The sequence below is a fragment of the Aythya marila genome, assembly GCF_965140915.1.
Source record: "Aythya marila genome assembly, chromosome: 2".
Taxonomy (NCBI): Eukaryota; Metazoa; Chordata; class Aves; order Anseriformes; family Anatidae; genus Aythya; species Aythya marila.
The window spans coordinates 134430850-134698080 of record NC_139043.1 but is presented as its reverse complement, the minus strand read 5'-3'; the positions used below and the strand labels follow the sequence as shown (position 1 = coordinate 134698080).

The following is a 267231-nucleotide window of genomic DNA, read 5'->3' as shown; positions in this document are numbered from 1 at the left end:
GAGAAAACAAAAAAGCAATGGTGTCTGATAGTCTTCAGATGCACTTTGTACCTTGTTATTTTAGTGTCAGCTATTGACAGATCTAGCTGGGGAATTTTCTGGTCCTCTTAGCAGCAACAGTTCAATCTTACATGGCTCTTTTCACATCAGAGCACGTTACAAACAGCGTTATCATCCCTTCTTTGCTAGCACAGGAGATTGGGTGGTGTAGGGATAACTGACAGGTTGTGGGTAGAGGAAAACTGGCTGGAAGAAATAAAACTCCAGTAAAAGACACGCATGAAATTACATCTTGTACTTTTCCCCAAAATATGTTAAAAGAACATTTCAAACCATGCTGAAATTCACTGTTCCTTGATCTGACTTTAGATAAAGTTGCAAAAATAGTGAAATTAGGGTAACTTTTACTTGTACCGTTTTGTATTAGTCCAGGTTTTAGTCCATTTTTCTTCCTTTTCTCTTTTTTTTTTTTTCCCTTTTCTAAAGTGCAAGTTCAGTCTCTGAGGAAACATTCCCTCTCTACCACACAAGTGGTAAATAAAATCTACAAATAAATTCTACTATTTCCCCAAATGTATAGGATACAAAAAAATGTATTCATTAGTGTGAGATATAAAAATGTACACTCACACTTCTGAAATCTCGGGCTGTTCATTTCACACTTGTGCCAAAGGCAAACAAACATAATTCTAACTGGCAGCTGGACGACATTCCAGGCAGCCACCACATTAATTCACTCACCTCCATCAGGCTCCGCTTGCAACCTGCACAGCTTGCTGCCAGGAAGCCTGGCAATAAATTCGAAGTCTAAATACCAAACAAGGTAGAAAATACCATGCAATGCGTTATTCCAAAGGACGAAATGGGCTTGCTCGATAGGAATACCAAAGAAGGGGCTTTTCTACCAGCTTTTGGCTTTTCTATTGCTGCACCTGTGGAAGCTGGGAGCTGCTCACATAAAGCATAGATTTCTGTTGGTGGCTGAAGTCTTCATTTTTAAGACTTTAAGTCTTTTTTAAGACTCCAAAATTGGAGATGTTTTGTCAGTGAAGTCTATAGCTGGTTTGATTAAAATTAAGAGTGTGTGTTGATGGTTTGCAAACCTCTGATAACACCTGATGTGTTTATAAGGGCTTGCAACAACTTTGTATTTGGCTGCTTCTGGAGACAAGTGTCGCATACACCACATAGCAGCTCTGCAACATCTGTCATTGCAGGGCTGCTTATTTTCTCTCCAACAAAATGTATGTGAGAATGGAAGGCAATTACCAAATAATAGCACCATTTATGGTTATAGATTATATTTATTTATTAGTATGTATGCATAAGTACACAAAAGCATTCCATTCTTCTGTCAAACTGTAAGTCATCAAGATGAAAAACAAGAACTTAAAAGCAATCCTGTTCTTGGAGAAAACAGCATGCACCTCTCTTGCTTAACAGCAACTGCGCAAAAAAAAAAATGGGCCGTCTCAGGAGACAGATACCTTCTCATCAAGTCAAAGATAAGTTACACAACAGATGCATCACAAATCCAAAGTTTTGCAATATTGGCTATTTTGCTGCTTTGTCACCTTTTGGGGGGAAGTTGTGTATTCTGAAACAAAACAAACTCAGTATGTTAATTTTGATCTCCCTGCAATGATTTTCAGGAGTCCAGCCTGGAAGAACACCCAGCAATTGAAAAGCCTTCCAAGTTCTCAGGTTCTTGTGAGCACGAAGATGTGGGCTGGAAAACTCCAGGGAACAACTGTCAGAAAAGGTTATGACTGTTTTGGCTTAAGGTTGCACTCAGCACACAGAAAAGGCAGCCATTCTTTACATTCGGGCCCCAGCCAAAAGTAAGTGGAACAAATGGGATAGTAAAGGAAGAAAATCATTCTCAGAGCTGCAGCAGGCACTTCAAGTTTTACTTTGCGTTTCGAGCAAAGTTGCTGACAATAATTTCATACAAGCTGCTTCCACCCATGTTAGTTTTACTGGCTTTGGTTTCGTTCACCGCCTTTAGGGATGGCAAAAAAAAAAAACTCACTCTGTTTGATTAGTCTTCTATCTCGACTTTATCTTTTTAGAGTTTTGCAAAGCTGATAAAAATACAGAAGTTCACACAGAACAATTTATTTGGATTTCAGCCAAGCCTTTGATAAATTTGTGTGTCATGAGCTTCTGTATCAGCAAAAGTAGCTCATTTTTGAACAGGAGGATAAGAAATCCTTTAAAACATATTTTACACCTTGGAGAAGTGCTGTAGTAAGTTAAACCTTACACACTGTGATCTATAAATTTCTCAGACTTGCTTTGAATTAACACCTACTCCACGTTATGCCAATGACTTATTTTCAGAGCTTGTGGTGTACGTGTGGGGGTGTCCAACACACGATACCCACTTTTCTTATTTTCCTGAAGTTGTACTAGGACCTCCACCTGTAGGCTGTTTATTATATCGAGTGGCTGTAGTTTCTGTAGAATTAGAGCTAAAATGAGCTTGCTAACATAAATTGAATTCAATCCCTGTTTATTCCTCCTTCCAAATTCTAATTGCACTACATTTCCTGTCATTGGACCCTTGCCTTGGATGGATTTTTGTACTGCAGGGTATAAACTGTGCAAATGCCTTTTTTTTTTTTTTGACAGCATAGTTGAAAACTTTCCCTTTGTGACTTTGAGTTACTACGCTCTTCACGAGGACTGATGCTTTCCAGTCCCATGCTGTCCTTCGTTATGATTTTCTGCATCTCTGAATAGTTTAAATTGTTTTCTGGACTTCCTAAAATACCAGCATCGGCTAAGGAGAATATAGGGTCAACAGGTCCTGCTGTAATGACTAACTAGACAAGGACTAAGTGCTGCATCCCTTTCACATTTAAAACTCCTGTTGACCTCAAGGAACCATAGGGAGATAGTCTGGTTTTAACTGTCTTCACCTCAGAAAGGGTATTCACTGCGTAAAGAGGACCGGAGGCAAGATTACTGCACTTGAGGGACAACTAGAAGAAGTATATCTTCATTTGCATTTGCAAGCCTTTCCCCGTTTGAGGTTTTTGTTTTTTTCCTGCTGTATGCCAAGCATTAAATGGCAACTTTTGACAAATTTAAACTGAATTTCTTTTTACAATAAATTACATTATTCTGCTGTATTTTTTTTTTCTATTTTCTTAGTGAAGATTTAAAATCTGAACTACAGAATAAGAGAGCTGCTTTTGGTCAGAGGGGTGGGGGAGGTTGGGGAGGACAGTGTTCAGTTTTGAAAAGTCTCAAGATTTTATCTTGAGTTTCAATATTTGCTTCTTCCTTTATAACTGCCATTGTTGGACATGAATGAACCCGTGACCGTTTTAAGCTTTTTCGTTCTTTTTTTTTTTTTTTTAACTGTGTTTCTACCTCTTACATTTGTAACATCTGAAAATATAAACACTAAATTGATAAGGGGTTAAAAGTTTAAATATTCCTTTTTTTTTTCTCCTCGAAGTTAAGATTTTTAAGCTACTCTCGCTATTTTTGAAGCCTGCAGAATGCCAGTTTTAGGGTTAGCAAAACTATGTAGGAAAGAAGGGAAAAAGGAAAGGAAAGGAAAGGAAAGGAAAGGAAAGGAAAGGAAAGGAAAGGAAAGGAAAGGAAAGGAAAGGAAAGGAAAGGAAAGGAAAGGAAAGGAAAGGAAAGGAAAGGAAAGGAAAGGAAAGGAAAGGAAAGGAAAGGAAAGGAAAGGCCATAATTAAGGTACTCAATTTTAATTTTCAATGACGTCCATATTGTGTTTGCTAAGATTACAGGTCAAAAATCTGTTGTTTTGTTTGTTTGTTTGTTTGTTTTCCAGCTGCCAAGCTGCATCTTCCACCTGAGATTTGAAAGTAAAAAATACTCACTCTGCCTCATAGGCAATAAAGATTCTGCAATAGGCAATCAGCTGACAATTTTGTTGATGATGTGCAAAGCAAAATAGAAGCCAGCTCACCTTCCCAGGGCTCCCTGGCTCCGCAGTGCTAACAACAGTAAAATCAGGCTTCAGGTCAGGAAAGCCAGCAGCTCTAATTGCAGGATCCACGGGAACGGTCACGTTGAGTGCAGGTGGGTGCGTTAATGTACAGCTTTGCTGACCGTAGCCTGCCTTAAGCCCCCAGCGCTCAGCTCTGGGCTGCACGCGGCAGCTGGCTCTGCCTGGCCGCTGGAGCTGGGCTCCCACTGCTCTGCCCCAGCATCACCAGGCTGCCACCCTTCCCTGCTGGCCAAGAGGAAAGAGGGGAGCTGCCCGGCTTGTGGGAACAAGGGGCTGTGAGTGGGGATGCCAGCAGAGACGAGGTGTACCCTGGAATTAGGGACTGGAGCAAACAGTGCCTGGCTCTCCCGTGAGGCTGAGTGGTAGCCGCAATCTCCCTCATGAGCAAGAGTGGGTGTTTTTCTTTCTTCCCGTCTCTAACAAAGAGTTGACGGTCACTTGGAGAAAGAGGTCTTCCTCTGCCTAAATGAACTCTGCACAAAACTTCACCGTGATCTCCAGGGGATTTAAAGTGTTTGTGGCTCTTCCTCCTCCCCACAGGAGAGGGAGAGCGAGGCACGAACTGGGGCTACGAGTCGCAGTTTGCTCACAGCCTGGGAAGAGCAACCACATGCATGAGCAGTTGCAACCCCTTACAAGGTTAAAATCTTGCCTGTGGCAAGGATTAGTTTAGTGAAAATGCATAAATAACATGGGTTTGTCTGCAATGATACATTCGGGTGTCTGACTCAGTATTATTACCCAGAATAATTAACTCAGCAACGGGGAAAACACACATATACACAAATGAGGCACTGATATTCATGAGATAAATTTAATTTATCATCAACTGTCTCACCTGCCTTCTGTTCTGTGTGCCATCAAGGCCTCTGAGACTAATTTGAAGAAGCCTGAAATTCATTAAGAGCCAAATAACTAGAAATACAAATTGCCAGATGAAGTTTTCCTTTCCACTTCAGAGGTGGAACAAGCACAGGTCTTGGATAAAGTGATATTTAGCATTGCATCTGGGATAGATTCAGTGGGGAGAACAGTGCAGGAGAGGGAGGGTTTCAGAGAGAACAGAATGACAAATTACAGAATTGTTAAATATGGAACAGCTATTTTGGGGTCATTTTAGACGATTCTTAAATTGTAAAACATTTTCTTCTGGGTTGTCTAATTGGACTCTTGTAAAATCAGCAGCCTGATTGTAGAAGACAGATTTGAAAATGTCCTCAGAATAAAATCATATTTACCATTTAGATGTTAAATAGAAGGGTCCCAAGAAAGAATAAGGACAGGTAGGAGAAGGGTGTTACTGTGCTCAGTTGGGGGGGGGGGGGTGCATTACTTACAAGCACATCTCTCTGTTGCCTCGGACCATAGACTGCATCCCTTGTGCAAGGGGCTTCTCCAGGACTTTATTTTTACCCCCAGCATTTTGGAGCTGACTTTATTGGCAAACACTGTAAAAAGTCACAGATGTCTGTCATTGAAAGAAATGAACTTTATGCAGTTTGTTTCTTCCCACAGGAGTAGACAGCCATATCATTCCCTCTGGACATTTGCCAAATCCTTTTGGATAATTGGATAGAGATGCCGTGGACTTGTGAACAGTTGTATTTCTGCTGTGAACCCACAGTAGCTCTGTTTTATTTTTTTTTCCACTGTGAACCTTGCTTGAGGAATGCTTGCTCTGTGGGCTTTATCTGCTCCTTCCTGGTAGGATTACTGAATGCTCTGCGATGTGATGAAGCCATGTGAAGTGACATTGGTGGCCACAGGAGGACTGCTGGAGACATTAGCACACACTGCCCTCAGATATCTACTGAACAAAGTTGGCTGAAGAAGAAGGAGACATCCTCATTGCACCAGGCAAGAAGAAACAACGGTGTGGCAGAGCACTGCTCATCATATAGGATGAGAAAGAGAAAGAGAAACCCTGCTCTGCTTTCAACAAGGGAAAGGAATGGCTTGGCTTGGCTTCTGCAAATACTTACGGAAGGGAATAAAACAACTAGCCCTTGTAGATATGCATCTGCTGCTGCACAGCCATGTTCTACAGCCCTGAGTCAGGCAACAGGTCCTTCAACATCAAACGGCAACATTGGGAATTTTGCTCTAATAAAGCTAAGAAGCTTGGCCCATTAAAAATAACTAGATTATCCTTCAATTTTCAATCAGCTTTTCCAGGCCATATTCTTTTTCTTGTTTACATTTGTGTAAATCCACAGAGGAAGTAAGATGAAGTCATTAGTCCCTAGGTTACCCCATCGTAAAGATTTGTTTTTCTAAATTCCATGACTCAGCTTTTAGGGACTTGGTTTGTTATCATTTCAGCAAACATTCTGAATCCCAGGAAAGTTCATCCCCTGGCAGTCTTTTTTTTTTTTTTTTTTTTTTTTTTTTTTCTCTGAAGGAGTTTGACACTAAGAAGGAATCAAAAACCACTTAGGAGGTTTTACCCTGGACTACAAATACTATGGAGGCACAAGTATTGCCAAGTGGTTAGCTGGAGGCCAAATTCTGCAAATCCTAAAATCACAGGAGTATTGCTGCTTGCTTGAAAAAAAAAAAAAAAAAAAAAAAAAAAAAAAAAAAAACTCACTATTTTAAGGACTGCTTGTGTGACTAGGGAGCTGCAGGATGTGGCCTTTTCTGGCAAGGCCAAAACCATGGCTTTGCTGCATGTAGTTAACCTACATTTTGTTTAAAGGTATCCCATCAGTAAAGTGGAAACAGATTTTTTCTTAACTAAGTGCTTACAGTGAAATTTAAAAATGCTGCCCTTGTCAGAGGTTAAACTGTTCCCTGCCTTGCTCTTATAAGCATTTTAAACTATCTACATTAAATACTGTAAATAGGAAATAGAAGGAATGAGGGTACAATCTAAGCAAAGTAAATGTAAAACAAAAGGGCGCTTTTGCTGTCCTTCCTAAAATGCATAAAAAGTCTGGCCATCTGCTTGTGTTTAACCAATAAAAAGTATGGTTTCACACCAAAAGAATAATTTATTCTGTGAATTAAGTCATTTTGAAGGCCTTATTAGGAATGGTCAGCCCTTGCACACAATCAAGCAGACTCAATGGGTATATGCTTACTAATACTTAATATTAAGTGCTTACTAGTACAGATAATGTTGCAAAACTGGGGTCAAAAGTGTATGGAACAAGTGGACACGGTTCTGACTCAACCTGGATCCAAGCAAAACCCAAAGATCTGCACCACTGTGATAAAATAAATGACCCCCCTAGAAGTGGGGTCTGAAAAACCATGCCCAGTTTCTAATTTCCACAGCATCCCCTTCTATCGTGTTGCAGGATTAAATATCTCTCTGCTTGGGCCCATCTCTCCTGCTTACTTTCTCTGAGGTCTTGCCTTGTTTTCTGAGTGAAGAGAGTTGTGACGTTTTCCAGCATGGGTGTAGCTAGAAATGCTTACACACACCTCACTGAACCCATTGTGCTCTTGTCCACCCCCTCTAAATGTCAATATGCTCTGCATAACACGATCAGTAATGCGGTGGTGTAATTAGCTACAGAGGTCTAACTGTGTGTTAATAAAAGGCCTAAGGAAAACAAAAATCTGTCTTCCAGCAGGAGTGCCTGTCTAAACATTTATTTCCAACCTCACAGGCTTTACGTAAAGATATAGTGCATCTCTTCCCTAATAATACCTATAAATAAATAAACACTGACTTCAGTGAATCATCACTCCTTAAAAAACTATGCAGTGCCTTACTTTTTGTTTTTTCTTCTACTTATTTAATTTTTTCTACTTTCCTTTGCCTTGCCCTAAAATTTTCTTTATTTTTTCCCACCACTTTTTGTCATATTTCCATTTACCTACTGTTTTTCCTCTTTAAATTCTGTTTTTACACCACTTTCAGTTTGCATGTCACCTTCTTTTCTCTACCTAGAAAGATCTTCCTGTTCCATATGCTTCATTTTCCTTATTCTTTCATTTTCCATATTCTTCATTATTCCTCATTTCACTTTGGGCAGCCAGTTGCCCTCGCTGTGTCACTCACCTCCGGACCTTTCTCCCCCCAGCTTCCCCATCCCCTTTTCTAGCTGGATCTCTGCACCCTCTGTGGTTATAGTCCACCTGTACTTGGAAATCCCAACTGAATGGCATGGAAATCTCTCAGGGAATCTTATCCTACATTTCTCGTGTTTCCCTGAAGCAGCTGTGCAATGTATCAACTACACAAGGAAGGGCAGAGAATTTCCCTTAATGTGGCAAAATCCCTTAATGTGAAACTTTTAAGAGACAGGAAACTTTAGGTAAGTAAACAGGGCAGTCTGAATACATGCCAGTAGCAGTGATGCACACATACAGCTACAAAAAGCCCCTTTTTGAGTTGGCTTGTCAAGACAATGAAAAAAATAATTGTCCAAATTTTTAAAAAGATAAAATTATGAGAGAGGTAAGAAGCAACCAAAACTGGCTGTAAGCACATTTGTTTCCACAGCACATTTTACACCAAAAGAGAAATAACCCCTGGACAAAAAGTCCTCACCCCAGGAAACTCCAACTTACCAAAAGCGATTTAAAAAATTGACTCTATGTTCTTTGTGTTTCTTCAGTGTCTTCACAGTTTTTCTTCACCTTTACATTTCTTTTTCTCTTTTGAGATGTTTCCTCTTACAGTGTGCAGGAGTTGCTTTCGCCTGCTCTTCTCCTCTGCCTTTTTTTTGTGCGGTCTCACCCTTTCTCTCTGGATCACTCCTATTGCTCTTTCTCTTTCCTGTGTTCGCCAGTCTGACTCTTTGTGGGCTTTCTTTGTGTTCATCTTTTAACCCAGATGTTTCATCATACTTTCATCACCATAGAGGTCTTCTATGCTAGCTTCTTCCCACGCTACAAATTATGTATTTATACTCTGCTGGCATATTCACAGAAACAGCCTCCTTCTCTTTCACTTGCACGCACTCTCCTATGATCATGCATTGCGCCAGCACTTCAGAACTAAAATGAGTATGTGGATATATGAAGATTTCCCCAATATGTGTTCATACATGCAAGCTCCACAAATCTATTCAAACCCTGCTCACAGGCTCGGTGCCAGAACCAGTTTATGTGGGAGTTGTAATGCAACCTCCCACTGCAACACATGTTCAACCTTTCTTCAGCACATGTACCCCCACTTTCTTCTAGATCGTTTTTCCACATATGCACCGAACCTCCTTCTCATGTGTTTTCTTCTTCCCTGTTTGTTCCATCCTCAGAGCCTTTCAAATAAAAAGGGTTCAGGTTTTGAGTGATTAGGTGTCAGCTAAGCTGAAAGTAGTTGGGGGAGCATTGTGAGGGAGTGAGTTTGTTCCTCCAGTTTGGAAAAGCTCTCCTGGTTTTCTCTTTATTGGTTTTAGTATATGTATATATACTAAATATATATACCTGAAAAGGGCAAGGGACATCTTCATTTTGAAAAGTAGGATTTTGGTAGCAGCTCACTAAGCAACTAGCCTAGTCCAGTATCTTTACTTGATCTTAGGAAAAAGCTGCTTTGACTTTTCAGAGGACAGTATTTATAGATTACTTCTGTCGTTCTTGGTTTTATGCTTTTGTATTTTCCCTCAGGCATGTCAGAGAAGGAACTAGAAATTCAGAATATTGTAAATAAAAAAGAATGTCCTCAGGATAAGAGCAGTTTCATGACAGAAGTGAGGTTCCCTAAAGCACTGCAAGGAAGGACAAACATAACTATTGACTCTTATTTGACTAAAAACTGTGTAAACGATACAGGGCTACCAACCCTTCTTGGGGGCTAAGTGACACAAAAAGGCTCAGACACTCTTCAACGAGTCTAATTTTGTCAGGACTTGGGTGAAAATATTTTACATTTCTCCAGGTAATGTCCCCTCCTCTTGCCCACCAAGAAAGAGAAAGACAATAAGGAGATCCCAGCCTTTTGCTGGGAGAAGCTTTTGCAATCTACCTAAAGTGCTGAAGGTCAGCAGAGCACTTCTGGCACTGGAGATACCAGCTGATATTACAGCTACCTCCTTCCACCTACATTGTGCGGGAGGGAAAGGCAAGCACCCACAGAGGTCACAGTTCAGTCTGACTGGCCCCTCAGCATGTGGCACATACCAGCTACTCAGTGAGGATCTGGAGGAAGTGTTTTGGTGTGTACTGTGCCAAGAGCCCTTCAGAGTTGTGACTCTTGGCCTCTGCGACGTGCCCCTTGCCAACACCCTCTCAGCTCCCATGAGACTTTCCCTTGTTGATTGCTCATGTGCTTAAAACCAGGATCTGAGTGAAGTGTATCCGAGCTGCCTGTTGCTGCCCTGCTCTTTCCCCTTTCAGTGCCTCCACGACACAGAAAAACTGTGTGATCCAGGGCTGCCTTCAGCCTTCAAGCTGCTCTCAGGCTCTCCTCACAACCCAATACCAATCTAGCTTGCTCCTTTGATGGGAAATTTTTACAAGAAAAAAAAAAAAAAAGTACTATTTAGTTCTCCAGACTGCAATGAAATGTTTTGGTGGCTGTGTGTTTGGTCTTGTTTCCTTGGATCAGAACTGTGGATCTGATTAACACACAAGGCAGATCTCTTCTGGATAGGGTGCCCTAGCTTCTTTTTGATGCAAACCCAAGTATGGTGGAGCTGAGGAGGAAAGTGATGTGTAATGAGAGTCAAACTTAACATGGGGTTCCTATGCGGATATGTTGCTTGCCTCATTTCAGAAAACCCTAAATGCTTCCAGGTCCAGCAGTTGAGTGGTGACCTTGCCAGCCTGTCAGCAAGCAATATTGAAAGGTTTGCACCTTATCTGTGCACCAGGAACCTCACAGTGTTTCTTGTCTTACAGATAAAGGAGGAGTAGAAAGTAGGAGACAGACACCAACTCTGAGACCCATTGCTTGTCTTACAGCCAGCTACAACTGGTCATTGGTAGCAATCGGATTAGACCATCAATTAAAGGTTTGTATCACTTCAGACAAAAATATCAGCCACCTTCTAAACATCTAGTTATTATTTGCATAAAATGTTATCACATCCTTTTGATAGCCACCTAATTTCTCCTACGGCAAACACCTTCCAGGCTGTTTCACCTGCATGCCAGTTATGCCACAGGACAGACCCTTGTCCAGTGGTTTTCCTTGAGAGCTGGGCATTGCCTTTGTTCAAACCCTGCATGTAGTAGCTGCTTCCTCCCCTATTACATGTGTGAAGAAGCAGGTGCACACAATGCCCCTGAAGCCTGAACTCACAGAAGGCCCCATAAAAGCATTGTTTAGTCTTCGGCATTAAATAACGTCCAGGAACCTAGGACACGTCTACCTTGCAGATGAAGAAACTTCTGCCTGAGCCGGCGTGGGTTGATAAGCAGGAGCAAGGTGCCTGAACGAACGGGTTCTGCCTTACGCCATCCAGCTGCCAGACCCTGTCTAGCTCATTTGCACGGCAGTGATCTGTATGTAGCATGCCAGCTTGCTGACGTGGCTCGCTGCTAGTTTGGGCATCGCTGCTGTGCTCCACATGGAGACAGTGCTGAGCAGCATCTGTCTGCCAGGGCGCGGCAGAGGGCATGAGGAGGAGATGCAGCACAGGGAAGGAAGGCTGGCTGCTGCCATGTTTTTATGGCCTTCTCATTTTACATTCTCATCATCTTATTTACATATGTTTTTATTGCTTATGTTTTTTTCCACGCTGTTTTCTCTTCTCTCCTTTACTAGATTATGATAAATGTCAATTGACATTTGTCTTTGAGACTCAAATGCATGGGAAACCCTTGGTGCAGCTACTGGAGAAAGAAACTACAGGAAAAAAACAACTTTGACATGATCCTGTCATTACACCTATCAGGGAACATATCTCACAACTTTAAATGTAATGACCCTATCCAATAGGCAAGGATATAATACGCCACTGAAACAGGATTGAGACATTGCACTGCTGACAGAAACATCCTTTTCTGTCAAGGTCACCCTTACCAACTGGATAAAAACACACACTGGGAAGAGTGTCTTGTGACATGGTGTATGTTTAAGGACAGAAAGTCATAAACAACTTTCAACCCAAACCTCTGACACTGCAAAATCAGACTGACTCTGTATACATGGAATTTTAGCCAGAGCTGTGCTGTAGCATGAAAATACAAAAAAAAAAAAAAAAAAAAAAAAAAAAAAAAAAGGGCAAGGAGCACTCTGACAGAGAGAAAATCCAGCTATATGCCATTTTTAACTGGAGTTTGTTTTTTTGTTTGTTTGTTTTTTACATAAAAGAAATAAAGAAAAGGTGAGCCTCTGACCAATGTATGTATGAAGTGACAATTTTTCCTTGTTTTATTCTTATATGGCCAATTTCAAGGCAGAGATTTGGAAAATATCTGAAAACAAACTTTTCAAGACAAAGATTTGCAACTGCTTGTGTCCAGCTTTCTGATAGAGTAGACACACGTCAGAGAAAATCTTTGCTTGCCTCTCAAGAATATTGGGGCTATGTGGATAAGTTGGGCAGAGGGGGTAGTGTGTGTAAGGGCAGCTGGATGAACAAAAATAGAAACTTTTGAGAGTAAAGCAGAGGCATTTTGGAATAGAAGTCTGTATCTGGAGAGGCAGACACAGAGCATACAGGCCAACTACATCAAGGATATCCAGGAACCTGGTGAGCAGATGTGAGGCATGTGGGGAAATGTGGTCCAAGCAGCACAAGAGACTGAAAGACTGCAGCATCCCTAGCGGGCCTCGGAGCACCACAGGAATGGACCTTGGGAGCAAATGCACCAGAAGTTACAATTTTGAGCTGGCAGTTGCTTACCCAGTACACATTCATGCATCTTTTGCAAATGCAAAGTTAAAGTGCTGTCACAGCTGACTGTAAATTTCACTCACGTGACTTTGCTTTTGTGCTGTGTGTAGTGAGTTGAGACTCTCTCAAGTGCGAGGCAGTAACCTAATGCAGGGGTGTGTTAACGTGGGCAGCTGCAATCACCTGAACACAGCATGACCTGTATCTCTGCAAAAAGCAAATAAAATATGTAGTCAGCCATTCCTGAATAAAGGAATAAGTGTACCAAGACCCTGAACAGCATCCTGAGGCTGCAGACAACGCAGCCTGCATACTTCTACATCCATAGCCTCAGCTATGTTGTAATTGGGTACCTCCCCAGGACAAACTGTGATCTTGAAAAAACTCCGGGCATTGAAAAAGTAAATTCCTGTTGATATAACACAGCAGTGGGCAATCATGTATTTCTCTGAGACATTATTATTACAACATCAGGACATTTGCATCAGCACTACATTGAGAAACTACAGCCACCGGAAGGACTGAGTGCGAGACAGCCTCTTGGCACTATTAGAAGATAAACACTCATTAAACTCCTACGGGGAATATCCAGGACCCTGTGCTACAGCACAGTGTGGAGCAACAACTCGCCAAGCCCTGAGGAAAATACCTTAGATCCCACACACAGTTAAGGGAAGAAAAAGAGAGAGAGATGATGTTAAAAGTGTTAAAATATGTATGATGCTAGAGACGTTAAGACTTCAAAGGCGTGTAACACTGCTATGCACATAAGTTGGCCATGCTATTGCACTTAATTTTGGTACGTCAAAGAAATGCAGTAAATGGGACATCAACATTTGCTATGGGAGCATTATCATGGAATAATTTACCATAAAAAAAATGTTGGCTGATATCAGTAATATCTGTGAAGGTCCATCTATGTTGCTGCAGTAAATACAATGACAGCATCTGGAGCAATAGCTATGCCGCCTTTAATCTAAATAGCACATGCAACAACAGTGACTGTGCACAGCAACAAGGTTCAGCAAAAGCTTCACTAATCTGCCAGGGATGAGTGACTGGTTTACATAGGAACCCATGCAAGTCACAAATTGTTGATGACACTGCCTGAAGTGGTGTGAGGATGCTTACTTGTACTCCAGAATGACTGACGAGGTGCTTGGTCAGAGCAGACACCATGCAAGGCTGAAGGAACACAGCCAGGCTATTGAATTGTCTAGACTCTCTCTCCACCCTTGCTTGAAAACTGAATGATCCAGGCTCTCATTGCCTTGTGGACTTGCAGAAATCCACCTTCAGGCATCCTCTTGCCTCCCCATGTGCTCCTTACAATCTCCTGGGATCGGTGGTGCCCAGGGAAGAGATGCCAGAGGACATCCCTCCTCCTGGCCCAGCTCTGCTGCACCATGGACAGGTGGGGAGCAAATTCTGCTGCTGGCGTGTGGCTGAGTGGAGCCACTGATTTCTGTCTTCCCTTCCTTCCTGCAGCTGGTTTGCTCTGCACTGGAGCACGTGAAGGTCTCTCTTGTACCACACTAACCACAGAACCACCTACCTGGATGTGTATGAGGGATTCAGGCAGTGAGGGCAATTCCTTCCTGAACCGAAGTCCAGCTGTGTCCAGTCTGGATATAGTAGAGTCCTATGTAAAGAAGTGAAAAATTATTATATATTTTTTTTTACTTATATATTACTCATAACATTTAAAAATATTACTAAACCTCTGAATATCTCTTTTTTTACTTTTACATGTAATCCAAGACAGTTCCCCCAATAGTTTTTTTTTTACCTGCAACTAAATGCTGAAAGTATAAATCTTCATTTTCATTTCATTGCTGTTATTGCTGTTATCACTAAACCTAGTAACTGAGGTTTGTACTGACCATCCAATACTGGCAGATAACTTTAAATCAGTGTTAGTTAAACTTTCACATGAGAGTTAAAAATTTGCATACAGAAATGGTAAATAATGAAGAGACAGACAGACAAGGATGAGTCCTGTTTGAAAACAATAACAACAACAAAAATGCAACAACCAAAGAGAAACAAACAAAAATAATAATAATAAAAAAGAAATCAGACTGTTTTTCTTGTATGAAAGTTACATAGTCAGGAATTAAAATATAGCCTATAAGATGGAAAGTTTGTGCTATTAAAAAGTTCTGAAATTCATTTTCATTCTGAAATTCCTTTTCATTCATTTTTATTTTCATTCTGAAAATGAATTTGAGGTAAGAGTCAATAACTTGCTGAATGCAACCTCTCAATGGGCACTGCAGCCAAAAGGGATCCTAAGGGATCAGCCAAGAGCACTTATGAAGAGTGAGGAAGATGATGTGACTGCTCAATTTAGCTTTGGTAGGACTCGTGATGGCCTAGAGTCCATTCCTGATGTGCACCATCCATAAAGGATGCTGATAGATTACTCAGACTATGGAGAAGAGCCATGGGACTCATTACAGGACGTGAAAACATGTTTTATAGCAATGGACTCAAGGAGTTTAATCTGTTATTTTAAGAAAGAGGAGGCTAAGAGATGAGATGATCACAGTCCATAAGTATCTATGGCAGGGATATTATTTTGATAAATGAGCGTTAGTCCAGCAAACAAAGGCTTAACAAGATTTAATTGCTGGAAGCTGAATCAAGGCAAAATCAAAATAAAAATAAGGCACAAAAATGTAAGGGCAAGAATAGTTGTTCCTTGAAACAATTCACTAAGTGTTGCTGTGGGCTCTTCATCACTGGAAATATTTTAATTGAGATTGGCTGCTTCTCTAAACTTTGTGCTCCAGTTCAAACAGGAATTAATTCAGGGAAGTCCCATGGCTTGTATTATAAAAGAGGCCAAGCCAGATGATCACAGTGGTCCCTTCTGACTTTCTAATTTATGAACTCTGATATAATCAGACCCTAGCACAATATAGCCATAGGCAAAACCACTTCCTATTCATCACAGATTATTCTGAGAAATGTTAACATCTTCTCATTATTTCATCAGGATAAATCAGGCATTACAGCTATGGCTGTATTAAGCTGGTAAAACATAACTGCAGTTTCATGTGTCTTTAACTCATTACCTTAAAAAACCTCAAAACATTTACTCAGCTCATCCTAACTATTCGGTGTAAAAAGCATTTAAATGCTGAGAACAATGAGTTCAGGCTCCAATACCGCTGAGTTGTCCTTCAGTAAGAACACACAAAATGTATCCTTATAAATGAGCAACCCTAAAGTAAACCCTACATCACTATCACCTGGATGTAACTACACCTAATGTCCCCTTGATCTTTGCACAGAACTCTCGTTGCGTACACAGCGAGGGCAGTAAATGGCTCTAAGGAGGTAGATACTGTTTCACAAAAAGGTTTAAGACAAACACAGACAGCAGAGAAGTGCTGATTTAGTAACAGAATATTTTACAGCAAAGAAGGTCACAAATTGGCAGCATTAAAGGTTTTATTTTGGTTAGTTGACAAGTGCGAATAAATGCTGTACAGAACAGGTAGTCAAGTGCCAGCAATATTTTTCTTTTGAAAATGTTATCTTCACTTAGATCTTCTCCAGTAGAATATCACCAGTCAATCATAAAGCTGGCTGTTCCAGCCAAATACTTTTCCCATTACACAATCCTGTGTGGATACTAGGTTCACGCGATGGAGACATAATCCTGCAAAGCCCGAGGAAGATAATGTTTTCTAATCCAAAAAGAGCCCATTTCCCCTTTATAAATTAGGAAATGAATCTTTTCTGAAAGTGGCTTTTAAAACCAACTTAAATTCCAACTCCAGATAGATTGGCTAAGTTAAATTCACAGTGTTGGACCTTGCATTGGTTGGAAGAACATCGGACAAACAGCTTATCTCCAGCGTGTTTTTAACGCACAGTCAGGTCAGTATCTTGTGACCAGCTTCACAGAACACATCAGACTTTTTAGCTAACGCACAATTTCCAAAAATCAGATAACTAAAACAAGCAATGGACTTCACAGTGACTTTAAGCAGAAAATGCAAAGAAACTTGTCAGAATACCATGTAGCTTGTTGTGTCATGCTAGCCACTGATTCACACTAGTTAAACTTATGTGAACTGTCCAGATCAGATTGTTTATTGTTTTTTTTTTTCTTTTTTTTTCAATGTTCTTGAGAAAATAGCATATTTTTAGACATTATAGTCTTGTTCAGAAAAAGAATTTCAAAAGAACTGTAGAGTCTCACTAATCTCCTCAGAGCTAGGTCATATCTTACATGATGGAGATGTCACCCCAAACATTTACATGCTTATCATCAGCAATAAAAAAGCAAGTCGATTGACTTAATGAGCTGACAAGCAGCAACTTGTGGATGAAGTTTAAGTATGCTACAGAACTACCAGCATGGCTCAAAGCGGATAATATCTTCTTTGGGTTTTGTTAATTTTGAATAGTCCCAACTGCATCTCTGCTATCACATCCTCCAGATCTTTTCCCTCTTCTGGCTGCCTACAACACTCTCCCACTGTGATTTCCTCTAACAGCTTTCTTCCATTCTTGACATTGTCTCTTCTGTGTTACGACCTTTTCTTTTAGCTTATTCCTCTCTGAATTCCTCTGTGTAATTCCTCTGAGTTACTTATTCTTCTCACTGGGTATTTACCTAGTTTATACTACTTGAATTTAGCATAAAACTACTAAAAGCAAAGTCAACATTTTATCCAATTTTTCACAGCATGAAAATGTCACATCTTGAGCTGATCTTCCTTGCTTTCATCCCTAAACTGTTATTTAGAAAGGCAAATGTACAGTAAATATATTACTGGTGGTGGGTGTTACATAATAATTTGAGCACAAGAAAATTAGAATAATGGATTTGATATGGGCAATGCCTTTTGGTGATGGGGTTGTCTGATTGCCAAAAATGCATGATTGGCAAAGATGCATAGATTGACCTGTATTCACCAACAACTAGCAGTCATGCCGTTACACTATCAGGAGGAAGAAAGCCATTGGCTGAGGAAGAAAATGAAAGACTATTTATTTCAATCCCCAGGAGGAAGTAGCAAAGCAACCTGAGTGAAAGCAAAAACCCTGAAAAGAGCATTGCATCTCTGAGAAGATGAAAGGGGGGTGTCGGTGATATCTTATGATTTATAATAGCTTTGCAGTTGGGCTGCAAAGTTGGCTGTGATGTGTGAATGTAATGTGTTTTCCTAATAAGAGGAATAAGTGCTCCAAGTTGATCCTTAAATAAATGTATAAAGTGCTGAAAAGCATGAGCACAGAGTATGGCTTAAGAAGTGTAAATACAGATATGAAATGACTGCTCTTGAGTGCAAGAGGCTGGGTGATGGAACAATGAGAATGAAAGAATATAGTATTCCTAAAGAGCTTACTGTTTGGTAAGAAGGAAATGAGCATACTGACTTCAGTCCTACACTCCCTCTTTCTTTCTTCCCTTTATTATCTTGCCAAAATTGTTTGCTTTTGAAAAATAATGAAGTTTTTCTGAAATAACAACCCTCCTTATACCTTAATACATTGCTTCATTTCTTTAAAGTGCTCAGCAAACATTGCCAAGTCATCCTAACAATATGGTTCTTAAATATGATGATGAGATCGAGAAACTGAACCCTGGAGATGAAATGACTCAGCTGGGGTCCCATATTTAAAACTTTAAAGTGATACTGTTGGACAAATTGTGATGATATGAACAAACAATGCTGTTAAATAGCTAATAGTGGGATCAAGAGTGGAGCAGAGGACTTCCTGTTTCTTCTTTTAATGTCAAGGACCACACAGCCTGCCTGTAGAAATCCATTTAATACCATTTTTCTTCACTATGTTCTTACTTTGCTGTATGAGCTTCTTGCCAATGAGTAATCAATTCCTGAGCTATCAGTTTAATAAGTTACACATTATGCCTTACTTGCACATTTTATCAAGTGGGATCTATGATCCATTCTAAACACCTTGCGGGTTTAGAATATGTTGGGAACCCAGTGTGACCTGGAGATACCCAAACACTGCTGGATGCTCGGTGACTCCAGAAGAAGAATGTGGTAGTCTCCACAGTTTTCTGATTAGGAAAATGTCCCTATGTCAGACAAAATTGTTCCACAATTGACAAGCCAAACTGAAATAATGAAGACTGCTAGTTCACTCAGATTATGTCTACTAATAACAGTGTTCCTTCCATGATCAAATGGAAGCACACGTAAGAGACAACGTAAGTGCATTTTGCTGTTCATATATTTTTCTTTAAGTAGAGCTTTTAACCTATGAGCAACTTGCAGAAAAAAATCAAATATATAACACCCACTCTCACTTACCAAATATCTAGGATTCAGGTTTGCCCTGATGTGTCAGTAATAGTAAAAAATACACAGTTTGTAAGAATGCAACAAAATAGGACAAATACTATAGAACATGCATAAAATGCAATAGAATACATGGAAGTGTTTATTCTGTGCTATGGGATAGCATTCTTTCCTGAAAACGTGTTCTTCAGCTGTGTCATCCCTGACCAGATAAACTCTATTACAACTTCATTTTGAAGATCTCAAAAAATTGTAGTTTGTTTGTTTGTTTGTTTGTTTGTTTAAATCAATTTTTTTATCAAAACAAAATCTGGTAAGAATACTTTTATATGTGATTGTTCTTCACCTCTGACGAGTTTACCAAAAACTGCTGGACATACACTGAATACGAAGTTATATCTTTCTGCTAACTCACTGAAATACCAAATCCATCATTCTGGATTTGGAACACTCCCTTGAGGACTTTGTGCCCATAAACCAATAAATGGATTACATTCATTCACATGTGTTTTTCCCATCTGTGACAGATAATGTGGCATGCCACAGCTCAGGTAAAATGGGATGGTCAAAATGCAGTTTCTTTCATGCCCTACAATTCATCAAGAAGCATCAGGACAGATGCCAGGACTTTCAAAATCTTGAATCAAATACAGAGGCTGAACCCCAGAGGTTTAAATAAGGACACTGGCAATTTTGAATATCTGGATGTAGACATGGCTGTTACTGAGAAGGAATACTCACAGCCCAGCTGCAAATGGGTAAAAGTTGCACTGAAAGCATCAGCTTGGGACTATGAGGCAATAACTCCCACAGTTTTCTTTCCTCCTCCCCCAAGCAGCAATAAAAATCCCGCAGAACAGAAAAAGTTCTCTTTAGTTTGGATTTCAGAAGTTAAAAAATAGGTATGTCACTTTTATACAACGTCTGATGTATTAAGTCTCAAATAACACAAGAATTCTTATATAACCCAGTAATCAGTGGACTCAATTGTTTATAATATGCCAACAGTAAATGCAGGAGGAATTTATAATCATATTTTCATGGGGAGTAAGCCAAAACCCCTTCTGCAAGTCAAACAAACTGCTTCACTTTTTCATTTTGGACAGGTTTAAAACACAAAGAGATATGACAACATGTCAGATAAATTTCTCTTCTGGCATTTTCCCCATGGAGGTGACGCAAAGAAACGTAGGCAGGTGAGGTTGTTATGTCCACTCTGTGTGTTATAGTTACTCTACAGGTGGATAGTTATGATAGTCTAATGACAATATCTCCATAGTGAAAAAAAAAAAAAATTACGTTGGCTACATTTTCTATACTTCAATTCTTCTTCACTTTTTCTTCCTCCTCTCAAAATGTTCTTTTCTTCCTCAGCATATCTCTCCAGTAGACATTTTTTTTCTTTCTTTCCTTCTTTTCTGCCTCATTTAGATTTCCTCAACAATGGAAATTAAGTGGGGTTGACTGAATTGGTTTAAACACAATAGAAATACAGTTCCAGTGACTGGAAGTTAAAGACAGATTTCCCCTGACTGATGTCTGCTAGTCAGAGCTGTTTTGAGGCAGTATTTTAAAATTATTTCTCAGATGATCCCTTTTCAAATGAGCGGTCCCAATTTCAGCAGGGAAAGAGACAGCTCCTTTCTCATCTCCTTGTTCCTGCTGGCCATCTGCTGTCTTTTCTCCTCACCTTCTCCCCTTCCCTCCTCCCCCCATTCCCATGTCCAGCCTGAAGCCTCTCCCAGAAGAGCACTCACCTAGGGACATGCTTGAGCACCCCAAAAGTCAATCCATGCCCCTGTAAGCCTCCCAGTGCCAGCAGGGCATTATCCCTGCATTGGCTGGTCTACACTAGGATTTATAACATGGCAGCACTGCAAAAGCTTGCTACAAAATCTTCTCTCCTCCCTCAATTTCTGTCAGGGCCATTTTCAGATGCAGGCTGCCCTGGGGCTGGCTACCAGGGAGAAGAAAGCAGCCCTCACTGGAGCAAACTGGGCAGCAGCACAGGAGGAAGGGAGACACCCCTCAGGCACTTGCAGATTGCCACAGTGAGTAAAGGGGACACGGGTGACGATGGCAGGGAAGGCTTTTTGCCCAGGTGTAGCTAAGGAAATGTGAAGGACTGAGGGGTGGCCTAGGTACCTGAAGCCTGGTGGGCGTTCTCAAGGATCTCCCACTCAGTGGGGCCCCCCAATACTTTCCAGATCTGCCTGTGAACCCTCAACCCCTGTGCTCCTGCCCTTTTTTGCCTTTGCTCTCATGTGTTGTTATTTTTATTTTTATTTTTTCAATTTGTCTTCTCTCCTCTGGGGAGGCCCTGATGCTTTGGTTAGCCCATCAGTGCCCCAGCCAAGCCCCGAGCCAAGACTAACAAAAGCTTCACCGCTCCCCATTCATTTCTGCTCAGAAGGAAGGAAGAAAGGGTAGACACCCCGGGGAGGTGGGGGGGAAATGGTGATCATCCCAAGGCACAGCTATGATTTCAGCCTCCAAATGTGGGTTGTAGTAGAGAAAATTAAGAAGCTGTCTTTCCCAAGCCCTGCAGACAGGCTGGTCTGGGACACAGTGGAGGCTGCTCTTTTCACCTGGAAATGTCTCACAGATTCCTACCAACGCTGATTCCTCTCCCAAAGTCCAAAACCTACTTTGCTTTAACGCCTCTGCTTATGCTACAACTTTAAAGGCCAAGATCACAGCCTGAAATGGTCCAAAACTGCCAGTTTTTCCTTGGATTTAGGGTAAAACAAGACTTTCTGCACTTGGGCAAAGGCCCTTCGGTGATGAGGCTAAGAGATTTGTGCTTGAAACATTCTTCGTAATACAACTTCAAGATGCTTGGCAAGGCTGAACTCCCGTGAAGGAATCTGATGCAAGAAAACAGATGAAAGCTGCAACGTAGTTGAAGGGAATTGCAGAGATTTGATTGAGGACAGGATTTGGCCTCTATCACTGAACATTCATGAGGCCAAACATGATATGGAAACTGTTTCAGTAAATGTACTCTACAGAATCTACATGCCAGGGAGCCTGAGCAGCTTCATTTATCACTGCTGCACTGCTGGTGTTTGTCTTTATACAAGATTATAACTTTTTTTCCATTAAATCCCATGTCTGACTAGCAGTCAGTCCCTATTGATTTCTAAGGATGCAGAAAGTTGTTTATAACCAGATCAGTGTTATTTGCGAAAAAATAAAAAAGCTACGTGATTCAAACCCTTCTGCCCGAGTGCATAAAAGTTTGGATGTTATTACGAAGCCACTGAGACTAAATTGAAAATTAATTGCTACAGATAGGTGTGGCAAAGAGAAATATTAAATGCTAAAAATACTCTCTTTAGTACAGAAGACTGTCTGTGGCAGTACCCTAGCTTGACAAATAAGGAGAGAACTGTGGAAAAATTGAGGCTTTTTGATATCACTGAGAAAAATTAGTCAAGGATGTAGCTGCTTTTTTACTCTCCATCTCCATCTGATTCATTTATGTTAGTGCTCCCACGGTGTTTCTTTGAAGCAGCCCAAACACCACTAGCTAGAAGAGCTTTCCACTGTATTTTTTCCCACAAATTTGTTGAAGGTTTTTCAAAAAAAGATTTCACACATATTCACTTATTTTCATATGGAAATCTTTAACTCATGAAATAAAAAGAACTCTTTGGTCTCCTATCCAATATTTATTCTAGTTACACACTTTTAAAGAGATGATACTGATTTGCGCCACTAAACAAAGAGCACATTAGTATTGCAAGCAGTCATTTTCCATCCAGCTAAGCTTTCTTTGGAATGTAGCTGTCAATTTTTCCTTTTTCAGACCCTGAAGGAAGTATCCACATTTATTCAAAATAAAGAATCCAAACTCTTGGACTCCTCAGAGCAAAATAAGCCAGAAGGTGGAGTTGCAACTGTAATTATGATCTCTTTAGTGCCTGAGGACAATGTCTTTAGTTAACTAGATGCATTCCACTGCTACTAATGCAGTCTGTTCATGTTTAAAAATGTTTATTTTTCCCTATCTAGTCCTAGCTTTCAATGTTATTGACAAATACAAGCAATGTGTGCATCCAATAAACATGTGAAATGAATCACTGAAAACATCTCTTTCTTATCGGCCTATACTGAGTTCAAAGAATCAGTTTCATAAACTACTAGCTTTTCTGTTATTTGATGTAAATGTGATAAATTTAATGCTTATCACAGCTTATTAATACTTTTTGAATTGTTTTAAAGAGGCGTATATGTACCTAAAATGGAACCAATCGGATCATTTTCCCATATGAAAACACTTAAATTGCAGCGATCAGGGAATTACAGAGGTCAGAGAAAAAGTGAACCTTTGTGCACTTCAGCAGTGTGTCCTGTGAAGAAGGCATGGAAACCACACAAAGATACAGCTCTGTGAGGACACTGTTGCCAGCAGCTCTCCAGTTTTTGCATGGTGGGTTCTGCAAGAGGCTGCTTTCAGCTTCACTTGCAGCAAACACTATTGCAATATTCTTTGCCACAAGCAAATATTACTTGACTTGGAAAAGAGTTTTAAGACAGTGAGCTGAAATATACAATGCAGTGCAAGTGTGTCTACCCTTATCCTCCACCTTTTTTAGTTTGAAATATGGTGGAAATTTTCTCTCTGGGAGAAAAATCTCTTTTTGACATTATATGCTGCACCTTCTTATTAAAATGTGATTAGTAGAGCTAAGAAAGGACTTACTCAACACAGTAAAAATTAGCTCTTGTTAGAAATACGAGAACATTGTCCTGTTGCAAGCATTCAGAAATGATACTTAACTGTCAAAATCTTTTGCCGTCATTTATTGATTTTCCTCTGACAAAAGTTCCTGCCACAGATTTGAGATGAACTGTGGTGTTGTAAAGCTAGTGTGAAAGTTTGCCTACAATAAGGGAACTGGGAATAGTACATTATTTAGAGATCTCTGTAACAGTTTAGTAATTCTGCCATACTACAAGTTGCTCAGCTGTTCCTAAGTCTAGGAGGCTGTGTGCGAATGCAGGTTGTGTCTATATGGAATTTGCACAGCAGTGCATTTTTTTAATCTACAGCCACATACTTCAGCAAAGCTAATGCAGGTGTCCATCCTTCAAGCTGAATGAAAAGAGCAGCTTAGTCCCTTCATGCACAGGAGCCTGGACATGATGAAAGATGCCAGTGCCACCCAAATCACAGCAAAGCCCATATGGATGCAGGCTACTCTCGACGAGAGTCAGCTGGGACGTGCGGAGGCTGGGAAGGTGACTGGTTGGGTGTCGTGTGTGTCTGTCTGTGTGTGCCTGTCCGTAAGTAACAGCGGTCAGAGGAGACATCCTGCAAGGGGCCCAAATCAGAGCGGCACGGCTCTGCGGGGAACACACTCCGCACCAGAAACAAGCTTGGAAACTCTGAGTAAGAAAAGTGACTGTTGTTTGTTTCTGCTGCGTTCAGAGAAACAAGATTCTGAGTACATGCTTTGTAAATAAACCGAAGACATTCCTGACTCCTATCATCAATTTCTCCTCCTAATGGAAAAAATCCAGCAAGTTTCCACTCAGTGAACAGGGGCAATAACATAAGCACGAACACAAGGGTCAAGTCAAGTACTATCCACACGCGTACTGGAGCAGCCCTGCTCAGATCAGTGCAGGAAAAAGGTCCCTCGATAGAGGAATCAGAGATACTCTTTCTCTTGCACTTGCAATTTTGAAATCAGAAAACTGATTGTAAAGGAATCAAAAGTCTCATCTCTTCGGCTAGAAAGAATGTTGCACTTCCAACAAAGTGAAAGTAGAATTTGATTTCTCTGAACATTTTTAATTTATGGACAATCATTTTTCTAGATTTGAATGTACACAATTAGCCTTGTCAAATCCCTTCTTCTTCAATCTTCCCAAATACAAAAAAGTTCTTATATCAAAATATCAGCCTGTCTCGTGAGGAATTGTGAAAGCTAACTTTTCAGACTCCATTGCTATGAGATCCTTTGGGTAACAGATAGAGAGCACTCGGTTTGTATATGGTCGAAAATACTTTTCCATAAGTGCAAGTCTTTGGAAAATATTGCAGTTGAAAAACAAACAAAGCAACAAACAAAACAAAACAAAGCAACAAAAGCAAAATAAAACAAACAAAAACAAAACAAAACCATCAGAAGAACTGTAACTGCTAGCCACATGTGCCCCTTAGGAATGAACATCATGTTCATTTCCATTTGATAATTTAGCATCCATGTCAATGATATATTACAGGTAAACACTAGTAGAAGCCTTGAAATTTTCTATCTTCTATTTAAAAGTCATCTTTGAAAAATCATCTTCATTCTCATAAAAATATTCTTTGAAAGCTTCTAACTTTTATTCCTGGGATACTGCGATAAAAACATGCATGTGGGGTTGAGTGAGGCAGCTAGGGTAAATCACATAACACTGCAACGCGCAGGCAGGGACTCACCAAGTGCAGTCCTGCAAACAGCCTCACCCCCCTTGATCACATATTGTAGGAAGACAGAGAAGAGAGCAGAGAAGAGAGATCTGGGGGTAAACTGAAGAGCTTGGCTACAAAAACTTTTATTACTCTAACACTCTCTCATTGAACAGCAGTCTTCGTGCAAGAGTGGTGCTGCTGACTACTGTCATAACATGGATAAATAGATAAAATTGTTAATGTAATGATAACTAGACTGTGCATTGAAAGATGGTCTTACCAGTCTTACGTTCTTTCTGGAGGACCCACCTCTCAACCTGATCTCCTGCTCAGGGAGCCTTTCAGGAGAATGGGAAGGAGCCAAGAAAGCACAGTAGCCCAAATGGTGCCAAAAGGATGACCCTTTGGCCATGTATCAGAGGGCTGACCATCTGACCATGAGGGAATCCTTTAATCCTTTGGATGCTGCCTCTCCAAAGGTCTGTCACTGTTTTCTGGAAAGGAAAAGAAATAATACTCGTAAGAAGTAAAAGATCTTGCATGATCCGTAGATAAGAATGGGAATTTGGGGGAGAATGACAATAAACCCAAAATTAAACAATAGAGATTATAGAAGAAGTTGGCATAAAAGTCCGGAGAAACAGCTGGATGAAAGGAGAAGGCTGTGACTGTCCTTTTGGTCTTGTGAGTTCTGCATTCCTGGCTGTATGGCTGCCCAGATCTAAGAAATAGGAAAACATGGCTTTTTTATTTGTTTGTTTCTTTCTTTATTTTGTTTTGTTTGAAAGTGGACTATGCAAGTAAAAGGCAGGAGGAAGAGGCAGGAGATGCACAATAGGTCTGTGAGCTGTTAGCATGATAATGACTTCTACATCATTTTTCTGGATGAGATGGTCCAGAAGTGCAGTGTAGAGAAACTGGGGAAGGAGGTCAGAGTCAAACCCAAAACACCTTGCTGAAAATCTGTAGGGGAGCGTAAGAAGGAGTTTCCAAAGGACATGTTACAAGAGCGATTGCAGAGATGGAAGAAGCACTAGAAGGCAGAGAGCAGACAAGAAACAAGAGGACAAGGCTGCAGGAGAAGGCTCTAATTGTGGGGGAGAAGAAAGTGGAGGCATGAAGTTGAAAGGACAGTCTGAAAGGAGTGAGACTCAAGGATGAGAGAGGTCTGGAAATAGTTCCCAGAAACAGACCTCACTTACGGGGAGTTTGTGCCATGACCATGGAGTGAGAGTCCAGTTACATCCCAACCTCAGCACCTCCCAGCCGGGAGAAGGCTTGGCTCCCCTAAGCTGGGCTGATAACCACTTCCCTGAGCTATAAGTCCCACTGTCTGCAGGGTGCCCCATTCCTCTTCCTCCCACCCCGGCTCCCATGCCCCGGCGCTCGTGCTCACCCAGCCCTGTGTTAAGCCAGAGTAGAACTAACCCAAGGAAGCAAATAGTTTTCCACCAGCTTAGTGTGCTATTAAGCACTCCTTTAAATAGCAAAGAAAATACATGGGATGACATACGGAGACACTTTCCCACAGAAGCATTAAAGGCAGTTTAGCACAGTGCTTAGTTCCAAGACGTATGAGTACGTTTGAGGTCTGAAGCCCCACCTTTACTACTGCTTGCTGCTTCAGAATACTGGACAGAGATAAGGGTGGACATACAGAGGCCAGTGGTTACTCTGAACAACAAATTAAAAGGGCTACGATATTTTAAATATAAGAGAATAATGCAGAAGCATGTTAGTTCTGTATAAAAATTGGAATTACAAGTTCTCATCACACTATGAAACACCTTTTATATTTAACAGAAACTGCAAATACATCAACCAGATGTATTTGGTCATAAAAAACACAGCATATCATTAAAGTGGAGACAGAAGGTGGGAAGATAGCTCTCTGCAGAGGCAGGTGTGGAAGAAATACTACAATTAACAACCAGGTAATATTAATGTTATAACACAAAAAAACAGCAGGACAAGGCAACATCATAATCCCATAGAGCTGCCTGGCAGTCCCTGCAACATCTAGCTGTTGTGGGATCTGTTTTAGGCTTTGTACAATATGTTGATATTATAAAAAAAATAATAAAATCTCAGAAAATGCTTTGTCTAAACAGCAAATAATGGTGCTTGGTCACACCTATGTAAATTCAAACATATAATATAATTATGATTAGATTTTATGGGAGCATAACTGCATGCTAACATAGTGCAAGCTATTGATAGTATTAACAAGCAGAATAGCTATTCCCAGAAGAAAGATAAAAGGAATATAATGATGAAAGTGTATGTGTGGAGGCAGCAACCCACTGTGATGGTACATTTGCACACAGAGAACCACCATGAGGTACCAGGACTCCATTTTCAGAAAGTTTTTTGATGAGAGAGGACGTGATTCATGGAGGAAGGGATAAAAGCTGAATGTTGCACTATCTTGGCTCTGTTTCTTTGTTTGTCACAGAGCAATTGCTGACTTCAGCTGAGTCCGACACTGCTCAGCCTCTTCTCACTGCTTACTGTCAGCTTGTTCTGAACCTTTGGGATAGTGTCTGTTCACCACAAGCACACTAGGATATAGACTTGAGCACAGAAGGCCACGGTGCATGTTAATCTAGCAGAACTAGCTGTTTATTCAGTTAGCTGACACTTGTCGCTCAAATTTCTGAGGAGCATTTGGGAAGGGCAGGCTGCTGGGTACCCACACCACAGACAGTAATGGTGTAGCCATGCCCAGGATGGGAGGGCATGACAGTAACATGATGTTTCTGACCCAGTTTGTTGAGGTTTGAAGCATTTTGGGGGAGCAGAGAGATGTCTGGAAGTCCAGGTCTGCCAGGCTGTGGGGCTGCATGACCCACACTCCTGGAGCGATGCAAAAGTTGCAAGGTGCACAGGCAGTGGGGAGAAAGGCCTACAAAATCTCTGTCCTAAGAAAGAAAACAGCTGAGATGAAGCTGGTAAAGTACTGATTGCAGAGCCCAGATAGAAAACCAGAAAGCAGAGCTGGAGAAAAACCGAAAGCAGAAAACTCTTTGGAAAGGCTGAGCAAAGAAGTGGCATGACACTATCGGTTCTCTCTCTGGTCTGGGAAAGCAGAATCTCTGTTTATTCTATTTAAATAAACAGAACTGCACCATCAATCTCCCATCCAAAGGAAACACCCCCAAAAAAACTTAAATGCTGGCTCACCTCTCAGAGCAAATTATGACAATACACCTTTTCCAGTTTCTAACCTCCTGAAATACCTGTGTGATACTGGTCCAGCTGGCAGACCTGAGCACTGTCCCACTCTGCAGACATGAGAAAGGAGCAGCTGTTTCTACAGCAGCCTCCCTCTTCCCAAAGGTCCCATGGGTGGGATTAAACCCATGGGGATGGAAGCACCAATGGTCAGATGAACTGAGGTAAGGAATTTGTGCTGGGCTTGGTTGAACCACCTGTTCCTTGTATAGAAATTCACAGAATCACAGAATTGTCTAGGTTGGAAGAGACCTCAAGATCATCGAGTCCAACTTCTGACCTAACACTAACAAGTCCTCCACTAAACCATATCACTAAGTTCAACATCTAAACGTCTTTTAAAGACCTCCAGTGGTGGTGACTCCACCATTGTACAATTTGCTTCTGATAGCTTTAGTACCAGAAATAGATTGACACAACTGGAGCTGGAAATTCCAGGTTTGCTTTACAATTAATCTCCTTTGAAAAGCTTTACCTGGGAGGGAGAGCGGCTGGTTCTTGGGTCTCATCCTGCAGGTGCCGGCTGCATGCCTCATCTAAGTCATCCCAAATAACTTCTCTGGGAGTCGAGTTTAGTCCTTTGATTAAAGCTAGCAGCAGTTTGCCAATGATAATCCAGTCCTTCTTGTGAAGTAAAGCAATTTAATTAAGTTCATGCATCTCTCCTGGCCTGGCTAGAGGTGCAGGATACTAAATGTGTTGAATACAAAGTAATACTGGTGAGCAGCTGAGAGCAGGAAAGGCAAAACTCCCACCTCAGATCAAAACTTCAGATGGAGAGTGCCTGGGCAGAATATAATCACCCAGACTTATCCACTCAAGTTGGCATGCCTAACTCCTAGGAAAAATTATGTGGGATCTTTGTCATGAATGACAACGGCTGATTTCACATCTTATCCCAAAAGACTCCACTAAAGATCTTTAGGAATTTCTTAAGTAACCACATATGTTGAACTGTTACTTATCTTAATGAAAAAAAGATAGTCACTTAACAAAAAGATATCTAGGGATGAGTTCACGCTACGGATTATACAATATGTAACCACTCCCCCTTTTGTGTCCCCCCCCCAAAAAAAAAAAAAAAAAAAAAGAGACAATTTTCATTTATACAAGCACAAATTTTCCATCTGAAAATACTAAGTGTAATTGTTTTCTGTCATTTGAAGGAAGTCCTGGCTCCACTGAAGTCAATGGCAAAACTCCCATGGACTTCAAATGGATCAGGACTTAAACCTTCGCCTTTAAGAACATGCCGACTGATTTTTAAATTTTCTTTTTTAAAAAAAAAAAATCAAAAGAAAAATAAATGTGCTTGTATTTAAAAGTTTTGATGCCAAGTTTCATCCCAGGATGAATTACTTCAGCCTTGATATAAATCTATCAAAAAAGGTTTAAAAAATGTAAAGATGAACACGCCCTTAAAGAACAGCCCTGCTTTCCTCTTGTTCTTCTCTGGTCCATATCAAAGAATTTTGTACATAAAATAATATGAATAAAAGAGAAAAGATAAAATAACAAAGCAAAGAATCAACAACATTACAGATACACTCTGCAATTTAAACATAGGCTACATGTTGTAGTCCTGAGCATTTAATAGAAAAATATGTATTTCCTCAGCTTCAATTTTACTGAAAAGAAATATAGCATAGCTATTTAAGTTAATATACATCAAGTAAAAATGAATTCATTACAGATACCTAATCTGAATTAAAAAAAAAAAAAAAAACTTTTTCCATTGAATTAAACGTCTTACATAATACAAGAAAGTTGACAGTCCAAAGATCAATCTGTCACTGTATCCCGTCTTTGGCAATTTTTCAGAGTGTTTGTTTAAGGACAGAGTGTAAAACCAGGTCAGTGTCTACTAAAATGCAGAAGATGCAGAGTAAATGAAAAGATTTTATTGTTTCTAAAAATGCATGCGAGATTTTCTAAATCTGTTCTGTATCTGATAACGTTATCTTGCAGAGATCAGTGAAATAATGCTGCGGTTTGGTGTTAGCATACTACAGCTAGATCACACTGAAAGTTCGGCTTAAATAAAATATTTGCGTGCATCCCATTATAATCTTGATTCGGTTTCTAGCAATGTTAATCAAGAAAAATTTCTCCTGTACTTTCACATTTAAGTAGAAAAACAGCTGGTGTCTTTTGTCTCCGTCTGAAAATTAACCAAGCTCCTAAGCTCAAAATATTACCCAAACTAAGCAACTTATGCAGTTTTCCAGGATGCATTAACATAGCTCATCAATCATTGCAATGATAGTATGACGATGACGATACGATTTTGCTCTAGTAGTTACAGTGATACAAAGCAAAAGGAAAAAAAAAAAAAAAAAAAAAAAAGGAGAATCGACGCTGCTGAATGTTGTAGAAATGATTTCCCTACTTTCTGATTATGATTAAATCTTGGTGTGCTTTGAAATCCCTAATGTGTAATGCAAACCAGGATTTGGGGTGTTAGGAATGCATCCCCACCCTTCTTCCACAACGCTCTGCAAATTATCATCTGCAGACCCCAAATCCTTGAGTGGAGGGGGGAAGGAGTAAGAGGGAGGCAGAGAGCAGAGGAGGGGAGAGAGAGGAGAGATTAGAAGCACTTTTCACCTCTTGGTCCCGTCAGTGCGATCAGCGCCGAGAACCGTGCTTCAAATCCAGTGTTATCGTTAGGCCCGATTCAAAGGAAGTCAAATAGTCTACTGAGAAAACAGTGGAAAAAGTAAGGTCCTAAAGAAGTAAGTGCTGCATGTTGAAACGTATGCATGTCACACCCCATTTGTCTTTCATATTGAAGAATAAAGCAGCCTGTCCCGCAGCAGTTATTATACACCATATTCTTTATTTTAAAAATGCAAGAAATTTGGCACAAAGAACAAAAAATCAACTGATGAAAAGCATTTATGTCATGGTTTAAATTAAGACCTTTGTAATGCAAGAATTACATCAGCAGTGGGCTTAGCTTAATGAAAATAAGACAGTGTTTTTAAAAACCATGAACGAACAAATCCTCTCTGCTTTCTGAAAGAGACAAAGGGCAGAAATAGATAAATAGATAACTTAAGCTGAAATCAGAGCAAATCACACTCTACTACCTGTAGGAGTTACTGAGCTTTTTATTCCACTGACAATTCTGTGTCAAAGATGTAAAGCTAGAGGCTATTTTATGTTCACATGTGGATTTTAAACATTTTCAGGGAATATTAGGTATTATGAAGTTTCTTCGATATTCTCATTGCTTGAACTTCTGACTTAGATTAATTGAATTTTTAGCTTTTCTTCTCTTTTGATGTGTTTTTCTTTTCAGATTCACTAAAGGACTAAAAGTTGAAATGTGCTATTTTATCAGCTTTTAAAAATGTTTATCGACATATTATTTTGATATAGTGATGATTAAGTATTTTTTTTAATATTATTTTAAATTAGAAGAAAATGAATATGAGTGGTTTGCGGCTAGTAGTAATGAAATAATAATAATTTAATTAATGTTAAAATATGGGTAGAGGTAGCAAAAAGGAAATGGATTCTCTTCTCTTCAATATATAATGTTTTATATAAACTTTTGTCATCTATTTGTTGTGCTCATTTTTATCTTTATGGGTCTGCCGAATGTTTTATGAGAATACGAGCAGCAGTTCTCTGAAGGAAAAGAAACAGCTTAAGCAAGATAAAATAGAGTAGATTTCTAGGGGAGATCAGTAGAGAGTTCGAAAGCTAGGAAGAGAACTTTCTTCAGTAGTATGGTGAGTATAATTATATACAATATTAACATTTCTTTACTGTATTTATGTGACAGAACACTGTAATGCGACTGGACTGAGTTCGTGTTTTGCTGTTATTGATGATGAATGCAACTGTTTTAGTCACTAAACAACATATGTATCGGGGAGGCAATGTCCAAATATCCATGTATTATTTACTGTATATAAAAATACATCAACAACATAAGTTGATTTTAATGGTATCAGTTTTCCAAGGGAAAAAAAAAAAAAAAAAAAAAAAAAAGGTTTCTTTTTTTAAATATGAACTGGTTATGAACTAATCATCTACATATTGCAAAATGATGTTATCTTAAATATTTGGGGATGCAAACATTTGAGATGGGCATGCAGAGCACACAATGGACACCAGTATTTATGTTTTTACAAGTCTGTTGGTTTTGAACAATCCGATCAAGCTAATGCCAATATTTGAGACAATGATATATATTAACACCTTGCCAATAGATCTGTTCTAAAGATTCTCTGAATTAGTTACGCAGAAGAGATTATTTCTGACAGAGGTAAAACTAGCTAGCCAAACCCTGAAACATCCTTATTCTTATCAAAATTTCTGGATTGGGATTTCCATGATGATAATAAATTCCCTGATACTGCTCCTTCTTGTAATGCATGATAAAATAAGCCTTATCTTCTGTGTTTACATGCACATCCAGTAATGAAGAGATGAATGGTAGAGGCTTTGTCAAAAAAAGATCATGTCAATGCAATAGAAAATAATAATTATCTTTCACTTTCAGGGGACTTCTGGCATCTGTTTCAGTTTTGCTTTAAACAAGTGCAGAAAACAATTGACTTTCATTTTTTCACTTCCTTTGGGCTGTAGGAATGAAAGGGTGAAATGGAAGGATTTGGAAAGATGCGGCCTGATTCTGTACCCAGAGCATGTCAGCAACCACCCCTGGTATCAGTGAGACCTGCCTCAAAACAGCAGCTGCAGGATGGGGTCCAATGCTAAAAGCGATCTGGTGTAGATGAAGAAAGAGAGAGAAAGGAATCGGATATGCTGCTATTTTTATTTGCACACACACAAAAAAAATGTTTCTTATTAATCAAATACTACCATTCCTCTTGTAATTGATGTCTCTTCGGGAGGACTCAGAAGGCTTGTTTGGAGTCTGCCTTGTCCTTGAAAAGAAGCAGACAATACACAGTGTTTACCAAGAAAGCCCTCCCTCTCTCTAAGTATTGTTTTCAAGGAATTTAGGTAGGAGCTAAACAAAACAAAACCACTATTTCAAGCTGTCTAAATAAAGAATAAAAAAAAAAAAAAAAAAAAAAAAAAAAAAAAGGAGGGGGAATTTCTTCCAAGAATTCTCTGCCTCCTTGATGTCTGTCCTGTCATCTCAGATACCTTGTGCCTCCACCATATGAAATACCCACAGTCCCCAGGAAATGAAGAGGGGTAGTATGCACCTTCCTATGGGCAAAATGGGGAAAAACACACCAGATTTTCTTTATACATGATTCAAGAGAAATACAGTGTACTGACAAAAAGCAGCTAAGTGCTAACCCATTTAACAGAAGCCAATAGCCAATGCAGAATTATCTGCCAGGAGGACACTTCTGCGATGTGGTGGCAGCAGCAAGGGGCTGGGGCAGAGAAGGTTTTCTCCCACCCGGGGTTTCCAGCCATGTTGTGTTGAGCTGCTACATAACGCCCTTTGCTACAGCAGTACGCTTCTTAAAAGCACAATGAATAAGAGGAACAGACATTCTAATTGGAATAGCTGCTACTTCTGCTTTTCCAGAGGACTTGACAAATGCCATTGTCAATATAATGTTTCTTTCCTCTCCGTCACTTGTAGGTGGGTCGGAGTAGGAATCTGCTCTCCTGCCTACAACTTCTTAGAAAACACTTCCACTGATAGAAAGAGCATTGACACAAAAATCTTTCATGACAAGGGACCTTTTTTTTTGTGAGGAAGGTTCTGACAGCTGAGATTGTCAGGCTGGTTCCTGCGTGAGACGCTTCATGCTATAGTTTACGAAGCAGATATTCCTCCTGACGCAGTAGGTCAAAACAGCAGGTCTTCAAACGTGGTCAACCAGGCATGGTTTCTGAGGAGCTGGCTACTCACCTGGTATTAAATTTCTTCCTTCTGCTAACTGCTAAATTGTGTTAGACACAGACAAAAACCCATTAAAGATTTTCCTTATATTAATTTTCTTAATATTAATTTTCCATGTCGGCAAGGGTTCTCTTTACCGCAAATATGTTTTGCAACTGTGGGCTGCATGGCTAGATCTGCATCGCAACTGCTATCTATTAAGGTATGAGCCACATCATGAAAATATTAGAGGATGTCTGTGTTAAAAAATGACTATCTCCTGTTTAAAGCAGATTTATATTAATAGAGATCCTAAGCCTAAAGTGTTTTGGGAAAACAATCCATAAGAAGCTTGATGTGGAGCTCATGTTCACAGGGCCTGATCTTTGCAAATGTGTGCGCTCATAAATAGTTTTATTTGTGACAGAAGCTTTGCAGAGTTTAACAGCTCACCCCGTCAGATGACACGCAAACGTGTTTGCAAAATGGCCGTGCAGGCAGCCGTCTGAGCTTTAAAAACGGCACTTTGGTGCAAGACGGAGGAAGAATCTCACCAGCAAATGTTATCTGAACACTCTCACTCGTTTCTAGACTAGAGTAAAAGGTGATGCAGCTTTAGGCTTGAAAGTTTTGAAGATTATTTGCTGCTAATCTATCACTATTGCAAGCTATAACAAGAACTCTGCCCATGCTGTAAAAAAACACCACTAAGAACTGCCTTGACTCAAGGGCCTGGTAGCTGCCCACCTTGGGAATGAATGACCCGTGTCGACTTCGCCCAGCTGGATAATTAAATAACACTAAATAACAATTAGCAAATTAAAATTGTTATAGTCTTTCTTCTTGCTCGAGAGGGAAGAATCAGTTATAAATGCATTTTCCTAATATCGACCTGAATTGTATTGCCTAAAAACTTTACAGCTAGATGTGTGAATTTTTTTTCTGTAGAAAAAAAAGAAAAGTCTAATTTTATCTTCTTTGGCATTTAAAGCTGAGCCTGATATATGGATATATATTTACACACAGATGGATTTTTGCCCTTCCAGCTCCAGAGATTTCAATCTTTTCGTTTGTAATTGCCTTGACACATTCCTGCTTCCATTTATTTTAATCATCTCAGATTGCGACTAGTATTTGGAAACTGGAGCGCTTAGGCTAATTCAGAAGTAGTTTCTGAAAGAAAAAATCTTTTATACAGTATTCTGCAACACTGCTGTAGTAACATATTGCAAATTGGTGGTGTTAGACTACTGTAAGAGAATACTACCACTTAACTCAGCCCTTCTGAAATGTTTACTTTATCCTACAAAAAATATCTAATTAAGCCCTGTGATCAACTTCATTACATAAATGTTAGTTTCCCTGGGCTGGCAACATGGATACTGAGACACAGATGGGTTAAATGAGTTGTTAAAAGCCACACAGTAGCTGCATTTTTATTATAAGGGTTAGCTCGAAGGGTAGCTTCACTGATTTAAAATACGAACAAAGGAAAGAGAATCCATATGAAAAACAAATGAAAAAACTTCACCCTCTGTGGACAAATTTCTGCTGAAAAGGATATGCGTAGTGATCAAAGCAAAGTTTAAAGAATGAGCGTCTGGAAAAAAAAAAAAAAAAACTTTAAAAGATGTTTTAGTTATAATAACGCAGTTATCCAAATGTCAGTGAATTTGATCAAAGCTGATCTGCAGAGCTCAGGTTTAGCATTAGGTGAGTCATTTTCTTTTATTAGTGATGCTTTTTCATTCAAATGGGTAAAAAGGTGAGAGTTTGGATATGTTGAAGGTTTCATTGGCTTACAGTAGGGACAGACAAATGAGGCCCACCTAGTTTTACAATCTGGCCCACAGCTACTTTGTTTTTAATAAAATGCAGCATATTGAAAGGGCATGTCTCTACATGTCTTGACCCATCCAAACTGGATCAAGATGGCGAGTCCCGTATAGAAGCCAGTCCGCTCCCAGGATGGAGCCTGTTACCCCTGGGGTCAACGCCATGCCCGTGGAGAAACCAGCCGGCCCTGCTCCTCCGTCCCTCACCTAGGGGTTGTCAAACATCTTGACCAGCCTTTGTGCTGCCGCAGGCTGTCCGAATTGTGGGAAACAGAGTGCTGTCAAGTCCCCCAGAAATCACAGAGCGGTTTTGGTTAGAAGGGACATCTGGAGGACCTCTGGTCCAACACCAGGTTCAAGTCAGTGGAAAGCCCACCTGATTTAGAGGCAGGGGCCTTCTCCCCACCTGTGCTTCAACCACACACGTATGAGCACAGTCTCTGGAGCTCCCCAAGGAGAAGAAAATACCCCAGTCAAAAACTCAATTTCTCCTCCTATGGCCCCTGACCAACATCCCGCGCTGCCAGTGAGGAGCGTTCCAGAGCGCCTCAGCTGCTACCTGGCAAAAATAGCTTCTGAAAAGCAAGTTTTAAAACAAAATAGTCTTTCTCACCCTCTTTATTGTGACTAGGGCATTGCAGCATGCTCAGCGACTTCCTGGCACACTTTGGCTACAAACTATGTGAGGGTAGGACAGGGGGTTCTCAAGCAGTTCTGGTAAAGTGTCGACTTCATCGAGGCCCTGATCCTCCATCGATCTCGGTGCTGTTAGAATATTACAGCATTAATAGCAGTGTTAAGGTTGAGAGCTTGGGGAGCTGCTACTTTTCACAGCTTGCGACTGAAACCGTATAACTGCACTTTACAGTGCTTTCTCTCATCTGCAATTTCCTGTTGCTGAAACTTGAAGAATTTCAGTCAGGCCGCGTTGCTGTGCGCAAGTGGCTGCAGGGCAAAGGCCAGGGAGCTGGGAAGCGCCTGTGCTGCTCTCTCACCTGGATCAGGATGTTGCTGGGGGACTTCTGGGGAAGTTAACTGGTTGTACCCCAGAGTTTGGGGCACAAACAACTTTCTGCAAGGCAAAGTAGCGGCAGCCTGCAGCTGGGTAGCTCTTGGGTGGCAAGCGTCCACATGCACTCTTGTAGGCGGCAGGACCTGGTAGCAAAAGCCAGACATCTTATCCTTTGGGTGGGAGAGGGAAAGTTAATTCGTGTTTATGAGGGGGTTAAAGAATACACAAGAGCAGTTTCTTGGCAGTAGTTGAGATGCTGAACTTTCACACCCCCTGTTTTCCCTGCAGTAACTTGTTCATCTGCCCATATCCTCACTTCCCAGTTGGAAAACACTCTTTAAGCAAGCAAATTGAATGCTGCATCTCTAGGGCCAGTCTTCAGCGAAGGCTGCAAGGTCTCCAGCTCCAGCCCAAGCTCCTGCATCATAATCACAGCTCATTTGTCATTTATTGTGTTATTTTAGGGAAGTGAGCCAATTGTGCCCCCAGGAAAGGACAGGACCATGCGACTACAGCACTATGTAATTTTCCATTAAAAACCTTGTGTTTCTAGAGTTTGTTTGTTTGTTTTTATTTAGCTAGACAAATGAGACTCAGAAACATTTGAGTTGCCCATAGCTGAATCAGTGAAGAACTGTTCAGTTAGATAGTTGTTGTTTTGTTTTTTTTTTAAATCATGACAAAGACACAGTTGTAGCTTAGCAAGAACATGAAGTGATGGCATGAGACACCACATGCCTCTTAACGCAACATTCATTTCAAGACCTACTCTTTGGAAGAGAATTAAAGAATAATGTGCACATCATGAAAGAAGAGAAGGATCTAACTTGTCCACCCAGACTCATTTTGCCATCTCTGTAAATGAAATCTTGGAAGATTCCATGTTTTCCTAGGGTTTCTCTGTGGCAGTCCATGCCCTTGCTCTGCAGGATGGGGCCAGGCCTCTTGGCTGCCACCACTTCTGCCATGGAATGGAAGAAGGAGTCCACAGCATGGAAATAGGAGGCAGAGGCACGGGGTGCTTGCATGGTGGCATGATTCACCCCAGCAGAACCAGCTCCTGGCTTGGATCTGGGAGGTGTTTACATTATACCCCAGTCAGGCGGACTTAAATTTGAGCCGAAAACCAGGGGCAGCCTGCGGGTGAGCCGCCTCTGCATTGCCCCGTAGGCAGCCTCAGCAGGCCCTGAGGCTGGAGCCGCCTCTGAATCCCATCCGCCATCACAGTCAGGCTTTGGAGCCTTCTAGAAATACCCCTGAGAGTTTGCCTTCCCGCTGCCCTCCTTACCAGCCCCACGAAGAGACAGACAGGCCTGCACAGCCTCAGGGTTGTGCCTGCACATCACAGGTGCCTCAGGGTTTTTCTGGAAGTGCTAATTATTGCCGTCCCCGGGTCAGGCCTCAGGGGCAGGCCAGCAGGCAGCCTGTGACATTAGGTGGTGCTGAGTTTGCAGGCACCATCGCCTTTTTCCTGCTCACACACCAAGCGGTGGGCATCGCCACCCATCATAACCTAGCGGGGCCCCCAGCAGGAGGGGTGCCCACAAGCCTGGGAGCATTTTTCTGGCTGCTGAACCCCCAGCGAGTCTCAGATGAACAGAGGCCAGCTGTCTGAGTCTGTTTATCACGTCAGAGCATTTACAAGGTTTAAATAAAAAGCACCTAATGCACATAACTTGTGCTGAAAATACCGAACCTGGGGCGGCTGTGCTGGTTTCGCACAGAGATTTGAGCACGAGCTCTCCCCGTGTGCGCAGCATGGCACGTGCCTGCTTTGAACACGGGCGAACTTGCATTAACACGATGGGAAGGAGCAGCTACATTCTAGCACACCAGTGATCCATGCAAAATGGGTCACCGGGAGATTTAGAAACTGTACCTTTCAATCCCAGCCAAGGAGGTGCATCAAGGCACGCTGACGTGAAGCACAACTGACACACCTCGAGGCATCTTCAGTGCACTGAGTGGTGGTGGTGCCAAAGGATGTCAGCTGGCAGTATCGGAGACAATGCCTCGTAAATAAGCTCAGAGGAAAAAGGGGAAAGAAAAAAAAAAAATCTTGCTTCCTCTTACGCTTGAAAAAAAAAAAAAAGAAAACCAATCAATCAATCAATCAATGTCTCCTCCCCCCCCAGATGAATGAGCAGGTCTCCAAAATGCCCCGACGTGCAGAATAGCCCTCTCAAGGGAGCTGCGGTCTGACGTGCTGCCAAGGAGCGGGAGGCTCAGCAGTGCCTGCGGCAAGGCGCAGCGCCGGCAGGGTGCTCGGCGCCTGCACCAGGTGAAGTTCCTCCTCTGCAAAGCCAGAAGTCCAGGGGATTTTTTCTTGCACAGAGGGGAAGCTGCAAGGACTGGGGTTTGCAGCCTTCTCCCAGGCTCAGCCCACAGCCCTGTGAGGCGATGGAGCCACTCTCTGGATCTGAGGAGAATTTCAGGGAAGGAGAAGTCCTGCTGCTGCCCCGGTCCTGCCAGGAGCAAGGTGGTGGTGGATGGGCCACCAAGGCCTGGAGACTGACTCATTTGCTCTCATGCAGCCAGGGGACTGCCCGGCACCTTCCTCATGCTTTTAAAGTTTTAAATTGCTGTCTCAAGCCAATCTGCAATGCAAAATTTAATCCCTGTCCTGGGAAAAAGGAAAGACAGTGTCCCACTGGCAGCGCTGTGCCATGCACAGCTCCAGCTCAGCCATGTGGGGATGGAGGTGTGACATCCCAGCACTGGGGACCAAACATTTTCGGGTCTTGCTCCAATCATCAGAAATTCCTGCCTGGCTACAAGCTGTGGCTGAAAATTGCACCCTGCGAGCAGTGCTCAGCCTCCTGGGAGAGGCTTGGGGGGGGGGGGGGGGGGAAGCCTATACCTCCCATTTCCTTAATTCCGCAGATTTAGGAAAAAATTTTGCTGCCCTTGGCATAAAGATTTTTGCATTTCTCGTTTCTTCTCCTAGAAGATTTCAGTCAAAGTTTCGTAAATAAACAGCTGCATCTGGATTTTTTATTTTTAAATAGAGTTTTAAATTAATGCTTTATGCAGATGCCATGCTTTTATTTTGAAAGTAAACAAATGTTTTTTAATCTAAGCACTTAATAACTTCAACAAAAATAACTTTTTTGGCTAATAGGTACCCTGTGTTTGCCATAATTATACTTCTGTAAATAAGAAAAAGAAGATACAAGAGCTTCTGTAATCAGGGAGGAAAAGAGATGCTATGAGGAGGGAATTTTGAGCTGGAAACATATTAATATAAAAGCTACATATGCTTGTGTAACATAGTTTAGTAAAACAAAGTCACCCTTCTACACGAAGAGCCTCTATGCAGTTACAGAACGATGAGCAGAGAGCTGGTGGAGGTTGACTGACAGCTCAGCTGACTGACTCTCTCCTGGCATTTGGGGGATTTTCTTGTTCACCACAAACCTTTTGACCTCGGGGCTCCCAGGGCAACGCTGGTGGCTTTGTGCCAGACCTGGTGTCACTAAAGTGGCCTGGGTCTGCCTGTGGCACCTGCACGCACACCTGAGCAACATGGGGATGTGGCATCTGTCCTTGCTGGGGAGGGCAAGGAAGGACTGGCAGAGTGTGAGAGGTACCAGGCAGGGAAAGCGAGGTGTGGGTTAGTGAAGAGAGGGGAGCTCATGTGAGCTTGTAGCTGGAGGAGGCAACAAGTGGAAGCTGGAAAGGACAGGTTCAGAAAGGGAAGGAGTTGGGAGGGAGAAAAAGTTCAAGTAATTAAAAATCTGGATGCATTTTACTCAAATGGATTCAAATAGTGGGACCCAGAGCACCACATGTCCATGCCACGGCCCTGGGTGCTGCCTGCTCTGGGTGTCCCTGCTTGGGCACAGGTGGCACCGGCTGGCTCCAGAGGGCCCTGCCAGACTCAGCCACTCTGGCACTCTGTGATTCTGTAGTCCTGGGGTGGGACTGGCACTGAGGATGGTGTTTTCAGCAAAGCTGCTGTGGCACTGGGAGTGCCTGTGTGGAACAGCGTGGGCTCCAGGTGCTGAGCAGAAGAAGCCTTCATAGCAAAGCGTTGTGTGCACGCAGCTGAACTGAGCTGCTCCACCATCAGCCGTGACAGCACTCACTCCAGAAACTCATGTACAAAGAGCTCAGTTAGTAGATGTAACTTCAAGGACCATGATTTTTTTTTTTTTTTTTTTTTTTTTGGTCTGATTTGGCCCCCCAGAATGGAGACTGTGGCTGCAGTATCCTATTATCTGCTGCGCCTTGTCCCCAGCGCGGCCAGCCCTTCTGCCTGCTGCCCACCACAGCTGTCTGCTGTCTGTAACGCAGCCGAAGGCACTCAACGAGCAGTGCCAGCGCAGGAGCAGGAGCTGCAGTGTGGGAAATGAAGGGACAACAAGGGACAGAGGAGCAGGCAGAAGCGAGAGGCAGGTGCTTTGGGAAGCACCAGGAGCACGTAGCTGTGTGCCGTGTGCTGGAGCAGAGCTCCGGGGGGGAGAAAAGTACTTTGTACAGAAACAAATGGCAGTAACGGGGATATTACTGCGTTTAGTGTTTGCATTGGGAAATTCAGGATGGCACTTTATGGCTGTAAGAAAACGAGCCCTGCCCCACAGATAGCTTTACAGAACCTGTTTCTCTTCCAAACAGGGCTAAACACAATGAACCACATATATATTGTAACGTGTCTTTTATAGCTGCCTCCGAAGTTTCCCAACAAGAGATAATCTTTTAAAAGTGAATGGAGCATGTCAGTGCCATTGGAAAGTATATTGATGTCAAAGAGAAACACTAAATCAACCCCTGACGTTTTAAGATTATAGCTACTGGTTTAGATTTAAAGTACAGCCAAGGGACCGACTGGTGGAGATACTTGTCGCTGCCCCTATTCAGCTCTTTGGTCTTTGTTCCGTCCGCTGAACTTATGAAATCCCGAGAAGATAAATTTACAGTCTGTGTCTGCTCAGTGGGAAGACTGTTAAACAAGAAACCCCAAACAATTAAATAAAACCTTAGCTATATGCGATCGCTTTAATTTAGTCCTTTGATATGGTTCATCTGATTAAGTTCTTTCCAAACAAACTGCGCGTCGAGCCTGGCCTAGGAGCAGAATAAGCCCATATGTATCCTGACAGGGGTGTTTACTCGAGCAGAGCTATCCCAGCCTTGCTGTGCACACTCGGTTCTGAGAACAAGAAACTGGGGACACAAAAGGGCCTGGGGACAGGAACTCGGAGAACAATAAGGGTAGAGAAGCTTAGAGGAAATAACCTACTGGGAGAATGGGAATGCACTGGGAATAGAAAAATCAGTCAGACAGGAAGAAATCAGATATTGCGAAGATGCCCGCAGAGAGAGAGCAAGGGATGTCTGCAGAGAGAGGTTGGGGTAGGGGGGTGTGCTGGGAGGGAGGACAAGCTGCCAGCCCTGGGGGGACCAAGGGTGCCCCTGGGGTGCGATAGCAAGGGAAGGGGTGCCAGTCAAGGCGGGTGAACAGAGCAGATGGCCCTTAAACAAACTTAGATGAGGGAAGCTGTCCTACAGCCAGCAGAGCAGTATCTCTGACTGCAGAGGCATTTCTTTCCCTCCCCGTCTTGCTGCACAGGAGCAGGCGGGGAGATAGGCCTCGTCCACCTAAGAAATTTTGGCTGGGTTTGAGATGGCCTCGCCTGCCCCATCTGTGGAAATCCACCTGGCTGCCTCAGCCTGGGGCAGAGCGGGGCTGGCTCGGGGGTCCGCAGCCCTACGTGGGGTAGGAAGCAGCAACGCAGCCCTTTCAGCACCAACCACGGCTCAGGCACTGCTGGTTTTGGCTTGCTGCTCGTTAACAGGGTTCGGGTTCCCTGCTGCAGGACCGGTGAGGGACGGGGATGGGGACACCGCAGCCACCCCACCCCAATCAGCATCTGCTGACCTACACCTGGTGGGACATGTCCCCGAAGAAGGGCACATCCCAGAGCCTGGCACCCACCGTGATGGGGCACAGGAGTGGAGCCCCCCTTATTGAGCTGGGCCCAGGGGGGTGCCCCGCAGGGTCAGAGCTTGCTGGGGTAGGGGGGGAGATTTCTCGTCATCTGGACCAGATTTTGGGAGAGGAGGGGGGCAGGATGGGTGTCCCAGCCTAGAAAAGATGAACTTGGGGGTGCTAAATTATGGGGAGGAGTGTGCTGGGAGCAACGAGGGTTGCAGAGGAGGGGGTGCACCTCCAAATCTCCCTACGGTAATGGGAGGGAACAACACGGGGGTGGCGGGAGGCACTGGTGAGGGTGAGAAGGGGGGGGAGGCTCCGTGCCTCCACCCTGCTACCTGCGAGCAGGGTCCCCCAGGGAAGGGAAGGAGGGAATGGAGGGGATGAGGGTCTCCCGAGGGGGTGAGCAGCCAGCACGGGGGTCCCTTTCCTCCCACCCACCCCATGCTTGGCAGTGGGAATGAGGTGAAGGATATGGGGGGGGACATAAGGGGGAGCTGCCAGCGCCCCCGGCCCTGGAGGGGTCCGGGGGGTCCCGGGGTGGTGCTCGGGGCTCGCTGTTTGCTCGCCGAGCGGTGGGGAAGGAATCGTCTTCTGCGGGATAAAGTCCCTGTCTACGCGGGTGAATTGCCCGTGGCCAAAGTCTAATGGCAGGGGACTATCTCCTGCAATCTCCACGAAAGGGATGACTTTTACAATACATGGGCTGATTGCAAATAAGTTACTAATAAGCCGCTTTGGCGTAAGAAGGGCTCTATACATTATTTCCTAAGATCTTGTTTATTTGCGAGTATTTCTTTCTTTCTCTTCTTTTTAGAAAAAAAAAAAAAAAAAAAAAAAAAGTATTTCGTTCGGGAAAATAATAAAAGTACAGAAGTTAATATTTAGACATTCGTAGTATTAAGTAATAGAGCTATAAACTCTCAAATACGGCACTTTCATTTTACTTAACAATAGATAACACAAAAGCAACAGTGAAACAGGCCAAACAAAAGCGATCACCAAAATTGTTGTGACAGTACAATTACCCGACTAGGAAATTTATTCAATATGCTTTACCATTGCATCGACACAGCAGGAAAAAAAAGCCCAAACGTTCAGAGAATAATACAACCAGGCAGGAGGTATTTGGAAAAAAAAAAGGATTTATTTTGAAATACACTTTTTTTTTTTTAATTTTTTTTTTTTTAAGAGATACTTTGACTCCCGGATTTGTTATCGCCGTGCATCTGACATGACAACACGAAACGAACAAACAACGAAAACCACATTTCTGTACAGAGCTCTAAAATGAGCCGCGAGTATCTACAAGGAGTAGCTTTACGCCTCGGTGTGGCTTGGAGAGGGGCCCGATCCTGCAGTCCACGCTCTCTTAAACGAGTTTTGCAGACGCGTGCTAGGAAAGGTTGGCCCCTGAGCCTGCCCTGCGTTGTGTGTGTGTGTGTGTGTGTGTGTGTGTGAGGGTGCACGCCTGTGACTTTCTGCCATACAGTCCTTGAGTAAAATGAGCAACTCGGAGCTGCGGGCGCGGGTGCGGGGTCCCGGGCTGCTCTAGAAGTCCTGCCGGGGGGTGTGAGTTAGGCTGTGCCGCCGTAGATCACAGTTTCGCCTGAACACTTTGCCGCACTGCTCACAGTTGTAGGGCTTGATGTCTGTATGGGTAAGAAGGTGAGTTTTCAGGTTACTTCTCTGATTAAAGGTTCTTCCACATGTGGGGCATTTGTGTGGAGATTCCTGTTCAGATTTGAAGCAAGCAAAGGATTAATCCTTCACAAACTACCTGCCTTTCGCGTATCGCCTACGCTTTTCGTTAGCAAAAACGCTTGAAAAAGTCGGGAAAAGCGGCACGGCCGCCCGAGGTAGGACGGGGGGGGGGACACACGGCGACATCGGCCGCGTCCTGCCCCGCGCCTCGGGGGCTCCGGCGCCCCCCGCGCCTCCCCCAAACGCAGCCCCGGCCCCGCGCAGCCCCCGCGCAGCCCCCGCCGTCAACGAAAAAAGCCCCAAAAGGGCTGCGAGGATAAAAACAAAAGCGAAGCTCGCTCCCCACCGCCTCCAACCAGCCCGGAGCGGCCGCGGAGTTGAAGCCCCGGCTCTCGCCGCCCCGGTTGCCGCAGCCCCGTCCCCGTGGCAGCCCCGAGCCGTGCCGAGCCGTGCCGGCGGCACACGAGCGGAGGAAAAAGGGAGGGCAGCGCCGGGCTCACCTGCATGTGGAGGGTTTTGTGGACCGCCAGGGTCCTGGACTGGCAGAAGCCCTTCCCGCACTCCTGGCACTTGAAGGGTTTCTCTTTGGAATGGATGTACCTGCAAAGGGAGGCAACCGCGGGGGTGAGCGGCGCTGCCGGGACAGGCAACGCGGCTCCCTCCCCCAAACCCCTCTCCCCTATTTTTTATTTTATTTTATTTTTTTTTTGCCTTTTTTTTTTTTTACGGCGAACCCCATCGGCTCACAGCGTTGCCGGCGATCCGCAGCCGCTCCGCGGGGCACGGCCGGGGGAGCCCCGCCGGCGGCAGCGCAGCCCCAGCCCCGTCCCTCTGCCCGGCGGCAAAGCCGGGGGGTCCCCGCCTCGCCCCCCCACCCCCAGCAGGACCCCGCTTCGCAAAGGGGTCTCCGAGCAGCCCCCTCGACGCCTTCACCCCGGCCACCCCCCTCGGAGCAGAGCGCGGGACCCCGCAGGGCTCAGCTTTTGGGTGATTTGGGTTTATTTTTTTTTTTTTGTAGGGGGGGTCCCTGCTGCTTTCCCTCTCAGCTCGGCTCAGCGAAGCCCACCCTCCCCCTCTGCTCCTGCCCCTCACCGGTGGTCCCGCAGGTGGTCCTGCCTCCGGAAAGCCTTGTGGCAGATGTCGCAGGTGTAGGGCCGCTCGTCCGTGTGGGTCCGCTCGTGGATGAGGAGGTTGTAGGACTTGGTGAAGTGCCTGCCGCAGAACTTGCAGATGAATTCCTTTTTCGTCTTGGAGGGCAGGCGGCCCCGGGAAGGCTTTCTGTCCGGGGACAGCTTGCTGATCCCCGACAGGGGGGACGCCAGTCCGGGGCTCAGCTTGGCCAGCTCGCCCACTTTTGGGGGATCCTCCTGCGTGGCGGCCACGGCCAGGTTGGCAAAGTCAAAGCGGGGCCTGTCCTTGTGCAAGGCCGGGAGGACGTGGGCGATGGCCCCTTGCTTGGGGTGGAAGAGGTGCGTGGCGAAGGGGAGAGCGGGGAAAGGGAAGCGGGAGTCCACCAGGCCCTGGGCGGCCGCCATCTCCGTGATGGTGGAGCGGGTGATTTCGTGCACATTGGGGTAACCCAATGTCCAGTGGTTCATGTGCATGGTTTGCACGGCGCTGAGTCCGTACAGACCTTGCAGCTGGTCCACAGCTGCAGGGAAGGTGTTCACAGCCTGGAGGAAGGAGTAGTTGGTGAGTTGCAGGGATGGGTGCAGCGGGATGGGGGCCGGCAGCGCCTTGCTTCCCATCTTCCCGGGGCGGCGGAGCTGGTGCCTCTGCTGGCCTTTGGAGACGGGGACGAAATCCTAGGGAGAAAGCAAAGGGGAAAAGGAGGGGAGAGAGACTTTTACTGAAAGCGCCGTGGTTTTTTTTTCCCTCCCTCGGGGCCGAGGCGAGCAGCCGGGGCCGCTGCCGTGTTCCTGCCCCCGCTCCCCGTCCCGCCGGCGGCCGCCACCGGCGCGATGGCTGCGCCCGCAGAAACGAAAGCGTGAAAAAAAAAAAAAAAATAACAACATGGATCAAAATAGCCCTCCCAGAAGCACTCCTTCAACCGAAACTTAAAATATTATTTAAAAAAAAAAAATAGAAAAAAAAATAAAAATAAAAGCCTGGCTCCCATCAGACAAACCGCGGAGAAACGCGCCCGGGACGCGCAGCCGGGGCCGCTCCGCGGGGTCCCCGCGGTCCCAGCGCGGCCACCTCGGGGTCTCCCCGGGGTCTCCCCCTTCTCCCTCCCTTGCCCCGAGCCGGCCTCCGGCCTCGCTGCCAGCCTCGGCTCGGCCTCCCGCAGCCCCCGGGGCGCGGAGGCCCCGACCCCGAGCCCTCCTCGGCCGGGACCCCCCCCGGGAAGGCGCAGGGTGCGAGCGCGGAGCCCAGGCAGGGCCCGGGGTGGTGGGGGGCGGCTTTTTATTTTATTTTATTTTATTTTTTAAATCCCCGCTCGGCTGCTTATTTTTCTTCCTTCAACACCAACCCATTTATCAAGATAATCGAGGGAGAGCGGAGTGCCTCCTGCCCCCCACACGCACACCTCCTTACCCCCGCCCCCCCCCCCCCCCTACACGCACACCTCCCCCCCTCTTCCCCGAGCTGCCGGTCCTAAATAAATCCACTTTGCGCTCAGATCCCTTCCAGATGGCCCCACACAGCCCAGCCGAGCCACCCCGGCTGCGGCCGGCCCCGAGGCCTCCCCGGCCGTCGGTGGCTTTCGCTCGTCCCCTGCAGCTCGAAACCGTCGGGGAGCGGCCTGCAGCGGGACCCCCGGAGCCGCTCAGCTCCCTCCAGGCCGGGGGAAAGCTCCGGTCCCACCGCCCTGCTTCGGTACCGGGAGCCCAAGCAGGGGAAAGGGGCTCCTGGCCCGCACTGGGATTTTGGGAGGGCCGCGGTTGAGCCAGCTCCTCTTGGGGTTTATGAGCAGGGGCGGGCAAGGCGTGCTTTCCAAAAATAGAAAATATTAAAAATATATATATAAATCATAATAATAATAATAAAAAAACAGCCTTATCCTTAAAAAATAAAAAAATTATATAGGTCACCACGTTCATAAAAAAAAAAAAACAGCAATTAGAAAATAAGGAGTAAAAGGGAAGGTCGAGGCCGCCGAGCTGGCCCCGCACGGAGCCCTCCAGGCCGCCGCAGGGCTGGGGCTGCCCCGCCGGCTCCCCGCAGCCTCGGCCCCTCGGATGGGTTTCGAAACCCCTTCGCCCCCAGCCCCTGCAGCGCTCCGGGCTGGCCCCGCGGAGAAGAAACGCGGAGAAACCTCTCGGGGGGCATCCCCGAGCGCTCCCCGCTCCCATTTTCGTTTTCTTCGGGCCGCGGCTCGCCGCTGCCCGGCTCCCCCCGTTTGCTCCGCAGCGTTATGGGGGTGACCCCGCGCACACGGCGACGTTTTTATTTCTTATCTTTTTATATAAATATATATATTATTTTTTTCGGGGAGGTGGTCGCGTGGAAACCCCTTATTTTTAAAGACCTCGCAGCGGCGGCTCCTTGCTCCCACTCCGCCAGGGAACACCGCGGAGAGGGGAAAAACACTCCCGGCCTCGGCGAGCTCCGGGGCTCGTTTGGCACCGCCAAGGGACCCCGCAAATCTCGGCGAAAGGAGCGCGCCCAGCGCCGAAACCCCCCATTTTTAACCCCAATTTTTCCACGCGCCCCCCTTGCCCCAACCGCGCTACCCCTGGCGCTGCTCTTTCTCGGGGCGGGGGGGGAGGGGGGGGGGAAACCCATGAAAACTTATCGAAAAAAAAAAATCCCACCGCCGAGCGTCCCCGTGCCGGCTTGTAAGGCCACTTTCCACCAAGGTGAAGGGGGGAAAGTCAACCAAAAACGGATGTTACTTAAACCTTGGCACTTCCTTTTCCCTTCCCATCCAGGGCGCTTCGTTGAACGACGCCTGCTGTCTCCGCGGCGAGCCCCTCGCTACCTGCCTGCCCCCGACCCTACCCGAGCCGCCGTTCCCCTTCCTCCTGCTCCGATTTAGGGCCGGGGAACGGCCCCGGAGCTCCCCGGGATCACCTCCAGCCCCCCGCGGCCACCCCCGGCTATTTCCACGGGGCTTCTCCAGTGAGACCCCGGGGAAAAAAAAATATTAATAAAAAAATAAATATATAAAAATAACTCTCCCCGGTAGGATTTTGGCGTGAACACCACCACCCAGCTTAACGGGGTGGGGTGCGAGAGGGAAAAAGGGGGTGCCCAAAGGGTGGCACTCGGGGACCCCACGGCCGAGCCGCCCCCCTCCGCTCCTCTCCTCTCCCCTCCCCTCCCACCGACGGCACCGGGCAGCGCTTACCTACCGCAGCGGGCTGCTCCTGCCGGGCCTCCCGGGGCAAAAGCGAGGCGGCACCTTCACGGAGCCATTACATCCACAGCTTGGAGGGGTGGGGAGAAGCTCAGCGGGGCCGGGACCCGGCGGCGGCCGGCATGGTGGGGACCTGGGGGGCTGCAGCTGGGGGTCGCGGGGCGGCGGCGGCGGCGGTGGTGGTGGTGAGAGGGGGGGGTCCGCGCGTGTCCCGCTGTAAAGCCGCCTCCTGCCTTCGAGCCCGGCGAGGCTCGGCGCGAGTGTGAGCCGCCCCCTGCCCGGTCCATCACATTTCAGCGGTGAGTGGTGGCGAGGAGCCGCTGTCCCCGCCCGCCCGCCCAGCCGCCGGCCCACCCCGCGGCGCGCACAGCCCCGCGCTCGGGGCCGCGCACCCGCCCCGGCCCGCCCCCGGCCCGCCCCGCCGCGCCGGCCCCGCTGTTTACTCGTGTTTGGGTAGCAACTGGGCTTTAAAGGGGCAGGATCGGCCCCCCTTTTCCTTGTCCCCCCCCTCCCAGCACGGCGTTACCTAAGGTGACTCGTGCCCCCCCCCCCCTCCTTCCCCTCCTCGCAGCGCCGCAGCCGGGGGAGGTTCGGGGGCGCGCACCCCGCTGCCGGCCCCGTTGGGCTCCCCGCAACCCTGTGCCCTATTCAGCACCGGGTGTGAAATAAACCTAAAAAAAAAATAAAATCCCAAACTCCCCCAGAGCAGAGAGGGGGCCCGGCAGGACCGGGAGGCGCAGGTAGCGCTCACGTCCAAAGGGCTCCGCGGCCGCCATGGCAGGTCGCCCTCCGGGCCACCACCTCCTGGAAGCTCCTGGGCTTGCCCGCAGCAAGCCACCGGGCGAAAAGCCGCGGAAAAAAATCCCTCTGTGTGTACGGGGGGGGACGCATCGGTGTGCGGGGTGCCCCCGCGCAGCCCCGCACCTGGGGCAGGCAGGGAACTTGGGGAGCGGTTTCGGTTTTCGTGCCCGGGGAGTTGGGGCTGGATTCGGCCTCACTCCGGATTGCTCGGCTCCAAAAAGCGCTGCGCTCCTCGCTCCGCACCGCTTCGGGCCGGGGTTTTGGGGAGTTTTAATAAGAAGGTTATCTTTCTCTATACATTGCTGAAATCCCAAGCGGGGGAGGGATTTTTTGTACAACCTGGCCGGCAGATCCGAGGCTCTGAGTGTAAAAAGATTTGAGGAGAAATGGCGTGTGCGAAGAGCTCTGAAAATGGCTCAAGGTAGGCTGTGTGGCGTTCAACTCAAGCCCGCTGAAGAGAAGAGAACGCAAGCGACGTTTGCATTGGGGTTTTTTAATCTTTTTAGTATATAGGAGAAAAAATATCCCAATTTGGGGTGGGCAGGGGGCAGCTTTGGACGTGTCCCCGCGCCGGGGACAGGAGCGCAGGCTCTTGATCCTAAAGGAACGCGCGGCTGTAAACCCCGACCCCATAAACAAACGGCATTTGGGCTCCTCGACCCGAAAACGCCGGCGGGGGAGGCTCCACTTTTGGGGGGCCCGAAGCGGGGACCCCCGGAGCCCGCTGCGGGGCTGGGTGCGGGACGGGGCGCGGGGAACGGGGCCGGGCCGGGGCCAGCGGTGCGGTGCGGTGGGGGGGCCGGGTCCCCGAGGGGTCGCATCCTGCTCCGGGGCCGGCTGGTCGAGAACGAAGCGGCCACGGGAGTTTGGATTCGCCTTTCCCAACCCGCGCTGGAGCCTTTCGGGGGGCCGTGGGGACCCCTCCCCGTCGACAGAAAGGCCGGAGGGGGTTCTTTCTCCTCCACCTTCGTTTCTCGCCTTTCCAGCGAGGCAAAGAAAAGCCGCACTTGTTGGAAAAAAAAAATAAATAAAAAAAAAGACAAAAAATCAAACAAACAAAAGCCCGAGCTCGGGAAGCGCCCAGCCGGCCGGCCAAACGAAAAAAAGCCTCCGGACCCAAAAACGGGAGAGGGGAACGAAAAAATCCCCGGGCCGCTGGCTCCGCAGACGGCTGGCGGTCCGAGGCCGGTCCGGGAGAGCGGGGAACCCCGCGGGCAGCTCGGGCCGGCTGTCCCCCGCTGTCCCCAGCCAGCAGGTGCTCGGCGACAACCGCCGGGGAGCCCCTGGGGGGGGACCCGTCGGACCCCGACCCCTCCGCACCCCTCCCGACGGCGGTGCCCGGCTGGCCCCGACGGCAGCGGCCGCGGCGGCTTGTGGGGCTCGGGGCTGCTGTCCCGAGCAGGTGCCTTCCTCCTTCCACTCCTCCTCCTCCTCCTCCTCCTCCTGAGGCTGCTGCAGCTCAGCACAGCCCGCGGCCGCGCCGTGCCCGGGGCGGTGCCGGGCGGTGCGGCGGGGGCCCGGGAGCCCCGCACCCGGCCCGCGGTGCTGCAGCGCCCCCTGGGGGGCTCCTGGGCTCACGCCGCCCCCCCCCGGCTCGGCTCGGCACGGCTCGGCTCGGCTCGGCCCCGGCCCCGGGGCGGCGGCGGCTGCCGGCAGCGTGTGCCGTCGGGCAGAGCCGCAGTCCCCTCGTTTTTCTCGCTTGTCTTTCTTCATTCGGATTTATTGCATTATTATTATTATTATTGTTTTTCCCCAAATCCAAACCCGCAACTTGGGAAAAAAACACCCGGTTGGGATGCGGGGCCGAGCCGTCGGGGAAAGGGGCTCCGGGAGCGCAGCCGGGGATGCTGCGGCACCGGCGACACCGGGGACACCTCGGGGGGCTCTCGGTGGCTCTGCCGCCTCGGTGCTGCCCGCTTCGGGAGCCGCCCCGACGGTTCCCCGAGGGTGCTACGAGCCCGGGGGCAGCGACAGCATCGCCGGGCCCCCCCCGGGGCTCCGCGGCTCCTCGCCGGGGTCCCCCCGCCGCCCCCCGGCACCGGGCGGTGGTCGGGTCCCCCCTCGGGTCAGGCCGGTGCCTTAAACGGCTCGGAGCGAGCACCCTGGACTTAGTTCGTTTTCCTTCTATTTTTTAAAATTTGTCATTATATTTTTTCTTGCTTTTTCTTTCTTTTTTATTTTTCTTTTTATTCTTTTGAGGAGAAAAAGTGACCGCCCGTCTATGTGGCGCCCGATTCCGCCGGTGTTTCTTGGTGACCGAGCCAGCACCTACTTCCCTCGGCTTTATTCTGTTTTGTTGTTGTTTTTCTTGCTGTTTTTTTTTTTTTTGCTGATGTTTTTATTGACGCTTTTAACACGACAGCCCCGAGCTGCCGGCGTTCAACACCCACGCGTGAGCGGCAGGAGGGGGACACGGCGGGGGCGATCCCCTCGCAGCATCACCCTCCCGAAAATAAATTCCCCTCGCAGCATCACCCCCTAAAAAAAAAAACTAATTCCCCGGTAAAACATCGCCGGGATGAGCTGGAAACGAGGCAAGGGGAATTCGCAGCGGCTGCACCCCCGTGCCTCCTGCGGAGGCTCAGCCTCTGCCACCCCTCGCCCACGGCCTCCACCCCCGGCGGTCCCCCCCCGACGGCCCCAGCCCCTGCCCGGTGTGTGTGTGTGCAGGGGGGGCACCGCAGCCCCTTTCTCCCCTCTTTCGGAGCCCGGTGCCGCACGTCGGGGCTGCCCGCAGCCTCCGGCAGGGAGCCGGGGGATCCCAAGGGGATCGGGGGATCCCAGGGGGTCGGGAACCCACCAGCGTGAGCAGCTGCCCCAAGCTGAGAGGGTGGCGAGGTGTGCAGTCCCAGAGCCGAGTGTTATCGGGGAAATGCGGGGGAAATATCGTATAAACGGAATAAATTGTTTTCAGGGAGGCGGCTGTGGTTTCGGGCTCGTGCCTCGTAACTCACCTAGGACGGGAGAACCCGGAGGGGGGCAGAGAACGGGGCCCGTAGGTCTCGTCCCGTGCCTTACATTAAATAACTCGCTCTCCTCTGGAGTATTTTCTTTATTACACGTGGTCATTGGATACATCTGCGGGCTGAGCAGGGATTTGTTTATGCCAGCACAAACCCGGGGCTATACCATCGAATACTTCTGCGCCGCAACCCCCTTTTACCTACCCTCCCCATGTGCATTTCCCCTTTGCAGCCCACGTTCTCCGTGTCCAAGCCGTGGCGAGGGATATGTTAGGAAGCAGGGTGCTACGGAGCATTTCGGATAGTTCCCGAGTGCTACGAGCACGGTGCGAGCATATGCAAATCATCACTTACAGATGTGCGCGCTGCCTGCATTAATCTCGGCGTGCTTTCCCAACTGTTTGTGGCATCTCGTTCGAAGAAAAGCACAATAACGGGAGATCCTGAATAAGTACCCATTGTTCCTGGGCAGGCTCGCCCCCACGATGGGCGGACGAACCTTTCTGGTGAAACCAAATTAGAAAAAAAAAAAAAAAAAGAAATAATAATTAAAAAAAAAAGGGGGGATTGAAGGTTTCTGAAAGATGAGGACATTGAGGGAAAATTTACCCCGGAAAGGCATGTGAAGCATCTAAAAGATGAGGATTGTCTAAGGCTGAACGCTACCCTGTGTATCTATTGGATATGAGCCAGAAAAGCACTTAAGTGTGTGCTTAAGTTCATCACAACACCCAGGACAGTACCTAAGCAGGTGCTTCAACTTCTCTGTGTGGCAAAGTCCCACGCTCAGCACCTATTTCACTGTTTTCTTAAAGATCTTCTGAGTCAGGGCCATTACTAGTTAGATCCTCACCAAAAGAAAGACATGAAAAGAAGTTTATTTCAAACAAAAACAAACAAAACAAAACAAAAACAAAGAAGCAAACAACAACAACAAAAAAGAGCAGCTACCATTCCAGGCAAGGTTCAAGAGCAGCAGCACAGGCGCTGGCCTGGCGGGCAGCAGGACAGCTGCTGCTCCATGAAGCCTGCAGGCAGGATGCTGGTGTGCCCCGAGATTGTTCAGAGCAGGGAGGTTTGGATCTAGTCCGTGGCATGGGAAAAAGAGACATTTTGCCCCGATCTCTGAGGGAATTAAGTGTCCACAGCCACCTAGGAGAGACCTGGGCAAGGTCAGGCTGGGGCGCAGAAAGGCTGCGTGGTCAAAGCAGTGGCTGAGGAGGAGGATGGATCGGCTTGGGAATGGATCTGCCAGAAAGCAGGAAAATCCAGGACAGAGCTGAGCTGAGACCAAGTGTTGTGTTCCCACCTCCTTTGCTCACAAACCCTGCTTTCTGTTCCCGAGTGGCACAGATCCCTGCTCAGAGGACTGGCATTCACCTTCCTGTCCTTAATTTCCTTCCCCAGACCCCTCAAAAGTAACTGAGGGACCCACCCCAGTTGGTAAGCAGGAGGATGAAAACCAGCGAGCAGACGTTTTCCCCATTTTGGCCGTGCCAGGCGGCGTGGTACGGCTGGTAAAGAGCATCAGCAGTTACGGCACATCTGCCTCGTTTGCGCTGCCAGCTTCATTTATTTGACCTGCTCCCTCGCGATAGGCTGGGGAAACTTATTAGCTGGTTATAGTGCTCGTCCAAACGCCCCATTGGGAACAGCTTCCAAGAAAAATACAAAGCCCATTCATTTCAACAACAGAACTTATTTTAGCCACAAGAGAAGTGCTGAAAGCCCGGACCACTGCGCTGCAGCAGAAACAGCAGTGCCTCCAGGCTGCTATTTTCAGCTTCGCAGATCGATGAAGAAAGGCAGGAGATACTGTCAGCCACACCACAGCCTTCCAAGGGCAGTGCGCGTTCCCCTTTTCCACTTCATTTGTCCTGCTGGTTGCTGATTGCTCAAATACAGCCAGGGCTGTTGAATTCCCCCGCTGCACTTGTCAGAGGCTGCCCGCGTAGGCACAGCTCTGCTTCAGGCTGTTTCAGGCATGAAGGGGAGCAGCAGAGGCTCTGGAACAAAAAATGCTTTGGAGTGAGAGCCCCCAGCTATGAGGGCAGCGAGGAGCCCAAACTCTCGGGAAGCCCGGGACTGTGCCCATGGAAAGTCGAGGGGAAGCCTCCATCGTTGGCAGAAATCGAAATGATGGAGAAATCAAAGCTTACAGTAAATGAAAAAGCATCTTCTGAGTCTGAGAAAGGCCCCACAGGAAGGCTCATGGTGCCACCTGGAAGGTGCTTTGGACAAGAAGCATCTTGTGCAGGACCTGAAGGTGGAGAAGTCGCCGTGACTTTGGCCAGAGGGCTTTGCCCAAGGTGGCACGGTGAGAACATCTGCTGGGAAGAAGGGACAAGCACACGTAACATGGCATTTTACCATGAGAGAGAGGCATGGTAAGGGGAGAGGCAGCCTGTGGCCAGAGCAGGCACTCCCGAGCTCTGCGAAGGGGACCACCACCAAGGGTCAGCAGCAGGTTAAGCAGGGCTAACCCTGACCTTTCTCCAGTCTCCAAGCAGACAGCTCTTGAGCAAATACAAAACCGCAGTTATTAAGGAACACTTAAACAACCCCAGTAACAAAACAGAGTGAAGTGGAGCCAAAACTGCAGATCTGTTTTGTTCAAAGCATAATATTTATAGACGACAGATACTGAAAGGCAGTGGAATCGGTTTTCGGGACCGTGCCTACACCCAGATAGTGGAGGCACACTTGAAAGTGCCTGTCCCTTGAAACACAGCGAGACATGAATTTCAGCTTCTCAGAAACATTGTCATTCCTAGAGCTATTACATGTGCTTGGTAAATGAGAATATTAGAAATAACTTACGGCTAGAGCTACAGGTGGAGCCTGAAACGCTAAGAAGCTGTTCAAAGCACCACTTATGTCTGATCTAGTTCAGCATTAGTCTAATGTTATCTCCCCCCTCTCCCCAACGGTTTCAAGATGATGTAGAAAAACAGAGCAGAGCTGATGTTTACTTTTACAGCTAATGGTTCCTCAAATCTACGAGAACTTCTAAGGAACAGATAAAAGCAGCTGCAAGAGTGATCTAGAAATAAACATCTAGAAGAAAACATAGCTGCAATCAAAGTTCCAGCTGGTCGCTTCTCAGTGCTTATCAGGATTCTTTTTAATCAGGCATTTTGAAGTCGGAGGCTTATTTCCAACAGCTTTTGCCCATACATATATATATATAAGTCCCTTGAAATATTACAGAAGTTCTGTTTCGCATCAAAATAGCGTACATTGTCACCGAAATTATTAATTTTCTTTTCCTCATCCCCCATATTCTCTCCGGGCCCCTCTTTTGCATCTGGCATGTGTACTGATACTCGAGATGACAAATACTGATAACTGCGAGGCTGCAGCGCTGCATACTTCCACAGCGCGAAGCTCAGCCAAAGTTAGGCATTGATTTATGGGCTGTATTCTGTTCAACACGGCAAGGTTTTTTTTTTTTTTTTTTTTTTTTCCCTTTCCTAATTCCATACCTTTAATCCTTGCCACCTTCAACCTAGCGTGTGTCAAATTTCCATCTTATTGTTGCAGCTGTGGTTTCTTACAACTAAAGCACGCTTCTTGAAGGCACTGACACATTCTTAGGTTTATTCGCAGATTTGAACGCTCGGTTGTTCAAAAAAAAAAAAATGCCTGAGCTCATTAAAACGTGATGGCATTTAGAAGTCTTTTTTTTTTTTTTTTTTTTTTTTTTCCTGTTAAATGGTTGATATAGGGGTTTAAAAAAAATGGGGATGTTGGAATGACTGTTTGTATTCAGCCCAAATCTACAAAAAGGGTAGTAACTTATGCAGAGGTAGAGACCTGAAGCCCAGGGTTCTCATTAGTAAAGAGGTTGTTTAGATAATACAAAAGAAGAAAAAAGAGCTCTCCCTCAGATAAAAAAGTCTTGTGCAGGTGTATAGATGAAAGCAAGCAAACCCTCTACCATCTAGGTATGGTGTTACTTTGGGGGCCTTCATGAACCCTGGTAGAAGTCAGCAGACAGATTGCCCAAGGATCTGTATGCTTACAGAAAGGAGCTCCAAAAGTTAAGTATTTTTGTTGACCTTCGCTGCTTGAAGAGAATACCCAGCTTCTCTGTGCTCTCCTATGGAAAATGGACCTAGCATCTATATAGATGCTAGATGCTATAAGTATTCCTCCAAGGATTGAGCCCTCCCAAATCAGTGAGAGCTGCTCCGGGCAGCTCCATGGCTGCATCTCCATCTCTTCCCACAGGTGAGCTGGTGAAAAGGACCAAACCTTTACTTCAACCTTTCCAAGTTCAGTCTGGCACAGTAACTCAAGCCCACTTTTATCATCTTTAACAGCTAAGACAATACCATTTTCCAGCAGAGCAGCTATGTCCCCATTCCAGGAAAAGGCCAAGAAAATAGCCGAGAGCGGTAAGAAGTTAAACCTCTGCAAAAAAAATCTGCCAGAGGACATCTGTCAAAGCCCAAAGAGTTCCAGTTATGTATGATTTCATTTGATCCCAGAGGCTAAATAATGTACAGGAAAGATTTAATAATGTTATGCAGATTATGTGTGGAAATGTAAAAGGACCCGAATACAATGCCAGTTTGAGAAACGTTCGTGCGCTCATAGCTCTATTACGGCCACAAAGTCAGAAAACACAGCTTGAGCAATGGGCTATGATAATAAAATTAAAAATTGGAATTGCTAGAATATTTACTCAGGTGAGACTGTTTGATTAAAAAAAAAGATGACTTAATATTTTCTCTCTGCCAGGAAATGATCAGTGGAGAGAGCCCCGTTCCCGTTTCCACCACATTTCCATGTGAAACCCTGATAGTGAAAACACCGTAACCAAGGGGCGCTGCTCACAACATTCCCAACTGTTCGTGCAAAGGAGACGTCAGCTATTAAAATAGGAACAAAACAAAAAAAAAACAACGAATGGGCCTCAGCCAGGGTCTGCCAAGTGGCATCTGTCAAGTCGCCGAGTGGCGTAATGCCACTCTTTAAATACTGGCAAAAAAAAAAGGGATTATTGAACAGGATTCTTCACCAGGGTGGCCATGGATTTCATCATTAAAAGGTGACCTGAAAGCAGATGCAAGCAGAGCCTATCTGGAAATACCTGGAAACTTCAGTGCAGACTCTCACAAAGAAACAAGTGCAATGTTTCCTAGGTTTCCTGAGGCTGGCACTTGCGGTGGTCTTTCTTTGACCAGTGCTTTTATCTCCCTCGTGATAGTGGTTACAGCTTTAGCAGATGAAAACTTATGCTCACCATTAATTTTTTTTTCTTTCAGCCTTTTCCTTCTAAGGTCGGATCTTTATTTGAAAGGAGTTTCAGCAGGTTTCTTAGGTTTCTCATTTCCTCTTGCTATTTCTGCTCTCATCTACTTTGCAAATGGCCCCCGTAATATTAAGCTTATCTAATGGCCAGGCCTCCTCCTGGAAGAGTGCCAGCGGCGGTCTGAAAACGAGGCATCTGAAAGCGTTCAGAGGAGATGGCCATCACCTTCTCCCTGAACCTCAAACATAAAACTTCCCTGACAAGCACATACTCCAATGTCATGAAAAGCAAGAGGTTACTCTCAAATTCAGATACCACGTTAACCGGCTTCCTCGGTGACACTTGGACATCATGCTGAACTGAACTCACTCGCAAAATAATTTCTTTTTTTCAGTGTTTAGAAAAGATGCTACTTGCACATAGACTCAATAAAGAGTGAATGTCCCAATGACAGCTTCACCGTGAACATGATTTTCATTTTATAGTTGCTTCTCCTCATTTTGTTAACCTTGATCATGTTCTCCCTCGCTGTGGCATATTCCAGGTCCCGGGATGGTTGGGGTCAGAAAGGACCTCTGAAGGACCTCTGGTCCAACCCCCTGCTCCATCTATTCCTGGCTTTTGACATTAGGCCAGAGTGAGTGCAGGCACAGCTGCGTCCATCGTCTCCTCAACCAGTGAGACTCAGGGGCTTTGTAACAATTCCTGCTGAGAAAGGTGGCAAGGATGAAACAATTTTCTTTTCCTGGGTAAGGAGAAGTCTATGAAAATGCAAGATGTGTTGCAGGTCTTTATGTGCAGACACACACAGAAGACAAAATCTCCTGGATTTTGCCATTGACCTTGGTGAGACCTGGATTTTATTCAAAAGGAGGAATTTGGTGAGGGTGCTGGGTCTGCAATTTAGAAACTTCAGAAGAAGCCTAAAAAAATTCTGACCAAGTTCTGCATAAGACACTCTGAGGACTCACCATATGAGCAATAAAGACTGACACAATAGCTAACTAGCTGAATGTTGTAAAAAGAAAAAAACCACAAGTTTACCATAATATCTTTTATTTGGATGAGACCTGAGAAAGAAGAGCCAAGAGTGGCTTCTATATATCTTGTAGAAGAACCAGTGCTGTAGGAATGCAGGACAAGGGTCTGTGTGGACAAATCTTTCATTTGGGCTCCTGCTTCACCAAAGGGAAGGAATTTTGACCTTGTGGGGGGCAGAAAGAAAAAACAGGCCCCAAACTGGAAACTGAAGTATGTAAACACCGACACAAGAGAGTATTGCCTGGAGTAACATTTTTTTCTTTTTGGAAAGAGGGTTGACAACAGGAAGAGGAAGGTTTGGTGGCTGCTGCAATGTCTGAGGCAGGCAGGTGAAACGAAACTAAAGGAGGTATCATGGTGTGCAACGTATGACATCCTTCTGGAAAAGAAACAAGTCACCCACTTAATAATATTTTATTAGACTAAGTGTTACTTTAGCTTAGTTTATTTATTTATTTATTGCATAAATAATGACTGATTTAGAAGGATGCTATATTGAATTGGCTTTAGGTGAAAGTGAAGCTGAAAACATCACACAGACAGATTGCCAGCTGGTATAAATGAGCACAGCTCCGGGGGTGTCCGCTGCTGACTTACACCGGCTGCGGGTTGCCCCAGCAGAGCCCTTGGTTGACGAAACCTTTCCTAAGGCTGAGGAATCCAAACAACACTGCCCAGGCTGCCTCCAGCTTCTAGCTCATGCGATAAGGTCTTGCGCTGGTCTTCCCGTCCTGCAGCTAGGACAAACAAACAAAAACAGCATTTCTGGAACCCATCGCCTTTCTGCAGGAAGTTATTTAAAAATTATTCTGCAAAAGATCATTACCGCAGGCTCACTGCTTTAGAACAGACTTCCTAGAAGCACAGCAAGTTTGGGGAAAACCCCCACAAACAATCCCCCTTACTGTAAGGCACCTGTTCTCCTTAAAACACTTTTGTTTTTAGTGGAAGTCACCCCAGCTGAATTAAATTTGTTTCCCTTGGGTCTGCATTTTCTTTAGCCAACACAACAGCTGCACCATGTGGAGATGAGCCACAAGAAGTGTAACAACACATGTTTGTGATTGCTGTATCAGCTTTGGCAGATTTAAGTGCAGAGGTCTTTAGCTGCCTTCTATTAGGGAGCCAGCTTTACAATATATACAACATCTTGCAAAGTAGTAGCAATAATATATGTAGTTTTATGTATTTCTTGTACATGCTGGTACAGTAAAACCAGAAAGGAACTGGCTATTACTTATGGCTATAAATATTGTGTTAAGCACAAACATTTTCTTTTGCATGTAAAAGTAGGAACAGAACAGGAGGATGGGTTGGCTATGATAAAATCCTCAGAGCCCTCCTGGCCTAGCTGTTACCAGCCCTGCAGAGATGCTCAACCATCCAGGATTTGCAGCAACCCTCTTATTTCAAAGCTGCAGTAAATTTAATCTCTCCAAGAAATTGCTGGATTCCTGGAAAATAATTCATAATCTTGGTACAGTGTTTTTTTTTTTTTTTTTCCTCATTTTAAGAACAGGTGCCAAAAACTGGTCTTGCAGAGTCTAATTCAATATATGTTAGAGAACAGCTTTAAATCCTGCATTTGGGACATTTAATTAGGAGCTGTTGAGTGTCCTATGCACGTCACAAAATGAGGTACTTGTTTTTTGAAAGATTATTCTGAAACTTCAATATAGATGCCAAAAATAGAGCACAAAATCAAGCATTTGTGTTTAAAATGTGTTGTTCCTGTTGCTTGGTGTGCAACTAGTAGCATGCATTTCTGTGGGTACTTTTTCTAACTCCTTTATGTGATTTTAATCTCCCAACACACTTTTTTAGTTAAAATTACCATATAAAAAGCCAACGCAGCATTGTGTAAGTGTCCCCGTGACTCAGAAGAGCACTTTTTTCCACTGTCTAAAATTTCAAATTCTTAGAATCTATTCAGTGATAAGGAGGCTGCTTTTACGTTGCCTATTTTATCTCCTTGGACCGCATCATTTCTAATCAAATGAACCTATGACACATTATTCAGAGGTTATGTCAAAGAAATGGTTGTGTCTAATGTGATCTGCCTCTGATTTTGACCTTTCCTCCATCCTCTTGGAAGATGAATCGGGCTGAGGGTGGAAACACCAGTCAAGCAAAAGCCTGCGTTTATGCTCACACTCCCATGAGCAAATTAGGCAGGACAATCCTTTGAGAACTGACCCCAAAGGAGTATGTCTGAAAGAAAGATGTCATTGATGCTAATAGATTTTGGATCAGGTCCTACAGATATTCTGCCTAGGCTGAACTGTATAAAGCAGGAACTTTCTATCTATTCATCTTACCGAGAGACACAATATATTAAAACATCTAGTTTGGCTTTTTTTTCCTCCTGTTTCAGTTTTTCACTGTATTGCCTAGTATTCAAATTAGCACATTCGTTTAGAAATTAGCTTTAAGGAATTTAAAATGGGCATTGTTAATCCGGTAAGAGCAGCTTAATACCACCAGTGTAACAAATTAGATCATGGAACTACAGAGGAGCTCAAGGATGAAGCAATAAAAGCCGTGTATCAGCCAGTTCAAGGTTACAGAAAACATTAAACTCTCTCTTGTTTAGAAGACATTGAAATGTGATATATGAACACAAAAGAAGCAATGTCTTTAAATCTTAAAACGATTAGCAGCTTTGCTCTGTAGGGATCTTGGGCAGGAGATGGACTCCACCCCGAGGAAGATAAAAGACCTCAGTTTTCTCAACTGGAAGGAGTGATTCATTTTAGGTGGAAGTGGTATGCATGCGATATTCCTCATGTGGTAAATTAACTGTTTCCATTAAGAAAGTTCCAAGCATATGGAATCGGTCTCTTCTGCTCTGAAGAGAAAATTGTGCCACCAGAAAAGTGCTTTCTTCTTTTTTTTTTCTTTCTTTCTTTTTTCTCTTTTTTTTTTTTTTTTTTCTTTTCAAAACCCAGTCTGCTTAAAAATGGGCAGTGCTGATGGCTGTTGATAAACCCTTTTTTGCTATTCAATAATTCTATTAATCTTTCACTCTTTCCCTGCTTGCAACTTAAGAATTAAGAACATGTATTATTTAGTGAAGGAATAACGGGAAAAGCTTAGCTCGGGGTGTGTAAGCTCTCTAGATAGTAACTTGCTATATGTTTTGCTGTGTTTTTATAACCTGACCTATGTATACTCAGTCATTTCAAAGCTTTCCTTTTTTTGCAGAAAGTGCCTGTGTCACTGCACAGTGACAGTACTCAAAAGGACTCATCTTAGGTAGAGGGGAGGCTGCCAGAAATGCTCCCACACTGAACCAAACTGAGCCAGATTAGTAGGGGCTTCAATCAGTGCACTGCATAAAGCAAGCCTGTAAAACATCGTTATTTGGTGCTTTGCTGTTGTGTTGCCTTTTTTTGGTACCTTTTTTTTAAAGTTATATTTTATGGGTCACTGTGAGGAAGGCTTCCTGCTGCTTTTAAGAGCAGAATGGGAATGTAAGTGCAAATCCTAATCTTTTTCTTGTTTTGAATATATTCCTGCTTTCCACGGTATCTTATCTTGTAATCAGACCCGTTACTTCAGAGGCAGTCATGAAATGGTTGTTATGCCATGGAACTGAACATTTTTTGTGAAGTTTTAAGACTAGAAATGTATTTAGGTGTTTTTTTTTTTTAAAGTGACTGTACATGAGCAGCTTATTTGGACTTGAATTATGATCTTCGGACATGTTTTGATTGGGAGAGGTTGGAAGGAAAAAAAGTAGAAAACTGAAATTTGATGGCTTCTTCATTGTGAAGTCATTAGAATGAGTGATTTTAATTTAATTTAATTTTATTTTATTTTTTTCACATACTAACAGCTTCATTGCTTTGTAGCTGTGAAGAAGTTGGAGATAAACTTCAGAAATACATAGATAGGGTTTTACTAAAAAAAAAAAATAGAGAAAAGTTGTTACTGGAATAAGCTGTGAGCATATCATGGCATAGGTTTTATAGCCCTCAGTACTCAAGGGGTTCTTTCCAGCAGTACTGTGTTCTCCTTATTTGTACTTTGTTGGTCTGTACTTGTGCTTTTTATGCTTTTCTTCACGCACTTCTGTGAAAGGGCCACAAGGACAATGAAAGTTCCCTTCTATGAAGCTGAAAGAATGGATCCCTAAACACTTCTGTCCCATATTCTGTCATATTCTGTCCCATCAGCTCTCAGTGCAGGAGCTAAAGGAAGACAATCTGCAGCCTTCACAGTGGGGAAAAGCCTTGGGCATGAAGTTGTGTGCAGTCACACAGCTGAAGCTTGTTTCATGTAGGACTTGTTTAGTCAAGTCATGAGGATTCGATCATTCACTAGTTATTGATATTAGTTTCCATTCCTAATGCGGGCATCAAGCCTGGCTAGATGATTATCATTTATTCTCCAGTGTCTGAGCACATGTCTTTGCAGACTGGAGAGCAGATGGCTGCCTCTAGAAAGAGGGGGGATATTTTCATGTAGATGGGAATCAGAGTCACTCGGGGTATTACCACAGCAGCAGTAATTCCTCTACAAACCAAAAAGGAGTCTTTTTTTTTTTTTTTCAAGTGGATGCTAATCCTTAGATCCCATGAGCACAATCAATGCAGCTGTACTACGCACTGGGATATCTTTTGTGGTTAACTGTAAATAGCAACTCGGTATCCATGGCTTATTTTTACCATAGTGTGCTATAATAGGGAAAATAGCAAATGGTAAGGCTATATATAGCCTGGTACTAAGACTGCGAGCTAAATGGTCAGTCAACAGAAAAATCCTAGCCTAATCAACAAGTGGCTTTAGGTCTAGCGAGGCTATTTTGGATACTAAAATGATGTATAGGAGGTAGTGAGAACAGCTGTAGCAGTACAACTAATATTTTATTATTCCATGTTTTAGGAACTTTCTGAATCACTGATTTTGCCGGAGTGAATACAGATGGCAGAATCTGTACCTCTGTTTCCTGACTATTTATTTTCTGCACCTTTCTTTTGCTGGACTACCAAAATGTGAATTTCCCTTTATGCAACATTAATTACCTGTTAAGTTGTGAGTAGATCAGGAAAAGAAATCAAATTCAGTTGTTTTTCATTCCTAACCTTCATAAAAACTCGCTTTTAGAATGTAAGTTTTAGTCCAAACTTGAGAATATGCTGTTCTTTTTATTTTATTTATAACTATTTTATGACTGACAGGGTTAGGAAAGTATATAACAAATTCTTAGATAAGCCTTCAAGGTTACTTCACATTGGACATGATAGGTAGGGGAAAAAAAACCAACAGGCAGAAGTCAGTTTTTCTTATCTTCTTTATAAACAAGCTGGTATTTCATTCAAGGCCTTTCCCTTAACTTTCAGCATACCAGATCACTATCAGGCAGTCACCCGGACAGACATGCAAACATGTTGTTGTTGACTATTTGTCTACTGAATTTATGAATCAGGTTCCTAAGGAAATAAGGCTCCTGCTTTCATTCTACCTATGTGCTTGCTGCTGAGCCTTTCCTTTATTACTCCTTCACATATAATTTTTTTCCTTTATTAACCCTTCACAATAATTTCAGACTCTTTCATCATACTAATCAAGTCTGATGGAAAGCTGCAGGTCTGTAATGATACCGAGTTCCTACCTGCACCAAACCCACAGGTGATGGGTAGAGGAGAGCATGCCCTGCTTGTGGGGCTGCCCACCCCACAGTAAGGGAAGTTATGGGTTTGGCTGCTGGATTTGCCACCATGCTGCGGACCAACCTGCCAGCCCTTCCCTGTGAGTTAAACATGGAGTTGTACTGCAGACATGGAATGTGCCATCTCATAGCTCTTTGGGGTAATGTCAGGGTGGGTCAAGGCAATATGAGATATTTGGTGATGTGGAGGGGTTGGAGGAAAAACAGAGCTGGGGGAGGGAGTTCCTGGGGGTCTACGAGGGTACTAAGGGTATCGTGGGGTTTGGGATGCAGAAGTGAATGGAGCCATTTTAAGATGATACGGGAGACATTGGACATTGAGGGCCCTTGCAAAGAATTGGGGGTCCTGTGTGGTGAATGGGTAGAAAACACATGGAGGAAGAAGCTGGGCTGTGAATGGCACCATGGATGTGATGAAAGACTATGTATATTGTGTACGAAGAGCATGAGGTGTTTGTGACACCAATCAGTAAGAAAACATGTAGTATTAATTCTGTTTTTGTTTTCCTAAGACTACCGTGTTTTAGTTAAAATGCATGTTATTTAAATGAGCCCAATCAAATACCTTTTGAAGTGAATGTTTCTTTTATTTGCTATCAAAGGAACTAGATAAGGTCCTTCCTATAGCATACAGAATTTATTTACATGGTGCTTAGGAATATTACTTTGAAGTACATATTTGTAATTTAAATCTTAGTTTTGGAACTAAGTTTGGAACTTAGTTTTGGAACCTGTTAGAAACTCAGATGTGAGCTTTCCAGGTAGTTTTTATCTTTCTCAGCTTTCCTGTGAATTCTGTACAACTGAGGCAGGAGGGACAACTTGGAACATGTTGGTTTATACATTTAGGGTCTCAGGGACTGTCTTAGCTTGTGGTTATACACCACCTAATTCTTGGCCATGCCGTCATGATTTCTAATTCTATTGTAGAATAAGTGATTATAACGTAAGTTGTTTTATTTGATTACAAAATGACATTTCAATATAAAATAATTATAGTACTCAAAAGCTAAGTATGGTCTTCATCCATCCTTTGGTCTAAGGACTTTTATTTGATGTTGATGCCAGTTCTGCAGAGAAGGGAGTCCTAATGCATGCCGTTAAATTGGTGAAATGGATGAAATACTTCAGAGGAAAATGAACAGCTCAGTTAGTTTTCTCCTATATTTTTAAGATTGGGCTACATTAAGAATTTTCTTACTCCCCTACATTCTCAGTAGTGTTATGTAGTTCCACTCTTGGAAGAAATGATGGGAATAGTCCTGTAGATTGTCTGCAACTTCCTCATCTCCATGTTGTCTAGACACCAGCAACCTCATAGTATATATTCATGCCTCCAGAACATTTAGACTTCCCTTTACTGGAAAGCCTGAATTAGGCAGTAGGAACAGAGGGAGTCTGTTTTCCCTTTCAAAATTCCTTCTTTGCTAGTGGCTAGGTACAGTTTTGTAATGAATACCAAGTCAGTGTCATATTTCACTGCAAGGTTCCCAAATTCACATTGCAGGGAAAAACTGAGATGGTGTTATTTATTCTAGTGTTACAGATGTAAAAATACCACTTGAAAGGAGAAGAGATAATAAAGTGATATTGAAAAATACCATGTTATATATATTATCTTCCTACTGACATTTTATTTTCAGCAGAAATATACTTAGAAAGTATTCTGGCAGTTCATAAGGCGCAACTGAATCTTCTGTGAGTAAGGCATGGAATTGGTCCGTATTTTTGGCACTGCCCACCTCACCAGGTTATAAAGCTGGGTTACCTAACTCATTCTGTTTCAGATGTCCTGAATTCTTTCACGCTCTTCTTGCTTCAGTGGTAGAGATAGAAGGCAGCACCATACCCTTCTTCATCAATTATCTGGTGGTTAGGATACTTTTGGGTAGTGAGGTTTGTGGTATTAAATCACTTTGGATGAAGGCTCAATCTGCTATTCTAAGACAAGTTTTCTTAAGTCTTATTCTCTTCAACTGTTTCTGTTTTTAATGTGGGGGGAAGAGTGGCAGATTAGGCTGTTTAGCCTTCCTCTCCCCTCCCCCCCCCAAAAAAAGAGAGAGATTTGTGTGAATGGGGAGATGCAGTATTTCTTGGCTCCCTTTCTTTGCCTTGGTGTTATGACTAAAATATAGTACCTGTCTTTTTCTAAGACTGCTTTTTTTATGCTGGAATATGCTGTTTATCACAGTTGTAGGTTAAGAGAAGAAACTGGAAAAAAACTTCCTCCTGTGAAATAACTTGAACAAAATATTGTCTTCAAGTCTTGTGTTAAAGGATGTGGAGGCAGTCTCTGCATTCCAGGAGTGACACGGCCAAATATGAGGCGGCCCTTTGCTTGCTGAAACTGGTGAAATGTAAATAATAATACTGATGAAAATAATAATTGGTCAGTGTCTCAGCCAAATATCCTGTATAACAATGTTGGAAAATAGCCATATGGCATCTTCTACCTGCCTGACCTCACTATTCCTAGAACAGGGAGATGGGAAGTCTTGCAGGGTTCCTCCCCACCATTATCTAATGCACTCATACTACACTGGCTCTGAGGTATCTGCTGGCTTCTTCTCCTGGGTGTTTATTTTGGCATCTCCTACAGGCAGTTATCCATACCATAGACAACTCTGGCAGTACTGCTTGGTAAGCCACTCTGGTTTATGGGATGATACTTGAAGAGCTCTGCGTTGATCTGTTGTGCGAAGGAAGACTTCCTTGCAGTTTTTCCATGACTCAGAAAAAAACAAAGAAACCCCAAAGGTCATACGGTGGTGTGTGATTTGCTTCATGGCTCATTCAATATTGCCATTGTGTATTCAGGCTGACCACAGTGAGTCAACTGGACTGGATTGACTTCAGGCGAAGCAGACAACTTTCACAGCAGCGGGACTTCAGTCATTCAGCATTCCCTTGCTAACGCACACCAGGGAAATCACATTAGGTGTGGTACATGGATTTTTATTTATTTATTTATTTATTTATTTTTTTGAGTGATTGTTGTGAATCTACAACCAGCTTGAAAGCGGAACTTGGGCATCTCTGTATTTTTATGGGTCTTACCCAAGTGTTTTACTACCTTGAACCCCTATTAGTTAAGCAAATAGACCAGCTTTCAGGGACGGCTGTGGATGTTGGCTGACACATCCAACTTTTCTTATGTTGACTTGGCTGGCCCTACTTGGATGCACTGTCAGTCAGCCAGTCACATTGCTGCATAAACAGCCCCAAAGTTGGGAGTTATACTGTGGAGAAACTGCAGATAACTGTCCCACGGCAGTCATCAGCCTTAAAAAAATGCCGTTTGAGTAATTAAGTGCCAGCTTCCTATGGCTTCGCGGGGTAATTGCCTGCTTTGGCACCAGAAGCAGCCAGGCGCCGGCTGCCTGCGCTTTCCACCTCAGCTTAGGAAAGCAGCTCCGTGATTAACACAGCCATGATTAATTAACACAGCTTTCCTCTGCTCTGGAGCTGTTTGCCCACTGAGGGGGCTTTATTTATTTTTTTTCATTTTTTTGGGGGGGCTGGAGGCCGCGGGGCCTGGCCCCTGGGCAGGACTACAACTCCCAGCATTCCCCGCGGGGCTCCGCCGCACAGAGCGCGCCGGGAGCGAAGCGCCGCGGGCCGACCTCCATTTTCTCCACCTCTCCCCCCTCCCTCCCGCTCTTCCCGTGGCGCGCCGGGCGGGGCCTCATTTGATCGACTTCCCCTCTGACCAACCAGCGCTCCCCACCCCGCGGCGTCCCACCAATGAGCGCGCGCGCCACCGCCCCCCGCCCCTCCCACCCCGCGGAGGTAGCGGCAGTGGCGGCAGCCGGGGGAGGGCGCGAGCTGCGCTTAAAGGGCCCGCAGCGCGCACGCCGCGGGGTCGGGGTCGGGGCGGCCGCCGGCCGGGGGCTGCCCGGGGCCGCTCCGCAGCGTGGCGGCGGGGCCGGGGGGGGCCGGAGGCGGCGGCATGGAGCAGGCAGCGCCCAAGAGGTAACGGCCGGGGGGCTCCTGCCCCTCCCGGAAGCGAGCGGAGGCCTTTTGGGGCTGGGGCTGGCTGGGTGGGAGCGGGCGCGTTTTTATTTCAATTTTAATTTTATTTTTAATTAATTTTTATTATTTTATTATTATTATTTTTGGCCCGGAGCTCTGCGCTTTGCGGGCGGCGGGGTGGGGGCTGCCCGCCCGCACCCAGCTCCGTGCCCGCAGCACCCCGCTTGGCCCCGGTGTTGACCCGCCTGGTCGCCCCAATCCCTCTTTATTTTTATTAATTTAAGCCTCCGGCCTTTGCCTGCTGTCCCGGTGTAACGTGGTGAAACCTGCTTTAAACGTGGCGGTCAGCGCGGGGCGAGGAACTAGTTTGCAAATGGGCACGCTGAAAGGGGAGCAGGGCTGGCTGGGATGCCCTTATCCTATAGGGAAAGTGCTTACAGTGGAGCTGTACCCGCTGGGATGCCCTTATCCTGTATGGGAACTGCTTAAAGGGGAGCAGGACTCACTGGGATGCTCTTATCCTATAGGGAAAGTGCTTACAGTGGAGCTGTACTGCCTGGGATGTCCTTATCCTATATGGAGAGTGCTTACAGTGGAGCAGGACTGGCTTGGGATGCCCTTATCCTATATGGGGATTGCTGGTGGTGGAGCTGTACTGGCTGGGATGTCCTTATCCTATATGGGGAGTGCTTAAAGTAGAGCAGTACTCTCTGGGATGCCCTTATCCTATAGGGAAAGTGCTTACAGTGGAGCAGGACTGGCTGGGATGCCCTGATCCTATATGGGAAATGCTTAAAGTGGAGCACTACCCACTGGGATGCCCTTATCCTATATGGGAAGCGGCTGTGTGCTGTCCAGATCGCAGTTACCCAGCCCTTGTGTGGGAGCTGCAAGTGCTTTGCTCCCGCTTCCTGTTAATGTAACGAAAAATATAGGAACTGCTCCATGTAAACTTGGTCCGGAAGATAACAAATAATTTTTTTTCCCTTTAAGCACGTCTGTTTGGGTTCAGGGCCCTTAAAATTCCTTAAAGTGACTTCCTGTGGGATGACAGGACTCGGGGAAAGTGCAGCTGTGAGCTTTTATCGGTCTTTCTCCAGCAGTAAGTGGAGTGGCAGTATCTACTCCTGAAAAGTTTAACGAGGAACTGATTAGTGGTTATTAGGCAGATTAGTGCCTTTATCGTGCTCCCAGAGCCCAAGCTGAAGGTTTGGCTGCTGCAGAAGCTGCACCAAATTCAGGGTCAGTCTGTCCCCAAACCGAATGTCTCAGAAGAAGCCACCACACGATGGGCTTAATTTGATGTGAGGATCAGTGATGAGCCTTTGACTCTACGTAGAGTTCGACTCTGCTTTGGGGTGAAGCCCCTCGTCCTGGGTTTGACCCAACACATTTGGGTGGATGGGTAGCACCGAAATTACCAAGAAGATCTTGAACGCGTGGAGGCCGCCAGGTGGGATTCTGGCTGAATTCATTCCTGGAGTGGTACTGGCGTTGTTAACAAGATTTCCCACAAATACGTTTTCTGCAATCTCTTTTATTTTGGAGGGGTGTAAGGGTGCTTTGTTATGAGACTTAGAAGAGCAGGCTTCAGCCACTTCTCTGCATGAAGCTTAAATGAATTTAGGGTATGAGGTTGGGGGAGAAAGGAGAGGCCTGCAGTGTAGTTTGGGACTGACAGTGCTTCATGCCTCGAATAAAGGGAATAGGAGAGGCAGCAGTAAGCATTTAGGAGAAATGGGAGTGTCTGAGAAGTAATCAATGTTACAGGCACTGCTGCAAAGCTTGGGCTCCGGTGATACCAAAGGACTGAAAATAAAACTCGAAGCTAGCATATCCTACAGGGTTGTGTGCGAGTCTTGTCTGCTTGTTCCTTTTTTGATGTTTGTTTTGAAGATCTAGGCTTTGCTCTAACTTTATTACCCAGCTGTAAGTCTGGCTAGCCCAGCAGATGTTGGGGAGCTATCTAAATCCGTAGTTTTGAGTCAGGAGGAACTAGAAAGCTGATGAAGGAACTCTTAAATTCTGGCCACTTCTTACGCTTCTCAGATTTTTTTTGATGTTTTATGTCTGGGAACTTAAATGTCACGAGACTGTGGTAGGTTTGTTTCTGTAATGCGAGGGAAGGCTTTTTTTTTTTTTTTATGAGATACTGAAGTCTGTGGTCTGTGCATGTATATCCTCTTGATCTGTTTGTTTTCACAGTTCGCTTGCTGTTCCCAACAGTTCTTGCTCTGCTGGGCCACCCCCTTCTGCGAGCGTAGGAGTACAGGTTGCTTTTGTTCCCTGATTTCGTGGGCTGAGTTTTCGATGTCTGCCTGGGAAGCAGTGGTGACTTGGGCTGGATAAACGTGTTTTCTTGGCAGAAGGGATGGGATCAGGCTGCTTTACGTTGGTGCCCGCTGTCCACGGGAGGAGTTACTGCAGCAACAGGGCCCGTGCAGTAGGTCTCACATAAGACATTCATCCAGAGGTAGCAAGAATGGCACATGAACACTGCAAAACTACACAGGCACCTTAAAATCTATGTTTTCTTACAGGTGTAGGACTCATTTCCCAGTTCCATGTAAATGAACACACAAAAATTCTTTGTGTAGAAGCTTGCAAGTCTTAAAACAGCCCTTCAGAGAGCAGAGATGCTGTTCAAGTGACAGGCCAGGCCACTGCAGCTTTTAAAATGGGAATGGCATCAGAAGCTTTTAGTGTTTGCCCAATAAAGCAACAGTAAGAAAAGCCATCTGAGCAATTCTTTTCAGAATAATTGTTTACTTTTTAATCATTTAGAGTAGGTGTTCTGGTTTCATAGTCAACTCTTGTCACGGTGATTGACAAAACGAATTTTCTTGCATCTGAATTTCTGTTTTAGATGTGTTTTATTTATAGTTCCTCATATCAAGAGTGAATATCCTTTCTGTAGTCACTTACAAGTGATTGACAGTTGCTTCAGCTACAAAGTCTGCCTTTGAGTTGTTAGTGATTTGTCCCTGCTATTATTGTTGCATTTTCCTGTTTAAATTAACCTGCACATATAAGGAAATAGACTGCATGCAAGGGAAAGTAACCAGAACTGTCTGAAAAATGCCCAGTTGCTAATGTTCGTGTGAATGGGTGTGTAACATCATGTGGATGGCAACTGTCAAGTTCTTCGTGAAAAATGGTAGGATGCAGGTGTAGGTTTGCTTGGGTCTTATTGGTAGAAAGCTAAATGGAAGTACATAATAGAATAAGCACACGATATAATAATGTAAACTCTTAAACTTGCGTCTGCTTGGGTCAACTGGGTAAACTAGTGTAAATGTCTCAAGGTTTTCACATGCCACTTCTATTTCTGATGACTACAGGGACTTCTCTTGCTAGATTCACTTTTAGTGCATCATTATAATTGATCCCAGTCATTCTTTTTAAATGTTTCAGTGTGCCAGTTCTTCTGCAAAATAAACCACACATTCGAGTTTCATGGAGTAGTCTCCAGTTTTCCATAACTCATGACAGTAATTGTTGGAGCTGTATTCTTTAGTCCTGCTTTATTTATTTATTTATTTGATAACTTTTTTGTTTCTTAATACCTACCTCTCTTAACACATCCCAGATTTATTTTGTAAAATTTGTACATAATGACCATAGGACACTAAACTAGTTCTTCTTTATAGGTTGGAGGTGTGCAGGGGAATCTCTTGTTCTTTTAGGTCCCAATTCAGATTTCTATGGTCTTCATGCTGGGATTGGTACTCTTGGGTGCCTTTCACTGTTTCTAAAACTATTATTTTTTTCTGTGTACTTAGTTTTGTTGGCATACTTCAATGATGTGTAAGATTCCAGTTATACTAATAAGTATGGATGTTGTCTCCCATCAGCTGGACTTAGGAAAGTGAACTTCTTTGTTAGGGTGTATTTTCTGTTTTTAAGGAATTAGGTCTTATGCAGCAAGTCAAACCTGCTTGGAATGACAAAATTGTTGTCCCAGATGTGTAGTTCAGTTGGTTGTCGTGCTTGTAGGAAGGCTTCTCCTTCTGGACAGCTTGAAATTGCCCACAGTCACTACCTGATGCTCTGGGCATCCCTTCTGGAGCAAACAAACAGAATGACTTTTTCCCCAGGGTTTATATGGTTAACTTCTCCACTTCTTTAGACTTTCTTATGGTTATGTTTATACATGGCAGTTGAATCCTGTGTTAAACTGCTTTGGAGCTGGCTGATAACATTAATTTCTAATGCAGAACACCGTCATGCTTAGGAAAAAGCAGTGATGCTTTTGAATGTGTGCCTGTATATTTGTGCTCAGGAGGTGAGGCTGGCAGGATGGACAGGTGCTGGGGAATGGCCACACTCACGTGCTGATTCTGAAGTCTTAGATGTGTTCTCCTGTCCCTATTTCCAGCTGCTTCTTTTTAAGAACAGTTATAATAACATTTGATGTTGATATCCACGTTCCTTTTTTCTATTCCACTTAGTGCTTTGCTTCTCACTAAGGGCTTTCTCCATTGCAACCCTTTCAGGCCATATCAAGTGCTGTTGTTTGATGATTTTTGTTTCCAGAAGGTTAACAGAATCCCCAGCTTTAAGCAGCCCGAGCCACGAGGATCTTCCCGCAGCCCAAAGAACCGCAGTGCTAACTAATAGTGTCCTCTGAACTCCGGACCTAGCATCTGTACTCTTACGGTATCTTTGTAAAGCAGCGTGGAGTACTTTGAGCAGTGTGTGTGATAAAGTTCCTGAGGCTGGCATATCTTCCTTCCTGAAAGAGGCTTAGTGCTTAGCTGTGCTAGTGCTCAGTGTTGGTCTCATGATGTGTTTGTCAGAGTTGAGTAATGGGAAAATAATTTTAATGGCAGTATGCTTTTTTTTTATTTATTTTTTGTCTTTAGGCTGCTTCTTGAATAGTCCAGGTCATTTCTTATTTGACAGGGATGTTGGTGTTGTTCATTTCATGGCTGGTCACAATTACTTCCCTAGCTCTTCTCAAGCAGCCCAAACACCCTGGCATTAATGGTGCTGTTGAAACTCCTTTGGTATTAAGCATAATCCAAAGCTCTCTTTCCTGAAGCAAAGTTGCTCAGAAGACAGATCTAGAAGTGAGAACTTGAAGCACATTTTGAAGAGACGTTAAGAACAGATTCCTGCCCCCCTTGTTTTAGCAAGCGCTGTTCTTTAGAGCAGGTGGAAGTATCCCCTGTTATGGGAGAGCTCACAGGGTTTTCTTCCAGCTGCTAACAAGTTCAGTCTCTGGACTGTGCTGCTCAGTATGTTTTTGTTATGCAGCTCTTCAGTCGAGTGACAGACTCAGCAAGCGGTCATGCTTTCTATTTTTTTTTGAGGCTCTACTGGCATTGCAAACATTCTGCGAACGCTTTCTGCTGGTGGCAAGCAGGGACTGACTGCAGTAACTTTCCTTTTGTGACTGCTGCCTTTAAGGATGCAGGCAACCTGTTCAGAGAGGGGCAGGAAAAAATTGGAACAAAAGAATCAAAATAAATGACTTGTTTCTTTAATACCTGCATGCAAAGTCTTCCTCCCTCCATTTCTTATTATTTATGACTTACTCATTCGGTAACAAAATCTGCACTTTCCTGCAAGACTTTAAGTTCCATCTTTTTAGTTTCTAACGAGCAGAGAGAGGGCAAAAAAGAAAGTAGATTGTTGTGTGTTCCTGTGTTTGATTTGTAGGCTGCTTGTGCAGACATTCTTTAGCTGCTCTCATCTGAGTTTTCAGCTGCTTTGGCTGTGTTCATGGGTTCTGAATTTCCTTGGCTCTGGAGATTTTTATCCCCCCTTAAACATGCAGGTTTTCCAGATTCCTGCCTGTTCAGTTTAGCCAACTGCATGGTCTTTGGAGCAGTTCCTACACTTTGCATTAGTGATCACGGATGAATTTCACACTCAAACCACTGCTACATCTGTCACATAGGTATTTGATGTGTAAATGCAGGCGTGTAAGCACTCCAACGCTGCTTGCTTTCCTTAACACCAGTCTGTATGACCTGTGCACTTAGCCACTTTCTTTACATTTCTGTCTTTACTTAGATGGTAAGCAGTTACAAATCACTTTTGGCTCAGGAATTGCCTCATCAAGCACTTCACCTGTTGATTTATTTATTCTTTTAATTCTGTTTATCACACAAATATATATTTTTAATATGAAGGCATTGCTCTTCAGTGCTGCTGTTCTAATGTTAGATCTGTCAATCTCTTCTGTCCGTGCCTCCTTCCCTTCCCCTGTTTCGTATTCATTTCCAGGAAAGTGTCACAGGATAACGTATTTTCCATAAGGTCTCAATGATCTGCAGTGCTTCAAAGCCTTCCCCTCGTGCCCCGTTTTTTCCTCTTGCATATGGAATACATCGGATCTATCTAACCCTACAGCACCAGCTATTATTCTTCGGCTCACCTCCTCCTTTACTAGCACCCCTGGCTACCACATAGAGTTAACTTGTGATTCCAGTCCTGTAGCAGAGCCCCCTGTATCTGTCGGGGCGAGGGATTTACACATTGCAGCCACACGGCCTCGCAGCACCATGTGGGTGGTTCTATTTCCCTGCTCAGTGTTCGGAGTCAGCTTCATCAAAAGCTTGCAGCCAGGTTGTGTTCTCGGATCTGCGAGGCATCTGGGGAGAGACTAGGGCTGGTTGGAAGGGGTAGAGGGTAAGTAGTGAGAGTGAGCTGAAGATGCTGGGGGAAATAAGAGTGATATGGAGTGATTGTCAACTGACAGAAGACTGGAGGAGGAAAAATTAATCACAGTGGTGTTTAACCAGAGATTTTGTTGCACCTGTCCCTGTGTATATACACCAAGATGGGGAAAGGACTCTACCAACAACTCTTAGAGTACTTATCTCATGGAAATGAAGTGCTTTGCTGCCATTTGTGTGGCTGAGGTGCCACCCTACGCTGCTAGGGTCATCCTGACTCTGGGTTCTGCCTTTTAACTTGATGTAATTCGTTATCCCAGCCCTTCAGATGGATGAAGGGCTGGTTTATACTCTCAGATAATGATGACGTAGGGTACTCTAGTCAGTAATGACCATGTGTTTGCACGATGGCTGCTTTTTGATGAAAGGTGTGCCTTACTGTGCTCTCTGGCTGTTTCTGCTTTAGCAGAGGAAGTGGTTTAGACGGTGAATTTGTCCCATGCTGCTTTGAGTTGAGCAAAAATTAGAGAGAAAGTGATAATGACAAAAACTGTCATAACTTCCTCTAAGTTGTATGGTGGTTGATAAAATTATCTTACTGCGTTTTAATTAGACATCTTATTTTCATTGCAATGTTTTTCTTTATAGTCATTTTCCTCTGTCTGTGTGCTTGTATGAAAAAGTTGTTTGAGTTCTGTGTCTCTCCCCTGCAAAAAAAAATAAACAAAAATCTTTGTCTTTCTTCTAGCAAACTGAAAAAGCTCAGTGAAGATAGTTTAACTAAGCAGCCTGAAGAAGTCTTTGATGTTTTGGAGAAACTTGGTGAAGGGTAAGTGCAGCTATTTATGAGGGGATGGGATCAGAGGGAGGCAGTATATAAAGCATGTGTTGGAATATTAAGTTACAGAGAGAGTAAGTGTCCTAAGGAATGCTTCTCTAGGCAACTTTTAATAATAAAGCAAATGCATGCGTCAATAAGCTTCCATGCTTCCCCAAATCTATTTATGTGCTTTTGACATCCCTCAGTTATTGAGGTAGCAATGGTTTGTGCCTGCGTGGAAATGAGATGTGCTACATCTTGACAAAGATTCATTATTCAGAGTCACAACTTTGCTGAGGTCCTGATGGAACTGAAATTTTTGCAGCCTGACAAAAGCCTCAAAATTCTAGTTGAACATATGGCTTTTATGACTTTCTTCATGCTAGAAGTGAGAGGCAATTTATATTGTAAGAAGGATAACACTTTGATTCCCTCTTTTAGGTCTTATGGTAGCGTGTTTAAAGCAATACACAAAGAATCTGGACAAGTTGTAGCAATTAAGCAGGTCCCTGTGGAGTCAGATCTTCAAGAAATAATTAAAGAGATCTCTATAATGCAACAATGTGACAGGTAGGTATAACAATTCTGCTTCGTTTCTAAGACTTCTGTGAAAATGTATTTGTACTTGTAATGTTTTGGTAATATAGTTGAAATATAGGCAGCTGCAAACTTTTATATGGAAACTTAAAACAGTTTATGTTGGACTATCTACATAAAGCAACCGCTTTGAGGACCGACTCCTATCCTTACCTTGGATTGAAGGAAGGACCAGCAGTGTACATCATAGAAACCGTTGAAAGAATAAGTACTTGCATCTGCTTACAATTCCCCATGCTTGCTTCACTGTTCTTGCATTAGCAAGCCCAAAAGGTTAATATTTCCTGTCTATGCTCTTAGGCAATGCGAATTCTGAATTACCCGTTTCAGAAGATCAATAAAAATGTTTCTAGCACGAGGTTAATGGCTCGCTGTTAACTTCCAAAACAGTCTGCCATTGTTAGTCTTTTTCATGCAAGAACGTACCTTTTGAAAAGTGAGCAATCTTCGAGTAGTTCTGAAGGACTGTTACCTTACCCTGGCTCACAAGTAATAAATCTTAAGATTTTTAGTATTGTAGGAATGGAAGCCTGAAGAGAAAATGCCTTCAGAGATGCAGAAACTTTCTTGTTTCTTCCCTCTCTCTGAAGTAGGATTTTTTTTTCCCCGAATTTTTTGGAATAATCTGGCTGAGAGGTTATAAACACAATCTTAAGAATTGCTAGGAGGAGATTTTAGTCTGCTCATTGGTTAAAAAAAAAAAAAAAAAAAAAAAATTGTTTGCAACTCGAAGCCTAATTCAAGTTGGAAGAAACTTTGTTTAAAATATTGATTGCTGTAGTTTATTATCTTGGTGAATTGTATTATAGCAAGAGGTCTGTTATTTCTCAGTTGTGGTTATGCTTTTGTGCTGTTGAAATGGTCTTTAAATGAAAAATTTGACCTTGTTTGGCAGTAGCACGTGAGAATGGGCTGCTCTTCAGACTTCTTTAGCACCTCTGCCTGCAAGCCCTGATCCAAGCCCTTGGTATCTGCAGCCTATATATACATAAAACCTTAATCCATTCCCTTCTGGTCTTGACTGCTTTGAACCGCAAGAAGCGTGTTAAATCTGCGGGCAGAGGAATGGAAGGAAAAGATTCATGTTTTTTCCCCACTGTCCACAAAGATGTGTAAAATGGTTATTTCAGGTGATATTAAGATGGTTTGGGACCCTTGAGTATTGTTTGAGGCGCCTCTTAATCCTTTTTGTCCCTGTGAGACTTCATCTGTTTGGACAGTCGAAGCTCTGTAACAGGCATATACTAAAAAGGAAAGCAGTGGTCTTGTTTGTCTGCTTTATGGTGGAACTAGATAAGATTCCCAGAGTAGATCCTCAGCTTTTCCTGTATACTGAAAAGAGAAAATACAATTACGTGGATTGTTCTCATTGCTGTGCTCCTAATTCCATCTTCCAACTGCTTCATGTCTTTCCTCTTGATTAAAGGAAGGTATTGAATGAGTAGAAAAATAGCACCTCGTGAATTCTCAGAAATAGGTGTCCTGTCAGGGGTCAGTGCTAGGACAGCAGCTGTTAGGCTCTGCACAGGCTTGTGCCTTGTGAGCTGATGGGAAGCAGTGGCCATTAGTTTGCGATCAGTATTGAAATACAGTGTCTGTGAAATACAGCATGCTATGACAAAAAAAAAAAAGTAGTGATACTTGATGATCTTTTCAAATTTTCAGCTTTCTTTTTGTACTATGTTTCTTGTGCAGGTTTCATTCTTGTTCCTAGGTGAGCCTACTCATCTCTGCCTCATATCCCCTGTCCTACTCCTTTCTTCTTTGCTTTTCCTCTTTGTTCCCTGCTTCTCCTTGAGCAACATAAAGCATTTTATTAGTAGTAGTACATGTGCTATCGTATAATTCTTGTATTTTGGAATAAGGATTTAGAATTATAGAACACAAGCTCTTCCTGCACCGGATGAGATGCAGCTATTCTGTTTGAAAAGGAGATCTGGGCTGCAGCTCTACACCACGTGGTTGCTTCTGTGTCCTGTTCCTCAGTGCAGAGACAGTAATGTGTAGCCCTGGTGGGAGGAAGGGACTGTGCACAACAGAAAGTCTTAGGGCTCTCTTTTTCATGTGGGATGATTCAACAGATGTTATAGGAAAGCGCTGTTGTTGCAGCATCTCAAATAAAATACCCGAATCATAACACTGTTTCTTTCTCCCCCATGCCTGCTTCTAGAACTAGCTACACTGTGCCGTATAGTTTCTAGGGGAAAAATGCATATTCTAAGACAAGCAGTTGATATGGAAAAGACTGTCCCATTTAGCTACATGGGACAAAGTGTTAAGTAAATGTGAACAATGTTTTGAGATTGCATAGCACTATCTTGCCTTGATTTGTATGAAAACATAAGTTCTGCTGGGAATACTAGTACAGTGAAAGTCTCACAAGAGATGGTCACAAAAATTTCTACAGAAAACCCACTGATAATAGTGATTTTCCTTACATCAAGAATTTCCCAGGAGCAAGATCAGTGCGTAGTACTTGTGTTCTTAGGAATAGTGATGAGGAGGGAATGGGCCCACCTTGCCTCCTGTAAAGGCAAGTTCCTATAGCATTAACAGTTGCTCTTTACTGAAGTAGTTTTCTGTTGGTTTTGATCAATGTATAGAAAGAGAGCATTAAGTTGCAGGAGTCAAACAACTCTTTATAATACTGGTTTTCTAATGACAAGTTGCTGTCAGATATGCCCATCCAAAAAAATAATTCCATGATAGAAAAAACTGTTCAGTTCTACCTGATGCTGTGGGTATTCTGACCAGAAGCTACTGAGGTCTCAGTATCTTACTTGCTGTCCTTATAGGAGACTGATTGCAATCTAACTGTAACCTCCTTTGCTTAAGTTCCTGGGAAAAATTTATTTTCTTCAATAAATACAGCATCTGATCACTCTTGTGGAGGAAGATCCTTATTACATCTTTACCACATCTGTTTATGCCTTTCCTTTGCATGCGCCTCAGAGGCAGCATGCCTCATGTGACAGAGTATGAAATGAATGTGTAATATGAGGATATAGTACTGTCATAAACTTGAGCTGCTTCAATATGAAAATACATTTGTAGATCCATAAGTCCAGTTCAAACCAACACTAGATTGTTTCCATAAAGTAGCCTAGATCTGAACTTAGTAAGTTCATGCCTAAAAAAAAAAAAAAAAAACATTTGGGAGTCTCCATGTTTTTTTGCTCAGTACTAAGAGAAGAAAACAAGATTACTTGTTTTTAAGGCACTGGTGAAAGAAGGAAAACATCCAGTAGCTTTTTGAGAGGAGTTAAAAAGAAAAAAAAAATGTTAGAAAGTCCTTAGAGTTAGGAGAAAACCAAGCTTTATATCAGAAGACTAATGCTTGGGAAAACTGTGTCTATATGAAGATCACTGAAAACTTGTGATATGTTTAGTAGTGTATTTTATCATTTTCTTAATCAGTCAAACGTTATTGTTTCAACAAAGCATTGGTTGTGCTAACTACAGTTTTAAAATGTATTTAGTTAAATTTGCTCTCTGGTTGTGTTAGTGTCTGTCAAACTGTTTTGTTTTTTAACAGCACTTGTACTGATTTTCTTAAGAGTTCATCTATTTAATTATTTTTCTCCCCATCCAGTCCCTATGTTGTCAAGTACTATGGCAGCTATTTTAAGAACACTGATCTGTGGATTGTTATGGAATACTGTGGAGCTGGCTCTGTTTCGGACATAATTAGACTTCGTAACAAAACGGTGAGTTTTTTTCCAGAAATGCATGTAACACGTATTTAAAATAAACCATGAATTAAGACTAGAAGCTGTCAGAGTTGCGAGATGAGACCTTTGATGTGATGGGACTTAGCAACTGCACAACCAGTGCAAAACTGTATTTTTGGAAAGTATTTATCCATTCTTCCCTGATGTAATCATGAGAAGTGGAACATGCATCTTGAAATGTGAAGGTCCTGTAAGTTTCTTAAAAATTACTACCTTGTGAAATGTAGAACTGTGTGTGGCTTCTTCCATCTGACGGCCTATTAGCAGGCCGTTTAGTATATGCATGACTTGAAAGCAGGCACAGAATTGTCTTGCTTCTACTCGGTAATTAGGGAGCATGGAAAGTAATTGGGTATTATTCAAGGGCTGAGAAGGGAAAGGGATGCCAATTAGGGAACGTGAGAGGGAACTGAAAGGGAGATTTGCAGGGAGGAGTTGCAGAGTGGTGATAGTTGCAGTAATGTAGGGGAAGATGCAAACCTGTAGGAAACAGGCTTTGATATTTTTTCATAGAATCTGCTAAAGTAAGACTTTTTGTAGATATCCAACAATCTTTTGATCCTTTGAGGACATTGTCTCTAGTGGTGGCCTATAATATAAGACAAACATTTGACTAACAAGTACTGTGAGATGGCACTCTGCTTGCTAGCTTTCTACGCTTTGTCATGGTACTCTGAAATATTTGTACCACACGTGAGTGGGGGCAGAGAGAGGAGAGGAAAAATAATGTTTAGGCCTAGGGGAGAAAAAACAAGTAAGGGAAAGTGGAGTTAGACTTATTAGGAAGTAGGGTAATGTCCAGTGTAGGGGGAGCCTCTAAAGAAAAGGTGGCATGCCTCAGGGCTACTGTGATGTTAAACTGATGACCTCCCTTTACCTGCTGGTGATACTTTGCAGCCAAGAATATTGTTAGGTGGTTTAGCAGCAAAGGCATGTCACTGACTCCTGCTCAGCTTGGTGCCCACCAGCACCCCTGGCAGTGTTTCTTCAGAGCTGCTTCCCAGCTGGGAGGCACCCAGCCTGTGCTGGTGCCTGGGGTTGTTCCTGCCCAGGTGCAAGACTTCGCATTTCTCCCTTTTCAATGTGGTGAAGTTCCTGTCAGCCAATTTCTCCAGCCTGTCCAGGTCCCTCTGGGTGGCAGCACGGCCCTCAGGTGTATCAGCCATTTCTCCCAGCTTTGTGTCCTCTGCAAACTTGCTGACTGTGCTCTACCCCATCATCCAGATCATTAATGAAGATGTTAATTAAGGCTAACCCTTGGGGTACGTGGCTAGTACTAGCCCACAACTAGGTCTTGTGCTGTTCTACTCATCCAGCTCATGTGTTAGCAGCTGAGGTTCCCGTGGGAGATGGTGTCAAAGGCCTTACTGAATTCCAGGCAGACAATATCCACTGAGAAGGTTTAGTAGCTCCAGTAAGAAATAGTGCAAGCTAAACCACAACTTAAAAAAAAAAAAGAAAAAGTCAATTTAAAACAGAATATGGAGGGGACTAAACCTGTGTGTACACCTATTTAAAATGCTAGAATTCTTTATTTCAAATGAAGCTTTTTTTTTTTTTTTTTAATAAAAATGCAAACACACACAAACACAAAAAAAAAAGCAGGCAATCTTGCTTCTCATATCTGTTTTAGGTTATTAACAGACTAAGGATATTAGAGATTTAAGGGAAAGATGTTTTAGTCTCAGAGCAAATATGTACCAATGATTAGAGAAACCAACTCTTGTGGTTCAAGTTGATGTGATTAAATAGCATAAATTCTAAGAAATAAAATCAGTAAGTAGATGGATACATGTTGCGAGGGAAAAGTCAGCATACCTTTTGTAAAAGCAAATCATGCTGTGCATGGCTAGTAGAATTTTGTAAAGGAGTTACTGGGCATGTGAATAATGCTGGCTGGTGTGGATGTGCTTGGTGTCAAAAGATTTTTGGACAGACTTCCACACCAGAGGCTCTTCAATCAATATACCTGTAGTGGAGTGAATGGAAAGTTCTGTCACAGGTGGATAACCCTTTTAAAAATAGGAAGGAGGGAAGCAAGGAAGAAGTCATTTTGGGAAATCATCATGAGTCTGTGCTATCCTCTTTGGGAAAGAGGGTAGAAATACTGATGAGATACTGTTTTTACTACGAGAAACACACTGAAAGACTTGAGAGGCTTTGTGAAACTGAGTGCATGTGACTGAGAAAGTAAGCTTAAGTAAATGTGAAGACATGCATTTAGGTTGGTGGTGGTAGTGGGCAAAATCTCTTATATAGGTTCAAGAGCACTTGAGCTTAATATTAAGAATTGCCAAAGAGTAAAATAGTGTCAAGGACATCACAGAAAAGAGTATTGACAGGAATGATCAGAAATAAGGAATTCTTCTCAATAAGGATGTACTAAATATATTAGGATAGTTGTGTGGAACAGAGGTAACGGGGGGGAGGCATAGTGGAAGGTTTAGAAAAACATGAGTGGCATGAAGTCAGTAAGATGTGCTTTTGTGCTGTTGATTTTTTTTTTTTTTTTTTTTTTTTTTTTTAAGTTATCACTTGTATTAGATTGAAAGCAAAAAATATGTTTTCTACCCATGTGGAAATCCTTCTCCATGTGTCCACTGTATAGTTACAGAAGATTCTATAGATTTTATTTTTAGAAGGAATTGAACCAGACCAAGAAAAAATAACTGCTGCTGAATGCAAATATTTAATATCTGCAGCAGGAAATCCAATATCCTATAGATTGCTTATGGGAGGGTGAAGCAGAGAGCTATCACTGTTTACTTGATGTGTTCTTATGGTCTTCTCTAGTTGCCTGCTACAGGTCACTGATGAAGGTAGACTATCAGGCTACATGGAACTGTTACTCTCCCAGAGAATAGGGGGTGTTGTGGTGTATATAATAATAATAATAAAAAAAAAAAAAAAAAAGTCAAGCAAAATCCTCTATTTTCCACTTTGTTTGCCTATGTCTCACAAATTTTGGAGGAGTTAGTCAGGGGCTGTGAACTCACTTGAATTCTTCTGCTCTACCCCCCAAAAATGTTTCATAATTTTAACATCTCCCTGCATCATATGATGCTGAAATTCTGGAAGTTGAATATGACTGAGTACTTAATTTGTAGATACTGGTGAGGGTTGCCATCCAGTCTCCTTTGTTTTATCGTTAAATATGGAAGCTATTCAGTGTTCTGTCTGCGTGAGACAGTTCAGACTGACAATTGTTATTGTCTATGCACTGCATTTAAAACCTCCAAATGAGCTTGAATTTGCATATGTCTTTACAAGCCTCTGGTATTGTAAGCTTGTGGAAAATATTCTTCTGCCACAAAAACAGACAACGTGAAGTGGTTTGAAGTCTTCCCTGGCAAGCATGCGGGGTGGTGGTCTTCATCAGTCATTGTATAAATATACTGTTATCTCCCCTTGTAAAGGGAGAACAAGAATTTGACTTTTGCAATTGGTATATTTTTTAAAAGTATCTATTCTTCTACCGATTAAACTTAAAAATGAAAAAAGATTGCTTCCTATGGTGTCTAGTTAGTGAAACAGAAGTAATTGCTCTAATTTGCTGAAATTACCTTATTTTAAGAACGTGTTCTTCTGAAATTAGTCTCCCCTTTTCAATTCCATTTATTCTCCCTGAGTATAATTCTAGGCTGTCTGAAAGAGCTCTAAATAATTTAATAAAGCTCTGTACAGTTTGATTAGAATTCTACTAAAATTAACTGTTGATATTGAAACTCCGCATGAAAAAGTTAACCTTAGTAACCTGAAATTGGTGCACATTCCCTTAGTTGTTCCTATAATTTATAAAATAAATGAATGAATGAGTTTTTTAATGATGACTGAAAAACAACAGAACTTCATTTTGTGAAACGCTGATCTGATTACCTGGACTACTCTGCGATGGAAGGATTGACTTATTTGAATGATGTTGCTTGCAGTACTTCAGCTTTCTATTGCTTACCTCTATGTATTTTTTTTAATGTAAACAAGAAGTGGTTTCACTGTACTTGTATTTTTTCACAAGTAAACACAGATGTCCTCACTTGGAAGTGAGGAGGGAATTGATTCTTACTTTGTTAAATGTGTACTGAATAGCCCCCAACACCAAGAGTTTTAGAGGTTGCTTAATTTTCTTGAGTTATCAAATGAAGATTGCAGTTGGGCCAAAGAAAAGTTTTTCCTGTTTCCCCATGTTTAAGGAAAAAGAAACTGAGGAAAAGAGAGTTGAATTAAGAACCTGAAGATCTTCCCTTTTTTGTAGCTGTGTTTTCCATACTTCAGCAGTTCTGTTCTTTTTCTAGAAAGTGAATGGTCCTGCACTTTACTCTACTGGATAAAAAATGAAGGAAGCAGACTACAAAGTTAAGCTCTGACTGATGACTGTTGCTGGCCTGTTTGTATTCAGAAGTGTTCAACTTCACAGGAGCAGCATCTCATCTGAGAAGCCCGAGCTGCTGCTTCAGAAGCTAATTCAACCTTTATAATTCTGCTTGTTTGGGTTTTGTTTTTCGAGTGTGCCAGGCAGATGAGCAGCACTGGAGCAAGCTCATGATGCCTGCTAGCTCATCCGAGGTGTGGCATTTACCAGTCCAGAGCTGTGTATCTCATTTCGTCTGCTTTTCTCTGTGGCTGATTCGGGCGGTTCATTTATCTGATATGTCAGGCAGTGGGTTGTTGCCAAAAGGGTGGTTCCCCTGCTATCCTCCAACCTGGCTGCTGTGTTCATGCCATTTCCATACCTCAGATATAGTGATTGGGTGGTTATGGGGTGATCTTGGACAAGCTTGAAGGTCTGATGGGGGAACTTCTTCCTTTCTAGTCTGTGCCTTCACTCCTATGAGCCAATTCGAGACTCGCTGTGGCAGCACAGTGGCAAATCTGATGCCAGGGAGGCATTAAGAGTGAGCAGTGGGGAAAGGGAGGGAAAAGAAGGAATGGGACTGTCTTCTCAATGGCAGCTGGCAATGGGAGGAGATAATTACAGTGTGAAGCAATACTGTGTCCTGCTGGCTGCTGTGAACATCCTGGGGTGGTGGTGGGGAGGCTGTTGACACACCAGCAGCCCTGCCTCTGTACTAATAACTGGGGATGCCCTTACTCATTGGCTGCTCGTGATTAACTGGGTCATCCTAATCCCATCTGGTCTGGAGACCAAAATGAGTTGTCTATAGCATGCAAGGGGTTGATCCTAGATGTCTTGGTTATCCCTTTCAATGTTTAACCTTATAAACCAAAATAGCCTTTACTAGCTTCTGCAGTGTGGCTTGCAGCCTATTAGGTGCTTGTCTAGCAAAATCCTTTTTATGGCTCTGATCAAGTGGCTGGTTTGTAACTTCTGGGTGGCATTATCCTGATTTTAGGAATTATTCTTGCTTAGCTCTTTAGAATAGCATTGTAAGTCCCTTCAGAAATGGGTTGTTGTCTAAAATCTCAAACTGATAGACCTTTTTTGAGACATTGCAATAAAACAGTATCAATTTGCTTGGAAACTTGTTCATAGCAGAAAATTAGTGTTCGTCTCTTGGAAAACAAGTGTTTGTTGTGTGTGCCAGAAGTGAGATGAGTATTATATATTGGTCAATTGGTACAAAAGAAGGACAAATTAGAGCTACTGTTACCTGTTTCCAAAGTAACTATTCCTATACTATATGTGAATATGACTGCAAAACAAGTATTCAGAAAATGAGAAATTTTGGTATGAAGACTGGTTGTGTAGCATCCTCTGGATGTTTTAAAGATGGTGACAAAGGAGAACAGCGTGCCACTGATTTGAAACAAATAGTAATTTGGAAGGGCCTTCTGGAAGTCACCTAATCCAATCTCTTGCTTCAGGGAGAGTAAACTTTGAAGTTTGATTAGATTGACCTTGTCTATTTGAGTTCTGAAAAATCTGTGAAGGTGGAGGTTCAACAGTTCTTATCTCTCTCTGGATTTATTTCTTCTTGGATCTAACTGGAGTTTTCCTTGTGGCAACTTGTGACTGCTGCCTATTCTGCTTTTTCTTTGCAATTCTGAGGAGTGTCTGCCTCTTCTGTGTGTGGGTTTTGTTGTAGTGTGGTGTTTTTGTTTTTCTTTTAAATCCTCACGTTACTTAGTTAGAAATGGCATTGAAATATCCTCTCAACTGACGTGCTCTAGTCCCAGAGAGTTTAGTGGTCCGCTGCCACTCTCCTTCCAGTTTGTCAGTGTTTCTTTACAGTAGCCTACAACCAGGCATGATGTTCCAGATCTGGCTTCATAAGTGCTGAATAAAGGGGAATATTTATGTGCCTTAACTTGCTGACTGCTTTCCTAGTGACGACTGATATATGGCGAGCCTTCACTGCTGCTTGGGTGTATTGCTGGCTCACATTCAGCTTCTCTTGGGACCTTCCCCACCCCAGACATTTCCTGCAGTGATGCTACCTGCCCCACTGAGCAGCAGCCCACACTGCTGCATGGTATGGGGTTTGTGTGTCCCAGGTATAGGGCTTCACCTTGGTTGAACTTCATGAGTTCAACCTGACATGCTGTCAATTTATTTCCTCCATCTTGTTGAGGTTCCTCTGAGTGACAGCCCTGCGTTTTAGTGTAGTGACAGCTTCTGTTTTGTGTTGCCCATCAGCTTTATGAGGGTACATGTACGTCCTAGCTTGCTGTCCAGGTTGTTGATGAGGATGTTGGAGTATTTACCCTATAATCAACCCCTAAGAAATAGCCCTTACAGCTGGTTGTTGGTTACACTTTGAACCACCACTGTGCCCAGCAGTTGAACCAGTTGTTCATCCTCATCTGCTCTGAGTCCCTAGTTTGGATGAAAAAAAGATAGAGATTTTCAACAGCCTTCCTAAAGTCCAAGTTAATGATATCCACTGTTCTCTTTTCATCCTTCTGAGAAGGTGACCAGGTTAATTTGGCATGACATCTCTCAGGTAAACTTGTGCTGGTTGTTTCTAATCTCCTTTTTATCCTTTTTGTGTGTAGAAAACAGCTTCTGCAAGGATTGGCTCCATAATGTCTCAGGGAGTGAGGACAAACTGACCAGCCTGTAATTACTCGCATCGTCATTCTTGCACTTTTTGAATATGGTGTTTTGAGGGATGTCACCTAGTTGTTCTAGATTCTTAAAGATGATAAAAAGTAGCCTTTAGGTTAGCACTAGCCAGTACCTCAGCATCTCTGGATGCATCTCATCTGCTCCCATGGAATTGCTTTTGTTCATTTTACTACAAGAATTGCAGAATAACAGAGATGCTGAGGCTGGCAGGGCCCTCTGGAGCCACCCAGTGCCACCCGTGCCCAAGCAGGGACACCCAGAGCAGGGTGCCCAGCACCACGTCCAGGCGGCTGCTGAAGGGCTCGAAGGAGGAGACCCCGCAGCCTCTGGGCAGCCTGTGCCAGGGCTGCGTCATCCGCACAGCACAGAAGGGCTTCCTGACTCGTTTCTAACTCATTCCAACATGCTGCTAGGCAGAGAGACCTAAGATCCAGAGTAAACCTTAATAAATGGAGTCAAAATTAATGGAGACAAAAAAAGATGGATAGGAACTTTTTCTGCATCTTTGCTAACAGATTGACCACCTCATTTGGCAGAAGGCCAAAATTTGTTCACTGTTCAATCAAAATAACCTCCTGCTATACTTGCTCACTGTCTTGCCCATCAGGATGGACTGTTTTTGCGCTTTGAGGAGGTTGCCCTTGATGTTCAACCAGCTCTCCAAGGTTCCATCACCCTTCAGGGCAGCATGTGCTGGGATCCCACCTACTAATTTATTTAGCAAGCCAAGGTTTGCTATCTAGAAATCTGGTTCTGCTACTTGCTTCTGTCACTTGCCTCTGTATCATAACGCTCGCCATCTCATCGTCACTGCCAAAGCTACTGCAGATCCTGACATGCCTGGTGAGTTATCCTTGCTTATGAGCAGCTGAGCCAGTGGAACACCTCCCGTTGTGGGCCTGTACAGTGCCTGCAGTGACAATTATTCCTGTGCACACCTGAAATTTTTTCTACTCTGCTGTGTTGCCCTATCAAGAGGTATTGAGGTGGTTGAATCCCCCCTCATCAGAACAATAGCTTGTAATTAGGGATGCTTCTTCCAGGGCTGTGGATGGGGATGGCTTCACGTTTTCTCTTTGTGTGTGTGTTTTTTTTTTTTTTTTTTTTTTTTTTGCAAACAGCATGATGACATTCACCTTTTGGGCTACCCTTCTGTTTTTTTTTGACTTGCGAGCTCTGGGGTGTCCCATAGCGGAGCTACGTGCCTTTAAACTGTGTATCTGTGTAGAGCTCAACCCTCCCCTGCCCAGTCCCACTTACATTGTGTGAGGTGCCTGTACTCATCTTTCAAAGTGAGCTGGTTGTGTGAGTTACCCTGTCATGTCTCTAATTCCAGCAACACTTTGGCTCTGCAGCTGTGTACTAGGTTAGCAAGCTTTTTAGCAAGGACACCATTGGCCTGTTTTGTGAGGTAGATCCTCTTTTTCCCCAGCAATCCTCTGATGTTCCTGTGGTGATAAAAACCCTAATGCTCTGCTGGTGTTATCAGGCATGCTGAAGGGTGGTGATCGGCAGATGCACTTGCTTCTGCTCGAGGCCTTCCCCTGCCCTGGCAGGAGCAAGAAAACCGTCATGTTGCCCCTTGTTCACTTCACATGGGTGACTCGAGGTTTCTCTTGATAACGTTTTCAGGGTTGGTGTGGGTGAGCAGCAAAGGGTGGTGCTGTGAACAGGTGTGTAGAGTGTGAGCGAAGTGATCTGCTTGCAAGTATGTTTTATATCACTGTAAAGATCTTTTAAACATTGACAGCTCAAGTAAGTGGCTCCTGCTTGAAAGACGTGTGGTGATACTCTTATATGAAGCCTCTGTCTAGGGCTTCGACTGGGCTTCTTGACTCTAATCACAGTGTTTTGTCAGAAAATGACTTTGAAGAACCACACTAATTAAATAGATGCTGATGACAGCTGTGTGTAGTCATGACAAAATGCATTAGGGAGGTGATCCTCCTCTGCTCAGCCCTGGTGAGGCCTCACCTGGAGTACTGTGTCCAGCTGTGGGCCCCCAGTACAAGAGGGACATGGAGCTGCTGGAGTGAGCCCAGAGGAGGGCTATGAAGAAGATCAGGAGAATGGAGCACCTGTCGTGTGAGGACAGGCCCAGAGCTGGGCCTGTTCAGCCTGGAAAAGAGAAGACTGAGGGCAGATCTTATCAATGTGTACAAATATCTGGTGTCAAGAAGATGGGGCCGGACTATTTTCAGTGGTGCCTAGCAAAAGCCCAAGAGGCAATGGGCACAAAGTGAAACACAGAATTCTGGCTGGATATGAGGAAACACTTCCTTACTGTGAGGGTGACAGAGCACTGGGACAGGTTGCCCAGAAAGGTTGTGGAGTCTTCTCTGGAAATACTCAAAACCTGCCTGGATGCTACCCTGCACAATGTGCTCTAGGTAGTCCTGCTTAGTAGGGGGTTGGACCAGATGATCTCCAGAGGTCCCTTCCAACCTCAAGCATTTTGTGATTCTGTGTGACATTGTGATACTGAATCGTAGTTAAACTCCATTTTCCCATGTTGTCTGTACTTCGTACAGTGCTGTAGAGGCTTTGTGTTGTTCTGTAATAGTTCCAAGTCTGTCATCAATATCTGCTAAACTTGTTGAGTACGTCATAGCTGTCCTTCAGCAAGCTGAAACTTGGTAGTGGAGAATAAGGCCTGCTGAGTCCAACTTCCCTGTTCTAATCAGTTTTTGATCTCACTGTCTGCTAATTACAGCCAGCTGTTGTTGAGCATGTGACCATGGGAGATAGATGAGATTTCCTGAAATAGCTTTCCATATAAGCCATTAGATGATGATTAGATAACTTTATGTTGCTACTGGGCTCTACTCTTTTTTGAACTACAGGTAGAACTGGAATTCTACATGCTGCAGTTTTCCTAGTGCTATTTTCAGCTATCCAGGTTGAAAAGTCCTAATTTAAGAAAATGGGATCTGTTACATGTTTTATTCAAGATACATTGCAGAAGTCCTGCTACTGGGATTACATAGTCAAAACCTTGAATCTGAAGAGCTTGCTGTCACCTGTGCAGTGCTATTGCTGTGGATAGGCACTATGTCTATTACTGCACAATTTCCATATGATTTTATGTGCAAAATGATTTAGGTCTAGTAGGAAGAATACTTGCTGCCTCCCTTTCTTTATCATATGATCCTGTGCCTAAGTTTTACTTCTGTAAAATTAGTAATTCTCCTTTGGCAGTGAGTTCTTTTTCCCTTCAATACCATAATATTGAGCTGTCCTCTTATATATAATATAGGAAGAGAAAAGGGATTATATACCTTAGTTTGAGCAATTACTCAGTCTTTGACTACACCTTGTCAGCATAAGTAATTTAAATGTCACGATGTGGTATCTCACTCAAGACACAGGCTGTGAATTTGTTTGAAGAGTACTGTCCTCACAGAGAGTGTGCAGAACTACTTATAAAAGAAGTCTCAAAGGCAATTGCTCTGAAAGTGAAACTCAGATAATTATTGGCTTTGGGAAACTAATCTCATTAAAGCTTGTAGCAGTCAGAGTAGGAACCAGAACTTAACATTGGCTTCAGTCTAGAGCTGCAACCATAACACTTTTTTTCTCTGAAGCTTTCTGCCTTACTCGAAGGGTAATTTATGAACTGTTGCAGGCAGAAAAGGTGTCTCAATTCTCATGCTTATTTGCTCACATTCCCCATCTCAGCATCATTGTTAGTCCAGCCTTATTTTCACATAAATGAAGAAGAGTGGTGGTATGAGATTGGTGATGTCTGAGCGTCATAGCTTCTTCTGGGGAAGGAATGATTATCCCATGGGCCCTTTATTTGCCGTGAAAAGGGACCAACCCAGTGTGCTTGATCTAATCAGTCTGCTCAGATGCAGTGATGTGATACTTCCTGGAAGCATCAGGCTTAATGTGCATGTATTACTTAGTGTAAAAAGAGCAGCTGGGAAAGGACATAGGCAGTTAAAGCAATTGAGCTTTCTAAGGGGCCCTCAGGAAGAAGAGTGACTGGCTGTGAGCAGAGAACCTGGTTAGATGAGTTGTCTCAACAGCTGCATGGATTAGGAAGTGTGTGATAGGCTGTATAAATGCACCCTTCAGTCTCCCATGTGTGACATCCACAGCCAGTTGAACAGAAACACGTAGATTAGCTGGCTTCTGAATGGATGTGAAACACCTGAGTGTGCTGTGAGCTGATTTGTCCCAAATTTCCACTTTAATGATTGCCTTTGTTATTTGATGCTTTTACATAGGCTATGGAGTTGTTTGCCTTTTTCATTCTCGTACTTCTGAATGTGTGACTTGCATGTGGTTTTGATGACGATGGATTTGAAGCTGTTTCATGGGTGACTCATGTTTAGAAGGTAGCACCAGCAATCAGAGAGACATAGCACACAGAACCAGAGCTAGCCAAAGATACCAAGGAGATAAATGAGGATCTGGACACAACAGGAAATCAGAAGTGAAGCAGAAAGATGACGACTGTGAAATTGCACGAAGGTGCAATGTACAGAGCATGCTATGCTCTGAAGAAGAATGGTGCTGCATGTTTAAAACCTCAGAATCAAATAAATCAACTGTTTTAACAGGAAACATGACACCCATATGGCTCGATCTAGCAATAGTACAGCATGAGAACCACACATCTGGACCAGGATAGTAACCCTGACTGTAACATATTCCCAGTATTAAAATATTAAATAGCTTTGTTAGTTTTAATTGTACTGTGTGCTGGTTATTGATGGCACTAGTATCTCTGCATCAAACTACTGTTGGAACTAGAGTTAGTAGATAAGTTGTTTGCTGTGACAAGGATTATTGTGGGTGGATTGCAAGACAAAAGTCATTCAAGAGGATACCACAGGCACTGCACAACCTATGTGGTGTAGCAGGCTGCAGTACACCCTCTTCTCACTTGCTGGTTTCGTGATCCTTAGCTTCTTTGTCGAGCTTTTGATACAGCTATTGTGCTACCTTCTTTTGAGAGCTGGACTTTGCTATGCAGTTGTAAAAGAGAGGTGACCCCGAGATCTCCATGTTATTTGCCCACTGGTATTTCAAGAACTGCAAGCAGGGCTTTGCTTCCTTAAGAATACTTCATGTTGAACAGAGACCTACCCTTCAGAGACTTTTAATCAGTTCCTCATAATGTGACTCTGGAGGAAAGCAGGCAGTGAGTTGCATGATCTCACTGTACGTTTGTCCGTGCTGTTTTTCGTTGTTGGTGGTGTCTTCCTAATATGCATATTCATGATTGTGTGGGAGTCATCAGAGACTAGGGATGCTGTTTCTGAGCTGGGGTAGGTTTGGCGAAGCTCCAGCAGAAAGTGTTACATTCAGCATACCATAAACTCTTTAACTGTATTTGTTAATAGCTAGAAGTTGGATTGCATGCAGTGTGAGTCTTCAGATAATATTTTACTGCACTTAGCCAGAAAACTACTGGCTTGTTGTGAGAAACACTCCGTAGCCAATAACTTAGGCTCAGGCGAGGATCTCAGTGAAGTAGTAATTTATTCGCGATTGCAATGGCGGGCGCCCCACAAGCAGGAGAGAGCGCATCTACTAGTTCCAAAACACAGTTTATATACCTTTTGATGGCAGGACCCTCCCCTGTTTCCCCACTGCGTGGGTAATCCAGATTCACAATCTATCTGATGCTTCACAAACAATGCATGGCCTTCAGTCGCCAGCCTGTTAAATTTCAAATTTCTTTTGACATTTTTACTGCTTGAAGTGGTAATGTTTCTTCACTTATCTGACTTGACTTGACACCATGATTTTCACCTAATTGTCCTAAGGAGTCTGATTGTCTGCATTTTACAAGGTTGCCTGCTAAACTTTTCTTATCACTGTAAGCATATCTCAGTACCACATTCCCTCCTTCTAAACAATGTAACTCTGCAAAAACAACATTTCTATTCCCACAATTCCCCCCTTTTCTTTTTTTTATATAAACTGTTGATTTTTGCAAAAACTCTTTTTATTTTTATTTATTTATTTATTTTAAGTGTAATTTGGTAAATATCTTCCTCTTCTTCACTTTCTTTGCTCTTCATTTCCTCTAATATCATTTTATCTGAGTAGGGTGGTGGATCTATGGTCATTTGTTTCAATAATGTGGTTTCAATTAACCGCTGGACAAGTCCCCTTACACAGGGGATAATGCAACAGCCAATAGCTGTCAAAACTCCTGCTACTATAATTGAGGATGTAAATATGGACATTACCATCCCTTTCCATTTACCAAACCAAGATTTCAACCATCCTGTGATGGAAGCGTCTGCTCCCGAATTTTCTGCCAATTCATTGGCAAGGGTGGTAAGCCCTTGCAATGCTCTTGTTACTGTGCCATCCGGGGCAGTATTGTTACGGATAAAAGTACAATGGTTGCCCAGCATCACGCATACACCACCCTTCTCCACAAGCATCATATCTAATGCTATCCTGTTTTCCCAAGCCATTTTGCTGATGGCATCTAGTTGTTCAGCGATTCCTCTCATCGCATCCTTGGTATAATTGATGAATCTCTGCTGATTATAATAGAAATAATTAATCCAATCCACATTTTTATTGATTGTTACCCACCAGAACAGTAACTCAAACCCTGCAGCAATTTAATTTCTGGCTTTATATTCATCCCGAACTCCTCTAGGTACCCCAACAGAATGTATGTATACTCTATCATCAAATGATATTCCTAAGCCTCCTTTACTTCTTCTGGGTATTTGTGATGTTTCTCTTTCAAATGCCAGGGTGAAGGGTATAGCTGATTGAACAAGTGCACAAGTGCCTTCCCAATTAGATGGTAGGGTGGACCGTAAGATCTTCCCTCCACTGTACCACCAGAGATCTGCCCTGGGGATCTCTAGTCTTGAGCAGTTTCCCATCAAGTCCTTGGTAGCACAAGGCAAATTCTCCCAGATGCCAGGTAGCACTCACACCCTGCCGTGAGAGGCAAGCTGTATGGTTACCTATAGCTGTAGAGAATGCAGGGGGAACTGTGATATTGTTATCATGCAAGAAACAGCAAAGAGAGACTTACAGGCCTCATTTCCCCAGGCAGTCTTTTCTTGGTACAATGCAATCATACAGCGCATCCCTTGGGAGTCTTTGGTCCACCCCCATGGGAAGGGCACTATCTGGGCAATCGGTCATCCCGAGGCACAAGCATAGCAGTAGCTACGATTGAGACTCTGGACAGTATATTTGACCCATTCTATCCAGGCATTCACGTCCCCATACCCTGTTTGAATCTCAAATGTTTGAACTGCCACATTTCAGAGGGCCTCCTGTTTACTCTCCTGTTTTCTCCTTGAGCTTCTCCCTTTCTCTGATGGCAATAGAGGATTGTTTCCATACAGCTATTCTCAATCTGGCTGTTGGGTCTCTTCCAGTTATTTGTTCTTTCTGCTCAATTGTCATTGGGCATTTAAATCTCCACAAGCTAACACCTCACAAGCATCAAACGTGACGGCTTGTGGTACATAACCCTCTGTCACAGTCACCCATATTTTGATGGGGTATCCTGTTTTTGCTATTATCTGGTCATGCCTTTTCCAAGTTACCAATTGACCGAGGCCTTCTCTGAGGCCTAGAATCACTAAAAACAAAATTAGTAATCAATTTTTCCCTGTCATTATTTTTAAACCTTAGGTTTCCAAATAATTATCGATAGAAAAATAAGATGTACACTACTACTATAACAACCCCCCCTTTGGGAGCACTGCAGTTCACTATAGGTCTGTCCTTTCTCTCAATCACAAGTCACACTCGTTAGTTACCTGTGAAAATAAAAGGTTAGTTTACAATTGTAAGCTCTTATCCTGCTCAGAGTCCACTACGAGTTTTTTCTCTTCAATTTCAACTTCCAACAAGTCTTTTGTAGGAACAGCTTCCCAGGTACTAGCGTCGACAGATGCCTTCACTCGAGTATAGTGAGTCCAACCTTTTTCCGCAGTTCTTACGGCTGTTTCAGCGGTTAGTAATTGTCCTTCCCATTCAGGCCGGAGTTGACTCTTTCCAGGTCCGAATCAGGACCCAGTTTCCTGGATGATGGTGGTGAATGGGGAATTCCAAAGGTGGGGTTTGAGCCAACAACCCACAGGTCCTGAGAGATGACAAAGAAGAAGACAACCCCAGAATACAGTTCTTAAGGAAACTCTCTTATTTTGAATTGTGGTATCTCATCCCTTCTGCCCAGATAGGGCAATCTGAACAGCATCTCATATGGTGAAATTCCTATATCCTTTCTTGGTGCTGTTTAAACCTGTAGGAGTAAGCATTTTACCAAAGGAAGTTGGGTTTCTAACACTAGTTTAGTTAATTGCTTCTTTAATGTCTGATTCATTCGCTCCACCTTCCCAGAAGAGGAGGGGTGCCAGGGGCTGTGAAAATCCCACTCAATCTCTAAGGCCTGCTTTAACCCTTGCAGTAAAGCTTACACCCATCTAGTCACGTGGTCAATTAGGACAAACAAGTAACTCAGTAAAGTTTACCTGTATACTTTGGAAAGGTCAAACCCCTGGCTCCCGTCCCCCTCTAGATGGGTTACAGAACACCTTTTTATTTACCTTTTGACATATGGTACATCCTCTACATATGTGCTTCCCTAAAGTGTATATTCCTACACAGACATACTTTCTTAGCACAACATCACACATTGCTTGCACCTCCTAATGACTCTTCTGATGTAAAACAGTTAATATTTGCCTCATTATCACTTTATTCAGCATTTCTCTCCCATCAGGGAGTATCGATTTTCCTTCAGACTTCATGGCTCCTGATTCCTTAAAAAAATCTTTCTTTTAAAACTTTTTAGTTCTTTCTTAATTTTCAACAATTCCCTGAATCCTCTCTGCATTTATTCTGTTTTCCTTCAGACATTAGATGCCTTAAATACCTGACTTCTCTTTCTCCGTATTGTAATTTATTTATTTATTTATTTATTAATACTCCCAAGCCCTGCTTTCCCAGAAAGTTGAATAGCTTGTTAGTAGCTTTCTTCACAACTCTTTTCTCCTGTCCTGACAATAGAAAACGATCCACATATTTGTTAACATTAATACCTCCTTGGGAGGTTGTAATTGCTCCAAAATCTTTTGTTATTTAAACTGACCCAAATAGATAGGTGGCCCTGTAAACCCCTGAGTTAAAATTGTCCACCTATATTGTTGCTTCCGCCCCCATTTCAGGGTCTTTCCAGTCAGAGGTGAATATACATGTATGTTTGCTCTCAGGGCCAGAGAGCACTCCATTAATAACACTGTTATTCCAGTCTAACAATTTACTATTTGAATGCCCAATTTAATCATCAAATCCCTTCCCAACAGATTAGTCCTTGCCTTGGGTACATACAATAATTACCCAGTGATCATTTTATCCCCTAGTCTCAGCTTGGTATCCCCCCCAAAGTGGCACTGTTATCCCAGCCCCACTTTTTAGGGTTTCATTAGTTAATTTAATCCCTGATACTTTACAGGTCAGTAATGACCTAGCTGTTCCCCAGTGTATTGGGTTTGATGGCAAGGTTCGGGGGCTGTGAGTAGGGGGGTGGGAAACTGCAGTGGCAGCCCCCGTGAGAAAAAAAACCCGGAAGCCTCCCCGTAGCAGATAAGGGACAATTTCATCTGGCCCTAAGGGGCCCACTGCTGCCCAGAGCCAAGCCATGAGCAACACAGTCCGTGCCTCTGTGAGAACACATCCACGAAAACAAACAAACAAAGAAACAAACAAAAGCCTGCTGCTCAACAGCAGTTGAGAGAGCGAGAAACCCCCCGCAGACACCAAAGTCAGTGCAGAAGGAGGGGGAGGAGGCGCTCCAGGCGCTGGAGCCGAAACCCCCCTGCGGCCGCTGGAGAGGCCCCTGGTGGAGCAGGCTGTTCCCCCCTCCCGGATGCTTGGGAAACTGAACAAACACCACAGCAAATATGCAAATATACCAAAACTTCTAGACTGTTACTTAGATAACGCCTACATAACCTTTCCCTGCTCATTCAATTTCAAACAGCTCTGTTAAATATTACATGCCACACCTTTAACACCTTCGGCAAGACTTTTAACACTTCCTTTATCTTTCTCCAGCCCGCACTTTTCTACTACCAGCACCAAAGGCTCAGTCAGAGTCCAACTTAATTCCATACCTTTTCCCTCCAAGATACTGAAACAACATATCAATATAGCATATTTCATCCCATTTTCCTTCTTTCCTCCTTCTTCCACTCCAGATATTCCCATTCGAAGTGGCCAGCCTGGCCACACTTAAAACATCTTATCAAAGCCTGTCTCTGCTAGGACTCGGGCCACAACACAGGCAGCCCTCTTTGCCTGCCATTCCTTCATCTCTCTTCCTCTCCTTTCCATCCTGGCCCTGACTCCCCCTGAAGATTTTCTTCATCTTTCTCCAACCCTCTGCCTCACTACCCGCTGCACTGTCAATACCATTAGTTTCGATCTTTTTTTTTTTTTTTTTTTTTTCCCTTCTTATCTCCCCTCCAGACACACCCCTCCAGGGCCTCCCGCAGGAGGGTCCCCCAGTGACTGTTCACTACATTCCCCCCACCTTCTGAAGCATTTTCTGCGTATTTTGCCAGGCTTTAATCACACAATGAACTTTCAAGAGCCCTTGGGATACTGGGTCCTCAGGTCTCATCCCCAAGTACTTTCTCATTCTGACACTAAGTCTCTCATATAATTTCTGTGTTGCACACTATTATTATTCCAGCCAGGATTGGCAAGTGGGTATTTATGCCCTGCCGGTATTACCCCTGGTCCTGGAGGATGAGCTCTTTCCCATTCTTGTATAGCAGCTCTCCTCCTGATCATTCCCATTTCTTTCCCTGTAAACAACATACTTATAGACATAATTCCCTCCCCCAAGAGTATAAATCAGGTCGTAGGAACTGGTCTAATTGTTCAGCTAGGCTGTTGGGGTCCTTGAATAAAGACTTCCTCTCCTTCTTAAAAAGTCCTAACCTCTCTGCTGGTAAGGAGGAGGGGGTAGTTCACCTAAGAGGATACACAGTTAGTGTTAGTACTGTTAGTATCAGGGAAGGCAAAATTCTCAACATATCTTCTACCTTGTTCTAATTCTTGCCAGAGCCTAGAGTACAATCCTTCTTTAGGGACAGTGTTAATTACAGTCCCTGTCTCCCTTCCTGGAGTGACTGCTGCTGCCACCAGTTCAATATTAAGATTACAGGGAGCATAACTTGGCTCCTTCTCTGAAAAAGGAATCTTATTGTTTACACATAAATTTAAAGCCTGAATTTTCATCAGACCCGTATTTTGGCCAAAATACTGCTGTTTCCTTAATTGGTTCTTTTGTCCAGACTGATACACAATATTTAACTCTTTTTTTTTTTGTTTATTAATTATTTTTCTTTTACAATCCCTCTAATTTTGGGATTATGTTTCCAATTTCTTATCATTTTTCAGGAAGAACTATTAGTAGGCACTCCCCCAGGGATATCTCCCTGTCCCCTGGAACTCATATTTTCCCATTTTTCCTAACCCTCACCAGTATGTGCTACAGAAATTTCCCTTCTGCAGTGTACCACACACCAACGTACTGAAAAATGGGGGTGTACCGCCAAGCACTTCCCCGTGCCAGCGTTACCGCACACCTATGAGTTTACCAGATTCCCTGGAACTCGTACTTCCCATCTTTCCTAACCCTCGCCAGTATGTGCTACAGAATTTTCCCTTCTGCAGTGTACCACACACCAACGTACTGAAAGATGGGGGTGTACCGCCAAGCACTTCCCCGTGCCAGCGTTACCGCACACCTATGAGTTTACCAGATTCCCTGGAACTCGTACTTCCCATCTTTCCTAACCCTCGCCAGTATGTGCTACAGAATTTTCCCTTCTGCAGTGTACCACACACCAACGTACTGAAAGATGGGGGTGTACCGCCAAGCACTTCCCCGTGCCAGCGTTACCGCACACCTGAGTTTACCAGATTCCCTGGTGTACTTCCAAGCACTTCCCCGTGCAAGGATTACCGTACACCAGATTCCCCTGGTGTAGTGCCAGCACTTCCCCGTGCAAGGGCTTACCATACACCAGATCACCCGACCCCCAAGGCAATACTCAATATTTCTTACCTTGGTCTGTGCACAGAGTTACCGGATCGATTCTTAAAAACCCGGAGTGCCTACCTTCTTCCTTTCCCCACTACTTCACGGATCCTGCCTCTTTAACCAGTCTCGGGCCCTCTGTCAGCTTTCCGCAGAACCGCCACCGTCGATGCACAGGACCGCTGAAATCAGCGGGGCATGCCTTCCTGCTGCTGCGGCGGTGGGGCTCCCCAGTAGGTGACTGGATCCCGGACGAGCCCCCAAATTGTGAGAAACACTCCGTAGCCAATAACTTAGGCTCAGGCGAGGATCTCAGTGAAGTAGTAATTTATTCGCGATTGCAATGGCGGGCGCCCCACAAGCAGGAGAGAGCGCATCTACTAGTTCCAAAACACAGTTTATATACCTTTTGATGGCAGGACCCTCCCCTGTTTCCCCACTGAGTGGGTAATCCAGATTCACAATCTATCTGATGCTTCACAAACAATGCATGGCCTTCAGTTGCCGGCCTGTTAAATTTCAAATTTCTTTTGACATTTTTACTGCTTGAAGTGGTAATGTTTCTTCACTTATCTGACTTGACTTGACACCGTGATTTTCACCTAATTGTCCTAAGGAGTCTGATTGTCTGCATTTTACAAGGTCGCCTGCTAAACTTTCTTATCACTGTAAGCATATCTCAGTACCACATTCCCTCCTTCTAAACAATGTAACTCTGCAAAAACAACATTTCTATTCCTACATTGTGCACTCTGGGCTGTCTCTTCCTCCAGATATCTTTCTGACCATAGTTCAGTTTACTGTACAGTTGACTTTGGAGTCCTATCTTGATTGCAGAGCAGGTAGGCAGTTTCACTCCCCCAGGGACAGAGCAATGCCAGGAAAGATGCTGTACACAACAGGGTTTGTAGTTCTCATGGTTCTCACAGCATACATCATTTGAAGCAGCGCAGCAGCCAGCACGAAGAAGCAGCACAAAAAAAGGCTTTGAGCAGCATGCCACTGAATAGAATCACTGTGCAAGATCTCGGAGAGAAATGGCAGGCAAGGCATGCATAATGCGCTGTGGAGGCGGTCACCAATTGCCGAGGAGCGTGGAGTTTGTCCCACCATCGAGTATGTTGTCTGCTTGCATCGGGAAAGGCTCATACAAGTCCCTGAAAATCTCTGGGTGTAGTAGCGTGTACTTATTTGGAAGGAGCAGCTCCTAACTCTGCTACGTCCCTGCTGACTGACTGTGCCGTTAATTGAACTGTGGGACTGATTTGTTGGAAAAATAATTTGGCAGGCAGGTTTATTTTTAACTAGGGTCAGTTCCAGTCATTTAGTGGAAGGGCTGACAGTAGGAATTACTGCTGTAGGCTTCAGCGAAAGGAGGGACTGGAGCTTGGCACTGCAGCCTAAGCGAGTGCATGTGTAACTGTGCCCTTGGGCTCCACGCCCAGGTTTTATGAGGCTGGAGTGAAGCAGGAATAGGGAAGTGGTTCTATTTGTTAAATAATTAAAGCTAGTTATGAGTAACTCAGGTGCAGATCATCTTGCTGACTCATCATTTTTTCATTTCTGTTGAGTCATCCTGCTGGCTTGCGGAGGGATTGTAAGCGGTTTTGGTTCTTGGTTTTGTTTTTGGAAGGGAGCTGCAGATGTGTACCAGCACTTTCAGAACTGAAACTGGAAGGAGTTGCTATTGCTTAACTTAATTTCTGGACAGGATTGTGAAAATAGAGGGAAATTACAACCTGGTGTTGCAGCCAAATTAGGATATTCATCTTTGGTTCTGTAGCTTCTTGCATTTCCAAGCATGTCTTGGAAGTTTATTTGCTTAGTTCTTGTATTAAAGTACCAACAAGCTGCTATAACTGAATGGCATTTCAGTTGACTGAACAGTTTCTTTGTATTTCCTTAAAGTTGCATCACATGGGATGAATCGTGTAAATATGGGTGTGTTTTCTTTTATTCTAAGATGTTGATCAAAATCTAAGAAGTGTTCTTAAGGGGTCTGGTACCTGCAAAAGATTCACTCTTCCTGGATCTCTGATAGCACTTTCTCAGGAGGTTGTGTTCCAGTTGTGCAGATCTAAAGCAATTAAGATAAACAGTTGTGCATTTCATACTGCTTCTTTACTTATAGGAGATATTTAATCAATTATGATTCTTTTTTGCATGTTTTTTTTTTCTAGTTTTAACACTGAAGTTTGTCTAGTCTGCTTGAAAAAAAAAATCAAGCAAAAAGAGTTCCTAGTGTTTGCTTTGTGATGCTCATGGAGTTCAATAAATATTACTGCTGACAGTTTTTGGTTTGTTTGGCTTATTCTTCAATTTTTCATTTTTCAACTTGTATTCAGTCTTACTGTGTCCTTTCATGCTACTGTGACTAATTTGAGAATACGTTTCCAATCATCCTGACTGAAAAATAAACAACAAACGTGACAGAGTGCCAGTTCAACTATGCTGACTGTATTGCTGACTTCAGCAGCTCTAAACCAGCAGAGAACTTCAATTCTCATACCTGGATTCTCGGAAGTAGTTGAAGGACATGCTGCTACTTAAGAATGCAAAGAGACCTGTTAAAAATTCAGCATGGCTGTAGACTTGCTGAGTCTACAGAGTGTTATAAACTGATAAATGTTACGTAAGGGGATAATTATTTTTTATTTTTTGGAGATCAGGAGTTATGTCTGTGAATACTTTGAAAGCCATGGGCTCACATGTTACACTATCATCATATAGTGGTACTTGGGATGACTGAAATGTGGATCATTGAATAAAATCTATTCAGGGCCAGCTCTAGCTATGTAAGATTCATGTTAGTTCAGGTATACAATCTTGCAGTGTAATAGTAGTCCAGTATATCACAGCATATCTTTTGTGGGTTATCTACACACAAAGAACTAACAGGGAACTTTCGCATACACAGCAAAATAATTAACGTCCTTGGAAGATATTTTAAAGGACACAGTGTTTGTGGTTGAAATGGAAGATCCGTTATATCTTCCTGTGTGGATGTCATCTAACAATTGTTGAATAATGTAGGTAATTTAAAAAGAACCCAAAAGTTCAAGGAGAATTCGTTCTCTGCATCAGATGGCAACAAGCAAGAAAAATGGTGGAAGAAAAAGCGCATAGCATCTGGTTGGCATCCATTCTCAGTCGTTTCTGTAATTGTCTACGGATCAAAGGAACAGGTGATAATAGTTACTGGCACCTTCTGGCATAAAAGTACCCTGACATCTTAGTTGCCCTTTTTCTGGGCTGAGTAGGGCTTTGGGAAGGTTATAGGGGCACATCTGTGTGGGTGTAGTTCTGCAGCTTTGTGTCAGGTTGGAGCACAGGCAGAGTGAGAAATGTTTATCTTCAAAAACGAGCATTTACTTATATTCTGTGTAAAATGAAAGGACCAGTCTCAAAAAGAACAGAAGAACATCTAAAAAGACAGGCTTCAGCAGAGTCCTGCAAACCAGTTAGTCAGACAAACTTCCTAACAATTACTACCTGTATTTCTGCAAGCTACACTATCTCCATTATCTCACTACAGATAGTGAGTAACAAGCTCTGTGATGACTATTTTTTTACCAAGCTTTGTGAAGAATATATTTATTTAGTTGTTTATTTGTATTTATTTCTCTATTTTCTGTACACCTTTATCCCTTGTGTTTTTTGTTTGTTCTTGGAGAAGCTCTTGAAGCTCTATTCCTGTCTATAAAATACATCATGTAGATGGTGTGATAAACGTTATGAAATGATCATATTTTAAATAGCCTAAATGTATAGAAACAGTCCATGTATATACCTGAAAATGGTTTTGTTTTCTTGCAGCTAACAGAAGATGAAATTGCAACTATTCTGAAATCGACTCTTAAAGGACTTGAATATTTGCACTTTATGAGAAAAATACATAGAGATATCAAGGCTGGAAACATCCTTCTTAACACTGAAGGGCATGCAAAATTAGCTGACTTTGGTGTAGCTGGCCAGTTAACAGTAAGTACATGTGGAAAGATGATTTTAAAAATGCTTTAGTGCTGCTAACCTTTTTTTTTTTATACTTCTGTCTCTTTCTCTGCATTGAATTTTGTGTCTGAAAATAAACTAGTGGTTGAGTATTTCATGTATTGGAAGGCTATTTTTTATTTTTATTTTTTATTTTTTTTTTACTGTTATAACCCATTGTACTTCAAATGGTTGCTGATTATGCTTTAAAGCTTCGTTAAAGATTTATGATCGTTGTCACCTGTTTAGCTTCTAGAGGCTGGTGGCCTGAATCTGCTTGGTCTTAATTGCTGTCATTACCATTTGAGCTTAGAGTAGCTAATTTTAGCTTTTAAATATATAACTAATATCAAAGGAATTTGTGAAAATAAACATCACTATTTTAATTGCATAAATAATGTAATTACAGGATACAATGGCAAAACGTAATACTGTTATAGGAACTCCATTTTGGATGGCTCCAGAAGTAATACAGGAGATTGGCTATAACTGTGTGGCAGACATCTGGTCCCTTGGTATCACGTCAATAGAAATGGCTGAAGGAAAGCCTCCATATGCTGATATTCATCCAATGAGGGTAAGTGTATGCCCTAGCGTTTACTTCTAATTGTATTTTTTTAAAAGTGGAGTCATCAAACAGTGCATTCATGGATGAAATTTATGAAAAGGGATTTCTACTTGCTGTGATGCTTCCTATTTGCTGCTGTTTGTTTTTTGACATGTGTTTGTAAGGTGTCTGAGTGTTATCTCCAATGGAGGGAGAACTAAAACAGTAAATGCTTAATTGACTTAAGGCAACATATAGAGCCAGTTTCAGACTACAGCTGCACTTTGTAGAGTTCCATAACCAAAAAGCCATCCTCCTTTGTAAGTTTTGACTTAAAAGTCATCTAGAAGAGTATTTAGGATTGCTGTGTGTGAGCACTACTGGTGTTAGTAACCTTTGGCAGCTCTTTTTTTTTTTTTTTTTTTTTTAACCAGCCCTTACAGTCTGTTGCTGAACCAATTCACTTCTTGCAAAATAAAAATGTAAATAGAATTACTCACTCTATGAGAAGTAGCATTTATAAAGGAATTGCTCTTGAGAAGTTCATAGGGAAAAATGCTTGTCTAGGAATAAGTGCTGCCAGTGGTAGTCATGCTTTTGTTTTCTTTTTTGAAATGAACACTAGAATAACTACACTGAGCATCAATAAATAATCCTTTCTTGGATTGTTTACACATAAAAACCCATTTGGTACTAAAAAGAAACTTTATGTTAAAAGCAGATTATTTTTCACCTTTGTGCTTTGCTGTGAAAATTGTATACACATTAGATTATCTTACTCAGTTTTCTTTTGCTCATGTGTCGTATATCAGGATCACGATAAAAGTATATCAGCAGTCTTCAGGGAGAAGGTGCTGTTCATATGCGATTACTGTAAGGTAGCACATTTGTAAGTTCAAGTGTATTTAGTGCTATTGGGTTCTTGTTTGTTTGTGCTTTTTGGACCTGAGATGTTTCCTGATTTTTTTCCACTGTGCAGCTCAGCTAAAGCTAGTGAGTGTTTTGTTTCCAAAATGATGTAATGTTTCCAACTGCAAAACTTAGTGTTTTTCTTGCACCACTTTTTTTTTTTTTCTGGGTAGCTAACTATTTTAAAATTAGTGTCCAAACTGAAAATACTCAGATGAAAGCCAAGAAGACCAGGATAAGCATCTCTGTAGCTTGTTTTCAATATCAATGGGAATTTAATTCAGATGAACTGACATATTGGGGAAAAATATTTGAAGAATTATTGATTACGAATCAGTTGAATTTTATCATGGTGGCTTTCTTGCTTGTACTTTCAGTGAAGCTGTCCTTATTACAGCTGAGTTCATTTGACATAATTGTGTGTAGTTGCACTAGCTGTTGAAAGGTGAGGACTGCATTATCAGTGAGGATTTTATAAGCGTGACAATAGCTGCTTATAAATCAAAGGTCACTGTTTGAGTTTGAAGGCTTGTGAATCTGTTTAATTCGTGTAATCAAATGAATGCTATCAAAGGCCAAAGTAATTTAACACAACAATTCTGGATTACATAGAACATGTGTTCTTGTTAATAAATTACGTTATGGCTTTTAAGGGCTTGTATGCAGTTAGTAGTCTTTTATGTATTTGATACCTAGAGTTTTTCTTAATTTTTATTAGTGAGTTGTTACAGTGGTTAACAAGAAATACACAGATTTAAGTTGCAATAGTTTTCCCAGTGTCATATGATACAGCTTCACAGGACATTTGGACATATGTAGATGCTTTCCTACTTTGTTTTAGTTATGACACAGAATTGATATAGGCAAGCATGAAAGCTTGGGCAAATTTTCATTGCTTTTTCTAGATGTTGTTGGAGTTCTGTGGTATTTATGTAAGGCACAATTTTGTTACTTGGGAATGCATGTTGAAATTACCATGTGCGCTATTTTGCTGTAGGCTGGTTGGCACTGCCACAAAGGTAATGCACTGCCAGTAGGCTATTTCCTTGTCAACTGCATTTACAGCTTAATAGAAATATTACATGACTTCTTTAAACAAGTGTTTTGGCAGAGAGGAAATAGCAGATTCCATGCAAACAAGCATAGCTTCCTCTGCTTAACCACACTCTGGCTACTCTGAGGAGTTGCACTGGTTTCAGCTGGGAAAGAATGAGAAGCAGGGGGTGCAAAATGGAATTTGGTGTGGGGGGAAAAAAAATCAGTTCCTCTCTGTTCAAGTATTAGTGGCTTAGTGTACTTGACTGTGTAAGTGTCATCAGTGATATTTTCACTTGTTTCTGGGGCAAATCAGAGTTCAAAATAACCTGCTGTTGTTGTACTTGGTTTGAAGCTCAAAGGTCAAGACCATTTGCAAGCCTGGTAGTCTAATGCTTTGTTCATGTAAGAATTACAGAATGCCTCGCATATTTCGTGTCAGAGTTCCTTTTTGTGCTTTTGCTGGTGCTGTAATAATGGTTTGCTTTGTTAGCAAGGGAAACTTCTGTGTTTTCTCCGAATTTTCCTCAAAGAAGCGTTTTTCAGACAGGGAAAAAATTCAGACATTGTCAAGGTTACCCTAAACTGTGGTGATACTGTTGCTAGAAATGGCAGTGAGTCTGCTGTTGAGTCAAAAAAAAAAAAAAAAAAAAATCACTGAAACCTAGATAATTTAACAGGGCTAGAAGTCTGATTGCAGTCGTCAGTGCAATGACCAGGGTTAATGTGGGTAACGGTGTATGCATCTGCCTTTGGTTCCTGTGCTGGGATGAGCAGTTCTGAATTTATTATAGTGGAGCTAATTAAAGGGGGCTTCTGTGTGGGTCTAGAGCAAGACTCAAGCTCCTACTCTGAACCTGCACTGAGAGGCTTTAACAGCTGTGCTCCTGTGTTTCCTATGGACTGCAGCATATGTGCAGGCTGTTCTGATAAAGTATTCCTCCTACCACTGTCTGAATTTAATTCAAACCATTAACTGCTTTGTGTAGTCTCTCCTCTTCCTGCAATATCTGTCTTTAATGTCTGTCTGTTTCTAAAGGCCTCTTTTTTTTATTTCTTTTGGTAGAAAGACAAAGGTTGGCCCTATTTTTCCACAGTAGATCTGATCATGTTTTTTGGTGCAAGTTGGTAACGTGCTTTTGATAGATCTTTTGTGTTTGCTGATCAAGCTGTGATCTCAAATTTGTTACGTAAATGAGTTGTTTTTGGTGGAAGATTGTTTAAGCTGCAGGGTTTTTATCTGATCACCATCTACGTAGTGCTGACGCTTCTTTTTGTTAAGAAGTAGACTAACTTTGCCATAAAGCTTATCTTACACCTTAAGAATGGCATCTTTTGAGGCCCTTTCTCTAGGACCACCACCCTTACCTTATGTATTTTCAGTATATTAATGCAATGGTCACTTACTGACATGAGGCTGTGATTTTCATGATCAACTTAAGCCCCTCCAAGTGTGGGCTTCAGGTTATAAAGATGTCTGTCCCTAGCTAGGAGCTCCTGCTGACCTTTCTGGTAAGCAAACACTGGCGTTTTTGTGGCCTCACAAGGAGTTGGGCAGAAGAACTGGTCTTCTGGGAAGCTAATCTGACAGAAAACCTGCTGGAGCTGAGCAAGAGGAGCTGTAGGAGCACATAGATGGACGGGGGAAGTGGTTTGAGTGGAGTTACTACTTCTGGCCACAGCTATGCACTGAGCCTTGTAGGCCGACTGTAAAACTGCAGCCTGTATTTCATAAAATTTGCTCTTCTTTGCAAGGTCAACACTTACTGACAGGATGGAGCGTTTCAGATAAATGCTGGTAGCTCAAAAAAAAAAAATTCTTTCATGCTTATCAGGCAGCTGCAATAATTCATGTTGCTGCAGTATGGAAGAAGCTGGTGGTAGATGCGTTTTTCAACACTTCACAGTATTGGCCTTTGTTTCTTTCTGGTGAGGTTTGTTGGAAATGGACCATGTGGGCATCACATGTTCTACAGTGAATTGGAGGAAGCCAATTTGAACTGCTTCCATTTGCTTTAAGTCCAATCATGATATTTATTTTTCCATGGCACTTACCCAGATTATCCATGCCTCCTGCTTAGCCTGTGTCATTTCCATCCTGGACTAATCTGTTTGTAATAACCTTTTATGCCTGATGTATCTTATAACAATCTACCATTTCCCAGTTATTTATTCTCAGCATACTGTGTTAAAAGTGGAGTTTGAAGTGAGAATTATTGCTGTGTAAAGCTGCAAGAACCAAGGAAGGTGTCCTGTTGAGCATCACTGTCTGATTTAGACTGGTTTTTAATCATTGAGTAAATGGTTTCCTCTATACCTTCTTATGCCAGAAGTTGAGGATGGGGGGTGGGGGGAACACTAAAAACCTTTTGGCATTATCAGATGATTTTCTATATAACCAATTCAAATAGGGGGAATGCTTGCCTTTTTTTCCCCTTCTCCAACAGATGAAATTGTCTCATCAGTTTCTATTGTTTTATTTGAGAGGTCACGTTAGCATTACTGCTTTCAATTTAGAGCAGCATTATAAAAGTATATTATACTATTTTCTTATTTTAGTGCTTCTGCTTATCTTTAGAAAAGAGTTTGAGGTAACTTCCAAAAGTCATTCCCTTTTAAAAAACTTTCTGTGAGGCACTTGTTAATTTATAACTGAAGATCTTGACTGCTGTTTCTAGATAGAGCGAGTTAATATTTAAAGAGATTTAAATATGGATTGTTGATTGTATATTACTGTTTATTACTTTACTACCTGTTCAAAATCTTGTGGAAGAAGGCAGTGAGTTGTGGTAGGACTCCCTGAGTGGGATTCCTCAGGGAGGTCATAATTCTGTGGAATTTCTGTTGTGGCTTCTGTGTTATGATAGGGTATTTAACTGTAGGCAAACTGTGTGCTTTCAAGTGCCTGGAAGTACTAAGATTATTTTAAAATAGTTAAATCATAAGACTTGGAAAAAAGCATGAGACCCTAGCACATGCAGTTCTGTCAGTGGTAGGGTTATGAATGCATATAGTTAAAGGAACAACAACAACAAAATGGCTCCCCTTTTCGAACTGGGTCTTCCATTGTGTCTCGTCATTTTCTTAAAACTTGATTCCTCAAGACAGGATTTCAGTGTGTGTTGTCCAACACAATGCCATATTAATTCTAAGTTCCTTAATAAATGGTGATACACCGTATAATGTACATCTATAGTATGTTAGATATGCTAATATGTGGTGACCTAATTCTGTGGTGTGATATGGTTGAAGCAGAAGACTAGAATTTGCAAAGAGCCGTTGAGAGACCTTTAGGTGTCTCTGAGCTTTGTGTGGAGTTTGTTTGCTTTAAACTGACCTTAAAAAGCTTCAGAGGGGCTTTCTTCCTGCCATTTCTGTTGCAAACAGCATTTAGGCAGCCACATGATGAACTGGTTCAGAAACTGACCGAAGAACAAGAATTAGTTCTCACTGATACATGGTGCTAGGATGAGGTTGGAGCCCATCTTACCTGTCCTCTTGGACTTTTCTAGTGGTGCCTATCAATAAAATGAGACTGATTTCTAGACTTTTTAAGGGTAGATGTGTTCTCTGCAAAGCTTCCTTCCTTCCCCACCTCATCCGCTCTTCGAGCGGTACCTCAGCAACAGTATTTAAAGATGAACTTCATGAGGTAAACTTCTAGCAGGCCTTAGGCAAGCATGTGGCTGAAGAAGAGTGTTGTTTCATGAGCTATTTGCCCCTGTGGAGCAAAATAGGATCCCAATTTCAAATAGGTGGACTAACTTTGAGAATAAAATGAGCACAGTTGGTACTGTCTAACAGAAAATAATGTTCCTTATATCTTTTTTTGTCCAATGTCAAAGGAGTTGTTTCCCACGTAATCTCCATGAGAAATGCAATTCTATATAGTAACAGCATATGTAGCAATTTGCTTTTAAGACAGTAGTAGTGTTCTGTGGTTCAAACCAGTTGTTGCACTTACACTAATACCATCACTGAGCGAGGATTTGTATCTTGATTTCTTTTTTGTTCATAGCTTTCTTCTTTCAAAGTTGAATTCCAAAGAAGTATGACTTTTTTTTTGAATATTTAATGCCTACAGGATTCAGGGAGGAAGCAGATTTTGAAAGGATTTAATTTGCTTACTTGCTCGTCACCAACTCTACCGTGAGCTGAATGTAGAGGAGGAGACTACTGGGAGTGTTCTGATGAGTGAGGAGGTCAACTCAGACAATACATCCTTGGTATAGGCCAGTTTCTTGTGATGAAGAAATATAATTTCTTCCCACTTTTTGGCATATCTAGCATAGAATTTTAATGAAGGTTCCTATATACCAAGCATTGCTTGCACTTTCAAATCAATAGAATTATTTGGCGCAGGATAAATAAGTTTATCACTATTAAAAGTATGCATTCTTTATTTTTTATGATACCAGGTTTGTTGGTTGCATCTGTGCACAAAAAGGAAATGTTAATCTGTCATGTGTAATAAAGTAGCAGAAATGGAGAATATTTGAAATTTGGACTGGAACTGGAGTTTAATTTGAATTAAATGGAAAACATTTATTTCATGCTTCTAAATGAGGATTTAATTAAAATTAAATTGGTTCATCTTTTTAGACTTACCCCTGAATAGGAAATTTGAAACATATTTGAGTTGATGGTTGGTTTTCTCTGACTTTGATTAATCACTTTCAAAGTAAGCGGAGGATCAGTACAGTAATTTCATAATTACACACAAGTGAGTTAACTTGAAACTTTAACTAAAATAACTGTAAGGGAAGTTTGATGTTGGTTAGTTTCATGTAATGCTGTTTATCTTCTGTGTATGATCTGAATTCTTAGAAGTGCTAATCTGAAAAAAGGACCATACCATGATACTACCCATTTATTTGCAAGGTACATTAATAGGGAAATGTTTGACCTGGAAATACTACTTTTCAAAGACACTGGAACAGTAAGTGGGGACTGAATGAAGCCATGAAATAGGTGTAAGGATTCTTGATGACTTCAGTGAATGTTGCATCGAACAGCGCACATCTGAAAGCATTGGTAAAAGTTGTTTGATGGACCTGTTCTTGTGGTTAAAGCCAGGAATACATTCAGCGAACCAACCTAGCATGGCATGGGTTAATGTTATTCTCTACTACTGAGCTGGCCTCTTTCTCCCTGGAGGAATGCTGGAAATAAACAAACAAACAAAAACAAAACCCTCCACCAAAAAGCTCATTCAGAAGTTTTAAATCACTGTAAATCTGCTCATTTGTGATGTTAGGAAAACTGTAAACATAGATCAAAGTGCGAAGCAAAACTATTCTGCAACTTGATGATCTCAAGAAAATTTTATTTGAAATAGACAACCAGTAGTAAATCATCAAGATGCATTGAAACTAGAATCACAAGTTGTATGTTACAAGACTTGTTTATTAATTAACATTACAGCATTCCTGCTTGAATAAGCCTTTCCATCATCTGTACGCATAATTGTATGCTGGGTGGTTTGTTCAGTTCATTTCTACCTTGCACAATGGACTTGGAAAAATATTCGGCAGCGTATTTATGCACAGACTTCAGAGAAGTCCTTTTACTAAAAATTCTACAGTACCCTGCAGGATATTGTAAAGTGTAGCATGGATTTCAAAACTTCAAGTGAATAGCTATAAATATATGCACATATATACACACACACAAATATATACATGTCCTTACATGGACATATATGATACATGCACATGCATCGATTTCTTTTTATTTCCATAATCTTTCAAGTTCTATGATTAACAAAAAACATAAAAGATGATTTTTTTTTTTTTAATTATTCAGAGGTCTGGCAGCTACCTTTATAGAAGAGGGAATTTATGCATTGCTTTTAATTGAAATAGGTCCACTTGAATTTTTGCATGTGACTAGTGTCTTGTTAAGCCAAAAAAGAACTTGGTAAATCTTTAAAAGATCATTGGTGGCTTGAATTAACGCTTCTTCGTTCAAGTGAATATGTTCATTTTTTTCTTAAACTTTAAAATGTTTTATTTCTGTGTAGTTGGTAGACTTAGAGTCCTTGTCAAGGAGACTTGACTAGTGTATAGCACAAGTCTTAATACATTATTACACTTTTTAAAAGCAGAAGTGTATTTACTTGGGTTTTGGTTAGAGGGATATTTGATTTTGAATTATGTGGCAGAAAACCGCAATCAGATTAGGAGTAAAATATTAGGCTTCTATTACTACTCACTGTAAGATTTCTTTTTTTGTCGTTCTTTAAATTTATACTGACTGTTTACTTAGTTTAAAAAAAAAAATAAATAAATATATATATATATATATATAAAATTGCTTCAATTGAAAGGAAGGTAAAATTTGGAATTGATAAAGCTTATTAAGACTGTATGTACCCAGTTTCTGTCTTGGTATTATATTGCCTTAAAATGTACACTCAGTCACTTTTAAAGAGGATGATGCATAATAAATGTAAGAAATTTATTTAAAAGGAAAGGTTGCCAATCAGACTAAATTTGTTTCAGTTAAAACTTGATGGTCTAAAGACAACTTATAATCCTTTTCTTGTTATAAAGTATTGTCAAATTTGTAGTAGTATCAGTTAAAAAGTTTATGGAAACTTTGTTTTAAGGTGGTTTAAAATAGAACTAAATCTTTAATTTGTATTTGATGGCACCTGTTTTCATTTTGTTTCCCCGGCAACACCAGTGGTATCAAAAAATTGCCTGTAGACCACCCTGGTTTTAGAGAAGAATGAAACCAGCCTGTCTTTTTCATTTCAGCCTTTTATTTTACTGACTAAATATTTAAACAGAGCTCTAACACGCAGTCAGCGGTCTGTGAACTGACTCCGTTGACCGGGGGATGCAACTTGTGATTTTTTTGTATTAAAATTTTCTGTATCAATTTCAGTTTTTATAGGTTATTTTAAAAATGCCATAAGAGAATGTATAGGAAATACTTTCAATAATATCCCATGGCAGAAAGCAGCATTGTCTACCTGCAAAAGTGGAATGAAAGTTTGCATTTGTTAGCTAGCATGATCTGTTTTCAAAACTATATGGATCCAAGTTCTTATTCCAGATGTGAGTTCTCCATTATTGACGTTCCCCTGGGAAAGAAAGCAAGCCAACACAAGCGTTACCTCCAGATTTCTGCTTTCTTCTGTGTGTCTTTACTGTGTCTGAGAATTCACATTGATTGCGAAGATTGTTTGAGGTGTTTGGAATGCCATATCTATCTTAATGTGTTATGGGCTTTATGCATCGGTCCGCGTTTTAGAAAAGCAAAACTGCATTAACTCTTGGAAGTGGTGCTTATTGCGTGCCTACCTGAAGAGCTCTGCTAACAAAAGCCTCCTGTGCCAAGCATGCTCCTGCACTCCGTGCCGTCCATGCTGATGTGTTCTCATGGAGCAAATCAGAGCTATCAAGACAACTTCTGATTTAGGGAGAATTATGGAAACACGTGAGAGGCTAGGAAGTGTCAGGTGTGTGGTGTTTTTCATTCTTCCCCAGAAATTTAGAACAGTTTATGAAATGATCTGATCGAAGAAAAGAATATTTTGGTGGGGATCTATTCTGAAGGTGTTCTAGGGAACGTGTTGGCCCTTGCAGCACTTCCCAGTACCTGGGGAGTGCTGGAACCATGACTGTAGAGTTGGCAATAGAGGTGGAAGCCCAGTATTCTCTGCTGCTGCTTTTTTTCTTCCTTTTTTTCTTTTTGTGCACACTGAGTAGTTGCATTATTGGAGCCTCACATGGTAGCAAATCCAAGACTTATGGGGAGACTAACATGCATGTGTTGAAATACCCTTCCTGTTAAAGCAGATGACTCCTTAAGGAATGTTGTAATGATGAACCCTGGCCTGGGGACAGAGGGCATTGGATGAGTACGTGCAGACACAAGTGAGCATTGCCTGTGTTGTCCTTTCACTTTTGGAGAAAAGTTTGAGCAACTGAGTGAGCACTTTGAATGCTTTAATTTTACGTCAGGAGACGGTAGAATATTAGCGCTATCTTGGTTTTGTTTGCCTTTATTATTCAGAGGAACACAGTTGTGTAAACTTCTGTTTTCATATTCAGAAAGAGTAAACGCTTATTTTTGGGGTGAAAATGAGTGTGTGCAACTTCCTAATTTAAGAAAAAAGAAACTGAACTTTATTTAATACCGTGCTGCTCAACACTGAGAGGTAATTGAATCCTGTAGAGAAAGCAATGCCAAGTTTCTTAAAACTTCTCTTATTTGTGTGAATTGTTAGGTCACCTTTGACTTCAGTTTGAACAAATGGTGAGACTGGAGCAACTGGATGTGATGTGAGGTTTTTGGTGGGAAAATACGTTGAGTACAAAGTAGCTAGTAGGTTCTTGCTAGACTGGAAATCCTACAGCAAGCTGATGGGTCTAGGGCTGTAGTTGATGATTTCTGGTTTTAAATAACTTGCCTGGAGGGGAAAGAGTATTCTGCAGTATTTATCTGGCAGTAGGATTCTGAAGATGGCTTTGGTGTCATCTGAAACGAGCCTTGCTAAAAATCACCTGGATCAACGTGCCTGTAATGTGGCTAAACTGTGCAAGTGTGACTAATATTGACAAACACATCTCTGCTAGATATGTTTTATCGTGTGTGTGTGTGTGAGACAGCAGTGATGATTGTGGTAGAATTGGCAGGATGGGAGAGGTGGCCAATGGACCTGGACAGGCTTTCCTGATGAATGCAGAAGATTGATACTGCCACGACGTGTCCCCATCTGTTCTAGCTATCCCGAAAGAGCACAGTCACACCCTCAGCTGCAACCTTTGTCATCCGGGATTCTTCAGATAACTTGAATGAAATGAAAGCACGGCTTTGACTTAAGACAATTTTTTCAGAGTTTGAACTGGATAGAGAAAAATTTTGAACACTTACAAATCTTGTCAAAAGAAACCCCAAAAACTTTCTCAGTGCTAACTGAGAAAATAATCAGACTCTAACCACCTGTGTTGGGTCTTTGCTACCTTCTTCTTCCAACTTGAAGTGTACAATGTAATTAACCTGGCTAGCTGTTATGGAAAGGAACAGCTCTAAGATGCGTAAGGATTTTTGCACCCGCTGTTTTATAATGTCTTGGGCTTGCCATAGCTGACAAACTTGTCTGTTATCATCGCTGCACTGATTGTAAATCTCTGATTTTAATAGCAAACTTTTTTGAGATTGTGGCCATTTTCTTACAAAATGAGTTGCTTTCGTTTAATGCAGTTGGAGGAAGGCAGGACTTGGAAGCATGGGAGAAGTCGCCTCCCTTTTCAGGGGTAAGAATCTCTTGCATCAGCAAAATTGTATCACTTCAGGTGTGCTGACAGCTGTTTTTAAAGAGAATATAAATTGTGTAATTGAGGTGATACAGGCTGAAAAAACTTTCTGGAGGAAGAAATTTACTCTATGCACATAAAGGTCTGCAGGTGGAGATTTTGTGGAGCAACTGCTCCCACAAAGGCAGGCTGTCGTTCTGTCTTGAAATATTTCTAGATTGAGATGATTTATTTTAGAATGTTGCCAGAGATGCATGAACAACTCATATATAGAGTATGTTTGGTGTACCTAAGCTCTCACTAGTAATGACTCCCAAAAGAATGGAGAAGTTACTTTTTTGTATTTCTGGTAGTCAAAGAATTAGGTGGAAAAATTAAAAAGTTTGGGAAGAAGTGTTCTGATTCCTCTTTTGATTGGCATTGATCATTTTGACCAAAAGCTTTTGGTGTTCTTTGCTCCATCAAAGAAAGGAGTAGGAGATTAAACATAGACCATAAGGATGCAGTCTATCTCACCCTTTATTTCTGAATCATGCATAACGTTTAAATGACCTAACATCTTTCACTGCTCACAAAAGCTGTTCTCTCATCAGGCCCGCTTTTGCACATTTGCACGTTTGATTTATGTAAAAGGGGGTCAAAGCAGACTGTTGCCCTTTGTTGTTGGGTTTGTCCTGTATTGTCTGTGATCCCAAAACATGCTGCAGTTAAAGTGTCCTGTTTGCAACGAAACTGCCTGCTTCTGATTTATGTGCTTCTTGAAAGTGTTTTGTTTTGTTGGTGTATTCTTGGTGCATATCAGTGGCTGGCAGGTGACTCAAATAAGCCTATTTGATCCCATTAGGCTTGCTTTGTATTCAGCAAATATATTATCATAGAAATCAATTTCCTCATATTTGATAAAAGTAATCAGCTATTTGGTGCCCCTGGGGATATGCTTAACATTAGGTTACATACAAATGCACAGGAAAGAAAGTTTTCATGAAAATTGTCCTGCATTTGTTTCCTTTTCTTTATGACCTCGTTCTTTGTAAATATTAAGGTTTCAATATAGCTCCAGAGCAGTGGTAAAATTACACTTCTAAATAATGGTGTTAGAACTGTGGTGTTAACTTAAGATTGATTATTGTTGTTTGTCATTATTATTTTTAAAAGAATTGTTAGGACTTCATTTCTGATCTTACATCTTTGACAAACCTTACATAGATTTTTGTTATAACATATTTTGGCTTTTTTGGGGCTACTTTCACTCGTTGGCTTTTTTTTTTTTTTTTTTTTTTTGTAGACTAGTTCTTGAGCTTTGGTATTTTCTTTTTATTATGGATTAAGTCAGTCAGGTATAATGTTCATTTTCACAAGCCATTAATGACTGTGCTTATACTTCAGGTGCTACTGTATGTACTGGGTGAGTTTGTTTTCCACCACTGCTGCTTGATAGTCCGGTTAGTGTTACCTTGCTTACTTACCTGTATGCACACAATAAAAACATGGTTGGCTCACTTTTCTCATTTTTCTTTCAAATCTTAAGGGAACTTGTTTTCTATGAAGTTAATACTTGCTGTTAACGGAAGAAAAACATTTTACAGGGAATGCCATAATTACGTTTGTAACATAAATAACTCATAACTATCAGAAGAGTTGCGATGACTGTAGACTGGTAACTCTGGCAATTGTGTAGCAACATTTTTCTTTTTTTTTTTTTTTTTTTTTTTTTTTTTTTTTTTCCTGTTCCTTTTATAACATTACTTTGATCAAAAGGTGCGTGCTACAAAAAACTTATTTTGTAGACTTGGCACTCCAGGATTTTGGTGACTGATGAATGCTCTCCCTTCTTTCATTTCCTTTTACAATTATGCTTTTATAAATAGCCTTGCAGAGCAACTTTAGAGGTGCTATCACAAAACTAACTGTGTAACTGTTATTCTTTCTGAATATTTAACTCCAGACTAATTGGTTAATAAATAGATTCCACTTGCAAAGAAACAAGGTGTTAACTTGTACTAGGTGTTACCTGTGAGTAATAATGCTGTAGATTTTTTTTGTTTCCATCAGAGATAACTCTGGTGTAAACTGTATTAATACAGTTTTGTCCTGAAATGACAGTGGTGCATCTCAGTGTTAAATACATACGTATTTTTCTTGTGGCTTTCATTATATCCTTCTATTTTATCTATGGGTAGGAGGACTCTGCATATTTGCGGATGCTTCTAAGAATCAAAATAGTTAGTTACATTTCCCTTCCACGCCCCAAGATTGCTTCTGCCAAAGAAGAATAACAAATGGTTCTGTTTTCTACTCTCCCAATTCTGAATTATTTTACGTCTTCTTGCTGCTAATTAGGTCTTCTGGACTTCGACAGCTAGCTAGGTGGTAGGATTATTCTGGAGCATTTAAAAGTATTAACAGAATATTACAGGAATTTGCTTGTTCTTTATTTTTTTGTGATCCTGCTATTCTCTCCCCCCCTTTCCCATGCCTAACAGTAAATTACAGGAGTCCTTGTGTATTTAATTGTGTGTTTGTGTGCTTATTTGTAGAGATGCAGGGAATTTTCTGTTAGTTTGTAAGAATTCTGCTAGGCTTTTGACACTAAAATATTGGCTTTTGGTTGCTGTTCAGAATTCAGAATTTATTCAGAAATGAAGATCATCATCTGCAAGAGAAATTTGTTCTACTAAGTAATATGTTATGGTTCTTATGCCTTTGCATTTCAATTGGTGATGGTTTAAATTATGACACCCAGTCCTTGGCCTGAGGGCTTGTGATTCTGTAACTTTTTTCAGATGCATCAACTAAGCATTGCCTAATTTGTTATGAAAGTGAAAGAAAAGTTGTTCAATAATTCTGACTAAGTTGTGCTGCTAACATCTGTTTCCGATAAAATTTTGGTAATATGATAAGAATTTGAAAGAATTGTGTGATTACTGGGTTCAAATAACCATTCAAATGATAGTCAACCAAAGATGGCTTTTCCTTCCTTTAGAGAGTCATTTATATGTATGAGGTGTTATTAAGTCCAAATGGCAGAGAAACCTAATGCTGAGTGGCATGTGAAGGCAATGTGTGGTGTTTTGAGATGCTGTTCTTCATGGAAACTGACAGGTTTCTAAGATAAGTTTGTTTGTAATTGCTTCTTGAATTCATCGTTAAGTGTATTTATAATTTAATTAAGGACACTGGATGAATACCCATTGTGAAAAACGAAGGTGACTTGCTGTTATAGAAAATTCAAAAATGTATGCTTGACTTGTGACTTTTAATCACTGTATTTAATCCATAGAACAGTGTTTCTCAAAAGAAGGTTGTATTTTGATGGGCATAGCAAGTCCTTCAAAACAGCCTGCTTTGAAGGGTAATGGCTGAGTTGAAGCTTGGCTGGTCCTGCACCATAATTTAAGGCCAGACTCTGATACTTGGTCTGTGTTAGTCGGGCAAGATCGGCACAGAACTTCTGGCTGTTTCAATGATTTCCACGTGGATTTTCCACGCATTCACCTCCTCTCTTTTCCCTGGTTCTCTGGATATGCAAAGGGAGGCAATAGAGAAGAGGTGAAGTCAGAGGATGGGGCTATCGCAACCAACGTGTCTTTCCTGTAGGATTGCTGCTCTGTTTCATAGTTTCTTTATCAATGTCTGTGAAAACAACGTGTGCATGTCTGTATTTGAATGTCATTCATTGTTTGAATGACTCTTGAACCACAGAAAAATTTTTGGTCTTTATGTATATATGAAGCTTGCATATTACAGGGAGAACACATTCTACACCTGCCTCTAATTATACTTTTTTTTTTTTCCATGAAATAATCATACATTGTGTTAGGATCTTCAGTGAATATGAGAATCCAGCCCTGGTGATATCCTTCACTGCAGGAACCTCTACTACCAAATTTTTCAGTTTTATGTGCTTCAGCTGTATTTTATTGTTACTGCATGCCAGCTTCCTAAAGAAAAAAAAAAAAGCAAGCAGTTGCTGTAAGGTTAGGGTGTGCGTGTAAGTATATCAGGTGATGTAGTTCTTACACTGTAAGACCTCACCCTTTCTTAACTGCTGTACCTTGTGTGTATGTTCTTCTGAGTATCTTCAACTCAGATTCAGGCAGCCTCGATAGACAAATGTGTGTAAGTCTTATTTGGAAGCAAGCCAGTGAATTTCAAAAACTAGCTCTAGGAGATATCTGGATGGTCAGGGGCCTCAGGGTTTTCAGAGAAGGATGAGTGTTGTGTACTTGATCATTTCTTTCCCATGGTTACAAGCTACTTTGAAACAAGGGGAATCCTGTCTCCTTTCAGTGAAGGAGAAGAAAACAATGAATTTTTTGTGAAATTTGTGTGTATAGATACATATGTATATACACACTAAATATAAGCATATATTACATATGTGTATCTACTCATGTACACGTGTTATATGCATACATAAATATTATTTTTTTGGTGACACACTACAGTAACTATACCAGATGCCCCATAATGGGCATTTTCAGGTGGACAAGAATTGCAGTTTTTATAAAAAAAAAAAAAAAAAAAAAAAAAAAATTCTTTTAAATTTCTGTGCTTACTAATGCTAATTTGTTCAATAATGTGCATGCTGTCTTGTTACTGACCAAGACTGTGAACTGTCTGTATAGCTGTTACCAAATGTTTGTGCCTAACACCTACAATTAACTTAAACCTCCATCTAAACTGAGGCTCTGTCTGTTTTATTACTAAGAATGGAGTGTCTCAGGAATGCTAAACTAGTATGTAAAGGATACTCATTGTTTACATGGTCTTTCTAGTTACGCATTCCCAACATTTATTGGATGCCAACTATTTCCTTTGGAGCACAATTCACCGGAGTTCCTGGTAAATCATTACGTATTAATCTGGCTACACAAATTCACAGTTCTTAACTTTTGTTTTCCAGTTGTTGGATATTGTTATATCAAAAATATAATTACAGGCATTGAACCTCTGTATGGATTTAGTCCTGGTCGGCTACATAGTTTGCATGTATGTAAAATCAAGATTTTTAGATGAATCTCTGAGTTTCAACTCATGCTACTGCATTATTTGCCTTGCTTTTCTCTTCATGGAGTTTTCTCTTCATTCAAGTGCTTTTGTCAGCCTAACTCAGTAAGATATTTCAGCCTAGCAATCTGTAACAGGCATGCTCTTTCTAGCTTCCTGCATGTAGAGGAAGGCTGTAGTAATCTCGTATCTCCCTTTTACTTTCGTATGTCAGTTGGGTTAGGATTGTCTTCAGAATTTGCTCCTGCTTGAAATAAAGGCTTTTATAAGTGAGATCTTCACTGTCTTTGATCCAAGGTAGTGCTCTTTATTCTTCTCGGATAGCTTATTTAATCATCCTTACAGCATTCCTAGCTGAGTTTTTGTGTTCCAGTTAACTGAGAAAGGCTTCTTTCTTTCTTCAGTGGTTGTATCCATTTTTAGACAACGAAGCTAATTCACCAAAACCATTTGGTTTGTTGGTGCCTTAGTTGTGCAGTGGCTTGGGCAATGGCACCAGAAAGGCATGTTGGGGTATGTTATGCTGGTTCTGAGTCATTGTTTTAGAACATTGCCCTGTGTAGCTCCATGTAAGGAGCTAAGAGAAAATGCAAGAGGAATCGTCAAGATATCGGTCACGCTCTGTGCTTTCTGGTCTTGCTGCCTGTTCTGGAGAAACTCTTGCTTTATTACTTGTGCTTGGTGCTTTTTGGCTGACTGCCATATCTTCAGGTAGAGCACCCAGACTTTCTCTCCCTGAAGTTTGAGCCAGTAGTCCTCATCAGCTTTCCGTCCTCTGATCCTGTTGCTCTCCTTACTCTGCCTTGAAATGGGTTTGTAAAATTGTAGTTTACATCCTGATGTTAGGCTACACACGTAGGATTCCAGAAGGAAGATACGAGTCTGTATATGGCTCAAAAAACAGGGATAGAGGAAAGACTGTTCCAGAAATTTTTAAGGGCCAAGAAAGATGTAGATATTGTAGGTACAGTCATGGCACTCCTAATGCAAAGTTGTGTGATGACTTCTGGTTTATATCAGTGTATTGTTTTGGTATGGATGAGTGCACTGGATGTCTGGAATCCACATGTACACTGTGCTATTCCTGTCCTTGCAAAAGGATGCCACTATCTTCCATCTCCCATCAACAACACCAGAAACTGTCAACATCAGAGCTCGGCTGTGGCCTGAGGACATCGCTCTTGTTGGTCAGATGTACATATGATCTCTTTTATGAGAGGAATGTTGCCAAAAGAAAGACGCAAGAAGTCAAAGGAGGTTCAAGTCACTATGGAAGTGTGGGGCCACTATGCTTACTTTCTATCTTTTCATCTCAGATTTATACAGTAACGTAATATTTCTCAGGATCAGCTTCTGACAGTTTTCAGACAGTAGATCTGAGGCAATGCTTCAAGACTGACCCTTTGAGACTAGGGACTTGCCATAGTATGTTTTTTTTTTGTTTGTTTTTGTTTTTTTTCCACTGGAGAAAAGCAAAGAAAGCAACAATTTTCCCTATTCTGTGTCAGGCCTTCTTTTTAGATTTTTATCTCTTCTCCCTTTATTGGTTCCCCTGAGGTAGTGTTTTAATTCAGTCGTCATGCTGTGTTTGAGTGCTAGGAGTCCTGGTCAGCTAAGAAGTGTGCTGGAACATACCCGAGATATTCCCTTACCTCCCCAGTCTGCTTGGATTCTGTCAGTGCAGGTAGGTGGTCTTGGCCTTATGTTCTGGATCCGTTTGCTGAAGTTCATAGATCAGTGTATCCTTCTGAAATGTGATTCAGATTCACAGGGGTAGCATATGCATGGTTCTGCTTCAGATACTCCTGAGGAGCCTGTACCCGTTGTCTTCTTGATGCTGAAAGTACAAGATTTTTCTGTATTCTTCATGAATATATCCCCAATTCCCCAGTTCTAGAGTGCTGAAATAAGGAAAGTTGTTTCTTATTTAACCTTTGTGATGTGGCAGGTGAAAAATTTCAGTTTTGCAAGTGGAGAGGGTATCTTGTGTCTTGTCCCCAATCACAATTAGAGTTAAGAGTACAGTAAACTTCTTTTTCTTGTACTGAGAGATTCTGCTCTGCAGTAGCATCAAAGGCTGATGTTGAAGGCACCAGGGCAGGAACAGCCATGTGCTCCAGTACAGGGTAGGGCCTGCGCAGCTGGAAAGCAGCTTGGCAGGAAAGGGCCTGGGGATCCTTGTGGACACCAAGTTGAACATGAGCCACTGACACCTTTGTTGGTGATGTGAACAATGAGATTGAACACATGCTCAGCGAGTCTGCTAATGACACCAAGCTGTGTGGTGTGGTCAACATGCTGGAGGGAATGGCTGCCATCCAGAGGGACCTGGGCAGGCCTGAGAGGTGGGCCTGTGTGAGCCTTATGAGGCTCAACAAGGCCAAGTGCAAGGTCCTGTATTGGGACCCAGGGCAATCCCAAGCACAAATACAGGTTGGGAGGAGAATAGGTTGAGAGCAGCCCTGAGGAGAAGGACCAGGGGGTGGTGGTAGACAAGAAGCTTGACATGAGCCAGCAACGTGCGCTTGCAGCCCAGAAAGCCAACCATACCCTGGGCTGCACCAAAAGCAGCATGGCCAGCAGGGCGAGGCAGGTGATTGTTCCCCTCTGCTCTGCTCTCGTGAGACCCCACCTGGAGCCCTTTGTTCAGCCCCGGGGCCCTCAGCACAAAGAGGACATAAATTTGAGTTCATGGAGTGAGCCCAGAGGAGGGCTATGGGGATGCTCACAGGGCTGGAGCCCCTCTCCTACACAGACAGGCTGAGGGAGCTGGGGGTGTTCAGCCTGGAGAAGAGAAGTCCCTGGGCAGACCTTACAGCGGCCTGCCAGTGCCTAAAGGGGGCTACAGGAAAGCTGGGGAGGGACTCTGTGTCAAGGGCTGTAGTGGCAGGGAAAGAGGGAATGGCTTTAAACTAAAAGAGGGGAGATGTAGATTAAATATTAGGAGGAAATTCTTCACTGTGAGGGTGGTGAGGCCCTGGCACAGGCTGCCCAGAGAAGCTGTGGATGCCCCATCCCTGGAGGTGCTCAAGGCCAAGCTGGATGGGGCTTTGGGCAGCCTGGGCTGGTGGGAGGTGTCCCTGCCCATGGCAGGGGGCTGGAACTGGGTGGGCTTTAAGGTCCCTTCCAACCCAAACCATTCCGTGATCTTTCATATGAGGAGAGGCTGAGAGAGCTGGGACTGCTCAGCTTGGAGAAGAGGCTCAGTGGGGATCTCATCACTGTTTATAAATACCTGAAGGGAGAGTGCAGTGAGGATGGAGCCAGGCTCTTCTTAGTGCCAGGGCAAGAGGCGGTGGGCAAAACTGGAAATTACAAGGCTCTCTCTGAACATAAGGACTCAATTTTTATTTTTTTAAACTGTGTAAGTGACAGAGCATTGGTACAACAGGTTGTTAAGAGGTCGTGGAGTCTTCCTCCTTGGAGACTTTCAGAAGGCAGCGGGACGTAGTCCTGGGCACCTTCCTTTGGGTGGGACCAGACAGCTTCCAGAGATTCCTGCCAGCCACAGCCACTCCGTGATTCTGTGGTGTCTCTCAGAAATTCTTTTGAGTTTGTAGCCATTTGCTTCCATCTACACCTTCTAATATAATCCTCCTTTTTGTTGACCTTTGATCTGCAAAAAGGAATGCAACATTTCAGTTAATTTTCTTACTCTTGCTGCCGTCTTTCATTAGGATTAAGCTGTTTTCTTACATTGGGAAGTTAACCAGCTGATGTTTTTCCAGAACATCCCACAGCTAACATTGTAGATGTCAGGCGTGCTTTATTTTTCTATTTGCCTGTCAAGTTCTTTTGCTTCTATTGTCTCTGCTCTAGGGAGCTCTTTAAATACTGTTTTCTGAAGCTGAGGACCATCGTGTTGGATAGATGCATTTCTGTGAAGCTGTTTGAGTGGAATGAATGAATACATACAATTAGAGAGAAAGAGAGAGGTGAGATCTTCAGCATTTTCAAAGCATGTCTTTCTCAGATCTGCAAAACCTTTGCTTGATAGATCCGTGAATTTGTTGCAAAACATGATGCTATTCAGAGGCTGCTCAAGTGAGGTAACTCTTGACAAGGTGCTCTTTGAGCTGCTTTTCATGTGAACTGTGTAGTTGACTGGAAGTTGATCGTTATTTCTGGAAGAGCCGGGAGTATGAATATCAACATATCTGTTCAAGGATGAAGGAAGGCATTTATATGTAACTGTATACAGCTGCCATGTCTTGAAGAACCTCTGCAGTTGAGATTTCTTCCCTAGCCTTTCTGCCTTGAGGCCTTTTTGTAGAAACCTGGGACAAGCTGCTAGGAATTAAGGGTATGATATGGCCCATTTATATGATACCAGTGTTTCTAGTCACTGGTTGAGCCATTGCTGTATTGTTTGCATACTTGAGTGATTACAACAGCCGCATCACTGAACTGAATTTTTTCCAGTAACACAGGTTGTAAATTTTTGCTCCCTAAGCTTCTTTGTGAAGGAATGTTATTTCTGTCTCTACCTACAGTCATGGAGCTTTGCTTTTGATTTTTTTTTCTCCTTAGTATCTCCTTATGGAAGCTATGATAAGCGTCTTTGAATGGAACAAAATGCAACAGGCTAAATGAGACCCTTAGAAAAGTTAAGAAAATGAGATTAATAAGTAGAGTGCTTGGACAAGGCAGTACAACACTGAGCATGGACCAGAACCAAAACCTATAAAACTTTGTCCCTGCTGAAATGAAACATTCTAGGTTAAGTAATTCGGGAATCTTAATAGATGCCTGCATTTTATTTTTTTTTATATTCTGCCTTCACATTTGTTTAAAACTTGGTTTAAGCAAAGAAACTTGGAGGTCAATTCCTACTACTATGAACCTTTTATCTCAGTATCTGTATTTTTCTAGGTTCAAAATTTTACATTTTAAATTTTGGATTTTTTTTCTTGATGAAATTTTTACAAATTTTTCTTAATTCACTTTTTTTTTTTAATACTTTAGAGTGACATCATGTGCATGCAACTAAGGAGTTCATCTGCTTGAACTCTGTTATTTCCCTTAGGATGTAGGGTACTGTGAAGATAATGACCAGGTTTGGAGATCAGTAATGCCATCTAATTAGTGTGTATTGTGTTATGGTCTGTTTTCTGTATTTGGTGAAGTTTGTTAAAAAGTAAGTGGGTCACGTTGGGAGAAAGTAAAGATGGATAGAAACACCTTGAGATGTTGCAAATAATAACAAACTCACATCATTCAATGCAGAGTAGAATAAGCTACTAACTGGGCTACTATTTTAAAATACTTACTACTTTTAACAGTTGATACTACTATTTTAGAAGTGTAAAACTTTTGAAAAAAGCATGTCAAATCCAGAAATGGGTAGAAACAATATCAATGATAGATTTACAGTCAGTTACAGTAGGTCTAGCTTGCTGTTTTATTTAGTAGTGCAGGTTTTAGTTATTTTATAGCTAGTGGTTTTGTCAGAATAATCTCTGCCTTTGATCATGAATAAGACATTAACAAAGACATATTGTTTATTTGCTTTTTGGAGATAAGTTTGAGGATTTTCCTACCCCTCTGGAACTAGTTTCTCTGCATTATCAGTAAAGGTTATTGTATGGCTAATTACATGTCAGTTCAGGTTGATTTAAGAATACAAATGTTATTGCAGAAATAGAAGAGGCTTAGACAATTATTATTTTTAGTGTTCACCAAATCTCCAGGGCTATGTTTTTCTTTTTTACTGCGGTATGTTCAAATGAGCAGGCTTGAGAAGGTTAGTTAGCCACTTGGGATATTAAAAACGAAGTGGAAACTACATTGTTTGTAGTTTTTATAATAATAAAAACACATTAAAAAAAATGTGTAGAGAAAGAGGAAACAGCAAACTTCTGGTGAGTCTGTTCCTGTCTATCACCTACTGGGATGGCAGGAAGAGATAGCTTTTAAATGAGTACATCCAAATGTGAGAAATCCAGAAGGCGTGCAGGAAAAATAAGTAGTTTTTAGCTTCAGTTCTATGTTTTGATGTTAGTCAAAATGTAATTCAAGCAATAGTATTCTGTAGCCACTGTATGACCTACCCAGCGGCAATCAGAGCCCCCCCCCCCCTTTTTTTAAGCTAATTGGCCAATGTTTAGTTTACTAAATGTCATCTGGACTCAGTAAAAAGCAAGTGACCTGCATTGAATTAGTGTAATTGTAATACAAACAGAACATCTCATAGTTTTGGTCTCATACAGGAAAAGAGAAAGTTGGAAAGATTTTTCCAGTTTGATAAATAAAACTGAAAATATGGGGAGCCAACTTTTGGCTCACAGTTCACTTTACCTGTTAGTGTCTTACCTCTTAGAAATAAAAAATGGCATTTGGATTTTGTGTGTGTTTTCTCTTTGGAACTTTGGCCCCTCTGGGAGAATCTTCCTTAGGTTGTATTGCCTGTGAGTTATTAAATCACGACCAATCATTACCAATTCAGATTTCATTAGAGGCATTGCCGTTTCAGAAAGATAACTTCTTTGATTACTGTCCAGGATTTGGTGTTTTATTTTACCTCTGTTGGGACTGATTTGGTAGTATCAATTTTGATTGCTGTTACATGGTTCATTCTTGCTGCAGTGCTTGCATCCAAAATAACCAAGTGCCATCGAGTATCAGTTCCAATAGTATATTTGAATTTTTAACTTTGCCTTTGCTCTTTTAGTTGTATTATTCAGTTTGGCTTTAAAAGGTGATATTTTAAAATGCAAGATTAGTGTAAGATTAGTGTAATTGTGTAAGTAATATTGTATTATGGTTCTACTTCTCTTTTCATTTGGTGATTCAAATGTCCAGACTGTACTTCATTAGGCCTCCTACAGCTTGTATCTGCATCATGGCCTACAGAGTAGGAGGGGAAAAAAAGCTAGATTTGCACTAGCAACTGCATTCCCTTACAGGAAGGGATGTAGATAACATTTACAGTAATGTAAAAATGAAATTAAGGGGCTACAGTGGAAAGGGTATTTCTGAGAAACTAGCTAAGGGTTCCAATGCTCTCCCCAGTAGGTAAGGGGAATGATGTTGTTCTCTGTACATACCTGGTATCTGGAAAGACCACTTAACTTCTGAGTCTTGTGTTCCCCTAATACTGTGTGTTAGTGGGGCACAGGCAGGAGACAGTGCTTTCCACCTTTGCTTGAAGGAAGATGGAAGCTTTTGAGACAGTGTTCAGTTACTAGTGGTCTAGTCATAGACTTAGAAAATCTTCTGTAATCAATTACACACCTCGATTATTTCAGTGGATTGTGGGTGTTCAATATCTGGAATCTTGTAGTTAAATTTTTGTTCGTAGTTGGAACACCGCAAAGGAATGAGTCATTTCACCTTGAGATAAAGCAAAAATCGATCCCAAACTCCTGTTGGTTGCCATTCGTGAATCAAGTAGAAAACAGCGAATGTTGTTTCAAGAATTGCTCCTTAGTGTTTTATGTTTCTTTTGGTGGGTGTGGTCGTTCTGTTTGCCTACGTGGGTTGCCCTAACGTGATGATTTTCCTTTGCTGTTAACAACATCACCTTTGGAGATCCCTGTGAGCAGTCAGCCACTGTAGCTTTTACAGTCACGGTGTGGAGATCATTTTTCTAGCAAGGTTCTGTACTGGTTGTGACGTGGCTAGTTTCAGTGACTGCTTTCTTCTGTGTTATGTGTAACTTCTTAAGTATTGACTCTTAGATCTAAGATCTAGGTCCTAACGTAATCCACAAAAAATCAGAAGCCAAGGAGCTGTTCCAGGGAGAGAAAACAATATGAAGGACAACATGGAGCGATGGGAAGACTTCGTTCTTTCATTTCATCGTTGTGTAATGTGCCATTCTGCTGCATTTGTAAGTTAGATGTGGGGAAAATACCATGCCTCTTCAGGCTTTGTTGGGTGAACGTTTAGGGAATGTGTACGGATGGTTTGTGCGAACACTGGGAGAATGGGAAGGTGGTGGTGGCAAAGATTTTTCCAATCATGCACAAATTTTCATTGTGCCATTCTGAAGCTGTTTTGTGTGTGATTTTTGGTAGAATAGAGTTAATTTCAGTTCGTTTGAGACTTTCCTACTTTCTAATCTGAATATTCTTTGCTGAAACTTAAACTCATTAGCTCTTTGTTCTGTTCCTTATAGACTTGAAGAATATTGTTTTTCACCCTTTAAAGTGGCATTTAACATGTTGGAGACATTATCATGTTTCACACTATAGTCACCTCCTCTTTAGTCTAAGCAATCCTAATTCGTTCAAGCTTTACTTGCAGATTGTGGTTTTTTAAATATCCACGCATTCTAGTGGCTCTCTTTTGGACCACGTTCAGTTGGTGAGCATCTCTCCAGAAGTGTGATGCCTAAAACTGAACACAATACTACTGCTGGAGGTCTAACGTGTCTTAAACAAAGAACAACTACTGCATATTTCTTGAATGTCTTCTGTTGTTACTACTGTGTGTGGTTATGGCAGAAGTTTCACGTTTACTGGCCAGGCAATTTAGTGCAGCTTTTTCTCACAAATATAAGTTACTCACTTTTTGACTCCTCTATTAGTAAATAAAACTGCAAATGCAGTTTTTCCACTTCATGTCTTAGTGAATGTTAATGTATTTCTGGATGTAATCACTGCCTCATTTTCTGGGAAACTATGGAAAAGACTGTGGGAAGAAAAGAAAAGATTCTGTTATTAAAGTAAACTATATTGTTGTGGTTTTCTTGGATGGAAAGTAAGTTTCTTAGGCTGGATAACAGAATTGATGTAATGCCTTTAAGGCAATGCATTATAGGCAATAACGCTATGTCTGTGAACTTCAAAATACTACTGAATCAGCAGTAGAAGGAAACTATAGTGAAAGAACAACAAATTAATTGAAAGAATATTCCCTGGATTGAGTCTCTTGTACTTTGAGAACAATTCCCATGTTTTGCGACTGATAAGAAACAAGTTGTTCAGGTTCAATGCCGAACAAAACTACTTGGTAATGTTCCGTGCTCATGTTCTAGACCTCTCAAATTCTGTGCAAATTGGAATTTAAGTGATAGCAAGATGTTTCCATCAAGAGAGGAATAACAACCACCACAACCAACTGACCAAACCCCTCTTCCCACCCTTGAAAAGACCTCTAAAAGCACGTACATCCTCCCTCCTGCTGCTGCTAGTTAAGTGTATCTTTCTTGGTCAGTGTTGATGCAGTGTACTCAGAATGATGATAATGAATTAGTTTGTGGCTCATTTTGAGTTTTCCTTTTGGTGAGTGGAATTGTTGGACATGCTATTGAATCTTCTCATAGATGGTGCCTGAATGCTTCAGCTTCTTTCAAGTGATTGAAACTCCTGAGGGCTTTTGCATGACTTACTTTTTTTTTGTCGTGTTTTGTGGTAGTGTTCAGCTTATTATTATTATTATTATTTTAAATCACGGTGAGTTTTTTGTCCCTGCACACTGCAAAAATGTGTGGATTTGTAATTACTGGTGCTATAATCTTTCAGTAAAATGTGTCAATAAAAAAAATCAATAAAATGTTAAGTAGTTATGTGGTTTTGTACTTACTTTTGAATTATTCACGAGTTAGTTATATTTTTCTGAAAAATCCTTTACATGGTGTTTTTTATATATATTCTAAACCTCTAGCTGCCTGGGGTAGTTTAAGCAAAAAAATCTTGAGTAGCCTGGAATGATTTTGTTTTCAGTGAATGCCTCTATTTTAAAAGTTGTGTAATTTGGTTTATTTAAAAACAAACAAAAATCCACAACCAAGTGTTAGTATGTAGTCAGAAACCTTCATTAGATTATGGATATTTTGATGCTTTATTTTTCATTTGTACAAGCTTTGAAAAGACTTTTATTGCACTGCTTTACAGACTTGCTATCTCACCTTGCTGGGATGAACATTGAGGGTTAGATTGCTTTCTTCTGTTGCAACTTTACTGCCTTCAGTGAGTTTGTAGCATTGCAGGTGAAATGGAGACTTAATGTTATTTCTCTAAAAAAAAGAAAGGGAACGGGAGGATGAAATTCATGTGAAGGGCAGATTTCAAGAATATTTTGTACTGAAGAGTTGGGTTCAGGAAATTGAACCCTGCTGAATTGGATGGAAAAAATCTTTATGCCATTTTAAAATAAGATGGAAAGTTGGGACAGGATAATGGCTGAAAAACCTGCAGGCAAAAGTCATGAAAACTTCCCCAGATCATGAGGAAATATTTAACTGCATTGCCTGGAGAAAAGACCTGGATAGGTCTGCTGGACTTGAACGGAGAGTAAGAATAATAATCAAGCAACAAAATAAGGCCACTGGAGATTAACGCAAGTTGTTTCTTGGCAGCCTGGTTAAGTACTTCATTGAGTTGCTTCCAGATCTCTTTGGATGGTAAAAGTGATAATTTAAGAGAGATCAAAAATTAAAAACAAAAACAACAAAAAAGAATGACAAAAAAAAAAAAAATGGATAAATTAGTGACTTAACTGACAGTTGCACAGTAAGCAGGAGGGATATTTCTGGGAAAGGATTGGTGGTGATAAATGTTTTTATTACTCAGCATAAAAAGGGATTTGAATAATGGGCACACATGTAGGTGGCACAGTCCTTTATGTGAATTAGCAGTGGGAACTTCCTCTTGTTACTGCTAATTGGATAACAGCCAGTGCAATAATTGCTGCCTTTCAAGCACCCTGATGCAGGTTTGTCTCAGGATATGCTAAAATTAAATTCCATGACATGTCATAACTTCAAAAAAAATAAAATAAAAAATCGCTTGTATGAGTGAGCTTGTTTACAAACAAAAGAATTTACCCCTGGTCTGGATTAACCTGTGGTTTTTACAGTGGTGACTGTCGAGTTGTCACCAAAGAAATTATCTGTAGTATTCTTTCCAAACTGAAAGCAAATTTTTTTAAGTGTCACCTTCAAGTAGAAAGAATTTATTTTAGATGTAGAGTCTTTTGCAGCAGCTGTTGTGGGATGATGTTATCAAGGTGAAGGCTGATTCTCTGCAGTGGGTTTACAATTGCACCTGCTATTGCAAAATGTTTGAGATCGGTATCTTTACATTCTTGACCTATTGTAACGCTGTCAAAATGTTATGAACTTACTAGCAATAATAAATATACAGGTCAATGTGTGTCTTATCTTTCAGTAACCCATCTTTGTTGTTAATCATTTGATTATTCTTTCCATTATCTGTCTTCTCGCTGTGTTTATTACTTTATTGCTTTACATCTGAAATGCATCATACTTTGCTTTGAACAGCAAAGGTCATCTTTGCAGAGAAGCCATTCCAGTGAACGGCTATTAAACCACTGGTAACAGCTGTGGTGTGTTCATTTTTTCTTTTTCCCCTCAGTTTTCATTTTTTTGTTTGCATTAATAATGCTACTGGTGTTAATATGTGAGGTGTCTGTCATGTTTTCATAAAATAAATGGAATATCGTTTTCACTGTGTGCTGTTGAATGTTCTGTACGGTGGCTAATATAAATGTTAAGTGTTCCATATGTTAGATTTCCCACCATTTAGTATTAAAAAATCTGTATTATTGTTTGTCCAGAAGGTCTCTGGACTAAATCTCCACCTACACCTCACCTCCTTGAGGACTGTGTTCATAATTCTGCTTCACTGGGAGCTTGGAGAGGCAGGCGGGTATGCCTGCACCCCGTTACGAGTTTCTTCTTCAGTTTGATGAATTGCCACTGCTAACTCTGTGAAGAAAGGGACTTTTTGAATGAATAGTGATAGAAATCTTCAAGTTCTTGCTTAATGTTGGAATTGCAATCTTGCTGGAAGTATTTTTTTTTTTTTTTTAAACATTTGGCACTGTCCCTTTTTCAAGCTTTGTGAAAGGGGAGAACTTTCCTTTCCATTACAATGGTCCAGCTTTCAGAAGAATTTAAGTGCTGTTTATTTCAGATGGGATTTCAAAACATTTTTCTTTCGGTACTTCATTATTAATGTTGACTGAAAGATAGCTTACTGTATTTTTTGTTTGGTAGGTGGACCAATTCACGTATCAGTACTCTGAAATATCACACATTAGTAACAGTTCTCCCATTTCATTTTTAGTGCTTTTTCCTTGCTTTATTAATTTTCAGCCAGTTCAGCAGAGCAAGTGAGACCTCAAAATATACTATTAAGAAAATGTGAGATGTAGGAGGACTCCACCAGCAAGATCCCAGCAGAATGTGGCCTGTTAGCTCCTGTCTGTCTGCTTCAGGCTGCAGGCCCACAGTGAGCACAGGCGAGAGTTTGACGACCTGAGAAAAATCATGAAAACGGCAAGCAACAAAATCCAGAATAAGTTGATATTTCACAGCAAGGATCTGCAAATAAAGATGATGTGACATCCTAGAAGGTGTTCTCTACCCTGCTAGAAGTTGGGAATGGTGCGGAGGTGCTAGGCCGCGTGTGGAGTTGAGCTCAGGGTGGGCACAACCGTGTCTGTAGAAGAGGGACATGGAGTCACAACATAGAGTGGCACAGCCTGAGCTAGCAGAGGAAACTAGAGCTGAACCTTCAGGATTTACTTCTACTTGGACCTTCAGGGGCTACCTCGACTTGAGGAGCCTATGAAGGGTATTCCCAGGAGGTCTTAGTGATCTGCTTCAAGGATTGTCACTGGGACAGGCTGGCAGGTGGCAAGCGCTCTGTTTAGCTCTGTGGAGACATGAGTGTCTCGAAGTACCAGAAGCGTTGCTACTACAGTCGTGTAGCTGTTATTAATTTGTGGCTAATAGCTACTTGAGGCTCAATGAGCTGGTATTCAGATGTATAATAGCTTAATTTTTGCAAGTTCTGCTGTGTTTCTAGGAAAAAAAAAACCAAAACCTCAACAAACTGTTGGCGTCTTCAGGCTGTGGTCTTTGTTCTTTTTTGCTGTCCAGCAAAGACAATGGCTAAACAATTCAGAAACAAGCAGGGGACCTGGGTGAAGGTCTCTCTCTCAAGTTATTGATGTCCTGCATAGTGGGGCCATCTACGTGTCAGTTTTCTGAGTGGAGGTGAACATACAGACTTGCATGCTAATTTGCAAAATTATTTTTTTACATATGTATACCACCATGCCAAACCAATGATGATCAAGACCAAGTCTGATTTTAATAGGGAACCCTTTTTTTTTTTTTTTTTTTTTTTTTTTTTACTGATATGTTCAACTCTAATGAGAAAAAAAATATATATATTTATAAATGGAGAACAGCTTCTTTGATAGCCTAAAACAAGGGTGTGTTTTGGCAAAGATATTGAAAAAGCAGTTATCCATTGGGTGGATGGATCAGTCTGGAGTGTATTCAGAAGATGCTTTTTATGACACAGTTTTGGATAAGTGTTAGTGATAAGTGAATTTAATTTTCTTAATTTGATAGCTTTAGCATTTCTCTGCCTTTTAATTCAGGGCAAATTGGTCAGCTTTTCTTGCACAAAACTGAAGCGAATACTTTATTGCAGTGTAATTCTTCAAGCAATGTCTGTTAGAAGTAAGTGAGGCAGTGAAAATGTAGAAAATGACATTACATGAGCCAGTGGATGCACAGGTTTGATTTGAGTAGTTTATCTCAGTCTCTAGTTAACACTTCTCTGTTGCCGCTGAGGTCAATAAATAGCAGCACTCAGGAGGGTGTGTGTGTAATTGGATGAGTGAGAACTGGTATGTGGCTGAGGATAAAAGGTAAAAGTTGCAACGGGGTACTAAACTACTGGGGTACTTTACACAAAGATAAGCTTTTCAAACACTTGGAATCAATCACACATTCAGATCCCAGTTAAGGATTTTATCAAAATTTGGGGATACTGAAAACCTGTTTGGATCATCTATCAGGGAACAAGACCTATTTGTAATCCTGGGCAAAAGAGGATGAGTATGCTAGGTCTCCACCAACTGCGTTTGTGGGCTGAAGGAGGGCAGTAATTAGGATGCTTCTAATAAATACATTAAACTTGCACTGAAACAGAACAGGAACCAACTTCCTTGTTGTTAAACACACAATGGGTTGTTCAGTAAACTTGTTTTTCACTGTTGCCAAGTTTTTGCCAAAACAAATAGAGAAGCTATTTGAGCAAAGCAAAACCCACACAGGATCTGCAAATACCTCTTCCTTCTTGTCCATGCTGTTGGTTCATTTACAGGCAGTTGTTGAGGTGTATAATTGAATAATTAGTCAGGTTTTGGTAGCCTTTGTGAAGCCTGTTCAAGAGGAGAAGCAAGTTCTAGGATGTAAATCAGAAAAGAAGATTTTTTTTTTCCCAGCTGATTGTGTTTCTAAAACCAACAAAATGTTGCATCATTCAATATCTGATCACCTCCTCAGCCTTCAATGGTGTTCTGTAATCTGAAATGTACTACTGTGTTTAAATGTATGTTGGAGTCTGTGTTGTGCGTGAGACTGATAACCTTGTATAAGTGTGGTGCCAAAATCTGTGGATTCACAAACCACCAATGGATGTCTTGTATCCTATCCTTACCCTATTTATTAAAAAGTAAATGAATAAATAATAATAAAAAATCATTGCAAATACTAGCTATACTATGTCACACCATGAAAATAATGAAATCGCTGCAATCTAAAAAAGTTTGCTTATCCTTCAGTAACATAAATGAAACAGAACAAATAACAAGCAGCAAGAAATAAAAAGCCTTTATTACAAGTCATTTAAATATGTGATAGAGAAAAAGTTATTCTAGGAGCTTTTTTATTAAAAATAAATAAATAAATATATATATATATACTTCTACCACGATTGGTAGATCAATTACTGTTGATTACTTAATGTGTTTTTGGGCTGTGCGAAATACAGATGGGTTACCCTGACTGACTGACAGGAGGAACGAGCTGCAAGGGTTTTCTGATTGGGGATTTCCAAGTGCAGTGTGTGAGGATCTCATTTTTCTTTTGGCATTTCCTAATTCATCTCATTACATTTTCACGCCAATAAAAATTGTCCATAAGAGAACCTTAATGAATGAAATGTTTGCAGCCTGGCTTTATTTTAAAACTCTGGGCCCTTTAATAATGATAATAAAAAAAAGAAAATTATATGCTGACTCGCTCATTTCTGCTCTCACTAGGGACTTGGCCCTCTGTCCAACATTCAGCTTAACTGCAGCAGCAGCTGGTTAGTGGGCAGATAAGTGCTTCCAGAGTAAGTTGGGCAATAGCTCTGGTAGAAACTGGGTTACGTTGCCTAGTGCCCAGAGCTGGCCACTGAAAGCTGACCTAGATAATGACTCTTTTCTTCAGCACAGCACTTCCAATGTCCCTCCGGCCCTATTATCTTGTCAAATATTATATTGTTGTATATATTGTGTTCATCTGGTTTCACCGAGGGGCGTAGAATTCGTCTCAGAGGCCCATGGTAAAGACGATGCAGAATGGAGTTGTGCTCGAGGCTTAGGAGTGGCAAGGGCAGTTCAGGACAGATAGAGCACGTGGTCTCTGTTAGACAGGCAAAGATGAACACAGGTAAAGCTATCAGGGTCCCTAAGGCCTGAGATTTGACATCCCACAGCTTAGAGATTTATTTAAAGGATGAGTAAAGGGTTAAAACTGAAGATTGAGACTTTTTCAATCCCACTGCCTTGACGATATTTGATGCATTACTTGAGTAAGGCTTGCCAGCCTGTCTTAGATACACAGGGAAATGTGGAAGGCGATATTGAATGTAGGAGAGAATTAACCCTGTTTGTTTCTTAGTATGTCAGAGCCCTGTCTGTGGAACAATTTCCCTTGATGTGTCCTGCAGTGGGTGATGTGGTGCTGCCAGAAGTGGATGGAAGCATGCATTAAGTGCTAACTGGTGCTGTAGCAGTGACATCTATTTATTTATTTATTTATTTTTAGAGCATTAAGTACTTAACTAATAATAGCTGTAGGAAACTTTTAGAGAAAATCATAAGTTGAATGGAAGCAAAAAATTGCTACAGGTAGCATGTTAGGAGAGCAAAGGAAGCAGAGAAATGTAGGATAAGATGAAAGAAGAATGTAAGAAAGAAGTGAAATATCTTTTATTTTAAAATAGGATGGAGTTCTGTTAGGATTAAAAAAAAAAAAAAAAAAAAAAAAAGAAGATATATTTGACAAGAAGTTAAAGCAAAAAGTAAGGAATGAATTCCTGTAAGATAAGAATTTTGGTTTTATTCCAGGAGGTCTGGGACTAGCTTTATAATCCTCTGGTGATTCCTTTGCAAGTTTCTTGGAAAGAAGCAGAAATAAATATAAGCTAAATTGTAGATGGTTTTGAAGGAGAAAGGAAGCTTAATTTTTATGCACAGAAACATGTAAACCAATATTAGGAAGTAAAGAGGCAAGGTGGGATCGAATATGATGTCCAGCATTTCGGGCTGGTTAAGAAAGGGGAGCAATGAGGGAAGTTTGCACTAGCAAGTGCATGACCTAATTAACAAGTTGGACTACGCATTCGGAAGAACTAGTTTCTATGCTTTTTTTGTATTACAAAATTTTAATGTAATCCATTTTTTTAAGATAACACAGCTTATATCACATATGAAGATTTTTAGAAGTCTGCAGTTTAAGCATTAAATAAGTCTACATGTTTCTGCATTAGGCACTTAGAGCAAATGTACAAAACATAAGTGTCGTTTTAGGACACCAGCTTTGAGTATCTCCCTTTATAACTTGTATTGCTTGCCATAAAAGAATGATTCATTTTTTCTGACTTGTCATTGTCCTTTGTAAGGTATTAAGAAATCAGTTATTTGTTACAGTTCTTTGCTGCTGTGCAGTAGATCAAAATACTTTTCTGGAAAACTTTCTGCACAGTTGAGCTCAATACAACTCCAGACCTACTCTTCTTACATGCTGAGGAAGGTCAATGTTTGTTGTCAAATAGGAGGTGTACATTTGATGCCCCACAAACAGAAGTCACCAGTTTTGTCATAGCTGTGTGCTTTCAATAGCTACTGAATAGCTAGCAGAGCTAGCTGTTAGGAGTAGCTATAGATAAGATTAAAATCATTGGTTCAGAGTTCAGGGAAATAATTACTTTCAAGGACAGGAGCAGCTGAATTTGTTCTACGCTGCTTTACCAGGAGCACTTCATTTGTGCTGGCACTCCTCGTATCATGGATAAGTAATTATGGCCAATGACAAGGTAAAGGAGTGCTACTTCTGGGTTCATTCACTGACTTGGCAAGGCTGTCCACTGATAATAGGAAGCTATTGGAGCATGCATCTTAATTTATTACACAAAATGCCTGAATTTGGTCCTGTAATGTTTGTATTGGGCAGTGTTAGATAGTGAAATAAGTTCTGTACGTTTAAGTATTTGAATTAAAATAAAGTGTTCGATACTGAAATAATTTATCATTAAGATACAATAAATAATTGTATCATTCTGTATGGGTCCTGCCTTTCTTCAGCACATGCAAGAATTTTAGAATAAGGATTTTGAAAAAAGTTAAACTCTTTCAAGACCGGTCAAGCTTCTCAAGAAGCAATGGGTACATCATTGGGAAGTTTTCCTCCTCCTTCTCCCCGTGTTTCAAATGGTTTGAATCTTCTGCTGCCTCTACTATGTTAATGGTGTGCATATTTCATTTTTTTTGCACTTTTCACTTTTCCACTGAGTACGTAATTCTGTCTGTGCTTGTAGAGAGAAACAGATGAAGGACTGCAGGCTTACAGAACTTCCACTTCCTTTCACTTTTGAAAAAGTGACGAAACTGTGCCTGCTGTTAGGAGGAGGAGAAAATGTTTGTTTCTGTCAGCAGACCTGGTTTTCAAGAGGTGTCTTGCTGTCATGTGTAAATCTTCAGAAGTGATGCTGTATGCGTTTGGTATTACAGATGGAAGTTCAGAATTTCCAGTTATCTTACAGTGGTCTCTCATAAAAACAAATGGTACAATTACCTTTTTATATATTTTTATATATATATATATATATATATATATACACACACACACACATACATATATATATTTATAATAAATCATTTTTTTCTAATTGAAGAATTTGGGTATGGTTCTCAACAGCATGTATTTTTATTTATAGTTAAAATGCTGCCTTTTCAAATTCAAATAAAATCTAATTGCTAATAGGCAAGCTGCTTGATTATTTTTCTCATCATTTAGGCCTTAACTCTTACCGCACTTGTTTCAAAATCATATTAGGAAAAGCAAGTTTTAAAACTACAACTGACTAATCATGAATGCAGGAGTGAATAGTAGTCCTGCCAACCCTCCTGAGCAATTCTCATATAAAAAGAAATGTAGCTAAGAGTTGAGAAGGTGAACTTGTCTTTTCATGGTAATTTTCTTGGTCTGTTTCAATGAGCAGTGCCGTTATTTCCACTAAGAAATTTCAAAAGAACAGAATCATCTCTCGAGACTGATAAACAGAAATAGATAAAATGGAGAGTGATGTGCTCAGTGGGATACAGATTAAATGGAAAAATCTAATGGGAAGTAGCTACATTAGTAGCAGATGGATTTGCTTCCTGAATCTCAATCTGAGTGGAAATCCTAGCCTACTTAAAATTTGTCTTCCAGATTCTTAACCTGATAAGGAAGGTGGATAAAGCAATTTATTCCCTTGGCTTCGGTGCTGTGCTGATGTGTTTTGTTTAACTTGCTATTGTTTGCTTTTTATCTAGGCTATTTTTATGATTCCTACAAATCCTCCTCCAACCTTTCGGAAGCCAGAGCTCTGGTCTGATGAATTCACAGATTTTGTGAAGAAATGCTTAGTGAAAAATCCTGAACAAAGAGCTACAGCAACACAGCTGCTACAGGTCAGTATTTAAGTTTCTGAGGAAATGCAAGTTTTACAGTGTTTTTCCCCCCTGGTCTTAAATCAGAACTGAAATTTTCTAAAAGCAAGCCTTTTAGCTATTGTGCCTTATTTCTTTTCTGTTTCTTAGCCTTTCCTTTCAGCTCCTTCATCAGTTTATTTTTCCTTTGTTGCTTCTAAACAATGAATTGCTTATTATGCCGTTTAGGGCTGGTTCTTGCTATCAAAATTGTGTTCTTGTTTGGTGGGTAAAGGCCTTCAGTAGATCTCAGGGTTTAGGCACGTGTTAAGTAAAGGAACTGAGCCCAGGTGACCCCTCGGTGTGGACCACCCATGGAGTATACTCAATCTGCCCTTTTGGTCATGTCAAATTAAACAAGACAGGTTGTTCTGTGCCCTAGAAGGGTCTGATGCAGATGGACAGTATAAGGGATTTGTTCTTGGGCTGAGTTACCCCAGCTTTTAAATTGGAGCCACAGTAGGCAGTGCGGACCTATGCGCCAGGTCACTTGTGGAGCTGCTTAGTGCTTGGAAATTTAACAGTTGTTTTGTTTTGTTTGTTTTGTTTTGGCACTAAAGTATAAATAAAACAGAAAAGTTTCTAAGGACTACAGAAATGAAACAGGATGGATTGATCTATCAAGAAGGATTTAGTATTGTGAAATAGACATAATTTTGGTGCACGTGGGACAGAGAAAAAAATGAAGAAAGTTTCCTCCTTTGGCCCCTTATTTGTGTTATCCCCTGCCTTCAAGTGCTGCCACAGTCAGCCTTCAAATAACTAAGGGAAAGCATGTCTGTCTGGATGTTGTAAAACAAAGGTAATTATTCGGGAAGAAAAAAAATCCATCACTAACAAAAAAAAAAAAACCAAAAACAACGAGGTATGTCCATTTCTAGAAAAACTATAGTAGGTTCCTTGATGATTGAAATGGAATCTAAAATTTCCTGTAAATAAGCTTTTTTTGCTAATAAGGCAAGTGAAAAATGTTGCTCCTTTTACTTGCCCGACTACTAATTCATTAAGCTTCTTCCTTAACACTTTTAACTGCTATTGGTAAATATTATTTTTAATTTTCATTACCATTCTATGTAAGAATCTGATTTTCTGAAACTTCTGCTTTTAAGACAATTGTGATAAATTTATTCTGTCTTTAAGTTGGAAGTTGCTCTTTTTAAATTTAGATCAGTCAACTCCGCTATGAGGATAACAAAAAGTTTTCAAGCTAGTTTCCATAAGTCAAAGTATGAAGTATTTTATATTTATAAATAAATATATGTATATTTATATAGTATGAAGTATTTTATATTTCATACCCTGAGAACACCATGTAGAGTGGAAGGACAGCAAAAACTGGAACTTTATGATTTTTAGTATGATGACTGAACCAGTATTTGAGACCTTGAAGATTAGAAATTCACATGGTTAACTGATGGCTGTCAGCTGGATAAAAGAGACTTGCATTAGTGCTCACGAGTAATAAAAAAGCATCAGTGATACTCTTTCCAAATACTTACTGGCCGGTGAACCAAGTACTGCATTCATCACGGGTAGGTGTTGCTTCTTCCCCAGCTGGAACGTGGAGTGTGCGTGATGGAGCTGGAGGTGCTGTGGGCGTGTTTAAGGGACACGAGCAGGAACAAAAGTACTGCTTGTGGGGCAAGGTCACAGAGGAAAAAGGAGGGTAATTGGATTACTATATCAAAGGAGAAGATAGGTAAATAGGTACAGGATGACTGGATTCGTCAGTTATGTTCTTCATGGAACAATATTTTAATGTTTAATAGTACATTTCTGAAGCTCTGAGAGCTCCTTTTTGCCTTGATCGTGTTTTCATACAATGATACAAAACCAGGATTTTACTAACAGCAGGTGTTTACTAGAGAGTAAAATGACTGTAAATGGTATTGTCCACAGGTTGTCTTAAAGGAGGAACTGATGCTTTAAATGGCCTTGAATTAGAATTAATCTTCCTGCTAAAAGTAATGGATTTTGTTTTGCTTGTTCCACGTTTCAGCATTCTAGATGAAGAAATGTTTTATGACATATTAAAGTACAGGTTTGTTGAAGTAAGCAACAGCCACAGTTGCTCTGCTTACAGCCTCTAATTTATGCTGTCAGCTTGTTAAGATTAATTAAATGCTGTAACTGAATATCTGAAAAAGTTTGTTTTTCTATGTCAGACAATCACCACTCTATTTATTTACTACTTAATGCACATTTCCTTTGGACAATTATGTCCTTAACTATAAAGCAGTTGTTTTATGATTACATTTCCCAAGGCTTGCTGATTTTTTCCTCTCTTTTTTTTTTTTTTTTTTTTTTTAATATAAGGTAAGTAAAAGTAAAATCTTAGTTAGGAAGCAGCTGAAAGTTATCACAAGTTGTGTTAGTGCAGATTTTAATTACTGTGTGATGTGAAGTTTATCACACATTTATCACTGAAGTCTGTGGTGTTGAATAATACATGTAGTTAAATCTGAACCCTATCTATTGTAATGATGTTATATAATTTTCTTTTTTTTTTTTTTTTTTTGTCTAGCACACGTTTATAAAGAATGCAAAGCCTGTTTCAATTTTAAGGGACCTGATCACTGAAGCTATGGAGATAAAGGCAAAACGACATGAGGAGCAACAGAGGGAACTAGAAGAGGAAGAGGAAAATTCGGTCAGTGATTTTTTTTCCTTCCCCTAGAACTATCCATGTTTGATAGACAAATTACTGTTCTTTTTTGCCTGCTTCTTGTCCTTATATGTTTAAATACTTTTCTTTACTGTTTCTACCAGTTCTTTAGCCTGTGAGGTCTGAGTGTTCTACTCTTATTCATAATGAATAATGCTTCTGTGAGTAATGCTGTATGAGCCACCTTTCAGCACTATTTCATGTGGTGCCCTACTAAGTTTTAGGAGGTGGGAAAAGAAACCATGTCAACTTCAGCTGTTCAGACTAACATTAAAAAAATAAATACTGTTGGGCTCCCATATTCACACATGGGCTTTTCAGAAAATGCTATAGTTTTCAGAAGTTCAGACTACTTAGCTTTTTTGTAACATCTAATACACAAAATAGTTATCTATGAAGCACAGTAAATAGCTATTACGATACAGTTTAAATCAAGTTGTGCATATAAAGTGAAAATGGCAAAAACATTTAATTCCTCAGATGCTGTTGTTAGCATAGGTTTGAGGTGAGAAGCAGGTCATGTGATAAATAGGTTGTATTTGTAATTATATGGCAGTGTTGGCAATAAGTCAGTGTTCCTAGCATTATTTCTCTCCCTACATGATTTATTTTAGGGCAGTCTTGTGCAATGCAGCGCTATGTGCTTCAAAGAAGCCTATTGCCACACGCACAATGAGAGCCAAGGTCATTGAGGAATAACACAGAGGAAAGATGGAGACTGGAATGTCAGTAGAAATCTTACAGCTTTGAGTAAACAAAAGAGAGCAGGGCAGCGATGCACTCTGCCCTATCCCAAATCACACAGAATCTTTCTATATTAAGGGGTGTTAGGTGGTGATCTATATGTGGGAATACTTTTAAAACAAATACCGTGCAGTATTTTGTATCCTGATTTACAGTATGAGCTTTGGTTTGCTGGATGTCTGGTTGTTCTAAGGGTATATTCTAAGAAAATATATATAGCTTGTCTTTTTTAAAGTTGGTTTACCCTGGATAGTGTTTGCTTAGCAATAAATCAACCAGGGAAGGTTGGGGATTATTTTTCTACGTTAGGAAATGCTACTTGTGAGATGTGTGACTTGACATGCAGTGTTGATGTTCATTGCTTAATATACAGAATAGTTGACATCTGAAGAGACTGATTATTACAGATGTGAAAAGTTAATGTCATTACTAGCATGCTTTCCTCAGTACTATTGCCTTATGAATTGTAGACCTCAAACATTTGGGCATTGTTGATGCTTTATTGATTAACCCCAAAATTTAGTATAAGGAAACCTCAAATATAGGGGTTGAGCAGGAGTCTTGCCTCTGTTACGTTGCACTAGATAGGAATTTTCCCATGTCCTTCTGTGGTTTGGGAGGCACAGACAGAGGAGATGCAGATGAGTCAGCATGGGAAGCTCTGGTGTTAGCTTTCTTTGCTCCATCGTTTTCAGGATCATGCCATAGAGGAGTTGTAAAGGACAATAATGACAGTCTCACAGAGGGCTGGAGTCAATCCTGCCAGTAGTAGCAGGGGACCTGAGGAAAAGATAAAGGCGTTCACCTTTACTTTGTTAGCTCAGTTGTTAAGTGAGTCATGGAAGAGACCAATTTGAGGTGGAGTTGACTTCTGAGGAGAGAATGGAATAACAGAACGGGAGAAGGCCACAAAGAAGTCTTAATGAGCCTCATCAACTCAGAAAAGGAAGGCAGTCGAAAAATTAGAACCGAAGTATGACTTTATGATAATGAAACACAGAAGTGGAGAAGTACAGCAGTAGACTAAGCTACACAAATAGTCTGAAGTCAAATTCATTGTGGGCTAAGGTAAATGAGGCTACCTTATATTTATTACAGACCTTTGTATGCTTTTGAAGCTATTGTAATTCATAAGATGTGTTTGCATTACCAGGGTAGTGTGGTTGTGAGCTTTACTGTGTAATTTTCCAGCAAAAGCCAACATTGCTTGTGGTAGATAAATGGATTTATTTTTTTTTTTTGAGTTAGTCTGTGTCATTTTTGTAACCTTTAGTGGGGAAGGAACAGATCTCCTTTGAGATTGGGGGAAAGTTTCAGATGTAGAAGACCACATGAAAATGTAACAAGAAGATATCATAGTGAAGTGGAGTGAACAAAGGACGTAGTAGCTGGTGCTGCTGGCAGAGTGGGAAATGACACTTGTCAATGTGAAAATCCCCCCCTCCCATGTTGATGGATAAATAAATTTAATTATTTCTGGGTGGTAACTGTTCTGGAGAGGTTCTGTGCCTTTTTCCTTTTTAGCTCCATCAGATTTATCAAAGGAAACCTAAAAGCTACCATAAGCTATTTACTACAGCAGAAATACCATGTAATAAATGAAAGGGTGTCCAGGTATTTTTTCTGTAAGATTTATATTGAATAGTTCTTCAAAAGTTTGCATTTACCAAAAGATTAGTTAAAAGAGTTTTTAATCCTGTTTTGTTAAATATTGTGGTTTATGTTCTTCTGTGCTGTAGAGAGATGCATTCCTTATGTCTTCATATGGTTTTGTGGTTCTAAAAATCTGTGATAAGGATTGTAAAGCTGTGATTAGTACCTAATTTTATTTTTGTTAGTATTGTTAATATGATATTTGTTAGTAGGCATGATCTTTGCTATCAGTAAACATATGTCTACATTCATTTTGTAATGTTTGGTAAGCCTTGGGTGAAAAAAGTTTGGAAATACTTAATTTCATAGAAATAGAATTTTGTAAATACTTAATTTCATAGAAAAAGTGAAGTTATAGGTGAGTAAAATGAAGATTACTGATGGTGAGGTAAGGAGGAGGGATTTCTTTATTGACAAGTACAGTTTGTTGAAAGTCCATGTTAGGCAGTGACCTGCAAATAGTTTTCATACTGTCACAATGCATGACTCATCTTGTTAAAAAGTGGTTTTAATAATCACTCAGTTGTGACACTGACTTCCCAAATCTTGCCACTGAGTTTTAGTGCAATATGTCGTTGTAAGAAATTCCAGATGGATTTGAGAGATGACGCCAACATCTTCAGTTGCACTTGTTAAAGATTCTGAACAGCTGAAAGCACAAAAATAAGAGATTGTGCTGAACAGTGGGACAAGCTATTACATTTTGATTTAACTGGAGTTTTCTGTACAGTGTTTCCTGAATGTGTGTTATTCATGTGTTCACAATGCAACACGATGCATGTTGGAAGACTGGAGCACCATGTAGGTGTGAGACCCTAATCAAGTGAAATTCTGGACAGTGCAGATTTTAGTTTTTAAAGCTTACTAGGCAGATATCAATGAATGAGGCCGCAGGTGGTTTTAGGAAACTACAATCCTGAAAAATACAGGTAGACTTGGGTGCTCTTTACATGATCAAGCAGCTCAAATGACAGTATAGGTTTTGGTTAGCCAATGTGCCCTGATGGCTGGAGTTCTGCAAAGAGCTGTGGCAGTCCCCGTGTATTCTTTGTGTAGTGATGGGAAGTTAAAAGTCCATTTCTTCATCTTTTAGTATCTACACATGTTCTCAGATTGTACGTGGAATCGGAATCACTGTTCAGTTGGAAGGTAGCAGCCACCCAGCGCATAAATTCTGCAAAACAATACCTTAAAAGTGGATTTGTCCCAGTAATAGGGCTGTGAAGGCCTAACCTGGAGGTGCTAAGGCAGACTCAGGCCTGAGAAACGTGCGTGTAGTAACACCTAGCAGCAAGGGAAGTATTGGTGTTAATGGTAAGCAGACAGTCTATGGGTGTTAAAGGTCTCTCATGGGCAGTGACTTGAGTCCATACACTGTTGAAAAAGAATGGTTTGAGTTAACCTATCTGGGGCTTGAATTTATTGCTCTTAAACCCCAAGAATTTCCTATGCGAAGCTCGAGCAGTCGTGCTAATTGCTCACTGGTACAGGTGTTGGGACCCCTCAGGAAGGAAGGTGTAAAATACTTGCAGTGTGATGTTCTGTTAGTGAGGAAACAGAATTTAGCCCTAGAAACTGTATTTGCATACGTGCATAGATATTTAATTCCCTCTTAGTTACGTATGTATTGTAATGGACACCCGAGTTATAAGGGACATAGATAATGAAAAGTGGAATGAGAAGGAATGGGTGATTTTGAAGAATTTCCCTGTGGGTGTTCAAGGAGAGGTTGGATGTGGTGCTTGGGGACATGGTTTAGTGGGTGACATTTGGTGGTAGGGGGATGGTTGGACCAGGTGATCTTGGAGATCTCTTCCAACCTTTAAGATTTATGTTTTCACAATGAAGTACTTAATTTTCAGGATCAATTCAGTTTGTTATCCTTCAAACGAGGAAGAGTCACATCACTAAAACCACTTTCTACTTCTTGGCTTTACCACTTGCTGTGAATGCTTTGTAGTACAGGAAGTTGTCAATCATAATGAGAATAGTTTTTGCTCTTCAAAACTTTGTAATATACGGCTGTACATAAACGGCTGTGTGTAAATACAGTCTTTATGTATATATCCTCCCAGAGATATATAATATCATTAAAAATAGCATGCTCTGAATGGACTTCATGCCTGTTACAAGAGCTGCTTGAGTGATGAGAATGCTTTCTGACAAACTGACATGTTTTGATAGGTGCTGAGGTAATTGTACAGATTTTTTTAATTAAGCAAAAATTGCAAGTGGTGTATTCTACAGAAGGTTAATCCCAATATCAAAGTTTAAATGTTAGTTTAGGCATTGCTAAACATGACCAAGCTCTTCTCTTGTGCGTTTTTTGAAGTGTGATGCGAGTTTGGTTCTGAGGTTGGGCAGCTGTGATGTGGGAATGCAAACCCACTTGTTGCCTGGCAGCCTACAGGAAACATGTCTAAATATTTATTTCTGTGGATCTTTAAAGGAATGAGCTATTAAGCAGCTCTTCCTGTATGTTTTCTTTTGCATTTTAATGTCTCTATTATGTGAGGAATTTTTAATTATTTTAGGGTACTCAAATAATTACTGCTCCAGTAAGCTATTTTTGCTTTTTTCTTAGGCGATTATCAGCTGGCAACTACCAGTGACTTAGACAACTCCCAGTTATCAGTTATTCCTATGTTAAGGCTTATTCATTCAAAAGTTCTGATTAATCATGTATTAGTTATGAAACATCTTCTGCCTTTTGAGACCTTAGGAAATAATTGTTGTTCTTATTCCTTTATATGTTTATATCCTTTTTATATGTTTATAGTCTTCAAATCATTGTTTGAAAGACTACTGAGTCATTTAAGTTATTCTGTATTTTAAATCTGATACACCAGATTGTATTTTTAGCGGTTTTTATATTTACTTTAATGCGTCTTTGTGCGTATGTGCTTGTGTGTATGATGTGCTACATCTGTTTATCTATCTATAGATGATACGTGTAGCTTTGCAGGACAAATATAGTGTTAAAACTTTGTTCTCATAGCATTTTTCGTCTTAAGTCAAAGGACATGTGTTATATATAGCAATTGATCTTGACTACAGTCCTCTAAATGTCCTGAAATTAAGTAAGAAATACCTAGCGGTTATTTTGTCCCTTGAAATACACCTATCTGAGGGGCACCAACAGCTTTTCAGGAGCATATTGCTCAAGTCCTCAGCAATTTAGAACCAAAAGGATGACTAAAAATTATGGTAGGTGTAAGCAACAAGTCATTGTTTAGGTTTATCGGTTAAAAGTATGTAGAAAATAAGTTTAAATCTTGTTTTCATGACTAAATTTAGTCTGAATGTATAGGTCTCTTGGAATTTGCTGGGATTTGAGCGTGTGCTGCAAGTCAAGTCTTTGTGTTTTTTGCTGATGTGTTTAAACTTCAGTGTGTGCTCAGCATTAAGCATGTACTCAGGTTGTAGTTGGGCTTTATAGGTGTTAGGAACTTTTAAAAATCCTTGTTCATGCCCAAACTGTAGTATGTGTTTATGTAGCTACTATAGTGCTTTTACAAAAAGATAACTGTGACTACAGCCACGTTTTTCAAGGGTGATGATGAGGTGTTAATAGTAAATGAAATTATTTTACAGGATACTAAATTTTGCCAGCATGTAAATCTTCCTTTAATGCATTGTAGTCTAGTCGCTGTCTTTGGTGCCATCTAGTGTTTTTTTATTCACACAAACCACTGTTAAAGAGATTTCAAAGGCAAGACGCTATATTTCCTTGTCTTTTTTTTTTTTTTTTTTTTTTTTTTTTTTTTAACATGTCTCCGACCCCTTTCTTTTCCTATGAATCTTAAAAACAGCAGGAAACAATCCACAAATCTTCATCACTTCTCACTTGATTATATTCTAATGTAGGTTCGCGTGTGATATGTAAGCTCATTTTTCATGAGAATACTTTTCTTGTGTGTTGATGCTATCTTCTATGTAAGAAGCATATTTTTAGAGTCTTGCATGTTGCTACTGAATTGTTCTTCAATTTGCTCTCCTGGTAATTGAGTCTCCACGATTATGTTTTTGTGCTTTAAGGGTTTGCTTTGTTAATCTTCTAACTTACTATGGTAGATAAGGAGATCCAAAGAATTAGTCCCATAAGGTTGCAGGATATTGGCAATCTTTTACTTATTCTTTCTTTAGGATATAATGTTATTTGGAGTTTCTGTGGCTGATTGTAATCTTGTTAGCATCTCACGAGATGTTAGCTGTCTTGCTTGTGCACACTTCCAGTTGCTGTATACTGGCAAATTAGAAATAAAAGTTTGATGCTTGTCACTTGTACACAAGAGAATGGCAAACAGTTTAAAACCATAGCTAGCTGTTTCTATTACTTGATTTTTGGATCTGTTTTTGTAAACAGTATGAGAACATGACACTTCAGCTTTTAAGACCTTATATTCTTTCCTCATTAAAATTGATATTATGTTTGTTTTTTATTTAATCAGGGAGTTTACCTGTTTTAATAACAGATCAGAAGTTCTACATCAATATTTATGAACTCTCAAGTATGAATCGTAATTTGTTCAAGGAATCACTTTCATCTGTCATATAAACATTCACATAATTTTATATCAAAAAAAAATATCCTGTTACTTTTTCAGGTCCACTCTGCTCTTCTGCAGTATTAGCTAAATCTCACATTTGTGAGAAATACTGGGATGACAAATCTGGAAGCAACTGGGCTTACTCCACAAAATTGATTACTTTTTTGTAGGCACAGGCCCTGAAAAAAAACCTTGATATTGCTCTCTTTCGGTATTTCATTCCCGATCTAGAGAAAACGCTGCTGATCAAAATTGTGGTGTGCTTCCGTTTTTGGGGCAACTACTCTGTTAGTACTGAGGTTGGCTTCTGTGGTCCCCAGTCTTTTAGATACTGGATGATAACTGTTCTCTGCTGAGAGATAATAATAAGACAAACACTTTTGTCACTCTTGGATTGGAAAATAAAATGCTGTTCTTTGAAAAAAATCAGATACTTGATTTGACTCAAGAACTATAAACTCAGTATTTTTAATGAAGCAGAAGGTATGAAAATGGTTCACTTATGAATCCGTTTCATATTTGATCATATTGCTGGCCATCACTTTTTTCCCCCACTTGTAAAATAAGAATTGAAACTTCAGGAAAATGGTTTTTCATTTCTGCTTTCAACTTTAGTAAGTTTAGTATGCGGATGTTAATACTAGTTGAGCCAACCTGTAAATCACATGCTACTGTGTTTTAAACTCAGGGATTTGCCTGTATGTTAGAGATGCTTCATTTGTAGCCTTCAGTAGGAGAAGCAGCCTGATGTCACGACTAAGTTAGGCACTGTAGTGCTGTACTGAAAAACACTCATAAACACTTACCTTTGGCACTTTTAAAATGCCACAGAAAAAAAAAAAAAAGAGAGAATATTGGATGAAAGGACTTCATTTTCCAAAGGAAGTACTTCTTAGGAAAGGTAAAAGATAACTTATAGAAACCAGCGGGGTCAGCAAGAACGTTCAGGAAAAATAAAAGTAGTAAAGAAAATGAAAGTTGCCACCAGGAGGAGCACTACTAAAATATCCTTATTTATTTAAGGGCACAGTCCTCTAGTGCTGTATCTGTAAACTGTCTCTATCTTTGGGAATATCATACTTTTTTAAGGTAGGGTGCTAAAAAGAGTGTTTTAGAATGCAGCTTAAAAAATGCAAATGAATTAATATTTTTAGAAATTATAATCTGGAAAAGGATGATTCTTCTGACATTTGAAATTTTATTCACAAATTTAGATCTGTATCCCGGTTTCAGTATGTTATGCAGTCAGCTAGACTCTCTGAATTGAAATTAGATCTATTTTTGTGTCTCAGGGTTGAGACGTAGCAGGGTTCTTTTCAGGAGCTGGTCTGTTGGTATTGGTACTAACTGCAGCTCTCTGGATTTGCTCTGACCAACGATTGGCGAAACAAGCACTCGTGTAACATAGCTGGCTCTTCAAATTACATCTGTACTGCAGGCAAATCCCTGCTATGTTAGAGAATACCAGGAAAGGAAAGGAACTAGTTCAGTAAGAAACAGCAAGTTCCAGAACTGAAGGGTTTGGGGACTAGGGATCTTTTTTCTTTGTGCAGGTCGCTTCATAGTTAAAACATCAAATATATAAAGCAATAGAAAGATGTAAGCAAAAGGGAAAATTAGTGAAACAATTTTCACTACTAAAAATTCACAGAATTATTTACAATCACAGAATTTTAGTAGAATCATTCACAGAATTAGAAGAAACAAGACAAGTCTTGTTTCAACATTACATATTGCAATGAGTTATTTGTAACTGGTAAATAATAAAGTGTTAGATGATATTTTTTCAAGATGAGCTGTGTAGTTAGAATAATTTGCTAATCAGGGATAGAGTTTGTTTAGAATGCAAATTAAGTTTTGCCATAGCAGAGGGAATTCATGCACATACAGATCTTTTTTCTGCCTTGTCTAGGAAGGTTATAAAATCAATGAAAGTAGCATTTATACAGAAAATTAAAAAAAAAAAAAAAAGCATACAATGTCTTCATGAAGAGGGCTATTATTTCTTGCACTATTAATTATGGAAACACTTACTAAGTTGTTTTTACTACTGTCGTTGTTGAGTAATAAAATTTACTTGTAGAAAATGTATATAGCCCACCACGTTATTTCTGAAATCCTGTACTGTCATGCATATCCTCAAAATCAAACTTCAGAAGTTTGATTTTACTGGAATTTCCCAGTAGTGTTTTCAAATATTAGTATTCCATATAGATTTTATAATTCATTAACTGTATTGTCATTATTTCTCTGTTTTATGTTCCTGGCACATTACTGTCATTGATTGAAAATACTATTTTATCTCTTCATAATGTTAGCTCTTCCCTCACTCCTACCCTTGGTTATTAAGTATGGGCTTCTTAGACATTTTTCTACACTGTATAAATGGTTTTGCTTGCTCTTTTGAAAGTGTTATTTAAAAGAAAAATAATACTTGAAGTAAGCCAAGCTACCAAAACTTTCAGAAGGTTGTTTAATACTTGTTTGAACTGTCATCTGGGTGCTGTGTGATACAAAATGCAGGGCATGGTATTTATTTAGGGGTGATCAGCACAAATCCTTGGTGATGGTCTGCTACAAAACAACCAAATCACGTTCTAAGACATGTGGTACTGATCTTGGATCCCAAAGAAGTATAAGGGGTCTTGAAAACCAGTGAGACGTTCAAAGCTGGGTGCTGATGGAAAGTGGGTGTGTGGGACACACTTCTGGTAAATCCATCCTGCCATACGGCTGGCAGAAAGAAGAAAGTTTTTAATTCTTCCTTTATGTATTTTTTTTTTATTTTATGTTTTGTGAAATATTTTTAAGTCTGAAAGTCTAGTAGTACAACTAGGTCATGTGAAGATACAAAAACCAACGAATAAGCATCCAGATTGCTGCTTAACTTTTTTTTGAAATGCTCTGCTGAATTTTGCCAAACTTTTCTTGCTAGGATGAAGATGAGCTGGACTCGCACACCATGGTGAAGACGAGTTCAGAGAGTGCTGGTACCATGAGGGCTACAAGCACGATGAGTGAAGGTGCTCAGACGATGATTGAACACAACAGTACCATGTTAGAGTCGGACTTGGGGACCATGGTAATAAATAGTGATGATGATGAAGAGGAAGATGGGACCATGAAAAGTATGTTGTTCTTTTACTTCCCTTTTCTATTAATACTTAATCCTATTAATAATAAATGTTTCCAGCATGAGAATGTTGTGTCATCAGTGTCCTTTATGTGTCAAATTCTGTGGTTAAAAACTGGAAAGAGGGGTATTTGGCACTGCTATAGTAGGAGATTCAAAGCAGAAACCTAGTTTTGGTGCTTTGCAAGCCTCTCTGGAGGACTCTGAAATTAGCCTTTCATGAATTCTCCTTTCTATTACTTGCCTCTTGCTTTTTGCCTCCTGTCCCACATACATTTGCACCAGTTCCTTGGAGCTAAAGTGAAATGGTGTGATTGTGTGGGAAGCTGCTGCTTCGGTGTCAGTGTTCATGGGAACTCATCATGACTCTCTATGGGTGCAGCAATCACTGCAGATCTTGCTGCAAAGTTTTTTTGTATTTCGTGATTAGCTAGCAGATTTTTCTCTTGGAAGAGAGCATTATTATTTGAATGTTAGTTGAAATTTATTTCAGTAATGCTTGATTTAAAGGAATGATCAAAAAATTACAAAATCTAAATAAAATCTAAATTGACTTCAGCAGCATAACTGATTATATAACAACGAGGAAAAAAGTTTCAAGGTATAAAATTATAAATTACACTGAGATATGCATAATGTGTATTTGTTAAACAGCAAATTTACATGTTTACTTTTTGATGTGTTCATTGTTTGGCTGAAGATTGCTGCAGAATTAGGCCCACTGAATTAAACAGAATTATTTCTTTGAATGGGCAGCATCAATAGGTGAGTCTAACTCTAGATGCCTGATTCCGTGAGGCACAATGTAAGGTGTAATTCCAGGCTATTATTTAAATATGTTTGCTGAATGCAACTATCAGGTTGCATTTCTGTTTGCATGTGTACACCTGCTGAAATTTGACTGGAAAGATGGGTTCCAAGTGCAAATCAGGTCTGTTTTTTTTTGGTTCAGTCTATAGCAAATGGGCAGGAAAGGGTGATTTGTTGATTGATATTTTTCCTTTTTTTTTAGTGTTCTTCGCAATAAACATACCTCTTGATTAGTGATTAGTTTAAGTAGGATGATTCACATCATGAAAGCACTCTGTACATGCTTTAATTTGTTTTCATGCTGAAACAGTGTTTGCCTATTAAACTGAGAGGATAATGGAAGGTTAGAATAAGTGATCTTAAACTAACACATTTCAACAAGTTAAGGAAAAGATTAGTGATGCAAAAAGCCCTGAAAATATACTACAAGCAAATTTAGAGTAAAGGATAATAAAATAATTCTTGTGGTGGAAGTTATACCAAACTGATCAAAAAAGTTTCCTTACATATGCACTGAAATCTCTTATGTTTGTTTCTTATGTTGCTGAAGACACTGGTTTTTTTTTTTTTGTTTGTTTGTTTTTTAAAAATACTGTCACTTTCAGTTTGAATTGATTCTAGTAGCGATCTGTAATAAGGAATTACCTTTCTATACCTTGGTGTTTTGTCAGTGTAGTTGTTAAAGCTGTTCTTCCCTCTTATCGGACAGAAGAATGCAGTCCCTGGGACAGCAGGCTTCCTCCCCCCATAGCTGACTGTCTTGACACCTGTAACCCCAGCAAAGGAAAGCCAGCACCCTGGAAGCAGCCTGATAACAGTGATGGTTTCATTTGACTGGCAGGGGACAGGTTTGTGTTCCTGCATTTGTGCAGTGAACTTTACTGTGTTTTGCATTAGGTGCTCACTGCTTAAAAGTTAGAACTAATTCAAGAATGGGGCCTCCACATCTCTCAGCTGAAAATGTAAGTTTTATATATATGTTTACTTCAAATATATGTTTACTTCAGCTGTTCTTCCTTTGGTTTTGTGATTCATGAGTTAGGGGTTAAGCAGGAGCACTAGCAGGTGTCCTAAATAAATGTCGCCGGGAATGGATGTACAAATCGTTGGTCTCCTTCAGAGGCAGATGCAGATTTGTGCTCCTTTCTGCTTGAAAAAGACAAGATTTTAGAGACAGGTTGCTGTTTCCAACCTGTATAGGCAAGATGGGCACTTCGTGCATGTTTGCATGACTTGATAGTAATAAATCAGATAGCTTAACCAGGTAGCTTAAAAGTGCTCTCTGATGCTTCTGAACAACACTTGCAAGCAGCATGGAGAAACAAGCTTAGTTAACTAGGGAAGAGGGCTTTTATTTCCTTCCTAGAGACACAAAATATTTATGACAAACATTTTTGTAATGCTCTTGTTTAGTTTCACATTTGTTTCCCTCTGCCTTTTGTTTCCCTGCTCAAGGACAAAATAAGAAACAATAATAAGTTTTTATTTATAAGTGCCCATACTTAGAGGCCTCTGGGAGCCATGACAGAAAATAATTAAAACCATCTATATATTTTTTTTTCACAAATAGTGAATTGTGCCCAAATAAAACTGGGATTTGGAACAAAGAGGGCTGTCATCCCAACCCTACAAACCATACACAGCCCAGCAATAAACCACATTTGTGCTTTCTTGCTTAGTATGCCTGTACATGCTCTGAGCAGAGATTCTGCGGTATGTAACAGGAGGGAAGAAAATGCAGAGCACACATAGGTGGGAGAACAGAGTTCAATCAGTGTCCTCTGTACGAGGAGGTGGGGGCTTGGGTAGCTCTGAAATACGTACTTCTTAGGAAGGTCCCACAGCTGGACTTTCAACTCTAAAGATAAAGAATTTTTTTTCCTAACAACCTATGTCCTAGGTCCTGTAACAGCCTTGGCATGGACCAGGCACATGTGCAACCTATAGACTTCAGCAAGAAGCCTACACTTAGCCTTCAGCTAACACTTCCGAGTGTTAGCTTGCTGGACACACATGTTTATGGGATGGGGCAAAAGAGTTGATGATCAATGTTAAGAAGAGGCGAAAGAAGGGCAGAATAAATAGCTAGCTTTGCTTGAGTGAAGTAAACATTTTGGAGTGTAGTTTTTGATTTCATTGTATTTTTTCCTTTGAGGATGAGATTTATTTTTCAGACCCTTAACTTGATACCAGTATTCTTAGGGCATTCAATTTTCTTGCTCTGAATACAACCCTTTAAATAAGATCTACTTAGATACCTTTTCTAATCAAACAAATATTACTGATCTTGGTGTCCATTAGTTTTTGTACATTCTGTGATATTTTCCCCTCTTGTTGATCATAAAAATAAATGGAATACTCTTATCAGTGCTTTGTATCTGGAGAAAAAAGAAGTGCTGTAATGAAAGTGATACCTCAGAATTTGAAAGCCATTTGCCTTTTTCCTGTTTATGGACAAGTTCCTTACGGTCCTCTTCATTACATGCTGTCACTGAATTCATACATACCGTAAACGAGTCTCAGAGATTGTTCTTTTCAATCAAGGTTTCTTTGGAAGTCATTTCTGAATTGGGGAGGTTTACTGTTTATGCATTTCTTTCATAATTTATAAGAATGAATGAATGCTCCATTTATGGTGCTGGTTTGTAATGCATGCTATGTTCTGTAATGCAAAATTTTATCACTTTGAGAAAATCCAGTCATCCAGTGTCAGTATATACCCCTTGTGCATTACTATTGTAATAGAATAGAATAGCTGTGCTAATAGAAGTAAGTAAGGTGTGACTTTTTTCCTGTAGCACTGTTAATTATTCCATGTTGGTTTCCTAAATGTTCACATAAATGGCTTTTAAAATTACCCAGCAACCTAATTCAGACAATACTTCTCTAATGATCTCTTCAGCACTTAGCTTCCAATCTCTTGAGACTACATTGCTTCTGTAAAAGAGACTCAGACACAGAGTTCTTTGGATTTTACATCTCTCTTGTAATTTAAAACAATTCTTTAAAATTGTCTTCCCTTTTTGGCAATTAGGATGTCTTAGCTTGAATAGTGTAATTACGAATTTATAGGAACTCAGCAAGGAAACTTAATTATGGTCTGGTTTCAGCAGTGCTTTAGCCTGGGCATTGGTGTTTCATTGATGTAGTTTTGTTTAAGCATGCTTACTGTGCTCATGTTAGGACAGTTTGCTCGATGCCACGTGCAGGTGTACTAATGTTTTTCCCCTGATTGTACAGAAAGGACGCACGGTAGGTGTTCCCAAGCCTTTTCCAAGACTTGAGACCTTGCCTGTGACTGGTGATCAAGTCGTACATTTATGTCACAAGTAGGAGTATGTTTTACAAATGGGATTTATTTTTTTTTTGAAAGAAAAATAGTGTTGGCAGTTCTGGTTCAAGAGCTGTTGCAAAATACTGGCTTAACGTGGATTTCTTTGTTTTGCAGAAATAAAGCGTGCCTCAGCTGGAACAGAGTAATGAGTTTATGACAGTAGTGTCATTGAATTTTCATATTATATTTTTGGAAAAATATAAAAAAAATTGTTAAACTAGTTTTACAAGTCTCATTTTCAGGAAGCAAAGAAATACTTTGTGCAGGAAACTTTTTCTGTAAAAAGCCTCTAAAGTTGAGTTCACAGACTCCTCAAAATTTGAAAGTTTCCTCTGGTTGAAAAATATCAGAATTTTCCACTTAAATGCAAGTTGCAATTATTTCTGATAAATAGGTATGTTATGAAACAAAAATCTTGTATAATAGAGTTTTCAATAGTATAATAAAGTTCTATACTTTCATTTTTGCCTCTTGCATATCTGCCCCAAACACTGAATGAGGCCTGGGTTTGAATAAAGATGTGGGTGTGTAAGTCATACTGATACAACAACTGCAAAATCAATAATCAGTAGCTACTTTATTAGGCAGATATCTGTAGTCAAACATTTCCTAGATACGTTTCTAAGTCCTCTGGTAGGTTTCCGCCTGCTCTGGTGTAAGTAAATGGCGGTCAAGTTTCTGCTGATACTTCCTCGTGATTCAGAAACTCTGCGGACTGACCCTGAAGCCTCTGAGGTGGTTGCCTAATGGGCATTCATAAAACGTGCCTGATACGTACTGGCAGAACTGGCCTGCTCATGAAATGCAGACGCAACCTGTTTAGAATATGGCTGAACCATACAACGGCTCGAGTTGGAAGGGACCTTAAAGCCCACCCAGTTCCAGCCCCCTGCCATGGGCAGGGATACCTCCCACCAGCCCAGGTTGCCCAAAGCCCCATCCAGCCTTGCCTTGAGCACCTCCAGGGATGGGGCATCCACAGCTTCTCTGGGCAGCCTGTGCCAGGGCCTCACCACCCGTCTCCCTAACCTGTAATCAAAATCTTTCTTCTTTTAGTTTAAAACCATTTATCTTTATTATGTCATTGACTGAGCAAAAAGTTCCTCCCCATCTTTTTTATAAGCCTCCTTTAAGTATTGAAAACCAGCAATAAGGTCACCCCCGTAAGCCTTTTCTTCTCCAGGCTGAACAGCCCCAGCTCTGTCAGACTTTCTTCACAGGAGAGGTGCTGCAGCCCTCTGAACAACTTTCTGGCCTTCCTCTGGACCCTGCTCTAACAGCCCCACATCCTTCTTGTGCTGGGGGCCCCAGACCTGGACGCAGCACTCCAGGTGAGGCCTCACAAGGGCAGAGCAGAGGGGGACAATCCCTTCCCTTGACCTGCTGCCTACTCCTCTTTGATGCAGCCAGGATACAGTTGGCCTTTGGGGGCTGCAAGCACACACAGCTGGCTTGTGCCATGCTTTTTGTCCACCATAATCTCCAAGTCCTTCTCTGCAGGGCCGCTCTCAATGTGTTCTTCAAATCTGTCCTAATGTCTAGGGATTGCCCCAACCTAGGTGCAGCGCCGTGCATGTGGCCTTGTTGAACCTCAAGAGGTTCACATGTGCCCACTTTGTCTCATGCTCATAGTGACAAAACAATTTATTCAGAGGAAATAAAGATACTGACAGGAGCTTCGCAGAAGCACTGCAGCTAGGAGAGCCCAATCTCCTGACTTCACAAAAGGGGCAGCACCTGAAAATGTAAGTCAGCTGAGCGGCAGAGGGGGATCCCCAGGATGGGGAAGGATGGAGGAAGATTGTGGCTTTTGGCAAAAGGAGGAAAGCTTTGCTCTGTAGCTTTACAGCTGCAGAAGAGGTCCAGTGCCCTGGTGGTAATGGAGTGAGGGAATGCCTTACCTGGGGAAACCTTCGAGCCTTCCATTAGCAAAATGTAGACGAACTCCCCTTTGTGTTGAGATAAAACCCCCAGAATGCCAGAATGAGGATGTGGTTGATGTGTTTGAGGGCAGGGTTGCTATCCAGACAGACCTAGACAGGCTGGAAGAATGGACTGACACGAACCCAAGGAAGGAACCTGAGGAAGTTCACCAAGGACAAGGGCGAAGTCCTGCACCCGAGAAGAAAGAACCCCAGTAATGCTACGGCCTGGGGAACTTGGCTGAAAAGGTCGTGGGGGTCTTTGTGGGCATGAGCCAGCAGTGCACTGGAGGAGTACAGGTGGCCAGGAGCACCTGGGCTGTATGAGAGCAGGGCCGGCATATCAAGCAAAGTGGTTGTCCTTTGCTCAGCACTTGTGAGACCACATCTAGAGTAGTGTCCAGTTTTGACTCCCTGAAACTGGAAAAATACCAGTTGAAGGAGTTCAGGGTAGGATTACCTAAATAGCTGGGGCTGGAGAACGTCGGCTTCAGGGGACCTAAAAGCAGCCTTTCAGTATCTGTGAGAAGGTTGTGAAGCTGGGCTGTTTGCTGGTGCATGGCAGGACAAGTCAGAAAATTATAAATTGAAACAAAAGAGGTTCTAGCTTGATATCAAGATAAATTATTTCCTCATGAGGGTAGCTCAGTGTTTGAACAGGCTGACCAGAGGAACTCTTCAATGTCCAGTTGTGCAGAGGTATAGTGATAATATTGTCGTTCCTTCCAACCCGATTTATTTTTTTATTGTTGCCCTAAAACCTCTTAACTACATTTTATAGATAATATAAGCATGTACTTTAATACTTTGTGTTTTTTAATAGTTCAGGCTCTACCTATACATTCTGTACAAATCTCTTCTTTGCACAGATTTTCCTCATAGAAAGGAATAATAGAAGTTTATTGAAGGACTTCTAAAAGGATTTTAAATCAATTTAACACTAATATTTTACTGTTGGAAATGCATCACTACGAAGGCATTTTTCTTTATCATAGAATCACAGAATGGTTTGGATTGGAAGGGGCCTTGAAGATCATCATTTATAGATAACGTAAATTGAATTTGATCAAAATATACGTTAGAATGGAACGTGTATTCTTTCTTATTTTGAAATGTCTATTTAGAATTAATTTTCCCTGTTACAGTTCTTTTAATTACGGTATTTTATGAAAAAAAGGTAACAGAGCTGGTGTTGTGTTACATAAGTCATTGCCACATTTGTTTTATCCAACATATGTTTTGGGGGAAATCTTGTTATACTGTCTTTGGGGACAGCCAAATTCATTGTGTTCCTATCAGTGGTATCACAGAGGTAGAAGACATTTTTCCAGCGTCCGTGGTAGTCGCTGCATTCCATGACTTGCAAGCAGTTTCACAGTATACAGCCTATGTTGCTTTACTGTGGCATAAGGAATCTGAGTCTTCTGTAAAGTCAACACAAAAGAGCCTTTGGTGGGTCTTTAAACAAGTAGCTGCCAACCTGTCCTATTTTCCATGAAATGCTAACTAAACATGTTCAGGTTGGGTTAGCTGCACATCAAAAGGAATCACTCCTTGCTTTGAATTACTTGTAACAATAAAATAAAACCTTAATCTTAAAATAAATTTCTATTTTTTTCCTCCCACTGGAAAAAAAAAACAAACTTTGAAACACCTCATTTTTCAGGAGTAATATTTCGGGTTTTGCATGGGAGTTTTTGTATTTGCAGTGGATGAAAGCAGCTTTTGTTCCATTAAGTAGGTTAACTAATTGAGTACTAAAGTAGAATCAGAAGCAAGTCCTAAATTCTTTTTTGTCAAGTAAAACAAGTCCTGAAAGTGTAAATTAAATATGCTTTGTTCATTTCAGGGAAATTTAATTTTCTAATTCTGCTGACCCACTTTCCTTAGTATGCATTTGATAACAAGGAAATTGGAGGTTTTTTTGTTGTTGTTGTTGTTGTTTTACATATGTAGGCATTCTTCTGTTGCATAGGTAGGGAATATAGTTATAACTAGCTCTAAAACGTAATGCTTGGAAATATTTAGTATTTTCTGTTACATGAGAGGAGGGAGACTGTCCTGTAATGGGCAATACGGTGGTAGTTCACCGTTTCTTATAGAGACATTGCTAATCCTGTTTATATGTATGTCTCAAGGATGAAACTTGAGTGCAGCAGTCTGAGCAGGAGAAAAAAATTGGATGTGAAAGGTCATCAGCGTGGTGTCCTATCTCTTTCATATGAATAGTTTTATGGGTTTTGTGCAGTCATCAGCAAGAAATAAAAAATAATAATAATGAAAAAGATTATTTTATTATTAAAACAATGCATTGTGTTCTGTTTTTACCCTCCTCTTCCCCTGCATACTACTACCTTCTCTTGGATAAGTTTTCTGAACTTATGCTTTGTTGAAGTGTAAGTTCTTCTATTTTCACTCTTCAGTGCTTATTTCTGTGTTGTGTGGCATCGCTGCTGCTTCCTTTTCATCCCTTCTGCTGCTCCATACTCAAGTGATCAAGAAATGCCTGGGATATCTGCTGTGTGGTCTGCTACATTCAACCTGGAGTTTAGTTCCCTGAATATTTCTGTATGGTCAACAGTTGTCATTAAATAAATGATAGACCAGTGAGATAATTAAGATCTGGGATTAGAAAATAATATGACTACAATGGAAGGAAAAACTGTTTAAAAAAATGAGGGAAGAAAGTCTGTATGAAAACATGGCAGAATGAATGGGGGAATCGTCCTGAAGCAGAAGAGAAGTAAAGGGACTCCTGTACAGTAAAACTTAGATTAATGATAAAGGCAGAAAAACACATTCAAAAACCCAGGAGAAATTGTACTCATACAGAATGATATAGAAAAAAGAAGAAGGAAAAGAATAAATAAATCAACATGCTATAAAAGAGGGTAGTGCAGAAATAAGGTTTAATTAAAAAAAAAAAAAAGATATGTATTAATCAGGCAGAAAAAATAGAACAAATAAAAAAAAGCTCAGGACAGAGAATAGGGTCATCATAGGAATAGATGGTGAAATAAGAGGTGAAAGGAATAATAATAATAATAATAAAACAACTAATGAATTAATAAAAGCAAACATAAGGCCAGATGTGGAGATAGCAAGGTCTAGTGATCATGAAACAGGCTCAGAAAGATATTTCCAGTGTCTTTTCACTTTTTAAAATAAGTGGTTTCTATAAAAGAAATCCTAATTCTTTTATTATATTTATAATTGAAAATTTTTGTAAATATTTATAATTGCAGTCCTACCTGCAATTTTTTTTCAGCTGGTTATTTATATTTCTCATCCTGTTTCATATTTTACTTGGAGAAATGTATTTCATTTCTCTGTGGGATGTGTTACACTGTAAGCGAATGTGTGTTTCATGAAGCATAATGCTATGCAGAATATAGGCTCTGAGGAGACAGCTATGGAGAACTATTAAAACATTTTATTTATTGTTCTGTTTAGTAAATAACTCATTGTGAAATAAAAGCAAATTTCAGTCATTCAGGGTTGTAGATATTTTCTTAAAATTTAGTTCCATGAAAAGGATATTAGAATGGGAGTTTGCACTGATCTTGATCTGATTCGTAAAGCTCTTGCAGCTGCATAAATGATGACAAAAATCCCCCAGGATTTCCACTCCATGGAGATGGGCGCTTTGTAGCCATCTGTAGAGTGTGATCCCATAATACGCTGAGAATCCTGAACTGGCAGTGAATTTGATGGAGTAGCATTTAGACATGCCTTGCATGTTTAGTGGTTTTTTTTCCCCTCAAGTTCTAAATAACTTTTTAAGTCATACCTTGCGTGAAACTACTGGAACTTTGTTGCTTTCCTCCATGTGTATGAGGACCAGGCCTTAAAGTTAAGGGCATTCAGCACCCAAAGGGATGCTTAGCACCTTGTGTTATTCAGTTTCTATAACAACAAATAGATATCGCATGAAGTAACTTCTAATATTATTCGTGTGCAACTCTGAAATGTGTTGAACATTTCTCCACATTGTATCTTGCTACAAAATTATCATTCTTCGGCTATGAGCTTTTATGCAAAAGATCCTCAGGGGACAAATGGAGGCATGCACCACGTACGGATGACTGTATTAGTTTCTGCGAACTTGTAGAAAATTAAAAAATTGAGCTTATTTTACAGTGCAGTAAATCTTACATCTTTAATTTTTTTCTTTTCTTTTTTTTTTTTTTTTTCTTTCAACTAAGGAAATGCTACTTCACCGCAAGTTCAAAGACCTTCTTTCATGGACTACTTTGATAAACAAGATTCCAAGAATAAAAGCCCTGAAAATTGTAATCAGAACATGCACGAACCTTATCACATATCCAAAAATGTTTTCCCTGATAACTGGAAAGTCCCTCAAGATGGAGACTTTGATTTTGTAAGTACATTTTTATACTTTCACATGTGCTGTTTGTTTTATATTTGCCAAAATAGTTAATTCCATTCTAAAATTGTGTTAATTACAAGCAAAATAAGTAATCTTTCAAGAATAGTACCCAATTACCTAATCTTAATGTCTCATACTGGCTGTGAAATAAGTTCATTTGCTTTATGCAGGACCTTTTTAATAAGGGGTGCCATGTGACATTATAAATATACTTCTTTCTAACTACAGGTTTTTTGAAAAAGTATTTTTGGTTCTTTATAACTTATGTTCCAAGAACTTTCACATTTGACCCAGGTCCATTAAAGAAAAATTGCTGCAGGTGTGTAATATTGTCATGTTTAGTGAGTATCCCAGTGAGATGATAAACGTTTTAAACGGGATGGAGACATCTAATCAATATCCTTGGAGATGGTTAAGATCACTTAACAACCTGGCTTGTGCAAAACAGTGATATTATTCCAAGAGCATGTATCTCTCTATGTAGAATTATTATATCTAACACCAGTCTATCTGTTTAGAATGTTTTTTTCCCCTCCAGAATATGTGTAGTTTGTTTCTTTTTGCCTACATTGCAAGTTATAGCAGGGGCATAAAAAAAAAATTTCTAAGCTTTAATATGTGTATATTAATTTTAGGATGCTCTCAAAGTGGCATAAGTATCTCTTGTTAAGAAACTTGCAGATAATTACACCTGGTTTTTACTCTTGCCATTTTTTTAACATTATTGAATGAAAGAATTTAGTTTATCTGCTGTAGCTTAAACATGTTCCTCACTGCAGTGCAGTAGCTAAATATGATCACATGGCACCTTTTTGAAAGTACACTTGGGATTTGGAGAAAAACATTGTGTTTAATTTTAGGTGACAGCTGTAGGTGTGGGATTTTTTTTTTTCCAGTTTTCACTTACTGCATTTCTACATAAAGCTGACTCTTAAATTTTAAGCTGCTGGAGTAAAGCCAGTTTAACAGCACAGTACAAGCTGTTGCTGACAGAGTTTTGATTAAGCTGGATTTTAGTTTGGGTATTTTTTTTAGGCCTTTTTTTTTGACCATTAGATGTAATAGTCATCCTGATAATTGACTAACAAAATAATTACTTGCATTATTCATTGGAAAATAACTGGCTGTTCGTTAAGTGGGTTTATTATAGTAGCAATAAAATTGCCCTTAAAATGATTGAAAATTCATTCTATCTTTTCCATCACTTGCTAAGAAATGCAAGCAAAAATGTTTCTTTTTTTGTAAATGCTAAAGATCCCGATTCTGTAAGTGCTTATTCATGAATACTTTGCACATGAATAATCCTGTGGAGCTTGTTGATACTGCTTGTACATGTGAGTTTTCCTCCTGAAGTAAGAGTTTGTCCTAGAACCAAAGCTGGGGGAGGTCTGATCTTCAGAAGCAACAATGCTGTTGTGTGGTAGGCGAACCTTGCTGATCGTGTTAGTGTGACTGGCAAGGCAGGCAATGCTGTAAGATTTGTTGCTACAAATGATTCTGATCAAAGAACAATTAGGATTTTTAAAAATGAATAGCTATTCACGTGGGCAATGTACGTTACTTAGTTTTGGGGGAGATTTGGTTTTAAGCACAACAAAAGCCAAATATTTTGATGGGTAAACCAGCCTAAGAAAGAGTTTAGGAAAAACTTATCAATAATGGATGCACTGTTCAGAGTAGCCCACTAAAGGAATACATTTCTCAGAAGCATCTGGTAGCAGCTGATGTGACGCAGGATACTGGTTTTAACAGCCTGCTGGTTTGAACCATAGGCAATTATTATTTATTTATACATTTTAGAAGGACTTCCCTTTATCTTCTAGACAGTGAGTGGCAATATTGGTAAGTGGCCTGCGAGAGAGTTTCTGAAAGGCCAAGTCAGTGGGCAGCATGCATAATATATTGTCTACTTCTTATAAGATCATCATGAATGTTTTAAGTTGCTGACATGAAGTCTTTAAACAATTCTTGAAAGGGATAAATAATGAAAACTTTTTGTACTAAATCATTCTGTTCTATTTTGGTTGGAGCTGGCTTTAATGGGATCTAGAAAGGGATCCTGACATTAAATGCTGACAGTCATCATTTTATTTAAAGGGATTAACACAATGGAATGAAGGTATAAATGAATAAAATCTAACTTACTGGTAGTATACTCTCATTGTACTCTATCTTTCTGTATAGAAGGGGGTTGTCTGTAAGTTGGAGGTAACCAAACTTGTTTGCTGAATGTACTGTTATCCACTGAAAGCTTTCTTAACCATATACCCTTGTAAGCCACACATCACGTGCCAGCGCTGGCAGCCAGCAAGCAGTTTACTTGAGAGCCTGGAGTGAGACAGTGCCATGCTGAGAAGAGGTATTTGAGTGTATCACATAGAAAGACTTTGAAGCTTATTAGTGGATAGGTCTCTTACAGCATAAAATGGAGAAGAAAAATAATACAGAGAGACTGGTAGTTGGGAGAAGGTAACAGGGTGAAGAAATGATCCTTATCATTCCTTGCAAATAATCAGTTTGCTTCTTTCTGTGTATAAACCTGCAGAACTGGGAGACAATTCTTCTGGGCAAACAGTAGGTTTGCTCTAGGTCTCAGTGATACTTTATCCTATTAGAATTACTAGTATATTCTACTGTTTTATTAAAACAATAAACGGTTATTTAATTTTGCTAAAACAGACATACAATGCAGAAATGGCAGTTAGCCTTACGCACTTGCTAATGTTTTTAGATAATGTAAATAAATGATACAGGAAATTCTTCTTGTAAAGTAGATAAATGAATGTATAAAATGATGCAAAATGAATTTAGCACTGAGTCTGGTTTGAAAGTTTTTGTGTGCGTGGTTTTCTGTTCTGACGTAAATGTTTTAAGAACTACTTGCCAATGAAAACAGGAGACTTTTCCAAGAAAATAAGATGCTCTGGTCACCAATCTGAGCTTTAAAAAAAAATAAAGCTAGCAGCATTTTTTTCTTCTGAAAGTACGTATTTACACTTTGTTTTGCACTGTTTCAAGTCCATCTGCTTTGAAAATCAAAAGCTGCTCTTGCTATTTTTTAACTGATACGCCATATGGAAGTTCGAGATCCCTCTCTCTCCTGTTGACTGTTGGTCCTGATGGCCCTCGGTTTCTTGATCAGTCCGTGCTAGTTACTGAAGTCATTTTCCGTGAATTGATAAGAAAAAGTTGCCACTGCAGACCTTCAAGTTTTGTTTCAAGTACTGAATCAGGTACATTATAAAATAACTTCTTACTATGCTTAATTCTGAAACTGTACGGTCACCTGGAATATTAGGTTCTTCCAAATACACCTCGTCGTGTATGCTTCGGGACATGGATGTTGTTTTCCATGAACAACAGGTGGGGTTTGGTGTTGGTGTTGTTTACTACATTTCTTCTTGCTTTAAAAAAGAAAAAAGAAAAAAAAAAAAAAAGCATTCTTCAGTGTTGTCTTTTCTGTGACCAGGAATTTGTATAGGGTTGTAGGGTTGGATTTTTGAATCATGGCATTCAGTTATTGTATGGTCTACATTTGGTGTCTCAGGGTAAATTCTGAAAACCTCAAAATATGGCTCTTTGATGACAGCGAATCTCAGGTCCATGCATTTCTGTTGAAATACTTGTACGTATCACTTCAGCATTTAGAAAAGGGGAGTGCTCAAGGTATAAATCAAGCTATAAATCTTACAAAAAGAGACTAGTGCTTGTTGAAACATCAGGCTTTATTAAAATTTGAATATATACTTCATGCTCAAACATCACTGGGTTTTAGTTTTCAGTGATTACTTCTGACTATAGGCATTCATTTTATTTACATGCTCCCTTATTTTTGAGGCATGCAGCAAATGACAAAAATAAAGCAGTATTTTAAACCCTAATCTGTTCAGTTTTATTTGGGGTTAAGTGATGTTTTATTCACAGCAAACCTTGATGTCAACAATATACTACTCCTTGTGAGGAGAAGTGGCATAATGTCTCTGAAGAAGTACTAATGATATTCACGGAAATGTTAATGATGTGTGATATAAGCAGCTTTTCATAATGAGGCTTAATTATTTAACGGGCCTACTTCTAGTCGTTTTGCCTCACAGCTCACAAGACAGTTGTTTGGAACAGCATACCAACCTAGACTGAATGATGTGGTGCTTGTTCTGACTGCCTAAGCGACCAGTCCTTTTAGGAACAGATGTTTTTATTATAGGTGTTGGGCATTTGAATAACCCTATTGCTATTATGATGGTAGTTTTCCATCAGATATGTTGATGCTGGAGAGAAGGGTGTATTAAATGAGCAGTATAACTAAGGTGTCTTGGAAGCAGCTTGCTCAGATTTATCCTTTTGCTTTTCTCAGTTCAAGATGTTGTGGTGTTTTGTATATAGCTATTGTCATTTTTTTAATGTGCCTTATATGAAAGTTTTCACCAAAAAATACAGTGAACTTTTAATAAGCAAAAAAATGTTTGCAACTTCCATCATTTGGGGAAAAACAGTTAAAATTTAGCTTGCAAGAATAATCTTCTATATTTATGTTTTGTAAATTGACATGCTTTTTACATTTTTACTGTATCATAACATCTAACCTGTCATGAAGATATGAAATTGCTGTGTAAAACCTCCTGATGTGTGTTAGTGTGGGACAGAATGTTAGCAAAGGATTTACACGCATTACAATGAAGTGATATCTAATTGATGGTAACCTGTGTGTGGACACTACTTAGAATGAGGTGCAAAACTTAATTTGCACCAATTCAATGTATAATTTCATTTGGATTGAGAAAAATACTTACTTTTTATTTTTAAAATGTTGATGATAAAATGTTAAAAGGCAAATCTATTTACTATAGCAATGCTAGGGTAATGATTTCTGTCGTTAGTAGAATTATTTCCAAACAGGAATGGTATCCAGATTGTTAAATATTAAACAGTGAACATGTAGATCATGTTTTCCAGTAACTACAGTATCATGTTTAAGTAGATGCATTTTGGGTGACTTAAAGATTCTGGAACGGCAACAAAAATTTGAAAAGCCATCTGTTACCCTAGGCAGAATATTTCCCTGAGTCTTAACCAGATGAAATTCTTCAGAGTATAATCATTGTGAAATAATAATATTGCAAATACTGAGTATTTTAGTTATCATTTACAAATGTACAATGTGACAAATTATTCACTAAAAATTCAATACTGTAAAATACTTGAAAGCTGTACAAAATATAATGAAAACTTTATTAATGAAGCCAGGCAGATCTAGCCTAGCCTGATCTTCATTGGAAATGCTCCTTTATCCAAAATCTTGGCTGTATTTAGTCTGATTTTATTTAAGCAGCAGATGAGTTTGTTGATACAGTCTTCTTTCTAATTAGTGTGAGTGAATGTAATTCATTTAATTTCAACCATTTCAGAACCTTCTCGAAGTCATATGAAAAATTTAAATGAAGTATTAACATAGATTCATTCTGCTTTATTTTTACTTAGTTGTATATCATGAAGCATTTCCAGATGCTGACAGGAAGAACATCAGAAAATAGAGATATCTGTGTCGTGTTTTCTTAACTGAGGAAATAAGAAACTTAGGTTTCTGGGTTCATGTGGTGTGTATGCAGATGAGATAAGTAGAAGACTACTTACAGTGTCATATTGTTAACAAAATAATTATGAATTGGTGTCAGCAATTAGTCTGTGTGCAGAATTCCATTCACTTCTGGTCAGAGACACCTCAAAGATGAGACTGTGAAATGAGTATAATGAATATAAAGCGCTTTATCGAGATCATTGTGTGAGGACAGTGTGAACTTCAGCAGTGGAGATTTTCTGCTTCTCGCGTGTTGAGTGGTGATTTGAAATAATAAAAGGTGTGGGGGTAATTGAGTGGGAGTGCTGTTGGTGCTAGGAGTTCAGTGTAGACAGCTTGCAAGCCACGGCCGTGGTTTATTCGGCTGTGCGGGCGGGCAGTGGGGGAGGTTGTGCTGGCCTGACATATAAACTAAAAATGTATTGTTTTTTTTCCCCCCTTAGGCAAAGAGAACAGACCGACCTATTAAACTTTTAATTTTTGTTTTTTAATTCTGCAAGTCAAATACCGACTGATTTAGTTAAATCCTGTTTATATATTCTAACAACAGACAGGGAATTATTATTAGAAGGAAGTGGAGGAGAATACTACATGAGCAAAGTGTTTCTCTGAGTGATATTGAATACACGATCTTTTCTCTTTGAAAATGCTCCTAATTATTCTAGATGTAAATAATGGAAAATCAAGCCTAATAATTTGGTCTTACACATGAATGAATTATTTAGGCTGTAAACAGAACCCATCCTTTCTGTTTGTCTTAACTTCTAGCATTATTTTAAAGTTGCTACTTTGATCACTAAATCATTCATGCCAAAGTGCTGGCACTGTACTTCTGCAGTTTTAGGAGGTGAATGTGAATTTTGTATCCTAAAAGTGAACAGAAGACACCTCTCTGGAACAAAAAGCTTGTTGGCATTCTTCCATGTGAATAACAGGATTATGTATTTTTACTTCTCATTCACACATCTTCTGAGGATGAGACAGGAACTCGAAGGCTTAAATTGCAGCAGTGTATTTTGAAGCTAAGCAGCGAGAAGAACGTCTGATGGAATAACAAACTGCTACAGTAGGTTGCCTCAGAGGGTTGCAGGAGTTGTCGCTATTGCCTGTTAAAGACCTGGTCAGATAAACATGTCAGGAATAGTTTTGGTGGAGTTAATCATGCTTGGAGCAGACGACTGTTGCAGATGACCTTCTCCTGTAAATGTCTCCAGCAGTCTTAAATCCTATGAGGATTTAAGCTACTGCTGGTGGCTGAACTTTATAATCATAAAAAAATTTGAGAACACATAGGTCACTACAAGCTCAAGCTTTCAAAAATAGTCGCATACCTAATCTGTTTATTAGGAGTCTCAGTATTTTGGAGGATCTAGACCTTGGGTAACCTTGACAATTTTTGCAATTAGCAGTCAACTAGTGTTTTCAAACATGAGTCTGCCTCTGGAAAATTTCAGCCAAGATTCAGCGAGTAAAACTGAACAGGGTTTAAAACTTAAAACTTAACCTGAAAGCTTAAAGCATTCCTGCTATCTTCATCTTTTTATCATGTCAAATAGGTTCAGTGTGCAATGTATTTTTTTTAATTATAAAATAGCTTCTAGTTGACAACACACTACAAAATTTATTTTTCAACCAATTTTCAAATTCTTCATTTAGAGTTAAGAATGAAACTGCTTTACTCCAGAGTCTAAATTTAAAAACCTAAAAAGGTCTAACTTCCTTTTTTTCTCCCCCTCATTAGCTCAAATAGAGTCTGAAGTGTAGTTATAGTATATATATTTAGTTATACAGTATGCCTGTACTTTATGCATGGTTTGAAGAGAACAAATGAAAGGAATGAGTGAATCCGATGAGCTGGGGCAGCAGTGCTGGTTAAAGGAGCGCTTGTTTCCATAATAACCAACTGCTTGTGCCTCTCCGAGACCCTTGGGATGGCCTGGTAATGGGCACAGCCTAGAAAGAGCTTTGCAATACCTGGGGAAAAACAGTTCTGGTTGGGTAAGTTTTAGAAAATGCTTTTTTGTACATCGAAACAATTCGGTTTCTGATCTCTGTAGTTCTGTTTTCTCTCTCACAAAAAAAAAGAAAAGGGGTGGTGGTGGTGGTATTTAATCCAAATACTTTCCATGTTGCATAAATGACTATTAATGAGAGCACAGCGTACTGCACCGTTGTGGGTAATGTCTGATCCCCAGAGCGAGTGCTGACACCGAGGGATGCACGTGTCGCTTTGTGGGATTCAGCTGAGTTCCTTAAAACCATCTCTATAAAAGCATCATGCACACTTACCACCAAGAAACAAAATCTGTTCTCCTACTCTTTGGTATGATGATTAATGATAATGAAAAGGGGTAAAAATAAAACTTGCCTCAGGAGAGTGGGCGACTGGAATTTTGCAAGACTGTTTTAAGTTAATTTTTTGTACCTCCTTAGTTTTGAAGAGGGTTTCCTCATTATGTGGTTTGGTAAAGAGCATGGGGTATTTTTTTTCTTTTCTTCAGTTAAGCATTTTTGTTTTGTTTGTTTGTTTATTTTACTGGACTCAAATAGGAGCATGAGAACTTGTCAGATAGCATCCTAGCAATTTAAGAGTAAAATGTTGGATTAGTTCAGTATCTGTGGCCAACTCTCAATAATCAAGAAGCTTGTATTAGATTTCTGTGCCTTGTGTTTTGATAGGCAGCCAATAAGTACCATGTGTAGACTACATATTAAGCATAGATGATAACAATATTTCATAAACAAAATACTAGAAATTAAATGTCTGATATTTAATACTATTGAGCTTTATGAAGAACTGAAAAAATTCTATGTGGTTTTTGTTTGCAAGTAACGTGGAATTTGAAGGAAGACTTTTTGCATTAAGACATCCAAATAGAGGACTCTTAATACTTGGAGTTCTTTGTTATTTGGAATTAACGTCAATAGATATCTGATTAGACTGGACTTCGCACACACGTGCCAAAAACAGGGATTGCCCAGAATATTTTGTTTTACATGTAAGTTTTAATTCTTTTCTTATGATTTGCATAATTCAGAGGAGAAAAAAGGTAATTCCTATGAAGCTTGAAAACAAAATCTTTCTGCGAGACTGTTCTTATATTCCATAAAATGATTCCTATAAAAATTCTGATTTGCTTGTATTTTATTCATGTGTGAAATGTATAAATTAAAGTCATCTAAATGTCATTCTTTTACCCTTGAACTCTGCCTAGAGATACCTCATAGCCCATATTTACTTTTGTTTGTTTTGAGTTGTACCATTGCTATGTGTTAGTCAATTTAATTTTGGTTAAAGAAAAAAGAAAGTGAGGGTTTTTATAGAGATGTGTAAAGCCAGAAGGTGATTGTTTGGACAGTTGATCTTTTTTTTTCCTATTCATTGTTGTCAATTGTATCTGGATAAAAAGTGTACTTCGTGGACAACACCGGTCCCTAGTAAGGTGAAAAACATGATATAAAGTCACCCAAGTAGAGGGTAAAAAAATACAGAATGAAATTGGCAAGTTCTTGTACTTATTTTCTAGTGTTGTATGAGTAACAATTCAAAAATAAAACCAGGCACGCCCAGTATGGGAAGCTGTAGCTATTGACAAACCCTCTCTTGAAGGGTTAATCTCATACTTGCTAAAGTCAGTGACAAAGTTCCTATTGACAGCCATGTTAACTTAGATGTCCAGAGTGTTTGAGAGAAATCACTTTAATTTGTTTGCCTAAATGTGAAACTGCATTTGGATCTACGGTTGGAAATTACACAGCTTGTAAGGTTTCTCTTAGTGTTACTTAGTTTAGAGTACGTGTGCCTGGTTCCTAGGAAGTAAATACCTGAAGAACTAGCACTTAAGTAGCATCTACTTCAAGATCTTTGTATTACTGATGCTTATATTTGTGTTGAGAGTAGGACTTATACAGACATAAGAATGTTAGTAAGAAAACTTAGTTTCTTAATGTAAGTAAGAGGACAAAATAGTCCAAAATAGCATGAGGACAAAATAGTGCTCTAGGGAAGCTCTGAAGTTAGAGTAACATGGTTTATAGCTGTTTCAAAAAGCTTTTTGATGCTGAGAACTCTAACAATGTTTCCTGACAGCTTTCAGTGTGCCATAGTGAGAACTAAAAGAAGTTAGTTTTAACTATTTTGAAGAATTTAACTTATTTTATTTACATTAGAGCAGAACAGGGTCATGGGCTACAGCTCTGGTAGCTGTGAAGCAAGAATTTTGCAAACTGAAGCCTTGAGTGCATGATATTATCATCAACATGTTGTAGTGCTTATAGATGTGAATTAGTTTGAACTTTTTATAAACATGTTTGATTTTTTTTTCCCTCATGGTGTCACTACAGGCCAATATATTTAGATGTTTTTTTATATTTGGATGTTCTTCTTTCAAGAAAGAATGGAAAAAAAATGTTCTTTGAAGATGCTTTCAGACCAGACTTCCCCATCACCCCAGAAAGTTCTCTTGGATCCAAAACTTTCTGTTAGTCCCAAAATTACTTTCTCATTTCTTTTGTTGTATCCTCGTTGAAGATTGTGCTTTTTGGCATAAGGAATTACTTTAACAAGTGTATGAATGGAAGCGGAGGCTATCTTAATGGGAGTTCCTTAGGCATCAGTCCCACTGGAACCTGTAGGGGGGGAGGTACTTAATTTTCTGAAGGCGGTTCGTGTGTTTCTAAAGCAAACATTCTTTTTCTGCAGTATGAAAAAGGAAAATTTATGAAAGGTAACAACCAAAATAAGCACTAATAAAGGAAAGAAAATTTATGTGTACTCTGTGAACAGGATTGGATTTATGTTGAACTTATTCCCATTAAAATTCTGAGGGACAAAGTGAAATGATGTCAAAAGTCTGTGTACTTAGGACTCTCTTCTTAGAGTAGGTTTGGACTCATTCTGAAGAGCTTTTTTTTCCTTTCTTTTTTACTCAAAGTACTATAAGTTTGGTGTATATAAAGTGCAAAGCTTAATGTTAAGAACGGAGCATAGGACAATGTCCACATAGCTGCAGTGTTGGTTGTCATTACTTTCACAGAAAGGCTGTTTATTTTTAGTTCAAATTTATTGTGCTTCATGATTGTCATCCATACGTGTGAACATGCATCTCTACAAGACAGATAAGAACTAAAGATAAGAATTAGTATCCAGATACCATGCCTGGTCATAGACCAGTGGTAGCTCCGTGGTGCTTGTGATGTGCGTGTATAAGATGGAATGGGCTTTTTAGTTTGCTTTTGCAAACTATAGAATTTTTGTGGCTATTTCTATCTTCCTGAAGAGTTTCCTTTAACTCACAGAATACTACTCTGAGTCAAGATAGAGTCTGATGTAAGTAAGCCTTATATTCAGGCAAATTCAATTAAAGGCATTAAATTTAAAAAATGAAGTTAATGCTGGTCCTTTGGGATTTTGTCTGTAATTAATTACTCACTGAGATGTGAACACCTGTGCGCACTCCACCAGCAGTGTTACTTGAGAGAAACAGAGGAGAAAGTGGTAGGAGTGTGTTCGTCACCTCACAGCTTGAGATATCTCTCCCTGTGTATTCCTGTGCTCTACTTTTGCTCATCCTTTTGCTCTACTGTTTTATGTGTTGTCTCTTGAGCCAGTTAACTTTCCTTTTTATGGGTTTCAAGCAGGCCTGGTTTGCTGTGATTGGTTTTCCCTACGTCAGGTACTCTGACAAAGCACAGCAGGTTTGAGTGGTACTGCAGTCCAGAGCCCTTTGAAGGAATGAGGGTACGGCCAAATATTGCTCCTTTCACTTGGTGGTTTACAGGATTCAAATCGTACAGCGCCCTTTTGTTAAGAAACAGCAAAGCAAACAAACAAAACAACAAAAAATAAGTTTGCAGGGAAAAGGAAACGGAAAGAGGGGTTGCTTCTGAAGAGGAATTGTGAAGGATGTGGGGAAGGAGTGGTGGGTGTGCCAGGCCTGGCGTTACTGAGCACCTCCGCGGCCTTCTCCTCATGGCTGGTGACACTACAGCAGCCGCCCACTGATCACCTCCGAGGTGGGCTAATTCGAAACTCCAGGGGAAAACACACTGGGAACAGCATAGTTTGAAACTACCTGACCTGTTTTCCATGTTTTAAAGAGCTGTTGCCACGGCAACAGCAGCTCGCAGAGGACGAGCGCTGCCGCGTTTGAGGTTGGCAGTCATGGGCGTGTGGAGGGGGTGTTTCGCTTCCAACACCGAGGTGTGGTCCCTGCCCACAGCTTTTACACATACTACTGCTACCCCAGACCTAGCACAGATACAGGAGAAAATGTTACCTAAATCCTAATGGAGCAGTTTGCTAATCTAGCTTGATTTCAACTCATTCTTCCTTTGTTCATCTCCCTCTTACCGCCTGCTTCCCGAAATAGCTCACCACCAAAGAACAGTAGTTACCATATCCTGTGGTCCTCAAGCTGTCCCTGTCACCAAACACCAGGATCATTGTTCTGCAATTCCATGTCCCGTGTTATGGAAGTCAGCAAATGTAAGCTGTGTTTGACCATGGGTTAGGGAGAAATTAATTCCAGAGCTGAGATGCCTTCATTGAAAAATAGCCTGACAGTTTTAATCAGTGAATTGCTATCTGAAATGCCTCTGCTGCTGGCAGTTGCCATTGTAACATATGGGGGAGAGAAGATTTTGCAGATGGCCAATTCAAAAAACTATTTTACAGCTTTAAATTGAAAATCAGTGCAGTGAACTTCACCTGACATCTGGAGGGTACTGAGCGTATTGTGAAAACAGTCACTGAGTAAGTGGACAACAAGACAGTATGCTAACAGAAATGTTTGTTCAGTAGAAGTGTAATCCAATTTTCAATTTATGGCTTTTTTTTTTTTTTATTATGGAGTGAGAAAAGCAACTGTAGCATGATCCATGTCTGAAAGGAAAAGGCATTCTTGCCAAGCACAAATTTTAAGAAGAGACCTAGTCGTAACTACAATTTGGATAACCAGGAGTGGTTGGGAGTCCAACAAAACATCTTAACTGCAGTAATCCTAGAGCCTCTGTTTTACTGACGGGGAGCTAGGAAAAGAAAGAATACTAGCTGCTTTTTTTCAAATCTTTCAAATTTCAGGCTTGCCCGTGTAGAGCCATGGATTGAAAACCTGCATCCACCTCTAGCAAGCAGCTTATAAGCATAAATAGTAGAGTGCTGTTTTTCCCAGTTAGCAAAAAGCAAACAGCACAGACAAACAATGTCACAATTGTGAATGATTGTCAACTGAAGTAATGTCATTAAATGAAGAAAGTGTTAAAAAACAAACAACTGTGTTTAGACACTGATCCAGATCAGTGTCTTCAGATGCTGAGTATATTGACTGGTAGAGGGAGGAAATCAAAAAGAGGAATAAAGTACTGTGAGCCTGGGTGGAAGGGACAGGGAAGAGAAGGAAATAAGGAAGATCATGCTTAGTTTTTCCAATCCCTGCTCATGGGATTGGATTAATCTGAGCTGGTCCCACAGAGGTTTTTCTCTGAACAAGCAGCTTTGAGCCTTAGTCATTGTGGCAGAGTCAGCCCAACCCAGCCTTCAGTGCAGTAGTGCATATGTAACAGTTGCCACTTGAGTGTATTAAAATGCATGTTGTGAGATGAGATAGGAGCTGATTAGGTAAGCCTTGAGAGTGCAGGTGTCAGTTATTTCTGCTTCCATGAGAAATGGAACTAGCCTCAGAATGCTTATACATTTTTTTAACCTGCTATCAGTAAGTTCTTGTGAAACGTGCTAGAAGAAAATTGTCAATTATAAATAGTTTATATCCCAGAAGAAGCTGAATAGAATTTTGCACAATGAAGCAGTTGTTCATTCATAAACCCCAGGCATTTTCAGTTTACCCAGTACATAATGTTTGCTAAAGGAAACAGAGGAAGCATTGCAAATACTTAGATTAGATAACTTTCTGATGTGTTATGTATTATCTCAAATCATTCATAATTTCATATTTAATACTGAAGTTAAGAGTTTTGTTGGCATGTCTAGACTTCTTAATGTTCTCTTCTGACCATAAAACTTATCAAAAGGTGTTGAGGGCTAATTGGAAAGGAAGATACATAGTTGTTTTATTTATATCTGAATTCTGAAATTGTCTGAGGGTAGAGACTCCACAACTTCTGGGCAATCCAGTTCAGTATATGAACACTCTCACACTACACTGATTGTGACTTGTACAACATTTTTCATAATGTTTGCCTTCGTAAAAGAAAAGAAAAACTACACTTTTTCCTTTCACCATATATATTTGAAAATCTACTACTTACCTTTCAGCAGCTTTATAAATTAAATTTTTATTTCCACAATTTTAGATGAAGTTGTCATCCATGCAGGCTGAGTCTGGTAAGGTTTTTCTTTAAGCAGAGACTTAAGAGAATTTTTTGCTTCACTGAAGCAATGCTACATCTATTCAGGATCACTCCTTTATGTCTTAGTAGGATGTACCAAGTGATTCAAAATTTTCTTAATAATCAGGGAGAAAGGTTTTGTGTGTGGTAGGGCAATAGTAATGCAAATCCAGTCACTTCGTTTGAACAGCAAGTTCAAAGTTGGTAGGCCCAGAGCTGTGCAACGTGTTAAGGTGTGTGGTACATGAGTCATCACTGCTGTGCATGCCAAAAAGACCTCTTATGCTGAAATGGAAAATGATGAGATCAGTGATAAACTTGAGTTTTCTTTGATGCATATTTAAATAACATGCATATATACATACATACATGTATATGTAGAAAAAATCCAATACAAACTTAGGCCACTGGTGACCTAAGCCTGCTATAAAGACTACAAGCTGAGACTAACTATGAATTGAAGTATGAAAGCTCTTTGACACAAATAGAGATATCTCAGTTAAAACAATGGAGAAAACTATCCAAAAACCTGAATGAACTAGTTTAGACCCTCTGCTGCTTATAGCTTGTTGCTCCTCTCTGTGTTATTCTTCTTGCTTCTTGGAATGTGTATCTAATGTGTTACAGGTGAGTGCAGACCAGCTATATCCTGACTGACATTGTGCTGCTCAGAGGCCAAGTGTACTGGTTTGGTCATGATACGGCACTAGCTGGTCATATTGCTTCCAGTTATCTCAGTGTACTGGAGTGTGTGAAGGTATGCAAATAGACATACCTTTTCCTCTTGTGGGCGTCTGTGTAAGCATTTCTAGTTGTCACCATATTCCATTTATTGTGAGTTATTTGTTGGCCTTCAAAGATTTTGCATCTGTGAGTGTTGCACACATTCCAGAAAGAATGATGCTCCTACCTATTTGAATTTTGTGTCTAGTCAGATAATTCTCACAAAGCATTTAATCTGAGCTATGTCTAATGCAGAGAATGATTCTCAAAAACACTAGAAAGGATCGTGAACATAACAGATATTCAAAATACTTCAGGAACTTTGAAGTATTCACCATCTTCAGTTCCACCGATAATACACTATGTAGTCATCTAGCAGTACATACGTGACTTGAAGTAGTTTTATTTAATATATAATTAACTTTGTTTAATAAAGTTGTTTCAGTCATGCAGATGTTCACCTGTGTATGTAAGCCAACGGGCATGTATTCCTGTGTTGTGTATGTATATCGGTACACACCTCTTATCTTTTGGAGAGGGATCACACATTTTACAAAAATTTCACGTCGTACCTAAAAGTACACTATTGCCTTTGACACGACTCCGAATAAACGGTGGTGTGTAAAGGGTCTGGCCCTACGGAGGTTTGGAAAACATGCCTTGGAGGAATGTTTTTGAGGCATGAAGTTTTCCAGTAACTTAGGTTGAGTGGAGTGAAATGCCTGCCATGGAAGTACTTGAGACTGATTAAAAATGTCAGATTTCATTCTTTTTATATTTAGTACTTGCCTTTTGTCTTGAAGGGCTTTTTTTCCCCACTGCATTTTTGTTGCTTCATACAGAAATGCCATAAAAGGGAGTTTACCCAAAGTCATGAGTCAGAGCTGTATACATATGCAAGCTTTGCTGGTTGCCCGTTAAACCACATTGCTTGAAATGTTTTGGTTCTGATTAGGTGTGGCTGTGATATTGCAAAGTGCCCATGTTGTTTGATCCCTAAACTAATGCCAACTGCTTTTGTAAAAGTCAATGTTTTTATGTGGTTTTAGTTTGAACAAACGCTCAATTATGAAAGAACTCCTAGACCTGCAAAAGAGCTACAGATCACTTTCTTCTGTAGCTTTGTATAACATACTAACATTGCAATAAGTAGTTTAAGAGAAGTGTACAAATTCAGGTATGAAATGATACTGATAAGAACGATAATTTTCTGTAAATATTCTTTTTGTATCAAAAAGTAATGGTGAGGGTGTTAGAACTGATGCTAACTGTATGTTGAAGATTATACTGAACTATCTGTTTTGGTTACTGACTTAGAGACATTTTTTTATAATTAGGAAAAAGAAAACCCACACGTTTGCAACCATCCTGAACAGGCATAACAAAGAATCCTATCAAAGAAGTCATCTGCTTTAATCAGGGTGTTGCCACATGATGGACTTTGTGATTTGACTTCTGAAGGTTCTCGGGAGAGGCTGGCCCGCATTCTTTCCTTAGTCTCCCCTCCTAATAATGCACCCATAGGCATGTTCACAGGTGGTGGTGGGAATTTTGAACACTTACTCTGGAGGTTTCCATGGTCGTGCCCTGTGGCACACCCCCGGAGAGGGGATTGGGCTGTATGACACTGGGCTCTCATTCCTAAGCTATTCCAATTTTTTTTTAATTGCTCTTTGAAGTATGTTTCATTTGGTCTTCCTTTTCTGTGTTTGAACGTATTTTTCTTTTTTCTATTTTTTTTTCTGGTCCTTTTCAGAGTCATTCTATTATTTTGTTCCTTACTTGGATTTCATTTAAGTTCTTTTGTTCCAATGTTTTTGGCCAATAATTGCTTAAGCCATTTGTTCTGAACGCAATAGTTATTCTTGGTTTTAGTTTGATGAGGAGAAAACACACTCGAGAAATTTCTATTTATAAAGTTAAGTCTCCAGTTGTGAGAAGTATCAAGAATTGCTTCAGATATATCACTCTGAAAGATGTTGTATTTGTTTGAACTTCTGGATCAGGTTTGCTCCAGTTCTTGTTTACTGAACTTTCTCCATAAAAAAGGTTTGATGTCACGATACTAAATTTCATCCTTATTCCATTTTGAGCAAATTTCCACCTTGTGAAATACAGCAGAGCTCTTTGCTTCCCGGTGCAGGGTGTCTGCGGCGAGGTTTCGGTAGCAGGGGGAAGAGGTGAGGTGCTGCCCTGTGGCTCCACAACAGCCCTGCTGCAGGATGGAGCTGAGCCCATCAGCCAGGTTGGTGGTACCTCTGGGAGAGCACGTTTAAGAAAGGGAAAAACCACCAGTTGGGCCAAGGAGGTGGAAACAGAAAGAGTGAGAGACAACAGAGGGAAGACCAAAGCCAAAGGGGGCAGAGGAGGAAGCGCCCCGTGGCAGAGCAGAAGGCCGCACTGCTGCAGCGTGTGGAGGACCCACACTGGAGCAGATAGATACTTGTGAAAAAAAATGCTGTCTGTGGAGAGCCTGTGCTGGAGCAGAGGAAGAATGTGAGGAGGAAAGACTGGCAGCAAGGAACTGTTACACGTGGACCGTAACGGCTGGCCCTGCATCTCCCCAGCTCTGCCCTGGGTGTGGTGGTGGCAGGTGGACGCCTGTGGAGAAAGTGGAGTGAAGCTGAGCTTGAGGAAGGGGGAAAGAAAGGGTTGCTTTAATGCTTGTCTTTTTGTTTCTCACTACCCAATCCTATTTTAATTGGCAATAAATTAAATTTCCCCACATCAAGTATGTTTAGCCTGTGATGGTAATCAGTAAGTGATCTCCCAGACTTTACCATGAGCCACAAGCTTTCTCCCCCTTTTTCTCCCCCTGCGCTGCTGAGGAGGGGGAGTGAGAGAGCAGCTGGGTTAGCCAAAGTTAACCCATCCCACCCACTAACATTCATTTCAGCCGTCTTCCTTGGCTAGAAGTTCATCTCCATCTCTGACATAAGCATATGGGAGCAGTTTTGTGGCCCGTAACAGCTCTTCTTTATCTTTTCGTGACACAGTACTTCTGTCATGCGGCCACAGCTCAGTAACTAGCATCACTGCAGATGCTTGCTTGGTTGGAAGGAGCGCCAGGTCTGGTTCCCCCTCAGTGATCTGAAGCACAAATACCATCTGTCCTACAGTTAAGATCACTTCAGTGGGTTTCTACGTAACTGCTCACACTTGCCAGACACAGAGAATCAGTCTAGTAATTTCTAGTAAAATCAGCCTCTGTAACTTCTTTTTACAGAACTGTCCTCAGATTGCCCCGTATCATGTGTACAGAAGTACTGCTTCCAAATTCCTCCTCATTAAAGTCAGCAGCTTTCTCTGAAACTTCTAAGAAGGTCTTGTCTTCTGTATAAGGACTTCAGGGTGGCCTGAATGAATTTCTTGGCTTGTCTCTGGAGTGACTAGCTGTCCTCAGAATTGTGATCAAGTCAGAGCTGGCTCAGAGCTGGTGGTGTTTTGCAACATCTAGCTGATTGCAAGTAGCTGTACTAGGGAACAACATTTGAAGTCTTAGAGCTGGTGAACTTCATCAGGCAGACATGTGCTTTGTACAGATAAAGCCCCTGTGGCAGTAGAGTATTAGGAGCAATCTAAGCTTCTGTACCTCAAGAATCCCAAGAGCACACCAGGATGATAGTTTGTATAAACACACAAGGAAGCGTCAGATCTTGGTGCTCTACAAAAAAGAAGATATTTGGAATTAATCCATCTAGTGTCAGACTCATATATTGACTTGTTTCTTGACATCCCTATTAATATTGGGCAATGGAGACTGGAGACCTGTGAGGGAGTAATCTTTAGGATGATGTTCAAGCCATTTCTGTAGGACCTGCGATATGTTTCAGTAGGCCTGTCCAGCTTTGTTTTCTTCTACTGTGTTTTGAGGATGAGGTCTCCCTCACTGACTCCAGATCAGTTTTGGAAACCAAAAGTAGCAGCTGTTCTTTAGGCACTCTTTAGAATGCTCTTACCTCTTAGAAATCTTTTCATGACATTCTTCAGTAAAATTTCTCAATAGCTTAAAAGGAGTTTTCTGGCTGATTTAATGAACCATTTTTATTTTATTGAGACTTTAGTGTTATCTTTACATCCCCTTGCGGATCATCTCTATGACCTTGTGGCTACACGTTCACTTCTTCGCTATTCTGATTCTTCTAGTACTACAAAATACTTTTCAAATACTGTTAAAATTTGTGTGGGATTGTAGATATGAAGATGTGAGGATGCGCATGCACCGGTTGGTACCTCGTGTGTGCAAGCTCCTCAGCAGAGCCTTGAGTTCCTTTGCAGATGAATACTGGGATCATGCATAAGGGCAATACATTTCAAAGGCTTTCTAGTTACTACTCAATAACCTCAGTAACATTTTTTAAGCTGGTGCTGTATTGTCGTATTTACAAAGAAGCAAAAAGCCATTTGGGAATTAAATAGGGAGCATGCTTCAAGGGAGTATGGTTCAAAACCCACTAGTTCAATTAGACAAGTGGAATTACGGGATACCAAAACGTAACAAAATTGATAAAAACATCTTAAAAATGTAAAACAATCACCACAAAAAAAAAAAGTAAAAAAACAAACAAAAACAATCAAAAAACTCTTACTGAGCAAGAAAAATAGTAGAAATTGGAAAGAAACAGGAAAAGGAAACAAAACAGGTTTTAAAAAGGGAACTTAATATGGGGAGCATTTAGAGGGGGACACAACTAGAGGATGATTTAGTATATAAGCAAGGATGCAGTTAGATATGTTTATGAGAGGGAAAAGGGTAAATAACTTAAAGATGAGATAATGTCAGGGTGGACTATGCTTATTTAATTTTCTCCTTGAAGGATCCTATGTCTAAATGTGTAGTTTCTTACCTAACAACTACTCATTTGAGTTTTGGGATTGTTAACTTCACACATTTCCAAAAAAAACTAAAATAATGAAACTGCCATCAGGCTACAAGTCTTCTGCTAAGACTGGAAAATGTTTAATGCTTGTTCTTTTTCACTGCCAGGTTTATGTTTTTGATTTCCTATCTGGGCATTTAGAAGAACTGGGATTTTTTTCAGGCGGAAGGCATTCTGGGACAAAGATGAAGGGAAAAGCTTTAGGAGCAACCAAAATCAGAAGAAAGCTTGAACTGTGGTTATTGTCCATGACAATACAATCTAATTATAACCATATTAGAGAAGCAGAGTTGTGGAGGTAAACAGCTAGTGCAGTCTATTGAGTTACACTTTTGTATGTTAATATGACTATAGAAGACATTCAAATTGTTTTATTTCAGCACTTACTGCTATTCCAGTTCAAGCTGTAATTCTTTGGATATCAATATAGTATGGAAAATATTAAAAGTAATAAAATATAAAGCAGAAAGTAGCTTTTTTAATTGGGAGGAAAGTGTTGTGTTTTTTTTTGAGCTGCTGCCTTGTTTCTGTTGTAATAGACATAAAACCCCCATCATCTGATAACCACACCATAGCAAGGCACTTAATGATAGCTGTCACTGAGAATTTTATTCAGTTTCTGTTAAAATTGTTGGTGTGGACAGGTACCATTTAGAGTATTTGCAGACCCCAACTCTTTTACTTTCTGAAATTTGTGTTGCCCTGTATTTTTTAAATGGTTTGTATCTTATAATTCAGAATTTAAAATGCTAATTTATAAAAAGCTAAACTAGTGAATGCAATCACTGATCTGAGTCAAAAATTATTTTATATGTTATAAGACTGATGATAGTATCTGCTACCCTTGTTTTAGATGCTTTTTCTAATTTTTTGAATTGCATCCAGTTTCTTTTATACAAACGCTTACCTTGTTCTGTTTTCTCCTTCCACCTTTCCAGTTGCTATAAATGATGAGTTACAATACTGTGATAACAGTTACTGAAAGGCTAAATCAAAGAATTTGTGATGAATTAATCATACGTGTGACATATCACAGGTTACACAGGAGGTTTTTGTATGAAGTGGGAAAATGTATAAACTTAATTCTGATTTAGTTAGATTTTGTCACCGGTAATTTGTAGTTAGCAAAAGCTTTCTTATCTCTGCAACATATTTGTCAGTCACTGTGTTTGCCCCTCTGAGAATTTGTACTGACCCCCTTTGACCCTCTCATTCCTTTTCTTTGCAAATACCAGCTTTTACCTCAGATTTAGTATGCTATTGACTGACTTGTGTTACTTAAGCTGTAGTTTCCAATTTGTGCTTATACTACCAGTTCTTTAGTCTCAGGAGTCTATCTCCTACATGTTTTCTGCAGAGTATCTAGTAGTTTGACAGGTGCTATAAACAAGAAAAATTAAAGCAATTACGTGAGAAAATCTGGATGGTCTCAATAGTAGTTTGCATCTGCCACTAACTTGTGGGTAGACAGGATTACCTTGAAGACACCTTGTATTTGAGGAAAATTTGCTTTTGCTCTTATTTTTTTGGGCAGGCAGAATTTCTCTGAAGGTATGTTGTACCTAAATGCACCGCTTCTTGAGCATCGCCACTTCTGATCTTAGTTTTTTGTGTTTTTCATAAATAATCTGGATAATTCTGAGTCCCTTAAGTTTTTGGGGAAGAATTCTACAAGTCATTTTTCTCCTTGGAATCAAAAGCAGATAGGTCTAAAATATTGTAAGTATAAGGTATTCTTGAAAAGGGTATAAAGTAAGGGCGACTTCTGTAGACTGTTATGTGTTTTTCTTGGCCTTTCAAAATTTTGAAATTCAGATAAACTTGAGTTTCACTTTATGTTTAAATGAACACCTAAATGGAAGAAAGCATTGAATTACAAAACCACACGAATCCACTGATAATATCTGTTAAAGTAACTGGAATGATGTTTTATTCTTCCAGTGGTTTCTGAACTTATACTTGAGATGTGTGGACCTGGTAATTCAAGTATGAGTGCAAGCAGAAGTCATCCTAAAGTAGATTAGCGACTAAATAATGATTCCAACATTTTCTTTTCCTCCGTGTTACTGAATTATTTTTTTATTTAGTGAGGTAGTTCTTCTTCCAAACCACCATTAATCCAAAAACCGAGAGATTAAAATTACTCACTAAATGATCTTTTCTGTATCCCTGCTAAAGTAGGTTGACCCAACACTGTGCTACTGAATGCAGAGTAGTTTAACAAGTCTGAATTGAAGTTACTTTCATCGCTTTCCCTGTGAGACTGCATCACAGTTTTATAGATCAGGCCACTAAGGGATTTTTTTTTTTTTTCAGTTAAAAATTTTAGGATGTTATGCCTATCTGTAGCTCTTAGAACAATTTTTAGCAATTCTTGTTCCTCTAAGGAGTAAGAACTTTCTCAATTTGTATGGGTTATTAAATTTTCCCTTCCCTTCTCAGGGAGAACATTGCACAAATAAAATGATATATGTGCGAGTGTATAAATACCCACCCCAGGAATTAAGATGAAGATTTGGAGTTCGTTTCTACTTTGAAGGGCTCTGGAGCACAACCAAGCTGTCGGTAGCTGCCAAGAATCCGATCAGTTCCCCCATGTGTCAGTTCTGTACTTGCATCTTGAGCATCCACAGGTGGGAATAGCTTGTTCTTCAGGAATAGGGGCATCTGTCAGCGGGGCACTGGTTTGAAGTTGTGACAGTCTGTCTTTGGTTCTGGAACAGCAGCACAGGAAAAAATACACTAAGTGCCTTGCAACCCCTTGGCAGCAGCAAGGCTGTGCAAGCGGAGGAAGGGGGGAGTTAGTCTGTATGCCATCTTCCTAAAGGAGCTGCTTGCTATTAAACTAACTGTAGAAAGACTCAGAGAAAAGATTTTTGAACTCAAAATCTTTCCTTCCGGGCACTGAGACAAAACGCTGTCAAATGAAAAAAAAATAAATAAGATACACTGTTGTTTCCTGCATGAGCTGTTTTCGGATATCATGTAAATAAATTATTGGTTTCACAGAAGGAAGAGGCTAGCAAGTGGTAGACAGCAAGGAATTTGTCCTCAGGGATGCTGCCAGGGTTATTAAAATAGTTGTGCAGTGTAGAAAGTGTGGATGCAGCCATTATCTTCAGTCTCAGTATTTCATTCATGTAATCCAGCAGTTTGTAGGAGTGTTTTTTTTAGAGTGAGTGGACTTTATTGAGATGCTTTATAGCTGGTATTAAGGGCTTGAAAGAAGACCATATCTTTTACTGTACAGTATATTAAGAAAGGTTAATTAAGTTCATTACTAGAAATATGAATTCCAGCATAAGGAAATGGTCTTTGAAACTGTTAGATTGCATCTTGATCAATAAATAGTTCAGTAGATAAATAAAAAAGAATAAATGTTTGTGGACTGATTTTTAGGATTGTCTCCTGATTTTCACTATAGGTTTGCCTTCTTGCAATATTTTGACAAGTTTATTGTGCTGTGATTCCTGCTATAGAAATGTGCTTTGAACAATTGAGAGACTATAAATAACGTCAGTTTATTTGGATCAGATTTAATTGAACACAAAATTATATTAATTTGCTACTGTTGTGATTGTGAAATGCGGACTTTTTTTTTCCCTTGTTTATTTAGGATACGACTCATCAAGAAAACTCTTAGGGTTTTTGATTCACGGATGAACTGTGTTTTAACTCTTTGTGCCCATTCATTTCAGAGGTCATGAGCACTCAGAGCATTTTGTCCTGCATGGTCTCAAGGTGTTTTTCCCAGATTATCTTTTTAACCGCTGGTTCTGATTTTACTCCTCTGTGCTGATGTAACGCACCCATTTTGCTCCAGGCTGTGTTTGTGTCGCTAGCATGGTTTGACAGACAGCGTTCTTTTCCTTTCAAACTAGCGTAGCTGTGCCAGAGCTTAAGGGAATGAAACACTTCTTGAACCTCTGAGGAATGATTTTCCTGGTATATGAATTGCAGTTTTCGAAAACAAGACAGTAATTGTAAGATTCAAATACCGTGGCTTTTAGGGAGACTTGTTTTTATTCAGCAATATACTACATCATAAATCCACGTAGTTTTTCAGTGTGCAAAATGATAGAAGAGATTTAATATATTAAACAAAAATGCCTTCAGGTTGTCACCCTTCTGAAACTCTGTTGTGCTGTCTAACCAGGTCATGTCAGGATGTTGGCTGAACAGAAGACAGTCGAGAGTGATGGATAAGCAGGGATGAAGGGAAGACTCTTCTGAGGGGAAGGGTGCTAGCTCTGGCCACTTATATGCTTTAGTGGGAGCAGTATCTGTGTGTTTGGTCTAGCCTATGTTGCAGAAATAGGATTTTCTGATAGCTAAAGCAATGTAATTGCACTGGCAGGGACCATTTTGTTGCCAGACAACACTGAAAGGATTCAGATCCGAGTGTTTATTCACCAGCCTTTTGTTGCCTTGTATAAAGCAGAAATGAATAAATTGTTATCACCAGGAAAACGGTGACACAGAAACAGAAAATGAGCGTTTCCAAGATAAGCTGACAGCAGAGCTGCCGTAAGATGCAGGAGTTTGGACTTTAGGCCTTATGTGAAGGGTAAACACCTCCTACTGTCATGTAGCTCACCTTCACTTCCAGATGAAGTGAACTACTGCTTTGTTGGAAATGCCAGGACTACTACTTGGAAATGCCATGTAATGGAGTCTTGCTTCAGATGCTGTTGCAGCTCAAATAAATAATGAGTAATTTATTTCAACATTTAATCAACATCTATTACATATATGATGTGTGTTACAGACCATTTTCCTACTATTTCCTCTTTTTCGATATATTGAATTCTGTCTGTTGGGTGTTAAAACATGGGGTTCATTTCTCCTTTAGACGATCACTATTCTCCTCATTTTGTCAGCCAAATCAAGTCCTGGGTGTTTGTCAACGTTCATGAGAGCCTTGAATATATTTGCTTATCCACATAGCTTACTTTCACGTGAATTGTGTAACCAAAAAATGGGTTAAGAATCATTTTTCCCAACAAGCACCGACCCCTACTGAATATGTAAAACACTCTTTCCAACTTGATCACCTCTGTTCAAAACATTGGATATGTCAGTGGGGATAGCAGTCTGTTCTCATGCAGAAACACTGTCAAAATTTCTAATAGCCAGTTTCTGCACCCCTTGTGCACAGAAGTATTTTGTTTTAGAAGTATGCAATGGCCAGTGATACAGAACATAGGAAAATATTCTGAGAGTATGCATTTGTAAAGCCAGGTGTTTATGAATTAATTAGCCAGTAGTTTGGTCGATCCTTGAGTGTGTTTAAATTTTAATTCCTGCCTTTCCCTACTGCTGTTATTGAGGTGCTTTACCTCGCACGCACCGTATGTTCAGTGTTCTGGCATGTTGAGGATTTGAGCTGTGACGGTGACCAAATTCACAAAAATAAGGAAATGACTGGAAATCTGTTGAGGAGAACGTGTACTTCAGTGATTCCTTTATTAAAATGAATTTGCAGTGTCAAAAAAGTACATAACGTAAAATGATATGTGCTCTGGTTACGTTACAGAAATTCTAGGCGTTATTGAATTTTGTACAGGCATTACATTCTGTTGACTTTAAATCCCAGATGCTTTATTAAATATGCTGTGCCTAATTTCTCAGTGTTACTTGGACACAAATAGGAGTAAAAAATGTGCATCAAATACATGAAGGCTGTTCACCGAAGCATTCTTATAAAAACAAATTTTCACTAAAACTCTTCAACTGAAGAAGGAATTTAAGTACGTACTCGATTTCAAGCTGTAAGTAACCACGTTACAGCAGTAGGATAACTAATGTGCTTAAAATAAACATGGCTTTTAAAATAGTTTCTTGTGTCAGAGCCCTTTGCCTCTTCTGCAGGGTATTTTCATTGCTACAGTTTCATATTCCCTTTGTTCCTATGGCTGTGATGCTTATGCAAAAATCACTGCTTTCTGAAAAACATTGCTCCAGCTCCAACAGGCTGCTGGTTGTCAGATCTAGATTTAGTATAGTCTAACACATTAAAAATATCGGTAGTGTGAACTTGGTGTTTACCTATAGAACTGTTTATAGCACTATTGAAATCTAAGAGGGATTTGCATTAATAATGAAGAAAGCCATAAAGAGTGTGTACAGATGTTTCCTAATGCAGTAAGTCTGGTGCTCTAAAGGCATATGATCACATTTGGAAAATTGCTATTGCATGTCTTGGCAGTTCGTTAAAAACTGAAAACTTCAAGTTAACCGGTATTTTGATAGACTAAGTTCAAGGTCACCTTTTGTTTAAATGATGTTTTGTTTTCTGTAATTAGACCATGCCAGGTGTATTAAGTATGTAATTAAAAACACAAGGTTTGGCTAATTCAGAGTAAATGAGAACGAAATACAAGGTCATTATTCGTCTCTAGTGAGACTCCAGATGAACAGAGCACATGGAACTATTTATAAAACATTTTGCATGGTTAAAAATTGCTTTAGGTTGCTGTCCATGGCTTTTAAATTAAACTACTCACAGATTTTTACAAAAGTACCTGTAGCGTAGAAGTATGTTCCCATGCCGAGTGCTGAATTTGGAGGGAAATAAAATATATGTGAGGCATAATTTTATGGCATAGATTAAAAAAAAAAAAAAAAAAAAAAAAGAAAAAGAAAAAAGAAGAAAGTAGTAGGAGACACTCTGCAAAATGTTATTAAGGTGCATTTCCAGTGATAGCCGCAGTACCGAGCAACTGATTCAAAGCAGGAGAAATAATATCGGAAGCTGCAGGGGCTACTTCTGTGTTCGTGGGTTGGATTTCTTGCTCTGTAAATGCCCTGTGTAGTACAGGGGTGGAAAGTTGCCATTTGACACACAGTAAGCAAGTACAGAATTTATTCATCAGTGGTGATCTCCATTGCTTCTGCACCTCTGACCCACTTGAACTTCTCCTGAGGGCCCCGTGCAGCTGGAGTGGGGTCTGACCCGCCCTGAGCAGAGCCAGCAGAAGTCAGTACAACCAGGGAGACCTTTTTTTTTTTTTTTTTTTTTTTTGGGTTCTGCATTTTGGGAAAAGCTAAGTCAAGGGCTTAGCTTCTTAGATTTCATATATGCAAGTGAAATCCCTTAAATTTGTCTTCAAAATTGTAAATAGGCCAGAGTTTACAGGGGTGTGCGAAGTTTAAGCTGCTATTTACAGAAGTAACAAGTGATTTTTTGGAAAATACCACTGGAGATCAAACTTTCAGTGTTTTTAGAAAATCAAGTCCGTGCTCTAAAATCGGTCACTTGGAGGCACTGTAAATTGGCCTCAATGAATATAGGTGAAACAAGGAAGACCTATACCTTGCTTTCATGGGCCTTTATATTTTTAATATCTCTGTGTACTTAAAATTATAAAAACTGGATTGTTTAGAGTTGCACGTTTTCTTCAGAATGCTAATGCATTCGGAAGTGCTTTTCAGGGAGAGGTCCCTTTTCTTCCCAGTTTGTATCAACATCTTCACCCCATTTAAAGGCAACCACGACTTGAAGAGAGGTGCTGCCAAAGGACCATCAGGAGTGGTGAAGTTGTTCTTTCAGTCCTGTAGAAATGCAGTCAACAGAAAGGAGTTGCTGAACCTCATACTTAGGCTGTAATTTCTCAGAAATTTCACGGAGCTCAAAATAATTGGAAAGTTCATTTTGCCATTCCTCTTCTTGCAGAGGTAGGACCAGAAGTGCAACAAGCCTAGAAGCTGTCAAGAGTGTGGGTTAGCATGAGAGAACAATTCGTAGTCTTCTATTTGTATCTTGTCTACTGTTTGTATTTTGTTGTTTCTTTTGCATCTCAGGCTTGTTAAACACCCAGGTGAGGAGGAGGGATAGCCGTGGTATTTCTGGGCTGTTTTAGTTGCAGTTATGGGAATATAATGATGTTTGAAATTACTTTCACGTCAGATTACTGCATGTGTTTCTAAATTATTTCTCTTCATGGCTTTGCTTTCCTCTTGTTTACTGTTACATTACTAATTCTCTTTTCCCATTACTTGTGTTTTTTTTTTTAATCTTGATCTTATTTTCTACTGTAAAATGTTCATTCCTTTTTCAGTTTGTCTTGACAACCTTGGATCTGCAAAAGTATGTATTTTGTGGAACCTACAGCCAAACCATTGCCCTGGTTTCTCATTACATGATAATCCTGTAAGTGTCCATCTAGAAGTGTGTACACACACACACACTTTTCTTTGCTGGGATTCATGAGGCATTGAAGTAGAGTCTGCATACACACGCCTACAGCTATACATACAGGGTCTGTAACTGTACAGCTCCTGTATTCCCTGTCTGGGAATACGCAGTCCCCTTTGTGAAAGTGCATGTTGGTGCCAGAGTCACAGGAATGCCCCTGTCTATTACCAGGCAATGATTTATTGGAAGCTTGCTAGAATTTTTCAGCTAGAAATTAAAATAAATGAGTGCCTGATGTATGAAACTACTGACTCAGGAGGCTGGCAATCCTGCCAGTTGTCTTTGCAGGACTGACTACATGTAAAACATTTTTTTTTTTTTTTTTTTTTAAAGTAAGTAATTATCAATTTGGAAAGCAGTGTCCCTGAGAATATACAAACACATCACATAAATCATATTTTAAGTAAGATCTGGTTTGCCTCTTATTATCAGCAATACAAGTTTCTGTAACTGAACAAAGGTGAAAGATCAAAATAAGACACATTCCATTCCTGAAGTTAAATGAAAGCATGTTTGTGCTTGATATTTATTCTTTAAAAGGGAGGAAAAAAAAAAGGAAAGAAGCAAAGAGAGGAAGGAAAAAAAAAGACATTTCAAAGCTGCCAAGGACTTTGAATGCAGGTGGTTATCAGTTGAGTATGTGTCAGGTATTCAAGTGAAAGCTGGCTGGCTTATCCATATGTTTTAATATTAATTTTGATCTGACTGTGCCAGCAAACTTCATGCTTTGGTCGGCTTGTGCTCCTCTAAATACATGGTGCTTAGAGCCAAGCAGTCTGTGATCACAACTGACCTTTGGTGAAATTTAACTTGAATTGCTGTGTTTGATACATTTGTGGACATGCAATATACATCTTTATGTATGTGTAATGTCTTACATACTTCTCTGCAGGATGTTCGTTCCCAGTGCGTTCTCCAAGGGAGTTTTTCTCCTTGCTCTGGTGGTTGCTGTTGAATCTTTTCGACATTTGTACAATAGAAAAAAAAAGCATATGTTGATTTGTGGGAAAACGCAAAGTAAAAATGCTGTTAACAGCAGACGTGTCTGTTTGTGAAGCAGGCAAGAGAGAGAATTTTGCTGTAAATACAGCAGGACTTTACATCAGTTTAGGGAGGCCTACAGGAAACATCTCAGGAGGTTGGTAAATGTCTTAGATTGTTAAACGTGATCTGCAAGTTAACGTAAACAACGATAACACGGTGCTGCATTTTATTTTATGGAAATTGTGAAGTCTGCTGTGTTGCTGCTCTTGTTTTGTTAATGATTTTTAGTGAATGCAGATCACCTACAGTGATGTTACAGTAGGAAGTCTCATGCTGCGCTGATGCTTTAGGAAGTTAATATCTGGGTGGACAATTGTGTAAATCTTGAATAGGGAGCTTCCTGTCTTTGCTCTCAAAGTTTTCCTTTATATTCCTTCCTTCTTGAGTAGAATTACTAGGTGACTTCAGAATTGAGTGTAAAAGGGCTTTCATTTCTTGTTTGTGGGAAGCTTATGTTAAGAAATACTTCCTTTCAGAGTGTATGTATTTTAAGGTTAAACAGCAACGTGCTCAGTCAGAGCCTTGTCATTGATAGGAGCCATCTCAGATTTTGAAATTTTGTTCTGATTTGGAAATTTTAAGTAGTCACCTGAAATTAGTCAAATCCTTTAAATTGATGTGTGATGATGATGTGCTATATGGAATCTACATTCAGTTTGACTGCACTTCAATCTTTTCTTCATTAAAAGCCATCAGCCTTATGGCTTAGGTATTGCTAGAGCTCATCCCGTGGTCCTGGACACATGCTGGCCTGGATGGCAGTGAGTAAAAGCCTCCCTGTTGGCTTGGGTTTGCCACTTTCGGCTGGGAATAGCCCTAGCATGTCATTTTAGTAACACCTTTTGACCTCAGTGTTACAAGTTTCATAGTATGAAGTGTTTCAGTCATTACCAGTAAAAACAGTAATTACTTCAGGAGTAAGATACGTTTTTCTTGTGGTGGTGTAAAATCTCAGTATTTGGAAAGTTGTAGTAGGCTATGAAGTAGCTTACTTTGTAATATGGATTTTTTCCCTGCTCATATATATGTATGTATATTTATCTACATATATGTAAATAAGTATGTCCACAAATGCCTTTTATTATTTAATTTGAAATTATTATTTAATTATAGGAGAGAGAATTTCATAATAAACATGCATTTTCTGGTGAAATGTTTCCTAGTGACATTGTGGTTGTGACTTAAGCTTTTATTCTAATTAGTTGCGTTTTTAATGATCAAGCAAAATGTATAGTAAAAGGTGAAATAGTAGTTTCCTTGCTGAAATATTTAAACTGAAACATTTTTTGAAGAGTTAAGACTGCCAGAAACATCCCATACTTAAAAGCAGTGTGTGAATAGCAGAGCCGCAGTTCTTGTGATAGCTCTGATGAAAATGCAAAGGCAAAGTGGTGCTTTTGCACAGTGGTGAGGAGATGTGATGCCAAATCACTGAAGACTTCTCAAAAACCTTTTGAATGCTTCCAAATTAAGCCATGGGCTGCCCAAGCAGTTAATTGAAAGCAGGGCAGGACTTAGAGATAACACGACATAAAGGACAGGCTGTCAGTGGACTCCCAGTGACACCTTAGGCTTTTTCTTCAAAGTCAGTATTTCTTCCTCTTCAGGGGTGTGAAGGCTTTTTAGAAAGACATTCGATGAGTTAGATCATGTTTGAAAATGTATTGCTGTGTGACAACTGCAGTGTTTGGTTGGATTCCAATTTACATCCACTATTAAGGCATAATTTGCATTCTTTTTGTAATGGGAGAAGAGCAAATTTGTAGAGAATAAAATAATCTGGTCCTAGACTCTTGTTCTTCTGCCTTTATTCTCTTTTCATTTTGCTCATGACATTTGTAGTTTATTATCAAGATACATAAAAATGTAAGAAATTATTGCAGTGGCTTACTTTGTAAGATGGAATTTTAAAAAGCAGTTGCCAAAAGCAGGCATTGTACAGTCTATTGATACCACAGCATTTACTGTGTGTATCTTGCATTTTAAAAAATATTGTTCAAGTAAGTAACAAGTTTAGTAGCACCTAGAAAGCCACAAGAAATAATTGGTACAAAAGCTTTGCCTGCTTGCATTACATTTTCACCTACCGCTTGACTGGTTCTGAGATCCCCTGCTATTTTTGGTATATGTAGGGCAGTCTTGTTATTCCACTGTCAAATGTAACATGAATCCCAAAATGTGTGGAGAATACACCATCCCTGCGTTTCTTCGAAAGGGATGTGAATACCAGAACGAGCGAAAAGCCTCTGTTTTGATTCCCACCCTTCTGCAGAATCCCTTGCTGCCGTATTTAGGTTACTTGCTTGCAGTTCTCCTTGCAGACTGAGTCTGAGGAAACTACCAATCCCGTTGCCAAAGCTTTGGGGGAAATATTTTATACGATTAATTCTTTAGTAGTTGTAGTGTATCAAATCAATTTTACTCACTTTGTCATGAAAGCATGACCATCTTTCGTAAGTTTTTCTGACTGCCCCCCCAACTTATACTTATCCCAAATGGGATATTCAGTTTTACTTTGTGTTTTCTGTTAACATTTAATCATGTTGGTGTTTCTAATTTTTAATTGCCCTGTTAGAGAAAAATCTTTTGCAATCTAGCCGTGTATTATTTTTGGTCTGTTTCCTGAAGAAATGAGACTTCCACAATGGTGTTGTTTGTCCTAGTAACTTTGGAGCATTATTGTCCAAATTCAACTAAGGTGGAGGTGTTGAAGGAAGTTAATTTGCTGTAAGTTTCTTAAATAAAATGAAATAATTGGTGTCTGAGAAGAGGCACACGGATTAATACCTGTGGTGAGGTGTGGGTTGTGGTCTGAGGCCTGCTTGTGGGCCAATGCTCAACCCAGTAGCTTGGAAGCAGGGATAGATGGGGACACCTTACCCTCATGCACAGATGAAATGGGGTTATGGGGTGAGAGGCAGGGCAGAAAACTGCTGGTTTCTGTGACTCTCCCTGTGTTGATCAGAAGCCAGTGAGGTGAGCCAGCCCATCTTGCTCACCAAACATCTGCCTCCCCGTGCCGTGCCCTCAATCCCAGCTCACCCCACAGTTGCAAATTGGTAGAGCTCGTGGAAGGAAGCAGTCAGGAGCCTGAGGCTTTCACACAGTAGGACTGACCCTTTTGGCTACCTCCTGTCATTAGATCAGATTAAGTGTAAAATGAAGCTGTTTCCTTAATCTCTACCCTTTTTCAGACAGCTCCCCAAATCTACTGCTGTTTTATTATCAGCAAATCGAGACGTCCTTTCTGTTCAGATTCATCTGTGGTTTAGTTGCATCTCACCTGAAGTAACTTTTTAATGCACGAATTCCCTTCTTTATGTAATGGTTTCCATATGTCTGCTGAATCAAATCTAAACTCACCATCTTTGGTTCGAGCTCCATTTTAATCCCATCTGCTTTTTTGTCCTTCTTTGAAACAAGAGATATGTGAAAAGAAAGTGTTTTTTTTTTTTTTTTTTTTTTTTTCTTGACTGTGCTCTCAATGCGAGTCAGTGGATGACATCCAGAAATGAGTTTCACTAGATGGAAGTTCAATTTTGGCTTTGTTAATTCTTTGAACAAAGAGCCGTAAATGCATTATTTCTTCTACTGTATCCAAACTTTGATTTTTTGACTGGTCTGCGCGTTGATTCTAGCTTTGATATAGAGGTATCTGTTTAACATTCATTTTTATTTTGGGAGAAATTAATGCATTAAAGGTGTTTTGCTTGTAGGTAGGAATGTCATATTATCCAGCCTGTATGACTTCCATGTCAAACAAAATTCAGGCTTCAGGATGTTTTCTCGGAAAGGTCGTTGGAAAGGTGAGGAGCAGAGATGAAATGATATCATTTCATGTTTACATTTATTATACAGTGCAGTAGTGGGTTGACCTACAGGAAAATAGATCCCTACATTTGAATTCCTTTGTAACTTCCTAAGTCAATTGTTAGTTCCTTCTGCTGGAGGGAATTTTAGCAAACCATGTAGAACTGGCAGCAATTTAGCTATTACTGTATTCTGGTTTTGAGGGCTTTTAACTATTTATATAGTGTGACACTGCAGCGCTAGTATTATAAGCAAGAGATTTAAAAAAAAAATCTGAAATGAGTTTGTATCATTATCTCTGCTGGATGTTTTCTCAAAAAATTTCATCTAATGTGTTTTAGTTTTCTCAGAGGTTTCAACTAATCTGCATGTAATCTCTGTTGGAGAACACTGGTAATATTCCATGTAACTACCTTTTTGGTTTCCCCACCTTTTAACTGCCCTTTTCTGTTTGCCCACCTTTTTATAAGTCTATCCATGAACTTGTTTGTGCGTAAAATTTTCCTTCAGGCTACTGCTGACACAACTTGTTCTATTCTTATCTGTTTCTATGGCGTTTTATCCTTTATTGCTTGGTATTTTCTTATACAGTTGTCTATGGTTGTTATAGCAACAATAAATAGCAAATCTGTCAATTTTCAAGCAGTGTGGCTACTTTTTAAAATATTGTGATATTGTGATATTAATTGCTAAGCAAGAGATGAAATATGTTCAGCATAGTTTAGCAAATTAATATGATTAAGTTAAATTATCTTGTTTTTTGTTTTTTGTTTTTTGTTTTTTTTTTGATGTTGCAGCTCCTAGACAAGGGGTTATGCACTGAGATGCTATTTGGGAGAGTATTAATAGAATCCATTTGTGGGGAAAAAAAGAATCATTAAATTATTGAAAGTTCTCATTTGCTATTGTTACACTAATGGCCAAGATCTGGTAAATGTTGTTAATTCTAGCAACATCCTCATCAGCCAGGCTAGTAGGTGTGTGGTTCCCAATTACCAGAGTTCCCTGTGTGATACAGAACATCAGATGGCGTAAGCACAAGCTCCCAGAATGGAAGATATTTGGACATATTAATGTCAAAGCCAACAGAAGATTGTGTTTAAAGCATGAGGAAATACTGATGGGGCAAAGAGGAATGTGGTTTGAGTTCAAAATGGTTGAGGGCTGCAAGAAACCAATTCTTCTGCAAATGAGGGCTTAAAGTCAGAATCATTAGTGAGAGTGAAAACTATCAAATTAATTATTTTTAAAAATTAAAAGTTAAAGAAGCCCATTTTTTATACAATATACTGTGTTGCAACTTTAAAATATCTCCTGGTATGGTTGAAATTTAAAAAATATTTTGAAGTCATTATTTGTATTGATGGTGCCTTTTAATAAAGCCTTTGGTGAATTTGACATTCACCTGTAACAATAATTTGCCAAAATAATTTTTTTCTCTAAAACATTTCACTTTACAACATTGTGAATTCTCAGAAAGTATATGGTATGTGTAATCTGAACTGTGTGCACGTATGTGGATAGGATTAACTAGGAATATTATAATGAAAACCTTACCTTCTCAGTGGCGTCAAAAAAACCTGTCATTGCCTTATCCACGTGCATAGCGTTCTTAAATTGTTAGTGTAACTTCTCTGATGATAGGATGCTGGGACATCTAGGCTTTGATTACGTTGTGATTTCAGACCATAAGAATGCAAGGTCTTCAGCTGTGTCAGCAGCAGTGCAAGTCTCAAAGACAGTAAGTAGAGAAGGAGGTATAATTTTTCACCCATCCAAACCAGATCTGGCAGCTTTTTTCTTCTGGAAGAAGAGGATTAGCTAGTTGGTCCACTATTCGATATGTGTGGCAGTTCAACAAGGCAGTTTGCATTCAAACCCTAATAGCTTTTCTGAAGATAGTGGCTTAAAGCCAAAATCCATTTTTCTGTCACCTGTAGATTCTACTTGGAAAATCATTCGAGCTTACAAATGGAAATATCCCTCTCTTTTATACAGATGGAAAGGGGAGAGGAGACCAGTGTTGGGAACTCCTTCAGTTATTGCATTTCTACAGTTCTTAAAATTTATTCCTGTATTTTAAAACCAGTTTTTAAACTACTTGATAAGGCGCTGTACTTGTGACATTTAATATGTTTACCTTTTAAAGATACTGATGCTTTTTTATTGCAACCTTCTGCCACATAAGGTGAATTTCATTAGCATCAACTCGAGAATGTGTAGTGTGTGTTTGTTTTTTTCTGAGAAATTTTTCTTCAGTAGTAAGTCCTAATGTCTGAACCCAGATATGTGCAATAACTGTATCAAGAAGCAATCCATGTGTGTTGCTAAATTCATATTTAATACAGAAAGTCTAGGACAGATACGCAGTCTGTCTGACACTAACCCTGTGTCTCCCTGCGTTTGCACTCATGCATATGCATTAGATCTGTTGGAGATGAGGGAGTTGTTCACACCCTCTCTGTTCTTCAGGCTCTGAGCAATGACACTTAATAGGCGATCAGAGCCATTAATTTGTACCTTGTGTGTGCTCAGTGTTATGTCTCTGAATACAGCATGCCATTCATACTGAGGGATAGATGTGCTGCGAGCAGAAAACCCAGTGATGCATTTTAAATAAATTGCAAGAGCATTTAATAACTCTAACATTTATATTTTTGTCTGTACTTTGGAAAAGCACTACCCTGAAGACGGTCTTGACAGTTGAACTGCTTTTACAAGGCAATGTAAATTGAAATCAGCTTTTAATTACTTCTGAAAGTGCAGTTGTGAAACATAATTTTATTTAAAGATGAGCCTGTGAACTGCATAATAGTTGACTGAATTGAGCACAGATTTTGTCTGAGTACTGACACCTTGCATTTGAGAAGTGCATTTGTCTGGCTCACATTTTCCTTATCCTTTTTATACAGTCTAGGAATGTGCTGGATGGATTGTTTGGCGTGAGTTGGAGCTTGATAGGAGCTCTTCAATATTTCCTGCCCTGATGGTTAGAGTTGGAAATAATGCAGACAAGGCCCTTGGTTTTACTTCAGTTTCCAAAGTATGAATGCTAACCAGGTTTAAAACCTAGATTCGATTTCCAACAATGTTTTTCAGGAGAAGGACTTAGATTTGAAGTTACAGCCATCTCAACTTCAAGTGCAGTACATGTAGTAAATTCGTTGTTGATGCACTATGTAATTAATAAGATTTTATTATTATTTTCCTTTTTTTTTACTGATACTGTACAATTAATAAGATTTTATGGTGTGTTTTTTTTTCCTTGACTGATTGTGGTTTTTTTTTTGAAACACAACCAAAATGTAGATAATCAGTAAAATGAATTGAAAAACAGCAGTGGGTAGAGAGGCCAGAAGGATTCTACTGAGACTGGGGTCACATCATACGGCCGGAGGGTTTGCAGAGCTTGTACCATTCCCTTGCTGTGGGCTGTATAATTGATGTAATTTGCTCCAGAGATGCGGAAGTGGAATAGTGAGTGCTATGAATTGGGACTGGGATTAATTGACAGTGTTGTCACAAAAGCTTCCACAGTACCTGTTTGCATTGAGGTTGGCTCTGTCTAATGTTTTTCCCTCATCGTAATAAACCACAACTATATCTGCAAACTGTAATCAAAAAAAACTGATTAAACAAACTAATGTTCTGCACTCTGTGGCAAAGCAAGTAGATCGAATGCTGTAGACCTTCCTAGGAGATAATACTGTGAAGGTAAGAAAGCTCATTTTTGGCTTAATCACATGAATGTTTGAGTCATAGACAAAATATTTGATAATAAAATATTTCTCTGGCAAGTGATTTTGGCAATTCTGGGACTCAGTAAGTGAATATGCCACTGAGTCATTTTATCTTGTTCAGTAAATAAACGAGGTTTCTACACTAATAATACAGCAAGCATCACACTTTTCACAGGGTGGATTGTGTTTTAGACAATCGAATTAGATTGTGTGTCAGTGTTGAAATAGCCTGCATTTCTTGTTCATTACAATGATGGTGCTTTTTATTGTTATTTAATATTGCTCGTGTGTTTTGGTTCATGGGCCTTTTGATTCATGTGTTTTAATTAGTATCTTGTTCTATATTTTCATACTTTCAGGATATTTCTTAGTATGTTACTTGTAGTAAGAGTAGTGTACTACTTGTTTTTAAAGGATAAGACTGTGTATCACTGAAAACCTGCAAGCTTAGTGGTGTTGTGTTATCGATTTCTGTATTTGTTAATTTATTTTAGATCTCTAATCTAGTCTGGACTAGAAGCAAGACAGCAGCGAGTCTGTCTTTTAGTCTGACATTTAGTCCATTGGAATGTGGATTTCGCCAGGTTGGCTAAAGATTATTTGACGCTCGGTGTTTTTTTAATTAAAATTGTGTTTCATAAACGTGGGGCTGGTGCATTTCATCGAAAGAAAAACTGATTCTACTTCAGTGAGCCTGCTGAAACTCCGCAGCGTCTGGCCGATCTGTAGATAAGACTTCAGTGAAACAGCTGTGTTGTTAGGAAGAATTAGAGCGTCCCTTCGGCTTGTAAAGAGATTTCCAAAAATCTTCGGAGCTCTTGAAGATGTTAAGAAAGTTTCCTGATGGATTTCGATCGGTTTTCCTACTACCAGAGCTGTCGTTGCAGGGCAGCGATGTGGGACTGGGCCTTGTTCCCCTGCTGCAGGGCCCTGTGCAGCATCCGCAGGCCCTGTGTCTGTGCCCCCCTCAGCTGGGTTTGGCTGTCCTCCATTCCATCTCCCCTGTCCCCAGGGCATTAATCTGTGTGGTTTTTGTGGGGCAGGGGTCTCTTTTTCTCCCTGCTGTGACTAACAGCTGGGTTAAACTTCTCCTCTCAGCCCTGGCTTTGCCCAGTTGCTGCGTTCAGCTTCGGCCCTTTCTGGTGTATCTCAGGCCTCTATCAAATGATGTCTCCCTTTCGCTGTCGTTTTGTTGTCTTTGCTGTATTTTCTTCCTTCCCATAGAGAAAAAGAAACCTGGCTGTTATTGCCTATAAATTACCCTAAATTTCTCGACATAAGATTTTTCCTGTCCGTCTTGTACCCAAAGCACTTGAAACCTATACGTTGTCAGACGTGACTGCTAGAATGCTTTCTGCATGAAATGAAAACCAGCAAACAGTATGTCTATCATTTTTCCATTTATTAAAGATGATATGTTATTTTCCTCAATCCTTTCTGAACAGGCTATTTCAAACCGAACTGAGCTTTCTTCCTTATAAAGAATATAACCGAGTCAGGGTTCGTCGGCAAACAAGATAAGAATTTGTGTGTGCATTTAGGGCTGGGGGGGAGGCCGTTCTCCCGCAGACTTTCCGTGTCAGGAAAACTTAGTTTTGCTATATTTGTTTTTGTTTTAGTTTGGGGCACGGACATTCTGTATTTCTAAGAGGTTTGAGATCCGCCCAGGTTGATCCACTAGGACACTGAGGTTTAAGGTTTAGTTTAAAATTCTTCAAGCCTCTTCCATTGCTCTTCAGGTTAAATGTTTTTCTTTGTCTGGCTTTAACTTTGCATGTATGTATTCTGTGTGCCTTACAGCGATCCTGATTATTTAATGTGTTTCATTTCTTTTTCATATCTTAAATATCTTAAAATTTCATATCTTAAATTGAACTGTTAAAGTAAAATAGCTTTAAATGATATCATCATGTATTTCAGGAGTTTGCAGGTTTTAATGCTGTTTAATTCTTCTTAACTTCAGGACTTACTTACGTCATACTTTAATGCCTTTACTTCCAAATATAGGTTTGCATTTACAAAATATTGTAGCAAAAATGGGACTTCATATTTTATTATATCTTTGCTATGTTTGGGGGTCCTTAGCTGAATGAATTTTATTTTTTAAATGGTTCTGATCCCAAATCTTTTGTATCTCAGTAGTTAGTGTAATTTGCATTTGCATATAAAAATGTTGTTTTCTGAGCATTTTGTAAGTAATTTTATCGTGGAAGAATCAAATGTCAAGAGGCAGTGCCTTAGCTTGAAAAAACATTGAACTAACGTCTGCATTTTATAGCTGAATGATGATTGCAATTTGCTGAAATGGGATACGGAGTTCTTGTAGCCTTCAGTGCGCTGTGATGTACCTGCTGATAGCTGAGCTAATTATGAAGGACAACTAAAAGTGCTTGCCCTGGGTATCCACACATTAATAAATATAAAATGCCAACTTTTAGGTACTACGTATCTAGTACATTAAAAACTCTAGCTGCAGAATTATTTTTGTGTTTTAAAACTTGATATCTATGTGGGTTATATTTGAAAAACTTTTTTTTTTTTTTGTTTTAATTCCTCCCTACAATCAGAAAGAGACAGAGGGAGATTCTGTGTGCTTTTAGATCAGGTGTGTCAGCTGCTCTGCTATCAGCAGCGTGTGATATTTGCCACCCAGCTTAAATATCATCATAAATACCCAGATGGAGTATCTTTTCCTAAGCTTTAGATTATTTACTCTGTTGGGAACTCCACTAAACATTCATAGTATATTTCATGGCTAACTGTAGCTTGAGATGCCCGATATGGAAAATCATAGTATTTGAAAAAAAGAAAACCACTAAGGTCTCCCTCTAAGGCATTTCAAATGGTGATTTTTTTTGCTTGTGATACTCCAAAAGTCATTTTGAAAAATGTCTGTGATGGATGATGCAATTCTAGAGAGAGGGCAAAAGCAAATTAAAATATTGTGCTTCATGAGACTCAGTTGTAAGTGTATAATGTAAGAATACACTTTCTAAATGACAGAAGCAAGAGAGACTGGTAGGTTTTTTTTTTTTTTTTTTTTTTTTTTCTTTTATCTATCAGATAGTGAAGAATTGATCTCAAAGTTACCTATTAATAGATCTTTTATACCAGATTTTCTGGGATACCTTGCTTGCCGTTTGTTTCCCTATGTTCAGGTTCTGTATTTATGTTGTTTTATCCCTTTTAGTGAAAATTCTTAACCCCCAACCACATGAACATCAGCGGCTTTAGTAGTAAAAACAATGTAAATGATATTTAAACTGCTTAGGATATGATAAAGCATAAACACATACTACATGACGAGTGTTGTCAGGGACTGTAAAATTGCAATACGCAAGAGTTTCAGTATCATTTTTACACTGCTTTTCATGATGACTTGTGTTTTTCCTTAGATTTCAATTCCTGTAGTCAAGGTAGCTCATTAAAGTTTTAGGCTCCTAGATTTTTTTTCCCCTGAACTATTTTGCCGTTACAATTGCAGAAATGCTTTGATTCTAGCTGCCTCCTCGTGACTCAGAAATAAAAAGGGAAGTAAAAAGACACCTCCCCCCTCCAAGGAATTGTCATTTTATGAATCTAATTTTTTATTGGTAGTTTAATGAAGGTTAAGGACCCAGCTCGTAATTCTTGAATTTTAGGATTGGCAGCACTTACTGTACTTAAAGGAAAAGCCCTGAGTAGTATGCAACAAAGGTATGCAAATGATAGCATGCACTAATGTTACAGAAAACCAATTTTTTATTGGTGATGATTTGCTATTTCCATATAACTTTGTATGGAGCTGAGAAATGCTGGTGATAGTAACTGAGATTAAGCTTTGTGTTGTTAAAATGATACACAGTTTTAATGTATGAACAGAAAGGGTTCTAGTAGTGAAGACAGGAATTAATCATGGAACATTTATATGCAATTTTATTCCTAAAAGGACTTTTAAAAATTAATTGAAGCTGTCCCTGTTTAATTTTCTCTTAATGTCATGTGCTTATTTTAACCCTCAAAATGCTTAAGGTAGTCCTGCGGAATAAAAGAAAATTATATATTAGGCTACTGGTTCTTCCCTCCTGTAAATTGTCAAAAACAGTGACAGTAAATTAAGTTCTTTTTTATATTTGTTATGTTTTTTTATATAACCCCATATTTTCTGTTTTGCATCAAAGATGCTCGTTTCTCAAACGTACCAAAATAAATGCTCTTCCCTGTCCAAGTTTTTTTTCTTGTGACTGATTTGCCTGTTCTAGCAACAACAGGCATGCAGAGAGAGCAGCTCAGAGCTCTGATGTGTGGCTAGTGGGTGTTTCAAGTAGGTCATTGCTCGACAATGCTACTACCAGGTCAGTATGTTTTGATATATATGCACAGCAGTTCTCCCCTTGTCACTGCATGGGAGCAGCTGACAGTAACCGTGGCATATTTCCTTGCATGTAGGAAAAAAAGCTATCCAAAAAAAAACCAAACAACCACATAAGTGAGCTTTTGGGTTTGGGGTATAAATTCAGAGACCAGAAAAATGATTTGGAGAGACCCACCTTTTATCTTTGTAATTCACCTTGAATTGCATCCTGACCCTAGCCTAACTTTTTACATTGGTAAAAAGGATTTTGAACTCACCAGTGGACCTCATTCCAAAAGAGAGAAGAAAGCTGCTCAGCAAAGGTAACGGAACAGCTACAGCGGAGAGAGAGTTTCTCTTACCCGAGGCCACTAACAACACAAAACAATCCGAGGCATGCACTGGTTAAATCTTAGAAAGTGCTATAGGCAACCCACTTTTGCAATTGCCATAGAAAATTATTGTTGTTAGCCATTCTGTTGATAGTTCATATTGTAGGAATTACTAGCAGATGGGAAAATAGATGACTCAGAATACAGTATTAACAATCCATATTTTTTTAATCAAAGGCCTCTAATAAGGCATGTTGCATCTGTAAGATTCATTTAAGCAGTTGCTAGGAAGAATTTGTTTTTTCAAGTAAACACAACAAACTTGATACAGATTATTTTTTGATTGAATATCTATTTTCTTAACAATTTAGACCCTGAAAATACATTTGCTTGTTTTCGTTGCACCAGCTTAATGGCAGTATTCCATAATTTAGTTTGATAGAGTGGAGGTTTGTAATGGCAATTCATGCATTATGGAATTACTAATGAAATCTAATTTTATCATATTGAAAACATCACAGGCCTAGAGCTTTTATTTACCTCTGTTAGCTGTCAAGGGTGGATTAAGATTATAGTGTGCTACATCCACCAAAACTTTGGATTTCGCCCCCTGAAACGTTTGGATGGCTACGGATATGTGCTGGCCAAGACTAGTTAATGAATTCCAGACTCTTTCCCAGACCCCTTCACTGCAATCTGTGGTCTGCAGGCACCACCAAGTATCTCAGATACTTTTCCTTCCTCCTGACTCCTGTGCTGGACACAGGTAGTCAGGATTTGCATTGTGCTCCTGGACTTGATGACTTCTGAGAATCCACTTTTGGTTGTACACCATCTCCTTCCTTCTCACTGTATTACCAGAGAGCTTTGGTATTTAGACAGCAACACATGTATGTTTTCCAATTGACCATTTTGACCTGAATCTTCATCAATATGATTTGACCAGGATTGCAGACAGGATATGTAAGGTGTGTTGTAGGTCCTCCTGCAGGCAGAAGTATTGACTGCAAGTAATTATGCTTTGCTGAAAATGCCAATCCAAATGAAGCTTGTCCATTTGAGATGTAAGAAGTTAGACTGAAAAAAATAAAAATAAAATTTGTTGTACTTCTCTTGCTGGACTTCAGTTCTAAGAGATGATCACATTGGTATCGGAGGAGAAAATGGCTTTGTTTGAAGACTTGTAATAAAAATCAATCTACCTGAAGCCAATATTGACCAGAATAAGAATGTTTTCTTCTAGAAAATCATCCTCTGATGAAATGGTAAACTGCACTGCAATCCAGCTACCTTGCATTATACCACATATTAGTTTTTCTTTAGCTACAGCGCTTATGACCACTTCTTAAAAACCCAGATAATGGTTCTGAATCCATTCTGCTGCTTTTTGAATTCTACATGTAGCCTTTCTTGGAAAAATGACCCAATTATGATTAAGTTGAAGAGTGAGCCAGGAAGAGGCAGACAATTGGTGTCCTACTTTCTAAAATCGTAAGATGAGGTACACCAGGTTTCCACACTTCTGTCTTCTAAGAGGAGAGTGCACAGTGTGTGGTGGTGTTGTGCGACTGAAAACAATAATTTTAGCAACTGAAAACAATAATTCTAAACTTCTAGCTGGTCTCTTTGTAGGCAGTCAACATCCTTTAATAGAGTTTCACTGGGGTTTCTTCGGATGGAATGGTGTCTTGAGAATCTTTTAGCTTGTGTTACTGTCGTGGTTCCGCTCGAGTGGGCAGCCGAGCTCCACCACAGCCGCTCTCTCACTCCCCCTCCTCAAAGAGGAATGGGGAGAAAATATGTGAAAAGGGCTCAAGGATTGAGATAAGGACAAGAAAATCACGCAATAATTATTGTAACGGGCAAAACAGACTCTGCATAAGGAGATAGTAAGATTTATTGCCTACAACTAACAAGCGAGAGAAGTGAGAAAACAAAGGAAAAAAAAAACCAAAAGCACCTTCCCCCCCCATCCACCCTTTTCCACCTCCTCCCCCCGAGCGGCGCAGGGGAACGGGGAATGGGGGTTATGGTCAGTCTACAGCACTTCTTCTCTGCCGCTCCTTCTCGGTCACTCTCGTCCCCTGTGCTGTGGGGTCCCACCCACGGGATGCAGTCCTTGATGAACTGATCCGGCGTGGGCTTCCCACAGGCAGCAGCTCTTCCAGAACTGCTCCAGATATGGGTCCGTACCACGGGGTCCATCCCTGAGGAGCAAACTGCTCCAACCTGGCTCCCCTGCGGGCAGCAGCTCCTGCCAGATCACCTGCTCCTGCGTGGGCTCCTCTCCACGGGCTACAGGTCTGGCCCGGAATCTGCTCCGGCAGGGGTCTTCCACAGGCGGCAGCCTCCGTCGGTGCAGGGCCACCTGCTCCACCGTGGTCTCCTCCACGGGCTGCAGCGTGGAACCCTGCTCCACCGTGGTACTCCATGGGCTGCAGGGGGACATCCTGCTTCACCATGGTCCTCACCACAGGCCGCAGGGGACTTCTGCTCCGGCGCCTGGAGCACCTCTCCCCCTCCTTCTACACTGACCTTGGTGCAAGGCTGTTCTCTCACTCCCTTGACTCTCCCGGCTGCTGTGGCGCAGCGTTTTTTCCCTGTCTTAAATATGCTCTCACAGAGGCGCAAAACAACATCACTTATTGGCTCGGATCTGGAAAACAATGGGGCCCTTCCCAAACATGGGGCAGCTTCTAGATCTTTCTCACAGAAACCACCCCTATAGCCCCCTGCTACCAAAACCTTGCCACGTAAACCCACTACAGTTACCTGGCTTTGCTTTGTATCTTTCTCCTTGCCCCTCCCTTACACATTTTAAGTTCCTTTGGCTAAGAAATACACCTTATAGAAGAAAAAGATTTTTTTTTCTCTACACACCTAGTTTTTCTGCTGGAAATCTGAGTATCCATCGTCACTCTAAAAGAGTCAGTGTATAAAACAGATGCACTTTTCTGAATATTATGTATTTATGTATTGTTGTATATAATGGATAGGTTCATGGTGCTCTAAGGTTCAGCTGGGACCGTTGCTTTCCCAAAGTGATTCCCAGGTGATACGAAGGGTCCCAGTGAAGGCAGATGCTCCATTTGCATTCCAGAAGCTCCATTCGCTGAAGGCTGCCCCTGTAACAACAAACTACACGGGGAAATCAGTTCTGGCTGCTTAAATTGCAGGCTGATTGCAGGTGAAAGTAAACGGGAGTGCCAAGCTCCATCACTTTAAGAAATCGAATCAAAATATTCATCATGCAGGGGAATAAATTGCATAGGGATAATTATATTTCCTGTTTGAGTTGTTTCTGCGCATCTCATTTAACGTTTGCTGTTGCATTCAGTGTTTGCTCTTTTGCAAGCTTTCGGGTTCAAGAGGTAATATCCATAACACAGAAGTCAAGAAAAAATATTCTGCAATTTGCTGAAGAGACGTAGACATGCGTGCAGACAAACACACACATCCCAAAATGAGCTGCAGCTTTTAGATGAGATTAAGTGGTTTTCTATGATACGTAGAGCTCTCTGACCACTCCTGTCTATTCCAGCATCTGAAGCCAGATAGATGAGATTCATAACTCTGTTTTCAGATCCTTCATTTCCCTGTTTTCTGTCATTTACTTCCTCTGAGTGTCCCAAGCATCATCCGTTTATACAGATGAGGACTGCAGTTCCCTGGGTCCCCTGGGTGACGTGACTGAGATCACTCTGCACAATTCTCATTCTCTGGATTTAAAAATTCATTCTCCTCGTATTTTAATTTCCAGCCCAGCTGTCTGTGATCCTTAAAGATTATTTAATTCTGTTTGCTGGCTCTGCTTCCTGACTGAAATTTAAATAAAAGCGTACCCGTCATATTCCTCTCTGACAATTTATTTTAAAAAAATATGTATGTCTTTCAGCACAGAATAATTATGTGATCATATGAATTCGAGTCTACTGCGTGCAGTGCAAGCCTGATGTCTACAGCAGTGATTCAGAGGGAGTAAGTGGCTGACCCAGACCAGACAGGAGACTTCATCAGTGACACTTGTCACAAACACACGAGTGGTTATTGATGATGCTTTCCTTACTCCATTTGCTAGTCCATGAAGCTACATATCATCGAATCATAGACTTTTTCCTCCCAGACATGCTAAAAAACATGGTTTTATTGCGTCTCTCATCTGTGCTGATTGCAGTCGGTTAAAGGGGAATCAGTGCCGTTACGTCATTTTATAATACTACAAGTTCCTCACTTCTCTAAAGAGTATCCTCACCGAAAAGTGTCTGTAATGTGCTGGTTGCATTTACCAAGTGGCTAAAAAAGAGAACTTTTTTTTTAATCTCTTCTTTCTCTGAAAGTGGAAAGGTGTTTTCCTGTAAGTGTCTTGGTGACCGAGACATTATGATTCCTTTCTCCTGTCCTTCCTTGCATTTATCAGATGGGAGAAGTGTAGTAAACCAGACTGTTTAATTATATGGGTATTTAATTATTTGGGAGGCAACTCCTTCCCTCCTAAGAAGTGAAAGGTGCCATTTGTCCTTGCGATGATGAGCTGCTGAGCACATCTGGGGTGTCTGAAGCTGCTGCTGGTCTGAGGATCTTTGGTCCTGGAAGAGATTTTGACTTCTGGCTTTTAATTCTCTCTTTCACAGGAGTCTTATTGTTTAAACGACACTGAATGAAAACGGGTGTCTTTTCCTCTGTGTTTTCGTATGATTTTCTGGGCTCCACTCCCTGTGGATTATGACTTGAAGTTATTTGTTTACTATGCACACCGTCGTGTATTGGTAGAAGTCATAGCACCGGGGTTTGGACCGTATGTAGCAATATGTGCTGCTAATTTACATGCCTCAGAAGCTGATAAAAATAAAGATCAAAAGTAGCATTTCATTTGTCAGGGAAAGCAGATCAGACGGTGTTGATGGAAGACTGCCCTAGATTCATAAACGAAGCATTGACTCATTAGTAGGTTGATTCAGAAAATGTTGTCTTTTTTTCCGCTGTGTTAGGTGGTGTGCTTGTTTGCAATGCCAGCATATTTGCAAACAAAATATAGACTGCCTCTTTCCTGGGGTGAACTTCTGTGCTGTTTGCAATCCGTTGATGTGTGCCACACTGATCGCTGACTGAAGAGTAATTGACACATAGGCAATTCCGACAAGAGAGAGAAATGCAGAGGCACTCCACTTGCTTAGGAAAAAAAAAAAAAAAAAAAAAACTACACAGGCTAACCAAAGGAAGATATTTTAAATGTAGATCCTGCCCTGTGAGAGCAGATGGGGCAGTGACACCTGACGTGCCCTGGTACTTGCCGAGATCCCAGCCTTTACTTGCAGCAGCCAGGTGGCCAGAGGAGGGATTTACTTTGTTGTATGACCCATTGCTCTTAATGAATGAAATGTAATGAACTGATGAACGCTGTGAGAAAAGGGAACGGGCAAGGTAACTCCCTCCCACGAATTCAGGAGGTTGCTTTGTGCATTATTTAACCACTGGCAGTGGTCTGTAGAGGAACGCAGGTGTCTTCTCATTCTTATCAGAAAGTACCTCCAAATCTTCCAGGCTGTTCCTTCCAGCAGTTCTCTATTTCTTAAGGCTCCTACGGAAGGCTGAATTCAGTGAAGAAGTATTTGATTAATCAGTATAATGTATGGATGTGAATATCATCTTGTACAGCATGGCATGCATTTTTTTCAGCCTAAGGAGTTTAACTCTAGGCCTATATCTATTCACAGTTTATTTACAAGACATGAGAAGCGTTTGCTGCTTTTTCTTTTTATTAACTGTACCGCATACGTGTGTGTTTTCATATGCTGTTAAATTATTTACTGTGGAGCATACTCAGGCTTCTGACTGCATAAACAGTGATATAGGTATGTACACACACAGTATGAAAAATGACACTGCAACTGTAAATTAAAAGGTTATGAAAAGCGTTTTTCATTTTTATCATAATACGTTTTTAACCTGTTTTTGTTTGTTTGCCTGTTTGGTTCTTTTACAGTTAAAGAATCTAAGTTTAGAAGAATTACAGATGAGACTAAAGGCTTTGGACCCTATGATGGAACGAGAAATTGAAGAGCTCCGTCAGAGGTACACTGCAAAGAGGCAGCCTATCCTAGATGCAATGGATGCCAAGAAGCGGAGACAACAAAATTTCTGAGTTTGTTTTACTTTCAGAGATAATGCTACGAGTCAATGTGGACACTGGTAACTTTATAAGTCTGAAGGAATTTTATTATGAGAGTTTTAAAAATCCAATCTTTTTCAATTTTCCTTCACAACTGATGACAATTGGAGCAGTGAAAGAACACGTGGTGTTCTCCAAAGGCAGTGAAACACATTACCACTCGCTCTGTTTTCAACTGTTTAATGTAATAGAAGTTTAATCTGTTACTTCCCAATCTTTTTCAGGTGTATCGTGGTAACTTTGTGTTGTACATTAGGAGTTGTGTTTTGGAGCACCTGGAACTATTTCTTGATTGTGCAACACTACAGAGCCTTATGTTGCAATATATTTTCCTCCCACTTAGTAGCATATTTATTATGTAATCTTTGGTTATCCTATTTATTTTATGCCTGTTTTCTTTTTATTAGGAAATGTTAGGATAATATTGTGGAGAGCAGAGCCAGATAAGATAAAATTAGTATTGTAGTGTAATGAAAAGAAGCTCACCACCATATTGTCTTTTAAAACTCCAGTTTCAGCAATCGTCCCAATTCAGGACAGCACCTGAACATGTGTCCAGTCCATTCCTATCAGTACAACTTTAAGCGTAAGCTAAATAATAAGCACATGTTTTTCTGTTCTGAATCAGGGATTGTAGCTGTAGTTGAGCAATACAATTGCTACACTCGAGACCATTCTTTTAACTAATATTTCTATCATTTTTACGCACACCAAACGATCTCTCACTAAACAAGAAAACAAGTGCCTAATTGGTTTTGATTTTTCTATTGTTCAGGAGAAGCAATGCTTGCAGTCACTCCTGCAGTGTAAATTTTCAATTGCTATCGCAATTCTGACCAGTATAAACCCCTGTTTTGCACCGTAGTTTTATAATGAAGTAACAGCTACACTTTCTGGATATGTGGGATTATTATTATTTGTTTTGGTTCATTTAATTTTATAGCACTATTTTGAGGGGAGAGGGGAGTTGTTAGTGGTTTGGGTTTGGTTTGGTTTCACATTATAGACATTAAGGGATAGTAATTTAAAAGCCAAAGAAAATCAATTGAATACTTACACATGAAAAGAAGCAACATCTTGCAGTCCTCTGAGGGTTCTGTCCTGCAGTCACGGAACATGCAAAATTCCTGTAGTCTTCTGTGGTAGATTTTGGGGAATCAGAAATGCAGGACCAAGCTCTTAATACCTTTTTACAACTTCTGTCTGATTTATATTGTGTGATCTCTAGTAGGTAGAATTTACAACGTTGCAAGAACTATTTCAGACTTAGCCGAAAATGTGATCCACTTTCCGAACAATCTACTGTGTTCTCTATTGCAATCTTTACAATTGTTGCCTTTTGTGTAATTAACTTTACTGTGATAGTCATACTTTTTTAAACAGTACAGCGGAAAAGACCTTTACTTTCAACCTCCAGCTGTTAAACTTTTAATGGTGACTACTGTACGGGCATCTTCTGTTGAATGTTTTCTGGAAGTTAGTAATCATCTCATACCTCTTAACATTTACTGTCATCATCCGTGGACCATTTAGACAGAACAGTGCAGGTTTTGGAAATGGTGCATTAGATCACACAGCTTATATGCAAAAGGAAAACAATAGATACTACAAGATCAGCATATTACAGCCGTGCTGGGACCAGTATTTGGTTTGAGCTGTATCACAGCCATTGTTGTCACTGTCATTCTGTGTGTGTGTGTTTGCGTGCATGCCACGCTCTTAATTTGTAAACCCTAGAGTCAAATAAATTTTAATTGTGATTGTTAGAACATCCTTACCCTCAGCTCTTTTTATATTTCTTGAAATAAAGACCGTCCCTTATGAAGAAGCAAGAACACAGAAGATCCATAAAAATTCCTTTAGGCAAGATAAATGCACCTTGTATTCTTATGCCTCACATTTATACAATGAAATGATATAAAGTAAAAAAATAGCATAATAATATCATCATATAATTAGATTATAATCATAATGCAGGAAAAAAATAACAGCGGCAACCTCCTCATTTGTGTGGTTCTTATTTATTTAAAACTTGTTAATTCTTCAACTTTCTGGTGTGTGTGTGTGTATACATATATACAGACAGACACGCATCCATATATAAGCAGAAATCTGGAACAGGAAGATTTAAACTATCAGGAGAGGAACCTCACCTGCCTTTTGTTGGTGTGCCTTTTAAGCAAAGTGTCATTGTCCAGACACTCTTGCTCGCATCATTAGCGGATTTCTTTCCCCTTATTCTCTGAAACTTTTCCCAGCAAGAAAGGGCTTTGATTTTGAATAATGTCTTTACAGTGTAATGTATAATGTAATATAATGATCACAATTTTCATATTTTGTGTATTCTGAAAGCTTTTTAATGCAGTGAAAGCTTTTTAATGCAGTGCGCTAAATATGAATTAACTGTCCAGCAGGACTCCAATAAAAGGCCATTTTAGACTAGAGGTGTTGCAGTCTGACATCTGAAAGGTATCAGAAGATAAAGTACGTCCTCTCTTCACTCCTGATCTGTCTGCATAGAAAAAATTCGTGTAAACTTTGTGCACTTGCATACACACATGCAGGAGAAAAATCTGAAAGCCATGGAAAAAAAAAATAAAAAAGAAAGAAACAAGCCACTTAAAGGTTAAAAAAAAAAAAAAAAAAAAAAAAAAAAAAAAAAAAAGCTTCTGAGACACTGTAACCTGGGTAGATATAGGAAGCTTGTGACCAAAGAACACTTCCACCAATGAATATGAAATTATTGATGTTGCCCTTCTGGGATGTGCACACTGCAGTCAGTGTCAAAGCTGTCATTGGCTTCAAAGGCCAGAGTATCAGACTCTGAATGATGTGCAAGCATAATATGTAGAAATAGGTTTCATATAAAGAGACGGACACAACTTATTTTTTCTTCCCTCTCTTCATACAAATGAATCAAATCATCCATGTTGATAGCTACACATCTCTGCTGGAGGGTGAGCATCTTCCTAAAGGAAAGCAGATAGCACAATAAACAGGACATCTTAAAAGCAGGACTTGGAGGAAATCTGGTAGAACTACTGACAAGTTAACCTTCAGTGAGATTTTAATCGAGCGATTTCTTGTTTGTTTCTGACTTTGTTTAGGTTTAGGAAGGAAAACAAAAAAAGAAAAAAAAAAAGAAGAATATTTACTTACTACTAAACATTTGTAATAAAGGCTAATTTTTCATGTATAATGTTGTCTTGTTGTTCATTCTAACTGAAGGTAACGTTAGTGGTAACCGTTAATGTTCATTTACATGGCCATCTCTCATACTTCTGTCTCCTTTCTATATTATTCACAGTGTACTTCTGTTATACTCACAGAAAACCCCATCTCTCAAAGTTAGCTCTGGAAAGGATTTTTCCAGCTCCAGACATTGCTGCAAAGTCTAGGAGGATCTCAGTGGAAGAGCATTAGGCCAATCTAAGGACAGAAATCCTCAGTTGTTCGTGGAGGTGTCTCTCTGCCATCTCCACATCCTAATGGCCTAATCCAGAGAGACCCCAATATGTTGGAGGTATTTGTAGACGTCCTTTACTTGGAGGTTTGATTTTCTAGGGTAATGAGAATAATAGCTGATGAATAGTTTTTTAACTGGGGAAAGCTACAACATTCAATAACTCAATTTTGATTCCATACCCTATGTCTTTTCTGATTTTTTTCTTTAATTATTCTTCTCCGGGAATTTGCCCCAAAAGACCCTTTAGTATAAGGGACTCGTGAATAAAACTCCTTGGACAGCCACACTATCTTTGAAGTGACAAAATTCTACTGCTAATCGTAATTAATCTGGTGGTTATTGGATATTATAGTTGTTGATCCACAGTAAATACTAGCTTGCCTGTATTTGCCCAGGTCTATTCAGAGGGGAGCGTACAGTGGCTCAGGCTGTGTCCATCTGCACGGTGTTGAACTTCCAAATACAGGAGTGGCTGATGATGAATGAATCAATGCACAGGTCCACGAGATAGCATTAGTCACTATTAACAGGCATTGGTGCTTCTAAGTGGAATGTATTCTGTACAAACCCTGTACAGCACTTCGTGTGCACGCTGTTTTATCAAATGATGAAGGTTGCGTTTTCTTTTTTAAATTGTACTCCTGGTTATAAAACTAATTAAAAAGACCTTATAACATGTGGAAGCCTTTATTTCTTTGCATTTGTAAATATTCAGGGCTCCGTCTTACTGTGGTGTTTCTTTCTGTACTTCAGAAGGCAAAATGGGTGTTATCTAATGTACAGCGAGTCGGGAAATTGGTTTAGGGCATTTTCTGTGCCAGGCTGTGGTGTGACAGGGTTATGTCCGCTATTGCCAATGAAAACCTTGGAGGGGACAAGTCCTGGCTAGCGGGTGATGTTTCCTGCCAGTGCTTTGTACCAGGTGTTGTAGCATTGCAATCCTCTTTGGGAAAGGCAAAATTACAGCGATGGCCCAGTGTAAGGGCGTTATGTTGTACACGGCGATTTGCCCCGTTAAGTTTGTTGTAAAATACATTTTCTTCACAAACCTGTTTTCTTTTTATTGTTTTAGTGTATTCCACATGGAAAGGGATTCCTATTTACATGGTGTGCCTCATCTGTTTCTTGTTTTCCTTTGTTAGAGTACTTAAAGTACTCATTAATTCCTCCTGGTTTGCTTCTCCCCTTCCCCCTGCTCAGGAAGACAAGTGTGGGTGTTACTGTTTTTGGGATGTTGTCCCACCAATGCCAGCAACAACATTTATGCTTTTCCTTATTGACCAGAGATCATTGAAGCAAAATCTCAGCTGCCCTATTTTCCCATTATGAAAATGTGGTGTGTTCAGATCCTAATCAAGACTCTTTTTTTAAGAGTATTTGTTAGTCCCAGACTGAATAGGCACTAAGTGCTTCTTTCCGTTGTTTGCTTTACAAATTCCTCTGTGTAGACTCATTGTTAGTTTCTTCAAGCCTTAGAGAGTCTTCCAGGTTAGAGGAGATAACTCGATTTGTCATAAAAATGGGAAGAAAAAAAATTATTTGGGGACAGAAGAAAAAGCATATGGCATTTGCACCTGGCCAGGTTTCTTCCAAGGCTAACTATGGATATTAGGAAAAAGAAAACATTGGCCGACATCAGCATCTATGTAACTTGCTGCTCCACATCAGTGTTTCACCTCTGACTTGCTTCCATTAATGTTTGTTGGTTTTTTTGTGTCTGTGTTTTATTATTCAGTTGCCACTTGTACAGATAGTGTTGTTTTTTGGTTTTAATTTATAAATGAAAACACGCCATAACGATGGCAAGTAAATAAACCGTGGGGGGGGGAACAAAACAGAAAAACAATTGAAGGCACTGAAGGGATGGTTCTTGCTCTTCCTTTCTTTCTCTCTCTCTGTGTTCAAACCCAATGCCGTGGTCAGGGAGGCCTTGTAAGAGCCAGCTCACCATCCTAGGGTGAGCACATCCCTGCTGTGGTGGCAAGTGGCTTTTGATGCAATTTTGGTGGCCGGGCTTCAACCTGGCCTGGTGCAGATGTCGGTAAGCCCACACGATTGTCAAAGGTGTTAGAAAATGATGTTTAATCTTTGGAAAGGGAAAAGTTCCTTGTGAATCAAGTACGGATCAGTTCCTTACCCTACCCTACAACGTGTTTCTCTCCCAAAGGGAAACACAGCCCCCTAATCACGTTTCTCCCCTCAAAGACAATATTTGGAGCTGCCCGGTGTAATCGATGTAACCCTTCTCTCTCTGTACACAGGTGTGCACACACACACACACACAAACACACACCCTCTGCCCCCAGCTCATTCCTTCGCTCGCTTCTGGTCACTCCACGTCTCTGGCCCTTGGATATTTACGGCTCGACGCCTTTCCCTCTTGAGATTTTTCTGCTGCTTTGCACTTCTCCTGGACTTCCAAAGCCTGCATGGTTACTGTTAAGGAAAAACGCACAGCAAACACATCAAAGAGGAAGACCAAAAGCTTTTGATTTGATTTATCTGACGCTAAGCCTTTAGTGTGATGCATCAATTGATATTTCATTTTTATTACAGTACAATTGGGTATACAGACTTAACAGCAAGAGGTGTCCTTTTGATCTCTCACAGCACATGAAAACAGGTGTCATAGTCCAGAGATTATGTAGGTCAGAGATTATTTGAAGAAGGATTAAGTAGAGTTACCATTTTTCTTAGCAACCATATCCAAAAGCATGCGATTCTTTTTAAAATGTGGGCCTTAATTCGGCTTGTAGATAAGTCGTATTTATTTGCCACATACCCTTTCCCTGCTGAAACTGTGGAAGAAGGACGGATTTTCTCAAGTGCTTTGCATTAAAAAACGCAGAAACAAACAAAACTCTGTACTTATAAATGCAGTCAATAAAATAACTTCTGAGTCTCTTAAAATCCTGTTTTATTCTTTTTTCTGTTAGTTGATCTTTGCAGAATAAAGTTCTTGAGAGCCTCCAGAAAATAGCAGGGTGACTGGATGAATATTCAACGCTGTACTGATTTATGCACACACCTAATTAATTATAACCCAAATCCGATTTACCTCTGAAAAGTAAGCAGAAGTCTCGGATGCAGTAAGTACTGGTGCTGTATTTCAATAAATACAGCTGTACTTCTGAAATGCTGCTCGTATTCCAAGAATCCCTTTGATCCCATTAGAAACCCTAATGCATCCAGAAGGGATTTGGTAGCCCCCTATGGGTTTGTGCTAGAAAGGGCTGGTGGACTCCGCATCTCTTGGGTTTTTTCAGCAACCTCTTACTGCCAAGGAAGCGCAGCCAGCACCGACTGCTCGGCTTTCATACAAGCCCATTAGCTTTTGGGGTCATTTGTAGTCCACAATTTCGTGTGTCTGAAATCAATGGCAATAATGTTGTGTTTGATTCAAGCAACCTATGTCTCCTGTTTAGTGTAGTTGTGTTTTGTTTAAGTAGCCCTCAAGTATATGATTATTGGGATAAATAAAGGACTGAGAATTTCTCCAATCATAGGACCAGTAGCCCCACATCCCAAGACTTAATGCAAATTTATCCAAGAGCGAGTACAATTTCAAAGCCTTTCAAATGTGGTTAACATTGATTTATTCAGCCTATCGACTGACATAATTTTTATACATCTCATAGCACTTATCTTCAGCTACTGCCTCCACAAAAAGCACAATAGTTAGGCCTTACCGTGCCGCTGAAGTAGGAGGGAGTCTTATTAGCAAAGTGTTTGACTAATAATTTATTTTGTAGACAGACGTGCTGAGACGAAGTGTTTAGTTCAGCTCTTTGCTCCAGAACAAGGATCGGTGATTAAGTCATGTTTAAGAAGAGATTACTCTCGTGTTCCTGAGCCATCTTCCGCCTTCTGTACTGTTCAGTGGAAACGAGGCTGCTCAGGATTGAACGTGTGCAGTGCTGCAGACCCCCCAAACTACTGGGTTCCCTCATCACAGCGAGCAACAGAGGCTAACTTGCATCCCCCAAAATATTGTGAGGCTGCCACCTTCACGTTTAGAGCTCCCTGTTGCTGGCATGAGCGAGGGAAGGGTATCCTTGCACCTCTGGCTCTGCTTTCACATGTGGGATCCTAAATTTCAGAAAGCTGGTCTCGGATGTTTGTATCCAGATCTTTGAATTAAATTGTGAGACACAGCTGTCCCGTGCACCTAGTAGGGAAAGACCAAACCCTCCTCAAGCTGCTTCCATTCAGGTTTATTTTCTTTTTTTTTTCTTCTTCTTTTTCTTTCTTTTTTTTTTTTTTCTTTTTTTCTTCTTCTTTTTTTTTTCTTTCTTTTTTTTTTTCTTTCTTTTTTTTTTCTTTCTTTTTATTTTTTATTTTCAATGTATAGGATGGATGGTCCAGGGCTCAGGGCTCTGGACCATGCCCACAGAGGAGCTGCAGGAGTTGGGGGTGCTGCTGCTACATGGTCTGTGTCTGTCAGAGGTCCTCACCCTCAAGGAGTATAAAAGCAATTGTCCAGCCCCGTAGGTAGCTCACCTTCTGGCTGAACGTAGGGGGTTGGTGATTTGGGCAGTTTGCGATGTTTTTGTGGTGGTGCAGGCCTTTCCTGTTGGCTGGTGCTGCAAGAGGGCATCGTAGTGGGGGAATCAGGTGGCAATGACCCCGCTCTTCCTGCAGGTGCATGCGAGCATCGCCAGCCTCTTTCCAGCTTTCAGCTTTCTGCAAGGCGTGCTCCTGCAATGAATACAGCACTGCACCAGGGTAAAACGCATCTGGGGCCCCTTTCAGGTGGGCATCAAGAAGTTCAGAAAGGTCTGTACCGACAGACCTTTCTGCTCAGGACACTGGTTGGTGGAGTCCCTTGGGAGGCGGTTCTGAAGGGCAGAGGGGTCCAGGAAGGCTGGGCGCTCTTCAAGAGGGAAGTCTTAATGGCGCAGGAACGGTCTGTTCCCACGTGCCCAAAGACGAGCTGGCGGGGAAGAAGACCGGCCTGGCTCAACAGAGAATTGTGGCTTGATCTTAGGAGGAAAAAGAGGGTTTATAAGCTTTGGAAAAGTGGGCATGCCACTAAGGAGGACTTTAAAGAAGTAGCGAGGCTGTGCAGGGACAAAATTAGGAAGGCCAAAGCTCATCTGGAGCTCAATCTGGCTACTGCCGTTAAAGATAACAAAAAACGTTTCTATAAATACATCAACACAAAAAGGAGGACTAAGGAGAATCTCCATCCTTTACTGGATGCGGGGGGAAACTTAGTTACAAGAGATGAGGAAAAGGCGGAGGTGCTCAATGCCTTCTTTGCCTCAGTCTTTAGCGGCAATACTGGTTGTTCTCTGGATACTCAGTACCCTGAGCTGGTGGAAGGGGATGAGGAGCAGGAAGTGGCCCTCATTATCCATGAAGAACTGGTTGGTGACCTGCTACGGCACTTAGATGTGCACAAGTCGATGGGGCCGGATGGGATCCACCCAAGGGTACTGAGGGAACTCGCAGAGGAGCTGGCCAAGCCACTGTCCATCATTTATCAACAGTCCTGGCTATCGGGGGAGGTCCCAATCGACTGGCGGCTAGCAAACGTGACGCCCATCTACAAGAAGGGCCGGAGGGCAGACCCGGGAAACTACAGGCCTGTCAGTTTGACCTCAGTGCCAGGGAAGCTCATGGAACAGATCCTCCTGAGAGTCATCATGCAGCACTTGCAGGGCAAGCAGGCGATCAGGCCCAGTCAGCATGGCTTTATGAAAGGCAGGTCATGCCTGACGAACCTGATCTCCTTCTATGACAGAGTGACGCGCTGGGTGGATGAGGGAAAGGCTGTGGATGTGGTCTACCTTGACTTCTGCAAGGCTTTTGACACCGTCTCCCACAGCATTCTCCTCAAGAAACTGGCTGCTCTTGGCTTGGACTGGCGCACGCTTCGTTGGGTTAGAAACTGGCTGGATAGCCGGGCCCAAAGAGTCGTGGTGAATGGAGCCAAGTCCAGTTGGAGGCCAGTCACTAGCGGCGTCCCCCAGGGCTCGGTGCTGGGGCCGGTCCTCTTTAATATCTTCATCGATGATCTGGACGAGGGCATCGAGTGCACCCTCAGTAAGTTTGCAGATGACACCAAGTTAGGTGCGTGTGTCGATCTGCTTGAGGGTAGGAAAGCTCTGCAGGAGGATCTGGATAGGCTGCACCGATGGGCTGAGGTCAACTGCATGAAGTTCAACAAGGCCAAGTGCCGGGTCCTGCACCTGGGGCGCAATAACCCCAAGCAGAGCTACAGGCTGGGAGAGGAATGGTTGGAAAGCTGCCAGGCAGAGAAGGACCTGGGAGTGATGGTGGACAGTCGGCTGAATATGAGCCAGCAGTGTGCTCAGGTGGCCAAGAAGGCCAACGGCATCCTGGCTTGTATCAGGAACAGCGTGACCAGCAGGGCTAGGGAGGTGATCGTCCCCCTGTACTCAGCTCTGGTGAGGCCGCACCTCGAGTACTGTGTTCAGTTTTGGGCCCCTCGCTACAAGAAGGACATCGAGGTGCTTGAGCGGGTCCAGAGAAGGGCGACGAAGCTGGTGAGGGGCCTGGAGAACAAGTCCTACGAGGAGCGGCTGAGGGAGCTGGGCTTGTTCAGCCTGGAGAAGAGGAGGCTCAGGGGCGACCTTATCGCTCTTTTTAAGTACCTCAAGGGAGGCTGTAGCGAGGTGGGGGTTGGCCTGTTCTCCCACGTGCCTGGTGACAGGACGAGGGGGAATGGGTTTAAGTTGAGCCAGGGGAGTTTTAGGCTAGATGTTAGGAAGAACTTCTTCACTGAAAGGGTTGTGAGGCACTGGAACAGGCTGCCCAGGGAAGTGGTGGAGTCACCATCCCTGGAAGTCTTCAAAAGACGTTTAGATGTAGAGCTTAGGGATATGGTTTAGTGGAGGGCTGTTAGCGTTAGGTTGAAGGTTGGACTCGATGACCTTGAGGTCTCTTCCAACCTAGAAATTCTGTGATTCTGTGATTCTGTGACAGTCAGAAGCTGTGCCTTGCTTTGGGAAGAAGGAAGAGTAAAGCAACACAATGAATGGGCTTTTCCTAAAAGTAAATTATGTTTTCGGTGTGTGATCTTTTGCCATGCTTGGAAAACCCAACGTACAGGAGCATTGGCTCAAGATCTGGGGTGCTTAGGTGCTGGTACAATGGAAACGAATTAGAACGTACTTGGTAATTAAAAGGCTGGTCATTAACGGGTCTGTGCTGAGTTATAAATGTTCAGAACATGACCTGGAATGGGACAGGCTGTGAGTTTCAAAAATAGCACGGTTATGCAGGAGGAGGATTTCCACTGGAAGTTGGAGGGATTCGTATTCCTAAATCAGGAGCTCTAACCGCTCGCTTTGCTGTGCTTTGACCTGACCCCACCACATCACCCCTCTGTCACACGCCGGGGGGCTGCAGGCACGGCCACGTCATGGATAGAGAGGGTGAATCCAGAGGGCAGGGCTTACAGTGGGGAGAGCAGTGGCTGCTGGTAAGCCAACCGTGACTTTAGAGCATCACCAACCTTCCAAATGTGATTACAATTCCTCTGAAGGCCAGCAGTGCGAGCGGTGGATCAGTCTGCTCAGAAATACAGACTCGTGCACCACGCAGAGCACCTGCACTGGTGGTGACCACCAAGAGATACTGGCCTGGGTATCTGCAAGTGAGCAGCACTCTTAGTAGAACAAATCAGCAGGTTTGTAGCAGAATTTGTCAAATCCCTGAAAAAAAAACAACTGAGCCCTGTTTATCTCTGAATAGGGTTCAGTGAGAAGCCAAACCCCGCTTGTACCTTGGAAGGAAGAAGAGCTGGAGGTGCTGATGTTTCTTCCACGCTTCTGTGAAGTTGAAGGGTTGGCTGCGTGCCGCTGCCTCCTCCAGCCAGCTGCATGCGTTTATCAAAGCGAAGACTTCCATGATTTAGGGTTGTGTGAAAGGGGTGAGATGATGTCAGGCAAACAAATTGCTCCTTGTCTAGTGGGAGGTCAGTCTGACTCTCAACCAGAGGCTGAGATGATTCCCCATTTGCTGTACTAGGAGCAGAAATAAGCACCAGAGCCAGACCTTGGCCAGCAGCATCGCGCTATTTTGGGAAATACTTTTGAGACTGCTTGGAGGTTGCCTCTTCCAGCTGATGACCCATCCCTTTATGCACGAGAGGTGAAGGGATTAACAAACCTTGATGAGGGCGATACAAGCTCAGCAGTTGCTCAGTTGCAAATCCATTATGACCGCGAATCAAGTGGGTGGAGAACTGGTGCTTTGAGTAATGTATTGCCTCTCTGTAAAAGATGCTTCAGAAACCAGATAGGAATACTGTTCTAGCTCTGCCTAAATAGTGGGGCAGCTTAAAAATAAGTTACAGGAGTTAAAATTAATTTCTGGTGTAACTAAGGAGGAAGCCAGGTGCATAAATTGGGGAGAAAACAAAAACAAAAAAATGAAAATTATAAGAAAAGACTAGTTTTGGTACAACACCTCACCACAGGATACGAGCAAGAGCAGTTACTCCAGGGGCTTCCTCCTGCTTGTATGTGCACAGCTGGGGCCTCCGAGGACAGGGCTTGGTTTGGAAGAGTTGAAAGGTCGTGTCAAATTGATTTAGCACCTACAAGTGCTGTTGGTATGCTGCTTAGTCCCTAATCTGTGAGGTAGAGAGCAAGAAGCTCGTGCTATTTGCTCATCTAAAAAATGTGTTTCAATCCCCTCCCTCCCCCCAATTTACTGCATTTATGAAGTAGAAATTTAGCTTGATGTCTGTATTTAAAATAAACCTGAAAACAAGAAAATGAAGGCTTCTCTTTTATTATAATATATACTAACAATGTCCTGAAATGTAAATAAAGTCTTCATCTCTGTGTTAATATACATATTTTTTGCATTTAATTTCCATGTGGTGGCACAATGCTGAGATCTCAAGTGAGTAGCACACTAGGGGGACAAGAAACGCAGTACAAAGAGCACCAGATACTGTAGTTTGCTGCCATCTCATAAAGTCCTGTACAAAAAAATGGGTACCCATACTGAAGGTATTCAAGTTGGAAAATTAAATGCAAAGTTCTTTGTTCTTAAGTTTTCCTTGTGAAGTAGACCATGCTGTGCTATGTGAAGAAAAGACAGTCTGCTTTCAAAGTGGGTAAGGTAGTCTGCAGGGAGAGAGAATTTGCAAGTGATGGAAGTATGTGAATCGTAAAACAGGCAGTAATACAAAATCCGAACACACATAAAAAGCTTAATCACAATCTATGTATAGATTTTACATCTCGGGAAAATAACGCAACATATTGCTTCTCGGGGACATCTCTGAATGATAGCCTAGGTTTGTACGAGAAATCAAGATTCTCTAACAGTTCATTCCTGGCAATAAAGTAAGTGTCTTCATTTGGAATATTACCATAATCCTCATTTAAGCACTTCGGGACTTTCAGCCCAAGGAGAGCAGTAGCAGCACTTTCACTGCTGCCAGGCAGGTGACCATCAACAGGCAGGAGGAGCACATGCCACGAGCAACGTTTTCACTAAACTGCACACCCACAGTAAGCGGGTTGTTGACCACAATGATGTTCAAGTTTCAGATACTGGAGAAAGTTGCCAATTAGTCCACCAATACTTTGATTCTGACCTGTAGTTTTATACCTGAACATGCCCTGCTCTTACAAACCAGTGATTTAAAATGCCTGGGGCAAGTACTGGTTACTCAAAAAGCACTCCTCTTCTCATAAAAGCTTTTGAGATATTGAAGTCTTCCTTAAAATATAAAAATTTTTCTGTTTAATAAGAAATGAAGACTTCCACCACAGACTGGACTAAGCACTGGCAATAGGTTAATTCATAAAATGGCAGGAAGGATGGGCCTCATAATTTTGGACCTAGCACCTAGGTAATTTTGGTGAGTTAAGACAACGACATTACTTTACTCAGAATAATTGTCATCCTCCTCAGTGAAAAAAATCTGTTAGCCTAAGCAAATATTGATAGTGGTGTATAAAGTGATCTCATTCAAGATACAATGCTGTGCAGTGCCAGCTCAGATTAAATCTAAGCAGAAGTAAGGCAGAAAAAAAAAAAAAAAAAGAAAAAAGAAAAAAAAAAGCTACATCCCCTAGGATAATCAGAGGAAGGAGGCTTGCAAAAAGAAAGCTAAAAGGATCTTGGCAGGTATCACCCCCAGAAAATAAGCCTGTAAGTGCATCTGATGGCTGTCTATCTATACATCACGCGTGCAACCACTAGGAGGAAGAGGAATTATTTAAGCTACAGAAGAGTGCTGGCATGAGAAAGGCCTCATATAAAGCAGCTCTTAATAAAATTATGCTAAAAGTTGCACAAGCCTTGGAGAGCAGCACGGCTCTGGAATGCACTTCCAGAGTAGTGGGAGCGACGTCTGACTACTTCTAACATGGAGCTGGTTAAGTTTATGAAGGGAATTCCTGCGTCCTGCATAAAGTCATTGTCATGATAATGAGAACATATTAAATTTCAGTACTTTATTTATTTAGTGTCTTTGATCCAAAGCACTTATATAAAAAAGCAATAATGAAAATTCCTTTCAACCAGTACAATAAAAGTCATAATTCCTTGGGGTATTTCATTTTCTTTAGTAAAACGCAATTTGGACACATTCCATTCAATACTTGCAGAAATGACAGAGCATCAGCCCTACGAGTAATAAATCTAGAACATAAGATAAGCTATAGGTTATTGAAATGATGTGTTGCAAAGTTTGGAATCAACCTGTGCAATGCTAAACTCACAACAGCTGAGGAAATTTGTGACTCTTTGGCAAGTTTACAGGTCTCCTCAAATAACTTCCCTGAAAGTCACTGGTTTTGGACTCCGTGAATCTACTGCTCGTGAAACTGAGATAAACCCACTGCTTAGGGTTTAGAGAACCTTAGCGAGGTTCTCTGCAGGCCCCGAAGCAACAGACCCGATGGGGGCCGTGTTGGTCTCAACACCAATGGGAGATTTTGCCTCCCTGGCAGTATTTAACCTGCCTGGAGTGGGTGGATGTGCTACACAAACCCTTCTCTTCCTTCTCTTGTTTCTTTCACAGAGTTTCAATCCAACAGGTGCTGTGCCATGTTATGGGTGGGTATTTGTAGGTGTATGATAGTTTAGACTCATGCAATACGAAGAAGGGACGAGACAATTGTATTTGTGCCTGTGAAGACCCAGTACAGAACTTGAACCAGCCTTCCAGAAGTAAGAAATCTTAGCCAAAAACCTCAAGTTTGAATGCCTAATTTGTGTTATCCAAGTCAATCTTCAGGGCCATGTATAAGGCTTTTTGACGTTTGGAGATACCGAGCAACTTTTTGCCTACTGACTTCACGGCTTGTACAGGCTGTGCTGAAATCTGTTCACATTTTATTTTGGTAAGTCTAGAAGGGACCTGTTTTCCTCACAATTCCTGGCTTGCTGACCTCCGGGGAGGGTGTTCAAAGGGAATTTTTTGGGGAGAGAAGGGTGAGGTGTAAGTTATTTCCCATTGCGTATCCTTTGACAGATCACTGGAATCTGATCCTGGGTGCTTGGCTTTTTGGTTTTAGGTGGAGCTGATACAAGACCACCACCAAAAGATCCAGACCAGACAGCAACCTTTAACAGTCCAAAAAAAGGATGTATCCATACCATATTTGCTTTATTCTGCCAGTTGGGTGGCTTTAATTTGGGTGCCACTCCTTGTTATGGTATGTAAGCACAGGCTTCCAAACAGGACTAATTTAGCTCTAGTATTTTCTGTCCTAACCAGTTTTAATTTTTCTGAACATCTCTAGTCTTCACAAGAAAAAATATAAATAAAAAAGTAGCAAAATGTGTAATAAATGAGGCAGAAAAATTGCAGGACTTGAAAAGAAATGCCGCTCTGCCCTCTGAGTGCCAGGAGTTTGTTTCATAGCAGAGCTCACACCAGCAATCTGAAGGCTCTACCCGCTGGCTACAAGTGTTTGATCTCTGTACAATTACGTAAGGGAAAAGGCTGATCACTCAAAAAATAAGTTTATGCAGATTCATGGTTACTCTTGAGAACCCAGACGATCTGCTCTCTTAGAAGAAAAAGACTTGAAAAAGTACAGGCCAGCCCTTGAGAGGATTTAAACCGGCTACGTCACAAAACCGGGTGGGAGGATCTGCCCACAGTGAGTGCAGTATTAAGCTCTTTTTCTGTATCTGTTCTTTTCTTAGGCCCTTACAGTCTTAGCTGTAACTTGTGAGTTCTTTTCAGAGGGAAAATGTGACTTGCAGGGTATTTTTTTTCCCCCTTAGAGTTTCCTTGGCAGAAAGCGTAATGGAATTGGCTGCCATCAACACCTGCTTTCAAGCTTTCCTGATAAAATTAGATTTTGTATCTCGGCATCACATATGGCAACTTTATAATTAGTCTTTTTGCAGTATATGAATGTCAGTTCCTAAAATGCTGCCTGTACTGTTCATGTGGGAATATTTCTCTTCATTAAACAAATCCAGATTTTCCACTGGAGCTCCTAATTGTTGAAAACCCACGTTTTTGTGTGGCTAATCTCAGAACCATTTTGATGGGCTGAAACGCAGAGCATTTCACTGGAACCAAGTGGTGAGCACATGCCCTCTGAAAAGAGAAACCTGAGATGTCTTCATGCCCCTCCGCACCTACAGTCACTTGAGGAAGTCTTTGAATATGCAGCTATCTGAAAATGAGGGTTGGGCTTCTCCAGAGGGCTCGGTGTTGACCTAATGTTGGAAACAGAGGTAGGTCTATGCTGAGGAGCTTCTAAAAAGTACTACTGTACACAGCATTTCAAAACAAGAACACCCAGTTTTTAACATGTGTGCTAAAGAGTAAGCAAACTTCCACTGAAATGTGAAGCTCAGAGGTGTGTTCAGACACATGACGAGCAGAATTACCAGTCAGAAAGAAGGGGAAAAGTGTTCCCATGTCAGTGATTCACAGGTGATTCTTTAAAAATGGTTATAAAATGCATCAGAAGTCCTGCACTTTCCTCGTGATGGTCTTGAACTAGTACAGATACCAGTATAGGTGATAGGTGATTTGTTCATCCCTAGTTTCACAGCTGAGAATTTTTATTCCACTCGGGTACGCTCATTTCTCTGCTCAAATGAGGAAGTGCACAAAGTAGCAAATCATCACTATACTGCTAGCACTAATGCCATGGCAGTGGTAACACTTGTATGAAAAGGTCAGCATTCAGTACCGATGCAACAGGATGAGGATGTGCAAACTGTCAACTTGTAATATAAATTTCTTTAGTTTCTCAAGTGCAAAGTTAGTGCAGTGTCAGCAACATTACCCTCTAGGGAAAAAAAAAAAAAAAAAAAAGGACAAATAGGAAAACATTCATAAACATAGCTCTTGATAGCTCTCATGCAAACTGCTGTCAAACTTGTACACTAATGCAGTGAATCGTTCAGGCTCAGCTCACTGGGGGTACTCCTGCTCATATTGGTAAGACTGGCCATAAGGGATTTAACTTTATAAGCATAGTAGTCCCTTAAATTGACCGATGGAACTTCTTTCATGCCATCGCCAAAATCACAGCTTCTCATGGCACTCTCTAACTGCTTCTGACGCCTGTAGAAGTGGGAGAATTTATTGAAGATCAGTGTAATGGGAAGCACTACCACTAGGATGCCGGCTAGGATGCATGCAGATGCCGTCAACTTGCCAGCAGTGCTCCCTGGCACAACATCCCCGTAGCCAACCGTGGTCATGCTAACCGTAGCCCACCACCAGCAAGCAGGGATGGTGGCTAACCCCTCGTTCTCTTCTTTTTCAATGGTGTAAGCCACGACTGAGAAAATGGAGATGCCAACAGAGAGGTAAAGTAAAAGAAGCCCTACCTCTCTGTAGCTATACTTCAGGGTGGCTCCAAGAGACCTGAGACCTGTTGAGTGTCTAGCAAGCTTTAAGATGCGAAAGATCCTCATGAGTCTCAGGACTTGTGCAACCCTGCCTAAATTTGCCAAGGTCGGACTACTTTCCACCACCAAGTTGACAATTAAGGTAATATAAAACGGTAGGATAGACATTAGGTCAATCAAATTCAGGGCATGCTTGAAAAATTTTAAAAAGTCAGGAGCTACTGCAAATCTCGCCACCAGTTCAAAAGTGAACCATGCAATACCAAAGTGTTCCACGATTTCAAAGCGAGGGTCCTCCTCGGGGGTCCCGTTGCTGTCAACAATCTGAAAGTCTGGGAGGCTGTTCAGGCACATGGTCACGATGGAGCCCAGCACCACCACTATTGAAAGGACACTGAAGATTCGGCTTAAGACTGAGTAGCCAGGGTTATCCAAAGCCAGCCAGAGCTGCCTCCTGATGTTTCCAAAGGGTTGTTTGTCAAACTTTGAGGCATCATTGTAGAATGCCAAGATCTCATCAAAAGACGATGTGGTACTTTCCTGGTCACTTTGTTCCTCCCATTTCTCTTGGTCTGGCTCCATTTTCCTCCCATGGTAGCTGTAACTGCAGCATGAGTCTATAAAGAATTCATTGATTCCCCAGTATTCAATCTCCTGGCTGAAAGAAAACACACAGAGTTCACCCATCACATGGAGCTTGCCAGTGTTATAAAAGTGTAACACGTAAGGGAAGAGCTCAGGGTTCCTGTCAAAATAAAATTCGTTCTTGGTGTCATCATAGTCGTCGCAGAGCTCCAGTATCGACTCCTTCGAGTGGCAGCTCAGCAGTTTGCCCAGTCTGGTCTCGGGGAACCTTAGCAATGTGTTGGATCTCATCTTTTTCTTAAAGCCTCCAACGTTGATGCTGATCTCATTGTCTTCGAAATTTGCCTCAGATAAAGCCTTCAGACTCTGCCCTGTCATAGTGAGCTCCTTCCAGGGGTGTACAGGGAGTAAAAACCTAGGATACAATTGCACAAAAAAATCAGCAGAATGGGCAAATCTACAGCATGTTCACCCATTGACTTTCTCTTTTATTCTTCCTTTCTTTCTCAGATATTTTCTTTCTCTCTTATTATTTTCTTTCTCTCTCTCTCTCTCTCTCTCTTTCTTTCTTTCTTTCTTTCTTTCTTTCTTTCTCTCTTTCTCTCTTTTTCTTTCTTTCCTTTTATTTTTCTTTCTTTCCTTTTCTTTTTTCTTTAATTTCCTTCCTTCCTCCCTTCCTTCCTTCCTTCCTTCCTTCCTTCCTTCCTTCCTTCCTTCCTTCCTTCCTTCCTTCCTTCCTTCCTTCCTTCCTTCCTTCCTTCCTTCCTTCCTTCCTTCCTTCCATTTCATTCCTTTCTTTCATTTTTTCTTTCTCTTTCTTTCTTTCATCTTTTTTCTTTCTTCCCCTTCATCTTTATCTTTTTCCTCTCCTTTCATCTCCATCTTTCTTTCCTTCCTTCCTTCTTTCCTCCTCTTTCATCTGTCTTTCATCTCCTTCTCTTTTTCTTTCATCTCTTCCTTCCATCTCCCCCCGTCTCTCTCTCATTCATCCCTCTCTTTCTCCCCTTGCATTTCCCTTTTTTTCCTCCCTCTCCTTCCCCTTCCCTTTCCCCCCCTCTCCCCCTTCCCTCCCCTTCCCCTTCCCTCTCCCACCGAAGCCCCCCGGGGCTCCCCCTTTGTCTCCGCGCCCCGCTCTCCCGCAGCCCCTTTCCCCTATCACCCCCTTTCCCCCTACACCTCCCTCTCCCTCCTCACCCCCCGCACCTCTCCTTCCCCCCCCGGTCCCCACCGCCCCCATTAACCCCATTATGGGGGCTCCCTCCCTACCGTGCTCCCTCAGCGGCCGCGGCGCCCTGACGGCCCCCGCCCGCGTCCCGCCATCGCCGCCTCCTCCTCCCGCCGCGGTGCTGAAGGGACAGCGGCGGCGGCGGCGCTGCCTCTCGTCATGGCGACGACCCCCCGCGGGGGCCGCCCTCTCCTCCCTTCTTCCCCGCCGCTCCGACCTCACCGCCTGGGGAGGGGCGGCATGGCGCAGCCGCCCCTGGGCGGGGGGTGGCTGTGAGGCTGCCTGGCCGGCTGTGGGGACGGGGGGAGGTCTTCTGCAGCCTCCCCCTCCACCCCCGTCCCTACACACACACACACACCCCCAATGCCTTGGGGTACGGGTGTGCCTCGCCGCCCCTGGCCGCCGCCCACCGCCTGTGGCTGGGGTTGGAGCTCAGCCCCAGGAGGCATTGGGATCGGTCATTGAGGCTGGGGAGATCTCCGAGGTCACTTGGTGCAACCATCACCCTAACACCAGTGTCACCACTGAACCGTGTCCCCAAGCACCACGTCCAACCTCTCCTTGAGCACCCCCAGGGACGGGGACTCCACCACCTCCCTGGGCAACCCGTCCTAACACCTCACTGCTCCTTCTGACAGAAATGTCTCCTCATTTCCACCCTGAACCTCCCCTGGCACAATATGAGGCCATTCCCTTGAGCCCCACCCGCAAGACACCCCTTGGTATTAAAGCACAGCCCTGTAAGAGCCCAATTAACTTCAAACATATGGGGTGGGACAGGTCAGTGATGGTGTCTACCATCAGTTGCCTCTCCAGAGCCTGCTCGGACCTCCTACATGGGGTGCCATCAGCACCCCACCATGTCCCACTGACACTGTATGTGGCTGGAGACTCATGCCTCAGGGGACACTCCCACAGGGCCATAGCACCCTCAGCCCCCCAGGGATGTTGCTTCTTGCAGGCACTGCCCCTGCTTGCCTTCTGCTGGCTGATGTTTGGCTCTCCTGCTGGTGGGTGCCTGGGATGGAGGCTGTCCTGCTGACCCCCCTCTCCCCTGGGTGTCCCTCCTTTTGCTGTAGATGCCCCAAGGCTGGGCTCTGGGTCCTAGCAGGCTTCACCGCATGCCCGGTGGCGTTTCACGAACCTCTCCTGCTTCCCATCAGCTGCACAGTTAAGTCCGTGTGTGACAGCCTCCTCGTCTCAGGGCTGATTAACCCATCACTGGGGAAGCACTGATTATACCGGCTCTTAATGCCCAGGAGCAGGGATGGCAGGACACAGGGCTGGGAACCACCACGTCGGGCTTTCTGAGCTGGATGTCCCCCCCTTGCTCCCCAGGGCTTGGCTAAATCACAGAACTTCTCTGCTTCAGTTTCCCACTCACCATTAGAACAAAAATAACTCATGTTCCTTAGTGATGTTGCAAGGAATAGTGAGCTACTGCTGACAGTGCATTCAAGCAACGTCTTTTCACCAGCTCTGCACTATCCTAGATATCTCGCGGGGCTTGAAACATATTGAATTTGAAAAAGATGTATTTTTCATTACTTTCTTTCTTAGTTTTAAATTAGATTTTTTGCCCCCTAATGCTGCTTTAGAAGAAATTGAGTGGAGATATGCTTAAAGGATTTTCAAGCTTTTGCAGTGTCCTCTCCTTTCAAGCTACTTGGCTACAAAAAAAATTAAATATATATATATGTAGGCAGCCTCATACTCATTTCAGGAAGTGCATTTATCCACCTCTGTTCTTATCCTTTCCCTGGAAAAGTCACCGGTCACTCTCCATTTCTAACCTGGGATATTTCTGTATTTTCTCATTAAATGGCACAGAGAGGTTCATGCAGAGATGCTGGAAATAACTTAAACAGCAAAGTAATATCACTGTGTAAGGCTACAACTCCTCCAAGGCTAATATAGCCGCTCCTGTAATTAGGGCTAATTGGCTCAGCCGGAGCATTTTCATAATAAGGCTAAGATGCTGCTAGCACCCAAGGTAGTAATCCAAAATTGATCTGAACGTTCCTGCAAGGCATGCACTCTGCTCCACAGCCACCCGCTATCGCTGACACAGTGCTTTTGCCTTTTCCAGCCCTAAGAACAGGACAAATCACTGCAGACACGCTCACATTGGTGGAATCTAAGGCAAATGATCTAGGTTGGTACGTCAAAAGGAAGCAGATATGTCATTTTTTTTTCTGAAGATGAGCTAGTGATGAATCGGAAAAGAGTGATGTTCAGGAAGGACTAGTAATAAATCAAATAAATACAAAAAATGGCTTTGACTTGGCATAAGCTGTTTGAGACCATGTGAGAGGGACGGGGTCTGTTTTATTGATACACATGGTACCATGTTATTTAAGGAACATGAGAAAAATGCCAGCGCTATGTGAAGGCGTGAAGGTGCTGGTGCCTGGCTGGGACACCTGTGGCATGCTTCCTATGGCTATATGCCCTGCCTTGGACTTGTAGTTACCCAAACTGTGACAAAATGGGGAATTATTGCCATGCTGGCAACAAACTGGGGGTAAGAAGCTGCCACCTGGACACGTTGCCCATGTCCCCGTCCGGCCCTGTTGGCAGCCCCACACCTGCACTACCCTGCAGGGAGTTTAATGCTGACAGGGGCGTGTGGCACTGATAACCTGGGTGCCTTGTCAGCTTTGGAAGAAGTGAAACGGCTCCTTCTGCAGCCTTAATTAAATATTGAATAGGATCTAAATGAAGATATTGGACCTAAGTCAGTGTTTTAATCAGCACTTCCACTGGCTGGTGGATAGATTCACTTTGGACGTAAGGCCACAAACATCTATTAGGCTGGAGGTGGGAAGTCTGAAATTAAGATTTACTGGAAGATCATCCCCCTTCGGTCCTGGAACCAGACTGAAACTTACGTTCTTGCTGACCAGTTCCTTTTGCACCAGATAGATTGGAAAATCCTGGAGTCTTGATGTATTAAAGATCAATAGACACAATCTGATTTTCTTTGCAAAGCCTCACAGACAGCTGGGAGCAAAGCTAAGATCTTTTCTTGACATCATTCCTCCTACCTCAACCATTGACTGTGGCCAACTGGTAAATATATTTATAAATATTTATTTACGCATATATTTTTGCACATAATGCTCATTTAAATACTGGAAAAGGAGTGTTACAGAATATTGCCAAGTCAAAAAGAATGAATAAGTTGATGAGGGATTTAAAGAATTTCATCCCTCTCTGGATGCTTACACAGATGATGTGAGTACAGCCAGAATTGGCAGAGCCCCCATCTGACAGGAGGTATGAAGAGGAGGGTTTGGTCCAAATCTGCCTTGCTCTTACCCTCTCATGTCAGCAAGGTGGTCAATCGCATAACTTTTAGCTGCTGATTATCTGTGGCCAGCTTTTTTGAACTGAAGTTTTAAAGAAGCCAAGTCTAGCCCATCTGTAAGATCTTTCAGCTGTTCTTGGAAGAACGATGTCAAACCTCCCTCCTGTAACCCTGGGCAGAAGTGCAGTGCCATTTGCTCATGAACCTGCTCATTATGTAAGTGTCCTGACAGGCAGTCCTGCTTTCCTTGGGAGGCAAAGGCTTTCTGCGAGCTGTTGTGGCACTTGCAGTATAAAGCTGGTGAGGGAGGTGAGTCAAATGCATTACTAAGCTCGAAGTTCACAAGGCAGTGGCAGTGATGTCTGAAAACAAACCTCTGATGTGACAAAGTGAAACTCCTGTGGACCACAGAAAGGCCATCTGGCTGCCGAAGGAAATGAACCACGCAGCCTGCATTTCATTTTGCCTGACAGTGGCTCTACAGTGGCAAATCCTGATCATTTGCGGTGCTCAGACTGCATGAGCAATGAAGGTTTGCTGTGATGACTCTGCTGTCCCCTGCCTTTTGTTGAGACTTGACCTGCTTAGTCACCGCTGTGCCTGCAGCACCTGATGCTTGACTACAAGGGACACTTGATAATATTTACCTTTGCAAGCCCTGTGGGCAGGCAGCGCTGTCTTCCTTGGGGAAATCACCATACCCCAGAGTCATGGTGTGCAAGGCAAGAAAGGATCTCTGGCTTCCACTTAGTACAGACTGTGGAATTTCAGCTTTTTGTACCCTACTGAAAACTGGAGTCTGAGATGGGTTGAATGAACCAAGCCTACAAACCCAACTGAAAAATATTAGAGGAGCTGCAGTGGGTATGTTTACGTGAGCATTCTGCTTGGGATTAGGGTTGTGCTTTTGAAGTCATCCTCCTGATTGGCGCCAGTGCTGTGATTTGGTTTACACTGAGGCTGAGAACTGTACTCCTTTTGGATAAAAATGTCCCGAAAGCTAAGCTGCAGGAGTATGTCTAATGCAGTCCAAAACAAATGAATATTCAGTCCACAAGACTAACCTAGAGCTACTCCAACTAAACCCTGATTCATCTATGGCTTGCACATAATATCCTCAGCACCAAGTTTTTTCATTTTATTGAGCTGCTCTGAATGAGCCACACCAGTTGTGAGTGTATATATAACCAATGCCTAGCTCAGGTGTAGGTATCTGTACCATAGGTATTCTATGTTAAAGGAGAGACATGGTTGTACTTTGGAACTGCAAACCATTTCCAGTAGCAATAAGCAACAGGGAAAAAGGGTTTTCAGGACTGCAGGTTTAGATTTAAGATGTTGCACTGGAAGAAGTCCAAGATTTAGATTAGATGTTAGGAGGAAACTTTTCACTCAGAGGGTGGTGAGGCCCTGGCACAGGCGGCCCAGAGAAGCTGTGGATGCCCCATCCCTGGAGGTGCTCAAGGCCAGGCTGGATGGGGCTTTGGGCAACCTGAGCTGGTGGGAGGTGTCCCTGCCCATGGCAGGGGGCTGGAACTAAATGGATTTTAAGGTCCCTTCCAACCCAAGCCGTTCTATGGTATGACTCCGTTCTATGATAGAACGGATATGGAAAGCAGGCACACGCGTGACATTCCCTGCACGTTGCAAAAGTGTTTCTGCAGAGGGAGAGCAGAAAATACATGTGCCACACCTGGGTTGCCACCATGATCCCTCACTAGCTACCCCAACGGCCTGATGCTCCCTAACCTCTGCCTGCTGGAAGTTCCAGAGCTACTCTTTAATCTGCCACATAAAACCTGGCAAAATCTGCATTCCCCTGCACTGTTATTTCCTGTCAGTGACTCACGTTGTGTTTTTATTTTGACTAGGTGCCACCTGAAAGCTGCAATTTTGGAAACAAAGAAGGTAAACGATTGTGAGCAGCCTGTAATTTCTGCCCCATATGGATGGAGCAAGGCAGATAGGGGTGCAATGTTCCTGGACTGAGGCACTGTTTCCTTCTGAGTGCCTTAAGTGGCCCACTACATTATCCACTGTATAGCCCCAAAGACAAATGCTTTCTGTCCTCTGTAGCATCATTAATTCCCATGAACAGGAGGAGTTATCTCAAGACAGACACAGTAGAAGAGCTGCCCATTTTGTGTGGTGTCAGATGGGCTCTTGTAGGTCAATTCTGTTTCCTAGGAAAGAAGGAGAGACCAAATGCTGCCTTGAGAGAATGCTCACCTAGGCCCTTGGATGCCTCTGTGGTTGAGGTCATAGAGATTTGGGTAGAAAGATTTTTGGGAGATAACAAGTGTTGGGACCCAGCTCTGATCACAGAGGACCATCAGAGGCTCCTGCACTTCTACCTCTAACCTTTGTCCATCTCAGCACAGAATCAGAAGTTGCTGGTTCCTGTTTCCTGCGCATGGCTCTCAGCTTATTCAGTATGAAACCCCATCATTGTCTGCTCTTTATGAAGCTACCCAGAATCAGAGACTTTGCTTTATCTTCATATTCCTTGAAAGGAATTGAGCTGGTACATCATGGCCTCTGGAGTTCACAGTTCTTCAGTCTCTATTTAGGTTGCACCAGCTGCTCCACCAAGAGAAGAGCAAAGGTAGCCTCCAAAATCATCCTGACAGTGAAGAAGGTGAAGGGCCTTGGGTGACTAAAGAACTAACTGCCTGACAAGAAAGGGACATGTACATCCTCACTGCCCAGCCTTGCCAAAAGGGAGTGAGTGAAAGGCTTGTCATGCATGCCAGCTTCCTGAAGCTTCCCAGGACAGCTGCTGTGAATACTCTCTCCCAGTTTCTGTCCTGTGGACCATTCACCACTGCCTCATAAACCACCACGTGCAAAATTTGCCAGCTGGCAATTTAAGACAAATCTCTCTCTCCCTGAGCTGTCTGTAGCACACAGCCTGGAAGGGCACTGTCTAGGAGATAAGTAACCATTGTGCTCAGCCAACAAGATATGTTTCTCTAATGGTATTGCCTTCAGCGATTGCTCCTCTTTTAGTAACAGACTAAAGCAGAAAGAGAAATATTTCGTGACACACAGAGCCATATTGCGATTGCTACAGACTATTAAAAAAATCTGCTTAGTGGAAAACAGAGTCAACTTCAAACATTTACTTTCTAATAACTGCCTACACAACAAACAGAATTTAAAAACTTTTCCATAGCCTGCTTAAAGCTTATGTGACCATATCGAATGGGACAGCACCCCCTGCCCCTTCAATAATGATACTGAACTGTTTGCAGCAGTGGTCCATCTCTGATTCACCCCCTGTAACTCTACCATGGTAGTGCCTTTCCTGAAATGTATCTCAAATGCAGTTTGGGCTGTCATTTATCCTAAAGGTTTGACTTGCCCATCTGAGGGTGTGATTGGGAGTTTGCACATTCTTCTATCTCTCCAAATATCCCAAAGAATATTTAAGAAATCTCTCACTAGTGGATGAAGGATCAAGAAGCTATTTCCTTTGGATTCATTTTGATATTTTTGGATTATATTTAAAATAAGAGCAAGCCAATTCAAAAAGAAAACAAAACAAAAACACCACCAAACTGGATCACTAAATAAGATTCTAATTAATGTTTCCCACTGTTATCGTGAAACAAAAGGTTTTAAAGTCTCTGAAACATGTCGGGACATCTGTGCTCAGTTTCTACACACAATGCAGAAAGTCCAAAACATCATGGGAAACCTTATTTTGAAGGGATGCCAGTCCAGATCCATGCTCAGAAAAGTTTCATATGGTTCAGATCAGATTTTAAAAAACCCTCTGAACTGTTTTATCCTTTGCTAACATGATTTTAAACTTCAGATTTTTTAACCTTAATTCAACAAAGCACTTAACGATATGCTTAATTATAACCACCTCTGGTTTTCAGAACCATGCTTTTCTTTGGTCTCCTGGAGTTTGTTATTTCTATAATAAAGAGTAAGAGGAAATAATGCAGTATTTTTTTTTTCAAGAGCATGCTATGGAGTTATGAGAATACTGCAGTCATTTAAACCTCACCACTCAGCTCACTGACATACATTTGGTATAAAGTCGAGTGGGGCTAGCGTGTTGTGAGCGCAGGGAAACATGAATTCCATTTTATTTGTTTTTCTTTTCAAACCACTGCTTTGTAGAGCAATTCTGAACTTTGCTGCAGTCAGAACATTACACTAACCAGCTGCTGAACAAAGACTTCAGTGAATCTAGGTCAGGTCTAATTTGTGGAGCTAGTGGAGTTAGTCACTAATGGCAGCTTTCTGAAAGGTACAGATGGAGAATCCATGAGCTGTGGGAACAGAATTACGGGGCTTCTTCTCACCATCAGTTTTAATGCGATTTGTTTTATTTCCTTTTCCAGGAGTTCCTTTTTCTCAGAGTTCCTAGTAAAAGAGAGATTAAATGTGACAGCCACATCTGTTTTAGGAAATTCCCGTGGAGATATCAGATTGGTAGCTGGCTCAAGCAATGTTAAAAGTGAATGCTTCTGGTCTGAGCAGGTGGTCTATGAACACTATGAAAAATCCTTAGCTTTTTATAGCGACTTTCATCTGAGGATCTCCAAGTGCTATATAAATATAAGTTGATCAGGCCTTACAACATCACTGTGAGGTGATCGCTTTGTAATTGTAGGGAGTAGGTTTTATGGCTCACAAGTTTGCTGCTGGCTGTGAAATCCTATTTGTGACTCACACAATCTGCCCCAAGTAGAGCAGATAAATTGCTGCTGTGTCTGGGAATGAGAGCTGTTTGAGATGCAGCGGTACTTGTTATGCTCTTACAGGCGTTCTTCTTCCCTTCCAGTTTGCTCCTTGTTCTTCCCTTCACTTTTCCCCAGTCCCCCTGCCAAGTGCACACACTAGCCATGCTTCCTTTTGCGTGTCCCACCTTAGGCCACATTTTCCACAGAGAACTTGTCATAGATTCATGCTCTGCAGATTGTTTCTCTGCAGTTCCTTGGACAAAATATTTGCTTAGATGTACCTCAGCCAGCCAAGGCATGGTAGTAGGGTTAGTACTCAGTAGTAGGGTAGTTAGGGTAGCTCTCAGTGTTGTTGGAGTTGATTTAAAGTGTTAACTGAGCATCACACAGATCATGTCAGTAGACAGAGAACATCTGACTGAGCCATATCCTGCAGCCTGCAGAAGAGGCTGCTTTGTACAGCGGTCCTGTCTGCCCTACAAATGGGCTGGAGCATCAGGGTAACCAAGGAAATGTTTGCTTTGGTGAATATTACTTTTGTATTTCAGAAGAAACTCATTTCAGAAGCGGGTCATAATACGACAAATATTATTAGTGTGCATGCATCTGTGTATATGTGTATGTGTGTATCTGCAATGTTTATGGTATCCATCAATATTAATGAGTCTTTAGGACAGGGCTTTGGTACAAAATTAGTATGTATGAGTTTTTGTTTATTTCTGTAGCTTTAGAGGTTGCTTACGCTGATCGCACTTTGATTTGCACTGAACATACTTAAAATTCTGCCATGTTATCCTGCATCCTCTTGAAATGCAGTTTTGGGCCCTCCAAAGACTCTGTCACTTCCTTCACTAAAATGTGAGTTGGAGGGTATGGGTAAGATCAGTATTTCCAGATGAAAATGCACCTGGTTACTTGGATAAAGACACGAGGCTTTGTTGCCTGTGTGATAACACTCAGGTTATAAATATCAACTTCTGACAATGTCAACCCACAATCCCTAATGCTAGCTGTAAATCCCAGTTTGCTCTTTCAAGCATTCTGTAAAATATGATTGTTATCCAAGGCTAAGAGGAGAGTCCCCCACAGTGTTAGTCTGGAACTCAAACTGCATATTATACCTCTTGGTACGTATAATAAGGCTGATAATACTAACTCTATCCCCAGCCAATATCTGCAGCACAATGAAAACCTTAAATGCAAAGATATTTGAGGTTTGTATGCTATTACACCAAAGAAAAACTTACCATCCGATTTGTAAGTGTTTATGATTTTTAAATTTGCTTTGTAAAGGGCTTTACCTTCCCATCTCCACAGCAGTCAGCACATCTGGATTTCCACCCCGATTGTGACCTCTGGATATTGCCATAACATAAACATTAAACAAAAGTAATTATTGATAAAAAAGTGGACATTTCTTGTCTTGATTTGTGGTTTAGAAGATTTCCATGGACATGTGTTGTTCCTAATATACAGCTACCAAAAAAAGATTAATGAAATGACCAGTGTCTGGGGATTGTGTCACTGGATTAAAAAAGCTGAGGATTCTTTCCACTGGCTGAACCAAAGTGACTGAGTTCAGCTTGCAGTCCATTCACATTTTGGCTATGTGGCAACACACTGCAGATTTGTTAGCAAACAGCATTAAATAATCAGATGGAACCAAAAATTGTCTGGGAGAGACTGGGAATTTGACTGGGGGAAAGGAAGCAATCAGGAAGTTTACTACTGTAAAAGTTCATTCTGTACCCCAAAGAGGAGAGCAAGGAGAACAGTTTCTTGGAGTTTAAGATGTGTAATAGCAGGCAAATGCTCAGAGCATCCAGTTCTCAACACAGCAAACAGTAACCTAGAAACATATGTGGTGTGCAATAACACTCATAAATCTTAAGAGATTATGTGTTCCTAATGCAAGACTTCAGACTGATCTATTTTGTTAAGTGCCAAACTTCAGCATGATTCAATCAAGTTTTTCTTAATCTGAATTTATTTACTCTCGGTGATGATGATTCATTGAACATGCCTGTAGTCCAGTCTGCTGAACTAATTTATCAGGCATTTTGATGGACTGGTGATTTGTCTTCTCTGAACATTTCATGGTTTATTTATTTATATCATCTGGATTGTGTAGAACAAGAACTGCAGTTCTGCTAAGAATTAAACATTCCTCAATGATGTCTTTAGTAACAGGAAACGCTTTCTAGATAGGTATTCTTACTGCAATGTAGCCAAATAGCTAAGCCAGGAAAATTTCTCTTATCTACAGATCCATTTCCCCTTGCTAAATTCCTGTGTTAATCTGGGTAGATTTGTATCAGAGACACAACCTTGGAAAGATGGAGGGACAACAGCGGTGAGGCTTCCCTGTGCAGGACATGGGCTTTTCCTGGAGGTTTTCCCAAGAGTATAGGTCAGAAGAAGAAATAAGACACAAGGATCTTGCCTACACAGCCAAATGGACATGGGTTTACTGTGCAGAGAGGCCTTCCCACACTGTCCTCTGGCTCTTATGGGTAATGACAGCATGCAGACCAGGCTGGACTTCAGCACATGTTGGCAACTCGTATACATTCCCAGAACAGTACTTAAACTGCTGTTTTATACTCAAATCCATGTAAATGTGACCACAGTGCTGTGACCACTCGTTAAAGCTAACATCAGCTCAACTACAAGCAGCTGGCATGCCTACCTTCAACACAGGTATGTTGCTTTGGCCTTCTCTTTTCCAAGGGAATTTATCCCACACGGTGATTTTCAGAAAGATTTACAACTCTCTACCTGTGAAAGGAATAAAATGTAAACATGTAGAAGAAGCTATTTCCCAAAGTCAAAGACGTTCATTTTGTGTTTGGCTGGGTGCAGAATGAGAACCTGGAACAGAACGAAACAGACCAGGACAGCAAAGTTTTCCTAAGGGGAGCAGTCAGGCAGGTCTGGGCTCCCCAGTACCAGGGATGCGGACATAACTACAACCAGTTCAGTGAAGGGCCATTAGGATGTTTAAAGGACTGGAGTACCTGACACAGGAGGAAAGGCTGAGAGTTGGGGCTTTTGCTCTTTTGTTGAGCAGACAAACATTAAGCCTAAATTACAGATCAAGCATCATTAGTGGAACAACAGAACTAGCATGTTTGATATTATATACGTGAACAAAGGTACATCGCATGGCTATCAGCTAGTAGGGATGCGTTTCAAATACAAATTGGCTGTGCTTTATTTACTACTGGTTAAGTACTGATGTTCCTGCCCTATCACTGAGCCTTATCAATGACATTCGATTTTGGCCCCTTTGTTTGTTGTTGCTCTTTCACGAGCTACATCAGCTCAGCTTGGCTCAAAGACTTCCTGAAGAGTTGTGTCATTTGGGGATTTTGCCCAGTCATTAGAAAGAAACTAATCTAATAGTAGCAATCTAATATTCCCCAGATTTATGCTGTAAGTCACTGCGTTTGTAAGTAGCACTGATCATGGCAAAAATATGTCCTTTTTTTCTCTGATATATTCTTCTGGCTTCCCAGTGTACTGACTGAAGTGTTTTGCAGGTCAGCTAGCCCTAAATACAAGCCAATTAGTGCATACCTGAGGACAGTGAAATGCATGTAAGATATCTCTAACACATTTGGCATGTTTAAATATATCCTTTCAGCTTGTCTTCTTTCACACAGCTTCTGAGTGATATTAATAACAATGTCATTTAATTTGGATGAGTGGTTCCATGGTTCTTGCTTCTACATCCCAAATGCAATCCTTCCAGCCTTGGCTTCTTTTCCTCTGCAGGGAAACGCATTAGACTTTTTCAGTCATTCTATACATTTAAAGCTGGAAGACTCATTTGTATGCAGGTCTAAAGTTATTAAACAATCAGAGGTACTTCAAATCTAATTGTTTTATTAGTGCCTCTATGTTGACTTTGATTGAGGTAAGAGATTTCCATTGCCAAGAAGAAATTAATTGCGCCTTTATGTGTAGACATATGTACTAGATCATTCTTGAATTTTTAACATGGGAAAGCAGTCACACTTAAATGATAAAATGTATTTATATAACACTATCGTTACTTGCTGGTGTTACTTATCTGGAAACAACTATACAGGAGTCAGTGTAATTGGATGTATATAAAACTTGTGGAAGATCAGAAGTGAGATCTATGCTGTCAACTTTTCTTTGGGTTCAAAAATCAGCACAGGAACTATGCGCAGCTTCAGGAGGAAGGTAACAAGGTTTCCTACCCAGTTAGAAGTCCACAGTGTGTTTTCTGTCCCTGACATTGATACAGACAAATGTGCCAACTGACCTTCTTTTAACAATACGGCTCTGATTTTTTTTTATAACTGCAGGGCAGCCAGCATACCATTATACCTACAAAATTAACAAAACCTGAAGGAAAGAATCTGGAGTGACAGAAGGAGATGTAAACTTTTTGGAGGAATATTTTTCAAGAAATGAAGACATATCACTAGTTCCTTCTGGAATGCCAAAGCCACACCTGAAAATATGCAAATGCAAAAACAATCTGAAGATAACAGCCTATCGTTATTAGCAGCTCTGCCAGTGTATCTCCACAGACCACTGAGCAGCATGGAGGATAGAAAAGGTTCAGTTCTGCTGTTTACCCAGCTGTGGATCAGCTGGTTCCGTATGACGAATTTGTCTTTCCAGTTAGGTTTTGTAAAAACCTAAGAAACTACTTGAAACAGTAAAAAAATAAGCCCATAAAAGAACACCATAATTGTCAAGCCAAGACAGAGAATGCCAGAACTAAAGTTGCTATAATTCAGGTCCACTCTGTGCATTGTCATCCAATTTCTAAATGCATGACCACAGCCTGTTATTTTTTTTTCTTTTCTTTTTTTTTTTTTTTTTTTTGTTTCCTCACTGCACAGGATGGACCTGCTGTGGGATGAATCATGGTTACCTCATAGCAGAAACTGGAATTTGGAGGGTGATGGCAGAGGATTTCAAGATAGGAAAGGATTGTACTGTGGTTTGGGAAACTGAGCGTTGTCCTGGTATTGGATTTTGTTGCTATTATGGATTTTGTTGTTATTATCTTGAACATCATTCCTATGAAATGCTGGGCTAGTCACTTAACTCAAAACTTTTCACAGATGTTAACTGATTTTCTGGAAACCCTGTCAGCTGGAACCTGGTTTGGGATATGGTGAATTGTCACTGTTATGGGAGCTGTGCTTTGAAGATATGTTGTAGATCCTGAAAAAAAAAAATCTCTACTTTTAAGCACCTCAAGTCAGAAACCAAAGTTATGGTTTCTTTTAACAATTTTGACTTTTGTTTCTTTACACCTCAGCTACCATGGGTAAACAAGGAAGTTAATGTTTCCTCCTTGTATTCAGGAGCCCTGGGAAGATAAATGATCAGTGTTTGCAGAACATTGGGATACTGCAGAGGAGAAGACCAGAAAATGACTTTTGGGGAATAAGTAGCTGAGTTTCAGTGCTGTGTCAGATGATAGGTGCCATACTTAGAATAACAGTGTTTTGGGTTGGGTTGTTTTTTGTTTGTTTTGTTTTCAAATATTCAGGCCGTTATTTTCATATAGAGAATTAGCTGAGATCCATGGCAAGGCTTTGAAAGTTCATTTAATCCAGTCCTCTCCTTGAGAGCAGTATCATTTAGGCTTAATACATTCCTGTTAGGTACTTGTCTAAGTGACAGTCTTTTAATAATCTCCTTGCATGATTTTCCATTGCTTTACTTTCTTTACCATTAAAAGTACTTTTCCAGCAGCTAGCTGTAATCTCCTCTGCTGCTTGCCCAGTCCTCGGGGGAGAGGGAAGAAGGTTTCCCTATGGAACAGCCTCACCATCTACATGTAAAAGGGCACAGAAATGAGATTCTTCCTTTATTTCCAATGGGTTTTAAATATTGCCCCAGACCAATGGTCTGCAACAGCTCAGGCTGGGGGCTGACTGCCTGGAGAGCAGCTTGGCAGAAAAGGCCCATCCAGACCCAGATCTGGGCTGTGCTAGGTGGCACATGGCTAGCAGGTTGAGGGAGGGGATCCTTCCCCTCTGCTCAGCACTGAGGGGACACATACAGAGTGCTGTGCCAAGCTCTGGGCTCCCAAGTATAAGAAAGACCTGGAAATAATAGAGTTTATCCAGTGAAGGGCCATTAAAACGTTTAAGGGACTCAAGCACCTGATGTACGAGCATGCACTGAGAGAGCTGGGAGTGTTTAACCTGAAGGAGGGAGCTCATCAACGTGTATAAATATTTGAGGGAGGGGGTTTTGAAGCAGATAGGACCAGTCTCTTCTCAGCAATGCCCTTGGGGACAAACTGAAACACAGGAAATTCCACTGAGAAATCAGAAAATATATCTTCAGTGCAAAGGTTGTCAACTACTAGCCCAAAGAAGTTGAGGAGTCTCCATCCTTGGAGACATTCAAACCTGACAGGACATGACCCTGGGCAATCTGCTGTAGCTGACCATGCTTTGGGCAGGGATTGAGTAGGTGAACAGGTACCTGCCAGCCTCAGCCACTGCATGGTTTGGTGACTACAGCAGTGTGTAGAAAGCACGAGCCTGTGTGAGCAGTTCCTCCCAGGAACTGAAGGTATTGAGAAGCTGTTCTTGGAGACAGGTGTTTCACTCATGGGCAGCCTGTACATTAAGGAGAATCAAAGTAGAGATACTTAATGTTTGAATGCCTTTTATGAATCTATACGGTGAGACTCCTCCCTTGCTCATGAGGATCTGGAGTTTGGGTGCCTTCCCAGCTCTCTGCAGAAAGGCGTAATTTTTTATTTATTTTTTTAAAATTAATTTCCATCCCTGTGTACTTTTTCAAAAACATTAAGTATTGCTAAAGTAAAGAAATACAGCTTGCTGCCAAGTCTAATGCTCCTATCACCAGTGACACATTAAAATGTTCCTCACTTTCGCTTTTGTCCTTATCTTCCTCAGACAGCTGGGAAGCCTGTTCCCAGTGTCTTATGCTTGAAGACATTATTTTCAATGGATTTCTTCTTTTATTTTCTACTTTCCCTTCCCTTCAGCACAGAGCATGAGATCTCATTTTATAATGCATTATAGCTGCTTGTCTGGGGAAAGGAGTTATCTCAATGAAGGGCAATTTTCCAGTATATTCTGAACATTCTTGTGGTGCACGTAAGAGGTTTAATGTCTTAAAACACTGATCCTGTAAGATATTAGTACTAGATTAACCTACACCATAAGTAAAACTAAACCTCAAAATTCCCATGCCCTTTCCACTTCACCCTCAGATTGCCTAAATTCCTGAGCCATCTGCATGTCTGTCAGCCAAGTTTCTCTCAATCATCTGCTTCTGGTCCTGCCTCCAGAGCCATCCAAACCTGTATTACACTGAGTAGCCAGCTTGGAAGTTCACAATCTACTCTTGCCACCCTGCCTTTTCTTCTCTTTAAGGTTTTTCATGCCTCCTTCCTTCTCCTGAAGAAGAGATGGTGTGAATGCTTTCCTCTAGCTCTGCTGTTAGAGCAGTCTCTCCTGCTGAATGATGGAATATTTTTATTGGGACTGAAAGCCAGACCGGTGGCCTCCTGCATGATGAGAACATCATTTTCATTTCTCATCCAGTAAACCCTCAAGGGGATACAAGCATCAATGGAAGGGATGGTAACCATCATTCCTTCTGCTAGGCTGAGTGGTGAGGACACTCTGAGGAGCTGTGAGATGTGGGCTCAAATTCAGCCTGGTGAAAGGGGGAATGATCTCAGGGCTCCCATGTCCCCAGTGAAATTCTGTGATTCTCTGATTCTGTGTGAATAGTCCAGCCCCTGGGTTTGAGGTGTCAAAGTCTCTGATCTGAACCTGACTTTTTTTCTCAGTGCTACCTGTTGGCGCTTTAGTTCCTTGGCCTCTCTCTCATCCTTGTGTTTTCATTAGTTGTCCACAGGTTTTATTATTTTTGCCTTCCCAGACAACTGTGCTGTGTGGACAGTTTAGGGGAGAGAAAGGCTTACTTCTAAGGGTTTTACAACAGATGAGATGCATTTGTACACAAACCCTTTTATCTGGACTGCAGTCACCCTTGCTGCCATTGCCCTGTATATTCATTCAGTCCATCCTCCCAAAGACAAAGCTCTGTTTGCTAAAGCACATTCTCTCATGTGTCTTTGTGCAGCCTAGTTTTAAGGGATTCAGAAAGAAGAAATGTCAGACCCCTTTGCAGGTAGCTGTCTCATGGGGCACTACAGCTCACACTGTCACTGAGCTAGCCTATAATTCTTTTAGCTTGTTCCTAACCCTTGTTCCTCCCCACTCCATAAATCAGTCCTCCTCCTCTTTTGTGGTGTTTACACTGTCCAAATAGATAGAGGTCCCCGGGGTGGTTCCTCACCTCCGGCAGATTGTCTCAGCATTAACGCCTGAGCACACTCCGATCTCTTTGCTCAGCTGTCAAGCAGCCAAACTCATCTCATTGTCTTAATTCCTCATAAATCAATAGGTCCAGATACTTACCCTCTCGCTTCCTTTGGGATGAGTCTGTTCCACAAGCTCACAGCCAGTTTGTTGGTCTCTGCCATTATTAAGACCTTCTGTCTCCCTTCCTTAAGCACATTTCTCCGCTTCATGTCTGTATTTGAGGCTGTGCTTCCTCCTGCAGACCATTGCTTTTGCCCATCCACTTGGCTCTCACTTTGCTATTTCCAGCCTGTCTAGGTTTCTTTGTGTTTTGTGTCTGTCCCCATTGGTTTACACAACACCTCTCTAATTCATAGGAGTCGTTACATCAAATATAAATTGAATGAATGTGGTGTTTACTGCTTCCTTCCAGATCATTAATAGACATTAAATAAAACCAGACTTAGAGCAGATTTCTAGCCCTCTTCCCCTCCCCTCCCCACACCCAATCCATGCCCCAGATACTCTCCCATCGGCTCTTTATATTTATCTTTCATCCCTCTTTGTTTATGGACTCACAGCCTGTGTTCAATCTCTGTGACAGTGCTCACTTCCCAGCCAACTTGCATTCATTTTCAAGGCATGTTTTGTAGCTGAGGCTTTTCTCAGAACTGGCTGTAGGCTGGTCTTCATTCCCTTCATCTTTTGGTCCTGTAAATTAATAAGAAAGGAGTGATCATATATATATTTTTTTTTACAAAATTCAGTCTTTATTGACTCTCCGGCATGACTTTCACATTGATGCTAAGCAAATGCACCATCACTCGTGATAGGGCATGCATTCCCTTTTCCACCAGTATGATATTTTCCTGTGCTCCCCACTGCTTATTGAATGCATTAATCCCATTGTATTTACTAATCCAGTCCCTTAAGAGTGTAATATATGCGTCATGATGACCATTCAGTTGCTCTTCCATGCTGGCTATCATCTGCCTCTTACAAGCAAATATTTAATCCATCTGCTTAGGAAGGCCTTGAATTTGTAGGAAGAGGAACGAGATTGTCATTGACATATTATGAGAAACAAATTGTGACTGATCAAGGAGGGTGCAGAGAGGAGGAAGACTCGTGGTTAAAATGTCATCTCCAGCAGAGCCAATGTCCTTTGCACATTGTGGTTGGACCTGCAATGCAATATGACTGCAGAAACCTGGTCTCCGAAGGCAGTATTAGGGAACAGGAGGTGCTGCACCTCAACTCTTATCCTTGTTGCTCCACAGCAGGCTGTTGCTGTGGCTCAGTCATACAGGTCAGTGCAGAGAAGGCAATGATGGGAATTGCTGAGATCTTGCATGTGGGGATTAACATCACTGATGCAGTTATGAGGAGAAATACCATGCAAGCTTTCCATTTTGCTGTTGGACATTTCATTTCTCTGAATTCCGTCATTTCTGAGAAAAGCATGTCAAGAACTCATTTATTTCCAGGAGAAAGATATCTCAACATCTTGCCAATCTCTTCTTGCCCGTTATCTTAGGGGCAGAGTTCAAGTCTTTCAGTGCTCTTGGTTTTCTCTGCTACTTCATTTTCTGCTTTCTTATTCTCTGCTTTGTGAAGAGACACTTGACCTCCCTCAATTCCTGTACCCTTACAATGGGTCACTAGTGGGCAAAGATCTGTGGGAAAAAGGCCCAATTCTCCCTGGAAAATATCCCAAAAGATCATTTGGAAGAGTAGAAATGGCTTGCCAACAGCAGGTTCCTGCCTTGCTGCTCTAGAGGCTTTGGTCTGTGATACTTTTAAAGTGCCCCCTGTTTTAAGAGTCTGGGGGAGGAAACTATGTCATTATAGTACAGTATGAGCTGGATACAGATGGTGGACAGGGTGGGGAAAGCACAACAAAACAATAAAACAGTCTTGGTCAACCTGTCCAATGGTAGTCTCAGCCTGTTAGTTGCCTACCTGCTGCAAGCATAGGCTTTGGGGCAGAGGGTTTGCAAAGAGGGCTTTCAGGTTGAGCAGGGTACAGGGATATACCTTGGTCTTGATCTAGATCTGTATCTTGAGTAAGAAAAACTGTTAGATAGTAAAGACAAATCTTGAACTTCTACACCAGGAGAACCAATGATGGTATTCAAAAGGGGTGGTGTGGGTGGAGAGGTGTGGGCCAAGGCTGAGTGTGAGGGATGCGTGGTAGGACCTAGTGTTTGATCCAGCAGAGAGCTGGGTAGGGAGCAGGGCCAGCAGCCATAGCCCAGGCAGGATGATATCAAGGATGGGAGAAGCCAGGAGATTTTCCGTACAGGGGGACCGTGCTCAGTGGTCAAGTAGAGGGCACAGGACCTAATGAAGGGTTCTGCACTGACAACTCAGTAAATTAAAGCACGCAGGCTGAATCTCTGGCACTGATGTTAACTGGCACAGGATGGGCCTTATTTATGCCTGTTAGCTCGCTTAGTTTCCAAAAAAGGATGAGTGCGTGCAATCCCTGACTTGATCTACATCCCAAATCACGCCTTTGAACTGTTTAGGAGTGTTTCTTGGCACATCCCCAAGGCATGACAAGGGCTGTTCTTACAACCTTACAGTTACTGTGAAAGAGTTCAGTGCCTAGGAACAGTCTCTGGTGCTTTTTAATTTACTTACATGGATGATGCTTTATACACAGCAAGGCAGCAAGGGACAGGATAGAGTGTAAGCCAAGGTTCAGAGCAAAGGTCAGCACCATGGAGTCCAAACAGCATGGCAGGGCCTCAGGATCAGGCAATCCTGGAGCAAGACCTAGGAAGGAAACAAGAAAGAAGTGGCAAGACAAGGCAGCAAAAGGCAGGATTGGGAGCCAGGACCCTGAAAGACCCCTTGAAGAGTGACTGAACGCAGCAGGCTGATGGAGACAAATTTACCACAGCTCCCTGTTACCAGGTCCTGCCAGCTGCTGGGCTGAACACGTATTCTCAACAGGCACACACACAAACACACATATGCAACACATACACACCCACACCCCGACACAAGGATATATTAACATAGATTAACACAGGCAGAAGTTCTCAGCACTTACAGAAACAGAAACAGCACCAAAAGCCTATCCAGTTCCCCTTCACTGGTTGATCAAGATAAAAGTCCTCTGGTGGCAAACACAAATATATACACGATATGGATCCCCCCAGTAGCTGGCCTGAGACTCTCTGTCTTTCCGGTAGCTGGGTCACAGATCCCAGGTTTCCCCAGCTGCTGGCAGCTGGATATATGAGCCCCCAAGGCCAATCCCAAGGGTCTACAGACTCCATCACTCACAGACACATGTTCCCCAAAGCACACTGTGGATCCCCAGCAAGGTCAGGCACCCAACCTACCCAGCCACTAACCTACCCAGCCGCTGGCCCCCCAAGCATGTAGTCCCTTATGGCTTGTGGTCCAAACCCAGTTGCTGGCACTTAGACCTCCACACACACTCATACATGCCAAGAAGAGAGTCCATTCACGCTGCAAAATAGAGATGGGGGTTAATGAGAAGACAGGACAGACTGAGCTGACCAGGCACAAGCCATAGCCAAGTAAACACACTGACCAGCCATGTGTTTGCATGCAAGCAGCCTCTTTTGTTTCCTTGTCCCTCTCTTTTCCCATGCTTATCCCTCCAAGACAACCTCTGTCACGTCATTTCCCTACCTGTGGTCCTTCTAAACATCCCCAAATAATTCCCATACCACCCCCTCAGACTATAAGGTGTACTGGAGAGCCCTTCCATTGCTGCTCATAACCCATGGGGCTGATCATACCCTAGGAAGAGTCCTCAGGAGGTCTGGGTCAGGGGCTGTTTCTCTAATAACAGTTCTTAACAGACACAAAGCAGCATGCGAAATCCCTTATAAAAGTCATGTTTTAGAAATAAAATACAGGGAAAAATAGCAGGTATATAAAGAAATATATGGATGCAAAAGCCTCAGTGACTCATGGACCTCTCTTTGCTTTGTTCCTAGGTGTCACTGCTTTTTGTAAGGATGCTTCCCATGGTAAGGGCTGCAGTCTGAAGAAATTACTTTTGTGAATGGAGATTATTGGTGATTTTGTCAGCCTCATGTAAAACACACATACCAAAGACAGCAGTAGCTACCTATCCACCTGTTGAGGAATGGAGAGATCAGGAATTGTTCATCTTTGGCACAGGAAGCATAAATGTTGTACAGAGGCCCTGGTTCTTGTAGAGCATGGGAATAACAGTGCAGAAATCATATTTCCGATACTTTTAGGAACAAGATTTTCAGCTTTATTCTCCACCTAAGCCTTTATTAGGAATAAGTGTACTAGGGTAAGGGAATAGATGGAGTGCTCTGTCTTGCAGTGAATCCATTAAGAGCTAAAAGCATTAAATGGTACTAAGCTCCTCCAACTCAGTTTGAAGCCAGAGTACAACAGACGATTAGAAGTCACTAACTAGTCCCTGCTGTCCTTGCTCCTCAGTTTCACTAAGCAGTCTCAGCTGCTTTGGAGGATCTGGACTTTTCTGTTCATGAGAAAAATGTTCTCAATGACTGTGCTTATAAAGGCACAAAGCATCAGTTTCACCAAGCCACGTACCTAAGTGCAACGTTTAAAAGGGTAAAGCCACCCATGGTTTGAATAAAGTTGAACTGCAAAAGTCATTAGGATGTTACTCCTCAGTCAGCATGGTGATTCCAGAGGGTCCCCAGTGCAGAGGCACTGGGTTAGTGAGCTGCCAGTGCAATTCCCAGCCCCACGCACTGTGCCGAAACCACATCTGCAGTAATGACACCAGACTTGGACAGCTTGGCGTGGAAAATTATGGCAAGCTCAAGTCTCTGGAGAGAGGAAAAGGGAAGGGTTTAGAGTGACTTTGCACCTGCAAAACAATGTGCTGCTATTACAATGCCCAGCACCAGCCAGACTTTGCTCCAGGGAGGCCTGGAGTGCTTTAGAAAGCTTTTTGCAACAGCTATGGTCGCTATAAACACAAACGGAGAAAGCAGCTATTAAAAGATTTTTGAAAGGCTCTCTGTTGGTTTCTGCTCTCTCTAGCTGCCTGCAGAAAGGTTAAGGATGCAGTGAATGCCAAATGATAAGCTTTACAGTCCTCAGGACTCCCAAGACCTGAAAGAAATCTGCTGGTAATTGTTTTAAGCTAATGATTCCCTGCAGGTTGATTGGTGCTTATGTGCCTAGGGGCAAGAGGCTGTAGTTACCGAAGTTATGAAAACAAATTGCCTCTGTGTTAAGGAATGCCAAGCCGCCTGTTCAGTTTAACCCACTTCTACATTTTTTATTTAAAGGTCTGTTTGCAAACTCTGAGTTTGGGCCCTGCTGATTAAACAGCCTCCTGCTAGGACATACTGGGATAAATTCCCGAACCACATCAGGGCACTGACATTGTCTCTCCTGGTTAAATTAGGGGGACTTCAGTGTGTTGCATTTAATGCACATTGCATTGGTTATTAGGCTTTGGGGATTTTCCTTCCCTTGGAAAATTTGAAAAACCTATAATGCTATCAACAGATGGGAGCTGTGTTTAGTCTCAGTCTGTGACTGACAAATGCCTCTCCAGGGTACTAACTTGGGTTGGAGCTGGAAAATCACCTGGTCTCCAGAAAGGCCATCAAGGAGACTTTGTTCTGGGGCTGGGTTCTCCAAAGGACTTGGATACACAGGTCCTGCCTGTATGGATCAGCCAAAGCTAGAGCACAAAGTATGGTTCACAAAGTCCACAGCTCAGTCTAATTTTGCAGATACCTTAGTCCTCTGGGAAAGTTGCAAGAAAGGTAGAAATGCTTGCTGGAACTTAGCATCAGCTTCCTAAAACCAGGGTGGATGCAGAGCAATGGCAATGCCTGCCTGCCTGGACAGATAGACACAGGCTTTGAGCCAGCTGGCACCTGGGGTCAGGCACTGCCTGTAGCTGGTGAGTTGGAAAAGCTGAACCAGGAGGTCCTAACCCTGAAAACCCTGATGGTTTTGAGCCACAACCACACGGTATGCCACCAAAAGAGTGCCGTCAAACAGTGTGCTGCCCATCATCACCGGGCCTTCTGTGGGCTCCTTGAGCATTCTCCAGGAGCTGTACCACAGAGCCAGGCTCTTGGCTGAGATGCCTTCTGGTAGAGCTAGGATTAGCAGCTCACCCTGACCAGGCAGAAGAGAAGACAACCACTGCAGGGACAGGTTTCCTCCATGCCCCATGCAGCTAAGTGACCAGCAGTGCCCTGGTCCAAGGTGTTTTGCAGGAGCACCTTTACCAGCAGAAGACAGACTGGGAAGTCTAATCTGATGGCAAATCCTGTGCTCATGAATAAAGAGAGATGTTCTGGCGTCCTGGGACACATAAAAAATTAGAGACCTGGAGTGTTTGAAGACGATGCGTGAAGGCTCAGGTGTTACCTTTCACCGTGGCTTGTTCTCTTCACTTTCTTTACCAACATGAGCAAAATATGTGATTTCCACCCTCAAGGGTCAGCACTGCCCAACCAGGCCATTTTCAGCTTGCTAGGGAGTTACTAGGGAGCGGGACAGAAAAGGATGGATTTGGATTTCCCTCTAATGCTCCCTGCAAGCTGAAAGGAAAGGTTATTCACAGAGCTTCCACCTGGTGCCAGCTATGGGATACAGTTTTGGGATAAATGTACAGTAATGGACATGTTTCAGGCATTCACGTGTGACCCACACACTCAAAGACAGGACAGCTCCAAATGCTCTCCACTGATTGCGTAAAGCTCATACTTGAGAAGAGGTATCTGTCCAGGCTATCTATATGGCATGTGATTTGGGCCCAAAACACAGTATTATGCTCAGACTTGGTGAGCAATATAGGCATAAAACCTACGCTTCCAGATTTCTTTTGAAATAGAGATTAATTTTGTCAGTCTTATTTTCGAAGGACAACCAGTAAGAGTACTGCTCCCTTTATTATTTATAATATTCCTTCTTTCATCATCACCAGCCATGTATTAGCTATGAAACAGTAGCACAAGCCCTGAATTTTTCCATCATGTGCAGGGATTGAAATCATTCTGTAAACACCTCAGCAAATAGGACACAAGCTTCTTTGGGAACCCGTGCATTTTATGTAAGATGAGTATGTGATCATTTTGAACTCAAGGGCTATTTTTGTGATGTGGGGGAGAGAAAGGCAGTTTGAGCTGGGAGCCTGGATGATTTCAGAGGCGTGCTGAGTTTTACCAAGGGAGGTGAACTTTCCCCCTCTCCAGAGCTTTAGCCTTTCAGTGCAATCACTGCTACATCTTCTGAAAATCTAAACAAAGCCAGCTTTGGGGAAATATTTGTTATTATCCACGGAGGGAGGAGAGAGGCACGAGATACCAACAGACAAGAACATGTTCTTTTCCTGAAGAATTTAAATTGATCACAACCAGAGTGGGAAGCAAAGTACCTAACACAGTATTATTATTCAATCTGTCTGCATGAAACCTGCTCTTTCAGAATCAGCAGGACCTTCACAAATCTTGTAATAGGCAGCTGCTGCTTAAAATAATGTAACACAGACCAACAAGCCCATTGAAGGCAAGAACAGTAGATTGACTGCACATTCATGGCTTTCTTTAAAAATTACGAATTGATTACACCCTTCTCTGAGAAATATCCCTACCTATAGCAGTACTCTGTTCAGCTACATCTAGCTGTAAGCTTCCAAGTCAAATAAGCTAGTAAGTGCATACACATTTATGCTTCTCTTGGTAATCATGACCTTTCCGTAGTATTCTGCAGGCAAATGCTCTAGCTGTCAGTGATATAATACAGATGCAAGTTTCTCTGTCAAATAAAGCTGCGCACTAGACATGCAATCTCATTGCTATTGAAATAAAATCAACATGGAAATATTTTTATTTCTACAATAACTTAAATTAGCAGAAAAATTGCAACTGACTATAATCCCCAAGCAACTAAATGGTATGCATTTTGGAGCTTGCTTCTCTAATAAATTGACTACTGCAATCAATATGGTCTGCATCATCCACATGAAAAGAGTGCTTTCTTCCCATCCGTACAATAAGGCACATAATCACCTCTGCAGGCCAAGAAATCCTTCGGCAAATGTACAAACAAAGAAATACAACAACAGAGGCTTACAACAAACATCTGAACAATTTCTATCAGTGATGTTTTTGATAGTATCTGTCACCTCGTTTTAGATTTCATTAAGTGATATGTATCACTGGCCAATCAAAGCTGACGGTTACCCATTCCAAGAACATTTCTCTGCCTATTACACTTGTTATGAGATGAGGCAAATTTTCAGAAACACAGCTCGTAGATTCAGGGGATTTTTAAGCCCAGGAGGGACTGCCAGCTGAGCCCAGCCTCCTGCGTATCTCCAGCTATTCAATTACTTCCCATTGCTTCTGAGTCCAACAGATAGTTCCTTTTTTTGTTTGTTTTTTTTGCTTTTTAACTAAAATTTAGCATGCAGAAAGGCATCCAGACTTGAACAGGGGACATTATGAGAAAATTATGGAAAATATATTCCTTCCAACTTTTTTTCCCAGTGGTTAATTGTTCTCGCTGCTAAGAATCTGTACTTTATTTCCAATGTGAATTCATTTGGCTTCATCTCTCATCCATGGTTCTTGTTATGCTTTTCTCCATGAAAACAAAGTACCCCTTCAAATCAGATATTTCATTAAGGTGGTTACAGATTAGTTCTTTATCTATTTTTTTAAAACCAATTTAGCAAACTGAGCTCTTTAAATATACCAAAATAAGATCTTTTCACCAGTCCTCTAGTATTTCTCTGTCATTGCTTCATCTTTAGTTTCCCAAAAGCCTTCTAAAAAGCTTGAGAAAGAACATGCTGCTGATATACAGTACCATGGTTTTAATGCTCATACTCAGTGGCAGATTTCATTTAGTTTTGCTCTCCATGAGTTCCTCTATGTTGTTGCACGGGGAGCTTCCAGTAAGGTATTTGTTTACTGGGACCCCTACATTGTAGTCCAAGTCACCCATCCAAGGCTAAAATCCCCTCCCTCTGCAAAGATTTGGTCTCCATTCCTTGTTCAGTAATATATAATGTAGAATTTACCTGTATTAAAGGTATTTAGAATCAGTGCAGAATCTCAGTCTTGCATAACTGTCCGGCCTTTGCAATTATTTACCTTTCTGTTACCAAATATCTTATTAGCAATGATTTTCTGCTTCTAGATCACTGGTGAAGATATCAAGCAGTGCCAGGCTCAGCACCCACCCTGACAGAGCCTTAATAAAGCCAGCCTGATTTGATAATAGCTGTCATTATGATATGTCAGTTCCTCATCAGCTTAATGCTCACTTTATTGATATCTTCTAACGCTTTTATCAAAGCATTGTGTAACACTAGGTCTGGTACGTTGCAGAGGTGGAAATGCATTATTTACACAGATTTGCCTTTACCAAGCAAAGATGTGATGCTGTCAGAAAAATAAAGTAGGGTTGTTGGGAAAAAACTGATCTTTACCAGTGTGTATTTATGAACTCCCTGAATAAACCATGATCAGACCTAGAAAAGGGAAGTGTGAGGGCTCAGCTTCTCCCTCCACAGCTCATCCAAGAACAACTCTGATAGCTTTCAGACTCGTGTTGCTCGTTCCAGTCAGATTCAACAGGCTGGAGAGGTGGTGCTACTGGGGACAAAGCTTGTAGTTACATTCATTTCAGGTAGAGAAGAGGAAGAAAAATGGCTTTTTTAGGCCAGTCTGGTGCTGTCCTCCAAGTGTCTGCTTAGCCCCACGATCACCAGATCACTGGTGAGCCCCTTTCTCACCAGTGGTTGCCTCTTCTGAAAATCCACTTTGATTCTTCCGTGTGAAATGCCTTCCCAAGAGCCAGGGAGCCTTAGACAGGCTATGGTAGCCCTGCAGGTGACCATTTGGTGACCTTCTCTATCCTTCCCCAGGGATGGGGAAAAACACACCTGAATACATAGGGCAGCTTTAGATTAACTTCAGAGAGCTGGAGCAGCTCTGATAGTACCAGTGGAGCTGGAATTTCCTGCATTATATTTGACTGGCAATTGCAAAAAATAAAAATAAAATATATGAGTGGCCAAAAAAATGTATGTGGGTTGCAAATCACATGAGGACCTTTTCCTCCTCTTTGCAACTTCTCCCCCAGATTTAGTGTTTTCTCCTTGATGGTTGGGCTCTGCTTTTTTTCCTTTGTAACTGAAGAAGCTCATTGCGAGTTTGTGGGTTTCTGAAGAAGTGTCACCCTTTATTGCTCATGTGCAGAAATGATATTAAAAATAAACCAGCCAGTTGTCATAGATCAGGAACATGCATATGAATTAGAAACAGACAGTAAGGAATATCTGGGAAAATTCTTATCATCAAAAGCTTAGAGGGTTGTAGTTAAGTTCAGTTAGGTCACAGGTAAAGTTTTCTGAAAATGGGATCAATAAATAGGTTTGTATGAACTGCGAGTGTATTTTTAGTGACACAGATTTTAACTTGGATATAACCATCTTCCTGCACAGTCTACAGCCCAAGCCCCGCCACGCTGAGTTACTGCGGGAAAAGCAGGAGAGGAAATTGAGCAAAAACCAGCCATAAACAGAAACCACACTAACTCAATTATTCTAAGTCCTGGGCCTGAATATAAAATAGGTACCATTAAAGTATGGATATTTTACACCATGGCTGGTTATCTCTCTGTTGGCAAAGACTGGGGAATTCAAAATATTCCCCCCTCATAGTAAGTCTGAAATTACTGGTTTTGACAGAGGACATTCAGCCTTGAATGTTGTCCTCAGTAGAGGATGAGTTACCTACATGATAACAGTACAGGATATTTATGTATGCATGAATTCAACATGCTACTTCTTCTGGGACCTCAGCTCTGAGCAGAAGCACTCTGATGAGTGCTGAGAGCTTTTCTTCAGCTGGGAGTGTGATGTGAGGGCTGTGGGAGAGGTTTGGAGGGGTCACAACAGGTTCTTACCTGATGCTGATGTCTGCTGATGGCTTATCTCTTCACATGAGCTGTGCACATGGTTTGGTTTCTTCATCTATGACAACCAACTTGCCAGAGGAACTTATCTACTACTATTACAAAACCCTAGGTTAAGGGGCAGTTGGCTACCCGACTGTGATTCTTGTACTCAACTATACGTAGCTCCATGTTCTGGGCAAAGTTATGTTCTGCCATGGGAAAACTCAGCTTGAGAAACAGTGCTGCCAACACTGATTTTAACACAAGTGTCATCTTATTTATGGTTTTTTTCTTAGAGCTGTGGAGAAAAGTAATTGAGTGAGAAACTTAGGGTATATTTAAAGAAGGAAGGGCAGTAGAAGAAAAACTCACTCAAAATATGATGCACACACTTCCTAATGCCTCAGAAGACAGGGAGAAAAAATAGTGAAGGCATTGATTGATCTGTTAAAAAATGTCATAAACTAACTTCATGATTGTCTTACACAAGCTTCATGATTTATGTTTTGTAGACATTTCTCCTGAGTGTTCGACAGCTTTGGGCTATTCAGATACTTTGGCAAGATACCAGGTGGAAATAAATGAGAAACTGAGTTAGGGAGCTGCGTTGTAGTGGACATTCCCACCAGCCCAGGTGAAAGGGACGTTAGGCTTTGCTTGCCTGCTGTTTTCAAGCTATCATCTGTGTTTATGGGTGGCTGGGAGAAGGTCCATGCCAGCTGAATGCAGGCCAGGGTGTGGCTGCTTTGGCTGTGGCCCTCGCTGAAGCCAAACCCAACCAAATTTGGTTCCTCCTTGTACCCTCTCTGGTGCACATGTGGTGTGCTGGGAGCTCACATCAGACCTTGGGGATGGAGAAAAGTGAGAGTGGGAAAGGGCTGAGTGGACAGCCTGGGCTAAGAGAGTCTTTTGGAGCTTTCCTTCCATGTGAGAAGATGGTGGTGGTCCTGCTTGCCTCTCAGGCACATTTCTCATCTCTAAGTGCTATCACCACTGTCCCTGGACTGCATGGTCCTCCTGGGGTTATAGAGGACAGTTGTCCATGACGAGGGGAAAGTGGGGCTGCTGGGGGAGCGTTTCCCACACAGACACTGGCTGTGGGATCCCTCTTCAGGCATTAAATGTGGTGAGGGAATGGGGTGGCTACAAACAGGTCTGAGCCTGTTTGGGTAAGGAAATGAACTCATGGCCAGAAATAATATCAAATGGACAGTAGAAAAATTACATCTGTGAGCCTGGAATACAACACAAACATAAAATAAACCTTAAAAGCCCCCAGAGAGAACTGCAGAGGTGCCTCCACCCTTTTAGGTTGTCAGCAAACATCTCAATGGCAAAGAGAATGGAAGGCATCGAAATGCACTCAGAAATCTGCATCCCTGCAGGCTCATAATGTATGCACCTCGTAACTCAAGAAACTCAGGAAGACAACATTTTTTAACCTCTTTCTTTATCATCTTTTTTATTATTATTTTTTAATTATTATTTTTCAACAGGAGAAAGGAGGTGATTGTACTAATGTATTTCTAGGGTTCATTAATTTGTCTCTTCAAATGGCAAGATGAATCACAAACTCAGACTCAGTTGTTTTCCAAGTCAAAGAATGGATTTAAAATTTTCCTTTCACAAATAAAATTCACGGGGCCAAAATTTGACAGTTGCTGCTGGCGAGTCTCTTCCAATGAAAATAGGTGTCCTTCACATGCAGAAACCCCGTGCAGAAGCCAGAGCCCATAAGCAGAGTGCGTTGTGCTTCTAAGGCTTTCTGAACTGGGGCCACAATCATGAAATCTGTAACATAAGGACGGTGTTCTGAATTACAGCACGCTGAATAATTGGTGGCGGCTGATTTGCCTAGCGAATGTTGCTGGCCTTCCAAAGAGACTTGCCCCAGTGTTCCTAAATGCATTCAATGTGAGCTGCTCAGGCACAGATGTCTGTGCATCGCTCTGGCTTTGCGAGCTCGGTTGGAAGCAATTAATGATGTTAGTGTTTGATGCCCAAAACTCAGGCTGCAGAAGTCTCAGGAGTTCCTTTCCTCCCTTGGAGCACATGGTTTGCGTTGTTTCAGTGCACCAGTCAAAGGAAGCATTCAAGCATGTGCTGATCGATGGACGGGGCCGAAAGCAGGTTCCCAGGGTAGATGTGTGCGAAGCTGAGCTCTGTGCTTTTCCCTCTTGTGTTTGCTGACGCTGCCCCGTTCTGGCTCACAACCCTGCAAGTACACTCATCAGCCAAAGTCAGTGCTCCAGGCAACTTCCTTACCAAATTTGCCAAAGATTTACGTTCCAAAATCTCATCTTTCAGTTCTGAATAAAGGATGTTTATAGTCCTCATTACTGCGGAATAATGTGAAAAATGTATAAAACATGTCAGTGCTGTCTTTGAGCCTTTGTTTTTGACAAGCGGAGCTCATTTGAGACTCGGAGTGCTCAGAAGGCCATGGACAGATTCCTCCCTGCTCAAACAAGCTTCAAATCAAGATCTGCGTGTCTTGGACTGAGTCTCGGCTGTCTCCGAACAGCAGCCTCAGGACCCCCATCAGGAGGGGCTGTGCCAGCCACCCTTGCTCCTACCCTCCTTGGCACAGCCCGCACACACACACCAGGAGATGTGGGAAATGTGTCCAGCTAGAGCTGCACACTGACCCACCATCAGGAGGTCCTGCAGACCGAGTTGGCTGGGGGTCACCACAACCATCGGGTGACTTGGAGGTGCACAGGCTGCTGAATCCATCATCCTGTGGAGCCTCACAGGCATAGAGGGTGAGGTTAAATGCCAAAATCACAGGGAAGACAGATGAGGATTTGAGCCCACAGTCTACTGAGAATGTAGCAAAGCACTTAAGCAAAGCAGCAGTCCAGCAAAGCACTTAGCATGCACTTAACTTCAAGCCTGTAAGCAATTCATTTCTGAGTGTTCATAACTATAAGGAATCAAAAAAAAAAAAAAAAAAAAAGAAAGAAAGAAAAAAAGTCCTATATTACATTGGTGAGCATACTCGTAAGCCTGCAGTACAATGCTCTGCAGATGGCCATATATTTTCCTTCCTCGTTGAGTGAAATGAGACCTTCCAAAGTTTTTACAACATCCTTTTGGTAATTATTAGGATGATGAGTAGTTACTGAGAGGGAAAGCAAAATGATGGTCAGACTTTTCTTCCTCAGAATCTGCCAGGTAAACAGCCACTCTCATTCCGCAGAGCTCTTCCTTGTAATGCTGCATACCACAAGTCTGGTAATACATAATGCTGAAAGAAACTCCAACACTATGCAATGTACGATCCACCCGTGTATATTCAAACTGCATGAATCACAGTGTATTTAGAGATCTCCTTCCCTGTAAGTGTGATCTATTTACAAGCATGCGTAGGTTTTCAGAGTTTCACAATAGCTGGCATAAGAGCATAATTTATCTAAAAACACCCATTTTGTTCTGGCCTATTTGTTAGTCATGTGAGCATAGTTATTTTTTTTTTTTTTGAAAATACAGCATCTGATTCTAAATTCTTGGTAAAACTTTGCTTCTACTCTATCTGAGGTGTTTTGTTTGCAAGAAACACTTTCTCCTGACAGGCCTCTGACATTCAACACCGAGTGTTTCAATGCAGAATAAATATGAATTTCATCCTTGTGTTTCTTGCTGAATGTGGTGTCTCTATGTACTGTGCACATTTCAGAAGCTGAGGACATTCAGGCAAATAGAAGCCACTGGGCTGTGCCTAACACAATGCTGGTACAGTATATAACTTTTACAAGCCTCGTAAGATTAATTTAGACTCAAAAATCTTTATTATCCTCATTCTTTTGCTGAAAGTAATAACCAAAACCACAAACTGCCATTCGAAGAACCACCCAAGCAGCGGGTTGGTCCCTGGCAGATCTCTTGTATTAGACCACTGGGGCTAAACTTCATCTGCATTTGCTGTGCCTCGTGTTCCTGGTGACCAGCTCCAGGCAGCTGCCTGCTTGCTGCCTCCTTCAGGTCCTATGACTCACTCCCTGAGGCTCTCCCACTGCCATAAGGAGATAGGTGACATTTAGACTAGCGTTTTTTCTACGCTTGCTCAAAGATGAGGCCAATTTCAGTGCAGCTGTGCGTGAGTGTGGGGCTAAGACCCTGGGGCTGCTGGCTCCCTCTGCACTAACCTGTTTGCACCTACCCTTTCTTGCAGGTTCTCCTTGCATGTGTAGCACCAGTGACATTCTCTTGGATAACAGCAGCAAGTAAAGGCCTCCCCATTTGCCTTTTCTTCCTGAGATGTATCAGGTTGTGTAAAGGATTGAGCTAAATTAGGAACATGGAGATACCATAGGAAAACAGAAATAAAAGGGATTTGTGTAACTTCATGAAACATTTTGAGATAAATTGTTGGAGTGTTCTATATGCAAGCTACGAGCTTTTTTCTTTATCAATAACTACCAATTCAGTCCAAAAGTAAATCAATAACTCATACTGTAGAAAAATGGACCTCTCGCTTTTGAAGGCTCTGCAGACCACATCTGCATTCACGTGAGGTGCCCCATAGATTGAGACATAAATAATAATGAAATGGCAAAGTGCAAAGGAGCATCACCGGTCATCTATGCATGCGTTACCTAAGAGGCTCTGTGATATAACTCAGATATAGTCACTGATTACCCACACCAGGTACCTGACGGCACACTCTGGGTTCTGCCTAGTCCCTTTTCTGTGTCCTTCTGGGGGATGCAGGAATCATCTGTAAGAAGGCCTTGCCCAAGTATAGAAGGGGAACATAACTTGGGTGTGTACCAAGATGCTCAAAAGTACTCTCAAGTCCAGGAATTCACGTAAAACGTGTGTAATTTTTTTTTTTTTAATCAAAAAAAGCAATTTCTGCCCCAGGGTACACGCTCACAACTCACACTTTGGAGATTACTCCTGTGTATCTGATAGCAGAATTTAAAAGCAGCACAAAATTGCCAAATGAGAAACCATAAAGAATCCATCTCCTGGGGCAGCAATCTCAAAATCCCATGAAATGGCTCTGTGAAAGCCTCCTGCAGCCAACTTTGCAGATAGTCCCTCTCTGTGGTTTCAGGCAAGTAAGAGCTGTGCAGTTCTCACCCTGTTGAAGTAAATAGCAAATACCTCAATGACTAAGTGTGGCCAAGATTTCACCCAGGAATTTAAGTGTTACAGCATTATAGCTTCCTTTCCTGACAACTCAGAGAGCTGGACAACAGCTTGTTTGGGCATATTTAAAAACAAACTGTTGAAAGGGAGTATCAGAGTGTTGCTAAGACCCTTCGGGCATGTTCCTCATTTGTGCTATAAAAATCTGACACAGAGAAGCAGAAGGATTTGTTTCTGAAGGCTAATGTTCTTTCCTTCATGCCCAACAACAGTGCAGTGCTGTACTGCTTGGAGAAGCCGCTCTGGAGAGTAGCTCAGTCATATTTTGCCAGGACTAGGAAGGCTGATTTCACTGCTTCTGCTGGAATTGCTCCCACCCTGCATGCTGTTGAATCATCTGTGCTGATGAGGACATATTTTGGGGGATGCCTTCTCTTGTACAGAGATGTCTTTTGCCTGTTGGAGAGGATCACCTGTGCCACATGGCAGGTATTTACAACCGGGGGTAAAGCCAACAGGAGCCTCCATTAAGGTTTTTCCTATAAATCACATTTTTTGTTGATCTGTCTGAGCACTTTGTCGGGAGGACAAGACTGTTCTTGTCTTCTTGTCCATAGCTTCTTGCCCTGAGATCTTTTCAGAGGGCCTCTGTAAAAGTTCCTCAGACTGGGCAGAGCTTACCTGCACACTGATTTTGTAGTCACTGGTGGTAGTACCTTCTCAGGGTTAAGAAGTGCTTTGCTTAGAACAGGATGAAGGGAAATTCTCTCTCCTTTCCATCAGTATACATGACCCTGGCAAGTGAAGTCTCACCACAGGATATAGAAGTGGATTTTCTGAGACTGCTTTCTTCAGCTTAGAGACATGTCAACACCATGGACACCAGAATGGCTAAGATACTGAGGTGACTACAGCAAGACAGACCATCGCATTCAAGTGACACTGAACAGAGGAAACATGGGCAGGGTTATGGTGTCCTGGCTTACATTTACAGTGTCCTGCACTCAGCCCTGGGGCTATGCAAAGCCATCTAAACACATCTGGTTTCACTGGAGAAACGTACCCAGGCCAAACCTCCTCAGACCCCAACTGGCTGAGAATGTCATTATAGCTGAATCTTGACCAAAACTTGGTAACTTCCTTTAAATATCTTCCTTTGTCACATAACTTTTCAAACAGATCCCCTCACTAGCAGAATACGTGCAGAGTAGCAATACCTGACAGCATGCATTTTTACTACTGAGAAAAATTTAACATTGGATCAGTTTATTTAGGGATGTGTCAGGTTCTCTGTTGGTCAAGTCTGGGTATGGATGTGTTCAATGAGAAGTTTGAGAAATGATGCAGACATCAGCCCAGGTATTGTCTGTGTGACAAGAGATCCAGTTACATGATTTTCAGGTATCCTTCTATCCCCGGACTCCACTTCTATGTTTTCTTTACCCCAAAGATAAAGATGGTTTGAATATGTGAAGAAAATTAATGTGCTCACAGTGGATCAAATGGGTTGGAATCTAAAAGAGAGAACCCTTCTATGTCTGACTTTTTTTTGTGCGTGTGTGTTTTTCCTTGTATATTAAATATTTCTCTTTTATTTCTCCTGAGTTCTAATAACATATCTCAAAGTATTTTTCTTTAGTTTCCCTGATTTTGAGAGTATTTGTACAGACATGAAGATTTTGCAAAGGCTGGGTAAGTACTGGATCATTCTTGCACCAAGGCAAATCTAGTACAAATCTATTCATTTCCATTCAGATAGCTGAACATGTAATTCATGTGTGTAAGATTCAAACACAGCCCATAATAACAGTGCATGTATGCCAGGGAAGGAGATGGCCTCCTTTAGGTGGCCTCTTCAATTTGGACAAGATTCCCCACTTCAGTGCTGCGAGCCATTATAACATGTGAGTTTCGTTGTGTCACTAGAGGTGGTCCAAAACCAGAGTGCCTGATCTGAGAAAAGCTTGTAAAATAAATTGGCTTGGGCCAAACTGGCCTGAAATCTTTTTTTTTTTTTTTTTTTTTTTTTTTTTTTTCTGTCTTTCCTACTTAAGTTCGGGAGCTGCATCAGTCCCACCCTACTATGTGTCCCACAGACAGAAATGCCGGGGCTTGTCTCAGTCCTCAGGGACTGGGCTGTGAGGCTGGGAAGCAGGCAGCTCCACCTGAGGCTGGGTTTTGCTTGTTCAGTTTGGTGGAAGCTTGAAAAAAAGATTAAAAAAAAAAAAAAAAAAAAAAAAAAAAAAAAAAGATTTGGTCATCAAGTATAGTTCTGTTGGGAAAACTATGCCATGTTTCCTATGACTGCAGGCAGCCCCAAGAGGTGGTGAGATGCTTCTTTTCAAAGAATACACTTTATTAGTCTGAGATAAGAAGCAACGAGCCCTGCTCACTGGTGTTTCCTATTAGCCACTACAGCAATCTGTATTACCTTTCTCGCCTCCTGCAGATTTCTGGATGAAAAACTAATCCCATCATGAGGGAGCCTGGCCAGTTCAGACCAGATGCCCTTAGGAGCAAGGAGTGGCTCTCGGGATCCCTTCTGATCCTGTAATGGAAACCTTTTGTAATTGCGCTGATCTTCAAAGAAGCAACGTGAAAATTCATGGTGGAGACGACAAGCCACGAGAGCTGATATTTTAAAAAAATGGATCACTTGCCAGGACTGCCAGCTGCTGGCCAGACGCAGAATAAGCTGCCTTCCTCAAGCAGCCATGTCCCCCATCTGCTGAATAAATGCTCCTTTTGTGCACGTTTTCACAGCTGAGGCTTGAACCAAGAGCCTTGTGGTCTGCAGACAGCAGCTCCATGAAAACAGCCAAAAAGTTTCTTGCTCTGGACTAGACAGGCAGGAAGCTAAAACCTTTCTCAGCTGGAAGCATTCTTTGCCTATCTCACAACATCCCTTCCAATCATATAAAAATCTTTGAAGGAGAACATCTCCCTGCAATCCTTCACAGAGAAAATCCACTCAGGCAAGGCATATTTTTGGGAAGGGGCCAGCTTTGCTTGGTGGTCCTGGCTTTTGGCATCCGCCATGACTCAGTAGGGAAGAGAGAATAAATAAAATACTATTAGGAGGTACAACAATGTTACCAAATGGGATTGTGCCTTTCCCAATTAGAGTTGTTTTTCCTATCTCCATATGTTGCATATTACAGAGCCCTTTTGTTGGTAAACATATCCATGGCTCCCTGCAGGGGTGCCAGGGCCACTCACCAGCAACTTTGAGACTGAAATTGTGCATGAAGTCCAACATGCCATGCAAAGATGCTCTCGTTTCCATCTGTGCACTGCCACAGAGCACAGACTCTCAGCAGCTGGAAGCAGCCTGCACCATGGTCCTTCCACAGGTACCTCACCCTGAACAAAGCAGAGAAGTGGGGAACAGACCCAGACTTTTGGGTTCTTTATACGGTGGATCCACATTTAATAATAAAGTGACAGGAACATGTCCGTGACTCTGAGAGTCTCTGAGACTGTAACAAGGCTGACGGTAACATATGTGTATGTGTTTTGATCTGTCTTCGGAGGTAGAGTTTGAGGTTACAACCTCATGGACAGGTGGCTTGGCTATCTGCTACATTGCAGAAGCTCACTTTTGCATCTAAGCTTTGAAATCACCTGGCAGGACAGGCAATACAATTCCCAAATCCTGGTCCTCAGAGCTGCGCTCTGAGCATTGTTCATTTAACGTTGCAGCAAAACAGGCGCAGGGTTGTAACAAAGCTTGAGCATGAAGCACAGCAGACTGAATTTTCCCGTGTAGGTACAGTACGGGCTTTGAAATAGGATCTGCTTCTTACTGCAGCTGCTATTTTGTTAGCCTTTCCTGGCTAAAGGAGGAAAAGCTGATGGGCACCGGAAAATTTCTTCATCGTGTATTTCTCCATTAATTGCTCCGAATGTGTGTGATTCAAGAGTGATGTAAATCATCACTGCCACCTCACTCTATTTATCTGTTTCCTCAGCAGGCTCTCATGGTAACCAGCAACTACTGTATTTAAAGAATGCGCTGCACCACACCTACTCTGCACAGTGCTTTGCTATGGAAGAGGGAGAGAGAGAAAGAAAAAGGCAGAAAGATAGAAAGGCAGACAAAGGGAGAGAGAGATGGAGCTAAAAACCTTTTAAAGAAAAAAAAAAATCCCGTGTCCTTTATCAGAAAAAGGGAAAGATTAGATTTATTCCTGGAGTGACTATGAATACCAGATCAGCTAACTGCAGTTTAGGAGGTCTTTCTATAGTCTACCCAATCCCAGTTATTTTAATTCTGTGTTGCCAGCTGGCCTCTGCAGAAATCTATTCAGGGTTCAATTCTAAACAGTAATGTTTGGGAAAAGTACAATCTAAAACAGACAGATCTGTATGTGTTTAGGTTTTGCTTTCTTTCCACTTTTAAATATTAAAAATTGACTCCAGCTGTGGGGTAAAGTAACGCCCAACCTATAAAGACACTGACAAATAAATCACAATGCAATTTGCTGTGCATTTTCTGAGGTCTAAACACCAGCTCTTGAAAGGAATTTTCCATGATTACATCTTGGGAAGATATCTTCACTACCAACAATGCGTTTGACTTTTATACTTCTTAAAAGTCATCACATTCCAGCAGGGCCAGACCCTGCTTTCCTTCTCTGGCACGTATCTGAGGAGTTTGCTGAGCCTTCTGATGCTACATAGGACACATGTAAACCTTCACTGTCCCCATCTAGGATGCTGTTCACCAGAACACCTACCTTGTGTATTTATAATTCGCTTTTTTGCGAGGGTAAGTCACCAATTGCTCAGCCCCCTCAGCTGATCAGTTCTACTTCGGTCCCCTTCTCTGCTGCATCAAGTTTAGGCAGCCTTGCCTGGAGTTAAAGCTTTTATTATTATTCATCTCAAAATCACCGACCAGCAGAAGGTTTCCCACTTCATCAGGGTGCAGCCCAGAGAAGCAAGGTTTAGCTCCTGGAGTCTGATCCAGCTCACCCTGCTGCATTTTGTGCCCCACAGCAATCACTCCTTCCTGTCCTACGTTTCCTCCTCAAAACGGGATAAATATTTAGTGTTTGGGGAAGGAAGAAGAAGATGGAAACTCCATCCTAAAGGCACCGCGCTGCTTTTTTCAGGGAACAGCCATTAATCCACAGAGCCCCCTTCATCTGCACAGTCTAGCTAATAATCTAGAAATAGCTCTGATGTTGATATCATATTTTTAAAATTATAAATTAACTTACAATTGAAAAAAGCTGGCTTTGAACCAAAACCCCTTGAACTATCCTATTTCAATTATTTACAAAACATTACAAAAAGAAGGTTTCTGGCCATTGCCCTCTTCCTGCCAAAAGCTGCAACGTAAACTTTTGTGTGCTGTGTGTGTGTGGGGAAAAGTAATTAAAGCGAAAAAAAATCCTGACCAGCTCTGCTCCGCATGGCATTTTGCTGGCGCTTGCTTCAGATCTGCAAGTTGGTCTCCCCTTCAGAGCTGGCCTGTCCCCACCGGGGAAGGGAGTTAAGAGGTTCCTGCTGTTCCCTGCCTCCAGCTACGCTACTGCTGCCTCTGTGGCACTGGCTCAGTGTTTTGTGTACTTGTGCTCTCAACTAGATCAGTGAAAATGAGGAAAGGCTCTGCAAAAGTATGCTTTTGCTTCCACCGGATCAGTTCCCTGATCCAGACCAAGTTTTGTATTTTCCTAATGGAGTGACTGGATAAATAACACTGGTGGAGATCGGCAGGATCCCGGAGGGGCTGAGGCCGGCAGGGCCCTCTGGAGCCAGCTGGTGCCACCCATGCCCAAGCAGGGACACCCAGAGCAGGGTGCCCAGCACCACGTCCAGGCGGCTGCTGAAGGGCTCCAAGGAGGAGACCCCACAGCCCCTCTGGATAGATGGTTGGAGCCTCCTGCATGTCACTGCAGGAGCCCTGAATTGCAATTTCCTTTTTAAAAGACATCACTAGGCCCCCAAAAGTTGTCCTTCCTGACCCAGCAACTTTCCCCACCACCACCATCCAAACTCCCACACCCAGGTTCTCTTGTGGGCAGCATC

General features: G+C 41.4%; 3 protein-coding genes across 5 annotated transcripts; 1 reads left to right on the top strand and 2 right to left on the bottom strand.

Annotated features, from left to right (window-relative positions):
- Positions 1-43978: 43978 nt before the first annotated feature.
- On the bottom strand, positions 43979-49546 carry OSR2 (odd-skipped related transciption factor 2). Of its 3 annotated transcripts, none has more exons than XM_082752347.1 (4): positions 49282-49546; positions 46080-46792; positions 45488-45587; positions 43979-45017 (listed from the first exon to the last, which is right to left on the bottom strand). In XM_082752347.1, the coding sequence occupies exons 2-4, from the start codon at positions 46733-46735 to the stop codon at positions 44835-44837; spliced, it is 939 nt and encodes a 312-aa protein (XP_082608473.1). In that variant the 5' UTR covers positions 46736-46792; positions 49282-49546; the 3' UTR covers positions 43979-44834. The 3 variants fall into 3 exon arrangements, with proteins under 3 accessions (XP_082608473.1, XP_082608475.1, XP_082608474.1); XM_082752349.1 differs by having other exon boundaries at positions 43979-44935; XM_082752348.1 differs by having other exon boundaries at positions 49286-49546.
- A 19273-nt stretch (positions 49547-68819) lies between these two features.
- Positions 68820-212850, top strand: STK3 (serine/threonine kinase 3). The gene is made up of 11 exons (XM_082754682.1): positions 68820-69001; positions 76376-76456; positions 76889-77017; positions 80637-80751; positions 103677-103841; positions 104260-104427; positions 139197-139334; positions 141877-142002; positions 151900-152092; positions 162369-162544; positions 209517-212850. The coding sequence occupies exons 1-11, from the start codon at positions 68979-68981 to the stop codon at positions 209673-209675; spliced, it is 1473 nt and encodes a 490-aa protein (XP_082610808.1). The 5' UTR covers positions 68820-68978; the 3' UTR covers positions 209676-212850.
- A 13311-nt stretch (positions 212851-226161) lies between these two features.
- On the bottom strand, positions 226162-227967 carry KCNS2 (potassium voltage-gated channel modifier subfamily S member 2). The gene has a single exon (XM_082752471.1). It carries the CDS (start codon positions 227953-227955, stop codon positions 226522-226524), a length of 1434 nt encoding a protein of 477 aa, XP_082608597.1. The 5' UTR covers positions 227956-227967; the 3' UTR covers positions 226162-226521.
- Between the last annotated feature and the right edge of the window lie 39264 nt (positions 227968-267231).

Excerpts from the sequence above, each read along its gene's own strand:
- OSR2 (XM_082752347.1), bottom strand. The coding sequence starts at position 46,735 with ATGGGAAGCAAGGCGCTGCCGGCCCCCATCCCGCTGCACCCATCCCTG. Across the intron at positions 45,588-46,079 it reads GACCACCTGCGGGACCACCG|GTACATCCATTCCAAAGAGA; the intron begins GTGAGGGGCAGG and ends CTCCCTTTGCAG. Across the intron at positions 45,018-45,487 it reads ACAAAACCCTCCACATGCAG|GAATCTCCACACAAATGCCC; the intron begins GTGAGCCCGGCG and ends AAATCTGAACAG.
- STK3 (XM_082754682.1), top strand. The coding sequence starts at position 68,979 with ATGGAGCAGGCAGCGCCCAAGAG. Across the intron at positions 77,018-80,636 it reads ATAATGCAACAATGTGACAG|TCCCTATGTTGTCAAGTACT; the intron begins GTAGGTATAACA and ends CTCCCCATCCAG. Across the intron at positions 104,428-139,196 it reads CTGATATTCATCCAATGAGG|GCTATTTTTATGATTCCTAC; the intron begins GTAAGTGTATGC and ends CTTTTTATCTAG.
- KCNS2 (XM_082752471.1), bottom strand. The coding sequence starts at position 227,955 with ATGACAGGGCAGAGTCTGAAGGCTTTATCTGAGGCAAATTTCGAAGAC.